Consider the following 272,231-nt stretch of genomic DNA (forward strand, 5'->3'; position numbering starts at 1 on the left):
GGCATGATCTCGGCTCACTGCAACCTCTGCCTTCCGGGTTCAAGCGATTCTCCTGCCTCAGCCTCCCGAGTAACTGGGATTACAGGCACGTGCCATCACACCCGGCTAATTTTTGTATTTTTAGTAAAGACGGGGTTTAACCATATTGGCCAGGCTGGTCACAAACTCCTGACCTCAAGTGATCTGCCTGCCTCGGCCTCCCAAAGTGCTGGGATTCCAGGCGTGAGCCACCACACCCAGCCAACTCTATACTTCTTTTTGAGTTATTTTAACCATGCACTATTACTTTTGTAACTTTCAAAACCATAAGAAGATGTGATGGAAAAGACTGGGAAAAATTATAGCTCAACTCAAAGTGTATATACACTATTTATCTTTTCCCGGACATAACTAATGTGTCTTGTTAAACATTTATCTACTGAAAAATCCATTTAGGAGTCAATATGATCATACATTTTCTTCAAGTCATTTATGTACTAAGCAGAATTACTTCTCACAAAAGAGTCTCAGCTTGTAATGTTAATTAACTTTATTCACATTTTTCCAAGTAAATACAATATTAACTATAAGCTAAAAACAATACATAGTTCTTAGAAAATACAACCCCGAATTATTGTGTGGCCTGGGCTTTGTGATTATGTGCCCAGCCTTTGTTCCTCCAGAATTTTAAAGTGAATGCAGTGCTCAAAACAAACTTACGATAGCACAGGGAAACCTTCCCTAAATAAAGTTTTGTTATTAGAAGAGAAATCCAAAAAGAGGCCTCTACTGCCTTCATTCAAGTGTCGAGAATTTCAAAATGGAAATAATATTAAAAGAGCAATCGATTTTTTTCCATCTCACACTAGTAGGCTTGAAGGAGGCAAATTTGGACCAAAAATCTAGACATAGCTCCTTGCATAGGGTTTGATATTAAGCACACACTTGCACTGAATAACTCCATATCCACCCTATAGTACAAAAATTCATTTCAAATGCAAACGTTGTGCAATGACCAGGTCATATTTTTAAGATCACTCTTTAAAATATCATTTTACTGATCACAAAATTATATAATAAGGATCTTATATGGGTTAGGTATTAAGTTTGATACCAAAGCAACTATAGCATCAAGCTACATAAATATTAGCACCATTTTTTATCTAGTCCAGTGAAATGTAAAACTATCCATCAAACTGTTTTTTACCAAAGCAGTCAACAAGAAAAATTGTTTTACTTCTGATATATGCTTTGCTCCTCCTCCTCTTTGCTAGTAATACTTTTGAACACTTTAAAGAAAGTACAGTCGGCCCTCTGTATCCGTGAGTTCTGCATCCATGGATTCAACCAAATACAAATTGAAAATATTTGGGGGCAAAAAGGATGGTTTCACTTGTGCTGAACATGTACAGGCTTTTTTTTCCTTGTCATTATTCCCTAAACAATATAGTATAACAACTATTTACAGAGCATTTACATTGTATTAGGTATTTTAAGTAATCTAGAGATGATTTAAAGCATACAGGAGGATGTGTCTAGGATATATGCAAATACTACACCATTTTATAGAAGGGGTTTGAGTATCCATGGAGTTTGGCATCCTAAGGGAGGCCTGGAACCAATGCCCCATGGATACTGAGAGGCGACTGTACCATAACATTCCATTTACAAAGTGTGTGCCCAGAACAGCATTATCAACCTGAAAAAGGATAGTGGAAGACCCTACAGATTTTTTTTAACTTACGAATTGTGCAGAATTATCTTCTGGAAGTTATGGCTTCCAATAACAGCCATCTTGCTTGCTCTCGTTCTTACAATTTAGTCAGCTGAGTTCAAGTGACCCAAGTATAAATACCCTTCAAGTTGCTAGCAATTGATCTTCGATGAAACACAATGACAAAGATATTACATATGAAATGGTATAAATATGTGCCTCCTACCTAATACGCAAGTAAGATCACCTATAGCCTATTATACATTTATTCATTTTTAAAATGAATCTTTTGAAGATCCATTTATTCACATTTTTCCAAGTAAATAGAATATTAACTATAACTACTAACTATAATCTTTTAAAGATTCATTTTAAAAGTGAATAAATGTGCTTAGAAATTTTAGGGGGGAGAACACACATAACATACATATAACCAGAGGTGCCAAGTATTTTAACATCTCCTAACTAAGGGCAGTTAAAAGACAAAGAATCGATTCCTGTTCACTTCTCCTCCCGCGGACTTAATGTCCAGCAGAGTGCTAGACAATATTGCTTCAATATTCTATTACTTTAATATTAAAAGCAGTAACAAAATCAAAAAGCATATTTATGACATTGTTTTAATTAAGTTAAAATCAAAATTTTAAAAAGAGTTTTATGTAGCATTTATTTTAAATATCATTGGGTTCTCTGTTTCAGACTTTTTCAACATGAAAGGTAATTTTTAAACTGTCTCACTGTCTTGCAGGTTGTCCCAAGAATTAGGAACATGATTACAACCACATTCATTTCTAGAATGAAAAGAAAGAATTAGGACCATCAGACTGTTAACAACTATCAAATTTTCACAGGTTCAAAAGGTAATTGACACTCTTTAAAAAAGAAAGAAAAGAAACCCTAACCAACTAAGGACTTGGATGTAAGATGAAGGCTTACAATTCATACTGATTTATTAACCATTCATGCACTTTAAAAGCACTTTAAAAATCCCGTTCATTTGTCTTCCACTTAAAAAGAGGAAAAAATTGGCCAATATTTGCCTTCTACATTATATCTCTGTCTGGAGTTTTAAGTAGTAAGTACATTAAATATAAGTTTGTTTTCTAAACAAGAGAAAAGTCTGGCGGTTCAAAGTCTAGAGGAAGTCGGGTTTCTAAGGCAGTCCGTCAGTGTGGGGCCTGCACCACTCTCTAAGGCCGTCTTTCCTAGATTGTCAGCTGCAACACAAGCCTGAGCTGGATGACTAACACCGAACATGCAAGAAGCGACTTTAAAGGAACAGTTTTCACAATCAGCTAGCTACACCATCACAAATTGCCACATTAAGGTGATCTTTAGGTACCTGTGTCGTTTAAAGACTTTAATAATAGTTAATACCAAAATTCACCAGTTACTAGCAAGGCTGTTTTGGACAACATGTAAAATTTCCTCTTTTGAAATATACATCTCAATGATTAGGAGAGATCTGTAAGGAAACAAATTCACCTCAAAACTATGCAAATATTTAAAAAGTTTTTTTAAGCTCACAATACTTCAGTATGTGTTTTCAAAGCTTAAACAGTTATCATGTGTGAAGAGTTTATGGGGAATGAAAGCAATATGTTCTAAAAATTGACTATGGTTTTCCAAAGACCCAGAGAAAAATACTAAGGTAATACTCAGCCTCACGTCCACTCACACATCTTCGGGTGCCAAGCTGGCATAGGCAGAGCACCATTATCTCTTATAAGGAACTTAGCACATATCCTTCTAGCAGATTCTTGTCTCCACAGGATGGAGAAGACATCATTCATTTGATGGAAACCAGTGTTTGTTAAAACCATTTTTCTACCCCCAAAGCAAACATACTAAAGAGAAGGAGCACTATTTACATAAATTTGTGCCTACCCACACACCACCATTCTCTCCCATTAAAGTGTAGATAAGATCTACTGGCTAGGAATCAAAGAGTAACGTATTTCAACCTAAAGTTTGAATACTGTACATCATCAAGACTTTGTTATTGTTAAGTGCTATAAAGAAAAAGAGAAAGTAGGGGTGGGCAGTCTATCTAACAGGCATCTTCACACTGGTCCCCATCCCAGTGGAACAAGCAATGCCAATGTACCAAGTGCAATTCCAGATTGTAAGTTTGAAATGTCATTGCCAGCCATTACAGAAGAGGCAAAAGTCCACAGTGGGTGTATGCCAAAAGGTCAAGTGTGACAAGGGACTGAATCCACAGTATGTATTCTTTAAAAAAAAAAAAAAAGGCAATAAAAAAAGTGAGTCTTTGACTACTCAAAAGAAACTTTACTACTACTGTACACACATATTGTGTTGTGTGCACTTCGTCTATTGGAATGTACTTGAGCTATTAAACTATTAAATAATAACTGCCTAGATGATCACTGAAAGAGAAAAAGAGACCCTCGCCCAGCCCAGATAATTCTTAAATATCACAATCTACATAAAGATGCTGCTGAACTGAAATACAAATAAGTTAAAAATTTTCAGGAACTAGCAAAGTTCTACTTTCATTATACATGGAATCAGTAGTAGTGCTGACACTCATTTTTGACTTGATATTCTTTCACAAACAAAACGGCATATAAGGAAAACGAGTCTTATGCTGTAGGATGGAATGATCTTATAGCTATGGAATCTGGAAAGTTATTTAGAACAAGATGATAATAGGCTCTACCTAAGCTTATGAAAAGAATACTGAACTGTAAGCATCTGTTGCCATTTAAAGGCATTTGGTGTCAGTATCTTAAAAGATTAAGATGCTTTAAAACAAAAACCTTATAAGAATATCAAAGATTTAGGGAATTATCTTCATAAATAACCAAATGTCTATGGCTTCAACTGTCTGCCCTACTGCCGAGGTAGGTGACCAATATTCATCAAAATAAAACAATCTTTTACAAATTCCCTAAAAAAAACCTTGCATAATCAGTTGGTTTCTTAAACCTGTGTCCGTTTCTTTTGATGGTTTTTGTTTTGTTTTTCCTTTCAGTCATTTACACTTTTTAAAAGAGGCTGTCCACGCAAGTGTTTCTTTAAGCTCTTGCCGAATAGCACCTCATGTATTCTGTCATCCACGGGTTCTCTGAGGAGGAAGCCTTCATCTTTCTGTTCTTCTCCACATCCACAGAGTGAGCTCGCTGCCTTTGAGCAACCAGTTTCCTTTTTTCCACCTGTCTTCTGTTCTTGGCTCGTAATGCTGATTCATGAATCTAAAGAGAGTTCAAAATAAAGGATAGTAACTTAAGGGGCTATTATACTAATGTTCAACAGAGGTTGCAATGAAGCTGGCTACTGCCAGGTCAACTGCAGCAGGGCAGAGTCAAGCCCTGCCTCTCTATATAGTTCTTCTTTACATAAAACCTTCCACAGAAGAGCCATTCTCACTTGATGCTGTTCTCACTTGATTCATATCAGGGATAATGAAACTAAGCAACAGCAAATTAAATGTTAGACAGAAATGGTAAGCAACTAATTTGCATGTGCCTCTAGAGTTGGCTCTGGAAAACTGTCCGAACTGCTTAGCATTAAACATAAGTATTTAATTAACGACTTATAAACAGCTCATAAAAAGCAGGGAAAATAAAAGAACTTTAAATGTTTAACATCAGTATACCAAAGACATCTCGAGATTTTACCACCTAAGATGTCTTATACTACAGATAAATCCTGTTAAAATTAATCCCACGGACTTCTTAGAGATCTTTTGTTAAACGGCAGCTTTGTTGTCTCAAATATCACTCCAAATAACACCATTTGCTAGGGTTCAGATGTCTGTTCAGTGAAATTTTCATTATGCTGTTTATCTAGAACTCAAGCAGTTTGCAGTTTCACTTTCTGCTTCCTTAAACGCAGCCTTTGCTTTAGGCTATCATAACAGTATTAACGCTAACATACATGTTTTCTGACTACACACATGAAGGTCCTCTCATCTGAAATGTTTCCGGGTCTTGACACAGGAGAGACAAGCTAAGGCTAAGTCAGGGGAGGACTAAAGCTCCTGAGAGTAAAATGCATTTGTTATGGATGAACAGGGGAAATGCAGCCATTTGAATTTAATCAGAGGAACAAAAGGGAGTCTCTGGCAGATGCCAAGCAATCAATCAATCAGACAAACCAAAGATAAAGAAGCGCCAGGTTATCGAAGCTGAAGGAAGCTGAAACAGCTCAAGAGACCAGTGGCAAATCCAGATGGGCCGTCGCCAGCCTTGGCTGTGCTGCTCCTCCTAACCTTCCGGCCCCCCAGGAACTTGTGAACCCCAACTCCATCTACATCTTTGCCTGGCTTGGTGTCACTAAACTCTTCTGGGTAACTCCAAGCCAAAACCCCTCGCTCTGCAGGCCACCAACATGCAGAATCCTCCTTTGGTTCATCAGAGGCTCCATTCTGGAGTTCCCCAACCCACCATGCTATCCCCTAAGATCTCCCATGGGCCCAAAGCACCCAGTGGCCAAAGGACACGATGCCCGATGACAGGCGCATGGCCCAGCTGGCCACTCTCAAAGGGAACACAGAACCACAAGGGCCCAGAGCGCACCTCGTGCACAGGAGCGGACGCACAGACGTTGTGAGTCTTCTGGCTTCCTGTATCGGTCTGTTTTTCTCCCCAGCCATAAAGAGCAAATGGATGCTTGTTTTCTTTTATTTTACTCGATGATCTTTGGGGACTTTTGACCGCTTTCCTGTTTCCTCTAGCAAATAAGGCACTTGGTTGCTGTCGAGGCTCAGTACTGGTGGGTGATTTGTCAGTCTCTCTTGTTCTGGTTTGTTGTTCAGGTTTATCTTCTACATCTTTCACTGGCAGTGCTTTTGAAAAGAGATAAATGAGATGAAAATACTTTGAAATCAGATTTATATATAATTAAAATATTTATGTTGAAAAATCATAATGCTTAAGACAGTAACATTTTCACTTATGGCTCAACTCATACGATCCACTTAAAGTAGAAATACAGGAACAAGTTAGCATAATTTTCAAACCATTTATCTCATTTTAAAATCAACAACAAATATACCAAGATTGAACCAAGCTTATTCAAAAGCAACCACTGCTACTCCGATTCTGAGACTTAGCATCTGGAATGTTAAAAGATAGACAGCACCACACCCTAAGGGCTTTCTCCGCAATCCCCCAAGATAAATCCAATCATCTCAATTTTGCTTTCCTTCACGGAAAGATCTGGATTTGTGGTCATCCTCCAGCAGCTGCAGGAGGTTGCTGTTTGAGTTACTCCACCCGAAAATGCTCCTTAGTCCTTCCGTGCTCCTCCTGAGAGCCGCTTCCTTCATTCAAAAGCCCCTCCGCACAACAGGGAGTGATTTCCATCGTTACCGCCTAGGTGCGCAGCCAGGCATTCCCTGTGGGAAGAGTTAAAAATGAGGGCCCCGGCCGGGTGCGGTGGCTCACACCTGTAATCCCAGCACTTTGGGAGGCCGAGGCGAGCGGATCACGAGGTCAGGAGATCGAGACCATCCTGGCCAACATGGTGAAACCCCGTCTCTACTAAAATACAAAAAAAAAAATTAGGCATGGTGGTGCATGCCTGTAGTCCCAGCTACTCGGGAGACTGAGGCAGGGGAATCGCTTGAACCTGGGAGGTGGAGGTTGCAGTGAGCCCAGATTGCGCCACTGCACTCCAGCCTGGTGACAGAGAAAGACTCCGTCTCAAAAAAAAAAAAAAAAAAAAGAGGGCCCCAGTTTTAAGGGGCTTCCCCAACACTTGCAACGGAAATTACCCCATGAAATCAGGCCTGGGTCTGTACCACAGCCCTAAATTCTGGGGAACCCCCGGTGGTGAATGTGGCTGCCCCACCTAAGGGGAACCTCAGATAGCAAGGATGTACTCCAAAAAATATCTATTCCACTGAATTACCTTTTATGATTTTCCTGTTTATTATTTTGTAAGCCTTTCTTTTTATGAAATCAGTACGATTCAGTATAAACACTTTGTGAGCCTGTGTTTGCTTCCACCTATGGTTCTGCTGAAGTAAGAGTTCGTGACGGGTCTGGGGCTCCACCTGAGGTGCCCCAGTTGTTTAGGCCACAGGAGACCCTTTGTTTCAGATGCTCCAGAGTTTTGCTCTCAGTCATGATTTTATTTTTTTTGTTTCATTTTTTAGAGACAGGGTCTCACTTGTTGCCCAGGCTGGAGTGCAGTGGTGCGATCATGGCTTATTGCAGCCTCAACCTCCTGGGCTCAAGTGATCCTCCCACCTCAGCCTCCTAGGGAGGTGGGACTACAGGAGTGCATCACCATGCCCAGGCAATTTACAAAAAAATTTTTTTTGTAGAGATGGGTTCTTGCTATGTTGATCAGGCTGGTCTTAAACTCCTGGCCTCAAACAATCCTCCTGCCTCGGCCTCCCAAAGTGCTGGGATTACAGGCCTGAGCCACTGCACCCAGCCATCAGTGATGATTTTATAGATTGCTATTACAATCTATATAAGGTCTTATCACCTCTGTAGGACAGAATTTTGCCATTACTTTCAGTTGTGACTCTTGTCTATTTCTACTTCCCTTTAAAGTTGAGGGAACCGCTGCATGGGCAGTGCATGCAAACTGGCACATACTTGTAAGAAACCTTTATAGGTCATCTGCCACGTCTGCCTTCAGTGATGACCTTGACTCTAGCAAACCATTACATTTATTACTAAGCATTTGAAGGAACAGACGCTTCATGTCTGAATCCGGGTGTCATGTTCTGCATTGGAGTGCATCATCTCTTTAAACCCAGCACTGGAGTTGCTGGGGATGAGGCAGGACACCAGCCTTCCATTTCATGAGACGATATCCATTCACTGCTCAAACGTTTATCTGAGTGATGTGTCCACACGCTTTCTCCTCCTCTTCCCTGGTGTTTAAGAAGAGGAGGAAAGAAGAGATCATCAGGACCAAGACTAAAGGGAAAGAGAAGTGGGGAAGTGCAAGAACCTGTGCAGTGGCACAGTGATACTGAGAGAGAGAAAAAAGCAGCCACCCAAGTCATCTTCACTGATTCACTTCCCCTCTCTTCCTCCTGTTCCAGGCATGTCTAGCCCAGATCTCCCAGAGAAGCCTGCCCATAGAAGGCAATAAGGATTTCATTGATAGGACAATCTGGGGCTAGCCAGGCAGAGAACAGGAAAGAGAATTCCAGAAAGAGGGAATGGCTTCTTCAATGGCATGGAGAGAAGAAGAAAGAGGGAATTATAAATAGTTCAAAATAGCAAGAACATAGAGTCTATGGATGAAGGCCTGGGGTAGATAGTGTGGGGGAAATAAAGGCTTTATTTTATATATGCCAAACTCAGGCATTTTTATTTTATCTTGGAGATGAAGAATCATCATGGGAGGACATTAAGCTGAAAACTAACATGGTCCTATTTGTATTTTAGGAATGAGGCCCCTAGCTCCACACGTGGAAGATGGGTGAGATCAGAAATAGGGGCAGAGAGGCCAGTTAGAAAAACACACCGATCAGACCAGCTGGGAGGTGGTGCCAGGATGTTTTTTTAACAAGGCCCCTCCAGCCAGGTACGGTGGCTCAACCCTGTAATCCCAGCACTTTGGGAGGCCAACGAGGGTGGATCACCTGAGGTCTGGAGTTTGAGACCAGCCTGACCAATATGGTAAAGCCCTGTCTCTACTAAAAGTACAAAAATTAGCCAGACATGGTGGTACACGCCTGTGATCTCACCTATTTGGTAGGCTGAGGCAGGAGAATCGCTTGAACCCAGGAGGCGGTGGTTGCAGTGAGCCGAGATTGCACCATTGCACTCCACCCTGGGCAACAAGAGCAAAACTCCATCTCAAAAAAATAATAATAAATAAATAAAAACAAGGACCCTCCAAAGCAGACAGCCCAGCAACACTGCATCAGACTGACAGGTGGACAGACAACAAGGACCCTCCAGAGCAGACAGCCCAGCAACACTGCATCAGACTGACAGGTGGACAGACAGACAGACACCATGAGGACACCAGGAAGGACCATGTGGGCGCTCGGTTCTGTGGCTCCTGCAGGTGTTCTGAGTGGATGGTCATGCTGTCCTCTGACATAGGCCCCCTAAAGGATGAGGAAAGGGTGCTTGTCACGTTGGATGCAAGACACTCCTGGTCCCGGCAGCCAGACCTTCAACTGGAGCTCAGGAGAGAAGATGGCATGGAGATGAAAGCCACGGCTCCTGGTGTGGACCAAGTCACCCAGAAGAAACACAGAGCCGGAAGACAGGAGGTGCAAACAGGCCCGGGGACACCGTCATTTAATGCACAGGCAAAGAAAGGAGAACCCGAGATGGGAGCAGAGGAAGGGTAGCAAAAGAGTAAAAAAGAATAACCAGGAAAGAGGCTGAGCAAAGAGTTTCAGAAAAAGAAAGTGCAGGCCGGGCGCGGTGGCTCACGCCTATAATCCCAGCACTTTGGGAGGCCGAGGCGGGCGGATCACGAGGTCAGGAGATCTAGACCATCCTGGCTAACACGGTGAAACCTCGTCTCTAGTAAAAATACAAAAACTAATTAGCCGGGCGTGGTGGCAGGCGCCTGTAGTCCCAGCTACTTGGGAGGCTGAGGCAGGAGAATAGTGTGAACCCGGGAGGCGGAGCTTGCAGTGAGCCGAGATCGTGCCACTGCACTCCAGCCTGGGCAACTCCATCTAAAAAAAAAAAAAAAAAAGAAAATGCAATTAACAGTCCAAAAATTACAGAGAGATTGGTACAATAAAGATGAAGAGACTTTGCCTTGGCAGCTCGGTGGTCACTGGTGCCAGAGGGGAGGTGTGGGGTGGGGGAACCAGACCCCAGCTGGCTGAGGACTGAACAGAGTGGAGCCTACCCATCCTGGTTCTTGGGGGCTACTGGACTCACCCTCCCCACTAAGGATGACCTGGAAAAGCTAAATGAAATTCAAAAGTGACCCCAGGCTAACAAATGTCTATCAGGTACCCAACACAAAAACTAAAATCTTCTCAGGAAACCCTTAGACCTCAAATTATTCCTAGAAATAGCTTTTCCAACACAAAGACCAGTGTGTTGTAAAGATAACCGGCACACAGGAGGGTAGGCAACAAGGGGGACCGGGAGAAGCAAAAGGCCTGAAATCCAAGGAGTCTTATTCAGACTACAAAATAGCTGTGCTTATAGAAAAAGACAGAAGAATTATCTGCAACAGGAGGAGAGAAAAGATGGAAAATACAGAAAAGGTAAAACTCATCACCGTAACATTAATATTTATAAAACTCTTTTGTAAAACTCTTGAAATAGTGGCTGGCACAAGAGAAGTGTATATAAGTGTGGTATTATATACATGTGTGTGTCTCTGTGTGTGTTCGTTTTTGTCCATAGTTCGTGGCTCCTAACTCCCATAGCCCCTGTTCCAGTCTTTTGTTATAATGTTGGGTGTGTTAAACCTCAGGGGCAGGCCCCCAGAAACCGAATCTCTCCTGCTCTCCTTTCCCCTGCCACTAGGCAGGACTCTAATCTTCCACACCTTCCAATTGTAGCTAAGCTCAGGAGGTTCCTGGAGGCCGGCGAGACAGCATGGAAGCTTCTCACCCCTTTCCCCATATCTCACCCTGTTCATCTCTTCATCTGTGTCCTTTCTAATATCCTTTTATTATTATTATTATTATTATTATTATTATTATTATTATTATTTTGAGACAGAATGTTGCTCTGTTGCCCAGGCTGGAGTGCAATGGCGCGATCTCAGCTCACTGCAACCTCTGCCTCCCGAATAGCTGGGATTACAGGTGTGTGCTGGGCTCAAGCAATTCTCTCACCTCAGCCTCCCAAATAGCTGGGATTACAGGCGTGGGCCACAACACCCGGCTAATTTTTGTATTTTTAGTAGAGACGGGGTTTCATCATGTTGACCAGACTGGTCTTGAACTCCTGACTTCAGGTGATCCACCCGCCTCGGCCTCCCAAAGTGCTGGGATTACAGGCGTGAGCCACTGCGCCCGGCCTCTAGTATCCTTTATAATAAACTGGCAAACATTAAGTGTTTCCCTGAGTTCTATGAGCCACTCCAGCAAATTAATCAAACCTAAACGGGGATAATGGGAACCCCAGTTTGAAGTTGGTCAGCCAGAAGTTCCCAAGGCCTCGACTTTCGACTGGTGGGAAGGAGGGGGCAGTCTGTGAGACTGAGCCCTCAACCTGTGGGACCTGATGCTATCTCCAGGCAGACAGTGTCGGAACTGATTGCTTGTTTGCTGGTGGGAAAATAGCCCCACATATTTTGGGGCTATTTCAGAAGTCTGTGTTGATTGTTGTTGTGTGACAACAGAGGAAAGAGTTTGAGAGTTTTTTCCAAACAATAAGTGTATGTTTCTAAAATCCTGTTTGAAAAAATAGTTTAAAATAAAGACTTCTTCAAGCAAAAACAGCATTATCCACCAGTTATGGTGGAAGATTACAATGCCCCTTTCTTAGTAATTGGCAGAACATTCAAATAAAAATAAATTCAGTCTCAATTTAGAACTGGCCAGTCCAATACAATAGCCATGAACCACACGTGGTTACTAAATATAAATTTTAATTAATTAATTAAAAGTAAATAAAATTAAAGATTCAGTTCCTCAAGTTACACTAGTTATCGTTCAAGTGCTCAATACCCACATGTGGCTAGTGGCTACCCTGGCAGACAGCGCAAATGGAGAACACGCCCATCATCACAGAGAGAGCTGTACTGAACATCTGATTTTTCAAATGTATTTAAACAGAATTAATAAACTTGACCTAATGGATATATATAGAACACTGAACCCAACAACTGCAGAATGTAAATTTTTATCAATCATATATGGAACATTTATAAGAATCTGCATATCCAAGGCCATAAAGAAATCTTAAGATATTTACAAAATTGAAATTATATAGAATGTGTTCTCTAACCACAATGTAATTAAACTAGATACAACAAAAAAACTTCAAAAAATCCCTCCCAGTTTTGAAACTTAAAAACATTTCTAGGCCGGGCGCGGTGGCTCACGCCTATAATCCCAGCACTTTGGGAGGCCAAGGCGGGCAGATCACGAGGTCAGGAGATAGAGACCATCCTGGGTAACACGGTGAAACCCCGTCTCTACTAAAAATACAAAAAAATTAGCCGGGCGTGGTGTCAGGTGCCTGTAGTCCCAGCTACTCCGGAGGCAGAGGCAGGAGAATGGCGTGAACCCGGGAGGCGGAGCTTGCAGTGAGCCGAGATCGCGCCACTGCACTCCAGCCTGGGCGACAGAGCGAGACTCCATCGAAAAAAAAAAAAAAAAAAAAAATTTCTAAATAACCTATAGGTCAAAGTGAAAACAGGGTTGCACAAAAATGTGAAGGTACTTAATGCCACTGACCTGTACACTTCATTTATTTATTTATTTAGAAATGCTCCCAGCCAAACTGGACACTTTAAATCAGTTAAAGAAGGCCAGGCGCAGTGGCTCAAGCCTGTAATCCCAGCACTTTGGGAAGCTGAGGCGGGTGCATAGCCTGAACTCAGGAGTTCAAGACCAACCTGGGCAACATGAGGAAACCTCGTCTCTACTAAAAATACAAAAAATTAGCCAGGCATGGTTGTGTATGCCTGTGGGCCCAGCTACTCAGGAGGCTGGGGTGGGAGGATCACTTGAACCTGGGAGGCAGAGGTTGCAATGAGCCAAGATGGTGCCACTGCACTCCAGCCTGAGTGACAGAGTGAGATTCCATCTCAAAAAATAATAATAATAATTAACAAATAAATAATAAAATGGTTAAAATTGTAACGTGTATTTTATGTATTTCAGCACCATTTTCCAAAATTCCAAGTAGTGGTAATAGAGGGCATTCCTTTCTTAATTCTGATATTATTAGGAATGTTTCCAGTTTCCTCATTGAGCATAACGTTTGCATTAGGTTTTTTTGTTTGTTTGTTTGTTTTGAGAAACAGTCTCACTCTGTCACCCAGGCTGGAGTGCAATGGCACGATCTCAGCTCACTGTGACCTCCACCTCCTGGGTTCAGGTGGTTCTTGTGCCTCAGCCACCCAAATAGCTGGGATTACAGGCGCACGCCACCACACCCACCTAATTTTTGTATTTTTAGTAGAGATGGGGTTTTGCCATGTTGACCAGGCTGGAATATATGTTTTCTTTAAAAAATAAATATTTCCTTACGTGGATACTATACATAAATGTTAAATTTTATGATTTTTGTGACTATTTTAAAAAATCATAATGAAAATTTGAAAATGAGTTTGAATAAAAATGTTACATGGCAAAACATGCGTGATGCAGCTAAAGCAGTTATCAGAGGGAAATTTATAGCCTGAAATGAACATATCAAAAAAGAAAGGCAGGGGGCAAAAAAATCAATGATAAGCATCCATCTCAAAAAGTTAGAAAAAAGCAAAATAAACCCAAAGAAAATTAAAGTAAGGAAAAAATAATAAATTAATGAAAATATACAATAAAGAGAAACCACAAATCTTTAATGTGGGGAAAAACTAAACAAATTCACAAACCTCTGGCAAGTCTGATCAAGAAACAGAGAAGAAAGTAAAAATAAAAATCAGTTAAAAAAATATAGCAAATTGGAGGGTTCAGGTTAAATATGCACTAAAAACCTGTGCCTTATAGTTCCTTAAAGCTTATAGTCTCTTCCTCTCCAAATCCTACTAAAGGAAGGAAAAAAAGGTATAAAGCCACAAGGACAGAGAGCAAGGGAGGTGATGACATCAGGCAAAAGGCATCAATAAAATTTGGAGGAAAAGAAAAGCAACTGAAGAGGTAAAAATGGCCTCACAGAACTGAGTAGGATGAATCCTAACTGCCAGAGGGGAAAGGCCTCCAGGACAGAAGCTGAGCCCTAGAAAGAATCACATGAGCCAGATGTGGTGGCTCACGTCTATCATCCCAGCACTTTGGGAGGACAAGGCGGGAGGATTGCTTGAGCTCAGGAGTTTAAGACCAGCTAGGCAACATAGCAAGACCTCATCTCTAATAAAAATTAAAAATAAAAAAATAGCCAGGTATAATGACGCACACCTGTGGTCCCAGCTACTCACGAGGCTGAGGCTGGAGGATTGCTTGAACCCAGGAGGTCAATGCTACAGAGAGCTTAGATCATGCCATTGCACTCTAGCCTAGGCAACAGACTGAGACCCTGTCTCAAAAGAAAGAAAAAAAAAATGAAAGAGTTGTATGAGGTGCCAGCTTCGTCAGAAGGCTAGTGAAGTGGATTCTCTTTTCCAAAAGTTCAGCATCAATCAGCACCCCAGCCCTCGTGCTCTTCTGACTATAATATGGACGTGCTCTGTTGAGAGTTGGGATCCACGGGTCCTCCCCTTGAACCTGGGCAGACTTTTATATTAGGTTGGTGTCAAAATAATTGCACCAAGTAATAACTTCCCCAGTGAAGGTAAAATGGGGTGAGAAAGGGCCTGCAGAGCTCCTGAGGATAAAAGAGAAAAAGCAACGCAGCATCAACCTGGGTCTGTCTCCGGACGCTGTCCTTACAGGTCAGCTAGTGTGTTCTGAGGAAGGCCAGGCACAGGAAGAGGTCATGCATGTGAGGGTCCCAGCAACAGCCCAGCCGGGTCCCTCCAGCCTGGAGCCTTCCAGTACAGGCTGCAGACAAGGTATCTCACTGCCCAGGGCCAACTTCCAGCCCAGGAAACCAGAGCAGCAGCAAAGGAGGACAGCAGGCTGGGGGCCTCCGTATCCAGGGGTTCTGCATCTGCAGGCTCACTCAACCATGAATTGAAAATATTCGGGAAAAATAAATAAAAAATAATACAACAATAAAAAGTAATACAAATTAAAAATATAGTAGAAAAACTATTTACATAGTATTTAATTGTATTAGGTATTATAAGTAATCTAGAGATGATTTAAAGTATCCGAGGGATGTGCACAGGTTATATGCAAATACTACACCATTTTATATAGGGACTTGAATATCCACGGATTTTGGTATCCATGGGGGTATCTCGGATGCAATCTCTCCCAGATACCAAGGGACAACTGTTTTTACTAGTTTTAAGCTACTAATTTTCAAGGTAATTTTGTTACACAGCAATTGACACTTCTATATTCTTTCCCCTAGCTCATATGCCAGGTGGTCACTCCTCTCCTACCCAGAAGGTCTGTGGATTTCAGTCTTGAGCGGCAGAAGCAGGGGAGGCTTGGACTTCAGATGACCCTAGGGACAGGAGAAACCAAGGGAAACAGCTTCCTGAAAACAGAATTAGGTGAAAGGCCTCATGGTAAAGGAGACCCCTCCTCGGCACCTTCCTCCACCTCTGTTCCCAGGATGCTGGTGCCAGGCTTATTCCCCATGAGACAGGAGACTGCAGATGCACTGTCTGGGCAGCTCACTCAAGAGACGCTGGCAGGTATACATGTTTGCAGTCCCCAGAGGAACAGCTGGGTCCTCAGCCAATTACAGAAAACAGGCATCCCCCGTGCACAGACCTCCTAAAAAGCTCTTCCAGGCCTTACTCTTAAATATGAGCAGACAGGCTAAGAGCAAACATCTGAGTACATCCTCTATTAGTAAGGAAGAGACCAAAATTATGCAGAAAAAGGCAAGGCAGGGAATGGAAGACAGCTCTGAAAAGATATTTCTGGCCTTTTTCTTTTCTTTTCTTTTTTTCTTTGTAGGTTAAAAGAAATCTGAAAACAGAATGCTATTTTTTTTAATGTAAAGAACATTATGGACCAAAAATAGATGATCTCTTGGGAATTTAAAGCTAAGGTGAGAATTAAAAATTTCAATAGAAATGTTGGGAAATAACATTGAAGGGTTCTCCCAGAAAATAGAACCAAAAAGTCCAAATTCCATTGTAGAAACATTTTTAAGTAAAAATGTTAGGGGACTGATCCAGGAGGCACACCATCCAACTAAGGATAATTATAGAAAGAGAAAATAAAGCATATGGAGCAGAGAAAATTATTTTTAAACAGAAAAATAGGAAATATCACTGAACTGAAAGAACCTTCCAGAATGAAAAAGGCCAGCCAAATGAATGAAAAAAGACACACACAGGCACACCACAAAATTTCAGAACACCTCCTAAAAAGATATAAAGAATCTCCTAAAAGTTTCCAACAAAACAACAAAAACAAACATAGGGGGGTCACACACACAAAGCAGGTGTCAGAATGGCATGGTCCTTCTCAACACTATGACCTGAAGCTAGGATTCAGTGTTATCATAATGCCTCAAATGCTGAGGTTTCCAATCTAGACTAATCTACCTTGCCAAAATATCAATCCTGGATATAATAAAGGCATTTTCAGATATGCAAGGTTACAAAATTTCTAATTCCCACGCAATATTTTACAGGATCTATAGAGGATGTGTTCCATCAAAAGGAAGGAACAGGCCAAGCAAAAGGAAGACTTGAGATGTGCAAGGCAGGGGATCACACAAAGGAGGGAAATAATAAAGAAAGCCCAGTTCAGCAGCTGTGCCAAGGCTGGACAGCATAAAATCTAGACTGGAACAAGATCAAAGGCTCAAAAAAAAATATATATATATATATATATACACATACATATATATATATGTATATATATATGTGTGTGTGCGTGTCTCCAAGGGAAAAAAAAAATCAGATGAATAGAATACCTAATATGTCTGACAAATGGCAAGTTTCATAGTACTATCAGGCCATTTCAGGCATTAGTGATAGCTAAAATAAATAAGAAATAAGAAACTGTGATAGGCAGTGATAGGTAGCTTATTTTTTAATAAACCTATTACTGGAGTAGAAGCAAAAAACAAAAACAAAATAAGCAAACAAAAAAGTGGAACAATTATCAATTTCAGGAAAACCATAAATTTTAACAAAAAAATGTAATCAGAATATATTACATGGCTCACCTGCAAATATCTACACAGCCATAATTCAAACACAGAACAGAGATTAAACAAAGCAATCATATAGTTAATATTGTGGGGATATGGAGAAGAGGAAATGGGTGTTGGTATGTGTCTGGGGGTAGAATAGGGAAGGCAGAGCTAAGATCCTGAGCTAAATCTTCATCTCCCATAATGGGAAGTCAGTAGATAATGTTCACAATCAAAAAGCCAACAGATAAGATTAAATAAAAAGAGGGTGGCCAATGCTGAAAGGAAAGCGAAACTGAGTGAAAGGAGCAAGGGGCATGGGTGGGAAATGGGGCAGGATCATGTTTTTTTCATTTTAAGCAAAATGTTTTAAATTACTGCACATGTAAACTTTGCTAAAAATAAAATCTAACCTAAAAAGAAAACGTGACTATGAAGTAAGGAATCGGAGACAGTCTAGACCACTCTTCATAGCATATTGGCTATGGGAGGAAAAGAATCTCACGGTTCACAAGCACTTCCACCCCCAAACCCCAACACACACACACACACACACACACACACACACACACAGAATTTCCTAACAGCTTTTTAGTATCCATCCCTTAAATAAGAATGAGAAACGAAGGATCATTAGACATTTGAGAAAAGTGCCTAACATGAAAATAGAGAATTACCAGCAAAAAGAAACAAAGAGGCAGAAGTGAAAGATTGTGCTGAAGAAACACAGAAAGAGAAGAAAACAAACGAAAAATTCTAATATATATCCTCAGTAAGATAAAACCCTACATGCATCAATCAGGAACCAGATACTGTGTTGTAAAAAGAAATAAAAAGGGACGGAAAGGAGGGAGGTAAGGGAGGGAATAAATGGCAGCCCAGAAAACAATTCAAGAGCTCTTACATTTAAAAGAAAAATAGGATCCCTCAAATGGAAAATGTAATAAGAGATTTAGAAGATACAGCTGAGAGTATCACCCAGAAAACAAAACAATAAAAGATGAAAATCTGTCAAGAAAAAACTTAGAAAATTAGAGGATAAAATGATAAAGTCTAATATCCAACTAAGGACTTCAGAAAAAAAAGAAATGGGAAAAAAAAAAAAAACAGAAATAAGAAAATAATTCCAGAAAACTTCCGGGAATTAAAAACATGAGTTTGTCTATAAAGACCTGCCAAGTGCCCAGCAAAGCAAAGGAAAACAGATCTAGATCAAGGAAAAATGTCAGAACATAAAGGCCAAAGAGAAGACCGTGAAAGCTTCCTGAGGGCAACACATTACCTACAAAAGATCAAGATCAAGAATCATAACGAGGCAGGCTGTAACATCAGCAGTCATAACACATAAGGAGGAATGCCCCCAGAGTTTCTACGGACAACTGTTCCAACCTAGAATTCCATGCCCAGCCACACTCACCAAATTGTAAGGGTAGAATAAAGCTATCTCTTGGCATTCAAAGAAAGCTAACCTCTGAACCATCCTTTCTTGGGAATCTACTAGAAGATGTGCTCCACCAAGAAGGGGTAAACCAAGAAAGAAAATGACATGAAAGGCACACGACAGAGACTCAAACCCAAGAGAGAAGCCAAGAAAGGTCCTAGGAGGATGGCCAAGGGCCCTCCCAAGATGCCAGCCAGGCAGCAGCCCACAGGAGCAGCAGCCAGCCCAGACAGAAGTAGGTCAGGGGCCCTGGGAGAGGCATCTTAAGATGACAAGAGTGATAGTGAACCTGATGTGTTGGTTGTATTGTGAAAGAAAAAAGGGAATCATGGGAAATAGTATGGGTCAGCTTTGAGTAACTTTTTCCATGGGCACAATACGGTACATACTAATTATGAATCCAACAAACTCTATGAGGACTGTATTGTGCAGGTGTGGAGATGGGCCGTGTGTGTGTGGGTGAGGAGAGCAGTAAAAAAGAATTAAAGTCAATAGATAATGTTAAAAACTGAAAAAAAACAATCACATGTCAATAAAAGCCATGTTACTTGGAGATACAGAAATAAATACCAAAGGAAAAACCAGGGTGTTATGTATGGCATAGGGCTGATGTGCTTTTGTAATAAGTCAGACAGAACTACGTGATTCTATGTGCATCTATGGCTTCAGGGAAAGTAAAAAATTTTATATTTTATAGAAACTCAAAAGAGTGCTCATTGCACTAGTATTTAAAACCATCCACTTAAAAACCAGGATATTTAATCTTGTGCAAGCAACACAGGAGTCAAGAGGGCCTTACGGGTAGGAGCAAAACAAAAGATGCTGCGATTGAGTCCTGAAAGCAGAAAACATCCTTTCTTCTTCCTGATGCCTAAACCAGAAACGTTAGCAGGGAAGAAATAACTGAGAGGACGCTATATTTAAGGAAACCAAAATAATCATGAACTCAGAGCTTACCTGAGCTGGTAAATACAGGCACCATCCATATCACAACGCTGCCTAAAAATTGTATTTATATTGCATGCAAATATTTGACAACTCCATCACAAACAATAAAAGATCGGGGAGAGAAAAGCCATTTAGCCTGATAAAGTACATCTCAATTTAGCTAGCAGATCAGTACCCACAGGAATAATCTGGAAGGCATGTTCCCTACCCCCTCCACCTTCTGTTATTTGCATTTCTAGCAGTGATCACTGAAGCATCAGGATTTGTGGGGATTCACAAGTAACATCATGATGGGAGGAGGCAGCCCTGCCTCCGATGATGAGCTGAAAATAGCTGAAGATGGTAAAACCAAGAGCAAAGCAACCCGGCTCATAGCCGAAATTTCATCTCCTCCTCAGCCTCTCACAGAGAAGCCAGGAAGAGTCTGATTGGCTTGCAATCGGGTAAACAAAAATAAACACATAAATGAATAAAGTCACTGATCCTGAGCTTCCGTTTTTTCATCTATAAAACTGAGATTAGGGCCGGGCATGGTGGCTCACTCCTGTAATCCCAACACTTTGGGAGGCCGAGGCGGGCGGATCACGAGGTGAGGAGTTTGAGACCAGCCTGACCAACATGGTGAAACCCCGTCTCCACTAAAAATACAAAAATTAGCCGGGCGTGGTGGCGCGTGCCTGTAATCCCAGCTACTCGGGAGGCTGAGGCAGGAGAATGACGTGAATCCGGGAGGCAGAGGTTGCAGTGAGCCGAGATCGCGCCACTGCGCTCCAGCCTGGGCCACAGAGCGAGACTCCGTCTCAAAAAAAAAAAAAAAAAAAGATTACAACATGGTCTCTTTTGGGATTGTTTTGAATATTAAATGACAACATACATATTCCCAGATCAGTGACTGAATGTCTAACAGGCTCCCAATACATTTTCCATGTTTTCCTCACTCGAGCCTTTTTAAAATCCAGTGATCTGGAAGGAACCATTGGTTACTCCAGGCTGTACTGAGGCGTTCAACTGGGTCCCCAGCCCTGCAAGCCTCTGGGCAGGAAAGAAGGTGAAGGGGCCATGCCTTGAAAACACGCGCAGCGCCACCGGCGCTTTCGGATCTGGACAGGCGAGGGAGGATGGGGAGGGACGGAAGGGGAGAGGCCCTAGCACTTATAAAGATGCTCTCACAGCCAAGTTATTCAACACTCCACGTAAACAAATGCAAAATATTCTTTAGGGACAGCGTAGCGAGGTCGGGGAGTTAATACGGAAAACAATGGCCCCATTCATCAGACAAAGCTTAGCTCTGTGGTTCTTAACCTTTTGGGTTACCTTTGAGAATCTGATTAAAGCTGGGGCTCCTCTGATCAAAAATGGGCGCCTAGAAATAAGCAGATGGGACTCAGTGGTTCGCCAAGAAATAAGATGGGATTCAGAGGTTTGCCAAGCCGCAGAGGCCCGCGAGGAAAGACCCCAGACTCAGCCAGCGGCGCTTCAATTGAGTTCACCGCTGGCTCGACCGAAAGCCACCTAATTAAGGAAATAAAGGGTGGCAAAGGCTGCCACCTTCCCTATTTTGTCAAGAGAGACGGATTCTGTCAACCGAAAAAAAAAAAAGGAAGAGCCAGCCCCGAGTGGCGCAAGAAATAAGAGATCAGCTGCTCAGAGCTTAGAGCAAACCGTCCCTGCGTGCAGGCCCCTCGCGCTCCCCTCCGGGCCGGGTACCTGGCAGAGCCGCGTCCTCCGCGTCCTCGGCCTCCGCGTCCCCGGCCTCCGCGTCCTGCTCCTCCGGGGCCCCGCGCGCCCGCCGTTCCGCCTCCTCCTGGGTCGCCGGCTCTACGGGCGGCGGGGGCGAGGGCGGGGCGCACCGGGGTGCGGGGCCCCCGGCGCCCGACGACTCTGACGACGCCGAGTCCTCCGAGGAGCCGGCCGGGCCCCAGTCGTCCCAGAGCCAGGGCGCGTGCGCCTGCTCCAGCAGCCGGCGGCCTAGGCGGTAGTGCAGCAGCTCGCGGTAGCACGGCCCGTACTCCTCCCAGCGCGGCTCCTGGTAGCGCTTCATGTACTCGCTCTTCACCCCGCTCCCCGGGGACATGGTGCCGTCCGCCGCCTCGAGCGCCAGCCGCTCCTCGCTGCCCGCAGCCTACGGGACCCGGTACACGACACAGAGGCCGCCCCGCCCCTCCGCCGGCCCTGCCCGCCGCGACGTTTAAACCCGGAGCCCCGCCCGGACGGGAGCAGGGGGCGGGTCCCGGCGAGGGCGGGGAGGGGGCGGGGCGGGGGCGGCCTCACCCGGCGGCCGGGACCAAGAGCAGAGGCGGGGACCGGGGCTGCTGGGGTCGAGGGGCGCGCCGCCGAGGAGGGCTGCTCAGTGGGCGGAAGGCAGGGAGGCTGCGGGCTGGGGCGAGGGGACCGCAGGAGACTGGGGCTGAGCGGGAGGAGGAGCGAGGGAGGGGAGCGGCGGGGCCCGTGATCGGGTGGTCCTGGGGTCTCCGGAGGCGTCCCCTGAGCTAGGCGTGCGGTCCCGCGGGGCTGCCTTACCTCCTTCCCGCCGCGCCCGGCCGATCCTCTGCGCCCAGGCCCGAGGCGCGCGTGGCGCAGCAGCTAAAGCGCAGCTCGCTCTCCCGCGCGCTTTCCTCCTGAGCAAGATGTCGCCGCGGCGGCCCGCGCTCCAGCTGCAGGCGGGAGGCGGTGGCGCCGCCTCAGTCCCGGAGCCTCCACGCGCGCTCCCGGCCCCCGGGCCTCCGCCCGCTCCGTGGGGGCGGCTGCTTCCGTAGAGAGCGCGAGGCGCGGGGGTGCGGGCGTGCCTGCCAGTCCGAGGGGCCCAGGCCCAGGTCCCTGGCCCACTTATTTGAGGTGCCCGTCCACCCTGGTCCCAGCAGACGCTGTCCCAGGCACGCGTCACTCTGCAGGAGTCGTCAGTTAGGGGCAAGAGATGATCCCTCCAGATATGCAGCCCCCCCAGGCTGCGGCCGGGGGCGACACTCTCTGTCCTCACTCGAAACCTACCGGTTCTTCCTCTCTGTGTTCACAACACCTGTTACTCTGGCTTTAACTCCCTTTTATATCTACACTCCCCAAATTCTTTTAGATTTTGATCAAAACCATTTCACTCGCTCAGAGATTCGTTTGCACATAAAAGCTTGACAGATTAACTTACGTTGTGCAGAAGTATACAAAGTTGTCCCATTTGTTACAGTTTCAAAAGTGGCCCCACACTCTTTTCCCTTTTTACACATAAAACCTTCACAGATCCAGTTACTTTGTGCAGAAGTATACAACGTTGCCCCATTTGTTACAGTTTCAAAAGTGGCCCCGCACTGTTTTCCCTTTTTGCTCATAAAACCTCCACAGATCCGGCTGAGCGCTGTGGCTCACGCCTGTAATCCCAGCATTTTGGGAGGCCGAGGCGGGTGGCTCACGAGGTCAGGAGATCGAGACCATCCTGGCTAACACAGTGAAACCCCATCTCTACTAAAAAAATAAAAATAAAAAGAATTAGCCCGGCGTGGTGGTGAACGGCTGTAGTCCCAGCTACTCGGGAGCCTGAGGCAGGAGAATGGCGTGAACCCGGGAGGCGGAGCTTGCAGTGAGCCTAGATTGCGCCACTGCACTCCAGCCTGGGCGACAGAGCAAGACTCCGTCTCAAAAAAAATAAAAAATAAAAAATAAAAACCTTCACAGATCCAGTTACATTGTACAGAAGAATACAACGTTGCCCCATTTGTTACAGTTTCAGAAGTGGTCCTGCACTATTTTCCCTTTCTTAAAAAAAGAGCCTTGATACAGTAGCTGCAAAAAGATTTGAAAGGAAAAAACTTTTGGAAAATCTAAATATATATATAGCAGTTAAAAAGCAAGCCCAGGCCGTGAGTAGCGCTCACGGCTTCCACGTCAGGATTCCCACGAATTCACCTACTTTCTACGTGTCCGCATCCTGCCTCCCACCACCACCGCCCACCTCATCATAGCTAAATGATTCAGAGGCGGCTACTGGCCCAAATGGGGCGGGTCAGACCGTCTGCTCTGAAAACTTGAAGTTACTAGTCCAATCATTAGCACGGGATTGTGTTAATGGCAGTTTTCTGGACGGAAACTCCAGGATACCCTGCTGCTAATGAGTCCGCGGACGCCATGATTTCTCCCCTTCCCAACTTTATTTTCTGTTCCTTGACTTACATTAGGGACATTCTAATGCACTTTCCTTTTGTTTAAGCTGGCTGGGGTTGGTTTCTGATGTTTGCAACCAAAGTAGCCTTAATAAAGATTGAATAAGGTGGGGAAATGGTTATATGTAGTTCTATGGGACATGCAGGACACCATCGGTTTCAGCTTTTGCTGCATAATTCACTCCAAAACTCAGTGGTTTAAAACAGCTAAGATTTATTATTTCTTATGATTCTGAGGGTTAGCTGGGCAGTTCCTCCGCAGTTGGATTCTGATGGAGAGACAGCAGGGCTGGAAGTTTCAAGATGACCTCCTGATATAGTTGGGATAATTCCTCCAAATCTGAAGTTGAAATTGATCCCCAATGTTGGAGGTGGGGCCTAGTGGGAAGTGTGTGGGTCATGGGGGCAGATCCCTCATGCATGGCTTGGTGCCATTCTTCAGTAACGAGTGAGTTCTCACTCTTTTAGTTTGCATGAGAGCTTGTTGTTCAAAAAGAGCCTGGCATGTCCTCCTCTCTCTCTCTCACTCCCTTTCTCTCTCCATGTGACATGACAGCTCCCCTTCCCCTTCCACCATGATTGGAAGCTCCCTGAGGCCTCACCAGAAGCAGATGCTGACACTGTGCTTCCTGTATAGCCTGCAGAACCATGAGCCAAATAAACCTGTTTTATTTATAAATTACCCAGCCTCCGGTATTCCTTTATAACAGCACAAAACAAACTAGTACACCTCCCTTACATAACTGGCAGTGGGGTGGGCTGTGGGCTGGGCCGTCTTGGTCACATCCTCCAGAAGCCTGGACTGGCATCTCAAGGTCATATACATCTCCTGCTGCATTCTCACGTTCAAAGAAATCACAAGGCTAAGAGTCAAGGGAGAGAAATGAACTTCCCTTCTGCATAAGAGGAGCAGCAAATTCACATTCCAAAAGGGATTGCATACCGGGTGAAGGAATTTGCGGGCATATTTTACAATCTTCAACACAACACACACACACACACACACACACAAATATAAGGGCACTCTGGGAGGCCAAGGCAGGCGGATCACCTGAGGTCAGGAGTTCAAGACCAACCTGGCCAACATGGCGAAACCTCATTTTTACTAAAAATACAAAAATTAGCTGGACTTGGTGGTGCATGCTTGTAGTCCCAGCTACTCCGGAGGCTGACAGGAGAATTACTTGAACCTGAGAGGCAGAGGTAAGCTGAGATCATACCACTGCACTCTAACCTGAGCGACTGCACCCTATTTACAAGAGAGGCTTGCAAATATCTGGCTTTTCTAGGTTCTACACTGGCATGGGAATTCATAAAAAGTGTCAAGTAGATAGCGGATGTCTCCTGAGTATGTTTGTATTTGGAAGGGGCAGTCGGGGGCTGGGGACGGGGGGAGAGAGAGGGAGAGAGAACAGCACCATCCAGAGACAAATGGGAAGGAGAGGGCAGTGGATGGAAGGAGCACTGTGTGGGAGGAGTGGGTACAGAGCACGTGAATTGGGGAGGAGTCAGGAGGAGTGGGTACACAGCATGTGAGTTGGAAGATCAGCTTTTTCTCAGAAGCAAGGAAGAGGGAAGTTGAGGAAGCCCTCGGAGGATGGCCTCCCCTGGCTCAGAAGAAGAAAATTATTGAGATAGGATGGGCTGGCAAGCTGAGGGAGTGATAGTGCCAGAGGCTTAGGGTGGAAGGGCTCCAAGAGGTTCAGCCACACCCCCCGAGAGGTGGACAGCCTTCATGTCCCTGTGAGGCTGCCTGTTCTGCTCCTGGCCAGACTCGGTCGCCAGCAGATTTTCTCATGTGGAATCTGTATGCCTGTGTGGCAAATATCTATTGTTTATCTTTCAGGAGTGCAGCTCCAGGCCCTTTTTTTTTGGAGATGGAGTCTCACTCTGTCGCCCAGGCTGGAGTGCAGTGGCGCGATCTTGGCTCACTGCAACTCCCCTTCCTGAGTTCAAGCTATTCCCCTGCCTCAGCCTCCTGAGTAGCTGGGACTACAGGCACCTGCCACCATGCCCGGCTAGATTTTGTATTTTTAGTAGAGACAGAGTTTCACCATGTTGGCCACGCTGGTCTTGAACTCCTGACCTCAGGTGATCCATCTGCCTCGGCCTCTCAAAGTGCTGGGATTACAGCATGAGCCACTGTGCCTGGCCAGATCTTCCTTTCTATTGGCTCCCCAATCTCCATCAGAGGAAGATGCCCCTCCTCGCCCAGGGCTGCCTCCCATCCAGGGCTTCCTCTGCCAAAATTGAGGGCACAGATCCTCCCTCTCCTGCCTATGCCTGGATCTTGCAGCCTGGTTTCTGGAGTCCCCTTGGTTTCTCTTAAATTTCCACCCTTTCCATTTTTTCTGTGAGCCTCTTAGGCCAGGGGTTCTGGTACCATCTATGGCCTGTTAGGTTCTGAGCCGCATTGCAAGAGGTGAGCGGCATGTGAACAATTACCACCTGAGCTCAGCCTCCTGTCAGATCAGCAGCAGGATTAGATTCTCATAGGAGTGCGAACCCTTTTATGAACTGTGCATGCGAGGGATCTAAGTTGCGCACTCCTTATGAGAATCTGTCTAATGCCTGATGATCTAAGGTGGAACAGTTTCATCACTAAACCACGCTGCCTTGCTGCCCCACATCTGTAGAAAAATTGTCTTCCACGAAACTAGTCCTTGGTGCCAACAAGGTTGGGGACCGCTGCCTTAGGTCATTCCTAAAAGTTCCCTCTAGCTTAAGAAACCAGTCCCAAGCCAGTAACATTTGCCACTGTTCTGTCTTTTAATCTTTGCTCATCGGTCCTCATCTCATCTGCAGAACAAATTGACACCCTCGTCCATTGTGGCTGTCCTTCAGTACTGTATGAACAAGGGCTCCTCTGGAGGGAGGCTTACCTCCTCTGTTCTAGAAATACGATCTTATAGGTTATGCTTATGACTATAGTAGATTTTTTAACAGCTAGACCTTACATATGGTCAATTATGTCCCAGAGAGGAGTCCTTCCCACCCCATGAGTGCTGTCCAGTTTGGTCTTTCTCATCAAGTTCTTGTTATTTTAACACAAAGGCAAATGTATAAATGGACACGTATTGCTTCATCTGCTCACTGCTCTTCCCTGTCCCCCTGTGGTTCTCCTGGGGCTGTCAACCCCAGCCTCCCACTCTGTCCCCATCTATAGGGAAAGGGAAGTGACCTGGGCTTGGCCAATCAGATCATCTTATGCCCCTGGCAACAGCTGCGCATGTGATGGAAGAATCTTTGTCTATAATTGGAATACCAAGAAGTTCTCTTTTGCTGGTGGTCTTTGGCTCAGACAATATAAGCTTGAGGCTATTAAGTGGCACTTTCTCCAGCTATAGGGAGGAAGTCCTTTTCCAGTGCGAGAAGAAGAGGCCAGCCTTCAGCAGGAAAGCAGAGCTCAAAGACAAAGAGAAGGAAAGAGAGTCCCAGTGACATTGGTTGAACCCCTGGCTCTAGCTCTGCCTGAGCCCACAAATATCCTTTCTGTTTAAGCTAGTTTGAATTTTTTTTGTCACTTCCAAGCGGATAAGTCCTGACATAATAATATGCTATTAGCTCATGTGGGAGCTGGCTGTTTAAAAGATCTTGGCATCCCTCTTGCTCCCTTTCTTGCCATGTGACATACCTGTTGCCTTTTCCCCTTCTGCTATGGCTGTGAGCTTCCTGGGCTTCCCCACCCAGAAGCAGATGCCAGCACTGTGCTTCTTGTACAGCCTGCAGAACTATGAGCCAAAAAAACCTCCTTTTTTTTTTTTGTAAATAAGTTACCCAATTTCTGGAATTCCTTTATATCAACACAAAATGGACTAGTTTACAGAAGATAAGACATATTAAATATCTTAATTGGAATCAATATCTAAATGTGCTTAGATTCATTTTGAATTGAGGAGGAGTATAAAGAAACCGTAAGAACGGATACAAATTAAAATAAAAGAATTTTTGTTTCCATTATTTCTGTGGTAGCTGCTATTATCTTAAGTCCTCAAGCGAAGGTAAGGTAAAGAATGCTAACATAGCCCTGCCACATCAACAGTTGCCCCCTGCGCCCTTCTGCGAAGTATCAGCCAGCAGTGACGGTCACAGTTGTGCAGTTTGAGGGATGTAATCAGCACCCTTTCCCAATGCAGCACGTGAAATACTCAGCTTTGAAATGTTGTTATTGGACTGAAGAAGTGATTTCAGAAAACTTTTCACAGTGGGCATCTTTGTGTGGAATGAAGACAGGTGACAATGTCAGGAACCCTACTGTCCACGGCCTTGACCCAGCTGCTACGTTCCAGTGAGGATTCAATTCCATGCACATCAGTGAAAGCTTGCTGTATCCCTGGCTATGCTGAGGGCAGGAAATGTAAAAGACGCAGGTCTCAAACTTTAGGTTTATTTATTTATGTATTTATTTATTTATTTTTGAGACGGAGTCTTGCTCCGTCACCCAGGCCAGAGGGCAGTGGCATGATCTCGACTCACTGCAACCTCCGTCTCCCTGGGTCAAGCTATTCTCCTGCCTCAGCCTCCCAAGTAGCTGGGATTACAGGCTCACGCTGACATGCTGGGCTAATTTTTGTATTTTTAATAGAGACGAGGTTTCGCCATGTTGGCCAGGCTGGTCTTGAACTCCTGACCTCAGGCGATCCGCCTTCCTCAGCCTCTCTAAGTGCTGGGATTACAGACATGAGCCACCGTGCTGGGGCCCTTTTAGACTCATTTAAAGCTCAGTGGTTCCCAACTTTTGGGGGTCATATACTCTTTTGAGAATATGATCAAACTTATGGACTTTCTCCCCAGAAAAAATAAATGTACACACAAAACATTTGCCTGCCTGTAACCCTCCCCCATGCTGGCTTATGGATCCCAGGAAAAGAACCTAGGTGCTCTGTTCCACAGACAAACAACATGTAATTAGATGACTAATAGTACTAGCATCCAATGCCTTCTCAATGTCAGGCATTTTACTCATATCAGCTCAATTAATTCTCATAGCAACTCTGTGAGAATTAGAAATAGAATCTATTATGTGCCCATTTTACAGATGATGAAATTGAGGACTAGACCTAATAAAGAATAAAGAACTCGATTAAGATTACACAGCTAGCAGTGGTGGAATTGGAGCTCAGAGATGGCTGACTCTGGAGTTAATAGTCATGTGAGGTTGGCCAAGGGATAATTGGCCAGGTGCTCCGAGGCAAAAAATAGAGAAGGTGGAGACTGTGCAGTCTGCCTCAAGGCAGAGCCAGACTGCCTGAGTTTGAATCTTGGTTTTGCCACTAACTACGTGACTTTGGTCAGGTAACTTCTCTATGCTTCAGTGTCCCTAGGCATGAAACAGAGATAATAACAGTTCCTGTGAAGACCAGATAAAATTGCAGCTTATGAAGTAGTGAGAACTGTGTCTGCATTGAATAAGCAATCAATAAATGGTAGCTCTTTTTATTGTTAAGCAGGATGACCCCAGTGCTTTGAGGATGGCTCCACATACGAAGGAAGAACGACAAAGAACAGATGTATCCAGAAACACAAGCAGAGAACTGGCTTAGGGTCTTCAAACTGCAGGTGAACAGTTGTCACTAGTACTATGTAATTTAGGATAGTGAGGAATGAAGAAAACTTGGGTTCCACAGTAGAATAGTTTGCTGGTGAGTTTCAAGAATGAGGTTTTGCCAGCCACGGTGGCTTGTGCCTATAATCCCACTACTTTACGAGGCCAAGGCGGGAGGACCACTTGAGGCCAGGAGTTCAAGACCAGCCTGGGCAATGTAACAAGACCCTGTCTCTTAAAAAATAAAAGATATTACCCAGGCATGGTGGAGCATGCCTGTAGTCCCAGCTACCCAGGAGGTTGAGGTGGGAGGATTGTTTGACCCCAGGATGTCGAGGCTGCAGTGAGCTATGATCACACCACTGCACTCCAACCTGGGTGTCACAGCAAGACCCATCTGTATAAAAAATGAGGTTTTAGCTGGGCGCAGTGGCTCATGCCTGTAATCCCAGCACTTTGGGAGGCCCACGGGGGTGAATCACCTGAGGTCAGGAGTTCAAGACCAGCCTGGCCAACATGGTGAAACCTCATCTCTACCAAAAAATACAAAAATTATTCAATCATGACTGGCGCATGCCTGTAGTCCCAGCTTCTCTGGAGGCTGAGACATGAGAATGGCTTGAACCCAGGAGGCAGAGGTTGCAGTGAGCCGAGATCGTGCCACTGCACTCCAGCCTGAGTGACAGAGTGAGACTGTGTCTCCAAATAAAATAACTAAAAATAAAAAATAAAAAAATGAGGTTTAATAAAGTGAGAGGGTAAACGTGAAATCTGGGAAGCTAAGGAATGTGTGAATAGTGAGGAAATGAATGTAGCTGGTATAAGTCACTCATTTAAAAAGTCTAATACAGAACCAGGCTTGTTATCATGCTGATCCCGTCATTGATGGATTAAAATAAATCAGGCCAGGCAAGGTGGCTCACGCCTGTAATCCCAGCAGTTTGGGAGGCCGAGGTGGGCAGATCACCTGAGGTCAGGAGTTTGAGACCAGCCTGACCAACATGGAGAAACCCCGTCTCTACTAAAAATACAAAATTAGCCAGGCGTGGTGGTGCATACCTGTAATCCCAGCTACTCGGGAGGCTGAGGCAGGAGAATCCCCTGAACCTGGTAGGCAGAGGTTGTGGTGAGCTGAGATGACACCATTGCACTCCAGCCTGGGCAACAAGAGCGAAACTCCATCTCAAAAAAATATATATATTTGTGTTTGTAAGAAAGTCACGTTGATAACTTTTTGGGGAATTATACTGCATTAGTATGCTAGAGCTGCCATAAAAAAGTAGCATAGACTGGGTGGCTTAAACAACAGAAATTTATTTCTCACAGTTCTGGCTGTGAAGTCCAAGAGCAAAGTGCCAGCATCGTTGGTTTCTGGCAAAGAGTTTTCTTCCTGGCTTGTAGATAGCCCCTATCTCCCTGTGTCCTCACATGGCTGAAAGAGAGTTCTGGGGTCTCTTCCTCTTCTTATGAGGGCATCAGCCCTATCAGATCAGGGCTTAAGTCTCATGACCTCATTCAACTTTAACACCTCCTCACAGGCCCCATCTCCAAATATATAGTCACATCGGAGGTCAGGGTTTCCACATAAGAATTTTGGATTAGCGCTTCAACATATGCAATTCAGTTCATTGCACATACTTTGACAGTTTTGGACATCTCATTGAGATGTCCAAGTGGACTCAACTTCCGGAACCAATTAAACTTAATTAACCAAAAAAGTGCACTTCCTGGCCAGGTAAGCCCAGTAGCACCTTTTCTTGGCTCCTGAAGTGAGTCTCAAATGCCAATAGAATTTATCTTCCTTGACTCTGTTTCTCTGTGCATCTCACCACCCGCTCCCCGCTGCCACCCTATCTCATTACTTTTGCTTCTGTTTCTGGTCCTTAGACAAATTTGTTTCCAGTTCAGATTTGCGCATGGCCAAGAATTTATTCCCCAATGGTGGCAGCAATGATTAGGAATGTAGTTTTATGGTCCAACCGTTTTGTGATATAGCAGGTTGATGTGAATCTATTCTCTGCCATGTGAGATACAACAAAGAATTGGGTAAAAACCTTGCTCATATGTCTGTCTATGAGTTCACGTGAATTGAGAAAGTATTTCATGGACACTGGTAAGGAAAATGATGCTTTGTGATATGGACTGGCTCTGCTGTAAGCTACAGATTCTAAAACTTAGATCTACAACAAAGAAGGACTGTCTCAGAGTGTCTGTGGAAAGGACTGTACCAGATACTTCTAACTGCTGATGTCTCAAGGAACGGATTTATGGCTATAGACTTGCAAGCTGATGCGCCTAGACAACTGTCAGGATTCGGGACTGAGTGGGGATTTCCAGAACTCTTATTAGTGGTTCTCAACTGGTGTTGATTTTGTGCCCCGGGCAGCATTTGGCAATGTCCAGAGACATTTTTGGTTGTCACAGCAGGGGAGGGGATTGCTACTGACCTTGAGTGGAAAGACAGCAGGGATGCTACCACATACCCTATAAGACACAGGACACTGTCCACAACAAAGAATTATCTGGTTCAAAATATCAGTAGCGCTGAGCCTGAGAAACCCTGTTCTAGAGGCATGTGCTTTTGTTTGGTTATTCCTTAGGAAATTTTAAATTCTGTAAGGATTGGTTTAACTTGTAAAATGCAAATGATTTTTTGTTGTTGTAGTAGAATATATATAACATAAAATTTACCATTTTAAGAAAGAAAAAAAGAAAAAAATTACCATTTCAACCATTTGTAAGTGCAGAATTCAGTAACACTAAGTGCATTTATGTTGTTGTGCAAATATCACCAATGTCCACCTCCAGAATTTTCCGTCATCTCAAACTAAAACTGTACCTATTAAATGATATTTCTCCATTCTCCTCTGCCCCAAGTCCCTAGTTATCGCTATTCCATTTTCTGCCTCTATGAATTTACCTACTCTAGATACCTCATGTAAGTGAAATTATACAGTATTTGTCCTTTGTGTCTGGCTTATGTCACTTAAAATAATGTCTTCTAAGATTCATCCATGTTGTAGCAATGTGTCAGAATTTTCCTCTTTTTAAGGCTGAATAATATTGCATTATCTGGATAGACCACACTTTGCTTATCCATTCGTCTGTCAACAGATACTTTGGTTGCCTCCGTATTTTAGCTATTGTGAATAATGCTGCTATGAACATGGATGTACAAATATCTCTTCCAGACCCTGCTTTCAATTCTTTGGTATATGCCCAGCAGTGGAATCACTGTATCATATGGTAATTCTATTTTTAATTTTTTTTGAGGAACTGCCATACTATTTTTGACAGAAACTGTACTTTTTTTTTTTTTTTTTGAGACAGGGTCTCACATCCAGGCTGGAGTGCAGTGGTACAATCTCGGCTCACTGCAACTTTTCCCTCCTGGGCTCAAGTGATCCTCCTACCTCAGCCTCCCAAGTAGCTGGGACCACAGACACACACCACCATACCTGGCTAATTCTTGTATTTTTCGTAGAGATGGGGTTTCACCATGTTGCTCAGGCTGGTCTTGACATCCCAAGCTCAATCAATGTGCCCACCTCAGCCTCCCAAATTGCTGTGATTACAGGCATGAGCCACCACACCCAGCCACCATTTTTATCTCCACCAGCAATGCACAAGGATTCCAATTTCTCCACATCCTTGTCCACACTTGTTATACTCTGTTTTTTTAATAGTAGCCATCCTGATGTGTGTGAAGTGGTATCTCATTGTGGTTTTGATTTGCATTTTCCTAACGTTAGTGATGTTGAGCATCTTTTCATGGGCTTCTTGGTCTTTTGTATATCTTCTTTGCAAAATGTCTATTCATGTTATTTGCCTATTTTTGAATTCAATTCTTTGTCTTTCTGTCATCGAATTTTAAGAGTTCTTGGTGCATTTGAATACTAATCCCTTTTCAAGTATATGATTTGCAAATATTTTCTCCCATTCTGTAGATTTCCTGTTATTCTACTGATAGCTTCTTTTGATGAACAAATTTTAAAAATTTTTTGTAAGGCTCAATTTGTCTATTTCTTATGTTTTTGCCTGTGCCTTCAGTGTTATAGCCAAGAAATCACTGCCAAACCCAATATTATATAGCTTTTGCCCAACATTTTCTTCTAAGAGTTTTAAAGGTTTAGGTCCTACATTTAGGTCTTTGACCCATTTTGAGTTAATTTTTGTTTATGGTGTTAGGTAAGGGTCCAGCTTCATTCTTTTATGTGTGAATATCCAATTTTCCTAGCATTATTTGTTGAAAAGACTTTACTTTTCCCATTGAATGGTCTTGGCACCCTTGTCAAAAATCATTTGACCATATATCTGAGGGCTGATTACTGGACTCTCTATTCCATTGGTCTATATGTCTGACTTTTTGCCCATACCATACTGTTTTGACTACTATAGCTTTGCAATATGTTTTGAAATCAGGAAGTGTGAGTCTTCCAACATTGTTCTTCTTTTCCAGATTGTTTTAGCTATTCAAGGTCCCTTACAATTCCATATGCATTTTAAGATGAGTTTTTCCATTTCTGCAAAAAAAACTGCTAGGATTTTGATAGAGATTGTATTGAATCTGTAGGTCATTTTGGGTAGTAATAGCATCTTATTAAGTCTTATTAATAGTGTCTTATTAAGTCTTCCAATCCATTAATATGAGATGTCTTTCCATTTATTAGTATCTTCTTAAATTTCTCTCACCAATCTTTTATAATTTTACCTGTTTTTTTAAAAGACAGTCTCATTATGTTGCCCAGGCTGGTCTCAAACTCCTGGGCTCAAGAGATCCTCTCACCTTGGCCCCTGAGTAGCTGGGACTGCAGGCACACACCACCATGCCTGGCAACAATTTGTAGTTTAAATGTGCAAGTCTTTTGCATCCTTGATTAAGTTTATTCCTAAGTATTTTATTCTATTTGTTGCTATTGTAAATATAATTTTTTAAAATTTCCCATTGGATTGTTGATTGTTAGATTATAGAAGTGCAACTGATTTTTCTATGTTAATTTTCTATTCTGCAACTTTTCAGAAGTCATTTATTAGTCCTGACAGTTCTCGTATGTGTTGTATGTCTTTAGGGTTTTCTATTTATAAGATCATTTATCTGCAAACAGGTAATTGTACTTCTTCCTTTCTAATTTGAATGGTTTTTATTTCTTTTTCTTACCTACCTGCTCTGGCTAGGACTTCCAATGCTATGTTGAATAGAAATAGTAAAAGAAGGCAACCTTGTCTTGTATCTGATCTTGGGGGGAAAGCTTTCAGTCATTCAACATTGAAGGCAATGCTAGCTGTGGGGTTTCATATATGGCCTTTATTATGTTAAGGAAGTTTACTTCCAATCCTAGTTTTTTTCAGTTTTTCAGTTTGTTTTGGTCACAAACAAGTGTTGAATTTTGTCAAATGATATTTTTCTGAATCAATTAAAATGTTCATAGGATTTGTTTCCTTCATTCTGTTAACATGGAGTTTTACATTGATTGATTGAATTTTTTGGTTGGGGGATAGGGTCTCACTTCCATCACCCAGGTGAGAGTACAGTGGCACACTATCAGAGCTCACTGCAGCCTCAACCTTCTGGGCTCAAGCAATTCTCCTGCCTCATTTTTTGATTTTTTTGTAGAGATGAGGTCTCACTATGTTGCCCAGGCTGGTCTTGAATTCCTAGGCTCAAGTGATCCTTCCACCTTGGCCTCCCAAAATTCTGGGATTATAGGCATGAGCTACTGCACCTGGTCAGATTTATTTTCATAGTTGAACTATCCTTGCATTCTGAGAGTAAATCCCACTTGGTCATGGGGTATACTCCTTTTATTATGCTGCTAATTTTGTTTCATAGTGTTCTGTTGAAGCTCTTTTTTTTTGCATCAATATTTATAAGTACAGATTTGTACTTTCTTGAGCTGTCTTTGGCTTTGGTGTTAGAGTAATACAGACCTCAAAGATTAAGCTAACAAGTGTTCTCTCCAACATTTCAGCAGAATGTGAGAAGGATTTGGTGTTAAATCCTCGCTAAATGTTTGGTCAAATGCACCAGTGAAGCAATATTGTCCAGAGTTTTCTTTGTTGAGAGGTTTTTGATTACCAATACAATCTCCTTACTACTTAAAGGTCTATTCATATTTTCTGTTTCTTCATGATTCACTCTTGATATCTTGTGTGTTTCTATGAATTTTTCTCACTGATTTCTTTGAGTTCATTGTAGATTCTGGATGTTAGTCCTGTGTCAGATGTATAGATTGTGAAGATTTTTCTCCTACTCTGTGGGTTGTCTGTTTACTCTGCTGACTGTTCCTTTTGCTGTGCAAAAGCTCTTTAGTTTAATTAGGTTCCAACTATTTAGCTTTGTTTTTATTGCATTCACTTTGAAGTTCTTGGTCATGAAACCCTTGCCTAAGCCAATGTTTAGAAGGGTTTTTCCAATGTTATCTTCTAGAATTTTTACAGTTTCAGGTCTTACGTTTAAGTCCTTAATCCATTTTGAGTTGATTTTTGTGTAAGGTGAGAGATGAGGATCCAATTTCATTCTCCTACATGTGGCTAACTAATTATCCCAGCACCATTTGTTGAAAAGGGTGTCCTTTCCCCACTTTGTGTTTTTGTTTGCTTTGTTGAAAATCAGTTGGCTGTAAATATTTGGGATTATTTCTGGGTTCTCTATTCTGTTCCATTGGTCTATGGGCCTATGTTTATACCAGTACGACGCTGTTTTGGTGACTATAGCCTTATAGTACAGTTTGAAATCAAGTAGCGTAATGTGTCCAGATTTGTTCTTTTTGCTTAGTCTTGCTTTGGCTATGCAGACTCTTTTTTTGGTTCCACACAAATTTTATAATTGTTTTTTCTAATTCTATGAAGACTAATGGTGGTATTTTGATGGGAATTTCACTGAATTTGTAGATTGCTTTTGGCAGTATGGTCATTTTCACAATATTGATTCTACCCATCCATGAGCATGGGATGTGTTTCCATTTGTTTGTGTTGTCTATGATTTCTTTCAGCAGTGTTTTGTAGTTTTCCTTGTAAAGGTCTTTCGACTTCTTGGTTAGGTATATTCCTAAGGTTTTTGTTTCTTTTTTTTTTTTTGCAGCTATTATAAAAGGGATTGTGTTCTTGATTTGATTCTCCACTTGGTCACTGTTGGTGTATAGAAGAGCTACTGATTTTTGTACATTAGTCTTGTATGTGGAAACTTTGCTGAATTCTTTTATCAGTTCTAGGAACTTTCTGGAGGAGTTCTTAGGGTTTTCAAGATAAACAATCATATTGTCAGCAAAGAGTGACAGTTCGACTTTCTCTTTACCAGTTTAGAGGCTCTTTATTTCTTTCTGTTATCTAATTGCTCTGGCTAGGACTTCCAGTACTATGTTAAAGAGGAGTGGTAAGAGTGGGCATCCTTGTCTTCTTCCAGTTCTCAGAGGGAATGCTTTCAACTTTTCCCCATTCAGTATCATGTTGGCTGCGGGTTTGTCATAGATGGCTTTTATTACATTAAGGTATGTCCCTTGTATGCAGATTTTGCTGAGAGCTTTAATCAAAAAGGGATGCTGGATTTTGACAAATGCTTTTTCTGCATCTATTGAAATGATCGTGTGATTTTTGTTTTTAATTCTGTTTATGTGGTGTTATCACATGAATTGATTTGCATATGTTAAGCCATCCCTGCATCCCTAGTATGAAACCCACTTGATCATGGTGGATTATCTTTTTGATATGTTGTTGAATTCGGTTAGCTAGTATTTTGTTAAGGATTTTAGCATCTATATTCATCACGGATATCGGTCTGTAGTTTTCTTTTTTGGTTATGTCCTTTCCTGGTTTTGGTATTAGGGTGATGCTGGCTTCATAGAATGAATTAGGGAGGGTTCTTTCTTTATCTTGTGGAATAGTGTCAAAAGGATTAGTACCAATTCTTCTTTGAATGTCTGGTAGAATTCTGCTGTGAATCCATCGGGCCCTGGACTTTTTTGTGTTTTTTTGGTAATTTTTAAATTACCATTTCAATCTCGCTGCTCGTTATTGGTCTGTTCAGGGTATCTAATTCTTCCTGATTTAAGCTAGGAAGGTTGTATGTTTCCAGGAGTTTATCCATCTCTTGTAGGTTTTCTAGTTTATGTGCATAAAGGTGTTCATAGTAGCCTTGAATGATCTTTTGTATTTTGGTGGTGTCAGTTGTAATATCTCCTGTTTCATTTCTTAGTGAGGTTATTTGGATTTTCTCTCTTCTTTTCTTGGTTAATCTTGGTAATAGTCTATCCATTTTATTTATCTTTTCAAAGAATCAGCTTTTTGTTTCATTTGTCTTTTGTATTTTTTTCTTGTTTGTTTCAATTTCATTTAGTTCTGCTCTGATCTCTGTTATTTTCTTTCTTCTGCTGGGTTTGGGTTTGGTTTGTTCTTGTTTCTCTAGTTCCTCGAGGTGTGACCTTAGAGGGTCAGTTTGTGCTCTTTCCATCTTTTTGATGTAAGCATTTAGAGCTGTGAACTTTCCTCTTAGCACCATGTTTGCCATATCCCAGAGGTTTTCATAGGTTGTGTAATTATTGTCATTCAGTTTGAAGAATTTTTAATTTCCATCTTGATTTCATTTTTGACCCAGTGCTCATTCAGGATCAGGTTATTTAATTTCTGTATATTTGCATGGTTTTGAAGGTTCCTTTTGGAGTTGATTTCCAGTTTTTTTCCACTGTGATCTGAGAGAGTGCTTGATATAATCTCAATTTTCTTAAATGTATTGAGGCTCATTTTATGGCCTATCATATGGCCTATCTTGGAGAAAGTTCCATGCGCTGTTGAATAGAACAGGAATTCTGCAGTTGTTGGATAAAATGTTCTGTATATATCTGTTAAGTCTATTTGTTCCAAGCTACAGTTTAAATCCATTGTTTTTTGTTGACTTTCTGTCTTGATTACCTGTCTAGTGCTGCCAGTGGAAGATTGAAGTCCCCCAATATTATTGTGTTGCTGTCTATCTCACTTCTTAGGTCTGTTAGTAATTGTTTTATAAATTTGGAATCTCCAGTGTTAGGTGCGTATATGTTTAGGATTGTGATATTTTCCTGTTGGACAAGGCCTTTTACCATATATAATGTCCCTCTTTGTCTCTTTTAACTGCTGTTGCTTTAAAGTTTGCTTTGTCTGATATAAGAATAGCTACCCCTGCTCGCTTTTGGTGTCCATTTGCATGAAATGCCTTTTTCTACCCCTTTACTTTAAGTTTATGTGAGTCCTTATGTGCTAGGCGAGTCTCCTGAAGGCAGCAGATAGTTGGTTGGTGAGTTCTTACCCATTCTGCAGTTCTGTGTCTTTTAAATGGAGCCATTAGGATATTTACATTTAATGTTGGTATTAAATTCAACATGCATTCATCATGCTCTTTGTTGCCTGTGTGCTTTTGTTTTTGGTTTTTTGCTCTTGCTTTTTAACTTCTATTTTTGCTTTATAGGTCCTGTGTGATTTATGCTTTAAAGAGGTTCTGTTTTGATGTGTTTCCAGGATTTGTTTCAAAATTTAGAACTCCTTTTAGCAGTTCTTTTAGTGGTGGATTGGTAGGGATGAATTCTCTCAGCATTTGTTTGTCTGAAAAAGACTGTATCCTTCCTTCATATATGATGCTCAGTTTCACTGGATACAAAATTCTTGGCTGATAACTGCTTTGTTTGAGGAAGCTGAAGATAGGACCCCAATCCCTTCTAGCTTGTAGGGTTTCTGCTGAGAAATCTGCTGTAAATCTGATAGGTTTTCCTTTATAGGTTACCTGGTGCTTCTGTCTCACAGCTCTTAGGATTCTTTCCTTCGTCTTAACTTTGGATAACCTAATGACAATGTGCCTAGGTGAAGATCTTTTTGCAACGAATTTCCCGGATGTTCTTTGTGCTTCTTGTATTTGCATGTCTAGGTCTCTAGTGAGGCTGGGGAAATTTTCCTTGATTATTCCCCCAAATATGTCCTCCAAGCTTTTAGAATTCTCTTCTTCCTCAGGAACACAAATTATTCTTAGTTTTGGTCATTTAACATAATCCCAGACTTCTTGGAGGCTTTGTTCATATTTTCTTATTCTTTTTTCTTTGTCTTTATTGGATTGGGTTAATTCGAAGACCTTGTCTTCAAGCTCTGAATTTCTTTCTTCTACTTGTTCATTTCTATTGCTGAGACTTTCCAGAGCATTTCATGTTTCTAAATGTGTGTACAAAGTTTCCTGAATTTTGTATTGCTTTATCTTTAAGCTATCTATTTCCTTGAACATTTCTCCCTTCACTTCTTGTATCATACTTTGGATTTCCTTGCATTGGGTTTTGCCTTTCTCTGCTCCCTCCCTGATTAGCTTAATAACTAACTTCCTAAATTCTTTTTCAGGTAAATCAGGGATTTCTTGGTTTGTTGGATCCATTGCTGGTGGATTAGTGTGATTTTTGGGGGGTATTGAAGAGCCTGGCTTTGTCATGTTACCAGGATTGGTTTTCTGGTTCCCTCTCATTTGGGTAGGCTCTGTCAGAGGGAAGGTCCGGGGCTGAAGGCTATTGTTCAGATTCTTTTGTCCCAAGGGGTGTTCCCTTGATGTAGTACTCTCCCACTTTTCTTATGGATGTAGCTTCCTGAGAGCCGAACTGCAGTGATTGTTGTCTCTTTTCTGGGTCTAGCCACCCATCGAGTCTATCTGGCTCTGGGCTAATACTGGGAGTTGTCTGCACAGAGTCCTATAATGTGAATCGTCTATGGGTCTCTCACCTGTGGATACCAGCACCTGTTCCGGTGGAGGTGGCGGGAGCAGGGTGGGGAGGGGTTGTAATTGGCCTGTTATTTTTCTTCTCTTTTTATTTGTCCCTCCTGTGATTTTTTTTTCCTTCTGCTCGTTAGCTGTGGGTTAAGTTTTTTCTTCTTTTTCTTATTCCTTAAGACATAAACTTTCGAGATGGATTCTCACTCTGTTGCCCAGGCTGGAGTGCAGTGGCGCTATCTCGGCTCACTGCAACCTCCACCACCCGGTTCAAGCGAGTCTCATGCCTCAGCCTCCTGAGTAGCTGGGACTACAGGTGCCCGCCACCATGCTTGGCTAATTTTTTTGTATTTCTAGTAGAGACGGGGTTTCACCATGTTGGCCAGGCTGGTCTCGAACTTGTGATCTCAGGTGATCTCCCTGCCTCCCAAAGTGCTGGGATTACAGGTGTGAGCCACGGTGCCCAGCTTGGCTGACTTTAATCTGTATCCTTTCACTGTAGTAAACTATAACCAGCCAGGTGCAGTGGCTCACACCTCTAATCCTAACACTTTGGGAGGCCAAAACAGGAGGATCACTTAAGCCCAGGAGTTTGAGACCAGTCTGGGCAACATAGCAAGACCCTGTCTCTGCTAAAAATCAAAATTAAAAAAAAAAATTAGCTGGGTGTGGTCATACGTGCCTGTAGTCCCAGCTACTTTGGAGGCTAAGGCAGGAAGATCACTTGAGCCTGGGAGACTGAGGCTGTAGTGAGCTATGAATGCACCACTGCACTCCACCCTGGGTGATAGAGCAAAATCCTGCCAAAAAAAAAAAAAAAAAAAAAGAATTACAACAAAAACAAAAATAAAACAAAACAAAAAAAACTGTAACTATGGCTATTTCAGCTTTCAGTGAGTTCTATGAGTCTTTCTAGAGAATTATCAAACCTTGACAGTGGTCTTGGGAAGCCTCAAATTTGCAATCGGTGTTTGAAGTGATAGTGGTCTTGTGAACCATGCCCCCTAACTTTATACTGCTACAGACTAAACAAAAGCACACAGTCGATGTAGGAATCAGAGGTTGAGAAAAAAGTATCTGAGGCTTCTGATCATATGACAAAGTTAGGTTAGAATTCCTGTTGAAGAGGTTGGATATAACAAATCCTTTTTCGTGGACCATCTGAAATTCAGAAGCTGCTGAGATAATGGTTCCTCTACATCCCCTTAGTCTGGAAAGCTGAGGTCGCATTTTTTTTTTTTATTTACTTATTTATTTTTGAGACGGAGTCTCACTCTGTTGCCCAGGCTGGAGTGCAGTGGCGCAATCTTGGCTCACTGCAATCTCTGCCTCCCAGGTTCAAGCAATTCTCCTGCCTCAGCCTCCTGAGCAGCTTGGACTACAGGCGCATGCCACCACACTAGGCTAATATTTTGTATTTTTAGTAGAGATGGAGTTTCTCCGTGATAGCCAGGATGGTCTCAATCTCCTGACCTTGTGATCTGCGCACCTCGGCCTCCCAAAGTGCCGGGATTACAGGCGTGAGCCACTGCACCCAGCCGAGAATGCATTTATAAGGTCCTAGTGAAGGTGAGTTTCCCAAGATCAAGCATTTGATCTTGGGAATCAGAGCTGAGACTAGAATTTGTCATGAATGGCGTCATGTTAGTCATTCACACAGGAAGAACATACATTGTATTTTGAGAGTGTGCACCTGATTTAAGCCCCTAGAATGATTCAGGGGGAATACTGCTGTCCATGATTCACAATAAAGGTGTTTCAAATACACAATTTAGATCTACAGGATGTTAAAAGACCAACAAGACTATAGCCTATAGCATCAGGGGGGCTATGGATCCTAGAACCGATGGCCAATGCCATAAGCATTCCTTGCTAGGATGTTGAAATGCACTATTTTATAATAATCATTGCTGTTACATAACTCTTTTCTCTGCAGTGGAAAACTATAATATCTGGAAAACTATAATATCTTTCCTTTTCCTAGACAAATACTTTGTTTTCTTAAAATGGAAAGACATATACATAACACAGTAGTCCCAGTATAGGAAGAAATAAATGACTCTAGTCATGAAGCATTTATGAGAGTCCCGGGAGGCAGATTTTCCCTTTGGGTAAAGAAGAACTTTCTTACAAATTAAAAAAGACCAGAGCTGTGATTGGCTGTTCTTCCAGGTAGGAAGTAAAAGATCCTTGTTGAAGATTCGAGCCTTCAGTGGACGACTGAATTAGACCAGTGGAGTCACTCAGGAGTTAGGAGCAAGCGCTCTGCAGCCAGACAGAGCTGGGCTGAAACCCCGGCTTTCCCTGGCCATTCCCAGTGTCACCCAGATTAGCCATCTGCCTCTGTAAGACTTGGTTTCCAAACCTGAAAAATGTGGATAGTGACAATATCTACATCACAGAGGTGTTATGAGGAGTAAGCCAGATAACACACACTGAGGGCTTTACTGTGAGCAGGTGGTTAACCAGCCTCCATTGACACCAGCTAATTTCATTTATTTTATGCCTTTTTTTTTTTTAAAGCAAATGAGTCTTTTATTAAAGACAATCTGATTGGCCAGGTGCAGTGGGTCACACCTGTAATCCCAGCACTTTGGGAGGTCGAGGCCAGTGCATCACGAGGTCAGGAGTTCGAGACCAGCCTGGCCAACATAGTGAAACCCCGTCTCCACTAAAAATACAAAATTTAGTAGGGCATGGTGGTGCGTGCCTGTAGTCCCAGCTACTCGGGAGGCTGAAGCAGGAGAATCGCTTGAACCCCGGAGGTGGAGGTTGCAGTGAGCCGAGATGACACCACTGCACTCCAGCATGAGCAACAGAGCGAGACTCCGTCTCAAAAAAAAAAAAAAAAAGAGAGAGAAAGAAAAAAGGAAAATCTGATCAATAAAGCTTAAACAAGTGTGCTATACTTTGGATGTTTGTTCCCTCCAACTCTCATGTTGGAATATGGCCCCCAAAGTTGGAGGTGGGGCTGAATGGGAGGTGTTTGGGTCCTGGGGATGGATCCCTCATGAATGGCTTGGTGCTGTCCTTGAAGTAAAGAGTTCTCACTCTATTAGTTGCTGCAAAAGCTGATTGGTAGAAAGACACAGGCACTTCCCCTCTCGCTCTCTCTCTGGCTTCTCTTGCTATGTGATCTCTGCGCATGCCAGCTCACCTTTGACTTCCGCATGAGTGGAAGCAGCGTGAGCCCTCACCGGATGCCCAGGATTCCGGCCAGCAGAATCATAAGCCAAATAACCCTTTTTTTCCTTACAAATTCTCCAGGCTCAGATATTTCTTTAGAGCAACACCAATGATCTAAGACAAAGTGAGATAGATAGAAAAAGTGTTGTTTTAGATAAAACTGAGGTGAGAATGCTCACTCTCTAGAAAGGTAGAGAAATCTACATGAGGTTTTTACTTTTTGTTCATCTCATCTGGATAAGGACATTGCCTGTGAGCATTTTCTACTCGGTCAGTGTATCAGACAAGTGTATTCACCACCAGCATCTACAGAAGGCAATTCCAGATTTATTTCTCACCCAGACAAAGAGCAGGCTCTCCGCCAGGCAGTGAGTCAGAGATCCAGGACCCCTTCTTGTCACACGGCCATCCCAACATGGCCATCCGTGGTCCCAGGGAGGAGACACACCAGCTTTTAACATCCTTGGCCAGGAAGTATCACGCATCATTTTTAGATCTGGTCACATGAACTCAACTGAAAAAATGGAAAGTGCAAGGGAGCCTGTGGGTTTACTCACTGAGCTCTGTCTCTGCCAAGGGCAGCCATCTGGGCCTTCCAAAGCGGGATGGGCCACCACACTTCTGAGATTCTGTCTGGACGCGCTGTTCCCCCTGGAACCCCCTTGTCCTGGTGTCAGGTGGCTGGGCTGTGACTTGTCGTTAAACTCAACTCAGGAATTCAATCCTCAAGACCCTGACCAGCACCAACTCTGAGGAAACACGGAGCACTTCTTCTCCCAGACGATTTTTGGCACACACTTGCATTTCAGGAATTACCTTGTGGAATCCTTGCTGTTTGCCTCTCCCTACCAGACTACAAGGTCTTTGAGGCAGGACCTGACATCCACTCAACAGATACTGATGAAGCCCCTACTGGGTTCCTGGCACCCGTGTAGGGACAGAAGGTACAGCATGAACAAGATCTGCCCTCCAGGAGGACACAGAACAAACAAGTGAAAAAGCAAGTAGGATAATTGCTGGGATTGAAGGACATATAAACTGGGGGAAGACTTCTCTGAAGAGGGGACATTTGAGAAGAAACTGAAGCTATGCAAACATGGCAAGGAAATGAGCCCCAGGCAGAGGTGACAAAAATGAAAGGCCTGAGAGAAGAAATGCCACAGCTGGCTGGGAGAGGAGGAAGGAGAGTGGTCAGACAGTTTGTGATGGGACCCCCGTGTCTTCCTGATTCCCACCAGCCTGTGACGTGTGTGACATTTGTGAGAGAGCAGGATTCAAGAGCTGTCATCCATGCAGTTATCCTCACTGAACTTTATCCAAGAGTTCTTAATTTCCAATCTTGCAGGAATACCAGCATTTTCAAAGCAAATCACCATCTTAAAATCATGGCTGATATTGAAATCTACTGAGAATTCCTTATCACTGAAAACTTAAAAGCAGAAAGGACAAAGCAGGAAGAAGGCCAGTAGGAGAGGAAAATTTGTGAAAAATTTTGAATTATAGTATTTTTAAAGGGTTATATTTTTCTGGATGTTAGTGCAATGTATAATGCAAATTAAAATGCATCTGGATACAGCTAATTAATTTTTTCTCCTTAATATCCACCTTTTTATTTTTTTATTATATATATTGATATGGTTTGGATTTGTGTCCCCATCCAAATCTCATGTTGAATTGTAATCCCCAACGTTGGAGGAGGAACCTGGTGGGAGGTGAGGCAATTGGATGATGGGGGTGTACTTCCTCCTTGCTGTTCTCGTCATAGTGAGAGAGTTCTCATGATATCTGGTTGTTTAAAAGTGTGTAGCACCTCCCCCTTTTCTCTCTTCCTCCTTCTCTGGCCATGTAAGACTTTCCTTGCTTCCCCTTCACCTTCCATCATGATTGTAAGTTTCCAGAGGCATTCCCAGCCATGCTACCTGTACAGCCTGGGAACTATGAGTCAATTACACCCTCTTTCTCTATAAATTACCCAGTCTTGAGCAGTTCTTTACAGCAATGCAATAAGGGACTAATACATACTTTTTTAATTTCAATAGCTTTTGGGATACCAGTGGTTTTTGGTTACATGGATGAAATGTATAGCAGTGAAGTCTGAGATTTTGGTGCACCCATCATCCAAATAGTGTACATTGTACCCAATATGTAGTTTTTTATCCCTCACTCCCCTCCCACTCTCCCCGTTCTGAGTCTCCAAAGTCTATTATACCACCCTGCATGCTTTTGTGTACCCATAGCTCAGCTCCCCTCCCACTTTTAAGTAAGAACATATGGTATTTGATTTTCCATTCCGAAGTTACCTCACTTAGAACAGTGGCCTTCAGTTCCATCCAAGTTGCTGCAAAAGACATTGTTTCATTCTTTTTTATGGCTGACTAGTATTCCATGGTGTATATATACACCATATTTTCTTTATCCACACATCAGCTGATGAGTATTTAGGTTGGTTACATGTTTTTGCAATGGTACAGCTAATTACAGGACTAATTAATGAGCATAACCAGGCTTTGACAGTTAGACATCATTATGTAGTGGCATGCTATGAAAACAGAAAACCTTTCATATGTATACATTTGTAGTTAGACCAGGAACATGAAAAGGTATAGCAATGGTCTTCAATTTATTGGGGTCTCTTTGAAAAAGTCTTGGTATTGTCAGGCACACAGTGGGTCATACCTGTCATCCAGCAGTTTGGGATGCCAAGGTGGGAGAATCACTTGAGGCCAGGAGTTTGAGATCAGCCTGGGCAACATAGTGAGACCCTCATCTCCACACAAAAAAATAAAATAGTTAGCCAGGCACGGCAGTGCACACCTGTAGTCCCAACTATTCAGGAGGCTGAGGAGGATGGCTTGAGCCCAGGAATTTGAGGCCACAGTGAGCTATGATCACACCACTGCACTCCAGGCTGGATGAGAGTGAGACTCTGTCTCAAAAGAAGAAAAATTCTTGCTATTTAATAACTTTTTTCTTTTTTATGTTTAAAGTTTTGAAAATGCAGAGGAAGAATTATTTCAACACCTTTAGCGTTGAGTAAGAATTTCTCTTCTTTTCTTTATGAGACAGGGTCTCCCTTTTCACCCAGGTTGGAGTACAGTGGCACAATCACAGCTCACTGCAGCCTCAGGCTCCCTGGGTTCAGCTGATTCTCTCACCTGAGCCTCCAGAGTAGCTGGGACCATGATGCACACCACCACACCTGGCTAATTTTTGTATTTTTTTTGTAGAGACAGAGTTTCACCATGTTGCCCAGGCTGGTTTCAAACTGCTAGGCTCAAGCAATTCACCTGACTTGGCCTCTCAAAGTATTGGGATTATAGGCATGAGCCACGGCCTGGCAGGAATTTCCTTTCTCAACAAATGCAGTTTTTTAATAAATGGTGTCTGGATTAACGAGGCTTTTTTTTTTTGTTTTCAAGACATAGTTTCACACTTGTTGCCCAGGCTGCAGTGCAATGGCATGATCTTGGCTCACTGCAACCTCCGCCTCCCGGGTTCAAGCAACTCTCCTGCATCAGCCTCTCAAGTAGCTGGGATTACAGGTATGCGTCACCAACTGTGGCTAATTTTTGTATTTTTGGTAGAGATAGGGTTTCACCATGTTGGTCAGGCTGGTCTCGAACCCCTGACCACAGGTAATCCACCCGCCTCGGCCTCCCAAAATGCTGGGATTACAGGCGTGAGCCACTGTGCCCTGACAAATGAGGCTTTTGTAGGGGTTGAGATTCAGGAATTTAGAGGAATTTTAGAAATCTTCTCTTAGCCGGCCGGACATGGTGGCTCACGCCTGTAATCCCAGCACTTTGGGAGGCCAAGGTGGGCGGATCACCTGAGGTCGGGAGTTCGAGACCAGCCTGACCAACATGGAGAGACCCCGTCTCTACTAAAAACACAAAATTAGCCAGGCGTGGTGGCACATGCCTGTAATCCCAGCTACTAGGGAGGCTGAGGCAGGAGAATTGCTTGAACCTGGGAGGCGGAGGTTGCAGTAAGCCGAGATAATGCCATTGCGCTCCAGCCTGGACAACAAGAGCGAAACTCTGTCTAAAAAAAGAAATCTTCTCTTAGCCAAACTGAAAGTGACAGGTGATCATTGGTTTACCCCATATTAGTGTACTTGACACTTGACAAGTTGTCTTAGTCAGTTTGCGTTGTTATAAAGAAAGACCTGAGACTGGGTAATTTATAAAGAAAAGAGGTTTATTTTATTTGGCTCACAGTTCTGCTTGCTGTACAATAAGCATGGTGCCAGGATCTGCTTCTGGGGAGGGCTTCAGGCTGCTGCTATTCGTGGTGAGAGGTAAAGGGAAACAGTGGTCATAAGGTGAGAGAAGGGGAGCAAGAGATAGAGAAGGGAGGTGCCAGGCTCTTTTTAACAATTTGCTCTCAGGGAAACTCTCGTGGGAACTGGTAGAAGGAAAGTTCACTCATTACTGTGAGGAGAGATGCACCAACATGATCATGAATACCTCCCACCAGGCCCCACCTCCAACACTGGGATTAAATTTCAACCTGAGCCTTGGCAAGGCCACACAAACCATATTCAAACCATAGCACAAGTAGCCCTCTCTAGTTTCGGAAATAGAGAGTAAAGTTTTCTTGGTTTACTTAAGTGTCACCTCACCCACTGATGGGGTTTCATCTTGTGGAATTCAGAACAGCATTGCTCAATCTGCTTCCTTTGATAGCCTCAGAGCCTTTCAGCTGTTGGAGACAGCCATATCCTATCAGTAAGTCATTCAATCCTAACATGAGAAGGGTCCTAACAGACCATCAAGTCAAACCCTTTGCATTAGCGATGAGGAAATGGAACCTCAGAAACCAAATCCATGCCCCTGAGCCCTGGCCAAGCTCACTCCTCACCTCCCCAGCCTCATCTTTGCTTCTTTACAAATGGCTTCTCCTTGGTGGGAATATGGGCATTTTCTTCTATACCGCTTCTTTATTTTTTCCTGATTTTTATAATATGCATTTTGTTGGTTTTCTTAAAGTAAAAAACTAAAAACATACATATGTTTTAAACATTAAAAAGTTTCTGGCTTGGCGTGGTAGCTCATGCCTGTAATCTCAGCACTCCAAGAGGCCAAGGCAGGAGGATCACTTGAGCCCAGGAGTTTGAGACCAGCCTGGGCAACACGGCAAAACCTCATCTCTACCAAAAATATTTTAAAAGTTTACTAGGCATGGTGGTGCACCCCTGTAGTCCCAACTACTCAGGAGGCTGAGGTGTAAGGATCCCTTGAGCCCAGGAGGTCAAGGCTGCAGTGAGACGTGATGGCACCACTGCACTCCAGCCTGGGTGACAGAGTGAAAACCTGTCTCAAAAAAAAAAAAGTTTCTTTAATTTTGACTCCCCAGTTCTTTTTCACGTGAATTGCCACGATGTTTCCCCCATGGTTAAAAATCTGAATCCAAACTTGACATTTCTCTGGGCTGGCTTTTGACTTATTGGTCTGAGCCCATCATTCCAGGCCTGTCAAGCTTCTAAATTGAATTGGGTCATTGACATACTAGCTTTCCCTATAAGTTTTTTATTATTTACAGATTTGGCAGCAAGATTAATATTTCTGAACATTGACATTCAAGAATAGACTAACTACTTCATTCTCCAGGATAATACTGGTCCAGTTTTTTTTTCTTGTATTATATAATTATATATATATAATTATACTTGCCCCCATGCAAATTTAGTGAGAAATAAAAATACAGCAAATCTTCAAAAAGGAATGTGGAAATGACATATGGGGTAGACATATTTAAATCTTGAGAACTCTAGGATTCTAACCACATTGCAGTATTTTTGAAAGTCCCAAGGTGGTTTTCTCCTTTTAAATTTACATTGTGAATAGATGTTCTGTGGTTGGAAGGGAATGTAGTGATTAAAATTTAACCTACCCCAAACTAAAATCTCTTATGCAACCACATCAAGAGATCCTTAAATATGACCCATGTTCTTGCCTTCAAGGGTTTTCTCCTCTCTTATTTTATTTTTTATTTTTAAAATTGATATATCATAGATGTATATATTTTGGGGATACATGTAATATTTTGATACATGTGTACAATGTGTAATGAGCAAATCAGAGTAATTGGGACAGTGCAGGTTATTTACTGTAGTTGTTCTTTTACCTATCCAATTGTGCTACCACCCAGACCATAGTTCTTTATTTTATACATGGGATTTTATGTCAAATGCTGTATAAAATGTTAAAATATGCTTTCTATGGGATTATTCCGAGGTATGAACCAAGTACCACCCTCTAAACAAGGAACAGTGTGAGTTTGGCATGACCTGCTCTTCTGAACTAGCACAGATTCCTGGCAATCTCTGTATTTCTTCCTAATGTTCATAAATCATATGCTCAGCAATCAACCCCAGGAGTTTTCAGGAAGCTATGTCAAGCAACCCGACAGTTTCTTATGATCTACTCTATTTTCCTTTTCAAAAAAATAAAGAGATGCCTACACGATTCTAATCTTTTTGGTACTTCTACCATTCCCTGTGATGCATTAAAAATCATTAAAAAAAAAGTTTCAAATTATATCCAGGAGCACGGAGCACCATCGGAAAGCCCAGTTCTAGATCATCTGGGCTTGGAGTCTGCAGCTTGGTTAAAATATCTCACTCTGCCCTGCACTCTGCTGTTACCTCAGAGGACAGCTCAGGATGCTGGGGCTGTGGGAAACTCCGGTCTCCATCGTAACTCATGAAAACTTCTCTGGGGGTATGAATTGACACAGAATATTGAGTGCCAGTGAGTTCTCCACGCCCGGTGCAAGTTACAGCTGCAGACATTTTCAAACCAACCAGCTGGGGTCCTCAGGGACTGAACTTCCCCATGGGGCTCCCTCAAGGGCTCAGATGGCATTCCCTGGGCAGCAGGCCAGGGCAGATTAGAGGGTAAATGATACCATGTCCTCCCCCTAAACATCCAGTTCTGGGTGATGCACTTGCCGAGCCCAGCATCATCGTGTGCCGCATTTATAAATAGCTCCCCACTTCTCTGCAGTGGCTTAGGAGCCTTCCTGCACACACACAAAAAAGGGCACTCACTGGATAAGAAAGGAGAGAAATTTTACAGTTCTTTTTCGGCAGGCAGTTTGCATGAAATGAAAGTAGCAAACCAAGCCCTTTACAGAATCAAGGATTTTCAGATTAATTTCCTTTGGGATTCGGATTTGGGGTTTTATGACAACAACGGATTATTCAGCATGTGATGGAAAAATTCCTTAGAGGTTGGGGAACTAAGTTTGAGGGGGAGATGTAAAGAATTGAGATGCAAAATAGAATATTAATATATGACTTAGTTCCTAAAGACACTGATGACCTAATTTGTTTGAGAAGCTGGAAACCCTTTCTAAGCTTTCTTTCTTTTTTCTTTTTCTTTTCTTTTTTTGGATACGGAGTCTCATTCTGTCACCCAGGCTGGAGTGCAGTGGTGCGATCTGGGCTCACTGCAACCTCCACCTCCTGGGTTCAAGCGAGTCTCCTGCCTCAGCCTCCCAAGTAGCCGGAAGTACAGGTATGTGCCACCACACCTGGCTAATTTTTGTATTTTTTTTTTTTTTTAGTAAAGATGGGGTTTTGCCATGTTGGCCAGGCTGGTCTCGAACACCTGACCTCAAGTGATCCACCCACCTTGACCTCCCAAAGTGCTGGGATTACAGGCATGAGCCACTGTGTCTGGCCCCTTTCTAAGCTTTCTGATTTGCCATTACATTCAGCCCAGTCCTCTCACAACACCTCAGTGGAGAACTCAACAGCATCTTCTCACAACTACTGACGGAGGACTAGATCCAGCTTGTCCTGAGAAATAGGAATGGAATCTACTTGGAGAGTGCCCGGCAGAAGTGATTCAGAGAGCAAACATCCTTACCTGGTGGTATTCCACCTAAACCCGGGCAGACGGTGTCCATCCACAGCTTGTAGAACACCAAGGGCTGTGGTTTGAAACACAACACATGTCACCTGACAACCGAAATGAGGGACTGAGGCGTAGGTTTATTCAGCCACTTTAGGGAACATCTGGAAAAACACAAGCCACAGACACATCTGTGGCTGTTTTTCCAAAGAGGCTTTCAGGAAGTTTTGTATTTATACATTTACTTAAAGGAGGGTAGGGGCAGGCGTGTAGGAAGAGGGGCAGACAAGTGGGAATAGTTTTATAGTTAGGTTGGTGCAAAATTACACGTAATGGCAAAAACCACAATTAGTTTGCCCCAACTTAATATATTCTTGTGAGACTTTAGTTAGTGCCTAGTAAATCTACATTTTTACATAAGAGAAAAAAGAGAGTAAAGGAAGAGTCAATTGTGCATGGAAGGTGGAGGAAGGGAAGGTGGAGGAAGGACTCTTGACTTTGTTCTGCACCTGGGAAGTTAAGCATGTAATCCACATTCTCAGTATGGAAGGAACAGACTCATTTTAGGAGCTAGACTTGGCTTGTAGGCCTCAAGTTACAACTGGCATGTCCTCTTTTATGGGAGGCCAGGAAATAACTCCTTTATGAATGATCTGTAGAGGTGGAGCCCTTCTGGTCCTTCACAGATGCCTAAGGCCTTCCCTTTACCTTTCCATGGGGACTGATGCCTAATGTCAGTAACTGCTGTTCATTTGGAAGAGGATGTTGCAATGACTTGGCCTCAGGGCTTAATCTTCACTTTTGCCTAAGTTTGGGAGGTCCTGAGATCTTCTTTTTTCCTTTACACAACCAAATTGCAGAGCTAAGGCATCCAAGATGCTGACCCATCTACTTAGCACTCTGCATGATCAGGAGTGTGAGCTCAGGGCAATGCTGCTCTAAGGATTGATTTTCTCCTGCAGGACACCACCACACTGATGCCCTTATCAATACTTAACTGCTTACCACATCCCAGACGCATTGTATTCCTAGGCCACTGAGCAGTGTTCTCTGCCCAGGGAGCATGCACACCAGAGCTCAGGGCTTGAGGGCCAAGGCTCAGCAGCAAGAGGGTAGCGGAGCCAGGGTTCAGTTTGTGCTGCCCACCTGCAGGTCCACAAGAAGTGAGGGTGCAGCTGGGTCAGAGCAAGGTGGGGAGCCTGATAGAAGCCCCCAGGAAGGATGAGGCCACCCAGGGTTCTGTGATCCCTTGTCCCTCTCCCTGTCTGAGGAGTGCTGTGGGGTGGGGTTGGGGTAAGCCCAGGCTTACAGGAAGAGTAGTAAGTATACTGACACAGTCTGGGCTTCAGGTCCCCACAGAACAGTACAAAACCAAGGAGTCACCTCCCTCTTGGGAGGAAGAGTGTTGATTTCTAAAGAAGAGGCTGGAAATTCTCTCCTGCCTACAGTGGGACAACTGGATAATACACAGCAGAACCTCCTGCCAGAGAGACAGGGATCCACCACCTGGTGTCCACGGGGATCCCAGCTGCATGTGTGAGCCGGCTTGGTCTCTCAGGCTGACCCCGACCCCATCCACTTCCTCCCGCTCTGCCCCAGCTACACTTTAAATCATGATTATCACCTACCTATGTAAGGATCTTGGTTTCCAAACTCACCTCAGGAATCCATGAAAATACCTTCCCTGTGTCTGCCCCTCACCCTCAACTCCAACCCTAAGAGTTGGACTGTGAGCCGGGCGTGGTGGGCATGAGCTGGTAGTTTCAGCTACTCAGGAGGCTGAGCCTGGAGGATTGCCTGAGGTCAGGAGTTCGAGTCTTGCCTGGGCAACACAGCAAGACCCTGACTCTTTTTTGTTTTGTTTTGTTTTTGTTTTTGTAGAGATGGGGTTTCTCCATGTTGCCCAGGCTGATCTCGAACTCTGGAGCTCAAGTGGTCCACCTGCCTTGGCCTCCTAAAGTGCTAGGATTACAGGTGTGAGCCACTGTGTCCAGCCAAGACCCTGACTCAAAAAAATAAAAAAAAAGAAAAAGAGCTGGCCCTGTTTTAATCCAGGCTCAGGAATCTGGGACCTCAGACTTTACCAAGTCCTCTGAACAAACCTGCTGGCCCCCTCTGTGGTCTGCTCCTTAAAACTGCCACACTGTTTGGGAAACTAGGAAAAGTGGTCCTGTTATTCTCCACAGCAGCCCCCAGCTTCAAGCCTTTGGGCCCTGATATCTGAGTGTGAAGAGACACTATGAAAGAAGGCTCTAGAAGAGTGAATAGTGTTTGACTCTCTAAGTGGTCAGGCCAAATCCAGGCCTTCTCTGGCTCTGCGGTCTGCTGCACAGGCCATGCTCAGGTAGACTCAGGAACCTAGCTTGGGACAAGATGTCCTGGGTTCTGCAAGTTTGGGTCTCTGCACTATGGTGTGAGCTTTTCAAAGCCTGGGCCCATGTCTTTTACTCAATTCAACAAATATTTGCAGCAATTATTCACCAATGTAGCTGCACAGTAAAGCTAATTAAGCTTCAGTTTTAGGGACACTCATTTGCACAGGTCCCTATCGAGACTCTGGGAGGAACTTTTCAATGCTTATGGAAAAAGTCAGGTTTTGGTGAAGTTTGCAAAAGTAAGATATCTTCCCTACCACTTTCCCTTAGTTACACTTCCCTCTACATGGGACAGGGGTAGCCACAGGGGATTCAGGATCTAGCTAGAGGGATGTTGGGATGGAGATCCTTTAACTTGGATTTGGCGGGCTGTTTGATGATGAGCAGGAAGTGATAGATACTTCCACACGTAGCCATCTTGGGGACAGCTCCCACGCCTCCTCCTGCCCACTGTGCTGACTCGTTGGGCGCCCGGAGGCCACGGTGCAGCACAGGGGGTGTGCCATGGCCTGAATGTCCCCTACTGAGCCCAGCACTGGGCATGTGAGCAAAGGTGGCACAACAGAGTGGAAATCAATGGTGCCAGAAGCTAGTCTGCAGACAAGCACTTCGGAGACAGGCAAGTGAGCTAATTCACAAAAAGATATGTGATTGTCCTACATCTTAGGATAACATGACTTGCAAGGCTTTTTAAAACCTGCAATTGTTATGATTTTTCACTCCAAATAAATTATTTTGAACCTTTTTTTTTTTTGGTGTTCCTTTTTCTTTTTCTTTTTCTTTTTTTTTTTTTTTTTTTTTTGAGACGGAGTCTTGCTCCTTCGCCCAAGCTGCAGTGCAGTGGCCCAGTCTCTGCTCACTGCAACCTCCACCTCCCAGGTTCAAGCAATTATCCTGCCCCAGCCTCCCAAGTAGCTGGGATTACAGGCACACACCACCATGCCCGGCTAATTTTTGTATTGTTTAGTAGAGACGGGGTTTCATCGTATTGGCCACGCTGGTCTCGAACTCCTGACCTTGTGATCCGCCCACCTCGGCCTCCCAAAGTGCTGGGATTACAGGCATGAGCCACCGCACCCAGTCTCCTTTTCTTAAAGAAATCCTCCAGGCCAGGTGCGGTGGCTTACTCCTGTAATCCCAACACTTTGGGAGGGCCAAGGTGGGCAGATCACCTGAGGTCATGAGTTCAAGACCAACCTGGCCAACATGGTGAAATCCCATCTCCAGAAAAATACAAAAATTGGCCAGGCGTGGTGGCACATGCCTGTAATCCCAGCTACTCAGGAGGCTGAGGCAGGAGAATCGCTTGAACCCAGGAGGCAGAGGTTGCAGTGAGCCGAGATTGTGCCATTGCACTCCAACCTGGGTGACAGAGCAAGACTGCTTATCAAAAAACAAAAAAGAAGAAGAAGCAGCCCTCTAAAATTGTCTGTGCTGTGAGCCTATGGAAGCTGGATATGTCTCTAACTGCATGTTCAATCTGCAGACATTCTTCCAGGCAGTGAGCAAAACAGATAAGACACCTGCCCATGGGTACTACCAATGCCTGCGACAATGCTGGCACTGGGCAGATGCCTCGTGAATGTTGATGTAAAGCCAATGGCACCCTACAAGAGTCAACTTCTCGGGGCGGTCCAGGGCTAGTCCCAACAGCATCCCAGGGTCACTGGGTGTCTTAGTCTGTTTGTGCTGCTGCTGTAAAGGAGTGCCTGATGCTGGGTAGTTTATAAAGAAAAGAGGCTTATTTGGCTCATGGCTCTGCAAGCTGTGCAAGAAGCATGGCGCCAGCATCTGCTTCTGGTGAGGGCTTCAGGGAGCCTCCAATCATGGTGGAAGAGGAAGGAGAGCCAGCTTGTGCAGAGATCACACGTCAAGAGAGAAAGGAAAAGATAGAGAAAGGCCGGGCACGGTGCCTCACGCCTGTAATCTCAGCACTTTGGGAGGCTGAGGCAGATGGATCACTTGAGATCAGGAATTCGAGACCAGCCTGACCAACATGGTGAAACGCTGTCTCTACTAAAAATACAAAAATTGGTTGGGCGTGGTGGCACACCCCTGTAATCCCAGCTACTTGGGAGGAGAATCGCTTGAACCTGGAAGGCGGAGGTTGCAGTAAGCTGAGATTGTGCCACAGCACTCCAGCCTATGTGACAGAGCGAGACTCTGTCTCAAACAAAAAAAAAGGGGAGAGAGAGAGAAAGAGGAGGTGCCAGGCTCTTTCACTGAGAGCGAGGACTTACTCACTACTGTGAGAACGGCAGCAAGCCACTCCAGAGGGATCCGCCCCCATCACCCAAACACCTCCCGCCAGGCCCATCTCAAACACTGGAAATCAAATTTCAACATGAAATTTGGAGGGTCAAATATTCAAACTATAGTACTGGGTCAGGCTTTCAGAACTGCTCCCTAACCTCTTCCAAGAGGTAAAGAGTCCACTCTTGACATCAGCCTCCCCTGCCTCTGCTGCAGGGCAGAAAGATAAAGAGGAGCCTCCCTCCAGGCCTCTGCGGTGAGTGATGAGCTAGTGTCCCACAGCCCAAGCTCCAAAATAGCTCTCATTGGCCCGTCCCATGGCCTAAAATGCTTCCATAAAGATGATTTTCTCGTCTGAACGTTTGTGTCCCCGCAAAATTCATATGATGAAATCAAATCCCCAGTGTGGTGGATTGAGAGCTGGGATTTTTGGGAAGTAGGCTCTGCCCTCATAAATGGGATCAGCGCCCTTATGAAGAAGGCCCGAGGGAGCTTGTCCACCCCTTCTGCTGTGTGGGAACTCAACAAGGAGGTGCCATCTATAAAGCAGAGAAGCGCTCACCAGACACCAAATCTGCTGGTACCTTGATCTTGGACTTCCCAGCTTCCAGAACTGTCAACAATAAACTTCTGTTGTTTATAAACAACCTAGTCTGTGGTATTTTGTTATAGTCACCTACACAGACTAAGACAATGACCTTTTGTGTTTTTTGGGAAAAACCCTAAAATACAAGGAATCCCTGGCTTAGTAAAGTCGGTCAATTTATCACTTATGTCTTATCCAGAATGAGAATAATCCGCTCCCTTTTCTCTGTGATTGGAAATTAAGACCGGCTCACTGGGGCAAATGCGTTACCACTTGGGAGAGTGCTTATCAGCCAGGTGGCATCATGAAGGCCCTGGAAGCCAGCCTGTAGGGTAGGAGAGGGTGCAGGGAGTAAGGGACGGGTACAGAAAAGGAAACAAGAGGGCCCAGAGAACCTGCCCCCTGCTGTATAATTGTGCCCAAGCTCCCGCCTCCCCTGCAGGGAGAAGGGAAGTCTCTCCCTCACCCATGGGGGAGCACTGAGTGGCCACCTCTGCACAGGCCCTCTGCAGGGGCAGATGAGGCAGCCCGAACAGAACCCTCTGCCCGCCTGGCCAACCAAAGAGCCCACGACACTCCATCTGGCCCAACCGCAGCCGAAGGCGGCACCAACTCGCTGCGCCTTCAGGGACTTGCCAGGGCCACTTGAGTGTGGTAAACATGCATTTTAGGCTAAGTGTTTAAAAATAATTATTAGAAAGGTCATATTTATTGTAGAAAACTGGCAAAGGCTGGGCGTGGTGGCTCATGACTGTAATCCCAGCACTTTGGTAGGCCAAGGAGGGTGGATCACCTGAGGTCGGAAGTTTGAGACCAGCCTGACCAACATGGAGAAACCCCATCTCTACTAAAAATACAAAATTAGCTGGGCGTGGTGGCACATGCCTGTAATCGCAGCTACTTAAGAGGCTGAGGCAAGAGAATGGCTTGAACCCGGGAAGCAGAGTTTGCGGTGAGCTGAGATCGCACCTTTGCACTCCAGTCTGGGCAACAAGAGCGAAACTCCGTCTCAAAAAAAAAAGAAAGAGAAAACTGGCAAAATATAGAGAAATAGAAACATTCCTTTAAAAGAAAACACTCATAACCTCCCCATGTGGAGACATGTGCTTCTAGTATTTATTTAAGTTTATTTCATACACATTTTTAATTTATTTTTATTGTTATTTATTTATTTAATCTATTTATTTATTTATTTTTGAGACAGAGTCTCATTGTCACCCAGGCTGGAGTGCAGCGGCAAGATCTCGGCTCACTGCAACCTCTGCCTCCTGGGTTCAAGCGATTCTCCTGCCTCAGCCTCCTGAGTAACTGGGATTATAGGTGCCGGCCACCACACTTGACTAATTTTTGTATTTTTATTACAGACAGAGTTTCACTATGTTGGCCAGGCTGATTTTGAACTCCTGACCTCAGGTGATCCGCCCGCCTTGGCCTCCCAAAGTGCTGGGATTACAGGCATGAGCCACCGTGCCCAACCTATTTTTTATTTTTAAATTTTAATTTATGTATTTTAAGAGACATGGGGGCCTTGCTCTATCCCCCAGGCTGGAGTGCAGTGGTGCCATCATAGCTCACTGCAGCCTCGAAATCTTGGGCTCAAGTGATCCTCCTGCCTCAGCCTCTAGCTAGGATTACAGGCCTGTACCACCACACCTGGCTAATTTTTTAATTTTTGATTTTTGTAGAGATGGGGTCTTGCTATGTTGCCCAGGCTGGTCTGAAAGTCTTGGGCTCAAGAGATCCTCTGGTCTCAGCCTCCTAAAGTGCTGGGATTACAGGCATGAGCTACTGCACCTAGCTTATACACATTTTAAAAAATAAAATTGGGAGCATGCTGATTTTATGATGTAATATGCTGCTTTTTCATAGAATCTGGCATCACAGTCATTTTCCCATGTCACTTCAAAACCTATGAGTATATGCCTCCAGTGGCCACACAGCAGTACATCATAGAGCACAAGCAGTACCTCACAGACCCATCATGCTAGGCTGTATCGTTACATGACCCATCGCTTCCGACTCAGTTCAGGATTAGCATAAACAGCACGACACTCATTGTCTTCGTATTCACATCTCTGCTGCCTCATTTATTATTCCCTTCAGATAGATTTCTGAAAGTAAGATCACAGAATAAGACATTTTTATGGCTTTTGGTTTTCATTTTCCAAATTGCTTTCTAGAAACGTTTCCAATTTCCATACCTCCAGCAGTGTGGGGGAGGGCCCATCTCACTGCAGTTCCCTAGCACATCTCAGAGGTCTGTGTGTGTTTGGTTCTTAGTCTGCCAATCTGATTTGTGAAAGGGCTGACTAAGCTGCTTAGATGATCCCTACCTTGGTCACTCCTAGTGTTAAATATTCTTTATGTGTATTGATTTAGAGATTTCTTATTTTATGTTCCCAGTGCTTCTATATATTATTTACCTTAAGCTCTTATTTGTTTACCTATGTCCTTTGCTTGCTTTTCTATTTGAGTCTTTTTAAGGTTAATTTTATGTTTTCTTCAGGTAGGAATATGTTAACTGTCTCTCAAATTGTGGCAAGTGTTTTCCCCATTGATTGTTTGAAGATGAATTTGGTGGCTGGTTCTGTCAGTCCCGCTGCCTCTGTCTCAGACATGAGGGATGTCTTCATTGAGCAAATCTATCCAGCACACTGATATCTTTCTTGAAACGCAGCCTGAAGGGTAGTGGGCAAACTGATCCATAATGGATGCTTAAGTCTGCAAACTTCCCTCTACTAGATCAAGCGCAGAACTGATTCATCTGCCAGGTCTTTCTTTCTGGCTGTCACCTGTGCATGAGGCCTGCACATGCCTCCTCCAACATCTTTCTCAGCAACCTTACTAAATGCCCCATTGCTTAAGGTCTTAGGCAGCTCCTGCAGAGGGAAAGCCAAATCCCTTGGCAGGATACAAAAAGCCTTTCCTGCTCTGGCCTCTGCCTGCCTTTCTATCCTCATCTCCTCCAGCCCACGCTTAGCCTAAGCTCCAGCAATGCTGTGTTGCTCATCCACAGATATCTGGGTGAGAAACCTTCTATCCTCAGTATGTTTCCCTGTGAAGCTACTGCTCCATGCCCAGGGCTCTCTCGAGGCGGTGCCCCTTTCCGGAAGTCTCCCTCTGTCCACATGCTCCTCTCTCCTTGCCCTCATCAGAATGGCGTGTGCTGTTTGTTTGCTTCTGTCCTGCCAACATGCTGTGGCTGGCTTGGTACTGGGAGCTGGATTTCTTCTCTCTGCAAAGCCCACTTCACATAGTAGGCATGCAATGCAAATTTGCAGAAGGAAAGAGGGGAGGGAGCAGAACGGGTTGTTCCCTGTCTCTATAGATTTTGCGTTACAGAAGAGTGCTTTGCAAAGTGTGAGTCCTTCTACCCATGCAGGGCATCTTAGTGGCTGTTGGCGGCAGTGGTCATATTAGGGTTGTTACTATCATCTACTTTAAAATTAAAGTAGGAACCATCTGTAAAGTCTCACACTGAGCAGGCAGAAAAACACAACCTTCATGGAAGAAAAATCTTTCTTGAAGGGTGAAATTTCTCACTTGGCAAGAGAAATGACTATATGAAGCCAAGGTGATTTGTTTGCTAATTGCACTCTCTTTCTAGGGTTTCAGCAGCCACCAGGTGTGAATGTCAAGGGAACCACACCATCTGCTCGATAATTCTCTGGGGGACCTGTGATTAGATCGGTATATGACATGTCATCCACGTTTTACAAGCACAGGATAGAGTGTGTGTGCACCGTAGGGGCGTCACAAGACAATGCCCTACCAGGGGCTAGGCAGGAGCAGAGCCTGCCGTGCTAAAACGCATTTCTTTGCAGTGTTGAAGGTGGATCTGTTGGGAGACTTTGCCACCCGCCACCTCAGAGGACATCAATGCTGCATCCTGGGTTAGCATCCAGGGTCCTGCCTGCTAGCTCTGCAGGGGCCGCCGCCTTGCCGCCCGCATCCTGCATGAGTGACTTCTCTTTGCCGAATGCTGGAGGTGCAAGGGATGTTCATGAAGGGCCCTCCCCATCTCGTCCCTGCATCAGGCCCTTCTGAGTTGTTTTTTCCTTTAGGCAGCATTCCCTGTAGGCCTTCCTTATCCCAAGATCTGAAGTGCTAATTGTCAGAGCCATCCTAGGAAGCACATCTCCCAATTCCAGGAGTCAGGAGGCCAAGACCTGGGGCTGCAGCAGCAGCACAAGCCCACCAACCTTAGCAACCTAGGCTCTGCCGGGGATGGGACGGACACTTCTGTTCCCTGGAGCCAACATTCACCAACATTCATCCACTTGAGAGTCATCCGGGACTTGGATAATCTGCAAGGTCCAGGTGTCCTGCCCTAGCTGCTGACTGGGTGGGAGCCCGGGAATCTGCATGTTCCCATCCCCCGCAGGGGACTCCAATGAGGCGGCCTGAGGCCCAGTCATCAGGAAACACCACTCTCACTGGGCTGACACACACATTAAGCAGCAGGTGGGGGAAAAGAGCTTCTAGCATATCAGGCAGCACTTTCGCCACCACATTCTGGATCAAAATAGACACCATCTCTCTCCCGACATTTATCAGGTCCCTCCCTGCCCCATGCATTAAAGGATGGTTCAAACCAGAGTGGTTTTTTTTCCAAAAAGGAATTAATATTGGTATTTTTAATTGGATTACATTAGAGTTATATTTTAACTCTAACTTTAAATATAGAGTTATATTTTAACTGGGAGCATGGGTAACTATAAAACTGTTGTTTTTCTAAGAACAGGTCATACATTTGTTTTTTAAAAATTTTTTTAGAAGAGGGTCTCACTCTGTCACCCAGGCTGGAGTGCCCCTCTGTGACAGCCTGCCCAAGGGTGCCAGTGCCAGGCTAACTCCAGCCCTTCTGGCCCACCCAGAAAAGGTTACTAGAATGCGAGTCAGAATGGCATTAATAGAGGGACCACCTTAACCCATCAGACACAGGCTCAATCATTAGCAGATGGTTTATTATTACTATTAATCACTTTGGATTGTTTACTATTAGGGCAACAAACTACATGCAATCCAGCTATTCAGGGCACCTTGACCTGGCCAGAGGGCGTGGAATTCCTCCCCACCCCCAGGGATGGGTACAATGACAGGTTGGCAAGTACGATGGGGCAGACAGTGGAGTGGGCGGCTGGAGGGAGGAGGAGGAGATGCTCAGAGAGCAAAAGGATACAAGTTCAAAGCAGAGTTTTGCCTCAAGCAGGGCTCAGAAATGTGTACCTGCAGAACTGGGACAGGTCACCGGGGGATTAAGAGAGAATCAAGCGTCAGTTACAACTTCCCTGAGCGCAGCCTGGTGCCTCGTGACTGAGGCCTGCTGGCCTCGGCCTGAATGCTGACCCTTCCCCTGGTGTCAGGAAGCAGAGGGGTTTTCATGGGGCCATACACCCCCAGCACCAGCAAGGGGACCCCCAGGGAGCCACTGCCCATCTCAGCGTGTGAATGGGGAGTCGGGGCTGAAGGCTCTCGTAGGCCTTTCCAGCTTTAACGTTGTGTGATTCTGGGTCAGAGAGATTTTTTATATATATATATATATATATATATATATATATATATATACATAAAATTTTTTATTTTTTATTTTTTTTATTTTTATTTTTTATTTTTGAGACAGGGTCTCACTCTCACCCAGACTGGAGTTCAGGGGTGTAATCACAACTCACAGCAGCCTCAACCTCCGGGCTCAGGTGATCGTACCCACTCGGTTTCCCGAGTAGCTGGGACCACAGGCAGGCAGCACCACACCCAGATAATTATTGTATTTTTTGCAGAGATAGGCTTTCGCCATGTTGCCCAGTCTGGTCTTGAACTCCTGGGCTCAAGTGATCCACTCCCTTTGGCCTCCCAAAGTGCTGAGATTACAGGCATGAGCCACTGCATCCAGCTGAAATTTAATATTTGTCAATTATTTTCACTCAAGGCCTAGGGGTAATTATAGGATAAGGGTGACTCCCCAGCAAAAATCAAAGTATCAGGCAAGTAAAACGGAATGATTTACCCTCAGAGTTCAGCATCAGGCAACATTGTGCTAGTGGAAAATTTTTTTAAAGAAATCTGTCTTGGAGTGCTCACTTCGGCAGCACGTATACTAAAATTGGAACTATACAGAGAAGATTAGCATGACCTTCCAAAAAAGAATAAACAAATAAATCTGTCTGCAAAAGCAAATCAGATGGGAAATGTGGCCTCAATCATTCATGAGAGACTGAATGAAAGACTGCCCAGGAGGGAACCTCTAGGACCCACCTTGCCAGTGCTTGACATAGTAGGTGCTCAATAAGTTTGCTTTTTGAGACAGGGTCTTGCTCTGTTGCCCCGGCTGGAGTGCAGTGGCACCATCACAGCTTACTGCAGGCTTGACCTCCTGGGCTCAAGTGATACTCCCACTTCTTAACCTCCTGAGTAGCTGGAACTACAGGCACATTCCACCACACCTGGCTAATTTTTTTCTTTTCTTTTTTTCTTTTTCTTTTTTTTGTTTTTGAGACGGAGTTTCGCTCTTCTTGCCCAGGCTGGAGTGCAATGGCGCAATCTCAGCTCACTGCAACCTCCGCCTCCTGGGTATAAGCAATTCTCCTGCCTCAGCCTCCTAAGTAGCTGGGTTTATAGGCGCCTGCCACCATGCCTGGCTAATTTTTTTGTATTTTTAGTAGAGACAGGGTTTCGCCATGTTGGCCAGGCTAGTCTCAAACTCCTGACCTCAGGTGATCCGCCCGCTTTGGCCTCCCAAAGTGCTGGGATTATAGGCATGAGCCACCGTGCCTGGCCTCTAATTTTTGTATTTTCTGTAGAGATGGGATTTCACTATGTTGCCCAGACTGGTCTCAGTAAGTGTTGTTTTTTTTTTTAAGTACATGGACATACATAAAATATACCTAAACTAAACTACTGTGTTCATCAGAGATTGCTAGTTGCCATCCAAAACCATTCTCCTTTCTTCCATCTTCATTGAACCCCCACTTTTTATTTGAGCATATGCACCCCGAGAATAAAAATTACTTTTCTTAGTCACCTTTGAAGTAACATATGGTCGTATGACCAAGTTCTGACTAATGAGATGTAAGTGGCAGTATCCCATGGCAGCTTCCAAAAGTTTTCCATAAAAGACAGCCACTCCTGTCTTTTCCCTTCCTCCTTCCTTCTGGCTAGAGTGTTTGTGTGATGACTGGACCTGTGCAACCGTATTGGACCAGGAGGCAACCATATGAATTGGGATCACGCACAGCAACATAGAAGAATCCCGGGTGTCTGAGGACTCTGTGGAGTAGACTCACAATTCTTGCCCTGGACTACCTACTGCCAGACTTTTATAGGGAGGAGAAATACATTTATATCTTGTCACTAACAGTGTCTCTTACTCACAGCCGCATCTAATCCAAACTGAGGTACCATGCCATTAGGGATTACAATATCCCTAATCATCTGACACTTTTCCAATAAAACACAAATAAATTTACCCCTGGCCATAAGATTACACATTATAATAGCTAGCATTCATTCCTCCTTACTACAGACCAGATACTGTTATGATAGTAACTCACTTGCTCTAAACAACAAATTATGATTATTACCATTTCCTATTTGGCAAATGAGGAAACCAAATCACAAAGAGATTTGATAATTTGCTGAAGGTTCTACGGCTAGTAAATGGTTGAGCTGGGATTAAAACACCATTTCTCATGCGCATGTGAGGATTCAATGAGGGTGCACACTTTCTGCTTTACTCACTCACCTGTGCCCACTGACTAGAACAGTGCCTCAGGAGTGTTTACTTACCAAATAAATGCCACAGCAATAATGCCCATTGTCAAAAAATGATAAAAATGAAGAAATATAGACAAACTATTTTCCTATAAGAACGAAAGAAAATTTGAGGCTCATCTTGAGTCCTGCCTACAGCTATAGAACTGGATATTAGTGAGCACAAGACAATTGTTTGCACGCTAAATGCCAAAATACAGTACGCTGAGCTTCTCTGGAACCTGAGAGCTCAACCATGCGAAAACGAAGCCGGGTTTTCCTATAATCAAGTTTTAGTTTTGTTTTGAGCCCCTATTTTCTCCCAAGAGCAAATACTCTTGTTATTTCCATACCAACTCCATTAAATGATTAACGATGAAGTTGTTTCAGGATTTAAATTCAGATATTCCCCCACCCTCACCCTCACCCTGCTGTGCCCTGGGGATGTGTGGAGACTCTGGGAGACTCAGGCAATGCTGCAGGTTTAGGGAGCAGGTAGATGATGGCCTCAGTCCACCTCTGCCTGCATTGCCCTTCTGCAGGGGCTTCATCCTCTGCCTCTGAATCCTTCTACTCTGGAGGCTGAGGCAGGAGTATCACTTGAGCCCAGGGGTTCAACGTTACGGTGAGCTATTATGGCGTCACTGCACTCCAGCCTGGGGAACAGAGGGAGTATTTTCCCACAACGTTAAGTTAAACAGATCTATTAAATCTCAGGAAGTGCTCAGAGGTGAAGCAGAAACAAACAAACAAATAAAAAACCAAAAAATCCTAAACAAGCCAAGCTCCGCTGGAGCTGTAAATTCCCTGGAACCACTCTACCGCTGAACTTTGATGTTTAGGCCCCTTTTAGTCAATTTCCTATTCCTTGCTGAGGAAGCATTCTAATGGGTCCTGAGGGGCTCCACTATGGATGTGGCTTTGAGGACTTTGCTTACTTCATGACACCTCTCCTTTAAGGGGGCTCACAGGAGGCAATGACGTCTGGCCTCATTTTTATGAATCATTCTGCTTCTGAGCAATTGGCTTCTTTTTCTCACTGGACACCATGAATTATTGTAAACTGTAGCTGGATTGTTTTACTCAGGGATGGTAAGACAAACAGGCACAGAAATGACTGTCAGGAAGGAAGCAGTTCATACGCACAGGTCCCTAGAAACAGGAGGCACGGCACAGCATGCAGGGCCACTGGAGAAGAACCAGCGTGGGTCAGGAGGCAGGAGGAGGGGAGAACTGTGGGGAAGAGCCTTGATTGTGGTATCTAGGGAAGGGAAGGCAACACATGCAGGCTTGGGCTTGGCTGGTATCTATTATTTCAGCAGGCTCTGGGACATAGAAACTGTTCCCAGTTGTTTGGTAGCCGGCCCTGTGGTGATTTGGGTAAGGGATAGTGGTCCAGATATGACAGCCCCATAGAGAAGGTGGCTGGGGCTGTGGGCTCTGGAGCGGTTGGTTTGCTTCTGAAGGGCATGCTCGGAGTCCTAGTCCTTTACTATCTCTGGGAACTGGCCAACCCTGGGAGGAACAGTCTTCCAGGGTCAGTAAGGCTCCCAAAATATCTAAGCATCAAAATAGAAAGACATGATTGGCCGGGTGCAGCGGCTCATGCCTCAAATCCTAGCACTTTGGGAGGCCAAGGCAGGTTGGATCACCTGAAGTCAGGAGTTCAAGACCAGCCTCGTCGACATGGCGAAACTCTGTCTCTACTAAAAATACAAAAATTAGCGAGGCCTGTGGCGGCTGCCTATAATCCCAGCTACTCGGGAGGCTGAGGCAGGGGAGTCGTTTGAATCCAGGAGGCGGAGGTTGTGGTTAACTGAGATCATGCCATTGCACTCCAGCCTGGGCAACAAGAGGGAAACTCCATCTCTCTCTCTCTCTCTCAGACACACACACACACACACACACACACACACACACACACACACAGATTAATCAGTCATAAAACTACTCATATGTCCCTCCCAGCATAGCTGTTAATAATCTCTGAATGAAATTTACGGTTCACTCTGCACCAGCCTGTGTACTACTAATCCACTCCTAGAGGTATCTTAGCTTTCCAGTCTTAGGTCCCAGTTTCTTCAATTACTTATTTTTATTTTATCTTCTATAATCTTGTATAAACTATTATAAATCTTTCCTGGAATGAGACAATGTATAAAGAAATAAACAAAGAAAAAAAAGCATTGCAGCCTCTTGCAAGGATTTGCACCTTATGAATAAAGACATACGATAATTTTATAAGAAATAATCATGAACCCTACAGTACAACATCCTGCAGCTCATAAAAAAAGGTATTGCAGGCCGGGAGCAGTGGCTCCTGCCTATAATCCCAACACTTTGGGAGGCCAAGGCAGGCGGATCATCTGAGGTCAGGAGTTCGAGACCAGCCTGGTCAACATGGTGAAACCCCGTCTCTACTAATACAAAAATTAGCCAGGCATAGGTGGTGCATTCCTGTAGTCCCAGCTACTGGGGAGGCTGAAGCAGGAGAATCACTTGAACCTGGGAGGCGGAGGTTGCAGTGAGCCAAGATGGTGTCATTGCACTCCAGCCTGGGCATCAACAGTGAAACTCTGTCTCAAAAAAAAAAAAAAAAAAAAAAAAAAAGAGGCATTGCAGCTAGGTCATGAACGTGACCTCCTATTGTACTGTCATAAATGGGTATTTGTTACACATTTAGTTGAAAATAGCTCTGTCCTGGAATGTAACAGCAAATTTTAGGGGTGAGGAGGAATTCCTTCTTTAAGGAGCTCGGAGAAATGGGAATGGTAGTTGTCTTCATCTATTCAGGCTTCCATAACAAAACACAGCAGATTGGGTGGCTCCAAACAACAGACATTTATTTCTCACAGTTCTGGAGGCCAAGATCAAGGCACGAACAGATCTGGTGTCTGGAGAAGGTCACTTCCTGGTTTGCAGATGGCCATCTTCTCATTGTATCCTCACATGTTTGAGAGAGAGCAAGCTCTCTCATTTCTTCTTTGTTTATTTATTTCAATTTGGGGTCTCACTCTGTGGCCCAGCCTGAAGTGGTACAAACATAGCTCACTGCAGCCTCAAACACCTGGGCTCCAGTGATCCTCTCACCTCAGCTTCCCAAGTAGCAGGAACTACAGGCACGCACCACCACACCCAGCTATTTTTTAAAAACTATTTGGGGAGACAGGGTCTCACTATGTTGCCAAGACTGGTCTTGAATTCTTGACCTCAAGTAATGCCCCCGCCTCAGCCTCCCAAAGTGCTGGGATTACAGGCATGAGCCACCACACCTGGCCCTGGTTTATGTTCTTCTGCTCAACCAGGACAGTGACAGTAGCTGGTTGGAGATATCTGAGCAGATGGAGAGGCAGACCAAGAAGTTAAACCACTGCACCTGGCCTGCTGCTTCTTCTAGAAAGACACTAATCACATCATGAAGGCTCTACTTTCACGACCTAATTACCTCCCAAAGGTCTCACCTCCTAATACCATCCCCTTAGGGATTCAGGCTTCAGCATACGAATTTGGAAGGAATATGACTATTCAGTTCATAACATTTATTTTATCTGTCAAGGGAATATTCAGAGACAAAGTCTTTCAAAAGGAAAAAAGTTTGTGGATATAAAAGGGGAAGGAAGCTAGGCTTCAGTAAGACTAGCTCATCCAACAAAAAGTCGAGCAAGTAGTTAACATTTTTTGGTTTTTGTTTTGTTTTGTTTTTTTTGAGACGGAGTCTCACTCTGTTGCCCAGGCCGGAGTACAATGTCGTGATCTTGGCTCACTGCAGCCTTCGCCTCCTGGGTTCAGGCAATTCTCCTGCCTCAGCCTCCCAAGTAGCTGGGACTACGGCCGCCACTCCTGGCTAATTTTTGTATTTTTAGTAGAGATGGGGGCTCACCATCTTGGCCAGGATGGTCTTGATCTCCTGACCTCGTGATCCACCTGCCTCAGCCTCCCAAAGTGCTGGGATTAAAGGCGTGGCCTTAACACTTTATTTCTAAAGCCCACAAGATCACCATGTTTATACCCACCTTTTCATGGTGGAAAAACACCAACTCCTCTCATAATTACCATGCACAATGCTGTGTTATTTCCTCCAACATCAACCCTGCAAAAGTCGGAGATGAGGTTGTTTCTGCTCAGGAGTCCAGGCTTACAGGAAATGCTCAAGATTTTCTTCTTTGGGAACCCAAGCTAGACAGAGTGGCAGTATTATTTTTGTTTTCTATAAAGGCACAAAGTGTTTTTTAATCCCTGTCTGTGGAAAATGATCTGCACACACATTGTAATAATGGCTGAGCCATGTGCCGATTTCCAACATGATGAATCATTTGTTTACATTTTTATCCATTTCTTTTCTCATTGCAATATCATTTCAGCCCATTCAAATACATAATCAAAATCAGTGCCACTCCTAAGAGGACACTTTTTCTTCTACTCATATCAGGAAGTTCATGGGACCATATGGAAAAGTGACTTAAACAAAAGTGACATCTGTCATTTTGCATTAGAGAAGTTGAGAACGTCATACCAAGGTTGCTAAATGCTGGTTCTTTGAGATTTTTTCTTATTCCCTGAACACAATCTGAGACATATGAGTCATTACATCTGTTGATCTTACTGAAGCAGAAGAATATCTAGAATGATCACTATTCTTGGGACTTCCTTTCCACCCTATGACTCTCATATTAAAGAGGCTGAACTCAGAGACAGCAGAGTGCGTGTATGCTCGTTTTGACTTCGAAACCAGGCTCCTAAAACCCATATCAGCGTCTTTATTTGCAAGCACCTGCCTTACCTGAGAATAATAAGGGTATTGAAATCTCACAAAAAGACCCAAGGCAAAAGGATCACACACATACACCTGCACACACGTACATGAACATACACACAGAGTTTTGGAAGGGCTCATGCTTAGCCTGTCTTCCCACCACTTTCAGAGGAGAGAAAAATTTTCCAGGCAGGGACTCAGGGACCTGTTCTGCCAAGAAGACCCAACTTTGATCCTAGTTTCTGCCCCGTGGCTCCTGGAGCCTCTGAGAAGTTGCTTGCCTTTTTCACTCATTCACTGAACACATAGTTGTGGAGCATCTATTTCACCCATTCCAAAATACAGACATTGAGCTAGGTTGACTTTAGCTCCCTGGCACTCATGGAACATTCAGGAACAGATTTTGGGCTCATTCTGAGTGTCAGGCCAATGGGGATACTACCCTTGTTTGTGTTATCTGGTCCGCTTGCCTCCACTTAATTTGGAGGGGGACTCAGAGGGGAACTGTTACGGGTTGAATTGTGCTCCCTTGAAGTTCACATGTTGAAACCCCAATCCTCCGTATCTCACGGTGTGACCTTATTAGGAGTTAGGGTTTTTACAGAGGTAATGGAGTTAAAATGAGGTTGGTCTAATTTAGGGTGGGCTTGAATCCAATATGTCCTGTGTCCTTATAAAAAGGGGAAATTTGGAGACAGTCATCCATAGAAGGAGAATGTCCTGTGAAGATGAAAAAGCCCACCTGCAAGTCAAGGAGAGAGGCCTCAAAAGAAACCAACCCTGCTGACACCTCCATCTCGGACTTCCAGCCTCCAGAACTGAGACAATACATTTCTGTTGTTAGAGCGCTCAGTCTGTGGTGCTTTCTTACGGCAGCCTCGGCCATTGAATACAGGCACCAATTCGAGCCCTTCAAACCCTTTGTCTCATGACACACGCAGATGCCCCTGAGCAGACTGAAGTCCATTCGTGTTTTAATGTCTATGCATCCACCAAAGACTTCACAGACTCCACTCATCCCAGTACAGGTGAAGAGGAATCCAGCAGTGGGCAGGGTGGGTAGGTTGTGGCGTCTCTTGGCTTTGGATTGCTGAACTTTCTGTTCTACCCATTCTTTTGAGGGTTATCTGTTGGGTGTGTCTGCCCACCCACAGGCCAGTGACTCTCTTCTTTGAGAGCTTTTCTCTTCTCTTCCTTCTATCTGTGACAGCAAACTCCCATAGGCCACGTTATGCTGGGGAACCCCCTTGACCAGCCATTGCTTACTGGATCGGGGACAGAATCTTGATTCCAGCTAGATTTTCTTATTCCTGGAATCGTCAACTAGAACTGAGAGACAGCTGAGCTCTGCATATGACTGGACCTGGAAGTGAATTTGGAGCTGAGGGGTGCCCATTCCCTAAGGGAGGCCGGGGAGCCCAGGAAACCGCCGGCATGAAGGGAGGAACAGAGCAGATGCGCCAAGAGAAAGCAGCGGTGGGGAGCGGCACCCAGGCCAGCCCTGGAGGCTGGCTGCCCGCACCCTCACCATGGCTCCCACCCACCCCTCTTTGCTTAAGCCAGCTGGGCTACTTTCTTTGTTCTCGCTACCAAATTTCTAACATACCTCCTTCTCTTCATGTACCTAAATACCTCCAAATACTAATTAAATAGCTGAAAGCAATATGCATAATCCAAAAACATTGATCCCTTTCTCTTTTTTCTTGTTTTGTGAGACAGCGTCTACTCTGTCACCCAGGCTGGAGTGCAGCAGCGCCATCATGGCTCACTGCAGCCTCAACCTCCTGGGAACAGGCAATCCTCCCACCTCAGCCTTCCAAGTACCCAGGACCACAGGTGCCTGCCACTATGCTCAGCTGTGTTTTTTTTCTTTTGTAGAGAAGGGGTCTTACTTCCCAGGCTGGTCTCGGACTCCTGGGCTCAAGTGATCATCTTCTTCTTTTGTCTCCCAAAGTGCTGAGGTTACAGGTGTGAGCCACTGCGCCCAACTAGTTCTTAGTACAAGTACAGAAATGACAACTTCTTTTTGGTTGGAAATAAATATAACTTAAACTTATGTGCTTTGTATTAAGCCAGAGTTGAATTCAAGCCCCAGCTCTGCCACTTACTTGCTGGGTGATGTTGGACAAGTTTCTTAACCTCTCTTAGCCTCAGCCTCTTCGTGTATCACACAGGGATGATGATAAGAGTACTTAGCTGAATAGGTTGCCATAAGAAATCAGGTTCTCTATTGGGTGCGGTGGCTCACGCCTGTAATCCCAGCACTTTGGGAGGCTGAGGCGGGCGGATCACCTGAGGTCAGGAGTTCGAGACCAGCCTCAACATGGAGAAACTCCATCTCTACTAAAAATACAAAATTAGTCGGGCATGGTGGTGCATGCCTGTAATCCCAGCTACTCGGGAGGCTGAGGCAGGAGAATTGCTTGAACCTGGGAGGCGGAGGTTGCAGTGAGCCGAGATCGCACCATTGCACTCCAGCCTAGGCAACAAGAGCAAAACTCCATCTCAAAAAAAAAAAAAAAGAAAGAAAGAAATCAGATTCACATACAGTATGTCTCTAGCCACATATAAAGATATCCACAATCTCATCATTTATTTTGGGTAAGGTTACAGAAGTATGATACCATTTGTTTAATTATTCATATTTACTTGCACTGGAAAAAATCTGCATTTAAACACAGCAAAATTGGATCTCTGAGTGATTTCCATTGTTTTTCTTTTTGCCTCTATTTTCTCATTTTTCAACAAAAACACACATTACTTATATCAAATAAATTAGGAGGACTTTGTGATTCTCTCTCTCTCCCTTCCTTCCCCCTACCTGTCTCTCTCTACCTCCTTCCCTTTCCTGCTTCCCTTATTTCTTTTCTGTCATTTTTTTTTTTTTTTTTTTTTTTTGAAACGGAGCTTTGCTTTTGTCGCCCAGGCTGGAGTGCAATGGTGCAATCTCGGCTCACTGCAACCTCTGCCTCCCAGGTTCAAACAATTCTCCTGCCTCAGCCTCCCAAGTAGTTGGGATTATAGGTGTGTGCCACCACACCTGGCTAATTTTTGTATTTTTAGTAGAGACAGGGTTTCACCATGTTGGTCAGACTGGTGTCGAACTCCTGACCTCAGGTGATCTGCCCACCTCAGCCTCCCAAAGTACTGGGATTACAGGCGTGAGCCACTGCGCCCGGCTTTTTTCTGTCATTTTTTTAAAAATTATAAGGAATAAAAAAGAAATTAAGAAAAAATACCTTCCTCGGTTGTTGGGGGGTGAGGGGTCTGAAATCTTTTCCTTGAAAGAGTGCCGTGTTTGTCATCTTTGAAGTCAGACGTAACTTTAAGGATCATTTCATTTAAACAGTTCTCTTTATGAACAGACTGAGGAACTAATTCCAAAAATATCTGGACAAGTTACATACCTGCAACTTACCTTAAAATGCATCTAAATATCCGTGGATAGAGGGCTGGCAGGTGGATAAATAGGTGATAAAGCAAGTGTGGCCAAATATCAGCAGTCGACTATAGATGCTGAGTGTAGGATGTTTGTGTACAATCCTTGCAACATTTCTGTCTGCTTGAAATGTTTCATAATACAATATTAAGAAAACTCACAAATACATGCAGGTGATAAAAACTCAACTGGGCCAGCTATGGTGGCTCACACTTACAATCTCAGCACTTTGGGAGGCCACGGGAGGATAGCTTGAAGCCAGGAGTTCGAGACCACCAGCCTGAGTAACATAGCTGGACCTCATCTCTACAAGAATCAAGAATTTAAAAAATTAGCCAGGTGCAGTGGTGCACACCTGTAATCCCAGCTACTCAGGAAGCTGAAGTGGGAGAATCGCTTGAGCCCAGGAGTTTGAGGTTGCAGTGAGGAATGATCTTATCACTGCATTCCAGTCTGAGAGGCAGAGTGAGACACTGTCTCAAAAATAAATAAATAAAAATAAAACTCAAGGGCCAGGTGCAGCGGCTCACATCTGTAATCCCAGTACTTTGGGAGGCTGAGAGGAGCGGATCACCTGAGGTCAGGAGTTCGAGACCAGCCTGGCCAATATGATGAAACCCTGTCACTACTAAAAATACAAAAAAAAAATTAGCCAGGCATGGTGGCACAAACCTGTAGTCCCAGCTACTTGGGAGGCTAAGGCAGGAGAATTGTTTGAACCCAGGAGGCAGAGGTTGCAGTGAGCAGCAAGAGTGAGACTCAATTTAAAAAAAATAAATAAATAAAAAATAAAATAAAACCCAAGTGGAACAGAAGTATAGAAAGGAAACAGTACAAGTTCCCTTTCACATCTGCTCTCCACACTCACTGGTCTCCCCAAGGGAACCGCTGCAGACCCCCAGTCCAACCCCCTAAATGTCACTGCCTTACTTTTTAGATGAGCCCTGGAGAAATTCCGTTTCTTACCGGGATCTCACTGCAAGTTAGGAAGCTTCTGCCTCCCAGTCTAAGCCCTCATCATTATTCTCCCTGTCACCCAGGGCTTTGAACTACCCAATATTTCTCTTCACACCCAACAAGCAAGGGTGTCTTAAGAGCTGGTAAAGCCCATAAAGTACTCTCAGCCCCATTCATTCAAAGACACTTGAGGGAAGCAAATTTATCATCCCTAGTGACAAGAGTTTTCCTTGCCAGCATGCAATCCAAAAATTGGCTCCAACCATAGAAATGCACACCTACGCTGACTGATAGTGTGTAAATAACTGCACATCCACCTCAACGTGGCCATTCAGAAAGAAGTTGCCTGGCACTGATGAACCAGAAAAAGTGATGTACAACATGCAGACCAGCCTGGAAATTAGAATGTAAATAGTCCTTACAAACTAATAAGGAAAATGGACGCTCCCTTCAACAAATGGGGAAAGGATACAAACAGGCAAGTCACCAGAGAAAAAATCTGGCCAATAAGCATCTTTCACACACACTCAACAAAAAATAAAGTTCTGACCCAGCAATCCCATTACTGGGTATATACCCAAAGTATTATAAAGCATTCTACTATAAAGACACATGCACACGTATGTTTATTGCAGCACTATTTACAATAGCAAAGACTTGGAACCAACCCAAATGCCCATCAATGATAGACTGGATAAAGAAAATGTGGCACATATACACCATGGAATACTATGCAGCCATAAAAAAGAATGAGATCATGTCCTTCGCAGGGACATGGATGAAGCTGGAAACCATCATTCTCAGCGAACTAACATGGAACAGAAAGTCAAACACTTCATGTTCTCACTCATAAGTGGGAGTTGAACAATGAGAACACATGGACACAGGGAGGAAAACATCATACACCGGGGCCTGTCCGGGGATGGGAGGCAAGGGGAGGGAGAGCATTAGGACAAAAACCTAATGCATGTGGGACTTAAAACCTAAACAACAGGTTGATGGGTCCAGCAAACCACCATGGCACATGTATATCTATGTAACAAACCTGCACATTCTGCACATGTATCCCAGAACTTAAAAAATACAATAAAATAGGCTGGGCATGGTGGCTCATGCCTGTAATCCCAGTGCTTTGGGAGTCCGAGGCGGGTGAATCACCTGGGGCCAGGAGTTCAAGATCAACCTGGCCAACAAGGCGAAACCCCATCTCTACTAAAAAGTACAAAAATTAGCCAGGCCTGGTGGCAGGAGCCTGTAATCCCAGCTACTCAGGAGGCTGAGGCAGGAGAATCGCTTGAACCCGGGAGGCAGAGCTTGCAACAAGTGCTTGCAACAGAGCTTGCAATAAGTGCACTCAGCTTGGAGTGCAAGCTGAGATCTTGCCATTGCACTCCAGCCTGGGCGACAAGAGGGAGACACCATCTCAAAAAAATAAAATAAAGAAAAAAGAAAAAGTAAAGTTCAACTTCACTAGTAAACAAAGAAAATACAAGTGAAGTCAACAATTACATTTCTTTCACACATCGGATTCCTAAAGGTCAAAACAATGATAATAACCAGTGTTGGGACAGGTTGGCCCCTTCACACCCCTCCCATGTCCGCCCCCTTTTTGTTTTACTGATTGACTCTTTTCTACACTTTTTCTGCAGCTGGGGGCTGGCAGCCCACCTTCCCTGAGTCTTCGTTTTCTTCTGGTCCAGGAAGTCACTTGCTTGGCTCCACAGCCAAAGGGAGTTAATCTATGTTTGGGAAAATGCCAGCCGCACATTAGGCTACTTTGGAGAAGTATGTGGTCAGGGAGTTAATTCTACAGGAATTAGAACAAGTATTATTTTCCAGTAGAGACCTGGTTTAGAAAAAATTCAGCTGGAGATGACGCATCTAACACACCTTTTTGGTAATAGTGTCACCTTCCCACTCTCTATTGCTACTTTCGGGGCCCCACTCCCAAAAAAAAGCCAATTTGAAAAGAGAAGAGGAGAGCTGGGTGCCATGGTGCATGCCTGCAGTCCCACCTTCTCAGAGGCTGAGGTGGGAGGATCACTTGAGACCAGGAGTTTGAGGGTGTGGCATGCAGTTTTCCTATCTGTGCATGGCCACTGCACTCCAGCCTTGTCTACTAAGTTGAGCAATAAAACAAGACCTCGTCTCTAAAAAAAAAATTTTGGAAGGCCGGGCGCGGTGGCTCACGCCTGTAATCCCAGCACTTTGGGAGGCCAAGGTGGGCGGATCACGAGGTCAGGAGTTGGAGACCATCCTGGCTAACACGGTGAAACCCCATCTCTACTAAAAATACAAAAAATTAGCCGGGTGCGGTGGCGGGCACCTGTAGCCCCAGCTACTCAGGAGGCTGAGGCAGGAGAATGGCGTGAACCCAGGAGACGGAGCTTGCAGTGAGCTGAGATCGCGCCACTGCGCTCCAGCCTGGGCCACAGAGTGAGACTCCATCTCACAGAAAAAAAAGAAAAAATGGCATCTACTAAGTTCCAGACAGCAGTTAGACACAGAATGCATTAGTAAACACACATGTGGCCCCTTCCCCCAGACCTTGTGTTCTAGTGTAGGAAACTGACAAAACTAGAGGAGAGAGAGGAAATATGATAAACATTATAGAGACATGGAGTGCTTATGGGAAGGTCTCTGGACTAAGCACGCCCTTTATTTGTGATACTTCTGATGCATTTGCTCTGGGGTCTTGCTGATCCTGGAGGGACTACCCCTCCCAGGGTGAGTCAATTCCTAGAGAGAGTAAACAATTCGCCTGCAAGTGAACAAGCCTTTCAAATGCAAACCAACCCATCCAGAGCCAACACCCCAACCACCTCCTGTATGGTGCTGTCATATTCTGGACCACTCTCTCCTGCCCTAATCACCCCAGGTACCAGACAACTAGGGAGAGTCCCTGTGCCCTACAGCCTTTAGATGATCCAAACTAGCCCATCCTCAGCCCACTTACCCTGCCCCACTCCTTCCTTCCCACGGAAATCACAGCAAAGGCTCTTGCCCACCGCTCCCTCACTCCCCCTCTGCCTCCTGACCCACGTGGCGCCTCCCCGTGCGGCTCTGAGTGGCGTGCCGGGCCTCCTGTTTCTAGGGACCTGCGCATATAAACTTCCTCCTTCATGACAGTCAGTCCCATGCTCATGAGTCTCACCAGACCTGAGGAAACAAATCCTTGGTCCCCTTAAAACAGCTTCTCTGCCAGGAGATGCTTCAGCTGATCTCTGAAGGGTGGGAAGAATGCCCAGACAGGAGGAAGGTTGGGACTCACGGGCAGAGGGAGCAGCTGTGCAAAGGCCTCAGGGCAGGAAAGAGATTGCTTGAGGGTCTGAAAGAGACCCCAGTGGGCAGAATATGGTAAACAGGGAGCTACCAGCAGGTGCGTCCTCCACAGCTGTTTTATTTGTTTGTTTGTTTTAGAGATGAGGTCTCTGTCACCCAGGCTAGAATGCAGTGGTGTGACACTAGCTTACTGCAGCCTCAAACTCCTGGCCTCAAAGTGATCCTCCCTCCTCAGCCTCCCGAGTAGCTGAGAATACAGGCACGCACACTGTCCCAGGCCACACCTGAAGATCTGGAAGCCTGTGGTACTTGCAGCTCCTTCTTGGAGTCATTGATGAAAAGGGCGGTGATACAAATCCACACAGAATGGCCTCCTAAGGCTCCGCTGTGAGCTCCTCACGCCACCCACCACGGCCCAAGCAGGGTTCTCGGCCTTCCACCTCTGGAGAGGAATTGCATGAGCTCCTGCTCATAAGCAACCTGATATAGAAGAAAATTCTTTTGAAACTTTCATGAAAATGATTTAAGAGAATATTTTGTACCAGTTAGCGTGGTGTTTAATAATTGAGGGCAGAAAGAACCTTTCAAATATTAAACACTCACGCCCATTTTTCTTGCTATCTGGAGTCTTGTAAACTCCTCCCTCAGTAGATTACCTATTGCATTCTTCATTAGGATTCCACAGCCGAGTCGTCTTGGAGGATTTAGCTGTGATGTGTGAAGTCTCCACTGTGGGAAATGCAACTCTCTTGAGATTACATCAGCTATTGGTGAAAGGACTGAGATACGGCTTCTTTCCTCTCCAAACTGCACTTCTGAAAGAAAACAGGAAGAGAGATAGGTGAGGGAGGAGGACTGGCAAGGGAGCTGGGGGGCAGAGGTGGAGAGGAAGAGTTGTGGAGCCCTCATATGCTCCAGGCACTGTCTTGGGCACTTTTTTTTCCATGTTAACTTTTTTATAGATGTATAATATACATTCAGCAAAGCATCAGATCATGTGCATAGCTTGATGAATTTTCACACACGGTGAATGCACTGGTATATTCCACACCCTAATTAAGAAACAGAACATAACTGGCAACCCAGAAGTCCTTCACTGTCCTCTTTCCATCATCATATCCTCACATGAGTAATCATTGTCTTATTTATTTATTTTTTTAAGATAGAGTCTCGCTCTGTTGCCCAGGCTGGAGTGCAATGGCGCAATCTCTGCTCACTGCAACCTCTGCCTCCCAGGTTCAAGTGATTCTCCCGCCTTAATTTTTTATTGAGATGAAATTAAGATAAGATTTACCATTTTAGAGTGAACAATCTACTCAGTGGCATTTAGAACATTCACAGTGTTTTGCAGCCACCATCTCCCCTGGTTCCAAAACATTTTCATCCACCCCAAATGAACCCTACCTCCACTAGACAGTTCTTCCCCATTCCTCTCCTCCCCTGGGCTCTGAGCAGCTGCCTGTCTGCGATCTGCGGGGATGTACCTGTTCTGGACATCCCAAACAAATGGACTCCTACAATATGTGGCCTTTCATGTCTGGCTTTTCGCTTAGCCTGATGTTTTCGAGACTCATCCATGTTACAGCGTGTATCAGCGCTTCATTCTTTTTATGGCTAAATAATATTCCATTGTATGGATAGACCACATTTTGTCCATCCATTCATCTGGTGGGGACAATTGTGTTGTTTCCACCTTCTGGCTATTGTGAATAGTGCTGGTATGAACACGGGTGTACAAACATCTGTTCGAGTCCCTGCTTTCCGTTCTTTGGGGCATATACCTAAGAGTGGAATTTCTAGGTCCTATGATGAGTTTATATTTAATTTTGGGGTAACTGCAAACTGTTTTCCAAAGGAGTTGCACTATTCTTTTTTCTCATTGAATTGTCTTGGTGCCCTTGTTGAAAATCAGCTGATCATCACAGATTATACAAGACTCAGACTAATCCAATTAGAGTTACTGCCTCACAGCCAAACAACGTAACACAGGAGAAAACTCTCTCTCTGATGGGGAGAAAGAATTCTTTCTTGGAGAGGCCAGCAAGACTCAGACGTGAGTTCAGTCCAACTGGAACCTGAGCACCAGCTACAAATACCTGTCTTGAAAGGATGCAGTGTGCTCCTCTTACATGCCTGGCACCATTCTGAGCACCCTACAAATATCATCTCACATCATCCTCACAGCCATCTCCAGGATACCTAACAGAGGAGGGAACGAAGGCACTGAGAGGTGACGAAGTTTGAGCAAAGCCATGCAGCTGATAAGAGGGGGAGCCAGGACTCAAACCCAGGCAGTTTGGCTCCCACATTTGGCCTCCCAAACACTATACAGGCTGGGTATTCGTCATCTGAAATACTTGGTACCAGAGGTGTTTTGGATTTGGGATTTTTTTTTTTCTTTTGAGACAGGGTCTAGCTCTGTCACCTAAGCTGGAGTACAGTGATGCCATCATAGATTACTGCAGCCTCAAACTCTTGGGCTCAAGCAATCTGCCCAGCTCAACCTCCCAAAGCACTGGGATTACAGGTGTGAGCCACTGTGCCCAGCCAGAATTTTTTGAACTTTAAAATATTTGCATATATTATATAATGAGATCTCTTGAGGATGGGACCCATCTCTAAACACGAAATTCATTTTTGTTTCATATACATCTTATACACATAGGCTCAGGGTAATTGTATACAATATTTTAGATAATTTTGTGCATGAACCAAAGTTTTTATTTCATTACTCTTTGTGGGCATGCTTGCATGGGAGAATCTGGGCATGTGTGGAAAAGATATATTGCAGCTGAAGGGGGCTGGGAGGGCCTTTTCCCCATCGGAGATGCTAAATAAACTGTGTGTAGTGCAACTGCATTTTGACTGTGACCTATCACATGAGGTCAGAGGTCAGGTGTGGAAATTTTCCTTTTTTTTTTTTTTTTTGAGACGGAGTCTCACTGTCACTTAGGTTGGAGTGCAGTGGCACAATCATTGCAACCTCCACCGCCCAGGTTCAAGGGATTTTCCTGCCTCAACTTCCCGAGTGGCTGGTATTACAAGTGTGTGCCACCACACCCAGCTATTTTTTGTATTTTTAGTAGGGACAGGGTTTCGTCATGTTGGACAGGCTGGTCTTGAACTCCTGACTTCAGGCGATCCGCCTGCCTCAGCCTCCCAAAGTGCTGGGATTACAGGCATGAACCACCATGCCAGACCAGGCATGGAATTTTCTACTTGTGGCATTATGTCAGTGCTTAAAAAGTTTTGGATTTAGGAGCATTCAGATATTGGATTTTCAGATTAAGGATGCTCAACTTGTACTAAGTACGTAAGGTACTTGTACTAAGTAACTAAGGAAGGAGCCTAACACAGGCCCTGCCGAATCTCAAGCTCTCAAAAAAGAAAAAGGAAAAAAGCCACACAGTGGCTCATGCCTGTAATCTCAGCACTTTGGGAGGCTGAGGTGGGAGGATCGCTTGAGCCCAGGAGTTCAAGACCAGCCTGGGCAACATAGCAAGATCTTGTGTCTACTAAAAATAACAACTTTTAAACTAGGTGGGAGTGGTAGTGTGTTCCTGTAGTCTTAGCTACTCAGGAGGCTGAGATGAGAGGATCGGTCAAGCCCAGGGATTTGAGGCTGCAGTGAGCTATGATCACACCACTGCACTCTAGCCTGGGAGAGAGAGCGAGAACCTGTCTCAAAAAAACAAGGAAAACAAGAGTAATTATTCTTTGTAAAAGGGAATAATAACATCTACCTCATAGGTTTGAGATTATACATGTGCAAGTACTGCTACATAAACTCCCGTGTGCCATTCCAATGTGGCTTCATGAGCTCCAGATGAAGGACCGAGGTTCTGCCAGTTTTTTCACTGGCCACGTCTGTGAGATAACCAAGGACTCCTATTTGTGGAGAGTCCTACTGGCTGGCAGAGGAACCTTACATCAAGGGACATATTTCTGGTTTAATCTTAAACCAGCTACAATGCCAAAGAATAGAGCAGGGTTTTTTTTGTTTTGTTTTGTTTTTTCAAGGCATCCTCAAACTCACTGAAAGCTCAGCCCATCTATTTCTGGAGAGGCTGAGAACACATGGAGCCCCCACACTCACAGGCACGCGCACACACACACCAACTCCACCATCCCGCATGCCCAGCTCCAGGAAGCTGCCTTTCCCTTGGAGACACTTTGTTATTTGGAAAGAAAAAGCAACATGTGAAAATAAATCTTCAGGTTGCAGAGGACATATCTATAGGATATTGTTGTCATCTTGATATTCAGGAAATGAAGATGCTCTAAATAGCAAAGGCAGATCATTACTGCCTTCCAAGGAGAGTTGGCAAGAACTCCAAAGAAGGGAAACCGAGTTTGCCTCCATCCAAGTAGGATTGATGCATGTAACAAATTTGCTTTTGATGTGGAAGTGGTGGAAATGAAAGCGTCAACGTTAATTACCCCAGGGTAACAAGTTTGTAATATGGATCCCAAAGAAAAACATGCCCCTTTGCAACATGGTCTCTATTTAGGTTTGGCTCATCCCAAGAAGAGGCAAATCAGCCCAGGAAAGGGTCATTTTTCATAACACACTTGTATTCGTTTTCTATTGCTGCAGTAACAAATTACCACAAACTTAGTGGCTTCCAAAATACAAATGTATTATACTTTTAGAGGTCACAAGTTTGAAATGGGTCTCAAATCAAGGCGTTGACAAGGCTGTGTTCTAGGGGAGAATCCATGAGCCCAGGAGTGAGGCCACCTTCACTCCTGAGCTCATGGTCTCCTTCTGCCATTGCCCCTCCAACGCTGTGTCTATTGTCCCACCTCTTTCTCTGACTGACCCTCCTGCCTCCCTCTCATAAGGATGCTTGTGATTAAATTGAGCCCATTCAGAAAATACAGGATGTTCTCCCAACTACAGAGGTCCTTACCAGTCCTTTTTGCCATATGAAGATAACAAGTTCACAGGTTCCAGGGATTAGGACACAGACATCTTTGGGGGTCATTATTGTGTCTACCATTCAACTGTAGCCTTTTGTGCTTCCAGAGGAACAGGTGAGGAGACCACTGTGCCTGCTCCAATCTGAGGCAAGTACAGGAGGGAACAGGGTTGTGGTCCTGTTCTTCCAGGAGCACCATGGAAGATGCAGCATCGAGATTGTGGGGGATGAGAGTAGACGGAGCAGGTGGCCTTGGACTTGGCCTTCCTTTTTATTTATTTAGGGTTTTTTTTTTTTGTACAGGGTTTCATTCTATTGCCCAGGCTGGAGTGCAGTGGTGCAATCATAACTCACTGCAGCCTTGAACTCTTGGGCTCAAGTGATCCTCCCACTTCAGCCTCCTGAGTAGCTGGGACTACAGGCACGTGCCACCATGCTCCACCAATTTTTTAATTTTTTGTAGAGATGGGGGGGGTGGTCTAGCTATGTTGCCCAGGCTGGTCTCGAACTCCTGGGCTCAAGCAATCCTCTCATTTTGGCCTCCCAAAGTGCTGAGAATACAGGTGTGAGCCTCGACACCCTTTTAGAAAGGCCCTTCCTTTCTAAATAACAATGACAGCTACTACCAGTAACTGAATGGCTGCTGTGCACCACACACCCAGCTGAGCATTATATAGACAACATCACCTTTATCCTCACAGTAATCTTGCAACTATTTCTCTTGTTTTTATACACAAGGAAGTGGAGGCTTGGAGGAGCAAGGTGGATCCCCCAAGAACACACATCTGGATAGAGATCACTGAGATTCAGTAACCATCAGACTCAGAGTCTGCTCCTAAACACCACACACCACCCGCTCTCTCCACCCTCCCCATCCCCAGCCTATGGGAAGCCTTTGTCAAGAGGTGCCAGCCCACAGAGGTCACACGGGCCCTGAACGTCTGAACTGCATGACCGGGACCCATGCTCCCAGGGTGGTCCCTGCACATCCTACCTTTTCCTTAAGACCATGAGCTCATCGGGACAGGAGAAAGGTCTCCCCTTGCCCTGTTATTTCCCCCAGTGGCCAGCAGAGTGCTGGGTACACAGTGGGTGCACAATTAGAGCCTATCTCCTTGACTTACCTGCCTCAGATTTACATACCAGGATGGAGCACATATTAAGCACCTCACCCCACGTGCCCTCAGCATGGCCCCACCTGGTAAGGTCTTGAGCAGAAGGAAGAGTGAGGACACCTTCTCCACACAGCCTCTCCTCAATAAGACCCTTCATGCTTCATCCTCCAGGGTGTTTTCAGCCAAGATTCTTTCTCCTTTAATCCAGAAGCGTCTGGGATCTATGAGCCCTGTATGTCCCTTGGATGTGTCTTCTGTGTCCTTGACTTGCAGAGTGAGCGAGATCTAAAGATCCAGTGACACAGCCCTTTTGCCCCGGTGCAGAGGAGGGACAAGTGGAAGGGAGCCGGGGCCTGCTCCCACCCTCACCACAAAGTCCTCTACAACAGGCTGTGGGGGACGGTGGCCAGTCACTACCATCAGCCCCAAAGGCGGAGGCAGAGCTCAGGCCATGACACTAAATTGAGGGCCACTTTCGGACTGCAGGACCAGGAAGCCAATAGCCCCTGGTGGTGGGAAGAGATTGTGCTGCGAAGGAGGAACACTAGAATGACCTTTTCCTGCAGGAGCAAAGACCAGGTTTCTCATGGTCCTTGTGGCCAAAGCAGCACCTGTGGGCACACCTGCCCCTCGGGAAAGGGGAACCTGTGGACGCTAATGATCCAGCCAGGGCACCTAGAGGTTTCTGAGCAAGGACACCCCATCCAGCAGGAGGTGCCGGCATCAGCTCTAAAGTGACCAAGGAGCTACCAGCATAGTAAGGGGGAAGGGTGGCACCCAGAGACCAGAGAAAGGATGCCCAGAAGACAAAGGCCAGACCATGAGGACAGGACTCCTTCCCATCCTTATGAGAGCTGGCTCTGGAATGAGGGGCTATTTTGTGGGGATGGGCCATTTGAGTCTGACTCCATTGGTAGCTATATGATGGCAGGCAACTGGGTGAAAAGTAAAAATAGAGTCCTCTTGAGATAGATACAAAAGTAAAAATACATATGTCCTCTTGAGATAGAAATTGGATAAGCAGCCAGGTGTGGTGGCTCATGCCTGTAATCCCAGCACTTTGGGAAGCCGAGGTGGGATGACTGCTTGAGTCCAGGAGTTCAAGACCAGCCTGGGCAACATAAGGAGAGCTCATCTCTACAAATAATAATTTTTAAAAAGTTAGCTGGGTGTGGTGGTGCACACCTATGGTCCCAGATACTCAGGAGGCTGGGGTGGGAGGATTGCTTGAGCTCTAACAGTTGAGGCTGCAGTGAGCCAAGATCATACCATGGCACTCCGGCCTGAGAGACAGAGCAATGCCCTTCTTTTTTTTTTTTTTTTTTTTGAGACGGAGTCTCGCTCTGTCGCCCAGGCTGGAGTGCAGTGGTGCGATCTTGGTTCACTGCAAGCTCCGCCTCCCGGGTTCACACCATTCTCCTGCCTCAGCCTCCCAAGTAGCTGGGACTAAAGGCGGCCACCACCATGCCCGGCTAATTTTTTGTATTTTTTTAGTAGAGATGGGGTTTCACCGTGTTAGCCAGGATGGTCTCGATCTCCTGACCTCGTGATTCGCCCACCTGGGCCTCCCAAAGTGCTGGGATTACAGGCGTGAGCCACCGCGCCCGGCCTGAGCAACACCCTTAACAGAAAGTAAGGAAGTGCTGGATAAACAGAAGTATTATGGCATGTCAAAAGAACACAGGAGCCAACCCAAAAGAGCTTCAGATGGGCAAAGCTGGAACCATTTAAGCAACAAAATAAAGAACAAATAATCGGATTATAACCCAAGGTACAAAATAAATATATGTACTTTCATACTGATGTAAATTATGATTGAATAGTGAGAAAGGGTGGCTCCTCCCTACAAAGGATTCCAAACAATATATTAGATGCATCCCCATCCAGGAGGTGGAGTTTAATCTCCCCACCCACAACAAGCCTGGGCTCCAAAGAATGTTGTAGAAAAAGCGAAAAACAGTGACTTAAGAGTAGAGAGATCTGGCGGACACCACCTTAACCAAATGATTAGTGTGAACATTACCAGAGATGGCGTGCCATGTACCCGCTGCTAGGATGCCGTGAGAAGGGCATTCCACCTTTTTTTTTTTTTTTTTTTTTTGAGATGGAGTTTCACACTGTCACCCAGGCTGGAGTGCAGTGGTGCAATCTCAGCTGACTGCAACCTCTGCCTCCCGGGTTCTAGCAATTCTCCTGCCTCAGCCTCCCAAGTAGCTGGGATTACACGCACCCCACCACACCACACCCAGCTAATTTTTTGCATTTTTAGTAGAGACAGGGTTTCACTATGTTGGCCAGGCTGGTCTCAAACTCCTGACCTCATGATCCACCTGCCTCAGCCTCCCAAAGTGATGAAATTACAGGCATGAGCCATCACACCCGGCTGGCACTCCACCTCTTTAGTGTTCTTTCCAAACACCCACAACCCCAGGCTAATCATGAGAGAAACATCAGAGAAAATCCACATTGAGGACATTCTACAAATCTCCATCTACAAAGGAGTATTACCAGACTCCTCAAAACTGTCAAGGTCACGAAAAACAAGGAAAGACTGAGAATCTATTACAGACCAGAGGAGAATAAGAAAACATGATGGCTATGTATAACGTGGCATCCTCAATGGGATCCTGGAAGAGAAAGAGGGCATTCTATGGGAAAACAGGTAAAATCCAAGTAAAACCTGGAGTTTAAGTAATGTGAATGTACCAGGCATGGTGGCTCACACCTGTAATCCCAGCACTTTCAGAGGCCAAGGTGGGAGGATCCGCTGAAGCCGGGAGTTCATAGACCAACCTGGACAACAAAGCAAGACCCCTCTCTCTACAAATAATTTTTTTACAATTCAAAAATAGGCCGGGCGTGGTGGCTCATGCCTGTAATCTCACCACTTTGGGAGGCCGAGGCAGGTGGATCACTTGAGGTCCAGAGTTCGAGACCAGCCTGGCCAACATGGTGAAGCCCCATCTCTACTAAAAAATACAAAAATTAGCCGGGCGTGGTGGTGCATGGCTGTAATCCCAGCTACCTGGGAGGCTGAGACAGGAGAATCTCTTGAATCCAGGAGGTGGAAGTTGCAGTGAGCCTAGATTGTGCCACTGCACTCCACCCTGGGCGACAGAGCAAGACTCCATCTCAAAAAAAAAAAAAATGGAATTTGCCATAACTGATTCTTTAGTGTGATGGTTGTACCAAGGTAATGTACAGTGTTAACAATAGGGGGAACTGGGTACAGGATATATGGAAACCTATGTCCCACCAGAGCAACTTCAAATTTTTCTGCAAATCTCAAATTTGCCCAAAATAAAAGTTTATTTGAATAAAAGCTTGAGCTCTAATTGAGGTTTTAAAAAAATGTATCCTTTTAAAAATGCATTCAATGAACACACATATAGAACTTCACCTGCTCAAGGCACTATTCTAAGTGCAGCACAAATGTTAACTCCTCATTGTGGTCTTGTTATCCCATGTAACCCCTCTGCTGCTGTCTGGCTCAGCGGGACATTCTCCTCCACTTACTATCCTACCTCTCAGCTCATGTTTGTAGCCTGTGGTCGGCACCATATCAACCAAGGTTGGTCTCAGCCCCTGCTCTGATTGCCATCAAAAAAAGTGTCGTGCCCTCCACACAGCCCCCAAAAGACAAACAAAGGCCATTCACAAAAGACCTCTGTGTGTATCAGATGTCTCTGCTGTTTCAGAAGCAGCGGTTGGGCAGTCTCCACCAGACAGAGAGCCCGGCCTCTGACCACTCTCCCCCTCTCCCCTCCCCTCCCGCCCTGGTCTCTCGGTTTAGTTCATGCTGAGGTTGGTCGCTTGTTTCATTCACTGTCTCCTACGCAGTCCATGCCACGGGGGATAAGTTTTTCACAAGTGGCTTTTTTTCCCCACAGTGAAGAGACGTGGCCTGGGTCTGGAGTTCCTCAACCGGCAAAATACGACGTGAACAGCTCCTGCACCCAAAAAGGCCCCGAGTTAACTCTGCTGCATAGGCGAGGCAGGCACCGCGCCGCCAGTCGGGGACGCAGAGCGAGCGCGTCCTCTGGGATTTGAAGGCCGCCCCCGTCAAAGTTGGCATTCGGGGGCCTGCGTGTTCCGGAGCTACGGAGCGGCAACTGAGGCAGGAGCTCAGGACTGGGGGGAGAAAGAGAGACCCTGGAAGCGATTAACGTGCCCCTTGCTTTACAGATGTGGCAGATAAGACACGAGAGGGAGCTCTGGTCCCCGAGGGGCTGTCCCGGGAGGGAGCGAGGTGGGGAGGGGGAGCAGGCCCTGCCCCGAGCACCCCGCGGACTGAGCGTCTGGCGTGCACGGCGGAGGGGTTACCGCGGGGAGGTGACACCCCAGGGTGGTGAGGGCACGCAGATGAGGCTGGCCTGAGGGGTGCCTGCTTTGGGGAAAGCAGTCTGTGGAGGGAGGGAAGGAGGGCGATCGCGGCCCCACGCGGGTTGTGCTGCTGAGGCTCCGCGCCGCAGGAAAGGCACCCTAGCCGGATTCGCCCTCGGACGCCCCAGCTGGGCACACTCACGCGGCTCTCCCGCGGCTTCTCGGGAATTCGCCTCCAGGGCAATCAGCTCTTCGCACAAACGTTCAAACCAAGGTAAGAGCTATCAGATCCAGCCAGATCTGCTTCCTAAGCCTGGCCAGGGCCCTAAGCACCCCCACCCACACGCTCAGAGGCGGGCGACGCCGAGGCAGCGCGAACCCGCCCCACGCGGTCAGCTCCAAGGCGCCCTGTTTAGCGTTACCTCTGCGACCCTGGGATGGGCCTGGGCAGGGGCTGGCTTCCCCTGGCTAAACGCAGTCAATGAAGGGGGTTCACTTTCCTAAATACGCCGGCCTCTGCCCATATCCCCCGTGCAAAAACGCAGGGCCCCTCTCCCTCCAGTCGATGGTCCTTAGGCGTCGGAAAGGGCAGAAGAGTTCGCTTTTCTCCCAGCCCGAAGCTTAGCCTAACAGGGCCCTGCCTGTGGGGCAAGGTGGGCCCTGCCCTGGATGGGACCCCACCCACCCCTCCAGGAGCAGTAGGTCCCATTGAGTCACGATATTATCCACCCTGGTAAACTTGCTCGTATGTTACCAAGAGGAGGAGGCTGTTAGGCCCTTGTCAGCCGTGAGCTAGGATAATCTAGGGAACAGAAAGAAGCCATCAGGTGCAGGGTGCCGGAGGGACATCTAAGCAAGGCAGGCCTCATGTGGCCTCATGGACAGTGGGGATGAGAAATGGCACCTTCTTCATTCTGCCTGGAAGCAGGCAGTGGGCCAGGTCTCTCTCAGCCGGGCTGAGGACCCTGGACAGAGCTCAGATTCCGGATACAGTTCCTCCACAGAGTGGGGTGGGAATCCGGGTGGGCCCCACCCACTGAGGCTCACCCAGGCTGCAGGAATCCCTGGGACCTAATAATACACACAAATCAGAAAACGGGCTGCAGGCCCTGGCCATGCAAGGAGAGAAAGAAAGCTGACGCCTGTCCTAGCCTGTCCCCACTGGCCTTGCCCTAAAAGCAGCAGGGCGTCTGGTCCCAGAGCCCAAGGCCTCACTGGCTGGGCAGCCAATAGCATCCCTATATCAAGAGGATGAGCACGCTGCAGGGAATGGCAGGCATGTGGCCCAGCTGTCACAGTGAGCACAGCCCCATGGGCCCGCCTGGGCTGCCTGCCTCAGGCTTCTCCCACTCCACAGCCTCCTTCCTGTCCCAGGCTCTGGAGCCAGCAGAGGAGCTGCAGTCAAACCAGCTCAGGCACTTTCAGCCTAGTTAGGAAGACCAGGCAGCTGTAGGGAGGGGAAGGGGAATAAATACAGCCTGATAATGGGGAGCCTGTGAAATGGAACACAAGGAGGTCGCTTAGAGGACGGCAAAGGTAAAAACCTGCTTAAGGAAGGCGGAGGGTACTGTTCTCAACACTGGCTCTGACTGACGGGTTCTAGAGGGAAATGCTCCCTTTTATCTCCCACCCAGGAAGGAGTCTGAGAGCTTCCATGCCCCAGACTTGCCCACCATCCCCACCACCACGTCCCCTCTGAACATTCCGTGACGCTAGAGACACAGGCTCCAGGACTTTATGATCCACCATCAGCCTTGTTTTTCAAATCTACTCAATGGGAATACGTCTAGCTTTCCTCCTAAGCAGGCAGCTCATTACATCCTTGGCCCTGGAGGAAAGTTCCCTTCACCCAGTTCAGGGTGGATACAGATGCCAGGAGACTCGCTGATCAGCCACCAGGCCCTCTCTGAGCCGTCCCTGGGTGTAAGGACCTGCATGGGCTCCTAGGGGGCACGTTATGAAGGAAACTTGGCCACTGCTTTCAAGGAGTACCTGAGATTAACAAGACCCAAGTGAGAAAGCTGGTGCCGAGGGAGGGTGTCCAAGCAGTTCAAGGCTACCTTCTGCCCAGAGTCGTGGACCCCACACACACAGCTCCGTGTGCATGTGAAGGAAAGGCAAAGCAGTTTGAATTCCTGATCAGAAGGGTGGGAGCATGGTGTGGAGTGAGCTCCCAGGCCTCCCTGGAGCCAGGCACCTGAGCCACTGAGAGACAACGTCCCTGAGAAGGGACCAAAGTGCAGAGAAGGAGGGGGTGGTGCAAGGGATGGGGGAGGGGGGCGCAGGAGAGCTCAGGGTGTGCACTGAGGCCGCGGGCCCGGGGAGCTCCCAGGCAGGGTCTGGATGCTCTTGTCTTTCCCCCAGACCATGAGAATCCTGGGGAGATGCCCACCAGTGCCGCTCTCCTGGCTCTTAAGTTTGGATTTAAAGCTGTGCTTACTTATCCAAGGGGCTGGGAGAAAGCACAAGCCCTTTGTCAGCGGCTCTCTTCTTCCTTCTACGTTCAGGCAGAGTGCGGGAAGGAAAGGACAGCTGATACCCAGGAGCCTCCAGAAAGGAGAGGGCTGTGCCATGGCCAGGCACCCCTGCACCCCTCCCCCAACACCCCAGGCATGGTCATCGGGCCCTTGGAGCTTTGCCAGGGCCAGGACTCTGCTTCGGCGTGCAGGCAGGACCTGGGAACCTGGGTCTCTGGCATCTTGTTCTGAACGTGGGGATTCTTCCGGAGGGCAGAGCAGACGTGCCCATGCCTCTTCTCCACCAAACCCAGGAGCTGGGAGCGAACAGCAGGGCCGGCATCCATCCCAGGCACACAGGGGCACACATCAGCTCTGGCTGCCCATCCCTCTCTGAGCATTGCAGAAAGGCGGGTGCCGCAGGGCTCCCAGCTCACCCCAAGTTCCTCTTAGCAATAGAAAACCTGAATTCCCCTCTTCTGAGTATTTTGAAGGCAACAGGATGTACATGTTCAACATTCATCTTCTGGTTTGAGCTCGTTCCGCGGTTCTAGCAGGGGAGTGGTATACACTTGACCACAGAACCGTTGTCCTCTATCAGAGAAGATTCTCCTCTTCCACCCAGCACGCAGCTTCAGGAGAGATCCACATGGAGCAGTGAGGGAGGAAAGGGATGCCTGCCTAAGCCAGCAGGTGTCAACCCATTCGAATCAACCCTCTGCAGAATGGTAGCCCCAGGCGGCGTGCCTGTCATTTGCTCTGATCATCTATTATGCGCACCGCATGATAGCAGCAGCCCCCCACCATCTGTTTAGGATCCTTATTATGTGGGTGTCACATTTAAGTGCCTATTAGCACAGCTTCCCTGAGCCCCTCCTGCAGCTGCTACCACCCTTTGGTGCCAAAGCCCAGGCGGTTGTTCTTGTTGACTCTGTTCTCCTTCCCAGAACACTGATTACTGCTGGGAGGGCTGGCAACTCCCCACAGCCCTCTAGAGCAGCAGCTGAAAGCGCCTGGTTATTAAAAAGGCTTAGAGCTCCTGATAAGAGAGAAGGATCGCTTTATAATTCCTATGTAGACTTCTAAATTATTCCCTCGGCCCTCATCCTCTGCCACCAGATTCCCCTCCACCAGTTGGAAGGCTTAGTTAACGAGTCAGATATGAGCAGGCGCTGATATAAAAATAGAGGCAGGCAGTGGGAGCTGGCACTGTGACTCACCGTGTGGCAGGCGTGGGGCTCTGCAGACAGCTGCAGGCAGGCCTTATGCCCTCCCCCTCGGCCTCCTCTTCCCCTCCCCTACCTCTCCCTGTCCCCTCCTCCCCCCCTCCCCCTCCTCCTCTCTCCTCTCCTAGTTCCCTCTCCCTTCCTTCCCTTTCCTCCCCTTTCCGTCTCCCTTCTCCCCCCCACCCCTTCATCTCTCCTTCCTCCCTCTCCCCTCCCCCCTCCCCTTTCCAGCCCCAGAGCACAGGCCTTCAAGCAGACCCTGGGTCCAGCCAGGCTTTTTGAGCAGGTTTCTCATATTTATCATTCCCTCGAGGCAGTGAGTGAAATGGGAGGGAATGCCGAAATAGCACAGACTCTCATTCTCCTGCGGGCTTTTTGAGTTTTCTGCAGAGAACATTCTAATGACCCTCCCTTCCAGCCCCAAGGCTCCAACAGACTGAGAGGAAGTAAAAGGGCTGCTGGGACCCAGGTCGTACCGCAATCTCAGGCCCAGCCTGCCCCCGTCTCCCCACTAGGCACGCCATCTCCAGGGCTCCCAACTTGCCTGGTTCCCCACACCAGCCGAAGCTCCCAAAGGAAGGTGCCCTCGTTGAGCATCCAAATGTGTGAATCAGAGACCTGAAAGCTATCATTCAGTTCTCCCTCCTACACCCACCGAGGCCAGGTTCTGTGTGCATGTGTGTGTGTGTTTCTCTCTCCCTCTGTCTCCTTAAAACAGTTCAATGGATTTCCATTGCTCTTAAAATAAAAATTATATATACATTCAGCAGTGGAGGGTCTGCACAGGCTAGATTGGCCAACTGTGCCTCCTTGACAACCCCACGCCACCCCTACCCTCTCTCCCAGCTACACTGACCTCCCTTCAGGACTTAAAGGATCCCAGGACCTTGCTAGAGGTGTTCAACCTGCCTTTCAGAGCTGCACTTGCTCTGGAAGCCCTTCCTGACCGAGGATTGGTCAATGCTGTCCCATGCCACACCCCTCCTTTGTAGCATGTGTGAAATGTGCAGAGGCACATTGGTTCAAGTTGCTATTTGGTTGTTTGCTTGAGATGGAATCTTACTCTATTGCCCACGCTGGAGGGCAATGGCACAATCGCGGCTGGCTGCAACCTCTGCCTCCCGGGTTTGAGGGATTCTCCTGTCAGGCCTCTGAGCCCAAGCTAAGCCATCGCAGCCCCGGTGACTTGCACATATATGCCCAGATGGCCTGAAGTAACTGAAGAATCACAAAAGAAGTGAAAATGGCCGGTCCTTGCCTTAAGTGATGACATTACCTTGTAAAAGTCCTTTTCCTGGCTCATCCTGGCTCAAAAAGCTCCCCTACTGAGCACCTTATGACCCCCACTCCTGCCAGCCAGAGAACAACCCCCCTTTTGACTGTAATTTTCCTTTACCTGCCCAAATCCTATAAAACTGCCCCACCCTTAACTCCCTTCGCTTTCTTTTCGGACTCAGCCCACCTGCACTCAGGTGAAATAAACAGCTTTATTGCTCACACAAAACCTGTTTGGTGGTCTCTTCACATGGACGCGCATGAAATATGTTGCTGTGACTGGGATCAGGGGACCTCCCTTGGGAGATCAATCCCCTGTCCTCCTGTTCTTTGCTCCGTGAAAAAGATCCACCTACGACCTCAGGTCCTCAGACCCACCAGCCCAAGGAACATCTCACCAATTTTAAATCAGGTAAGTGACCTCTTCTTACTCTCTTCTCCAACCTTTCTCATTGTCCCTCAACCACTTTCTCCTTTCCACTCTTCAATCTCTCCCTTTTCTTAATTTCAATTCCTTTCATTTTCTGGTAGAGACAAAGGAGACACGTTTTATCTGTGGACCCAAAACTCTGGCGCCGGTCATGGACTGGCAAGGCAGCCTTCCCTTGGTGTCTAATCATTGCAGGGACACCTCTCTGATTATTAACCCAGGTTTCAGAGGTGTCAGACCATGCAGGGACGCCTGACTTGGTCCTTCACCCTTAGCAGCAAATCCCGCTTTTCTGGGGGAGGGGCAAGTACCCCAACCCCTTCTCATGTCTCTACCCCTTCTCTGCCTTTCTGGGGGGCAAGAAACCCCCAACCCCTTCTGCTTCACTCTTAGCGGCAAGTCCTGCTTTTCTGGGGAAGGGGCAAGTACCCCAACCCCTTATCTCTGTGTCTCTACCCCTTCTCTGCTTTTCTGGGGGAGGGGCAAGTACCCTTCAACCCCTTCTCCTTCACCCTTAGTGGCAAGTCTCACTTTTCTAGGGGGCAAGAACCCCCAATCCCTTATTTCCATGCCCCAACCCCTTTCCCACTTTTCTGGAGGGTAAGAACCCCCAAACCCCTTCCCTCCGTGTCTCTATGCTCTCTTTTCTCTGGGCTTGCCTCCTTCACTATGGGCAACCTTCCACCCTCCATTCCTCCTCCTTCTCCCTTAGTCTGTGTTCTCAAGAACTTAAAAACCTCTTCAACTCACACCTGACCTCAAACCTAAATGCCTTATTTTCTTCTGCAATGCCGCTTGACCCCAATACAAACTTGACAGTGGTTCCAAATAGCCAGAAAACAGCACTTTGAATTTTTCCATCCTGCAAGATCTACATAATTCTTGTCGTAAAATAGGCAAACGGTCTGAGGTGCCTGATGTCCAGGCATTCTTTTACACATCAGTCCCTTCCTAGTCTCTGTGCCCAATGCAACTTGTCCCAAATCTTCCTTCTTTCCCTCCTGCCTGTCCCCTCAGTCCCAACCCCAAGGGTCGCTGAGTCTTTCTAATCTTCCTTTTCTACAGACCCATCTGACCTCTCCCCTCCTCACCAGGCTGAGCTAGGTCCCAATTCTTCCTCAGCCTCCGCTCCTCCACCCTATAATCTTTTTATCGCCTCCCCTCCTCACACCTGGTCCGGCTTACAGTTTCGTTCCGTGACTAGCCCTCCCCCACCTGCCCAGCAATTTCCTCTTAAAAAGGTGGCTGGAGCTAAAGGCATAGTCAAGGTTAATGCTCCTTTTTCTTTATCCCAAATCTGATAGCGTTTAGGCTCTTTTTCATCAAATATAAAAATCCAGCCCAGTTCATGGCTCGTTTGGCAGCAACCCTGAGACGCTTTACAGCCCTGGACCCTAAAAGGTCAAAAGGCCGTCTTATTCTCAATATGCATTTTATTACCCAATCTGCTCCTGACATTAAATAAAACTCCAAAACTTAAATTCCAGCCCTCAAACCCCACAACAGGATTTAATTAACCTTGCCTTCAAGGTGTACAATAATAGAAAAAAGTTGCAATTCCTTGCCTCCACTGTGAGACAAACCCCAGCCACATCTCCAGCACACAAGAACTTCCAAACGCCTGAACCGCAGCTGCCAGGCGTTCCTCCAGAACCTCCTCCCACAGGAGCTTGCTACATGTGCCGGAAATCTGGCCACCGGGCCAAGGAATGCCCACAGCCCGGGATTCCTCCTAAGCCATGTCCCATCTGTGTGGGACCCCACTGAAAATCAGACTGTTCAACTAACCTGGCAGCCAGTTCCAGAGCCCCTGGAACTCTGGCCCAAGGCTCTCTGACTGACTCCTTCCCAGATCTTCTCGGCTTAGCAGCTGAAGACTGACACTGCCCGATCGCCTCGGAAGCCTACAGGACCGTCACAGATGCTCTAGGTAACTCTCGCAGTAGAGGATAAGTCCATCCCCTTCTTAATACGGAGGCCACCCACTCCACATTACCTTCTTTTCAAGGGCCTGTTTCCCTTGCCTCCATAACTATTGTGGGTATTGACGGCCAGGCTTCTAAACCTCTTAAAACTCCTCAACTCTAGTGCCAACTTAGACAACATTCTTTTATGCACTCTCTTTTAGTTATCCCCACCTGCCCAGCTCCCTTATTAGGCCAAGACATTTTAACTAAATTATCTGCTTCCCTATTCCTGGACTACAGCCGCATCTCATTGCCAGCCTTCTCCCAAACCCAAAGCCTCCTTTGCATCTTCCTCTTGTATCCCCCCACCTTAACCACAAGTATGGGACATCTCTACTCCTTCCCTGGCAACCGATCACATGCCCATTACCATCCCATTAAAACCTAATCACCCTTACCCCGCTCAACGCCAATATCCCATCCCACAGCACACTTTAAAAGGATTAAAGCCTGTTATCACTCGCCTGCTACAGCATAGGCTTCTAAAACCTATGAACTCCCCTTACAATTTCCCCATTTCACCTGTCCTAAAACTAGACAAGGCTTACAGGCTGATTCAAGATCTGCGACTTATCAACCAAATTATTTTGCCTATCCACCCCATGGTGCCGAACCCATATACTCTCCTATCCTCAGTACCTCCCTCCACAGCCCATTATTCTGTTCTAGATCTCAAACATGCTTTCTTTACTATTCCTTTGCACCCTTCATCCCAGCCTCTCTTCACTTTCACTTGGACTAATCCTGACACCCATCAGGCTCAGCAAATTACCTGGGCTGTACTGCTGCAAGGCTTCACAGACATCCCCCATTACTTCAGTCAAGCCCAAATTTCAACCTCATCTGTTACCTATCTCGGCATAATTCTCATAAAAACACTCGTGCTCTCCCTGCTGATCGTGTCCGGCTAATCTCCCAAACCCCAATCCTTTCTACAAAACAACAACTCCTTTCCTTCCTAGGCATGGTTAGTGCGGTCAGAATTCTTACACAAGAGCCAGGACCGCACCCTGTAGGCTTTCTGTCGAAACAACTTGACCTTACTGTTTTAGCCTCGCCCTCATGTCTGCTTGCAGTGGCTGCCACTGCTTTAATACTTTTAGAGGCCCTCAAAATCACAAACTATGCTCAACTCACTCTCTACAGTTCTCATAACTTCCAAAATCTATTTTCTTCCTCACACCTGATGCATACACTTTCTGCTCCTCAGCTCCTTCAGCTGTACTCACTCTTTGTTAAGTCCCACAATTACCATTGTTCCTGGCCCAGACTTCAATCCGGCCTCCCACATTATTCCAGATACCACACCTGACCCTCATGACTGCATCTCTCTGATCCACCTGACGTTCACCCCATATCCCCACGTTTCCTTCTTTCCTGTTTCTCACCCTGATCACATTTGGTTTATTGATGGCAGTTCCACCAGGCCTAATCGCCACTCACCAGCAAAGGCAGGCTACGCTATAGTATCTTCCACATTTATCATTGAGGCTACTGCTCTGCCCCCCTCCACTATCTCTCAGAAAGCCGAACTAGTTGCCTTAACTCAAGCCCTCACTCTTGCAAAAAGACTATGCGTCAATATCTATACTGATTCTAAATATGCCTTTCATATTCTGCACCACCATGTGGTCACATGGGCTGAAAGAGGTTTCCTCACTACGCAAGGGTCCTCCATCATTAATGCCTCTAATAAAAACTCTGCTCAAGGCCGCTTCACTTCCAAAGGAAGCTGGAGTCATTCACTGCAAAGGCCATCAAAAGGCATCAGATCCCATTGCTCTAGGCAACGCTTATGCTGATAAGGTGGCTAGACAAGCAGCTAGCTCTCCACCTTCTGTCCCTTACAGCCAGTTTTTCTCCTTCACATCAGTCATTCCCACCTACTCCCCTGCTGAAACTTCCACCTATCAATCTCTTCCCACACAAGGCAAATGGTTCTTAGACCAAGGAAAATATCTCCTTGCAGCCTCACAGTCCCATTCTATTCTGTTGTCATTTCATAACCTCTTCCATGTAGGTTACAAGCCGCTAGCCCGTCTCTTAGAACCTCTCATTTCCTTTCCATCCTGGAAATCTATCCTCAAGGAAATCACTTCTCAGTGTTCCATCTGCTATTCTACTGCCCCTCAGGGATTGTTCAGGCCTCCTCCCTTCCCTACACATCAAGCTCGGGGATTTGCCCCTGCCCAGGACTGGCAAATTGACTTTACTCACATGCCCCGAGTCAGGAAACTAAAATATCTCCTAGTCTAGGTAGACACTTTCACTGGATAGGTAGAGGCCTTTCCTACAGGGTCTGAGAAGTCCACCGCGGTCATTTCTTCCCTTCTGTCAGACATAATTCCTCGGTTTGGCCTTCCCACCTCTATACAGTCAGATAGCAGACCGGCCTTTATTAGTCAAATCAGCCAAGCATTTTTTTCAGGCTCTTAGTATTCAGTGAAACCTTTATATCCCTTACGGTCCTCAGTCTTCAGGAAAGGTAGAACAGACTAATAGTCTTTTAAAAACACACCTCACCAAGCTCAGCCACCAACTTAAAAAGGACTGGACAATACTTTTACCACTTTCCCTTCTCAGAATTCAAGCCTGTCCTCAGAATGCTACAAGGTACAGCCCATTTGAGCTCCTGTATAGATGCTCCTTTTTATTAGGCCCCAGTCTCATTCCAGACACCAGACCAACTTGGACGGTGCTCCAAAAAAATTGTCATCCCTACTATCTTCTGTCTAGTCATAATCCTATTCACCGTTCTCAGCTACTCACACATGCCCTGCTTTTGTTTACACTGCCGGTTTATACTGTTTCTCCAAGCCATCACAGCTGATATGGATGCTATCCCCAAACTGCCACTCTTAAGTCTTAAAGTAAATAATCTTTGCTGGCAGGACTATGCTGAACCTCCTTAGGCACTCTCTAATTAGATGTCCTGGGTCCTCCCAATTCTTAGACCTTTAATACCTGTTTTTCTCCTTCTCTTATTCTGTTTAGTTTTTCAATTCATACAAAACTGTATCCAGGCCATCACCAATAATTCTAAATGACAAATGTTTCTTCTAACAACCCCACAATGTCACCCCTTACCACAAAATCTTCCTTCAGCTTAATCTCTCCCACTCTAGGTTCCCACGCCGCCCCTAATCCCACTTGAAGCAGCCCTGAGAAACATCGCCCATTCTCTCTCCATACCACCCCCCAAAAATTTTCGCCGCCCTAACACTTCAACACTATTTTGCTTTATTTTTCTTATTAATATAAGAAGGCAGGAATGTCAGGCCTCTGAGCCCAAGCCAAGCCATCACACCCCCGGTGACTTGCACATATACACCCAGATGGCCTGAAGTAACTGAAGAATCACAAAAGAAGTCAAAATGCCCTGCCCTACCTTAACTGATGACATTCCACCACAAAAGAAGTGAAAATGGCCGGTCCTTGCCTTAAGTGATGACATTACCTTGTAAAAGTCCTTTTCCTGGCTCATTCTGGCTCAAAAAGCTCCCCTACTGAGCACCTTATGACCCCCACTCCTGCCCGCCAGAGAACAACCCCCCTTTTGACTGTAATTTTCCTTTACCTGCCCAAATCCTATAAAACGGCCCCACCCTTAATTCCCTTTGTTTTCTTTTCGGACTCAGCCCACCTGCACCCAGGTGAAATAAACAGCTTTGTTGCTCACACAAAGCCTGTTTGGTGGTCTCTTCACAAGGCGCATGAAACTCCCACCTCAGCCTCCTGAGTAGCTGGGATTACAGGCACCCACCACCACACCTGGCTAATTTTTGTATCTTTAAGAGAGATGGGCAGGGCGCAGTGGCTTACGTCTGTAATCCCTTCACTTTGGGAGGTCAAGGAGGGCGGATCACAAGGTCAGGTGGCCGGAAGCAACTGAAGATCCACAAAAGAAGTGAAAATAGCCTTAACTGATGACATTCCACCATTGTGATTTGTTTCTGCCCCACCCTAACTGATCAATGTACTTTGTAATCTCCCCCACCCGTAAGAAAGTTCTTTGTAATTCTCCTCACCCTTGAGAATGTACTTAGTGAGATCCACCCCCTGCCCACAAAACATTGCTCCTAACTCCACCGCCTATCCCCAAACCTATAAGAACTAATGATAATCCACCACCCTTTGCTGACTCTCTTTTTGGACTCAGTCCCCCTGCACCTAAGTGAAATAAACAGCTTTGTTGCCCACACAAAGCCTGTTTGGTGATCTCTTCACACGGACACGTGAGACAGAGACCAGCCTGGCCAACATGGTGAAACTCCATCTCTACTAAAAATACAAAAATTGGCGGGGTGTGGTAGTGCATGCCTGTAATCCCAGCTACTCAGGAGGCTGAGGCAGGAGAATTACTTGAACCCGGGAGGTGGAGGTTGCAGTGAGCCGAGATGGTGCCACTGCACTCCAGCCTGGGTGACAGAGCGAGATTCTGTCTCAAAAAAAAAAAAAAGAGAGAGAGAGAGAGAGAGAGAGAGATGGGGTTTTACCATGTTGGCCAGGCTGGTCTCAAACTTCTGACCTCAGGTGATGCACCCACCTTGGCCTCCCAAAGTGCTGGGATTACAGGCCTGAGCCACTGCACCCAGCCCATGTTGCTGTTTGATCAATATCTGCCTCTCAGCTAGACTGCCAGCTCCCTGAGGGCCGAGACACTGATTTGTAGGTGCTCAGCAAGTGTCGGTTGAATAAATTAGTGAATTAATTGAGGATTGGAGGGGGTGCCAATAAGCAGGGCAATAGCAGGGGAGGGGGTTCTGGATCCGTTTGGAAAATAAGCTGAAGAATAATGTCAACTTGATTTTAGATGTCTTAATTTCTCAGACTGAGGAGCAGCACAGCTCCCTCCCATGTAGTCCCATAACCAGGAAAGTGCATGGAGGAAAAAGGACACAGACACTTCCCTGGCTGGGGGGCCACAGTGCCTGTGCTCTCCTGTAGCCTGGAACAATTCGCTTTGCCTCATGGTGCCCGGGGCTGCCCCTTGGAAAAAATACAGCCACCCAGTGCAGGGCTGGGACTGGGTGTGGGAAGTGAGGCACATCCTCTGTGCTGGTGGTACAAGTGCAAGTGCAGATTCTGGGGCCTCTCACCTCATCCTCATCCCAGCCTGAACCAGTGTTTGCCTTGCCCATGTCGGGAAGAGATCCCATGATAATTTCAGAGATGCTGAGTTTCCTGGCTTAAAAATTCCTGGTCTCCAGTGCCAGCGTGGTGTGGGAAAACACATGCAGCTCCCCCATCCCCCAAACCTGGGAGAATGACCCTGGTAGGTTCCGCCCCAGGGCACCTGGAGATCTGAGCATGGAGGTCTTCCGGGAGCCTCACTGTACCTGCATGGTCCTGCTTCCACCTGCCTGCCTTGCACTGAGCACTAGAGGCTGAAACAAACATTAGCAGAAAATCCAGATTCTAGAAACAGATGACATGCGCCCTGAGATGACGCCCTAACATGCGCCCTGACACGCGCCCAGGGATGACAGGCATCCTTTTGAAGCATTTACTTGAGAAGAAGTTCAAGTAGGGTTAAGTTATTCCATATAACTATATTCCATATCGCACGTCTCCGTTCCTGCAATGGTAGCGATACTCCATAAATATGTGTTGATGAATGGACAAAACTAAAGGGAGGGAAGAAAGTGGGGGAGAATCTTGAGCTCTGTAGCTTTGGAAGGAGAAAGAATACAGTGGAACCTTTTCTGAAGCTCTCAAGGAACGTGTCCTTGGAAAAATGTGACTCTCCCCCTTCTCCTAGCTTGCTCCCTCATCCTGCAGAAAAGCCGCTCCTCCCTCTTCCATGGCAGAATGGTATTGGCAGGGGAAACCTAATGTGCTAGGCAGAGCTGGGAATAGAACTCAGTCTCCTGAATTCCATATATTCTCTTTCCACCGATGTCTGCTAAGTGCATCCAGAATTGCTCTGGTGGACGGGGCAGGTCAATGAAAGCAGCAACTTGAGCTCCTTCCAGCAGGTGCCGCCTTGCATCACCTATGATCCCATGTGTCATTCACGTGTATGATTGTATATGATCCTCTGATCCCCTGCCCAGCCCAAGCCTCTAAGCTCCTCCATCTGTCGCAGGAGCCTGGCCTGTGGTCATCAGCAGGATTGTGAATGGATCCGCCCAAACTTGTCCTACTGGAAAGAGAATTCTGGTCTGCTGGACGAGTAGATCCTTTCTTTTCTGTTTAATTATTCATTTGTGCCATTTGATTTAATATTCTTAATGTTAACATAACGCGTATTTGTTGAAAAAATAATATTGGTGGAAACATTGAGGTACAAAAAGGTCAGGAAGAAAAATCCCCCCTCTTCCACCCCCGGAAGCTGTCATGATGATTTCTCACTTTGGCCTACTCTCTTCGTCCCCTTCGCCCTTCATTCTTTTCTTTTCTTTTTTTTTTTTTTTTTGTATTCATGGTTCAACTGATCCCTGTTGACACATGGCACGTTAGCTTTGGGTTGCGAGGGCTCCAGGCATCTCGGCCTCCCAGCTGGTGGCCTGTCATCCTGGGAAAATTTTCAGATTCGGTGCATTTTTAGGCCCAGGAAAAAGGCAACAGCTTTAAAATAAGGCATCAGAATTTGGGACAAACTTTCCGAAGCCTACATGTGAGATTTGAGATGTTTTTCAGGGGCGGCTAAAGACAAAGCTGGTAAGTAGGGTATGTTGAGGTCTATTTTTAGGGAATATGGTGGGCTAAGTTCTTGGGATTAACACTCCTATTGAAACCAACTAAAAATGCTTGATAGAACGTTATTTTTTCTTGAGACAGGGTCTTTTTTTTTTTTTTTTTTTTTTTTTTTTGAGATGGAGTCTCGCTCTGTCACCCAGGCTGGAGTGCAGTGGCGCGATCTCGGCTCACTGCAAGCTCCACCTCCCAGGTTCTCGCCATTCTCCTGCCTCAACCTCCCGAGTAGCTGGGACTACAGGCGCCCGCCACCACGCCCCGCTAATTTTTTTGTATTTTTTTAAGTGGAGACGGGGTTTCACCATGTTAGCCAGGATGGTCTCAATCTCCTGACCTCGTGATCCGCCCTCCTCGGCCTCCCAAAGTGCTGGGATTACAGGCTTGAGCCACCGCGTCCGGCTGAGACAGGATCTTATTCTGCTGCCCAGGCTGGAGTGAAGTGGTGCAATCTCGGCTCACTGCAGCCTCCACCTCCCAGGCTCAAATGACTCTCCCTCCTTAGCTTCCTGAGTAGCTGGGACTTCAGGTGCACGCCATTACCCCTGCTAATTAAAAAAAAAAATTTTTCGGTGGGGTTGGGAGCAAGGGGAGGGAGAGCATTAGGACAAATAGCTAATGCATGCGGTGCTTAAAACCTAGATGACGGGTTGATAGGTGCAGCAAACCATCATGGCACATGTATACCTATGTAACAAACCTGCATGTTCTGCACATGTAAAATGTGCAGAACTTAAAGTAAAATAAAAAATAATATTTTTTTTGTAGAGACAGGGTCTCACTATCTTGCCCAGGCTGGTCTTGAACTCCTGGGCTCAAGTGATCCTCCTGCCTCAGTCTCCCAAAGTGCTGGGATTACAGGCATAAGCCACCATGCCTGGCCTAAGATTTTTTTTAATCTTCTTATGAACACTGAAGAATTAACGGGTGGTAAAGAATTACTAAGCCAGAGTGTGGCATGATGGCATGTGCCTGTAGTGGCAGCTACTCAGGAGGCTGAGGCAGGAGGATCGTTTGAGCCCAGGAGTTCAAGATCAGCCTGGGCAACATAGTGAGACCCTGTCTCTAAAAAATAATAAATAAATAAATATTTTTTTAAAATTCAGACCAAAAAAAGAATTAGCCAAAATTTAAGAAAAGCTGTAAGTGCAAGGATCCTAGAAATAGCTCTTGTCCGGAGAGTGTTTGCTTATTCCAACTACCCTGCACTTGGGGTTTAACAGCTTTGCAAAGCCTGGGGCCTCCTTACAGGAAACTAAGACCCTGAAGGTCTACACCATTGGGTAAGCTTATAGCAGTGAACTATAAGCTAACCCTACCCTACACCTACACTCAGGGAATTTGCAACTTGTCTTGGCACTGAGCGCATGGTCTTGGTATGGAATGCTGATGGTCATGGTATGGGATGGAATGCAAACTTCTAGGAAATGGTAAATATAAACTCAGTTCTCATGTGTAGTTGCAGGACAGATTCATAATTCATATCACCTGGGGGACCAAGCGTCCTAAAGCTTTGAATTTACTTTAACACGGTCTTGGATTAGAAGCGTTTTTCTGGGAGAAGCAAACACAGACCCTCTCTGGGGAGAGTCACCTTTATTCTAAGTGTCCCACAAGTAACTCTTCAAGGACAATGAACGTGGCACATTTAAGTGCACATGGAAACAAGGCAGCAGGAGTAAGAACTAAAGCAGAAATAACAGAAACAAACACAATGATTTCAGCCACTGGGATTATCATATCTATATTATTATTATTATTATTATTATTATTATTATTATTTTGAGACAGAATCTCACTCTGTTGCCCAGGGTGAAGTGCAGTGGCATGATCTTGGCTCACTGCAACCTCTGCCTCCTGGGTTCAAGTGATTCTATTGCCTCAGCCCCCTGAGTAGCTGGGATTACGGGCATGTGACACCACACCCAGCTAATTTTTGTATTTTAGTACAGACGGGGTTTCACCATATTGACCAGGCTGGTCTTGAACTCCTGGCCTCAGGTGATCCACCCGCCTTGGCCTCCCAAAGTGCTGGGATTACAGGCATGAGCCACTGCACCCGGCCTCATATCTGTATTATTAAGAAACTATGCTTGCTCTGTTAAAGAAGTAAAAGATAAAATAACAAATTTTTTCAGGGAACAGAAAACTATAAGAATGTGACCTAGTTGATTTGGAAAATAATAAAACAATTTCTAAAACAAAAAAATTTAATACTCAATTAAATTTAATTTAAATTTAAAATAAATTTTAAATAGAAATTTAAAACTCAATGATATTGGTTAACAGGATATTAAGCAAGTTAAAGGAAGAGTTAGTGAACTGGAAGATCAGCTGGAGGAAATTACCTACAATGCCATTCAAAAAAACCCCCCATAAAAATACAGAAAAGAAGTTGCAAAGTTGTAAAATGTAAGCAGCCTGGGAAACAGCAAGACTTTGTCTCTACATTTTTTTTTTTTTCAGCTGGGTGTGGTGGCACATACCTGTAGTCCCAGCTACTTGGAAGGCTGAAGTGGGAGGATCACTGCACTGAGCTGTGATCATGCCACTGCACTCCAGTCTGGGTGACAGAGCAAGACCCTGTCTCAAAAAAATTATAAAAAATAAAAATTAAATAAAATGTAAAGAATATCAAGAAGTTCTGACACCCTAGTTTTTGCTTACAAAAAATTTTGCTTCTATTAGAAGGCATGTGAAGTAAAATGCACACCTTAAGGGTACAGTCCTGAATTTAACCTGTATATCCCAATCCTTTCTCAAGATATAGAACATTTTCATCACCACCAAAAGTTTCATAATGCTGGTTCTTAATCTCCTTCTCCACTCTCCAGTGGCAACCACAGTTCTAATTTTTTTTCCTAGTTTTGCCTATTCTCAAATTACAGTATATACTGCTCTGTGTAAATTTTCTTTTACTCAGCATGTTCTAGGGATCCATCATGTTGTTTTGTGTATCAACGGTTTGTTCCTTTTTATTGCTATGTAGTATTCATTATAAGCATACACACAGTTTGTTTATTCCTTTTCTTGTTGATGGATACCCAAGCTGTTACCAGTTTCTACTTTTATGAATAAAGCTGCTATTAGCATTCTTGCTCAAGTCTCTTTTTGAACATATGTTTTTATGCTTCATGGGTAAATTCCTAGGGGTGAAATTCTCAGGTATTAGAATAGTTGTATGTTTAGTTTTATAAGAAACTGCCAAATGCCTTTCCAAAGTTGTATCATTTTATATTCCCACTTAACAGAGTATGAGAATTTCAGTTACTCCACATGCTTGCCAATATTTGGTGTTACCAGTCTTTTTAATTTTAGCCATAATCATGGATGCATAGGAGTGTCTGCTATATCTTTTATTTTGAATCTTTCTGATGACATCAAGGGAATGGGCACTGTTCAAAAGGGAATGTCAGGCAGGGTGCAGTGACTCACGCCTGTAATCCCAGCACTTTGGGAGGCTGAGGTGGGTGGATCGCTTGAGGCCAGGAGTTTGAGACCAGCCTGGCCAACATGGCAAAACCCCGTCTCTACTAAAAATACAAAAATTAGATGGGAGTGGTGGCACGAACTTGTAATCCCAGCTACTCAGGAGGCTGAGGCATGAGAGTCACTTGAACCCAGGAGACGGAGGTTGCAGTGAGCCGAGATCATGCCACTGTACTCCAGCCTAGGTGACAGAGTAAGTGAGACTCTGCCTCAAAAAAAAAGAAGTGGGGGGAATGTCCCACAAATACAACGTTACCCAGCATGCTGTTGACATTGTTACAGACAAACAAGTTAAGGGCAATATTCTTGCCAAGATAATAAATGTTGTTATTGAGAATGTTAGGCACACAAGATAAATTCCTAAAACACATTGAACAAAAAAGATCAGTAAAAGAAAGAAGCCAAAGAGAAAGGTACCTATGTTCAACAGAAACACCAGCCTACCTCACCTGGAACAGCACACTTCATGAGAACCAAAGAAGCCTGAGCTGCTGGAACCTATTCTCTATGAAACTGTGGCATAATAGGTGTAAAAAAATTAAGATTTCTGGTTGAAGAAGAGGAGGAGGAGGGAAGGAGAAGAAAGAGGAGGAGGGGGGAGGATGAGAAGAGGAAGAGGAGGAGGAGGGGGAGGATGAGGAGAAGAGGAGGAGGAGGAGGAAGAAGAGAAGAGAAGGAGGAGGAGGAAGAAGAGAAGAGGAGGAGGAGGAAGAAGAGAAGAGGAGGAGGAGGAAGAAGAGAAGAGGAGGAGGAGGAAGAAGAGAAGAGAAGGAGGAGGAAGAGGAGGAGGGGATGAGAGGAGGAGGAGGAGGGGGAGGAGGAAGGCAGCAGTCAGGTGAACACACAGAGATACATTGAAACACACGGGGAAGAAGGCCATGTGGAGACGGAGGCAGAGGTTGGAGTGATGCATCTACAAGCCAAGGAACACCAAGAATTGCTGGCAACCACCAGAAGCTGGGAGAGGCATGGAAAGATTCTCCCTCAGAGCCTTCAGAAGGAACCTATCCTGCCAGCACCAGGATTCTAGGCTCCTGGCCCCCAGAACTGTGAGAATAAACTCCTGTTGTTTGAAGCCACTCATTTTGTGGTACTTTGTTACAGCAGCCAGAAGAACAGAACACAGGCACCAGGCACCGTGTAGGGAATTGGAGAAAATGGGGTGGTAAAGGCAATCCTGATTCTATTCACACCCATGAGAACCACCAATGTCATCTTTCCACCCTTCAAAATTTCCCTTTCCCTCACTCACCATCCCCAGAAATGGTTTAATATCAGGATAAGCCATTAAGAAATTGACAAGGAAGGCAGGGCCAGTCAAGTGCTTGGGGATCCTTCACCCAGTGACAGGCCCACCAGCTTCCTACGTGATATGGATGGCCCTGGGGGAGCCGCCCATGTTCCTGTCTCCCATGAGCTACCCTGCAGTTGCTTCTGCCACCTCACACCCCTTTTGGAAGTCGCAGCCCATGGCCTTCCCTAACAGTGCTCTGGCTGGGAGTGACAAGGATGCAGGTGGACATGGGACCCCCGTGTTCCCAGCATGCCACCTGTCTAACCAAGAAAGCAGGCTTCCTCAGCTTCTTTTTGAGAGCCACAGTGAAGCTCAAAAGCTTGTGGTAGCTCCTCAAAAGCCCTAGGACATAGCGACAGTGGTAAAACGAATACTTTCCAGAGGACATAGCAGGGCAGAAAGGAAATGGAAGGGACAGAAAGGGAGACAAAGAGGAGAGGCAGGCAGGCAGGCTGACCCCATGGGCAGAGCCCATTTCCCTGCAGTCCTTCTAGCTGAGGCACTGCTGGGTGAGGCCATGCCACTTTCTATGTCCCTGGAGCTGGGGAGAGAAGCAGGCCTTCTTGAGCACAATAAGGGATGTGTTTCCTCCATAAGAACGAGGATCTGGAACTCATCCCATCTTGTCAGAAAGCAATACTGTGCAGTGGAGCAGCCTCACAGTCACAACTAACTGCACAGAGTGAGAAACAGCCCAGCACCCACAGAATCCAAACAGTTCACAGTCAGGTGGTGCCCCCACCTCCTCTCCGCCAGCAGCCCCCAGTGTGCTCTGTGGCAAAAAGAGACTCAAGAAGAGCCTAGTATCACAGCCCATGCCTGTAATCCCAGCTACTAGACCAGCCTGGGAAACCTAGTGAAACCCTGTCTTAAAAAAAGGATGGGGGGCGGGGCAGGGGGCAAGCACAGTGGCTCGCACCTGCAATCTCTGCTTTTGAAGGCTGAAGCAGGAGGATCGCTTGAGCCCAGGAGATCAAGGCTGCAGTGAGCTATGACTGGACCACTGCACTCTAGCCTGGGTGAGACAGTGAGACCCTGTCTCTAAAATATAAAAAATAAAAATACATTTTAACAAAAAGAGCCAAGGCATGAGAGGCTAGTCGTGATAAGGATCATGGCAGCAGAATCCTAGGGATGGGACATATCTTGGCCTTTTCTGTACCCTTTGCACATAGAAGCTGAGCAATATGGCCAGGCATGGTGGCTCACGCCTGCAGTCCCAACACTTTGGGAGGCCAAGGTAGGAGGATCAGTTGAGCCCAGGAGTTCAAGATTGTCCTGGGCAACAGAGCAAGACCCCATCTCTACGTAAAATAAAAAAAAATTAGCCAGTGTGGTGGTACATGCTTGTAGTCCTAGCTACTTGGGAGGCTGAGGCAGGAGCATCATTTGAGCCCAGGAGCTTAAGGCTACAGTGAGCTATGATCACATTACTGCACTCCAGCCTGGGCAACAGAGCTAGACTCTGTCTCTAGAAAAATAAAACAAAAAACCAAGAAGCTGGGCAATACAATAGTTCACTAACCCTTTGTACGTTCTGCCACATCTGAGGTGAATGCAATAGACCATGGGACAGATGCAGCAGGAAGGACCTTGATATCCCCAAATTCTAACCTCCAAAGGTTTAAATGAGAGAGCCCAGGGTGTGCCCGAGTCCTGAGACCTTTCATTCTTTTTTCTCAATCCTAGTCCCACGCTTTAATCTGGACACACTGTCTCTTTCCATTTTCTTCTTTCCCCTGTCGTTCTCCTCCTGTACAATAGTAATATAGATTTAGTAGGGAAAAATTTTAGTGGCAACTTAATGAGCTTTTATGAGAAGGAAATAAGTCCAGTTAGAGCCTTGATGAGTCCTGTTTCCACATCTAAGGAAACACGGTAAGCAATAGGTGGGGGGAATCCCTGTGGCCTTCACTTCTCTCACAGCTCTAAATGGATTCTCTGAGAGGGCTTTTCGGTGGGAAGTCTGCTATGGCATATCCCCTCTGCAAGGCCCAGCACAGTGTTGCCACGCAGGGTCTTGGTTCTTGTTACCACAAACACCTGTGTAGCTGCTGAAAATAGTTACTTCTGTCCTCATGTAGTACAAATATTTGTATATGTTCTAGATTGTTTTTAAAGATTCATTCCTGACCACACCACACCACAGAAAAAATCCTCTTTCAGGCCTAATATTGGTAACACAATTTACAAAATACCTGTAGCCACAACCCAATATGAGAGCAGAAAAGATATGGAATACTAATAAAATGCAAGATGCTTGTTTCCTTTTAGAGAAGTGTCAGAAAAGAAATGGCATTTTTGGCCAGGCGTGGTGGCTCATGCCTGTAATCCCAGCACTTTGGGAGGCCGAGGCAGGCAGATCACTTGAGGTCAGGAGTTCAAGACCAGCCTGGCCAACATGGTGAAACCCTGTCTCTACTAAAAATACAAAAATTAGCCAGGTGCGGTGCACACCTGTAATCCCAGCTACCGGGGAGGCTGAGGCAGGAGAATTGTTTGAGCCCAGGAGGCAGAAGTTGCAGTGAGCCGAGATTGAGCCACTGCACTCTAGTCTGGGTGACAATGCGAGACTCCATCTCAAAATAAATAAATAATAAATGATTTTTTTAGATTTCGTGCATTTCCAGTGAAAACATGTAATTTATAATTTTTGCACTTATTTTTGGTAAAACAGTAATGTCAATGATGGGTTTTAAAAATTGGCACTTGACAAAACACTATCACAGTGTATTGAAAACTTCTGTCAGTTCTAAACTATTATGAGTCATTTACAGATTATGATCATAGGAGAAATAGACCTTACATATCTTACTTAAATCCCAATTGATTTAGGGTTCTGGTTCAAAAATCGTTAGCATGACAGTCAGCTAACACATGTAATAGTGATATTTTACCAGGCTGCTGGCTACATGAATGAATTTATTTATTTATTTTTGAAACAGGGTCTCACTGCACCCAGGCTGGATTGCAGTGGCATAATCTTGGCTCACTGCAAGCTCTGCCTCTTGGGGCTCAAGTGATTCTCCCACTTCCGCGTTCCGAGTAGCTGGGACTACAGGTGCACACCACCATGACTAGCTAATTTTTGTATTTTTAGTAGAGGCAGGGTTTCACCACGCTGGACAGGCTGGTCTCGAACTCCTGGCCTCAAGTGATCCGCCCACCTCGGCCTCCCAAAGTGCTGAGATTACAGGTGTGAGCCACTGCATCTGGCCACGAATGAATTATTTAAGCTATGTGTGTGTAGGTTATGTTTGCTCAGATATGCCTTTGCATATTCAATATTACCAATATGTTAGAGTATTATTATATCAGATATGTATATATGTGGTTAGTATTATCAACAAAAGCTGTATACCTCTGAAAGACTAGTATTTAGCCCATTTTTAACCTTCATCCACCCTGAGTGGGACAATACAAGGTTTTCAATGAACATGGTATTATATACTTCTTTTATTAAAATCTTAAATTTTAGCAATATTGTCAACTCTCTTGATATCTGGATTTGACAGTACCATGCCTTTTGAGGCCTCAAAGATTTCTGAAGTTTTTCAATAAGCCAGAAGATGAGGGATTAAACATATGACTACGTGGCATGTAACATAGCTATTTTGTCAATTGCAGCTATAAACTTATTTACAAACGAGTTTATTACTTTGAGTCTGAATCCATTATATTTAGGGGCCACTGCTCTTGAGAAACTTGACTAGGAAACATTAAGCTCCCTTTAAGGAATAGGTATTGCACTCTCCCACAGAAGTTCAAACTGTTGATAAATTTGATGCCTTTAAAACTTGTTTTGGGGGTGAGGGTGTTCCTCCTCCCCTTGCTTACCTCCCCGTCTTCCAGCGTGAGCCTCAGCTTCCCACCCCTCCGACGCTTCTTTGCTGCCCTTCTTTCTGGAGCTCTCACTTGGCCCTCCCTTGCCTCCTTCCCAGGTCCTGCACGAGGGGGTGTTTCTTTCTACCAGCAGCACCTGGTGTGAAGCAAAGGACTTCCCCATTGGAGAGAGGCAGTGACGGTCTTCACTTGCAAATTAAAACTCATTTATTAAGCCTGGACATAGTGGCACAGACCTGTAATCCCAGAACTTTGAGGGGCTGAGGCAGAAGCATTGCTTGTGGCCAGGAGTTCGAGACCAGCCTGGGCAGCATAACAAGACCCTGAGACCCTGTCTCTACAATAAAAATAAAAAACTGGCTGGACGCGGTGGCACATGCGAAAATATTAGCAACTGGGGAGGCTGAGGTGGGAGGACCCCTTGAGCTCAATTAGAGGATACAGTTGGGCTCTGATCACACCACTGCTCTCCACCGTGGGCGACAGGGCGAGACCCTGTCTCTATTAAAAAACAAAAACAAAAACAAAAACAAAATGACTTGTTACATGCAGAACACAACCCCCTCTCAGATCTGGAGATTCAGTAGGGGAACACCATAGGCGGAGCTGAGACGCCCTCTGAGAAACAGCTCTCCAGCCCCAGCACCATGGTCAGCGCCCGCTGCCTGAGGGGACCCAGGGCCACCAGCGGAGGCCGCCCCGGCAGTGCTGGCAACACTCGGGAGCGCTGCGCAGAGGAAGAAAGCTGCCTCGCCACACCCCAGAGGGTCAAGTCAGGCCACCACTAGCTGCCAGTGATCTGGAATGGATCTGATCCACTGCAGAAACCGGCAGGGGAGCATGGGAAGATGTAAGTTTTGTCTTCCAAGGAGCCCATTCATTTGGGGTATCGTGAAAAGTGACTTAAGAGGATGTGGGGGATGGGAATCCCTCTTCCTGCTCCACTCCCGCCCCAAGCAAATAAACACGACCACTTTACGCAGCTTAACAGAATGACTTTAATGCTTCTTCAAGTTTTCCATTTTCTTCCACAGGGCTTTGTTTCGAAAAATAACAAAATGAGGTAATAAGTTAATGTATGTACACGTTATAAACACTGTGTCAGTTTACGATGGCAGCAACGGAAGTTGTTACAAAGAAAGTGACTGCGGGGTGGCTGGAGCTCAGCCGCCCCCCCATTGAGAAGATTCGTCGTCCTGAGAAGTCGCGTGCTGGAGGTGGAGTGTGTCTAGAAGCATTTGCGGTGGACGATGGAAGGGCCGGCCTCGTCGTACTCCTGCTTGGTGATCCACATCTGCTGGAAGGTGGACAGCGAGGCCAGGATGGAGCCGCCGATCCACACCGAGTATTTGCGCTCCGGCGGGGCGATGATCTGCAAGACAGCGCGTGAGGTGGGGAGACCTCACCCTGGAGCCCACCCCGCCGACAGCCCGCGCAGGCCACCACCCACCTTGATCTTCATGGTGCTGGGTGCCAGCGCGGTGATCTCTTTCTGCATGCGGTCAGCGATCCCAGGGTACATCGTGGTGCCCCCCGACATGACGTTGTTGGCATACAGGTCCTTCCTGATGTCGATGTCACACTTCATGATGCTGTTGTAGGTGGTCTCGTGAATGCCCGCCGACTCCATACCTGGGGACCGCGGCGGGGAGCGTGAGCAGAAGCTCGGGGCGCCGGGGGCCGGCGGGGCCTGGGGGCCGGGGCGAGGGCGAGCGGGGCTCACCGATGAAGGAGGGCTGGAAGAGCGTCTCCGGGCAGCGGAAGCGCTCGTTGCCGATGGTGATGACCTGCCCGTCTGGCAGCTCGTAGCTCTTTTCCAGGGAGGAGGAGGAGGCGGCCGTCGCCATCTCGTTCTCGAAGTCCAGGGCCACGTAGCACAGCTTCTCCTTGATGTCGCGCACGATCTCGCGCTCAGCTGCGGAGGGCAGAAGCAGGAGAGGAGCCCTCACTCAGGGGCCGCCGCCGGCCCTCCCGCCCGGGGTGCAGGGGCGCCGCGCACCTGTGGTCACGAAGGAGTAGCCACGCTCAGTGAGGATCTTCATCAGGTAGTCGGTGAGATCGCGGCCCGCCAGGTCCAGGCGCATGATGGCGTGCGGCAGCGCGTAGCCCTCATAAATGGGCACGTTGTGGGTGACGCCGTCGCCGGAGTCCAGCACGATGCCTGTGCGCGCGCGGGAGAGAGTGAGTGGCTGGGGGCGAGGCCGAGGCTAGGCTCTCAGCGCTAGCGGCGGGGGCGGGGGCGGGGGCGGGGGCGGGAGAGGGGACTGGGGGCAGCGGGCACTCACCGGTGGTCCTGCCGGAGGCGTAGAGGGACAGCACGGCCTGGATGGCCACGTACATGGCGGGCACGTTGAAGGTCTCAAACATGATCTGGGTCATCTTCTCGCGGTTGGCCTTGGGATTGAGGGGGGCCTCGGTGAGCAGGGTGGGGTGCTCCTCGGGAGCCACGCGAAGCTCGTTGTAGAAGGTGTGGTGCCAGATCTTCTCCATGTCATCCCAGTTGGTGATGATGCCGTGCTCGATAGGGTACTTCAGGGTCAGGATACCTCTCTTGCTCTGAGCCTCGTCGCCCACGTAGGAATCTTTCTGACCCATACCGACCATGACGCCCTGCAGAGCCGAGACACCACGCACCCGTTAACGCCGCTCCGGGTGGCACCAGGCTGGCTTACGCGGGGACCCCGAGCCGGCTCCCTCTGCGGAGGGGCAGCCTGACCTGGTGTCGGGGGCGGCCCACGATGGACGGGAACACGGCCCTAGGGGCGTCATCCCCGGCGAAGCCGGCTTTCACCAGGCCGGAGCCATTGTCGCACACGAGGGCGGTGGTCTCGTCTTCGTCGCACATTGTGTCTAGTTTCTGCAAGGACAGGGAGACCGCGAAGAGGCGCGGTGCATCAGCGCAGAAGTCTCAGCGGCAGGGGGGGGTAAGCCTGGCTGGCCCCGACGTCCTCCCTCCCCAGGAACCTAGGGACATCTCCTGCCGGAGCCACTCAAATTCTGCCAGGGCGGCGACCAGGGGTTCTCTTCTCGACCTTTGCCCCGGCTAAGGGCTGCCCTGAACCAGGAAAAGGGGCACAGGGTCGCGAGACCCCACTGAGAAGTCCTCTGTCCACATAGCCAGGGGAACATGTTCCCCAAGACCTGTCTGCCCTCCCTGCCTGACACCTGTTCCAGGAGCTGGACGCTAGTGCCCATCCTCTCTGCGCCTCCCTGACCACATCTGTCACCTAGGGAGATAAGGCCTCAGCACTGCCTGCTTGCTGGGCCAGCGTGAGGGTGGAAGGAGATGCCCATGGGAAAGGCGTTGGCACCCCATCCAGGGAAGAGTGGCCTGTTAGGAACCCTGTGACATTTCAAACTCAGAAAGGGCCTTTTCGCCTGTTGGAAACCCAGAATGGGTGGTCCTGGCTGCTCGCTCATTCGCTCTAGCGCTAGTTTGGAAGGGAACTGCCTTGGCGACAACTAAAGCAAAACCGTTTATCTCCCTAGGCACATCCTACATGCCAGGTAAAGGAGCCCAAAGGGGCTAGAGAAAAATTTGGAGAAGTCTAATTTCCAGAGGCTGACTGTCTTGCCTCCTTTTTAAAGCGCGTGTGGCTCCGGAGACGAGGCACAGCGCTCAGGGCGCAGGCCTGGGGCTGACCAGGTGAACCGACTGGGTTCTGCCCCGGAGTCCTTCAGGTTCCCCTCGGTAGTGCCCTGTCCCCCTGTCCCCTCCCAACTCCTGCCCTACCTGGGCGGGTAGCTACAACTGCTACTCTCGGCTCGGGCCCTGGTCGCCGCGGAGGGGAAGCGAGGCTTCACTTGGCGCTGTCCGCTGCGGTGGCCGCTTGTCCCTCTGCTCAGGTTTTATATAGCCCGCGGGCATTCCCTCCGCGCCACCCCGCAGGAATGTCGCTGCCCTTCTCGAGCCATATTTGGGTGTTGGGCACTAGAGCCCCCTCCCTCGGCCGGTTCGCGGCCTGGGCCCCCGCCCGGGTCCCCTGCGTTGACCAAAGAAGGAGCGGGTTGGCCCGGTCCCAGGTAACGCGGGCCGGGCCGTATATGGAGTGTCTCCCTAGCGGGTTTGCCCCTCCTGACCCGACCCAGTTGCCCGCCGGAGGGGATGGGGTGGGGCGAGGGTCACCGCGTTCGCCGGTGGGTGCATGTGTGCGCCTGCGCTCCGGGAACCGCACCTGTCCCAAAGGCCTCCCCAACCATGTCCACTCTGAGCGCCCTGGGCGCTCGGGAAGGTGCCTGACTGCTGACTTCCAATATTTCAACTCCTCTTCGGGTTCTTTGCTCAGATCCCCAAACTCCCACTTGCGACTACCGGGAAGAGGGAGTCGTGTGGAGTGGTGGGCTTGGGAGGATTGGAGAAGCAGTCACTCCTGAGTCTCAGGAAGGGAAGGAAGGCGAACTCCCTCTCCTTTACGCCCCTGGAACTCCATTTCTCTCTTCCCACCCCCGAGCTCCCTGAATCCAAAAAGCTGAGCCACGTCGACCCCTTCCCCCACCGCACAGAGGGCCACCGGCGGCCGGAGGGCGCGCAGCTGTCGCAGGATAGACAACTGGCGGGGGGAGGCGAGGGCGGAGCGCCGGGGAGGAGGCGCGGGGGCTCCCGGGGATAGGCCTGTCAGGCGCAAAGCCTGAGCACACGGAGCTGTCCGCCTCAGGGACGCGCAGCGCCCTTGGGTCTCCTAAAGGGATTGAAGGGGTGAGGGTTCCCCTCCTGTAGGACGCACTGGCCCCAGGTTTTGGTGGGCTGAGGCCCTCCCCCAGCCTCTTTGGTGGCACTATGTGTGTCCCTCTCCTGGGGCTGAAAGACAAGGGTCACAACCCAGGACTGGCTAGACCTGGAGTGGAGGTGGAGATGGGTGAGGGGCTCTTCCTAGATGAGGCTTAGCTGGTCCTTCCTCCCAATAAATTGGAGGGGGTGGGGGGACAAGGACGCGGCACTCTAGGATGGGTGGCAGTTTTTCCTTCTGCAAAGGCTGAACAAACTCATCTTTATATTTAGAGGATGATGCCTGCCAAGGCCGGGCTGCCTCCCAGTCCACCTTGTAGTCATCATTTACCAGAGCCTGCTGCAGGTTCTATTTATATCACTGATATATGGGGCTATGCCTTTCAGATTTTCTAGAAGGATTTGGAGCTACTTATGGTAAAGTAGAGTGGGGGTCAGCAGAGGTTACCCAGTTGGTGCCTGTCCCTCTCTCTCTCTCTCTCTCTCTCTCTCTCTCTCTCTCTCTCTCTCTCTCTCCTTTTTCCCTAAGACAAGGACAGTTCTAACCTTGTGGAGGGCACAGGAGGAGCAGTCTTCTGTGATGAACTCAGGGACATGCTTTAAGGGGGTACATCAGTGATGTGGTGTGGGCCAGAACAGAATCACTCATTTTTCGGATGTGCTTAAGTGCTCCTAAAATAGTTGCAATTCACTTTTGGTAGTGGAACCCAGCAACTGGGACAGGTGTGGATTCTCTAAAAGGGGGATGGAAGCATATGCGACCCTCCTCTGTAGCCCACATCATGGCAGTTCATCCCAAAAATAAACAAGTATTAACAAAAATGTTCTAGTGAATAAAATGCTACCTTCCTAAAAATGATCAATTAAAAAATAAGGAGTTTGACTAGTATAGGGACTATGCGGTGAGGATAAAGTCTCCTATGGTTCCATATTTAGTTCTTCCAAGTATTTTGGAGAGTAAGTGAATAATTGACAGAACTGTATTTCCTTTTTAACATCCTGTGTCCTCCTGTGTCAGCGAGTAGTGGAGATACTAGAAAAAAACCACTTAGCAAATGAGCTGCATGTAACGTAAGGGGACTAGCTTACATTTGGGCCTTGAAGGTAGGAAATTTGCTGCCGTTCACTGGATACCTCAATATTTGTGCGCATTCCAAAGGAGAATGGGATTGTCACTATTTTTCAAAACTCTTGCTCAGTTCAACTCTTACCTTTCCTTACAGAAAGCTTTTCTAAGCTCAGTCTGTTACATTCAAACCCACACTAAAAGCTGACCATGATTAAAAACACTCACAAGCGAACAGAGACCTGCTAGTACAGCAAACTGTGGGAGATGGCCCCTGAGGTGGCCAGCCAGGCATCTGTTCCCTGCCCACATGATTTGCGGCTGGTTTAAATAGTCCCTGACAGGTCACCACAGGCCACCCTCAGTCCCATTCTGGTCTTGTTGCATTCTCATTGGCTTAGAGAATAGACTGAATGGTGGGTGGCAGAGCCACGTCTCCATACATGTATGTTTTGGGGGAGCGCAGCGGCGCCCTGCTCCGCCTTTTGAGAACTGTCACTAAGTAAAGGTCAGCCATGTAGGGTATGCTTGACAGGGAGTTCCTGCTTCTAAGTTTTCAGGTGCAGCCTCAGCTCTTCATACCCTGACCGGGCCCTTCTGCTACCACTACCCCGGTGTGTTCACACTTCCCTTCTCTCCAATTGTGCCCCTCAACACTCCACACACCCGTACCCCAATCTTGCTCAGTTCCAGTCTTCCTACTGTGTTTCCTATCAATTTAAACAGGAATTGGTAAAACACTTTATAATATGCTTTCGTGTTTCAATTAACCGTTTAACTATCCTAAGGTAAATAAGATAGGTATTACTCATTCCAGTTTTTTTTCTTTTTTAAAGAAAACTGAGGCTTAATGAGCTAAAACACACCCCAGGTTCCACAGCAGCCAGTGGAGGAGACGGGCTTGGGCTGTCCTTCCTTCTACTGCCAGTGGCCAGGGAGGGCAAGGACTGCTGCTTCTCTCTAATCCTCACCAACACTGGGTACAGTTCGAAACAGAACAGGCCCTTGAGGGATCTTTCCCAGTAATGAGCCAAAGACATCCTGACATGAAAAGCCGTAGCTTCCCCAGAAACTCAGCTTTGAGGGGCTGGCTGGGCACTCCAAGTTAGAGATATTCCAGGAACAGGGTAGACAAAGACCAACTCATTCTCACAAGCTACTTAAAAACGTCGGGTCGGCCAGGCGCGGTGGCCCATGCCTGTAATCCCAGCACTTTGGGAAGCCGAGGCTGGTGGATCACTTGAGGTCAGGAGTTCAAGACCAGCCTGGCCAACATGGTGAAACCCCGTCTCTACTAAAAACACAAAAATTAGCCAGGCGTGGTGGTGCACACCTATAATCCCAGCTACTCGGGAGGCTGAGACAGGAGAATCACTTGAACCTGGGAGGCAGAGGTTGCAGTGAGCCGAGATCCCACCACTGCACGCCAGGCCTGGGCAACAGAGAGAGACTCCATCTCAAAAAAAAAAAAAAAAAAAAAGTTGAGTCAACTCCTGGCAGCCCAAAGAAAGGGCTTGGGCTTGGATTTTCTACTTTTTCCTCCTCCTGAAGCTGGTGGTTTTTGCACTCATGGCCACCTCTAAGAACCTGATGATTCATTGGAGCAGTGCCCTCTCTTCAACATTCTTTATACCCAGAATATCATGAACTGGTTAGGAGCTTGCATTCTGGAATCAAGCAGAGCTGCATTTACCTTCCCCTCTGACTGGCTATGTGATCTTGGACAAGTGACTTTCCAGAAAGCATTCTCAACTCACAATACTCCTTAAGACTGATCTGAGGATTAAAACCAGGTGAGAGCTGAGTGCGGTGGCTCACGTCTGTAATCCCAGCACTTTGGGAGGCCCAGGTGGACAGATCACTTGAGGTCAGGAGTTCAACACCAGCCTGGCCAACATGGTGAAACCTGGTCTCTACTAAAAATACAAAAAAATTAGCTGGGCATGGTGGCGGGTGCCTGTAATCCCAGCTACTAGGGAGGCTGAGGCAGGAGAATCTCTTGAACCCAAGAGACAGGCTGCAGTGAGCTGAGATTGCGCTACTGCACTCCAGCCTAGGAACAGAGCAAGACTCCGTCTCAAAAAACCAAAACCAAAACCAAAAACAAAACAACAAACTAGGTGAGTACCTAAGACATATGAAACATTCAGCACATGGTGCCATGTCTTGCTTCCAATGACTAAGGGCTTGGGGCAGGTGCACACAGTGCAGTGGCAGAAAAGGTGAGAAAAGAACATTAAAGTCATTGGCCTGCTCAGTATACACACATCAATGTCACTGCAACTGAGCAAGGAGAGTCAATGTCATGTTCACCGTATTTGGAGGGCATAAAGATTTTTGTACAAAGATTTATTCTAGCATTATTTAAAATGGTCAAAAAAATGTGTCTTTTGAGAGAGAGCTACAGCAAGAGAATAAGGGCTGTTACATTAATTATGGTTCTGCCATATGGTAAAGTATCACGCATTTAAAACATTGTATTCTAAATAATAATTAAGATGGGCATTCTCAAAGGGGGAAAACTTGGTTCTTAGAGAGTGAAAAAAATTCAGATAGTACAATGGTTTATGGCTTCCAAAGGCCACAGTACATTTAAAAGATAGTCGGCCAAGTGTGGTGGCTCACGCCTATAATCCCAGCACTTTGGGAGGCCGAGGCAGGCAGATCACCTGAGGTCAGGAGTTCTAGACCAGCCTGGCCAACATGGTGAAACCCTGTCTCTATTAAAAATACAAAAATTAGCCAGGCATGATGGCGGGTGCCTGTAATCCCAGCTACTCGGGAGGCTGAGGCAGGAGAATTGCTTGAACCCAGGAGGCAGAGGTTGCAGCGAGCCAAGATCGCGCCACTGCACTCCAGCCTGGGTGACAGAGCAAGACTCCATTTCCAAATGAATGAATGAATGAATGAATGAATGAATGAATGATATATAGTAGGTCTGTGGTATTACACTTTCTTTGGAGTGGGAGGTGATTAGGAAAAACTGTCTAAAAAGGCTCCTCAGGAGGGGTGATAAAAAAAAAAAGGTCAAGAAACACTGGATTAAGGATACAGCAAAATGCTCACATCTCCCATGAGAAAAGTAGGTTACAAAATGAAAAAGCATATGCAGTCCAAAAGTCTATTTCATAATGGTGACTAATTATTTCCAGCTGGTGGGATTACAGAGGTCTATTTTCTTTTTCATTTTCTACAGTGTTTTTCTTAAAATTTAGAATTACATAATATTATTTGAGACAGGGTCTTAATCTGTCACCCAGGCTGGAGTGCAGTGGTGTGATCATGGCTCACTGTAGTCACAAACTCCTGGGCTCAAGCAATCCTCCCAACTCAGCCTCACAAGTAGCTAGGACTACAGGCACACATAACCATGCCTGGCTAATTTTTGTAATTTTTTTTGTACAGACAGGGTCTTGCTGTGTTGCCCAGGCTGGTTGTGAATTCCTCAGCTCAAACGATTCTCCCATCTTGGTCACCCAAAGTGCTAGGATTACAGGTGTGAGCCACCATACCTGACCCAGTATTATTTTTTTTAAATGTATCTTGGTTTTTAATGAGTGGATTTGTTTACACGGGTGTGTGTGTGTGTATATATATATATATATATATATTTTTTTTTTTTTTTTCACGCATCCTCAGGATAAAATGTCAGGAACAGGCTACACTGCTTTTGTAGTTAGCCTCAAAATGTCCAGGTGTGTAGGATGTAGGTGGGTGATGGTAGGAAAACTACGATTCAGCCCCTAAAGTAAAAAAAGAAACACAGTTCAATCATTAAAAATGAAAGCCCTCAAAGAGAGGCGTCAGTAGCCTTTACCTCACTCAGGAGTTCAGCAAGTTTTTACTGTCTATCTCCAGGTCTGCTGCAATCCTTGACACCATTCTGTCCACAAATCCTCCAGACGCGCCAGTCTCCATGCCTGCGTACACTCCCCTCTGCTCAGGATCGCACACGACACTTTACTCTTGTATTCTGTCAAGGTCCCAAGCTGGGACTCTCAGGGCAGCACTTATAGACAGGTGTGATCACGAACCTTTTCCAAGTCAGTAAAGTATCTCTTTCCACAGAAATGTCAACACAGCATCTGTATACTTATCAGCTACTTGATTTATATAAAAACCATTAATAACTCGTTGATGAAGACTACGTTGTGAAACCAATTTTTAAAATTCTAGAGAAAAAATTATTCAAAATCCTAGGTCTTAATTTCATTTTTACTGTTAAAATAATTTTTAAAAACTCAACCATTTGGGTGTAATAGCTACTAACTTAGAGAGAAACAGGATTAAAAGAGGGAGCTTTTTCTTCCCTTGAACAGGATGACTCTACTTCACACGGTAAGAGCAGTCGTTCTACGTCCACGCGATCAGTGGGTTCTGGGGCATGATCAGATGGGCTTTCCTGCGGTACTGTCCCATACACCAGGGATCACCAGGTTTGCAGCAGCACGGGAGGGAGATGGGAGCCTGTGTGTCTCGCAGCACATTATCACCCGACAGGGTCCTACAGGTGAGACGTGAACACTGACAGCTGACCTCCACGTAAAAGCAAAGCCTCATCTTACGATACAAGTACTCAGCGGTTTCTTACTGGCCATCTGACAAGCTGCTCTTCCTAACTTCTCTTAGTACCTTCCAACATGTTCCTAACCCAGACCCTAATGCTGTCCTAACATACAAGCTGCAAAGAGAAAAAGAACAGGCTGCTAATTTCTTCCCTTTGATTTACAAACAGCTCCATTAACCTGCTCTTCCAAACATACTCAAGGGCTGGCCTTGCAGCCTGCGGGGGAGACGGCCTGATGCTGGGCTCTGTGAATCCAGGAACCGGACTCTTCACCATGTTTAACTTCTGACCTTTTCAGCTGCTGGAGCAAGATGGTTAGTGGGCATTCTACTGGGCCAAGCCGCGGACATGCCAGCAACTCCCTGTCCAACCTCTGGCCTTTATTTAAAACCCAGATAAACATTGAGTGAGTGATGACACTGGTCAGGACAAAGCTCTGAGAGTACAGTACCTTTCAGTCACATCAATTGCCATATTAGGAAAACCTATAATGGTTTCTAGTATCATTCATGCTTTTGACTAGCTAGGCAGACTGTGGTAAAGATTCATGAGTCATTCTGAAAATACATGAGGCTGGCTGAATCCCCACACTGAAAGATTAGAACTAAACATCAACAGTAATTTCTAGATAGGTTAGAAAACCACATAAACGTTTCATTCACTAAAATACTTTCATTAGTGCTCATTTATTATTTATGTAGAAAAGTTTAAAATGCTCCCAATGAGTTCATCAGTTATCAAGCTCACATGAGTTAGGCCCACTCTCCTTTGGTTTTTCATCTCATAATAAGTCAGCAAAAGTTGACATTTATCTTACTAGACATTTCCCATTAGCCCTAACTGAAACAGATATCAAACACCCTAGATTCTCTTCAGTGCAAAGTATCTGGAGTCACAGCAATTTTAGAGACAAGCTAGTGCAATCTAGTAATTTTCATAGTCGCAGAAACTGAGGCCTAGAAGTGATTTGTACATGTGAGCAGCTAGAACCAGGACAAGAACTCCAGAACCTGGGACCACGTGAGAGTAAAAAGAAAGGGCACCGAGTACAGGAACAACAACTGACACATTTCAGGTGGAAAAAACAAGTCACATAACTGAAAACCAAAATCACAGTTACATAACTATTTTATATTAGCTTCCTACATATAAAGTATAAAAACTCAGCTATACATGTTATGAAATTGTACAAACTTACACTTGTTTATGGCCTAAAATTTGTATAAGGACACACTTATACAGATTTCATAAACAATGGCCATTTTTAGAAAAAGTTATATTTGTCCCTGAACATAATATTCATAATTTGCTTTCAAAACAAACTCGAAGTAAGGATTGGACTTTAAGCTTCCAAGCTGATCCGCTTGTAGCAGGTCTTTCACCTCCGGTAAGTACTCACTGAGCTGAATGCCTATAAACACAAACACAAGAAGTCATTTTTCAATTATTATAAAATGCTCAAATGAATTCTGATGATTGATGACAAAAGCACCTGTGCTTCTATTTAAATATAACGTCACTTTGCTGTTGGGAAATACTCTCTTCTAAATTCCTTCCATCTGTCAAACATACTTTCAAGTCTAACAATGTGATATCCTTTACAGGGGCTGCCTGAGTGTTTTTCCCTCCAGTGGTCAAAATAGCCATTCTATTTAAAGTGTTTAATAAGATCTGAAACGTTTTCATGTATTCCCAAGCTTGAAAACAAGTATTTCAAACACTTATATGATCCCCTATTTAGGGAATAATTTAGTAGAAACACTGTTATGAACGCTAGCTACAGGATCTCAAAATGTGTTTACAGTATAAATCTAAAATTAGATAGGCAAAAGAATCATTTCTTCACAAGTCATCCATAGAGCTGAAAAGACAGTGAACATGAACTAAATGGATTGTTTGACATCTGTGTAGTTACAAACAAACATACACAATTTTCTCATTTGACAAATAGAGAAAACTGGATGAAAATTTTCAAATTAATAAGCCAATAATATTTTTATAATTTGTTACATTACCATAAGATTCTCAAAATCAGATACTGGTTTAAAAAAAAAACTCAAAGGGCCTTGCATCATTTTTTGGTTCTTTTTTTTTTTTTTTTTCAGGCGGAGTCTCACTCTGCTGGCCAGGCAATGGCGCGATCTCGGCTCACAGCAACCTCTGCCTTCTGGGTTCAAGCGATTCTCCTGCCTCAGCCACCCCGGTAACTAGGATTACAGGTGCCCACCACTACACCCGGCTAATTTTTTGTATTTTTAGTAGAAATGGTGTTTCACCATGTTGGCCAGGCTGGTCTTGAACTCCTGACTTCAAGTGATCCACCCACCTCAGTCTCCTAAAGTGTTGGGATTACAGGCATGAGCCACTGTGCCCAGCCTATTTTTTGGTTCTTAATTGTAGTTTTTATTTTTTATTGAGACAGGGTCTCCACTCTGTCACCCAGGCTGGAGTGGAATGGTACGATCGTAGCTCACTGTAGCTTCAATCCTTTGACCTTTCGAGCTCAAGTGATCCTCCCACCTCAGCTTCCTGAGTAGCAGGGACTATAGGCATGCACCACGAAGCCTAGCTAATTTTTTTTTTTTTTTCTGTAGAGGTGGGGGTCTTGCTATGTGGCCCAGGCTGGTCTTGAACTCCTGAGCTCAAGGGATTCTCCTGCCTCGGCCTCCCAAAGTGCTGGGATTACAGGCGTGAGCTACCGTGCCTGGCAAAATAAGACTTTTATAACACCATTCTCAACTATTAAATGTTGGTGACTAACTAGAAAAAAATTTAAACTCCATTTAATGAGACATGCATTTTGTTCTGTATGTATAATGTATTTCAGGTAACATGTAAAAACAAACCTTGTGGGTAATTTAAATATGTCTGCAGGAAGAATGCACAGGCTGAAGTAGCTGTTGCACTGTCAATGCCTATGAAATATAATGCAAGGTTATCTGTATCTCCCTACCTTCAGAATCTGTCCTTTAAAAACACTATTGTACATGAAAGCCATATTAAGAAGGTTCCAAAAGTACATTTGTCCTGTTATTAAAAAACCGCACGCCTTATATATGTAAAATATACATATATAATACACACACATATATAATTTTTTTTTTTTTTTTTTTTTTTGAGACGGAGTCTCGCTCTGTCACCCAGGCTGAAGTGCAGTGGCACCATCAGAACTCACTGCAGCCTTCACCTCCTGGGCTCAAGCAATCCTCCTACCTCAGCCTCCCCAGTAGCTGGAAACACAGGCATGCACCCCTGTGCTCAACTCTTTTTTTTTTTTTTTTTTTTTTTTAAAATAGGGACAGGATCTCCCTATGTTGCTCCAGCTGGTCTTGAACTACTGGGCTCAAGTGATTCTCCCACCTTGGCCTCCCAAAGTGTGAGCCACTGCACCTGCCTATATTTTTATTTAAATAAAAGTTTCAGCTGGGCGTGGTGGCTCATGCCTGTAATCCCAGCAATTTGGGAGGCTGAGGCGGGCAGATCACGAGGTCAGGAGTTCGAGGCCAGCCTGACCAACATGGTGAAACCCTGTCTCTACTAAAAATACAAAAATTAGCCAGACATGGTGGTGCGTGCCTGTAATCCCAGCTACTCAGGAGGCTGAGGCAGGAGAATCACTTGAACCCAGGAGGTGGAGGTTGTAGTAAGCTGAGATTGAGCCACTGCACTCCAGCCTGGGCAACAGAATGAGACTCCGTCTCAAAAAAAAGAAAAAAAAAAGTTTCCACTGTTCTTGTCCTTTATGAAATTATGACTTTCCATTCCTGTTTTTCACCTGTTTTATAATCCACTAAGAATAACAAAAACTGCAAAGCTGCCCTTAAATATTAGTGCTAGATACTTAATTAGACACAATTCAGTCTGTGGCATTTTTACAGCTATGAAAGGAAGCTACAAATCTGAATACTAATGCTTGGAGATCAGTGTGGACAGACTCCAAATGAAAGCTTCTTGGTTCTTTTTTTTTTTTCTTTAGACAGAGGCCAAGGCAGGTGGATCATGAGGTCAGGAGTTCGAGACCAGCCTGGCCAATATGGTGAAACCCTGCTTTTACTAAAAATACAAAAATTAGCCAGGCATGGTAGCACAGGTCTGTAGTTCCAGCTACTCCAGGGGCTGAGGCAGAAGAATTGCTTGAACCCGGGAGGTGGAGGCTGCACTGAGCCGAGATCATACCACTGCACTCCAGCCTGAGTGACAGAGCAAGACTCCGTCTCAAAAAAAAACCCAAAAAACTGAGGAATGACACTGTAATTTCCAACGGTATAGTAACAAACCACTTACCATCTTTTAAAAGTTTCTGTAAGATCTTCACAAATATACTGTCTTTAGATACTTCAATTGGATCATCTTTGCCATCAGAACTGGACCAGCTAGAAAACAAAATCATTATGAGGGAAAAATGAAATCACTGATATAGCTGAATTAAATGATTTGTTTGCTATCATGGTTTTATTTTGATGGCTGTGGGGGATGGAGAATCTGAGTTTTGTGATACTGTTTCAAATCATTTAAATAAAGGCACTTTACATGCTGAATACCCTGACAGTTTCTACATTAGATATAAGACATTACACTCTAGGGAACATGCAAGAGACGCCAAGGAAAACACATTTAAAAAAAGATGTTATACTCAAGGTAGCTACTGACTCAATATAACTCTTACCTATTTGATTTCAGAAACCAAGTAGTGAGGTATCTTTCTGAAGAAAATTCTATTAGTAAGTAACATATTCAGTATGGACCCCAAAGTATGACTCACTGCAGCTTCGAACTCCTCCAGCTCAAGTGTTCCTCCCACCTCAGCCTCCCGAGTAGCTAGGACCATAGGCATGCAACCACTTTGTGCCTGGCTAATTTTTTACTTTTGTGTAGAGACAAAGTCTCGCTATGTTCCCAGGCTGGTCTTGAACTCCTGGGGTCCAGCAATCCTCCTGTCTTGGCCTCCCAAAGTGCTGGGATTGCAGGCATGAGCCACTGGACCCAGCCAGAAGCTTTCTTTATGTAGTTGTGACTATCTACTACTAAAATAAAAATACCAAACCACTGCTCTGTAATCAATGGACATGATAACTTTAAAATTTTTAAACAAGAAACTAAGACAAGGAATTCTAATCAAAATGATAGCATCCTTTTGTATGACTGGGATGGGACCAAACAATCAAGTAGGCAGAAAGCTAGAAGCTTCAGGGACTGACCTCTAAGACTAAACTTAACAGCAATTTTAACTATTTTGGAATGATCAGAGGAGGGAAGAAATGCTTTAGTAAAAATAGCTCTTCTATAATATTTTACCACAGGAAAAAGGAAAATTGTGAGTAGGAGAAGGCTTTTAGCAGTCAATTCATGCTTTGTTTAAAATTCTTTTCCTGGAAAGAATTTGTTCCTTCAACTGATTATTCTTAGTCTTTGTCATTGAATCGTAACATAAACACCATTTCCATAGGTGGAAGTCCTCCTCTGCAGAAAGGATATGATTGTGAGAAAGTAGTACTTGCCAGGCGCGGTGGCTCATGTCTGTAATCCCAGCACTTTGGGAGGCCGAGGCAGACAGATCACCTGAGGTTGGGAGTTTGAGACCAGCCTGACCAACATGGAGAAACCCGGTCTCTACTAAAAATACAAAAAAATTAGCTGGGCGTGGTGGCGCATGCCTGTAATCCCAGCTACTTGGGAGACTGAGGTAGGAGAATCGCTTGAACTTGGGAGGCGGAGGTTGCGGCGAGCCGAGATTGAGCCACTGCACTCCAGCCTAGGTGACAGAGTGAGGCTCTGTCTCAAAAACAAAAAACAAAACGAACAAACAAAAAAAAGAGAAAGTAGTACTTAATGCCTTAGAAAAGGGCACTGACCCTCAAATTGTAGTAACTTAAAAAACAAAATAGGCCAGAAGATCGAGAACATCCTGGCTAACAAAGTGAAACCCCATCTCTACTAAAAATACATTAAAAAAAATTAGCTGGGTGTGGTGGCAGGCACCTGTAGTCCCAACTAATCGGGAGGCTGAGGCGGGAGAATGGCATGAACCCGAGAGGTGGAGCTTGCAGTGAGCCAAGATTGTGCCACTGCACTCCAGCCTGGGCAACACAGCCAGACTCCATCTCAAAAAAAAAATTTTTTTTTAATAAAAAATAAAAATAAATAAATAAAACAAAATCATAGCTTCGAGTCTCGTTTGGCATGACAAGCCTCACTTCTGCAAAAATAAGGGATGTGGCCGGGCATGGTGGCTCACGTCTGTAATCCTAGCACTTTGGGAGGCCGAGGCAGGCAGATCACAAGGTCAGGAGTTCGAGACCAGCCTGACCAACATGAAGAAACCCTGTCTCTACTAAAAATACAAAATTAGCCAGGCGTGGTGGTACACGCCTGCAATCCCAGCTACTCGGGAGGTTGAAGCAGGAGAATCACTTGAATCCGGGAGGCGGAGGTTGTGGTGAGCCGAGACTGTGCCATTGCACTCCAGCCTGGGCAACAAGAGTGAAACTCCATCACAAAAAAAGAAAGAAAATAAGGGATGTGTATTTCTATGCAAACTGACAACCTAAATTTTAAAATCAAAAGTAGTGATTTATTATATGAGTGGTCCTAAGTCTTTAGGCTATTCTTGCTATTCTTAACTATTAAAATAGAGAAGACCAAGACTAAATAAATATTACTAATGTAACCATTAAAATTTTCATAATATGTATGTTACAATATGGTTAGAAGGTTATAAAACCATTTGACATATAATATCATAATCTTCCTGTAATACTGTGAAATATGTATTTGGTCTTCTTCTTCACCCCACTTCCTGCTTTGCAACTCCTAAAATCCTTAGGATCTCCATAGATGTCTTTTTTTTTTTTTAATACTATTGAGTTGGCTGACAGCTGGCAGCCCCCAGCTAGCTTCAGGATAGGGGCTGGTCACCAGAAAAAGCATAATTAGAGTTGGGACTTTTCAGCCCTGTTCCTCAATATCCAGGGAGGGAAGAGGGGCTGAAGGTTAAATTGGTCACCAACTTTAATCAATCATGTCTACATAACGAAGCTTCCATAAAAACACAAAACGACAGGGTTTGAAGAGCTTCCTGATAGCTGACACGTGGAGGTTCCTGGAAGGTGGAGGGCCAGAGAGGCTTTGGAAGTTCCAAGCCCCTTCCCCTATACCTCACCCCATGATCTCCTCATCTGTATTCTATGTGATACTTTCAGATGCGTTAGAATCAGCATTCCCAGGAGGTTAGGAATTCTTAGTCACAGGATGAGACAGGAGGTCAGCAGGACTGGTATCACAAGACACAGGTCACAGTGACCCCACTGATAAGACAGGATGTGGTAAAGAAGCCAGCCAAAACCCGCCAAAACCCGCCAAAACCAAGAGAGTGGTCTCTAGTCGTCCTCGCTGCTCATTATACACTAATTACAAAGCATTAGCATGCTAAAAGACACTCCCACCAGCACCACAATAGTTTACAAAGACTGTGGCAACCAACGTTGGGAAGTTACCTTATATAGTCTAAAAACGGGAGGAGCCGGGCGTGGTGGCTCACGCCTGTAATCCCAGCATTTTGGGAGGCTGAGGTGGGCAGATCACCTGAGGTCTGGCGTTCCACAGCAGCCTGACAAACATGGTGAAACCCTATCTCTACTAAAAATACAAAATTAGCCAGGGCTGGTGGTACATGCCTGTAATCCCATTTACTTGGGAGGCTGAGGCAGGAGAATTGCTTGAACCCGGGAGGCAGAGGTTGCAGTGAGTCAAGATCGCACCACTGCACTCCAGGCTGGGCAACAAGAGCTAAACTCTGTCTCAAAATAAAAAAATAAAAAAATAAAAATAAAAAGGGGAGGAACCCTCAGTTCTGGGAACGTCTCATGCCTTTCCAGAAAAACTCATGAATAATGCACCCCTTGTTTAGCACATAATCAACAAATAACCATAAGTATACTCAAGTCAAGCAGCCCACGCCGCTGCTCTGTGTAAGAAGTAGCCATTCTTTTATTTTCTTCTCTAATAAATTTGCTTTCACTTTACTCTGTGGACTTGCCCCAAATTGTTTCTTGCACGAGATCCAAGAAGCCTCTCCTGGGGTCATCGGGACCGCTCTCTGGTAACAACACCCTTTATAATAAATTGGTAGGTGTGTTTTCCTGAGTTCTATGAGCTGCTCTAGCAAATTAATCAAACCCAAGGAGGGGGTTGTGGGAACCCCAATTTATAGCTGGTCGGTGAGGAACACAGGCAAAACCCCCTGGTGCTTAAATTGGCATCAAAGTCAGGGGCAGTCTGAGCCCTCAACCTGTGGTTGTAGATTGTATCAGGACTGAACTAAATTAAAGGACATTCAGCTGGTGCCCACCAACAGAACTCACTGGTTGCCCAGTGTAGGAGGTGGGAAATCCCAACACGTCTGGTCACAGAAGTCTTCTGTTATTGACTGTCATGTGGTGAGAGCAGAGGAAAAGCAGTTTCTATACTTTCCAAAGAAGCAATGCCACGAGCACTTACTTATCTCTCTGAAGAGCTTTGCAAAGGATTTCCAGTTTTAGATCATTTATATTTATATCTTCTTCCTTCACAGCAAAACAAAAAAAATCCTGATTAAATCCTGGCTCTGAAAGAAATACATGCCTAAATTTTCATTATGTTAATACTACATACATAGAAGCCAATTAATATCTATGAATTACTTTCAGGTTACTCTGTGGTGATGATGATTTTATCAGCAACCTTGAGAGGGGTAAGAGTTTTTCTTTTTTTTTTTTTTTGAGACGGAGTCTCGCTCTGTCGCCCAAGCTGGAGTGCAGTGGCGCGATCTCAGCTCATGGCAACCTCTGCCTCCCTAGTTCAAGCAATTCCCCTACCTCAGCCTCCCAAGTAGCTGGGATTATAGGCACACACCACCACGCCCAGCTAATTTTTTTTGTATTTTTAGTAGAGACAGGGTTTCAGCATGTTGGCCAGACTGGTCTCGAACTTCTGACCTCAGGCAATCCGCCCACCTTGGTCTCCCAAAGTGCTAGGATTACAGGTGTAAGCCACCTCGCCCGGCCTGAGAGGGGTAAGATTTTAAAATAAGGTAATGTAAAAGTCAACATATTATGTTTCTAAAATCTACCAAATTACTTTCAATTGCATCGACAGGTAATAGAACTACTTATCCTACAGAATTTTCACTATAACCTGTTGAAACACAAGAAACAGCTACTCTTAGGATGAATACTATGAAGATTTTATATATATATATATATATATATTTTTTTTTTTTTTTTTTTTTTTTTTGAGACAGTCTCACTCTGTCGCCCAGGCTTGAGTTCAGTGGCATGATCTTGGCTCACTGCAACCTCTGCCTCCTGGATTCAAGAGACTCATGCCTCAGCCTCCCAAGTAGCTGGGATTACAGGCGTGCGCCACCATACCCATCTAATTTTTTTTTTTTTGTATTTTTTTGTATTTTTAGTAGAGGTGGAGTTTCACCATGTTTGCCAGGCTGGCCTCAAACTCCCAACCTCAGGTGATCTGTCTGCCTCGGCCTCCCAAAGTGCTGGGATTACAGGCGTGAGCCACTGCACCCAGCCAGAATAAACTGATAAAGTCGTATATTACCTTCAGAAACTAATGACTTAATAAATGAAAGACAAAAAAATATTTCAGGACTTTGAAAAGCAGTATTTATCTGTGCACAAAAAAAGATACCCAGGAATGTGTGAGAATTATCACAAAAGGGAGTCTCTTGACCTTGACAGCTTTTCTGAAGAGTTGTTTACATTCTAAGGATTAAAGGTAGTTGAACCACAGATACAGTCTTTTTTGCTTAATTCATTTTCATGATTGACTAAAAGAGGGATCTCCCTCTTTTTATATATGTATTCAGTTGCCTGAGATCATCTCAAGCAATTTTACTTACCTCATCAATATATTCCAACAAGTCCAAAGCTTTCTTGAAATCATATTCATTAGCTCTTCTATTTTCTTCACAGATATATAGCTATGACAAGTTAAAATAAGGTAGAAGATTATACAATCATGTAACTAATACTAGAGACATTTATGGAGAAAAGAAGTCATTATGTCTTGTAAGGAAGTTGTAGTTTGTTTTTTGTTTGTTTGTTTGTTTGTTTTTTTTGAGACAAAGTCTTGCTCTGTCACCCAGGCTGGATTGCAGTGGCACGATCTCAGCTCACTGAAACTTCTGCCTCCCAGGTTCAAGTGATTCTCCTGCCTCAGCCTCCTGAGTAGCTGGGATTACAGGAATCCATCACCACACCTGGCTAATTTTTGTATTTTTAGTAGAGAAGATTTCACCCTGTTGGCCAGGCTGGTCTCAAACTCCTGACTTCAAGTGATCCGCCTGCCTTGGCCATCCAAAGAGCTGGGATTTTAGGCGTGAGCCACTGCACCTGGCCAGTTGTATTTTTATAGTAAAAACAGTCTCATATTTGGAAACTGTATTGCATCCACCTTAAAATAAACTGTCTTTTTAAAAAATGCATATTTTAGGCACGGCACAGTGGCTCATGTCTATAATCCCAGCTCTTTGGGAGGCCGAGGCAGGCAGATTCCTTGAGAACAGGAGTTCGAGACCAGCCTGGGCAACATGGAGAAACCTCGTCTCTACAAAAAGTATAAAAATTAGCTGGGTACAGTGGTGCACACCTGTGGTCCCAGCTACTCCAGAGGCTGAGGTAGGAGGGTCACCTGAGCTTGGGAGGTCAAGGCTGCAGTGAGCTGTGACAGGGCCACTGCACTCCAGCCTGACAGCCCGAGCAATACCAAGATCTTGTCTCTAAAAAAAAATTGAGACCTACAATAAAGTGTACAGTTGATCTATATTCACTTAATAAAAAAACACATCAACATGTTACCAACACTTATCCCTGGTTAGATTACAGCTGACTGCATACTCATTTCTGTATTCTTCAAATTTCCTGTAATTTTTATGGTCAGAAAAATACTTGCCTTATTAAAAATATCAATTTGAATTTTTCCCATCTTCCTTTCCCAAAAACTATAATTTCATTTTTTAAAAATTGTATGTGTAATCCTTTAATAGCAACAATACTCAGACCATTTCAGAAAAAAAGCTATCTGCTTGTGTTCATTGTCTTACAGCACTCAAAAGATAATAGTTTTATTTTGTTGTTCTTGAACATCCTTTTTACTCCACCATCTCTGAAATTGGACTGTGGTATTAAAATTAATAATGCATTAGAGTAAAATCGGCACTACTTTTTTCTTAGTGATACTCAATAGTGAGTTACAATAGAGAGTAACTTCCATTTCCAAATTAAATATATATTCTATCAGGAGAGGCTGTTGTAAATTCAGTTATAACAGGAAATCTGTTACTAATAATGGCTAAAATGCTAATGTATTTTAATTGTTTGCCTTTTCATATAGATAGAACACATTTAAGGTGATCCTACATCACTCTGGCAAAGAGATGCTTCTTCTCTAGACTGCAGTCCGTATTCTGGCTCTGCCCTCGGGGATGTGTTGGGTTGCAGAGGAAAGGGGTAAGGACAGAACTGCTAGACCATGTAAACTGAGTTCCTTAATCCATTTTTTCTTATAGAAGAGCTTGAAAAGTAATTTTGTGGGGGAAATAAAGTTATCTCATGGTACTTATTTGTCCTATACTAGAAAAGCAAAATATAAGTAATTTCTCCTGGTCACCTAGATAAAGCACCTTTAGGTGGAGGTGTATGGGGAGGCAGATGCTGATTAATTTTTCTCTAATTAGCTTTCTGTTCCCAAACAGCTTCAAACAACGTTTTTCTAGGGGAGTTTTCTGGAAGGTAGGCAGTAGAACAATAACTCCTCTTAGGAACTATACTACATGGCCCAACAAACACCAAAAAGGTTTTGAGTTTAAGAAATAGCGTTAAGGATTTGAAAAGCACATACACCAATGAGTTGTGGTGCAGTCAATACTGGCATCGCACTGAGATTTAGCTGTTTCTCCGCCAGCAGCTGTTCAGGTAGGGTCTCCTGATGCAGTAGAAAGCGCTCCTGCTCAGCCATTTCTAGTATTCAAGATGAGAGGGAGGGAAAGAGAATATGATGAAATTTGACTTTTGCTCTCATTTTTGCTGTCATAAAACAAATCTGAATTTTAAAAGAAAAAAATAGCTCCAGAGGTAAACCTATCTTTATTCAATGATCTCAGAATGCTTTTAATTCTTATTCTTGATTGCCGGTTATGTTTACAACATATCCATGGTTTGATCAAAGTCCTAAGAATTATCACAGCAACGAGAAATAGGAGGGAAGAGAACAAGTAAGGAAATACGTTCAATGCTTGAAGAAGTTGGAGAGCAGATAGCTATTTCATGAGGTATAAGCTTCCTAAGTGTGGAGATCTCTCCATCATATTTTATAATTCAGTAAAATTTTTCCCACTAGAATTTATAGTATATAGTTGGCCCTTGAATAACAAGGGGGATGGGCCACTAAGCTCCCGTGCTGTCAAAAATCCCAGCATAACTTTTTAAAGAGATGGGGTCTTGCTATGCTGCCCAGGCTGGTCTCAAACTCTTGGGCTTGAGTGATCCTCCTGTTCTAGCCTCCCAAAGTGTTGGGAGGGTAACTTTCGACTCCCCAAAAGCTTAACTGCTGCTGCCAGCTTCACAAATTTCCATTTTTTAAAAAATAATGGTCATTAAGCTAGACTAATTTATATTGAAATGGGGATAGCCAAAACTGCAGACCTCAGTCTGTGGTGCATATCAAGCAATTCCACTTCTTGTAATGTCACGACTTTCCTAGGCTTCTTGGGAGCATGTCTAGCATCACCTAGTGGCACTTCATATGAGTCTCAAGGTGTTATTTAAGGTTTATGGTATTGCATTAAACACAGGAAAAAATACTCGAGAACTATGAGAAATCACTTCTTACTGCAATAGGAAATTTACTTTTTGCTGCAATAGGCAATTTACTGGGGTGTAGACAAACTTCTCAAACAGAGATGATCAGAATCATTTTAACTGGATCATCACTTTAATTGGGGTTTTAATTGAATACTGTTAACACTTCAGCAAGCGGACACTTGCCCACAATAGCAATAGGAGGTGGCTATGAAATTATTACAGTAAGTACAGTATGTATTAGTTAATTCTGTGATTTAATGCTGCCTATTTACATTGTTTACATTTGCCTCCACTGTGAATGGTGCTATGTGAGGTCTGTGTTTGTGTGTTGATAAATTTTAACTTTTTATAACAGACCTGTGTATGTTCTATGGTAGTAAATGATAAAATAGACTACATATGTTTTATGTATTCATAACCTGTCTTTTTCTTAATTTTTTTTTGGTATATCTAGGCTACACAGTTATACATGGTGTATATCTATGAGTGTTTTCATGTTGTTGAAAATCTCCGAAATATATTGATTGAAAATAATCTGCATGTAAGTGGACCCATGCAGTTCAAGCTCATGTTGTTCAAGGGTCAACTGAGTTTCATTCGCAAATGGAAATGATGTAAAAGCTACCATGAGTCTATCAAGAAAAACAAGACCTGGAAGAATATACAGCACATCTCCTAGGCAGCAAGGGTTATCTCCATTGGATGAGGTAACAGGGGCTTCTGTTTGCCATAAACTCTCCAGGTTGCAGCCCATGACCTGACTCCGCCCCAGGGAATGTGCTGAGTTGCAGGAAAGGGTGAAAACTGCTAGGCAGCCTCATAAACACAGCATTCACAGCAAAACAGTGACCAAAACACAGATACTTTCGCTCAAATACTGGCAGCATTCCCCGTGATCCTGGTTTTGGAAAAATTAAATGGAACACTTTTGTCCATTTCTGTACCTAGAAAATCAGACTGGGAGGAAACCCACAAAACAGTACCAGTGGCTATCTCCGGGGAGGTAGGACTACAGACAACTTATTTTTCCTATTGAATTTTTTCTATAATTTACACATTTTCCATGAGGAATTATTTAACTACCAGAAGAGTTATTTTTAAAAAGTCTATCCCCTCCGATTAGACACATTGTGCTAACAGTCTGTAGAATCACTGAGACCTGCAAATGTTCCCATCGCGTTAAGAAATAAAAGCTAAGAAGTGATCAAATGCAAAGCAGGGAGAAAGAAGAAACAGGAAAGCCTTGGTTAAAATGCTTTGATTAACATGATCTACCTCTGGTGGCCAGGCTAAAATATGGCTTCCCCTCTTAGACTATCAGCCAGTCCTATAGAATATAAACACACTTTTTTTAGAACAGGCGCTACTAGTGCAAAAAATAAAAAGATTGAAGGAAGATTATCCCAAACAGTAAAAAATAATTTTAATAAAAGGGGCTAATACCTATAATTTATTGAGTACTTAATATATGCAAGCCATTTTTCCCAAGACAGTGTCCTCAATCCTTACAACTACCCTTGTTATAGATGAACAAACTGAGGCGAAGGAGCATAAATTAACTATCCAAGGTCACAAAGCTAGTAAGTTCTGGAGAAAATATTGAAATCCCAATTCTTTCTACTATATCCACTCCCTCAAAAGGAAAAAAATGACAGCAGTATAATTTAAACCCAGATCTTAGGCTGGACTCTGTGGATAAGCCACATAACCAGATATCCATATCTGCATATACTTGATCCAAACCACATAGCTGAGATTCCCCGCTCCAATTTTTATTTTGAAAAATTCCAGGCTGGGTGTGGTGGCTCATGTCTATAATCCCAGCACTTTGGAGGCCGAGGTGGGCACACTGCTTGAGCCCAGAAGTTTTGAGACCAGCCTGGGTACACATGGTGAAACCCCATCTCTACAAAAAAATACAAAAATTAGCCGGGCATGGGAGCATGCACCTGTAGTCCCAGCTACTGGGGAGGCTGAAGCAAGAGCATCACCTGAGTCTAGGAGTCCGAGGCTGCAGTGAGCCATGATTGTGCCACTGTGCTCCAGCCTGGGCAACAGAGTGAGACCCTGTCTCAGAGAAAATAAATAAATAAAAATAAAAAACAGAAAAAGTCCAAATCTACAGAAAAAATTTTAAAATGCCAATGTGCACGTTATATCCTCCAGCTAGAGTCATCTGTTGCTAACACTCTGTCCCTTTTGCTTTCTCTATGTATATAGGTAATTTTTTTTCAGCATATGAAGGTTGCAGACATCATGACATTTCATTTCTAAATACTCAGCATGTATCTCCTAAAAACAAGGACATTCAACCACAATACGATTATCAGGCTTATATAATTTAACATCAATACAGTTATATCATCTAATACTAAGTATGTTCAAACTTTCTCCCACTTGTTTCCAAAACATTCACCATAACTGTTACGGTTATTTTGAGGGTGATTCAGGATCAAGAATCTCGCTCTGCATTTGCTTCTGTGTCATGGCTCTTAGGTTCCTTTCATCTAAAACAGCCTGTCTTTTGTCTTTCATGTTGGTAAAGTTTTTGAAGAGTCTAGGGCAACTGTATTATACAATGTCCCACCAGCAGGTTATGTCTGATTGTTCTCTTGTAATTAGAATAAGGGTGAACATTTTGGCAAGAACAGGACACACGTGATGGTAGTACATTGCTTCAGGAGTGGTACACAATGTGGTTTGTTTTGTGGTTGATGACAGGGTCTATTAGATTTGTCTACTGATACTCCAAAACCACGGGAATATCCTGTTCCCCTAGCCCCTAAACTCAATGGTCTCAGCATCCTCTGGTGACCAGTTATTCACCGTGGTTGTAATAGTGACTTCTGCCATTGTTTTCACATTTATTAGTTGGCATTCTCCTGTAAAGAAGCATTTCACTGACCCTCTCCCTTTTTGAAAATCACTGTAGACTCATGAATTTTTTTGTCTTATAAACTGTGGAATATACCCTTTACTACCAATCTTTTGATGTTCAAATAGTCCCCAAACTTGAACAGTGGGAGCTGTTCAAGGCTCTTGTATTATTTTAGTATCTCTACATTAACCTTGCTTTCTGGCCCAATAAGACTCTCCAAGATTTCTTCAATAAGCCCTCACTTCTTTTACTGGAAAACGGTAGTCAGAAACCAACATATGGAACTAGGTATACTCATGCTACTGGGGTGTCACTGCAGAGACAAGAAATACGTATGTGTGTGTGTGTATAGATAAAATGTATATATATGTGTATTGTGTATATATATATACACACAATTTTATATATACACACACACATTTTATTATGTATATCTATCTATCTACATATATATAGAGAGAGACTTTTTTTTTTTTTTTCTGAGGCAGAGTTTTGCTCTGTTGCCCCAGCTGGAGGGCAGTGGCACAATCACATCTCACTGCCACCTCAACCTCCTGGGCTCAAGTGATCCTCTCACCTCAGCCTCCCCAGTAGCTGGGACTACAGGCGCACACCACCACACCTGGCTAAGTTTTAAATTTTTTGTAGAGACAGGTTGTTACTAAGTTGCCTAGGCTGGCACAATCTCCTGGGCTCAAGCAATCCTCCCACGTCAGCCTCCCAAAGTGCTGGGATTACAGGCGTGAGCCACCAAACCCAGCTGATGTATTTTTTTAATTGACGCATAATAATTATACATATTTATGGGGTACAATGTGATGCTTCAATACATGTATATGTTGTGTAATGATCACAGGGTAATTAGCATACCCATCACCTCAAGCAAGAAAATATATTGTTTTTAAAAATCAGATTCTATCTGGTATTTCCAATTCAAATTCAATAATACAGAGTTTTTCTTCACTGTCTTTCTATATTTGTACTCCTCTCTCCTTGGTTCTAAAAAATAATAGCATCATGCCTCAGTATCTGCTGACAACTGGTTCTAGGACCCATAGGAATACCAAAAAGCTCAACTCCCTTATATAAAAACGGTAGTTACTTGCACATAACCCACATACATCCTCCCATATACCTTAAATCACCTCTAGATTATAATACCTCATACAACGTAAATGCTAAGTAAATAGCTGTTATACTGTATTGGTTTTTTAAAATTTGCATTATTTTGTTTTAATTTTGCATTATTTTTGTTGTTTTAATTTTTTTGTTAATTCTCTTGTTGTAATTTTAATTGTTGTTGAATATTTTTAATTCTTTTTTCCCCAAATATTTTTGATGTTTGGTCGAATCTGCAGATGTGGAATCCAAGAATATGAAGGGCCAACTGTACTATATGTAATCGTTTTCATCTACAATATACACAAAATAGTTCAGAATTATTGCACCTATACCACACTACCTACAACAAACCCACTGTGTAAAGGTCAAGATTGCTTTGTAGTTCTTTTTGCCCTTGGAATATTTATCACTAAAGGTACATAATCAGACCTCTCCAATCAAAATCATTTGAGTCTATTCTTTAGGAATTCTTATTTAAAATACAAACTACTTTTCTCTAAAAAAATTCCAAGTATATAATTGAGTAACTACACATGGACATTAACTAAATGCATTCCTCTTAGAGACAGGTCCTGTTTCTAAGAGATAGATCCTGCTAACTGATGACAGGAACACATCATGAGTTAATTGATGGCATGACCAATTTGTAAATCCTTTTGCTCAAATTCTTTCACCTTCAATTTTTTCTTGTAGCATATCCTCTGAAAAGTCTGAAGCTAATGCAGCCAATTTACTCAAGCCAAGAAGGGTTTTCTTCTTTGCAAAGTAACGAGTTTCCATATTTGCCAAACCCAGAAGTGTTGCATGAGCCTACAATAAAATATGCAAACCATCGTAAGATACTGAGTACCAATTCAAGCTGAAACAAAGGTAAGTAAACCCCAAACTTGTTTTTCTCCCCTAAGCCGTATCAATGAATGAGAAGTCAACAGTTAGCAAACCTAAAAACTGAGCAGTACGTAACATTGAGAGTAATTACACAGCAAAATATCAACCATCCTCACTAAATATTGGGAAAAGAGACATGCACAAAACATTTGCTCTAAAACTTACATATTCACCTGAACATCCTGTCAAGAACAAATTTTAAAATTAATTTGTATGTTTTTACTCATAATTTGAATATTACAACAATATACTCATTGCAAAAAGGCCAATGACTGTTACAGACACATCATTAAAATTTTTGTGATTTTAATGTGATGTCAAATCATGATGGACTACATTTTTTTTTTTTTTTTTTTGAGAGAGCCTCACTTTGTCACCCAGGCTGGAGTGCAATGATATAGTCTCAGCTCACTCAACCTTCGCCTCCCGGGTTCAAGTGATTCTCCTGCCTCAGGCTCCTGAGTAGCTGGGATTACAGGCATGAGCCACAGGCACCCAGCCTGGACTACATATTTTTATTGAGATATTAGAATGGCAATACCATCACAAATTAAGAATGTTTTATGCAAATTATGTGGGAAAATAGGAGTACACATTCTAAATAATCCATAAGAAATGCTTTTAAATTTAAAAAAATTATTGTATACTAATGAATTATAATTGTATATATTTATGGATACACAGTAATAATATATGTATGTGATGTGGAATGATTAAATCAAGCTAATTAACATGCCCATCACCTCAAATACCTATCACTGTGGTGAGAACATTTCAAATTTGTTCTCTTGGAAATTCTAAAATGTACAATACACTATTATTAACTTTAGCCATCATATTGTGCAATGTATATAAAAAATGTTCCTGGCTGGGTGCAGTGGCTCATGCCCGTAATCCCAGAACGTTGGGAGGCTGATGTGGGTGGATTGCTTGAGCCCAGGAATTCAAGACCAGCCTGGGCAACACAGTGAGACCCTGTCTCTAAAAAAACAAAAATAAAAATAATCTTCTTCCTTCTAACTGAAACTTGTACCCTTTGACCAACTTCTCCGGCCCATCTCCCCTTTTAAATTGGGTTATTTGTCTTCTTGCAATTGAGCTGAGTTCCTTATATGTATGTATATATGTATATGTGTATGTGTGTACCTGTGTGTGTGTGCGTATAACATCCCCTCACCCTTCTGACAGCCACCATTCTTCTGCTTCCATGAGTTCAATTGTTTTGGATTCCACATATGAGTTATTTGTCTGTGTCTGGCTTATTTGGTTTAGTGTAATGTTCTCCAGCTTCATCAATGCTGTTGCAAATGAGAGAATTTCCTTCTTTCTTAAGGCTATTACTGCATTGTGTATTCTATATACAACATCTTCTTTATCATTTACACTGATTGATGGACACTTAGGTGGATTCCATAACTTGGCTACTGTGAAAATGCTGCAATGAACATGGGAGTGCAGGTACCTTTTCAACATACTGACTTCAACTCCTCTGGATATATACTCACAAGCGGGATTGCCAGATCATATGGTATTTCTATTTTTAACTTTTTCAGGAACCTCCATACAGTTTCCCATAATGGTTGTACTAACTTACATCCCCACCAAGAGTGCATCAGGGTTCCCTTTTCTCCATGTCTTCTCCAGCACTTGTTACCTTCACCTTTTTGGTAACAGCCATTCGAACAAATGTACGGTGATGTCTCATTGTGATATAAATTTGCATTTCCCTAATGATGAGTGATGCAGAACATTTTTTTCACACATCTATTGGTCATCTGCATGTCTTTTTTTGAGAAATGTCTATTCAGGTCTTTTGCCATTCATTCATTCACTTATTTTGAGACAAGGCCTCACTCTGTTGCCTAGGCTGGAGTGCAATGGTGCAATCTCAGCTCACTGCAGCCTCAACCTCCAGAGCTCAAGTGATCCTCCTGCCTCAGCCTCTCAAGTAGCTGGGACTACAGGTGTGTGTCACCACACCTGGCTAATGTTTTTGTTATTTATGTTTCCTAGGCTGGTCTTGAACTCCTGCACTCAAGAGATCCACCTGCCTCAGCCTCCCAAAGTACTGGGATTACAGGTATAAGCCACCATGCCCAGCTCCCTTATATATTTTGGATAGTAACCCCTTCTCAGGTATATGACAGTAAACAGTATTTTAATTACTAAAAACAAAACTAATTAAAACTACCTAAATAAATTGCACACATCTGCTCCATAGAAAAATCCTTCTTACCTTTTCTAATTCTTGGCTATTAATTTCATGTAACCAGCTGAGATGTTCATGAGCTTGCAAAAAATTTGCCAACTGTCCATGCTGAGAAATGGGCTGAGATAATAATTTGCCTCGCTTTCCTTTCTCCAGATACCAACGGAAGAGAAAGTCTGAAAAATTCTACAAATAACAGAACATAGAATTCATTCATAATAGTTTAAAAAAACACATTTCTGATAACAAAACATAACTTTGTTCTAAAGGCCTCCAAAACAGAAAACCTGTTCTAAACAATAATTTCCTATATTGTAGGATCACTTAATTCAATCATCTCATTTGACAGATGTGTACATTGTGATTCAGAAAGGGCATCTTGCTCAAGATCACTGACAAGATTAATGGCAGAATCTAGATGTGCGCTGGCCAATATGGTAGCAACTGGCCATACGTAGCTGTTTAACTTAAATAAAAAATTAGCTTGAAATTTAAAATTCAGTTCCTTAGGTACATTAGCCACATTTCAAGTGCTCAGTAGCCCCATGTGGCCAGTGGCTCCCATTTGGACAGCGCATTATCAACAGCTCCATTATCACAGAAAGCTCTGTGGGACAGCACCGAGACTGTAACATTCCAGAATTCTGCGCCAGCTGGCCACATGGCCTGGCATGATACATCAAAATCTAGAGAGGCCCAAATGCCCAGCCAGTTTTCCCCACTGGCTGTTTGTGGAGTGTTGGGGTGGTGTGGAGGCTGAGCTGGAGAGGAAGACCAAGACGTTCTACAGTCTCACAGTGTTTAAGAGATACTTTCCCTAAAGCAGGGATCCTGCCATGAAAGACTTCTGACACCAGAAATGAAATGAATATTACAAGAGCTGAGACCGAGTCCTGGGCCACCTCTATTCCTAATGAACTGAGTCATCTTCCTCTCCTCTAAATTGCCTAACAGAGAAAAAGGAAAATCCACGAGGGGACAAATAACATCAATTTCCATACTATGGAGTTTTAAAAATATACAATGTCTAAAATACAATTTAAAAATTACCAGATATAGGAAGCAGAAAACTATGATTCAAGCAACATAAAAGCAGGCAACATAAACAGACTCAAAGATGATCAGAGTAAGCACAAAAGGACTTTAAAATAACATTTAAACATGTTAAATATAAGAAAAAATGCAAAAATGCATGAAAAGAGAAAGAAAATCCATAAAAATAATTTTAAAATCATGATCAGTGCAAAAAATATTTATTTAGCAATGTTTTGATATACTAAATAAGCCATGTCCAACTACTGACCTTTTTTTTTTTTTTGAGACGGATTCTTGTTCTGTTGCCCAGCCTGGAGTGCAGTGGCACGATCTTGGCTCACTGCAACCTCCTCCTTTTGGGTTCAAGGGATTCTCCTGCCTCAACCTCCAGAACAGATGGAATTACAGGCACACGCCACCATGACTGGCTAATTTTTGTATTTTTAGAAGAGACGGGGTTTTGCCATGTTGGCCAGGCTGGTCTCGAACTCCTGACCTCAGGTGATCTGCCCACCTCGGCCTCCCAAAGTGCTGGGATTACAGGCGTGAGCCACCTTGCCCAGCCCAACAACTGATCTTTGATGAAGTAAGTCATACCCAGTCAATGAAATACTATAATGCCATTAAAAATGCTGCTGTAGAATATTTAATGACATGAACAAATGTTTGCAATGTATCAAGTGAAAAAAGCAGTTGACAAAACATGTTTGTTTATAATACATAGAGTGGAAAGACTGAAAATATAAACCAAATGCTTAAAAGGTTCTCTCTGGGTGGTGGCATTTTGAGTGATTTTTATCTTTTGTGTTTATAGTGGTTTTCTAAATTTTATACAATATCACTTTTACAGTAATAAAAAATAAGCTTTTCATAGTAATCAACTGACTGAATAGACTGGCTTCAAGCAACAACTTTGAATTCACTTAAGATAGTGTCACAATGGAAATTTTTTTTTTTTTTAAAGATAGGTCTTCCTCTGTCACCTAGCTGTGGTGTAGTGGCACAATCTTGGCTCACTGGCCTTGACCTCCTGGGCTCAAACGATCCTGCCACCTTAGCCTCCTGAATAAGTGTGGCCATGGGCGTGTGGTGGCATGTTTTTTAAAAAAATTTTTTTTGTAAAGGCAGGGTCTATGTTGCCCAGGCTGGCCTCAAACTCCTGGCCTCAAGTGATCCTACCGCCTTGGCCTCTCAAAGTGCTGGGATTACAGCATGAGCCACTGAGGCTGGCTGGGAACTTTGTTTTTTAAACAGGAAGCATAATATCCCTCAAGGAAAATGAGAATGTTAGGTGTATTTGTAAAGCTAAGCTCTCTTAAAGTAGTCTTCTATGCTCCCGAGTATCTTCTATACAATTTTTAAGAACTTTACCAATATTCATGTACCTAAGTACTTTTATAATAACTAGAAAATATATAAACAGAAATGAAAGTTATATTTTCCAAAGGTCAAAGAATCTTTCAGTAATATTTATATATAAAGAATTGTGTGGTCAGGCGATGGCTCATGCCTGTTATCCCAGCACTTTGGGAGGCTGAAGCAGGAGGATCGCTTGAGCCCAGGAGTTTGAGACCAGCCTGGACAACATAGCGAGACTTTGTCTCTACTGAAAAATGAACAAAATTAGCCAGGCATGGTGGCGAGCTCCTGTGGTCCCATCTACTGGAAAGCAGGAGGTGTGGGAGGGGGTGAGGTGGGAGAAGTGATTGGACCCAGGAGGTTGAGGCTGTCGTGAACTGTGATCTCGCTACTGGACAAAATTTACAAAGAAACGCGACATACAAATTAGTATCTTCTCATCAAAGTTAACTACAAAAAGATCGTATCATATTCCAAAAGCCCTGATTACAGATTTGAAATGGCAAAGCCATTTCAAGAAAAGGCAACTAAAGGACTCAGTGGCCACACACCCAACACTCATCACCTGATCAGCAAACTGGGTCATGTAGCGCTGGAGTCGGCTCTGGTTGTCAGTCTGCTCACACATTTGTACCAATATATCAAAGTCACAGTATTTCTCTGCTAGAGAAGCAGCCCACAGGTACTGGCCTAGTGAAACTGTGGGAATGAGAAAAGATGGGAAAAAATCCTGTTAGCAAAACTTAAAATCTGTAATAAAAAATGTTACTTGAAATTTTATCTTTATTCCTATTATAAACCAACAATCATTAATGGAATGGAAACCTTCCCACTTACTGGCACTTAGTTTCACAATTCACATCAATTTCTTAAAGATGCAAATTCAGGCCAGGTGCGGTGGCTCACACCTGTAATCCCAGCACTTTGGGAGGCTGAGGCGGGTGGATCACCTGAGGTCAGGAGTTCGAGTCCCGCCAGGCCAATATGGTGAAACCCCATCCCTACCAAAAATACAAAATTAGCCAGTTGTGGTGGCACACGCCTGTAATCCCAGCTACCTGGGAGGCTGAGGCAGGAGAATTGTTTGAACCCGGGAGATGGAGGTTGCAGTGAGCTGAGATTATACCACTGCACTACAGCCTGGGCGAGAGAGTGACGCTCTGTCTCAACAAAAAAAAAAGATGCAAATTCAGACCCTTGTTTCATCACTGCCTCCCCAAAACGCTATTCTCTTCCTTCATGTAAGAGTAAAGCAAACTCTTCCCAGTCCTAGCCTGGAGTATAATGTGTCCTTTGCCAAACAGCCATAATATCTTATCTGTACCCCTCAAGCAGCCCTCACCAGGCTCTACTTTGCAATCCAGTTATTCACGTAAAGGTCTGTGATGCTAAGCTCTTTAAGGGTAGTCTCCACATGTTGTTTGTTTATGTATTTATTAATTGTCTTCAGTATCATCTATGGTACTTATACCTAGATAGTACTGGAAAAAAAGTTGAATAAATGAGCACAGAAAGCTGTGCATATTTGCTTTAAGTTCTTTATTACAGTTGGATTAACACTACCACACTGAATATACTGAATTAACTATTCAACCCTTTCATCCATTCAGCAAATTTAAAACTCTTGCCAAGTATCATGAACTTACGAAGAGGAGATAAGAGATCTGATCTTTTCTGTAGGTATTCCATCTCCAGATTGTCATATCTTTCCCGATTACTGGATTTATCCACAGACTTAAGCTGAGAAACATAACCATCCAGGAAGCAATCGATCAGGGCTACCAGCTGCTCGGTCACGATGTTTCGGAGGTTGCTGTCTGCCTGTGGATAAGCCACCTTCAGGACAATCTCATGCTGGCGTATTATTACCGTTCGGATGCCACCAGGACCACTTGTTGCTGTGAAATTACACAAAATAATATGGTTAAAGTAAGGGATCTAGTGATGGCTAAAGGAAAGACTAATAGCATAAAAATTATGCCTCTTCATCACTGCTGGAAAATTACATTGAACAGGGATTCAGGTGATACCTGTCAATGCCCTGCTTGAATCCCATCTTCTCCAAGGAGATTTCCTCAGCAAAGCCAGGTAAACATGACTCTTCTTCCTTCTAAATTCCTTTAATGCTACTCCACTTACTTTCTTGTATTAAATCAACATAAAATATAGTCCATACCTCCGGGGCCAGGACTGCTTCTATGAATAACTATTTGAACTAAAACCTAGTAAATGCATAAGTACCAGTTGAATACATAAATTATAGAGAGATCGATAAATAAGAGCAAGGGACGAATAAAGTGATTTTGACAAGAGCTGCTCATTTTGGAGACGGCACTTTTTCATTTCACTTACAAACCTACGCTAGGGGAATAACACAACTTCTAAAAATGATGGGTCATTAGAAATATATTTTGAACAACTGTTAATAAATCAGTATATTACCCGTCCATGGAACATATTCAGGTTCTTTTTCTAGTGATTCTTCTCTTCTATACAAAGAGTTTCTATTTTGGCGATAATGACTAGCAGCCTGCAGCATATCCTGGAAAAAAAGTTAATGTGTTATCACATGCAAAAGGTGATGGATCACAGTATTTCTGAAGATAATTTAAGACAGCAAAGTAAATTAGTAAGAAAAAATACTCAGGGGCCAGGAATGTTGGCTCACACCTGTAATCCCAGTGCTTTGGGAGGCTGAGGTAGGAGGATTGCTCCTAGCCTGACAACATAGTGAGACCCCATCTGTACAAAAAATTTTTAAAATTACCTGGGCATCGTGGCGTGCACCTACCGTCCCAGCTACTTGGGAGACTGAGGCAGGAGGACTGCTTGAGCCCAGGAGGTGGAGGCTGCAGTGAGCTATAATCAAGCCACTATAAACCCAGCCTGGGCAATGGAGTGAGACCATGTCTCACAAAAAAAAAAAAAAAAAGAAAAGAAAAGAAAATGAGAGAAAAAAGTCAGCACAGATCTGCATGATTACTTTTTGGTTCTTTCTGCTTTTGAAATTTGTTTTACTCCATAATTTAACTTCAGTTTTGGCAAATAATAGTAGGAAAATTATTTGGCAAAGTAGGAAAATCATTACTACAAGTCCACTAGCTAAAATTAAATGGAACGTTTTAGTCAATAGTAAAAGTAGCAAGGTTTTGAGTAATTAAAAAAATAGAAATGAGAAATATTTAGACAGTTACATTAACAATACGTTTGCAATCAGGCATGGTGTCTCAGTTCTGTAATCCCAACACTCTTGGAGGTTGAGGCAGGAGGAAGTCGTGAGCCCAGAGTTCAAGGTTACAGTGAGCTATGATGGTGCCACTGCACTCCAGCTTGGGTGACAGTGAGACCTTCTCTCAGAAAAAAAACCAACTAAAAAATTGCAAAGATACAAACACATCTTCCCAAATGAAAGGTTTATTATTCTACCAAATAGAAACTCAAGATTATAGAAATTTATTAATAGGCACCAGGCTAACATTCAAAATACTCATTAGCTGATTAATAATAAAATGACATTTTTCTAACTTTTTTGGGATTAACAAATGTCTACAACCTTATACATTATCGGCAATACAGAGTAGGAACATGGAAACCAGTTCCTTGTCTATCCATGCCCTGGGCTTTGATTTGCTGAAGCCTTTACTATATTTTTGTACCTTGAGAATATTGTTCACATTGATCACCACTTCAGCCCATTCAATGGAATCCATAGGTGCATCCCTCAAGACTTGCTCCTCATGCTCCAGTAAGCACTCACAGATGGTATCTACTTGGGATACCTGAGAGAATACACAGAAGTAAACTACTTACAACAAAAATTATGGTGATGGGTAACAACTACCCAGTGAGTTTTACTCATTAAGCCATATCCTCAGACCTATAGATGGAGGAAAATTTATTGGCAGTTGATGGTAAAAATAAATTCAAAAATCAAGAAAAGTCACATCTCCTAACTTTTAAAAGTCAGAGTGCCCAAATAAGTCTTATAAACAGGCAAATTCTGGATTGTTACTGAGATTTTTAAGCGATGATATTTTTTATTATAGCTACTCTGCTCAGTGCATCTTTAAATAGCACTAGGTTACAGATGACATCACTTTACAATGTAATACCCCAAACTAATGAACTAATAGACTAAAATAATGACCTCAAAAAGTGAACTTGCTAATTTCTTTCTTTGAGGAATTCCCCTTCTTCAGACATAACAGAAACATTTGTAGAACAGAAGTAAGCAACATAAGAGAATGAACTAAATACATAACTTCTAACTCTTCCTTTGTCATTAATTAATACATGGAGATAACAGTGCAAAAATACCATCAGGCACTGAAACTCCTGTTTCAAGTTCAAGTCTGCACTTAAGCTTTCCCCCCATTATTTAGAGTTTGCATAGCAATGGACACTCAGAGATAAGAGGAAAGAAAAATCAGATTAGCTGCCCTCAAGGACCTCACAAACTGGCTGAAGGAACAAGTTATATAGGCACAGATAAAACATGACCCAAACAAAATCCCTCCCTTTTGCAAACCTTGTTCTTCCTTTTGCATTTCTGATGTTAGCCAAAGGCATCCTAACAGCCCAGGCAAGAAATCTTTAGCACATTTAATTTATAAGCTTAAGTGTAAGAATATTTTACATTGTTAACATGAAAAACACAATGAAAGCCTATATAATGGCCGGGTGCGGTGGCTCATGCCTGCAATCCCAGCACTTTGGAGGTGGGTGGATCACAAGGTCAAGAGATCAAGACCATCCTGGAAAACATGGTGAAACCCTGTCTCCACTAAAAATACAAAAATTAGCTGGGCGTCGTGGCGTGCACCTGGAGTCCCGGCTACTTGGGAGGCTGAGGCAGGAGAATTGCTTGAACCAAGGAGGCCGAGGCTGCGGTGAGCAGAGATTGTGTCACTGCACTCCAGCCTGGCGACAGAGCAAGACTCAGTCTCAAAAAAAAAAAAAAAGGAAAGCATATATAATATAAAAGACAGAAAATAACATAAAAGCACATAAAATGCCAAAACACTTGTTAAATTCTCTTATCATGTATATATTCAGTGATTTCAAATATTGCTCATATGCCGTGTCAACATAGTCTGTTCCTTAAGCAGTGAGCTCTGCTTTTCCAGAGCCCTGGGAGGTACAAGGCCTTCCCAAACTGGAGACAGAGTCAAAGTGGAGAGCGCACCCTCAGGCAGCTCTGTATTGTTTTACTTTCTATCAGGGCTGCCAAGTCAAAATATCGTTCTATATGGCCCACCAATCAGAGATTGATTTTGGTTAACCAGCTCGTCCCAAAACACAAATACTCCTTAGACAGGTAACTTGTCACCCCCAAGTGGAAGGACAGGTAAAAAGAAAGAAAAACTACTATATGCATATAGCTATTGTATTCTCTTTTCATGATCATTATGACACGGGAGAAAACCTTTATAACTACACCCCAGAGAAGCTAAAGACCAACGAACATCATGAGAAATGAAGATAAATAGTGACAGGAACAGTCCTAAACATTACCATTTTTCATATGGAACATTCTTTTGAGGAGCCAATCACATTTTTAGTTTTGCTGTATCATATTCCTAAAATATTATTCTATATGTATCCAACTGATAATTTCCAGACCCTTCTCCAATAATTCAGCTAACTGAAACATGTACATACACTAAATTGACACTTATACTTTGCCCTTTGATCCAAATGCAGAATAATGAACCAGGCTCTTGCTCAGTTCTTACAAGTAGTCTGTAATTAATTTTAAAAAATTGTCTTATCATATAAAATTATATATGAATAAAGACCAAAAAGGACACAAAAATGACAACAACTTGATTTGTTAGATCATGAAACTTGAGGTGATTTGTTTTTCTTTCAGATTTCTGGCATACTGTCTAGATTAAAAACAAAACATAACAAAGTGCTTTTCCTTCCATTCCCCAGGAACTAACCCAAATGCATAAAAGCAAAGAATTCACACTAAACACATTTATGGAATCAACAGGAAGACTGAATTTAGGTTATAGTACATCAAACTTAGGTTACAGTACATCAAACATTAAGAAAAAGAGACTTGTCGGCACAGTGTGCTACATGTTAGAATACAGCTAGGCTATAGGAGGAAGGAAGCAAAATTTGAGACACCAAATAGAGTTTGAAGTTCCTCAAATGCATAAGGAATTCCAAATTTCACAGAGCTCAGGGAAGAGCTGGCCCTGTTTCTAAAACCAGATAGTTCTGCAGTCTCAGTTAAGACAACAGGTCTAAGTTCTAATGTCACACCTTTAAAGGGAGACAGCGAAGTCTGCCTTGCTGCCTCATCAGGCTGTGAAGCTTCACAAAAGCACGAGGACTGCGTCACTATTTCCACAATGTCCAGCTGCCACTGGCTGCCCAGCATCTTAACCATTTCTGTCTTTGAAGTTTGTAGCAGACTTTACTTTTTCTCTGAAAATAAATCTGATTCTACAAGCAAGGTGTAGCAACAGGATCCTAGGAGGTAGCTGAGGAGTTCAGTGAAGGTACTGTTTGCAAAGGTGTGGGCAAGATTAAGGGGTCCAAAAAGGGATGGGGCAGCACCCTAGGATGAGGCATTATCAACCTCAGGCCTGAAGAGGCACAAGGAGGGGGCAGCTACTGGAAACACAGAGAAAGCAGTTGGACAGGAGGCACAGTCCCTGACAGAGGGGCACAGCCAATGTAAAGTGCGCACAGGCAAGGAAGAAAGCTGGCAGAATAACTACTCCAACTTCTGGCCTTATGGCAGGGCCTCACATTCATCTGACCTGGCAGAAGCCGGAGGGCAAGGGAGCCCATTCAGGAAGGCCACCTTGCTGTGGCAGAGTCAAGAGTAGATCTGCCTGGCCAACAAGGGTGAAACCAGGTCTCTACTAAAAATACAAAAATTAGCTGGGCATGGTGGCACATGCCTGTAGTCCCAGCTACTTGGGAGGCTGAGGCAGGAGAATTGCTTGAAGCCAGGAGGCAGAGGTTGCAGTGAGCCGACATTGCACTGTTGCACTCCAGCCTGGCAACAGAGCAAGACTTAGTGCCCCCTGCCCCCAGAAAAAAGAGTAGATCGAGAGAGACAAAGGAGAAGATCAGGATGGATGCAGTAGCTCACGCCTGTAATCCCAGCACTTTGGGAGGCTGAGGCGAGTGGATCACCTGAGGTCAGGAGTTCGACATCAAACCCCATCTCTACTAAAAATATGAAAATTAGCCGGGGTGGTGGCTAGCACCTGTAATCCCAGCTACTCGGGAGGCTGAGGTAGGAGAATCACTGGAACCCGGGCAACAGAGTGAGACTCCATCTCAAAAAAAAAAAAAAAGAAGATCAGCATGCAAAGCAAATAGGTACTTGGAGACAGTTATTGGGGGAAAAAAGTAAACAGGGAGCACTTCTTAGTCAACTTTGCAAACTCTTCTTTACAGGTAACTGATCAATGAGACTTCTGAGTGACACTCTAGCCAGAAAATCTGGAGTCCAATTTAAAATTTCAGTGAGATCTTTTGTGATTTAACTCGTCCTCACCGTCTTTCCTGCCTAGGGCATGATCACTAAATGGCACAGTTCTACAAAGCCACATGAAAGAGGACTCATCTTACCTCCCTGAAAAAGACATCTGCAGGAGTCAGGTTGGATGGGATTTCATACTCCCTCTTGTTCAAAGCAATCAATATGGCTGTGTTGACAAGGTCAGAAAGCCGGGAGTGGTGGTTCTTGAGAACAATGGCGGCTGACAGCTTTTCGGCATGCTCACAGAGCAACAGTCGAGTGGCCATCGGTGTCCCTCTAACTGGAAAACTGCCTAGACGTCCAAATAAGCCAACCTTGCAAAAAGGCAAACACATATTCTCAGAAAGCAATTATGGTAACATGCAAAATACCATAGCTGTATTTTCCCCAGAAGCACCCTGGGCAGTCACTGGCCCCAGCTTTCCCCCAGCAAGTCCCTCCAGCTGTCTCTTGTTTTAACTGTTTCTAACACACAGACACTTCAGCCAGGCCATTAACACCCACAAGGAAATGTAGATATTCCTGTTCTAAGAACAGGGTCACTCCAGGGCTTCTGTCCACTACTACTGTCTCTGCATATCATGTTTCCCAAATTATTGTTTATGGTTATCAAAACAGTCACACTGCTCTTTTCGTCTTTTTTGAGACAGGGTTTTGCTCTGTCGCCCAGGCTGGAGTGCAGTGGTACAATCACAATCACAGGTCACCCTAACCTTAAACCCTCAGCTCAAGCCATCTTCCACCTCAGCCTCCCAAGCAGCACGCCACCACAACAGGATAATTTTTACACTTTATTTTTGTAGAGATGGGGTCTCACTATGTTGCCCAGGCTGATCTTGGCCACAAGATCTCCTGGCCACAAGCGAGCCTACTGACTCGGCCTCTCAAAGCACTGGAATTACAGGTGTGAACCACTGCACCTGGCTTCACACTGCCCTTTACTAGCTGTATCAATTAACTCCCCTAGGTTCCAGACTTTCAGAAATCAGAAACTCAGCAACCTCCACCTTCAAGGACTGATTTCCATACCCCTAATGCTGCTGGGAGGGTGGGGGTGTCTCTAACCCTTTGCATCTTCTACTGAGTTGCTTGGTGCCCATCTGTCCTGTGTTATGATCTTCTAGGGGTTTTCCTAAGCTTTCTCATTGCATATGACATTACAATAACCTGAACTAGGAAAGAGCCAAAAGACAGGCATAAATAATGAATACTTTTTCACATTTTAAGTATAATTCTCTTTCGTTAATAAGTGACCTGATTTTCTTATCCTTCATTTTCTATATGCTTTTGTAGTATTTACATGCTAGGAGATATCTTTTTATAACACAAAAGGGGTCACACTGTATATATTGTTCTGTACCTTGTTTTGATAGTATCTTATTTTTTATAACACATTTAGATATTCTTATTTTTAATGACTGGTTAATAATTCACTGAATCCTAATGTATTTAACCTGTTCACCTTATTATTTTAAAATAAGAGTTACATGGTCTTTCCTGACTTGAATTTATTTCCTGGTTCCCTCAAAAATATTTTAGGTGTAATCGGCCAGGCGTGATGGCTCATGCCTGTAATCCCAGCACTTTGGGAGGCCGAGGCGGGCGGATCACGAGTTCAGGAGATCGAGACCATCCTGGCTGAAACAGTGAAACCCCGTCTCTACTAAAAATACAAAAAATTAGCCGGGCGTGGTGGCAGGCGCCTGTAGTCCCAGCTACTTGGGAGGCTGAGGCAGGAGAATGGCATGAACCAGGGAAGCGGAGCTTGCAGTGAGCAGAGATTGCGCCACTGCACTCCAGCCTGGGCGACAGAGCGAGACTCCGTCTCAAAAAAAAAAAAAAAAAAAATCTAGGTGGAGTTTTCATGCAAGGTCATCCCAATTGCCTGCTTTACTTTGCTTTGATTGCAGCACTGACAGTGAAGCAATGGCTCTAGATTAAAACTATTCTAGGCCAGGCACAGTGGCTCACACCTGTAATCCCAGCACTTTGGGAGGCAGAAGCAGGCGATCACCTGGGTAATGTGTACAAAAAATACAAAAAGTAGCTGATTTGGTGGCACATGCCTGTAGTCCCAGCTACTTGGGAGGCTGAGATGGGAAGATCACCTGAGCCCGGACAGGCTGTAGCTACAGTGAGCTATGATCATGCCACTGCACTCCAGCCTGGGTGACAGAGTGAGACCCTGTCTCAAAAAAATTAAAAAACTAAATATACATATATATATATATATATATGTACAATCATTCTAGTCACACAGTGAATATGATCAGATTACCTCCCTGCTTCTGTAAGGTATGGAAACACAATGTATGAACACAGAGGCTTCCCTCAACATCAGAAAACTAGAGGCAAGGGTACTGTTCTGAAGTGTTGGTGTTACTTCCACCCCCTTCAGAATGAGGATATGGCCCTGCAGATGCCAAGTTTGGCTCAAGGAGAAAAGGAATATTTCTCTGTATTCAGAAATATTCCCTAGGGCTGGGTGCAGTGGCTCAGGCTTGTAATCCCAGCACTTTGGGAAGCCTAGGCAAGAGGATCACTTGAGGCCAGGAATTTGAGACCAGCCTGGGCAACATTATGAGACCCTGTCTCTACAGCAAATAAAAAAATTAGCCGGGCGTGGTAGTGAGTGCCTGTGGTCCCATCTATTGGGGAGGCAGTGGTGAGAAGATTGCTTGAGCCCAGGAGGTCAAGCCTGCAGTGAGCTGCGATCGTGCCACTGCACTCCACCTTGGGCAACAGAGACCCTGTATCCAAACAAAAAACACACAAAAAAAACTTTCCTTAGTATCTAGTTATACCTTTTTCCTAATTATCAACATAAATTCTTCCTCATTAGTTAAATGAGCTCTAAATATTAAAGGAAATAGAAACATAAAAGGCATGGCTGGAATGGGGTTTTCAGAACTAGCTAGACATTGCCTTAGGACAGATACTGCTACCAGCAGCCGTGGAACTTCGTGAGGGTTCTCTGGAACCCAGGAAGGCTGAGACAAGAGTGCTCATGCTCTCATGGCTTTCGGGCCTCTGATAAATCCATGCTTTTAGTGTGGCGAATCAGGTCAGGGCAAGGTCCTGCCGGCCCAGTATGCATATCCTCTTCCAATGAGAATGACTTTGCCACTCTTCCCATCGAGAGGTACAATCACACTGGGCACAGTGGCTCACACCTGTAATCGCAGCACTTTGGGAGGCAGAGGCAGGCGATCACTTGAGCTTAAGAGTTCGAAACTAGCCTGGGCAATATGGCAAAACCCGTTCTCCACAAAAAATACACAAAATTAGCCAGGTTCAGCACCATGCGCCTGTAGTCCCAGCTACTGGGGAGGCTGGGGCAGGAGAATCACTTGAGCCCAGGAGGCAAAGGTTGCAGTGAGCTGAGATTGCGCCACTGTACTCCAGCCTGGGCGATGGGAGTGAAACCCTGTCACACACATACAAAAAAAGAGGTATAATAAATTCTTTAATTTTTCATCCCAGCTGTCCTTGTGACTTGCTTTGACCAATGTCACTTTACTGGAAGTAACATTATGTGACATCTGAGATGAGCCCTTAAGAAGCCTACAGCTTCTATGTTCATCTGTTAAGACCACAGGAAGCCAGTCCAGCCCAGAGCAGGATGAGCGACTAAATGGAGGAGAACCACATAGCCTCTGTTGACAGTTGGAACCAACTGCCAGAAAGCGGGAAGAGGCTTGCAGACCCTCCAGCTCAGTGCATCCTAAATGCAGGTCGAGTGATTCCGGGTGAAACCAACAGAAGAACTGCCTGATTAACCCACAGAATTGTTTTAAGCCACTGTGTTTTGGGGTGGTTTATATGGCAGTAATAGTTAACTGATACACTTGGCTAATTAAACGACCATATCGGGAGAAAATATGTTTTTTCCTCATTAATCCATATCCCACCTAAAATAACAATAACAAAAAAAGAGAGACTCAATGAATGATTGGAGTTTTCTTGCCAAGAAAATAAAAGAGTAGACAGGAGATAAACCATGCACAAAATTGAAAAAGAATGTGGGATTAGGAACAATCAAGTCATTTCTGAAATTATCTAGTGCTGCACTGTCCAATAAGGTAGCCACTGTCCACAGTGGCTATTTAAGTAAGTTAAAATTCAGTTCTTCAGTTGCTAGTCACATTTCAACTGTTCAGGTCACATGTGGCCAGCAGCTGTCCCACTAGACATCACACTAGGAGAACATTCCCATGATCACAGAAAGCAATGGATTGGACAGCACTCACTAGAATCTCCTTAACATAAAAAATTAGCCGGGTGTGGTAGTGAGTAGGCACTACTGAGTTTGAAAAACAATCAGGGAAGAGACTGGGCCTGGTAGCTCATGCCTGTAACCTCAGCACCTTGGGAGGCTGAAGTGCAGTGATTTCTTGAGCCCAGGAGTTCGAGACCAGCCTGGGCAACGTAGTAAGATTCTGTCTCTACAAAAACTGAAAAAAAATTATATGGGCATGGTGGCACAAACCTGTAGTCCCAGCTACCCAGGAGGCTGTGAGAGGACTGCTTGAGCCTAGGAGGTCAAGGCTGCAGTGAGCCAAGACTGTGCCACTACACTCCAGACTGGGCAACAGAGTGCCCTGTCTCAATAAATAAATAAATAAATAAATAAAACAAACAAACAAAACCCCAAGCAGGTTGAAATTCATTCATTTGGCTACGTAATATGTCTGCAAGCCACTTTTATTGACGAGACAAGAATGAGTGAATTTATGTAACAATTCTGTCCAGTAGCAAAACATTTTCTAATTTAGGCACAATATATGTGAGGATAACCTTTACCCAAAAAAAGAAAAGGAATACTTTCAATGAGGATTTGATTCTAATGGCACCTCAAAATTAAAAGTCATACATAAAAATCTGTCAAATACAAAATCGACTCATGAAAACTTAAGTTCTTACACAAACGCACACGGGAAATCTGAATGAAGTCCTGCTTCTTATACCTGGATTAACAGGCTTGTACACAGCCCTGGAATTACGGACTTTTAAATCAGCAGAGACAATGGAAAACACCAGTCATGCCCCACCCAATGAAACACCTCAAAATAGAGAGAAGAGACTTCCCACTGTGTTGGAGAGACTGCCAAAGGCAGAGCCCTGTGCCCAGCACCCTGCGCTCTTACTTGATGAATAAAGTCCATAAGAAAAGAGTGAGCTTTCATCTTGTCTTCTAGCTGGTGAAGGATAATCAGTGACGTATTGCTGAACCCAGGTGCTTCTGTTAAAACACAGTGATAAAACTTAGAACATAGTGGTTTTACAACTATACTATTTTAATATCAGTGGCTAACTGCTATTAAAATAAAAAGCTAAGGCTAGGCACGGTGGCTCACACCTGTAATCCGAGCACTTTGGGAGGTCGAGGTGGGCAGATCACGAGGTCAAGAGATCGAGACCATCCTGGCAAACATGGTGAAACCCGATCTCTACTAAAAATACAAAAATTAGCTGAGCGTGGTGGCGCATGCCTGTAGTCCCAGCTACTCAGGAGGCTGAGGCAAGAGAATTGCTTGAACCCGGGGAGGTGGAAGTTGCAGTGAGCCGAGATTGCGCCACTGCATTCCAGCCTGGCGACAGAGCGAGACTCGGTCTCAAAAAAGAAAAGGGAAAAAAAAAAAAAGTCTATACAAAATAAAAATATCAACCTTACAATACAGTTGTTTATAACGTTACTCAGGAGTTTTAAAAATTTAAGAGTAAATTTTGGAGGTTTGATACAATTCATACTGTATTTATTCAAAATGCAAAATACGTTTTTAGTTTAATCATTTGTAACAATTTAAGCTTGACAGTGCCAACAAAAACAGTCAAAGAAAGGAGATGAGCTCTCATGTTTTCTTCCTAAATCTCTAATGGAGCTTAGTGAACTTGCTAAGAAGTAGGATAATTAGGGAGAGAAACATGTTTGAGACAGTTCCCTGGTATCTGGGGACCCCAGAGTTCCCCTCGAGTTTCTGAGGTGGAAGTAAGAGTAAGAGGGGCAGTCACCTGGGACAGGCAGCTAGACATGTCTTGTCCACTTCTACATATTGACATTTGATCACTGCTGCTCTTAGGGGAATGGATCATTTCTATTAGTCAAATATACTGATTATGCCAAAATTATCATTTAATTTGGGGGTAAGTAGGCTGGGTGTGGTGGCTTACACCTGAAATCCCAGCACTTTGGGAGATCAAAGCGGGTGGACCACCTGAGGTCAGGAGTTCAAGACCAGCCTGGCCAACATGGTAAAACTACATCTCTACTAAAAATACAAAAATTAGCTGGGCATGGTGGTGCACACCTGTAATCTCAGCTACTCAGGAGGCTGAGGTGGGAGTATCACTTGAACCCAGGAGGTGGAGGTTGCAGTTAGCTGAGATCGTGCCACTGCATTCCAGTCTGGGTGACAAAGTAAGGGAGACCCTGTTTCCAAAAAAAAAAAACAAAAAAAAAAACTGGGATTGGGGGGCAGGTAAGTGCCAACTGTCTACCTATGCAACCAATTTTCTTTTAGAAATAAAAGCCAGGAAAGCTAAGTAAGGCAATTAATCTGCCTTGGATAGAACAATTAGGATTTGCTCCAATGTTCCTTTAGTTTCCATTCTGTTATCTAGACCTGTTCTGACCCTTTTTCAAAACATACTATAAGGAAGGTTACCTGGCCGGGCCTGGTGGCTCACACCTGTAATCCCAGCACTTTGGGAGGCCGAGGTGGGTGGATCACGAGGTCAGGAGATCAAGACCAACCTGGCTAACACAGTGAAACCCCGTCTCTACCAAAAATACAAAAAAATTAGCCAGCCATGGTGGCGGGCACCTGTAGTCCCAGCTACTCGGGAGGCTGAGGCAGGAGAATGGCGTGAACCTGGGAGGTGGAGCTTGCAGTGAGCCAAGATCGCGCCACTGCACTCCAGCCTGGGTGACAGAGCCTTGCTCTGTCTCAAAAAAAAAAAAAAAAAGGAAGGTCACAATATTTTAAAAAATATTGAATTAATATTAAATTGTTTGAGAAGCTAAAAAATATGCTTTAAGAGATGCTTCTAATAAAGAAACCAGAATATGTTCAAAACACACCGTTCCATAATTGAAACATTCTTACCCTCAGGGACAGACTCAGCCCACCGTGGGTCAGATGCTGGGTAGTCATCCATCAGGTCTACACTGATTTGGGTAACTGCCCTGTCTAGTTCAGAATCAGAATCCAAATCAGAGTGAGAGGAAAAGAGCTCATCAACCACCATTTGAGCATGACCTAAATCTTTTCTGAAATAAAATTGGAAAACACAAGTATTAAGGGAGGCAAAATATTTTCAAAACTCACCAAGAAAAAATTAATTATGGACTACTATTCAGCCAAAAAAAAGAATGCGATCCTGTCATTCGCAACAGTAGGGATGGAACTGGAGGACATGTTAAGTGAAATAAGTCAGGCACGAAAGACATGTAACAAACTTTACATGTTCAATAATTTAGTGTACATTTTAAAGTAACTAAGAGCATAATTAGAATGTTCACAACATACAAAAAAGATGAATGCTTGAGGTGACGGATATCCCATTTACCCTGATGTGATTATTACGCATTGTATGCCCGTATGAAAATATCTCATGTACCCCACAAACGTATACACCTACTATGTACCCATAAAAATAAAAAAAAAATTTTAAGTTAATTGTGAAGTTAAATGTAACCTAAAAACCATTTATAGGTTTTGGCTCAAAGTTACTTTTAATAAAATTTATTTAATTAAAAGGGAGAAAACTATTATCCATTCATTAATTCAATAAATACACATTGAATACTTAGAACATGCTCGGCTCTGGACACAGAAAGATAAAAAGACTTAAAAATAGTCCAGACAATTGAGCAAGCAATGACACAGGTGATAAACACCGAGAGAGACAGGGAAAACTTCCTAACAGGTAAAGAGGAGGTCATGGAAGGCTGGGGAGAACTGGGGGAGGGGTATACAGCTGCACACAGAACATACATCCACATCCGTCCGCAAGTAAGCCTCTATCTCAGGAGAGAACTGAGGCTACGGGAGAGGCTGAGATCACCCAGGGAGCAAGAGTTTGGAAAAAACTTGCAGGATAACCAATTAAAGGAAGGGTAAGCCCATAAAAAGCAGCAGACTCTTCTAACTTAGAGAGATTAGGGGACAACTAGGGTGTCAATGAACCCACCAGGGGATTAACTATGGCACACATGAAGAAACGAGGGATACTGAGAAGGGATGAATCACAAAATTAGAGGACACGGTCTTGTAAACCATGTTATGGGGTTTGAACCTAATACCAAGGACAATGGACAGGCACTGTAAAGGAGTGTCACAGTCTGTTCCAGTGTCCCAAAAGATTGCTCTATCATATGGAGAGGGGATCAGATGTCAGATCAGACAAGAGAAAAATCCAGTTAGGAGGTTACTGCAGAAAGGAAAAGACAGGAAAGAGAAAAATCCAGTTAGGTTACTGCTGGATCTGATGTACAGTAGTCCCCTCTTATTCATGGTTTCACTTCCCACAGTCACAGTTACCTGCAGTCAACTGCAGTCTGAAAACAGATGACAGAGACAGAGAGAGAGAGAGAGACCAACCACACTCACATATTTTTATTACAGTACAGTCATCTCTCAGTATACACAGGGGATTAGTTACAGGACCCCCAACATACACCAAAATCCACCCATATTCAAGTCCTGCAGCTGGCTCTGTGGAGCTCCAGCATACAAAAAGGCGACCTTCTGCATAAGCAAGTGAATTTCTGATCCGCATTTGGTTGAAAACATGCTGTGAATTTTTGATCCGCATTTGGTTGAAAACAGCCTGCATATTATGTAGACCCACACAGTTCAAAGCCGTGTTGTTCAAAGGTCAATTGTATATTGTTACGGTTGTTTTATTACTATTGTTCTTAATCTCTTAGGATGCCCAATTTATAAATTAAACTTCATCATAGGTACTATAGGAAAAACGTATATATATGATTCAGTACTATATGCAATTTCAGGTATCCACTGGGGGTCTTAAGACATATCCCCCTGTGGGTAAGGGGGAACAACTGTATAAGAATGACTCCTCTGTTGTTGCTTTGAACTGAAGAGATGGTAGTGCTTGTCACTGGAGCAGGGGGTAAGGATGGAAGAATAAGCTTTGGAGAAGATAAGCTCGGTTTTGGATACGTTGAAACTCAAGTGCCTATGAAATATGTACTGCTGCTGGACACTCTCCATTTTCACATAATGGCCCGGGTCATGGTACATCTGTTTCTTCAGCAAATGAAGCCAAGGAGGAGAAAAGATCACCGAGGGAGTAGACAGAGAGGGAATGTGGTCGACAACTGAGAATGTAGACATCCTTTCAGGTGGTTTAGCCATCAACAGGAACAAACAGATAAGGTGGTAACTCAAAGGACGCAAAGTCAAAGACTGGTCTTTTTACAAATGGCAGACTAAATATGATTAATTGCTGATGAGAAGGAGCCAGCACGAGAAAGGTCAAAGGACAGAGGAAAGGGAGAACTGAAAGGATGTAGTCTTAAGTGAAGCAGGAGAGAGTGGCCTTCAAAACAAAGAGCAGTCTCTGATAGGAAGAAGAGTACACTTCCTACTTTATTGGGAGGGAAAGAGGAACAGGATTTGGGATCCAGATACATTCATAGCTAGTAAGCTAGGAGGTACAGGGAGCTCTTATCAAGGGCTTCTGTGATCTCTGTGAAGTAGGAAGTTAAGTCCTCTGCTAAGTCTGAGGGAAGTGGGAGGAGACTGGAAAAGGGCTGTCATGGTCCCTTGGTAGAACAGGAGACACAGCTGACTGGAGAAACGCAGAAAAACTCTTGAAAGCGTGAAAGGCCAGGGTGAAGCTGGTGACCCAGTCACGCTACAGGTTATGAAAATACAAAGGTGACTATGGCAAGATTTAATAAAAAATTACAGAAAAAGTTCCCCAAAACTCTCATGAACAAAAGATTTAGTGTTTTTTGGGCTAAATAAAATGAAAACCAAAATAACATAAAAATCAATTTCAAAGAAATGATGCTATAAAAACAGTAATATTACCTTAGCAAAAGATTAAACAGACAGTCACACTTAAAAGTGTTATCTACCAATTGTGACCCCAGGGGCCATCTGGCAATGTCTGACGATAACTTTGGGCATCACAAGTTGGGGGAAAGGGTGCTAATGGCATCTAGCAGGAAGTGGCTGGTGATGCTGTTAAACAGCTTACAATGCACCGCTGGAGTGCGGTGACGGGATCTCGGCTCACTACAACCTCCGCCACCTGGGTTCAAGCGATTCTCCTGCCTCAGTCTCCTGAGTAGCTGAGATTACAGGCATGTGCCACCACACCCAGCTATTTTTTTTTTTTTTTTTTTTTAAGAAGAGACAAGGTTTCACCATGTTGGTCAGGCTGGTCTCGAAGTCCTGATCTCAAATGATCTGCCTGCCTTGGCCTCCAAAGTACTGGGATTACAGGTGTGAACCATCACACCCGGCCTCAAATGACAATGTTAATGGGGTTGAGAAATCCAGCTTTAAAGGCACCACAATTCTGTTTGTAAGGAGTCTACATCTTTAAGAGAGCTAGCTGACACTCCCCCAGAAATCATCCCTTATTAAGTCCATAGTACTTCACCCATGTTGGGCAGGATGAGTTCAGCACAGCTGTGCTACAGGGCCCATGACACTGTTCCTGAGGGTACTGCTTGCTCAGGACTTAGATCAGGGGTCCCTTCTTGTGCCTAATAATTTTCCCCTGTAAAACATCTTAAGATGACTACACCAGGTTGAATAGTGTCTCCCACAAATTCATATCTACCCAGTGCCTCAAAATGCAACCTTATTTGGAAATAAGGTTTTTGCAGATACAATTTGTTAAATTATGATGAGTCTAAATCCAATGACTGATGTCCTTATAAGAAGGCCACGTGGGCTGGGCATGGTGGCTCACACCTGTAATCCCAGCACTCTGGGAGGCTGTGGTGGGTGGATCTTGAGTCCAGGAGTTTGAGCCCAGCCTGGCCAACATGGTGAAACCTCGTCTCTATTAAAAATTCAAAAAATTAGCCGGGCATGGCAGTGTGCACCTGCTGCTTGGGAGGCTGAGGCAGAAGAATTGCTTGAACCAGGGAGGCAGAGGTTGCAGTGAGCCGAGATCACACCACTGCACTCTGGCCTGGATGACAGAGTGAGACTCTGTCTCAAAAAAAAAAAAAAAGGCCATGTGAATGTGAGGACAGCTACGTGACAATGGAGGCAGAAACTGGAGTGACACATCTACAAACCAAGGATTGCTAGCAGCCACCCGGAGCTGAGAGAGGTGAAGACAGATCCTTTCTCAGAGCTTTCAGAGGGAGGGCCCTGCTCATGCCTCGCTCTCAGACTTCTGGCCTCCAGAACTGTGAGAGAAGACACTTGCGTTGTTTGAAGCTCCTGGCTTGTGGTGATTTGTTATGGCAGCCACAGGAAACAAATCTAATGACTGGTCACTTGCTGCATTATCATTTACATTTTGAGATGCCACAAATGTGACAGAATTTTAATTACAGGATAAACTTGTGAAAGATAAAAACACAGTACTTCAACTGAGATTTTTGAAGACTGAACCATGTAAAAGAACAAGATTAAAAGAATATAATTTTAAACAGAAACAAAAAACTTGCCTAATGGTGCCCCCTTCTGGTGACAAACTAAGCTCAGTAGATCACGAGGTACAGAATGTTAGAACTGTAAAAGCACTTTGGAATCTGTTGTCTCTGTGAGTGAGCCGCTATGCATCAGACACCAGTATGAGTGGGATTATGGAACCATGGGCTCAGAACTGGGGGAAATGAAGGTAGTACACTCAGTATATTCCTTCAAAACAAAGATCTGACGATAAACTAATGATCCTTTAGCCATGCTAACTCCCACCCCACTCAATACTTCGAAAAGGAAGAAACAGAAACACAATGGCAGAAATGTTCAGCATCTGTCCAAAGTTTCCCACAGCTAACAAGGGGCAGAGCAGGGGGGCTGGATCACCATTTTCCTGAGTATTTATTCAAATGTGAATTTGCCATACCTTTTAAGGAAAGTACCAGAATACATGAGCAGAATACATGTCTAAGATAAACTGAAATCTGCATTTGCCTTAAACCCAGAAGAGTATTAGAGCAGCAAGTGTGACCAAGTGAGGACAATCACTCCCCACCCCATACGCGCATCTGCTTAGGCACGCTCTCACTACAGCTGGACTTGCTCTGGCCAACAGGACACTAGCAAACGCCATCCAAGCAAAGACTTAAAGAGTGTGCACTGACACTTGTTCTCTTGCCACTCTAGAACCCTGTGATACATGAATAAGCCCAGGGCAGCCTGCTAGTTGAGGAGACATCACAGGAATAGAGAGCGAGCTGGCCAGCCTATGGCCCAGAAATGTGAGTACGGTAAAGAGCAGCCAGCCCAGCTGCAGACCAAAATGAGTGAGCCTACTCCGAAAAGTAAAACTGCCCCGAGTCCAGCCCCAACAGTCAAACTGCAGAATTGTCAGCTATGTTAAATGAGTCACTAAGGTTTGTGGTGATTTTGCGTAAAGCAAAACTCAACTAATAGGCCAGGTCTAATTCTTTTGCTTTTTTTGAGACAGGGACTTGATCTGTCACTCAGGCTAGAATGCAGTGGTGTGATTATGGCTCACAGTAGACTTGGCCTCCCGGGCTCATATGATCCTCCCAACTCAGCCTCTGAGTAGCTGGGACTAGAGGCGTGCATCACCATGCCCGGCTAATTATTTTTAAAATTTTTCTTTGTAGAGATGAGGTCTATGTTGTCCAGACTGGTCTCGAACTTCCGGGCTCAAGAGATCCTTCTGCCTCAGCCTCCCAAAGTGCTGGAATTACAGGTGTGAGCCACCACACCAGGCCATAATTCTTTAATATTACCAATAAAACTTTGCATGCGGCTGGAAGTGGTGGCTCACGCCTGTAATCCCAGCACTTTAGGAGTCAGCCTAAAATCAGGAGTTTGAGACTAGCCTGGCCAACATGGTGAAACTCCATCTCTACTAAAAATAAAAAAATTAGCTAGGTGTAGTGGTACACGCCTGCAGTCCCAGCTACTTGGGAGGCTGAGGCAGGAGAATCGCTTGAACCCGGGAGGCGGAGTTTGCAGTGAGCCAAGATCGCGCCACTGCACTCTAGCCTGGGCGACGGAGTGTCTCAAAAAAAAAAAAAAAAAAAAAAAAACTTTGTAAGCAACTTATTTGCACCTTAACGTTATACGTAAAAGACCCTTGCAAGATGTCTTCATGATCACCATTTTTAATGGTACATTGTTTTTCATGAAGTGGAGAGAGTATGTTAGAGCCCATGTTTTTTCCCTAACCTAGCTAGCTGGAACCCTCCCATGGCTACTAAGTTCAGAAGAACAGTTTATTAAAGTGCTAAAGCTCAAAAAAACATTCTCCTCTTGATAGCATCATTCCTCCAACTTGCTCCCACCAGTCAATAAGTAGCACATGTCAGTAAAACATATCCTCACACATAAAATAATCCATAATTTAAAAAACATGTTATACCTGCAGTATTGCAGAAAGGCAGCTTTCAGCAACTTGATTTTATCTTCCTGGGCTATAGTTTCATTCTTTGTAGTGGTCTCAAAAATCATACTCTGCAAAATAACAAAGTATAGTTTAGAGGTAAAGGCATCTGAATATTCTTAATTATTGGACTAAAAACTGCACCCATCCTATGATAGCAACTCCGCATATACACGAGCTGTTTGCCGTATTGTCTGTACCAGGGGTGTCCAATCTTTTGGCTTCCTTGGGCCACACTGGAAGAATCGTCTTGGCCCACACATAAAATACACTAACATTAATGATAGCTGATGAGTTAAAAAAAAAAAAATTTATGTTTCAAGCAAGTTTACGAATTTGTGTTGGGCTGCATTCAAAGCCATCCTGGGCCGCATGCAGCCCATGGGTTGTGGGTTGGACAAGCTTGGTCCATACCAATTATTCATATACTTATTGAAACACTATAAATAGCATCAAATGATCAACCAAAGTCATACAGAAAAGGTACAGGTAATTCAGGGATTATGTTGTAAGTAAAATAATTTGGACATTTCATCATAATTAACAGAATCTTTTTATAGGTTTGCTCTTACACGACTCATCACAGTGTATACTACCTAAGCATAATGGTTGATTACAAATTTAAACAACGGTTTAGAAAAATTTTAAAGAAATGGAATACTATAAAATTGCTTCAGAATGTATAACAGTATTATAATAACCATACAATTACAAAATAGATATTAATCCTTTTTTGTAATCGTATTAATTACAAAATACAAGGTATTTTGTACTTTGTATAATTTTGTATAATTACAAAATACAAAATGCAAGGTATTAATCCCTTTTGTGAAAAGAAAAAAAAGTTAAAAATTGTTTCTTTCCTTTAAAACTACACTTAATCACTTTAATTTGAATTACAGAGGTAGTCTATATATTTCATACACTATTCAAATGGAAATTACCCCAAACAGTATTAATTATTTTTAGTCTTCTGTAAAAGAATGATAAAAATCTTATGGATAGGATATTTCAGGTTTCAAGACAACAGAATAAAATTGGTAATTTTTACCTGGCTATTCCTCTCAAAAAATCATCCCAGAATAAAAAGAAACAGAAATACAAGCTCCTTGGAAATATCTGTGATACTAACTACAACAAAGGAAGATAGAAAGCAGAAGGAATGGGAAATGGCCCCGCTGACAGGAGATGAGGCCACCTATGCATGGTGCAGAGGACAGGTCCTGAGGATTTGAGGACAATAGAAAAGGGAAGTTCTGGGATGACAGCTGTGCAGATGGAAGGTTTCTGGAGACTTGACTTTGGGAAAAACTACATTGAGGGGCACTCTACAGAACTCCTGGAGTGTGTAAAAAGATTAAGTCACATATGAAAGGAAAGTGAGAAAATACAAAACGAGGTCATTATACACTCCAAGAGTCACACAAAGTTCTATAATAAAGGACATGTAATCAGTATTTGGGATCAGCAAACCATAAACAATATTTACATTGTCATTACAATGAAAAAAATTTATGTTAGAATGATAAAGGCAGAGGAAGGAGTATAAGGTAACCCAAAACCTCATTTTCTGTAGTAGAAAATCAACAGATGCATCAGGAGACAGGAATATATGTACATTACTTAGATATATGGAGAAAAATACCAGAATAAATCACTAAAAGGCTTAAATGTAGTTGCTCCAGGCAAAGAGGACAGAAGGGATGAGGAAGATAAAAAGAACTAATGTCTGCATCATTACGTCTTTGAAAACTGTCTCAGTTTTGAGACCATTTGTATAAAATAATCTGATAAAACTAAAAATTAGGCTGGGCATGGTGGCTCCACGCCAGTAATCCCAGCACTTTGGGAGGCCGAGGCGGGAGGATTCTTGAGCCCAGGAGTTTGAGACCAGCCTAGGCAACATAAGGAGATCCTGTCTCTACAAAAAATAAAAAATTAGCCAGGTGAGATGGCGCATGTCTGTAGTCCCAGCTATTTAGGAAGTTAAGAGGGGAGGACTGCTTGATCCCGGGAGGTTGAGGTGAGGCTGCAGTGAGCTATGATTATGCCACTGCACTCTAGCCTGGGCAACAGAGTGAGACTCTGTCTCAAAAACCAAACCAAACCAAAAAACAAAAAATTAGCCAGGCACCTACTGGGAAGTCTGAGGCAGGAGGATTGCTTGAGGCCAGGAGTTTGGGGCTGCAATGAACTACGACTGTGCCACTGCACTCTAGCCTGGGTGACAGCGTGAGACACTATCTCTAAAAAATAAATAACATAAAAACTTCAAATTCTTATCGAATCACATTACCTCACTGTTTGGTCCAGCAACTGAAGATGCTAAAGACCCTTCCAAGTCTTCTGCCAATATAGACACATTTTCCCTTGAAGTAATAGACACCAGTCCACTGTTTCTAGAAAAAATGATAGGAACACCACCACAGGCACCAGCACCTAAAACACTATCTCCTAAAAGAAAGGAAAACAGAGTCAAATACATCTAACAATAACAACAAAATGCTATGTAAAAGCTACCACCCTAAGCAGAAAATCATCTTGATGATATATTAAGCACATTTTTTCCTTTACAACATTAGTCCTACTTCGAACTCATCCTTTACATCCCAGAATCAAATGCTAAGAACCGGTTGCTATCTGAAGAAGCAGGCTCTGTGTCTTTCAGCTTTAAGGACAATAAAAACTAGCCTTGCCAGACAGCAGTCAGTCTAGTAAGCCAAAAAAGAAAATTATTCCTTCTGCAAAACTCAGAAGAAGAGCTTTTTCAATCCTGTGGAGTTCTCTTAATTCTGACTTTAACTTACCACATCAGTCAATGGGGACTGGAAAAAAAAAAAAAAAAAAAAGGTCTAAGCCTACCTGGCACCTTAGTAACATCCTACCCACCCTCTGTCAAGGTTCTTGTGCTGGGACTAGAAAACCTGGGTTCCATGCTGTTGCCTACCTGCACTCTGTCCTCTGCCCAACCCCTTCAGCTAAGTATCTGCTTGGTTCTTCTTCAATCCTGACCAGCCCCCCTGCATAAGTCCAGCACCTGAAGCTCTTCTTATCTAGGGGTGTGGAAAAGTTAAAGCATCAACTCAGAATATGTCACTTTTACTAACTAGGAATAAGCAATTACTTCTCTTGGCAATAGTTTTTTGCTTCTTGGCATCTTCTCCTGGAACAAATGTTACTATCTTTGTCTGTAAATATAATAGTTTGGAAATTCTAGTACCCTTTTGGTTTCTTAGTAGGGTTATGGCTTCAGCTGCTGTAGTTGTGGTATGAAATGTCTCAGAAACATTTGAAAGCAGCATGCTTGAAGTGACATTCAGGGAAAGAGAAAAAAAGCACTCAGAATGACTAATGAGCTCACCAATCATGCTTTCTAAAACTGCTACTGTACCTTGTGCATTAAAGACAATTTTCTCCTGGGGAAGAGAAAATTTCCCAGTTCCTGTGGAGCACACATAGACAGCACTTTCGTTATACAGATAGGCAGTCTGGTTTGAAAAGTTTGGGACCGTCAACTGACACAAAATCAGGTCTTCAGACTGAAAGTTAAATTTAAGATTACATTTAACAAGAAGTAAAACAAAAATATTTGTATGATTTTTTAAATTCATTTTTGTACATTATTTCATAAAAATATTTCACCAATTCTCTTTGTAAAAATCTGAACACTACCCATGAGATGATTAACAAAACATGACAGAGTAAGTTTATAAACATCAATTAGACATATATTTTGTTGACTTGCTTATAATTTGCTTTTTTAATTTTTTTTTTTTTTTTTTTTTTTGAGACAGAGTCCCACTCTGTTGCCCAGGCTGGAGGGTAGTGGTGCAATCTTGGCTCTCTGCAACCTCTGCTTCCCAGGCTCAAACAATTCTCCTGCCTCAGCCTCCTAAGTAGCTGGGATTACAGGTGCATGCTACCATGCCCGGCTAATTTTTTTGTATCTTTAGTAGAGATGGGGTTTCACCATGTTGGCCAGGCTGGTCTTGAACTCCTGACCTCAGGTGATCCACCCACCTCAGCCTCCCAAAGTGCTGGGATTACAGGCGTGAGCCACCGCACCTGGCCTAAATTGTTAATTTCCAAAATTAACAAATTTGGAAAACATTTCCATGATGATGACTATAACTAGAAGCCTATGATAAATTCAAAGGAGAAAATGAAAGCACTAAAATTCGTTATATTAAGAATTGGCAATTTTTTATAAATATTCCCTGATAAACAAACATTTTTGTTCTTACCTTACTGCCAAGATATTAATGACAAGAAAACTTAGTTGATTTGTTTACATATAAAATCAGAGGGAGAAATAAAAATAAATCTCATTAAATAAAATTAGAATATGCTAAAAATGATAAGCTGTTATTAAAGAAGTAATTTTACAGAAATATTAAATGCGAGGTCCTAGAATTGTTTTTTAATCCTCAAATTCTCTTTATAGTCTTCTGCCCTGGCTGAAATTTTTTCTAACACTGAGCATGTTTTCCACACTGCATAATCAGAACACATGATAAAGTTTATTTCTGTTTGGCATAAAAGAACAAATCAAAAGATTTTCTTACAGGATTCAATTAAACAAGTCATGTTAAGAGTAAGGATCAAAAAAAAAAAAAAAGTAAGAATTTAAGCCAGGAACGGTGGTGCACACCTGTAATCCCAGCTACCTGAGAGGACTGCTTGAGACCAGGAGTTGGAGGCTACCGTGCACTCTGATGGACCTGTGAATATCACTGCACTCCAGTCCAAGCAACACAGCAAGACTTTATCTCTTCAAAAAATAAACAAACAAGGATTTAACAGAATTAGATACTATGTAAGAGTAAATAAAATGAATTTATAGATGTTCAGGTTCTTCCTCATGAATACCAGTTATTAAACATGTTTAATTGCTATTAATGAACTTAAAATTGGAAAGCCTGTCTTCCAGTCATTTACAAGAACTTTGATGACTACAGAACACTGCTGAATACAAATATAATCTTCCTTTGGGTAAAAAGGAGGATTTTTCTATAGTATACAAGGCTCTAAACCAAACCCTAATTCCTACCAGTTTTCTTCCTTCCTTTTTCTTTTTCTTCTTTTTTTAGGATGGAGTCTCATTATGTTGCCTAAGCTGGAATGCAGTGGTTATTCACAGGTGTGAATATGGTACACAACAGCCTCAAACTCCTGGGCTCAAGTGATCTTCCTGCCTCGGCCTGTTGAGTAGCTGGGACTAGAGGCATGTACTCATCATGCCCAGCTTGGTTTCTTCCTTACTTTCACCCTGGAATTAATCAATACCTTCTTTCTACCTAAATACAGACATGACAATCCCTCCAAAGATCTAGAGCAGAAGAAACAAACTGCTTTCTGCTAGTTGCTTCCATTCTCATTTTTCTTTAGTCAAAACTAAGCAAAAGAACAAGCCTGAGATGGCAAAGAAAATGCAACAATGTCTAGAAACAAGCTATTTTAAAATATTTCCAAGCCCTGCAGATGAAATCTGTCACGAAATTTGACCCTGAAATGGGCCACGCAAGGTGGCTCACACCTGTAATCCCAATATTTTGGGAGGCCAAGCTGGGGGAATCACTTGAGGTCAGGAGTTTGAGACCAGCCTGGCCAACATGGTGAAACCCTGTCTCTGCTAAAAATATAAAAATTAGCTGGGCATGGTGGCACATGCCTACAGTCCCAGCCACTCGGGAGGCTGAGGCAGGAGAACCACTTGAACCTGGAAGGGGAGACAGAGGTTGCAGTGAGCTGAGATCAAGCCACTGCACTCCAGCCTGGGTGACAGAGCAAAACTCTTTCAATAAATAAATAAGACCCTGAAATGGTTAGAAAAATACTCAACATATTATTGCTTTGTAATTTAACCAATATAAATCTTACCTGAAAAGGTGGATTATATTGAGTGACTTCTACAGTAACTGCATCTGACATTTGGCAACCATTATCTTCTATTGTTATCAGAGAGTAATAGATGAGACATGGATTGTCTGCTGAGTGCCATGCTGCTGCCAAAATCACCAGCCCATCACTAATCAATAAAAAAGGAAGATGTAAAGCCTCTCTAAAAAACAACTTAGGAGTTTCCTATAAAATTAAACATATGCTTCCATATAACTTAGCAATCCCATTCGTGGACACCTATCCAAGAGAAAATTTAAAAACAGAAACAGAAAACCAATAACTGTGTTCACACAAAAACCTGTGTACAAATGACTGTAGTGGCTTTATTCATAATTGCCTAAAACTGAAAACAACCCAATGTCTTCCAAGTGCTGAATAGATAAACAAACTGTGGTATATCCATACAAAAGAACACTATTCAGTAGTAAAAAAAAAAAAAAAAAATACTGAATGAATTTGAAGTGTATTATGCTAAGTGACAGAAACCAGACTCAAAAGGCTTTACACTGTATGTTCCATTTCTATGACATTAAGCAAAAGGCAAAATATAGGGACAGAAACCACATCAGTGATCTCCAGGGGCTAGAGGATGGAGGGGTCGATTACAGAAAGCACAAGGGAATTTGGGGGGTTATAAAACTGTTCTGTATTGATTGTTACGGTTAAATGACTAAATTGTGTATCTGTCAAAATTTGTAGAATTAGGGCCAGGTGCGGTGGCTCACGTCTGTAATCCCAGCACTTTGGGAGGCCAAGGTGGGCACATAACCTCAGATCAGGAGTTCAAGACCAGCCTGGCCAACGTGGCAAAACCATCTCTATAAAAATTAGTCAGGCATGGTGGCACATGCCTGTTGTCCCAGCTACTTGGGAGGCTGAGGCAGAAGAACTCTTGAACCCGGGAGGTGGAGGTTGCAGTGAGCTGAGATCGCACCACTGCACTCCAGCCTGGGCGATAGAGTGACACCCCATCTTAAAAAAAAAAAGAAAAAAAAAACAACTTGTGGAATTATAAACTAAAGAGGGTAAGTTTTACTCTATATAAATTATAGCTCAATAAATCTGACTTTAAAAAAAGATCAAAACAACCATCTGATCCAGGGATTGGCAAAGTACAGCCCTCCAGTGAAACTGATCTCAAACCAGTTTTTATAAATGAAGTTTTGTTCGAAGGCAACCATACGCATTTATTTATGTATTTTCTAGGGATGTTTCATGATACCATTGGTGAAATAGAGTAGTTGCAGTAAAGACTACATGGCCGCCAAAGCCTAAAACAGTTACTTTTGGCCCTTTACAGAAAAGGTTTGCCAATCCCTGATGTACTCAGTTATTTAAAGCTTACTTGCTTTTGTCCAGAGGAAAAACATTTTTAAAAAAGTTTTACCTCCAGACACGATGGCTCACACCTGTAATCCCAACACTTTGGGAAGCTGAGATAGGAGGATCATTTGAGCCCAAGAGTTCAAGACCAGCCTAGGCAACACTGTGAGACCATATATCTCTAAAATAAATTTAAAAGGCCAGGTGTGGTGTTTCACACCTGTAACCCCAGCACTTTGGGAGGCCGAGGTGGGCATATCACTTCAGGCCAGGAATTCGAGACCAGCCTGGCCAACATGGCAAAATCCCATCTCTACTAAAATACAAAAGTTAGCCCAGCATGGTGGCGTGTGCCTGTAATCTCAGCTACTCGGGAGGCTGAGGCATGAGAATCACTTGAACCTGCGATGCAGAGATTGCAGTGAGCCAAGCTCATACCACTGCACTCCAGCCCGGGCAACAGTGTGAGACTCTAACTCAAAAAAAAAATAATTTTAGGCCAGGCATAGTGGCTTATGTGTTTAATCCAAGCACTTTGGGAGAGGCTGAAGCAGGAGGATCGCTTGAGCCCAGTAGTTCAAGACCAAACAGGGCAACCCTGTCTCTAATGTTTAAAAACAAACATATATATTTAAAATGCTTTTTAGCCATTGGTTATAGAAATTTCAAACTGCTATATATGTAAAAACAAACCATTTTGCATCTTAAAGCTTATTTGTTCCTTAAGTCTAGCAAACTTGTTGCTCCCAATAAATTAAATGGTTCCTATTTTAGCTCTTCTAAAACATCTAATACTACTACTAGCAACATTTTTTTTTTTTTTTTGAGGCGGAGTTTCACTCTTGTTGCCCAGGCTGCAGTGCCGGGGCGTGATCTCGGCTCACTGCAACCTCCGCCTCCTGGGTTCAAGCAATTCTCCTGCCTCAGCCTCCCGAGTGGCTGGGATTACAGGCATGCGCCACCACACCTGGCTAATTTTTGTATTTTTAGTAGAGATGGGGTTTTTCCATGTTGGTCAGGCTGGTCTCAAAGTCCTGACCTCAGGTGATCCGCCCACCTCAGCCTCCCAAAGTGCTGGGATTACAGGCACGAGCCACTGCGCCCGGTCCTATTACTAGCAACTTTCATTCAAGTCTCAAAAAGATTAAAAGGGTGGCAAAGCACCCTCTACTGACAACTAAAAATAAGAAACCAAGCATGTAACTAAATGACATGACACTTCAAAGCAAGGAATCCTAGCACGGCTCATTTTCCTTCTTCACGGTTCTCTTCCCCCAGCTCCCCAAACTTTATCACTTCTGCTTGGACTCTTGAAAGGAATTCAAGAATATTGGTCCACGTTATTCTAAGTGAAGTAACTCAGGAATGGAAAACCAAATATCATATGTTCTCACCTATAAGTGGGAGCTAAGCTATGAGGACACAAAGACATAAGAATGATAATGGATTTTGGGGACCTGAAGGGGAAGGGTGGGAGGAGGGTAAGGTATAAAAGACTACATATTGGATACAGTGTACACTGCTCAGGTGACAGGTGCACTAAAATTTCAGAAATCACCACTAAAGAACTTACCCATGTAACCAAAAACCACCTGTACCCCAAAAACCATTGAAATAAAAATTTAAAAAAAAAATCAACTTTAAAAAAAAGAATATTGGCCCAAACTTGTAACATGTTGGCAGTGTCTCTCTCTCTACAATGCCAGGCTGGCCTAGAATTCTTGGCCTCAAGTGATCCTCCTGCTTTACCAGTTAAGTTTTTATGTGAGTATATCCAAAGTAATGAAGTTAAGGTTAAAAAAAATTCCAAACTTTATATCTAAAATGAAGATATCTAAACTTTGTATTAGTAATCATCTAGTAAAATAATTTATTTATTTTTGTTTTATTGGTCTTAGAAAAAAGGTCTTTCTCTGTTGCCCAGGGTAGAGCGCAGTGGTGGGATCATAGCTCACTACAGCCCCAATCTCCTGGGCTCAAGTGATCCTCTCGCCTCAGCCTTCTGAATAGCTGGGACTATGGTACACACCATCACGCCCAGCTAATTTTTTATTTTTATTTGCGTGGAGATAGGGTCTCGTTTTGTTGCCCAGGTGATCTTGAACTGCTAGCTTCAAGCAATCCTCCTGTCTTGGCTTCCCAAAGTGCTGGGATTATATGCGTGAGCCACCCAGCCCAGCTACTCACTGAAATTATAAGCCCAGATTGTAGCTCTGCCCAAATGGACAACAAATCAGTAGGTGTGAATGACTATAAGGAAGACAGACACTATTCTTAAAATAAATAAACGGACCCATATGAGAAATTCTCTGTACAGTTCTGATCATGAGGCCTCAAGAACATAATAGAGTACTAACTGGATAATTTTGAGTAAAGGTGGAGAGGAAGGTCAAGGAGGATAAGGGCTGCACCTCACAGGGACCCTGCTGGTCAGCATGACAACACTGGGGCAGAGGAGCCCTGGGTGGACCCTGCATAGCAATTCCTAAGCATGCTTCTCATTCTCAACCTCATGCCTCCAATTCAGAAAACTATGTGAAAAATGTCTGCATGGCCAGGCGTGGTGGCTGACACCTGCAATCCCACTACTTTGGGAGGCTGAGGTGGGCAGATCACGAGGTCAGGAGTTCAAGACCAGCCTGGCCAACATAGTGAAAACCTGTCTCTACTAAAAATACAAAAACTAGCCGGGAGTGGTGGCACCCACCTATAGTCCCAGCTACTTGGGAGGCTGAGGTGGGAGAATCGCTTGAACCGGGAGGCAAAGGTTGCAGTGAGCCAAGACCATGCCATTGTACTCCAGCCTGGGTGACAGAGTGAGACTCAGTCTCAAAAAAAAATAAAAAGAAAAAAGAAAAATGTCTGTATTATATGCCCATAGTGGGCTGTCCTAGCAGTAGTCCTACATTTCCAAAAGTCTGGTAAAGACAAAAACAGGTAAACTGTATTTAATTAAAACGCTTACAGAAATTAAACAAGTACTATTACTTTTACCTCTTTGATAGCTTTTATAAGGTTTTCAGAGACTGTAAAGGGGCCTATAATAATAGTCTAAACAGTCCAAGAGAGAGACAAATTACACAAAGTGGTACAACTGCAATATCCCTCCAAGGAACACGTAGAATTTGTTCTACTAACCCAAAACATGTAACAAGAACAGTAAAAATTACTCTAAAACTCATAAAAAATAGTCTTTAACTTCTGAGAAGTTGTCATCTGAAGGATTACTAGTTATATATTTGGATTCACTATGAGCAATGTTACAAATGGTTTTTAAGTTCCATGTGACCTTGAGCATTAAAGTTAAATAGTAACATGGGATAATTAGCTTTATCAGACTAACCTAGGATCCTATGCACCACTCAGAGAGAGCACTGTTTCTAAGAGGAAATTTACTCTGAGTATGAACTATGATTAAGTTCTAATTTGTACTACCAAGACAAAGCCTTATCCCATCCTTAACTCAGCATAGCCACAAACATAGGCCTAAAGCTCCCTGAGCAACAGAAAGAGGGTGGGAAATATGTGCCTGATACCTCCAATGAGAGAAAGATCACAGCATGGGGCAGCCACAGCAGTGGGCAATGACAGGGTCTCAGGCATCTCTTGGCAGTGAAGAAGAGAAGCTCTAGCTGTAAGAGCAGAAAAGCTTTGTCTCTAACGAATGAGACACGAAGGTAAGAATATACTATTTAAGGCTGAAAAATGCCTCAATTTCCCAAATGAACTAACATCACTCGATAAACAAGAGCAAGACCATTCAGTAAGGCTTAATAGATAGCATGAGAAGACCCGCACTAAAAGAACAGGCTGGGCACAGTGGCTCACACCCGTAATCGCAATACTTTGGGATGCTGAGGCAGGAGGGTTGCTTGAGCCCAGGAGTTCAAGACCAATCTGGGCAACATGGTAAGACCCTATCTCTACAAAAAAATTTTAAAAATCAGCCAGGTGTGGTGGCGCATGCTTGCAGTACCAGCTACTTGGAAGGCTGAGGCAGAAGGATCACTTCAGCCCAGGAGGTCATGGCTGCAGTGAGCTATCATGGTGCCACTGTATTCCAGCCCGGGTGATAGAGTGAGACCCTGTCTCCAAAGAAAGAGCACATAGTGAGATTGCTCATCATTTTATTATAAACATCAACTTATTTTTTCCAAACTCTTCTCTATGTTCTTTACGACAAATTAATTGCTTACCAGTTTTGCTTCAAGTCCAAATATCGAATGTTGACTCCTTCTTTAATAGCTTCATAGTTACTTTCAGATCCCTACATGAAAATATCAATAATGTAAGCTTCTCAAGTGCAGGAATGATTTATTTTCACCTTTATATCCCTAGTACCTAGTGAAGTGCTTCACCCATAACTCAGTTGCTGAATAATGTATACATTAAAAAAAAAATCGCTAAGCAAGTAAACCAATGCATTCCAATATTTCTGGAGATTGACTAACCCATTTCCACTTAATCTGATAACCATACACTATGTTGTTTATTACACTGAAATGTGTTGAAATAAATAAAACAATTAAGGGAACCAGCATTATCATACAACCATAAACATGAATTACAGAGATGAATATTATTGTTTCTTACCCAAATAGCATCGGTAATGTTTTCCTTCAGGGCTCTATTTATATCCCAACTGTATGCATGCTTTTCTGAAGAATCATCTAATTCCCATTTACTGATGTTTGAACTCGTCAGGCTATAAAAGCTTGATCTCTCTCTATCCCAGAGAACACTTGAAAGCTATTCAGAAAAGAAAAGGAAGTCAAATTCACAGATTAACTTCTAATGCTAAGGAACTATTGTTTTAAAAGTCAAATTTCACATATGTGATTAGTAATCCTAGCAGAATTCTTCATTTGGGATTTAAAGAAAGTAGTGATCCTGGGCCGGGTGTGGTGTCTTACCCCTGCAATCCTAGCAGTTTGGGAGGCCGAGACAGGTGGATTGCCTGAGCTTAGGAGTTCAAGACCACCCTGGGCAACATGGTGAAACTCCATCTCCACTAAAATACAAAAAAGTAGCCGGGTGTGGTGGCACACGCCTGTAGTCCCAGCTACTCAGGAGACTAAGGCAGGAGAATCACTTGAACCCAGGAGGTGGAGGCTGCAGTGAGCCGAGATCGCACCACTGCACTCTAGCCTGGCGACAGAGTGAGATTCCATCTCCAAAACAAACAAACAAAACAAACCAGAAATGAGTGATCCTGAAATAGAGCTTGAGGGCAAGGTTGGATCTATAGGAAGAAGGATACAGGTGGAAAGCCCAAGAGGAGAAGAGCTGAAAGGTGGGAAAGTTACAGCGTCTTTGGAGAACAAGAAGTCATCCTGTTACATTGGAATGTAGATGACAAGTAGAAAAGAAGAAAAAATAAGGATTTTTTGAAAAATAATGAGGCCAGGCGTGGTGGCTCGTGCTTGTAATTCCAACACTTTGGGATACCAAGGAGGGAGGCTCATTTGAGCTCAGGAGCTTGAGACCAGCCTGGGCAAAATGCTGAGACCCTGTCTCTATTTTTAAAAATAAATAAAAATAAAAAATAATGAAAAATCAGGGACATATAGCAGAGAGTGTTGAATGTGAATTGGTAAGTGTAGCAAGCAAGGGAGATATTATCAATAGCTTCTGAACACAGAATTGTGTTTGAATGCATTTGGCAGAATGTATGTAGTTAGTCATGAAGAGGAGTGTTATTTTGCCTTTTCAGTATATACTTAATCATGAAGTATAGATATTCGGCTTTTTAAAGCTGGATATACATGACTGTTTTGTGTTAAAACGCATCACTGATAGGGCAGAAAGGCCAACAGTAAGTAAACTGAGCAGGTACCAGGAGCTTAGGTGAAATTTATCAAGAGTATAGGTTAGGGCATAACATCAAAAGCAGAAAGATGGGGATGGAAATGAGATTGGATAGAAGTTAAATCTACAGCACCTGGTAAATAACTAGTTTGCTATAGAAGGAGAGGGAGACACAAAAAATAACAAGGTTTTATACCTGGGTCACTGAAAAAAGGGATGGTGCTCTTAACAAAAACAGGTCAAAAGAGAAATGAGTTTTATAGGGTTAAGTGAGTAGCCAATAGGAGAGATGAAAGAACACAATAAATTTGTTTTTAAACATGTTAAGTTTAGGTTTAAAGAACATTCAAGGAAGCAGGTGATAATTATCTGAAACAAGAGGGAAACAGCACAGTAAAAAGAGCATGTTCTTTAAATTCAGACAGGCCTGGGTATGATTCCCAGCTCTGCCACTCAGCAGTTACACACCTTCAGCCTTGCTGAGGGTGCTTCCTCATCTGTAAACTGGCGGGAAAGCATGCTACCTTACAGGTTGTCACAATGATTACACAATATGAATATAACAACTATAGAGCACCGAGCAGCGAGTAGATGGTCCATAAATATTAGTTCCCATCATCTTCCCTTCACTATGCTAGAGTATGGTGCAGAGAAGTCCAGCCAACAGATCTAGATTTCAGTCATCCACACAGACAGCTGGAGGCATGAGTAGAAACACGCTTCTGGTTAAATCTAAAAAGTCAAATTAATCTTTAAGAAACACATTTTATATTTTACATAATAGTTTTAGTTCAAAAAATGTACTTGTGAGATAATCTGTCTGATTTAAAGATTTTAGTGTTACAAGTTATGGGAGAAGGTTAGTATGATCTCATTTCATCATAATAAAAATAGTTCACTAAAAAGACCAAAGGTTTTATTTCGCATAAGCTACTGTCCATATGGAGGAATACTAAATTCAGAGGATACTTTCAACTTATTGATTTAACTAAGAAATAAGCTTGTAAAATAGTTATTTTATAAACTTACTGTGAGATCACTACTAGGAGATAAAATTCCAAAAAGAGAAGAAACTTTTCGACCAATTCCTGAAAGCATGCCTTGCCCCTGAGGCAGGATATGCTGATGAATCTTTCCTGAGCTCTCAGGTATCAACCGAATTAGTTGGCTTCCTGATGAAGACAAAATAAAACTTCCTCCCTGTGAAAAAACATTATGAGGTTAGTTCAGTTTAGCATCGAATGCTAAGATAAAATGAAAAATTCTTTGATACAGAGAAAAATCATCGTAATTGAAATAAATCTAAAAGAATACAAAATAGAACGTTGTTATTTTATTAAAGTAATATATTTCAGAATCCATTCAGTTAATATTATTAATCCTACATAGAAAAACTCTCATAAGAAAAAAACTGGCCAGGCATGGTGGCTCACACCTGTAATCCAGCACTTTGGGAGCCCAAGGCGGGGTGAAACCCCGTCTCTATTAAAAATACAAAAATTAGCTGGGCGTGGCGGTGCGCACCTGTAATCCCAGCCACTTGGGAGGCAGAGGCACAAGAATTGCTTGAACCCAGGAGGCAGAGGTTGCAGTGAGCTGAGATTGCGCCACTGCAATCCAGCCTGGGTGACAGAGTAAAACTGTGTCTCGAAAAAAGAAAAAAAAAAAAAACAACTTTTGTAGCAGAAAAAAATTGCATATTTTTTAAATTCTGATTTTTAAACTACAAGTTCATCATATTTCAGATTCAACAAATTAGGTTATCAGATTTTATTTATTTATATTTTTTGTTTGCTATTTTATTTTTTTAGAGATAGGGTCTCGCTCTGTCACCCAGGCAGAAGTGCAGTGGTGAGATCATAGTTCACTGCAGCCTCAATCTCCTGGGCTCAAGAGATCCTCTTGCCTCAGCCTCCTGAGCAGCTGGGACTACAGGCACACACCACTATGCCCAGATAATTTTTAAATTTTTTTGTAGAGACAAAGTTTTGTTTTATGGCGCAGGCTAGTCTTGAACTCCTGGCCTCAGGCAATCCTTCCGCTTCAGCCATTCAAAGTGGTGAGACTGCACGCATGAGCCACCATGCTCAGCCAGATTTTGTTTCTTTGTGAACCTACAAAGAAGATAATGCAAGCCATTCTTTATAGTGTCTGACAGTTTTTAAGCCAATCTTATAAAATGTTTCTAAAAGAAATTCATATCACAAGCTACTATCTGAAATTGATATTTTGGAGTCCTGTGAGAAGAGCCTCCCTTGTCTAACTGTTCAAATCATAGATCCTTACATTCTTCTCTTCCTTGTCTCTTTTTGATCCCTCCCCGGCCTCTATAGTCTCTTTAAAACCCCACATTTTTAGTCATCAAATCTCATTTCCACGGCTGGGGTGCAGTGGCTCATGCTTGTAATCCCAGTACTTTGGGAAGCCAAAGCAGGAGTTATTGCTTGAGCCCAGGAGTTTGAGAATTGCCTGGGCAACATAAGGAGATCCCACCTCTATTTAAAAATAAAAACAAAAATTTATTTCCAAGCCAAATCACAGCTTTCCAATAAATATAAAGGAATATCCGTGGTATACCTGCACTGCTGTTAGGAAACTGTAAGTCTTATCACCTCCCGAATCTACAAAAGCCTCTGTGTAGGTATCTTCACCAGCAAGGCTTGGCCAATAGCGGATAGATCCTTCTCTGGTGGCAACCATGACAGCAACAGCCTCAAAACAAGATCACAACAATCAGCAATCACAATAAAAGAGGAACCCAAAAACCAGCAGTCTGATGGCAATGATACAAAGAAACAGGACAATTTACTATTTGATCAAGAAAAATCAGAAATAAGAACTCACCAGTGTTTTGGTTTGCATTTTTCTAATGGCTAATGATGCTGAACATCTCTTCATGTGCTTATGTGCCATCCTTATATCCTCACTAAGTGTCTGTTCAAGTCCTAGCCCCTGTTTTTAAACTGCATTGTTTTCTTATCAAGTTTAGAATTTTAAAAAATATTCTGGATACAAGTCCTTTGCTGGATACATGATTTGCAAATTCTTCTTACTCTGTAACTTGTCTCTTCATTTTCTTGTCTTTGGCAAAGCAACGCTTTAAATTTTTATTTTATTTTAATTTTATTATTAATTTTATCAAACTTTTCTTTTATGGATCATGCTTTTGGTGATTTCCAAGAACTCTGTCTAATCTCAGGTCATGATGATTTTCTTCTGTTTTCTTCTAAAAGTTTTACTGTTTTACATTTAGATCTATGACCCATTTCAAATTAATCTTTGTAACAAGGTATGAGGTTTAAGGGAAAATTCAATACAATACAATACAAATTGGTCATTTGTAATTTTAAAATTACAAATGTTCCTACACTATGCATTGATACAGAGAAAAATCATCGTCAAAAACCATCCTTTCTGAATTGCTTTTGCACCTTCATCAAAGACCAAATGGGTGCCTTTATGTGGATCTATAACTGTATTCTCTATTCTGTTACACTGACCTATGTGTGTAGCTCTCTTTGCCAATACCACAATATCTTGATTTCTATAGGTTTATAGTTATATCTCAAAATCAAAGAGGATGATTCCTCTAACTTTAGGATGTCCTTGTTGTAAAAAGTTTATTTAAATAAGCTTTTAAGTCACCTACCTGAGTAGAATGTGCTTCACCTGAGGGAGAAGAGTAAGAAAGAGCCACTAAGTCGGCACTCCAGTGGAAATCACTAGGTGGCAGCTGAAGTTCTTTGCAAACGGATAACTGTAGAACAAACCCAAACAGAAAATCTTTCACATCAAATCCAGTATTTTGAAGATGCATCTGATTTCCCTTCTCTGCATATTTTAGATTCTGACTCACTGCTGGAAACACCATTCTACAAATATTCTTTCTTCTCACATCTCCTTTTAATCAGGCTTTCAGTAATTTTAAAACAAAGTATCTTAAGAGTATTGAATCATGAAAACTTAAAGGTAGACCAAACTCTGAAGAACAACTATCCTAACCTCTTCCTGGGCTAGAAAAGTCCAGTTAAGAGAAGACTAAGTAAGGTTAAGATGAGTGCTTAGGCTTCCTATGGAACTTTCCCAATTTACTCTTGATTTGTTCATCTGACATTTAAAATTAGCATGACCAAAGAGTAATTATACCAAGTTACCTAGGAAACAATTTCTTAGACTCTCAGCCAAATATCAGGATCCCGCAGCTAACTCAGTATGTCCCCCAGGAATTCACCCTCACCTATTACTCCTAACCACATACACCCTTTTCTAGGCAGCAGTAACACAGAGTTCAGCAGAAGTGAAGAATTGAGGTAAGCAGGAGCCCTGAGTTCCAACGGAACATGGCCAAGGAAGTAATGACTGGTAGAAGAGAGTAGTGTATCTAAGCTGTAACAAACAGAAAAAGGTTGCTGAGGATACGTTACTAGACATGCAAATGATAACCCACTGTTGGAAGTGGACAAGTGAAAAGTTTAACTAGCAACTGGTATCATATTTTCTTATTTTATTAAGCATCATTCAGTAGGTTCAACAAAACATAGTTCTGTCTTCTCAGAAATACGCAAACTCAAAGTTCATTTGCTTATGTGGATAGCATTTAGTCTGATACTTCATTAGGCAGACGGATTAGCATTATATTCATTGGAAATATCAATGACTCTAATTTTATTAAATGTAAACAACACAGATCTTCAAAAGGGGGAAACTTTTTTCCCAATACACAAATGTGTATGCATGCTCATTATTTCACATCACTATGAAAATGCAAACTCTTAATGCCTAAGTAGTTTCCTATTGACTATCCTCCAACTGTAAAAAAATTAGGGTAAAAATGAAAAGTCAATTGGCATTCCTCTCCTCTATCTTGTTCCAGCTCTCTAAAGAGCCATTACCTTAGTAATAGGTGACAGAGCAATCTTCCAAATAATGAGCTTCTCTTTGCACACCAGACAAGCCCATCCACCTTCATCTATGTTAATGGTCAGCTGGTCATCGACTAAAGGAAAAAATGAGGTGGGTGATTAATCTTATAGTATAAATCTTTATTACCACACGCTTTATCAAAAAAAAGTAATTGGCACACTCAGAAACGACTACCTCACAACAAATACTTTTGAATATTCCAAAATTATCAACACCAAAAACAATAGATCTATTAACTCTGATAACCAACTTTAGAAATATATCTAACGCCTGTAATCCCAGCACTTTGGGAGGCCGAGGTGGGAGGATCACGAGGTCAGGAGATCGAGACCATCCTGGCTAACATGGTGAAACTCCAACTCTACTAAAACTACAAAAAATTAGCTGAGTGTGGTGGCACGTGCCTGTAGTCCCAGCTACTTGGGAGGCTGAGGCAAGAGAATCGCTTGAACCTGGGAGGTGGAGGTTCCAGTGAGCCGAGATCGTGCCACTGCACTCCAGCATGGGCAACAGAGCCAGACTCCATCTCAAAAAAAAAAAAAAAAAAAAAAGAAAGAAAAAAGAAATATATCTAAAGGCAAAAAGTGTATTTGGGACATTTAATATTCCTTAATTTTTTGTTACAAACAGACCAGATAGCTTATTTCCTATAAGACATATTTAGGCCAGGCACAGTGGCTCATGCTTATAAATCCCAATATTTTGGGAGGCCACCCTGGGAGGACTGCTTGAGGCCAGCCTGGGCAACATAGTGAGACTCTCTCTCTTAAAAAAAAAAAAAAAAAATAGCCAGGCTTGGCAGTGCACTTCCCAGCTACTAGGGTGACTGAGGCACAGGAGAACCACTTGAGCCCAGGAGATTGAAGCTGCAGTAAACCATGATCACATCACTCCCACCTGGTCAAGAGAGCAAGACTCCATATCAAAAAATAAGTAAGCAGAAACAACAAAAGAGAGGCCAGGCAGGGTGGCTCACGCCTGTAATCCCAGCACTTTGGGAGGCCGAGGTGGGTGGATCATGAGGTCAGGAGTTCGAGACCAGCCTGGCCAACATGATGAAACCCCATCTCTACCAAAAATAGAAAAAAAAATTAGCCAGGCATGGGGGCATGGTGGCGTGCACCTGTAATCCTAGCTACTCGGGAGGCTGAGGCAGGAGAATTACTTGAACCTGGGAGGCAGAGGTTGCATTGAGCTGAGATCGCGCCACTGCACTCCAGCCTGGGCAACAGAGCAAGACTCTGTCTCAAAACAAACAAACAAAAAAGAAATATTTAGCAACATTTATAATTATATCGATAAAGTAAAACAAATAACAAACTCATTAACTATATAAAACATTTCAAGGAAAACAATGTGCTTTTGGAGGACCAAAAGCACATAATTTTCAAATAAGAGCTCCTTAAAGGAATGATAAATTATTTAGTACATGGAGACAAAGAGTTACGTTCTCTATTAAGTGACAAAACTAAATTAGCACATATCTTAAGTATTGGTGGTAAACCTCCACAAATGTGTTAACAGCCCTGGAAATTTTATTAAGTTGAGCTTTGCTCTTTACTTACAGAAAGGTAGAAGGGTGAAGTAAAAGGCATAGACAATGTACAAGCAAAAATATCAAACCAAGCCCAGGCTGAGTGAGGCTTTTTGCTCAACTGAACTATCTGCTCAGTAATTTTCTTTTTCTTGAAAGCACTACAACTCCAGATCCTCGACCGGTGTGCCTTTAAGGGCTGACTTAACAGTAGTTGGCAGGTTTCTAAGTGGGGAAGAGTTCTTCAAGTTGACACACCTCTTTGTTTTATATATCCTAATTTCTAAGGACTCTCTGAATTTCTAGATTTGGGGCTGTGTTATTTAATCTAGTCTGTTAAAATATGAGTAGTACATTAAAAGGTTTAAATGTAAACTGAAATTTTTAGAGGGGAAAAATATACACATATATACCAATATATATATATACATTTATTTATTTAAAACAGAACAATGTATAGAAAGGTTAGTAGTTGTCTGAAAACAACTATCCCTAAAGCTCCCAAGGACCTACAGGCAAGATGTGCCAAGTTCCAGTTGATGAGATATATTCCTTCTTCTAAAACAGAGTAATTTCAGCATTTTTTTTTTACTGTTATTAAGTTATACAGTAAATAGAGTTATTCACAGTATAATACATTTTACATCACGATACACCCATATACAATTTAAGTAAAACGAACAAAATTTACTAAACATATGAGATGCATTCTATTTCTTCTTTTTTTAAATGCTGGTCAAGAACCGCTAAATTTTGGTCACCCCTACAATTTGAAAAATACTGTTCCAGAAAAATCACAAAGATCTAGAATTCAAGCCTTAATAAAAATGACTTCAGCAGATATTAAGGCTGCTCTGAACTTTGCTCTTCCAGTGTCATCCAACTGCTCATCTTTAAAGTTGCCTTTCTAAGCTTGTGTTGATTGTATCTGTCAAAATTCCACACTAATTCTCCACCAACAGACGCTTCTAAAGGTACACCACGACAATGGTAACGTCATAAATTTGTGCACACAGCCTCTGGGATGCTACATAGGATCCAGAAATGGAGGTAGGACTTGATTTTACTGTATTATTAAACCCAATAACATGAGGTGCCAGTTTTGGGGTTTCACGGGAAACTTCATAAACCTGATCAACTCTGTAAACAGGACTGAATTTTGCATATACAGTATTTCCCCCTTTTATCTGCAGTTTCAAATACCTGTGGTCAATCGTAGTCTGAAAATATTAAATGGAAAATTCAAATGAACAATTCCTAAGTTGTAAATTGCATGCTGTTCTGGGTAAAGTGATAAAATCTCATACTGTCCTGCCTAAAGGTTGTGAATCAACCCTTTGTGCAGCATATCCATACTGTATACCCCAAGCTTGTCCAACCCATGGCCCAGGGACACGTGTGGCCCAGGACAGCTTTGAATGCGGTCCAACACAAGTTTGTAAACTTTCTTAAAACATGATAAGATTTATACACAGACCTTTTCATTATTTATTTTTAGCTCATCAGCTATCGTAAGTGTATTTTATGTGTGACCCAAGACAATTCTTCTTCCAAGTGGCCCAGGGAAGCCAAAAGATTGGACACCCCTGAGACTATCCAGCTGTTTGTCACTTAGTAGCTGTCTCAGTTACCAGATGAACTGTCGCAGTAATGCAATGCTTATATTCTCATTTTAGTTAATGACCCCAAACGAAGTACAAGAGTAGTGCTGCTGGTATATTGTTATAATTGTTCTACTTTATTATTACTGTTGTTCATCTTTACTGTTCCTAATTTATAAACTAAAGTTTATCATAGGTGTGTATGTATTAAAAAAACACAGTATATATAAGGTTTAGTACTATACAAGGTTTCAGGCATCCACTGGGGATCCTGGAAGATATCCCCCAAAGATAATGGGGGACTACTGTACAGTACCTAAAACCATTAAAGACTTAATTTGATTGTGTTCAAATGAACTCATTCTCCTTCTCGAATGTATTATACATCTCAATTACAGTTAAAAAAAAAAAAAAAAAAAAAAAAAAAAACTAAGACAGGTGGCCAGATGTGGTGGCTCACGCCTGTAATCCCAGCACTTTGGGAGGCCAAGGAGGGCAGATCACCTGAGGTCAGGAGTTCAAGACCAGCCTGGCCAACATGGTGAAACCCTGTCTCTACTAAAAATACAAAAAATTAGCTGGGCGTGGTGGCTCACACCTATAATCCCAGCTACTTGGGAGGCTGAGGCAGGAAACTCGCTTGAACCTGGGAGGTGGTGGTTGCAGTGAGCTGAGATCACACCACTGCACTCCAGCCTGGGTGACAGAGTGAGACTCTGTCTCGAAAAAATAAAAATAAAAAAACACTAGACAGGCCACCCATCTCTCACCATTTACGTAAAGGTATACTAGAGAAAACATAAATTTAATCTCTATGCCACATCTAGGCTCCATTTTAAACTGCTAATATAGGTAAATGGAAAGATGACACCTACCTTCAGCCAATGTTAGGGCTTCCATGACTTTAACAGGAAGAGAAGATCCAAACGTTTTCACATCATAGTTCACAGACTCAGTTATGGAGTGGTGTGGGAACATTCGTGTTGGTGTTCCCCTAAAGAAAAGAGTCTATATTACCTTACTTGTAACTTAAAATTCTCCATTATCCTAATTTTTTATGTATATATTTTCACAGTAAGGAGTTCTTTGAAAAAAATTAACACTGGCTCATATTTACCATGTAATTAAATGTAATATTTTTCATGTAAAAAAAAAACAAAACAGGATTTAGGAAAACTTGGCTTCAATCCCATAGACTCTAGTATTGAAATGCATGCCTGTATTCACTTAAACTCCTTATAATTCTGCCTCCTTAGCTGTGAAATAAGGCTTAACTAGACCAGTGTTTTTTTTTTTTTTTTTTCAAACAGCGGGTCATTTTGCAGATCTCAACATTTTTGAAAGACAGAATATAAAACATCAGCTTTTACCATATGTTGTGGTCAAATACATTTTATAAATATTGGCTTAGATGAGATTTAAGCTCATCTAGCTTTAGGTGCTTAAGAGTCCACCAGACCTGGCCGGAGCAGTGGCTCATGTCTATAATCTCAGCACTTTGGGAGGCCGAAGCGGGAAGACTGCTTGAGACCAGGAGTTCAAGACCAGCCTGGGGAACGTGGCAAGACCTTGTCTCTACAAAAAAAATTTTAAATTAGCCGGGCATTGTGGCACCAGCCTGTAGCCTGGGCGACAGAGAGTGAGACCCTGTCTCTTTAAAAAAAAAAAAAAAAAAACTATCAGATCTGTACAACCAAGCAAGAAATCGAACAGGTTACGAGCATCAGCTGTTACATGGTCCTCAACAGCAGATATCACAGTAAAAACTTTATTTCTTGCTCACCCTCTTAACATTTAGAATATTGTAAAGTCACCAGAATAAAAGGTAGTCTATGTCTTATCACGAGAATTAAATGAGAAGATGCACATACAGAAGGGCTAAGGGCTTTGTTTCCTGACAGAGGATAACAAAGGTTTTTCTTCAAATGATCACAAGAAGAGATTTAAATAAAACAACACACAGTAAATAAAGTATGCTTTTATTCTCCAACTTTTCGCAAAAGGAATAGAAAACACTGACAAGATCAGCACTTTGAAAAGAACTTTTCAAAATATGCCAAAAAAAGTCAAAGATACAGTGTATTCTTTCAAAACCACTTCTCCTTTAAAGTACTGAAAAATTTTACAGATAAATTTTAACCATAATTTCAAGACACAATACTTTGTGTTTCCTGCAGGGAAAAATTCATTTTTTATAGATGAATTCAGAGAAAACTATGCAGAAACACTAAAGTTTTAGGTTAATTATGAACATGGTGTGTGTTGGGGGTGGGGAGGGGTGTGTGTGTGTGATGATTTTACTGGTGCTCCAAACGAGCAGTTTTAGTAACTAAACTATCACAGTACTCTTAGCTCACTTATGTAAAGCCTTTTCCTTATAATTTACCTAGAAAGTTAAATTCCGTAGCTAGAAACCCTTTAATTACCAATCATCAGATATTAATGTCAGTTGGTATGTTAGGCATTAAACAATGATCTTTCAGGGTTGTAGGTCCTCATTATCACCATCACCTTACATCTGCATCGTGGCAATTCATAATAACTCCTCTGGCTCAGGTGAGATATATTATCGCCATTTCACAGATGAAGAAAATCACGAGTGACTTACACCAGATCACACGGGTAGTAGGTGGGAAGTAGGTAAACACTGATGCAAATCCAGTTTGTACTTCACTTCTGCACAAAGGTATCCATGAAAAATGCAAAGTGGGGAATCAACTGATCAACTGATAATCAAAACGAAGCAGATACTACCTGCAGCAGTGGAAAAGGTCTATTTTCCAATACTGTGGCATTCTATTCCGCCGCCCCGGTTCCAAAGGCTTCTAAAGACAACAACCTATCCGGCCCACTGCGGCCCGTGAGGCTGTTGGTTGCCAGACCCAACCAGGGAGATCACTTACCGCGAGCTTAGCGAGCTACGCCGGCCGACCGGCGAGAAGAGCACTGGGGAGCTGACTGCAGACCCCAGGGGCAGACCCTTCCTGCTAGCCGTCCGGGGCGTGGAGCCGGGCCCGAGTCCGGCCAGCGGGCCCCTTCGGGACCCGGTACCCGGGGTCCGCGGAGAAGGGGCGGCTGGGAACATGACTCCAAGGAGCAGCGACTAGGACAGCGAGGGATCTGGCCGTCAGGTTGCAGCCTGGCCTGCGCGCGGAACTTAAACACCTAAGGGAAGAGATGGCGCGCGATGATGACGTCAAACGCAATGGCTCCCGCGGGTTGTGGTCGGAGCGCTGGCGGGGGCGGGATCGTGACGTTAAGGGCGGTGCCCAGTCAGCGAGGTAGGTCGGGAAGGCAGCCGGCGGCCCCAGATCTAGAACCGCTGCAGTGCCGAGCTTCCAGGGACGTGAAGCCGGAAAGCCAGGCGCCCTTCTTGACTGCGCCTAGGTGGAACTGGCCCTCCAGCAGCTTGAACGTAGCCTCTTTTCACACTGGTAGTTCCTGAACCTCTTGTGAAATGAAAGATGTTCCTCATTCCAAGCTGAGGACGGAGAAAAGCCGTAAAGCTGACACTGGTATCGCACTGTGATATTTGTTGTTTTCTAGGTTTGCCATTTTCCCATTCAACTTTGCGCAGTCTCATCCACGCTGATGACGCCACAAATCCGTGTCTCTAACCTGGATCCAGCTCAAAACCCCCAGACCCCTATCATTCAGCTCCCTAGGGGACAATTTCAGCTGGAAGTCCTGCGAACTCCTCACAATCCACTTATGAAAAGCGCATTCATGTTTTCCTTTAGGACCCCTCTCCTACCACCATCTCTGTTCCAGCTTGGTAAAACTGGCCAGTTGTCCAAGGCAAAGAGAAGAGCTCTATCTGCAGTCATCCCTCACACCTACCTCCACCCTAAGATCATGGTATACGTTGTAAGGTCCTACGTGTCTGTACTAGATCACACATTTGCACTGCCTCTGCCCTGGTTCTGGTACTTACCTTTCCCTCAACCACTGCGTAGCCTCTTCTGCCAGCGGGAGGGAGTAGGGGAGATGGGGAGAGGGTTCCTTACCTGTGTCTAGTCTTCCTCCACTCTATCTTCTCACTGCCAACACAATGAATTAAGGCAAACGTAATGCTGCTCTTGGGCCTGTAAATGCTTCAGTGGCTGACCATTGCCAGTAGGTTATTTGCTAAGCTCCTTTGCAAGGTCCTATGTGATCTAAGTCAGGTTGGCTTTTCCGTCCGTGTTGTACTTCCAGCACTTCCCACTTGCACTCCACATTCCGAGAACTTAAAAACCCAAATCTCCCTCCAGTGCCCATGTCCATGTTTCTCTCACCTGGAATGCACTCCCTGCCTTGTTGGTCCAGAAGGCGCCTACCTTCCGCATCAAGTTAGTTCTGTGCTGCCTTCTCAGTGAAACCTTCCACAGGATTAGGTCCCCCTTATCCTTTGTCCTCTCTGCTCCTGTGTGTAGACTGTATTTTTATCCTGCATAATAGTTTGTTTTCATAATTGTCTGTCAAGTACTTCCTTTTAAATGTCTTGACAGCAAGAGCAGTGACTTTGTTACCTTTGTGGCACACAGTAACAGACACATAGTAGACTTTCATTCAACGTGTGTTGAAATAAGGGAATGGTTAAGTAAACATTGACGTATTCACATGTGGGAGACCACAGTGTGGGTGTCAGTTGTTGACATTCCCCTGGGAAGCCAGTCATCTATCTATGCACCAGTGGCATCTGAGCAGTCATCTTGCCAAGGTTACATAGGCTAGCTGCTTTACTCCTTCTCCCACCTGGGTGTCTAACCCAACTTGGCAGCTTGTTGAGTCTTATAGCTCTGAGAGCCCAGTGCATTTCCTCCCTGTTTCATTCTTACAAGGAGGGGTGTGAAATAGGCAATAGAGAGTATTAATAGTTGTGTCTGAGAGGATTGGTGGGATCAATTTTATTCTTGTGCTTTGTTGGACTGGTTAGTGGTTTCCCCAGCATCCTAATGTAAAAGCTGTTGTTTGCAGGAGCTAGAATGACTTGTCAGCCACCTTTGAGCAAGAACTTGCCTGGAGTCCAAATGTATGGCTATTGAAGGATAGTAAGCAGACAGCACTAAAAGTCATCCATTCGTTATGGATTTAGTGAGTACCTACCATGTGCCAGGCTATGTGATAATTGCTAAGGCTTATAACTAAACAAAGCCCATGGGTCCTACCCTCATGGAGATTACAGACCAATGAGAAAGACAGACACTGAAAAAATGAACACAAATATCCAGCTACAAGCTGAGATGTGTACTATGAAATAAAAGAGCAAAGTGTATGAGAGAGAATCACTGGGGCTACCTATTTTTGCATGGAGGTCTATAAAGGTCTCTGGGAGAAAAGGACGTTTAACCTGAGACATGAAGCATAAGAGAATAGGAGGAAGAATGTTTCAGGCAGAGGATCCTTGGCCAAAGGTCCTGAAGCAGCAAAGGACTTGGTGCATTCTAGGAACTTTATTTATTCTTATTTTACTTTATGATTTTTCTAGAGATTGGGTCTTACTCTGTTGCTCAGGCTGGAGTGCAGTGGCGTGATCAAAGCTCACCACATCCTTAACCTTCTGGGCTTCAGTGATCCTCCTGCCTCAGCCTCTGAGTTGGGACCATGGGCATGTACCACCACACCTGCCTATTTTTTATTTATATATATATTTTTAGAAATGGGGTCTCACGGCCAGGCATAGTGGCTCACGTCTCTAATCCCGGCACCTTGCAAGGCTAAGGTGTGGGAGGATGGCTTGAGGCTAGTAGTTCAAGACCAGCCCCTGGGCAACATAGCAAGACCCTGTCTCCCCAAGAAATTTTATTTTAAATTCTAAAAAAAATACAATTAAAAAATGGGGTCTTGCTATATTTCCCAGGCTGGTCTCAAACTCCGGGTCTTAAGTGATCCTCAAGCCTCAGCCTTCTGAGTAGCTGGGATTAGAGCCAGAGACTTTAAACAAACAAATCAACCTGAAAGACTAAAAGTAAAGGGAATTGGAGAAATAAGGAGAGACCATGAAGGGCCTTGTAGGCTCTGTCAAATAAGATCCTAGAGAAGGCCAGGCGTGGTGGCTCACACCTGTAATTCCAGCACTTTGGGAGGCCCAGGCAGGTGGATTGCCTGAGGTCAGGAGTTCAAGACCAGTTTGGCTAACATGATGAAACCCCATCTCTACTAAAAATACAAAAAAATTAGCTGGGCATGGTGGTGTGTGCCTGTAATCCTAGCTACGTGGGAGGCTGAGGCTGGGGAATTGCTTGAGCCAGGAAGGTGGAGGTTGCAGTGAGCTGTGATGGCGCCACTGCCCTCCAGCCTGGGTGACAGAGCAAGAAATGCAAATCAAAACCACAATGAGATATCATCTCACACCAGTTAGAATGGAGATCATTAAAAAATCAGGAAACAGCAGGTGCTGGAGAGGATGTGGAGAAATGGGAACACTTTTACACTGTTGGTGGGACTGTAAACTAGTTCAAACATTGTGGAAGTCAGTGTGGCGATTCCTCTGGGATCTAGAACTAGAAATACCATTTGACCCAGCCATCCCATTACTGGGTATATACCCAAAGGAATATAAATCATGCTGCTATAAAGACACGTGCACACGTAGGTTTATTGTGGCACTACTCACAATAGCAAAGACTTGGAACCAACCCAAATGTCCAACAATGATAGACTGGATTAAGAAAATGTGGCACATATACACCATGGAATACTATGCAGCCATAAAAAAGGATGAGTTCATGTCCTTTGTAGGGACTTGGATGAAACTGGAAACCATCATTCTCAGCAAACTATCGCAAGGACAAAAAACCAAACACCGCGTGTCCTCACTCATAGGTGGGAATTGAACAATGAGAACATTTGGACACAGGAAGGGGAACATCACACACCAGGGCCTGTTGTGGGGTGGGGGGAGGGGAGAGGGATAGCATTAGGAGATATACCTAACGTAAATGACGAGTTAATGGGTGCAGCACACCAACATGGCACATGTATACATATGTAACAAACCTGCACGTTGTGCACCTGTACCCTAGAACTTAAAGTATAATTATATATATATATATCAAGACTGTCTCAAAAAAAAAATCATAGAGAAAACAGATGGTACCCTCAGGCTAGGTAGTTAAAAGAATTTAATAAAGGAATGTTAGAGGCTGGGGGTGGTGGCTCACACCTGTAATCCCAGCACTTTGGGAGGCCAATGAGGGCAGATCACCTGAGGTCAGTAGTTTGAGACCAGCCTGGCCAACATGGCGAAATCCTGTCTCTACTAAAAATACAAAAATTAGCCATGTGTGGTGGTGCGCATCTGTAGTCCCAGCTACTTGGGAGGCTGAGGCAGGAGAATCACTTGAACCTGGGAGGCGGAGGTTGCAGTGAGCTGATATTGTGCCACTGTACTCCAGCCTGAGTGACAGAGTGAGACTCCATCTCAAAAAGTAAATAGGCTGGGTGCAGTGGCTAACGCCCGTAATCCCAGCACTTTGGGAGACTGAGGTGGGTGGATCACAAGGTCAGGAGTTCAAGACCAGCCTGACCAACATGGTGAAACCCTGTCTCTACTAAAAATACAAAAATTAGCCAGGCACAGTAGCTCACGTCTGTAATCCTAGCACTTTGGGAGGCCGAGGCGGGCAGATCACGAGGTCAGGAGTTCGAGACCAGCCTGGCCAATATGGTGAAACCCCATCTCTACTAAAAATACAGGAAGTAGCGGGGCGTGGTGGTGCGTGCCTGTAGTCCCAGCCACTCGGGAGGCTGAGGCAGAAGAATCACTTGAATCCAGGAGGCGGAGGTTGCAGTGAGCTGAGATTGCACCACTGCACTCCAGCCTGGGCCACAGAGTGAGACTCCGTCTCCAAAAAAAAAAAAAGAAAGAAAAAAATACAAAAATTAGCTGGGCATGGTGGGTGCACGCCTGTAATCCCAGCTACGCAGGAGGCTGAGGCAGGAGAATCGCTTGAACCCAGGAGGCAGAGGATGCAGTGAGCCGAGATTGGCCACTGCACTCCAGCCTGGGCAACAGGGCAGAAAAAAAAAAATAAAATAGTAGCAGTTCATATTGAAAAGGCTATGGGGAAACAAGCACTGCTTACATATCTATCTGGTGGGACTGTAAAAGTACAATCTTTTAAGAGGACAATTTCTATTAAAAAGCCTTATAATTACTTGGCAATTTCACCTTAGAAATTTATGTGAAAAAGTCAAATAACAAAGACAGTATTGTTTATAATAGTGAAGGAGGTAGAAAGTAACATAGATGGCCAACTATAGATTTATAGTGCATCCACATTATGGAAAACCGAAAAAAAATACAAAGGTCCTGAGTCTGAAAAAAAAAGCATTATGAAAAGCTATATTTAAAAGAATACATATGGATGTGAGTAATGAACACTTAACAATGTAGGAAAATATTCATGCAAATTTTCTAAAAAGCAGTTTGGTTAAAAATAGTATGTGCAGAGAATTAGGTCAAAGTTGCAGTTATGTAAGATGCGGAAGTCTAGAGATCTAATGTACAGCATAAGGATTATAGTTAACAACATTGTATTATATCCTGAAAATTTGCTGAGAGGAGATTTTATAGACTCTTTCCTCAAAAAAACCGAAAAAAGGTAACTATGGAAGATGAAGGATAGGATAATTTGCTTGACTGTAGTTTACTGTGCATATACATATCAACATCATGTACACCTTAAATATATAGAATAAAAAATAGTGTGTGCAGTGATACGGTTCAGGACCTACCACCCCAAAATGTGGCACCTTGGCATTTGAGAACACAGTAGAAGCAGGAAGATCATTCTCTGACCTTCTTCCACCCTTCTCCCCTAAAACAGGTCTTAAGACCCTCATTTGAGAGATGCCTTCCCTGTACCTGGAGGAAAGAAACATCTTTATCTCTGAAGACACAGGGCCACAGAGAAGAGTCTGAACAAACAGGCTTTACCAATTTCCCCCAGTTGTTACCGTTAGATCAGACCTTTGTCCAGTCATATCCTTCCACAAGTTGTCCACTCATCAACCCTAAGCATAAAAATGCACAAGTTTCCTTGTTTGTTTGGGTCTTCATTTCCAAGGGCTCCTATGTCATGTTAAACTTTTAAATAAATTTGCATGCTTTTCTCTTGTGAATCTGGTTTTTGTTATAAGGGCCTTAGCCATGAACCTAAGATGGTAAGGGTTTCTTTTCCCCTACATGCAATATAAGTGGATTTAAATTTTATTAAAATAAATAGAAAAATACCTCCCCAGTGTAGACATGTGTGTATGTGTGAGGCGCCCAGGCAACTTGTGGTTCCACTTGGAGACGAGCCTCTCCTCTGTACGTCCTTCCCAAAATATCACCTTTGCAGTTAAGATCAAACTTTGATTTATGTGGGACTAACTAACAACTGCAGTCGACAATAGGAAAGCAGCCAGAATGATTCCCTGCCGACGTGGTGGAATTATTAGACTCCCATTCTCACAGCATGGTAATTAAAGTGTTAAAATGGAGAGGCACAGGACCAAGGAAGAACGCATCCAGAAATTACCCGCACCCAGTCATTTTCAGGGCACTCATCTAATCCTGTCAATGGAACTTTTTGAGATGGCTCTAAATTTCAGTGTGGTTTAGAAGTCCTTCAAGTAGTACGGAATTTTTTCACTGTCTCTGTCATCAGTGAGATTTCTGTCAGGCATCTCAGCTTGTAGGCCATGTAGTCTGTCACAACTCCTCCCCCTTGTGGCTGTAGGGTGAAAGCAGCCGCAGACAATTCCTAGAAGGAGTAGGCTGTTTATGGACACTGAAATTTGAATTTCATGTATTTTTAATGTGTCATGAGATATTCTCTCGATTTTTTTCCAACAATTTAAAACTGTAAAAACTATCCTTAGCCTGCAGGCTATACAAAAACAGCTGTTTGCCAATCCTTGCACTAGCTTTGTGAGGGAGGCACAGCTCGCACCCAGCACAGGACCTAGCAAAATCGAAGATGCTCAGTAAATGTTTATTGAATGAATTCAGTGGACAGATGACCAGAAAAACCCCATGATGCCTCAGAAATACACTCCAAAGGAACTTTTACAATGTAGTTTTCACATAGTTATTTCATTTATATTTGTTTTGTAACATTTGTACTGCTTTTCGCTTATTTACTTTTGAGACAAGGTCTCTGTCTCCCAGGCTGGAGTGCAGTGGTGCGATCTCAGCTCACTGCAACCTCTGCTTCCCAGGTTGAAGTGATTCTCCTGCCTCAGCCTCCTGAGTAGCTGGGATTACAGGCATGAGCCACCATGCCTGGCCGGGAATTCATCTTATTTTATAAAACTGCCAAAGTTATCAAAAATAAACTAAAACCAGGCCGGGCACGGTGGCTCACACCTGTAATCCCAGCACTTTGGGAGGCTGAGGCAGGCGGATCGCTTGAGCTCAGGAGTCGGAGATGAGCCTGGCCAACATGGTGAAACCCTGTCTCAACTAAAAATACAAAAAGCAGCCGGGCATGGTGGCGCACGCCTGTAGTCCCAGCTACTCCGGAGGCTGAGGCAGGAGAATCGCTTGAATCTGGGAGGCAGAGGTTGCAGTGGCCAAGATCGCGCCACTGCACTCCAGTCTGGGCAACAGAGTGAGACTCTGTCTCAAAGGAAAAAAAAAAAAGATGGATTCCCAAAATGGAGCCCTACTTTTATAAGAATGCATTTACAAGGGTTCGACCTACAATGGTTTAACTTGTGATTATTCTTCGGGAACCTGTCAGGCCCAGGGTCAGGGGAGACCTTGAACATACAGACAAGCCTGGGACGGTATATAACAAAATGCTGAGCTCAACAATGCGAAAATTTTCTTTTGAGTTTCTTCTTGCCTGAAACTGTGTATGTCATTAATGCTGAATTAATTCACAACTTGCCTACGCTTATTTCCTCCTCTGTGAAATGGGGAAGATAAATATTTGTCTAAATTACAGGCTTGTCAAAGTATCAAATGTAACATGCAAACACTCTGGAAACAAAAAAGTGATACCAGAACACAGTGTTACAACTACACCTCTTTATGATCCCTAGCTGCATTCTTGTTATTAATTTTCCCCTGCCTTCCCACTCCTTCAAAACTAGAAGCTCCTTGAGGGCAGAAACTGTGGCTTACTCATCTATCAACTTCACAGCACAGTTCCTTGTCCCTGATGTAGGTAGGAGATACTTATTTACTGCAGTGAAACAATTAAACAATATTTGTAAGTAGCAAACAAGTGATGACATTCAACAAACTTGGTAAGGAGGAATGAATGGAACTTTTAATTACAACATGTTTTTGGATATGTGTAATGTTAGTCTTTTCTTTATTCCTGAATCTCCACAGCCAAATTCTACTAAGAAACAATGTAGTGAGAAGTTTTATAAGAAATGACAGACTGCATCTTTGGTTCCTGGGTCATAAAAAAAAAAAAAGTGACAGACACAGATAAAGTTCACTATAAATTTTAATCTATGATATAAAATATTACCTAAAGATAAAATTGAACATCATGTATCAGAAAATAAAACATAACAATGAAATGCAATTTCGTAAATACTTCTATGGCACAAGGATTATTTTCCTCAGATTCAACCTTGTAATTGTGTTGTTTGCTTTCTGAAAATCACACTTTATAAAGAACACAAGTAGAGCTTGTTAAAAATGATTGTCACAGATGTACTGTTTACTAATTCAAAGAACACTATATTCATTCATATCAATTTTATTCATTAATTATGAACAATAAAATATAATATTCCATGCTTTTCATGAAATAGTGGTTTCTTCTTCCAGTCTAATCAGGGAACTAATAAATGCTTAGTTCATGGGAAAACTTCCATTTGATTTACATTGACTTAATTACTTCTTAGGGTCTAGCCTCATCCATGGAGAAAAAGCACTTTTTCTTGAGGCAACAGCAAATTAACAGCACTGATACAAAATATGGCAAATTCAATGGTTGTAGCATTGCTTTAGGAATTTTGAGACTATAAATAAAACTATAACCATAAATAAAAGGGCTTATTAATATCTTCTTTTCAGGAGAGTGATACATTCTGAAGTTTTCTTGTTATTCTGTTGAATAGCAAGGACTTCCAAACTTAAATGTCTTAAGGCTGAAAATTAGTTATATTCCTCAAATTTTAGCCTTATTAATGAAATTCCAAAAGTATTATAAAATAAGATTCAATTTGTCTTGAAATTATAAATTTGTAACAGATATTTTTCAAAATACATGCCTTCAAACAACTTAAATGCAAAAATCATTCATTCTTAATAATACCTAGCAGTTCATGCCTTGCTTCGCAAAAGTACTCATACAAACATGTGAATTTAAAAAACATGTTTTCCTGTTCAAAAAATAAAGCTTCTGCCCTTTTAAAAACTTGTCAGGCTTTCATGTGCCAAAATGTTGAAAACTGCACATATTCAAACATAGTTCCCATAGGAACACATATTCCTCAGCTCTCACACCTTTGAAGACACAGGAGATGGGCAATATAAATGTTCCCTTCTTTCCAGCTGATGTTAAATAGTTAGGTTTGCTTCATGAGATTATCGGAATAAAGGGTTAAATTTTCAATTTCCATTATTCTATCTGTAAAATTAGACTTAAAAGTAGGTAGAATACTACCAGAAGAATTACACAGTGATTGGTAAACTGGCCTAAAATAATCAGGCTTTTTATTTATAATTGCCTTTTTAAAGTTGTCATTTGACAATAGCTTCAATCTTTAACAGCAGGCAAAAGAAAATGAGGTGCCATGCTATATTAATTAAAATATTCCACAAGAAAAGAAAATACAAAACCTGAAAATAACTTCAGTGCTATAGACATTTAAAAAGTTACAATTATTAAAACTCTGAATAAAAAGATCTTGAGAACAGGTACGTTTCAAAACAATCTTTTACACACTTTGGAAAAAAATAGGTATTTTTCAAATAACTTGATATATGGTTTATGTATTTCATAGTCTCTGAGTTTTTTTTCTGCAACACTGTTTTGCATTAAAGTCTCATATTGTTTACCAGTAATTGCTTCCTTATGCTGAAATAAAACTTTGTTTGTTCATTAGTTTTCTGTATATCCCATTTGGTTTTGAAAGCAGCTCTTCATGTTTTCCATATTCAGTAATTTTTCCTTGGTCAAGAACAGCAACCATATTAGCATTCTTAATGGTGGACAGACGATGGGCAATAACTAACACCGTTCTTCCATCCATCAGTCGATCTAGAGCTTCTTGAACAAGGTACTCATTTTCGGCATCCAGCGCACTGACACAGGAGCACACACACAAGAAAGCAAAGACGTCAGTGACACCCATGTGCTTCCTGATACACACAGCAGCCCTTCCTGAGCAATGAATTTTTACCATGATCAAAATTTCAACTGTTTAGGACTTTCTGATCTCCATAAAACTATACTGTGATGTAAGGAGAAAAGCATTCTGCACAGTTACAGCTTACAGAGTGATTAGGATTGATGGCAACCATGTCTGAAGTGGACCTAGAACTCTCAACTAGGACTCAGTCTGCCCACTGGTTTTCAACTGTCATTATTAATTCAGCTTCCCTCACTTTAGAGTAAAGGGGGGAAAAAGGATTTTCAGTTGTATCACTTTGAGGTACAGAATTAAAAGTGTTTTGGTGAAGGAAGAATTTGGTTTAATACACACAATGGCATATATTATTAAGATATCCTCACCTGGTTGCTTCATCTAGGAGAAGAATTTTGGGATTCTGAAGAAGGAAAAAAAAGGAAAAGATAAAATAATTTTATTGGAAAAATACAAACTCTCAGCAATAAAAAAGGAATAAAATTCTGACACATGCTACAATGTGGATGAGCCTTGGAAACTTATGCTAAGTGAAAGAAGCCAGACACAAAGAATCACATACTGTATGAGTTCACTTATATGAAATGTCCACAACAGGCACTTCTACAGATGGTGGATATCTGGGGCTGGGTTCAATGCAGGAAATAAGGAAGGGGAGTTGCATGGCTGCTAAAGAGTAGAGGGTCCCTGGGGGGGTGATGAAAATGTTTTCTAAAATTGTGATGATGGATGCACAACACAGAATACACTAAAAACCAATGAATTTATTTTTTAAATGGGCAAATTATGTAGTATGTGAATTATATCTCAAAGCTGTTACAAAAAAACCCCACAAATTACTAAGTGTCTGGGATAAGTACATAAATGAAAGAATTAGAGACTATTTTAAATGATCATCAGAGTAATCACTAGACCAGGTATCGTTCATAGCACAGTTTTATCCTGCCATCAGAGTAATCACTAGACCGGGTATCCTTTATAGCACAGTTTTATCCTGCTGGTCAGTGAGATGAGAATCTAAAATGAGTAAGATGGCCGGACGTGGTGGCTCACGACTGTAATCCCGGCAATTTGGGAGGCCGAGGCAGGTGGATCACCTGAGGTCAGGAGTTTGGGACTAGCCTGGCCAACATGGCAAAACCCCGTCTCTACTAAAAATACAAAAAAATTAGCTGGCCTGGTGGCACATGCCTGTAATCCCAGCTACTCTGGATGCTGAGGCAGGAGAATCGCTTGAACTCGGGAAGTGGAGGCTGCAGTGAGCCAAGCTCACACCACTGCACTCCAGCCTGGGCGACAGAGTGAGACTCTGTCTCAGAAAATAAATAAATAAAGTAAGTAAGTAAGTAAATAAATAAATAAAATGAGTAAGGCTGAGTACGGTGGCTCACACCTGTAATCCCAACACTCTGGCAGGCTGAGGGGGGAGGACTGCTTGAGCCCAGGAGTTCAAGACCAGCCTGGGCAAAATAGCAAGACCCCATCTCTACCAAAAAAATTTTTTTTTAAATTAGCTGGGTTTGGTATGGTATGCACCTATAGTCCTAGCTCCCTGGGAGGCTGAGACAGGTAGATTACTGAAGCCCAGGAGGTCAAGGCTACAAGTGAGCCATGATCACACCACTGCACTCCAGCCTGGGTGACAGAATGAGACCGTCACAAATTTAAAAATAAAATTAAATTAAAATTAAAAAGATATGTCTATAACTTTCAAGGTCCTGCTTATAGTTAATTTAGAAATAATAAACTAACTTTGGGAGGCCAAGGTGGGTGGATCACTTGAGGTCAGGAGTTCAAGACCAGCCTGGCGAACATGGTGAAACCCCACCTCTACTAAAAATACAAAAATCAGCCGGGTGTGGTGGCGTGCATCTGTGATCCCAGCTACTTGGGAGGCTGAGGCATGAGTATCACTTGCAACCTGGGAGGCAGAGTTTGCAATGCGCTGAGATCGACCACTGCACTCCAGCCTGGGTGATACAGCGAGACTCTGTCTCAAAAAAAAGAAAAAAAGAAAAAAGAAAAGCTAACACATGAGACCAAAAAAAAAAAAAAGAGACTAATCTGATGTAGATAAAACATTACAAGTCCAGCTTTGCAAATGAAAACACACACCCTCACAAAAAGGTAGCTACTATTCTTTATATATTATTCACAATAGCCCCAAACTGGAAATGACCCAAGCGTTTATCAGCTGGTGAACAGATCAACAAATAGGGATCCATCCATACTACTTAACAGTAGAAGGGAATAAAGTACTGATACAAACTACAAATTGGAGAAATCTCAAAAACACTCCACCTGTACTAAGTGAAAGAAGCTAGATGCCAAAAACCATATATCGTCTGATTCCATTTATCTGAAATGTCTGGAAAAGCAAATCTAGACAGACAGAAAGTAGATTCGTGGCATCCTGGGGCCGGAAACAAGGAACGACTGACTGCAAGTGGGCACAAGAGATCTTTTTAGGGTGACAGAAATGTTCTGAAACTGGACTTTGTGTGCAACCAACTCCGCAAATTTACTAAAAGTCACTGGAAAGTACATTTAAAATAAATGAATTTTATATATGTAAATTCTGCTTCAGTAAAGCTGCTTTTTTTTTTTAATCACCTATAAGCCTGAGAAGAACAGTTGTATAACAAAGGGAAGGCTATTGCTTCCTTAAAAAGAGAATGCCCGCCTTTCAGCTAAAATGGCTCTTCCCTTTCCTTCTAGGAATCTTGTCTAAGTACTTCAAGTCTGTACTATTCACTTTAGCAGCTGATTACAGATTGTACAAATATGCATACTTACGCTGTTTTATATTTTGCATTAATAATCACTGTTTCACTGGCTAGACTGTATGCTTCTTGATGGAGGGTCCATGTGTTAAATTCTTCTACCTCCAACAACCTTAGCACAGTACTGAGCTCATGATACCTAAGAAATACTTGTTAAATTTGGACAATATACTACACTAACTTACCTTTCACCAGAACTGTCACCCTCCCACTCCAAGAAAAAAAAAAAAACAAAAAACAGGAAAAGGAAGAAGACAAATAGTAAATTACAAATTACAAGGTCCCTAATAAAAATAATCCCTAATTTAAAAAACATCCAAGTCGCTTCAGGCTTACCTTTAGCAGAGCACGGGCAATCGCAATCCGCTGTTTCTGCCCACCTGACAAAGACAACATTTAAAAAAAGAAGGCCTCAACAAAAAATCTTAGTAATAGGCTTTTATGATAAACCATATAGCAATTTGAAGGCAAGCTTCTTCTAGTTAGTCATAGCTGACACAGATAGACCAGAAACCTATTTTAAAATATAGGTTTAAAATATATCAATCCCAAAATTAATAATTATTATCATAGCCAAAATGTATTGATGACTTCCTATATACCAAGTATTTTCTTTTCTTTCTGTTTTTGAGACAGGGCCTCACTCTGTCACCCATGCTGGAGTGCAGTGGCATGATCACGGCTCATTGCAGCCTCAATCTCCTGGGCTCAAGTGATCCTCCCACCTCAGCCTCCCAAGTAGCTGAGACTACAGGTGTGCACCAACACACCTGGCTAATTTTTGGTAAAGATGGGGTTTTGCCATGTTGCCCAGGCTGGTCTCAAGCTCCTGGGCTCAAGCAATCCGCCCACCTCAGCCTCCCAAAGTGCTGGGATTATAGGCGGGAGCCACAGTGCCCGGCCAATACCAGGCATTTTCTATATGCACTGCATGTATTATCTCATTTAATGTTTTTATTTTAAATAATTTCAAACAAGGTCTTGCTCTGTCACCCAGCTGGAGTGCAATGGCATGAACACGGCTCATTGCAGCTTCAACCTCCTGGACTCAAGTGATCCTCCTGCCTCAGCCTCCTGAGTAGCTGGGACCACAGGCCCATACCACCAAACCTGGCTAATTTTTAAAATTTTTTGGAGACATGGTCTTGCTCTGTTGCCCAGGCTGGTGTCAAACTCCTGGACTCAAGAGATCCTCCTGCCTTGGTCTCCCAAAGTGCTGAGATTGGGAGCCACTGTGTGAGCCACTGTGCCTGACTAATCTTTTTAAAAATCCTATGAGACAGACCCTATAATTATTCCCATTTTACAGATGATAAACTGAGATACAAAGTAGCATGTCCAGGATCTCATAGTTGGTAAGTAGTGGAACTGAGATCTGAACCTACACAGTGCAAGGGGTATGCTCTTAAAAGCATGTAAAGATCTATGCTGTTCATCACTACACATATTTCCTCCCTAGCAGAATATCCAATGTAGCAAGGAAACCAGAAACTCAAGATATTTGCAGTTTCCAAAGAACACTTGAAATGTCTGGGAGCAAAGGACATCAGTGGTGCTGAGACTGATAATTCTAATATTCCCACATTATAGCAATTCTTTTTTTATTTTTTTTGAGACAAGAGTCTTGCTCTGTCTTCCAGGTGGAGTACAGTAGTGCAATCATGGCTCACTGCAACCTCTCGCTCCTGGGCTCAAGTGATTCTCCTGCCTCAGCCTCCCCAGTACCTGGGACTACAGGCAGTGCCACCATGCCCGGCTAACATAGCACTTATTCTTTATGATGTTCTTTTTTTCCCCTCCTCTAGAGGAAAAAATAGTAATATGTGTGTATGTATGACACTGAAAATTACAGTAAGTCACTCTAATCCTGTCTTTTTAAGCTCAAATTCTACTAAAAGTGAGGGAACAAACTGGAAGTAGGTGTGGGAGAAGGTGGGATGGAGTGGAGTCAGCAGGATCTGTGTTGATTCCCTCCCTATCTTTGTCTCACCCCATCCTCCCTCCTTTCCTCCAGGAACGCTACTCCTAAGTCATACTTGGAAAGTCTCAGAGTGCTCACTCCTCCCAACTTACATTGTTTATAAAACCCAATTCCATTTTTGGGGATAAAAAACATTCCTTTTTGATTTTATTGGCTGAACATACTTATCAACAGTAGTTGCTGGACATCATTTTATTTCATATAAGAGAGGTTCATCCTCTACATCTGAGGTGTGTGGTGCTGCTAAATGCTGCTCTAAACAGGAAACCAGTGCACACAAGGAGGGCAGTGAGGAAAACCCTCTCCTGAGCCTCTGATTGGTGAGGCTGTCTGAGTGCCCTGAGGTAGGTCCTTAGAGCAGCCTGCTGATGGCTTAGGTCCCCTCTGAGTCATGTGTGGTGCCAATCAGTACCCTGGGAATCTATTACTAGGTGCTCTGTCTTCCTCCCAGAAAGCAAGAGCAGACTGGAACCTCTGGTTACTTCGCTGAGAAACGGAACTGGAGGATCCTACCAGAGGGAAGGACATGCAGAATCTGTGTCAAGGGAGGTGACGTGCTCTTAGGACAAGCCTCACACTTCAATGTTCAATAATTTCACCACGAGCAGTTTACACTGGTTTTCTGCCCCGTTTCTCAGATATGTTTCAGAGATGGAGTAGCAGTTCACTTTCACACAGCAGTCAGGAATTCTACTCCTGGAACATCTCAGATCTATCAAAGACGCCTTTTCATCTACTGCTTATATATATATATATATTTTAAATCATATACAATAAGCTTAAAACCCTTTTGTTTTATATTTTCTGTGGTCTAACTTCAAATGAAAAGTTTAGCATAGGAAAAGACTGTTGTTTTAGTCTAATCTGCCAGCCTTCACTGTCACAAAGAGGCAACCACCCTCTGCTCAAACAGAGACAAGTTTTTTGTTTTTTTTTTTAAGACAGAGGCTCACTCACTCTGTCATTAAGGGTGGAGTGCAGTGGTGCGATCCCAGCTCACTGCAACCTCTGCCTCGCTGGGCTCAAGCAGTACTCCTACCTCAGCCTCCCGAGTAGCTGGGACCATAAGTGCTCACCACCACACCTGGCTATTGTTTTGTATTTTTGGTAGAGAGGGGGTCTCACCATGTTGCCCAGGCTGGTCTCGAACTACTGAGCTCAAGCAATCAGCCTGTCTTGGCCTCCCAGAGTGCTAGGACTACAGGCATGAGCCACCATGCCCGGCCAGGAACTTGTTATCTTGCAAGGAAACATTTCAATATTTGTATTGAAAAAAAAAAGTGTTTAGCTGAACATTTATTTCTCTTAAAGTTCTACTCATTGGTTCATTTCTGCACTTTAAAGAAATACAAACTGAGTCTTCTCTCTCCTCAAAATATGGCAACCATAATGTGATCCAGAATGATAGGTGTGGTCTGACACCACAGGGAATCGCTCACTTTGCCTCACAGCCGTGAGTCTATTCAGCAAATTATGGCCCACAGGCCAGACCTGAACCATGGCATGTCTATGCACGGCCCTCAAGCTAAGAATGTGTTTTACATTTTTAAAGTTGCTTAAAAGCACACACACACAAAGAAGGATGTGTGACAGCCATCATATGTGACCCATAAAACCCACAATTTTTTTTTTTTTGGGACAGAGTCTCATTCTGTCTCCCAGGCTGGAGTGCAATGGCACAATCTTGGCTCACTGCAACCTCCGCCTCCTGAGTTCAAGCAATTCTCATGCCTCAGCCTCCCGAGTAGCTGGGATTACAGGTGCCCACCACCACGCCCAGCTAACTTTTTGTATCTTTAGTAGAGACAGGGTTTCACCATGTTCACCAGGCTAGTCTTGAACTCCTGATCTCAAGTGATCCACCTGCCTCGGCCTCCCAAAGTGCTGGGATTACAGGTGTGAGCCACCGTGCCTGGCCAAAACCCACAATATTTACTGTCTGGCTCTTTAAAGAAAAGTTTGTCAAACCCTGGTCTAGTATGTAGGGAGTAAATAATTCTTTCAATTTCAGCTTTGTTCCTGATGCACATTCCCTGACTCCCTGGGCAAATCATCCTGCCACTTCTTATTTTCTTTAATTTTTGAGGGTCTCAGGTTGCAAAGCACATTTGTTGTTGTTGTTGTTGTTGTTGTTTTTCAGATGAAAAAAAGCTTGCTGTGGCTGAGTACTACTCAGAATTTTTGGAACACATATGGGGTAGAAAGTGAAAGAAAACACTGGGGAATTTTCCACATATAAGAGAGCAAGTGGTAAGGCTAATTTCAAAAACTCTAAAGATGAAAACCTAATTAGAAAATAATACTGCAATATAGAAACATGTGGGCTGGGCACGGTGGCTCACGCCTGTAATCCCAGCACTTTGCGAGGCCAAGGTGGGCGGATCACGAGGTCAGGAGATCAAGACTATCCTGGCTAACACGGTGAAACCCTGTCTCTACTAAAAAATTAGCTGGACGTGGTGGCAGGCACCTGTGGTCCCAGCTACTCGGGAGGCTGAGGCAGGAGAATGGCATGAACCCAGGAGGAGGAGCTTGCAGAGAGCCGAGATTGCGCCACTGCCACTGCACTCCAGCCTGGGTGACAGAGCAAGACTCAAGACTCCGTCTCAAAAACAAAACAAACAAACAAAAAAAACAAGAAACATGTGAAAAGTTCTTTGGATATAGAGACTTTGCTACAAAGCAGTAAAGAAATGCACCTGAGAGGAGAACACCCTTTTCTCCAACCACAGTGTTGAACCCTTGGGGGAAATTCCGGATGAAGGCCACTGCATTGGCCACTTCAGCCACTCTCTGGATTTCCTCAGCGGTCACAGAGGAAGGGTCATCAGCACCATAAGCAATGTTCTCAGCAATAGAGCAAGAAAACAAAATGGGTTCCTACAAATTGGAAATAAAACATATCACGAATTTCAAACAGACTTAAAACATGTCTAATAAATTTAGACCTAGCAGTCTTTTTTAAAATTTATGTTTTGCCATGAACAGGATTTTATCATCTGTAGTTCTCACCATGCTGCAAGCAATGAGACCTCACAGCAGGTGCCCGCAAGGCACCTGGCACATGGTAGGAACTTTGTAAATGTCAGTCCCCTGCCTTAGGAATCAGGAGGCACCAGGAGACCCCAAGTCCACCTGCATTTTCCAGCTGCCTGCCTTCCACTCAGGACAAAGCGGGGAATCCATCTCCATCCATTACTTTTTGAAATACACACAAACCACATGGGAACAAACAATTCTGACAGAACCCTATGGAGTAGTCCTAAAAAATAAGCAAACTTCCAGGCTCTTTTCTCCATCCCTAATCATATACACCACTGATGTCCCTACACTCCTGAGCACCCATCACCATCCACCTGCCCTCACCCAAGTGGAGTGGGGAGAGGATGAGCTAATCACAAAGAGAGGTTCAGAAATGGGGGGAGGCTCAGGTTTGTATGCTGTGTGCACAGCCTGGTAATAAAAATTAAAACAGCTGCAGCAACATTTCCCTGCCCCAAAGGGTCTTGTGAAAATGGCCTTATCAAAGTGACCACATTACATTAACACTCTGCTTTGAAATCTGCAACTTCTTTGCAAGGAGGACTCTGGCTCTTGCCATAGTCTTTGCTCACTTTTCCCTGAAACTCATTATGCAGAATAGTAGACTGTGGCTGGTGATGAAAATGGGAAGTGGGGAAGAATCAGTAAAAGCTAAAAAAGAGTCAATAAAATCTTCTATCATTTCCTCCCCATCCTCTAGACTATCTAGTAATGGTAGTCTCCAGCTTTCAATAAAAAGTCAATGCTTCACCCTTGCTCAAACATTTAGGGTTTTCAGGAAACAGCGCTACTTGCAAACCTAAACAACCTGCCATGTGAGATGAGCTTAATACATCCCAAAGACTTCCATTCCTTCTCTCTTGAGAAGTTCGAGACAAAAAAAAAAAAAAGCAAAAGACAAAAGTAATTTTAAAAGAAAGTGAAATAGAAATGGAAGCCTCTCTTCTTACCTGACTCACTGTCCCAATTTTGGATCTCAGCCACACTGGGTTTAGCTGACGGATGTCATGGCCATCAAGACTAATAGTTCCTTGTTGAGAGGAAAGGAAAGGAAAGAGTCACTGAGTGTGATGAGGCTGATGACCAACACAGAAAGGATCCGGTGGGAAAATTCCAGACTCATTTTTTAAAGATCAAAATGTACTGAAAATCTCCAGATGGACTCTAAAACTAACATATTTCATGAAATTTCAGAGCTAAAAGGGACTTTCTGGATTGTCCAAGTTATTGTCTCCCGATAGTAGCTGGATGACTATCTCACCGAGTCCATCTGTCCAGCTTGCCTTCCTGTACTCCGGAGGTTGTAGGGAGTTTTCCCAAAACTCCCTAGTGACTTAGGATTCCACCGATAAGATGCACTTGTGCAAAGCTTTAATTCAGAAGGGAGGGGCAAGCCATGAGGCATCCACTTGCTGGCACGAATACTGGCAGAGGTGGCACAGCTCTGAAGCTGGCATTCATGACAGCAACTGCCTAAATTTGTAGCTTCCTGACCATGCCAGTGTCAGCAGCTACCTTGAAGGCCTGGTTCTGGGGTGGAGTTCTGCAAACTGTCCTGGAAGTACAATCTAGAATCTATTTTGTCATTCCTGCCAGTGATTTTTGAGCTCTTTTATTACTCCTTAAAATATCCCTTTCTGTAATAAGCTTAGTTGGTGAGGAATCTGTTGTCTGCAACTAAGAATCTGGTCGATACCATGGCAGAGCTTTTAAATAATCAGACGCTATCTTTATGACTTTTGCTAACAGAATTCTTCACATTGAGGGTGCTCAACAAAACTTGGTGATGATGACAACAGTGACAGCATAAGAAATGCCATTTCTTCTCAGTTAATGTTGTGGAATTATAGAAGCCAGCTGGAAATGTTCACAAACTGGCAAAAACTTGAGGTCTTTGACGAAAAAGCACAAAGCTCTTTATAGACTACACATGGCAGACATTTAACTGCAGTTTGCTTTGTCCTGGATTTATTCATTGTGATGAAGAAACTAGAGACTCAGTATTTTTACTTGAATTACAGCAACCTAAATAGGATTTTTTTTGGTCTTTTTTTTTTTTCCTTTTTATGGAGAACAAGGTCTCACTATATTGCCCAAGCAGGTCTCAAACTCCCGGGCTCAAGCTATCCTCCCACCTCTGCCTCCCTAAGAGCTGAGATTACAGGTGTGAACTACTGTGCCCAGCTAACTAGGATTTTTTTAAACTCCAAATTTTATAGCAAGTGAATGGTGAATCAAGAAAGTGATTCCAGAGACAAACAATGTAGTAAGCCCCATTTTAACACAGGTGGTGATTCCATGGGTCAGGATTTGCAAGTCACATATTTATCTGACATGTAACCAGCTCTCACATTGTTTTAACCAAAAAGCATAAGCACAAAGACACAAAACATTCATTTTTTAAATTACAGAATTTTTTTTTTTTAATAAATAGTGACAGGGTCTCACTATGTTACCCGGGCTGGTCTCCAACTTGTGGCCTCAAGTGATCCTCCCACCTCAGCCTCCCAAAGTGTTGCAATTACAGGTGTGGGGCTCCACATCTGGCCAAAATATTCTTTCTAAATTCATGATTTGATTTTTACTAAGAGTTGTTTGCTTGCTGACATTGTTGTCTACTACAGGGAAGATAGAAGTAAAATCATGTGCTCTTTGCTCTTAAAGATGTTATAATCCAGTTAAAAATAAAATAAAAACTAGAATGAGAAAAATCATCCATTAAGAAAATCCCGGCTGGGCGCGGTGGCTCACGCCTGTAATCCCAGCACTCTGGGGGACTGAGGAGGGTGGATCACGAGGTCAGGAGATCGAGACCATCCTGGCTAACACGGTGAAACCCCATCTCTACTAAAAATACAAAAAAAATTAGCCGGGCATGGTGGCAGGCGCCTGTGGTCCCAGCTACTCGGGAGGCTGAGGCAGGAGAATGGCGTGAACCCGGGAGGCGGAGCTTGCAGCAGTGAGCTGAGATCGTGCCACTGCACTCCAGCCTGGGCAACAGAGCAAGACTCCGTCTCAAAAAAAAAAAAAAAAAAAAAAAAAAAAAAAAAAGAAAATCCCTACTAGGTCAAAATAGTTTCAATGGAACAGTCACATAGAAGTTAATCACTGGCCAGGCACGGTGGCTCACACCTGTAATCCCAGCACTTTGGGAGGCCAAGGCGGGTGGATCACGAGGTCAGGAGATCGAGACCATCCTGGCTAACACGGTGAAACCCCAACTCTATTAAAAATACAAAAAATTAGCTGGGCGTGGTGGCAGGCACCTGTAGTCCCAGCTACTCGGGAGGCTGAGGCAGGAGAATGGCGGGAACCCAGGAGGCAGAGCTTGCAGTGAGCTGAGATCGCGCCACTGCACTCCAGCCTGGGCGACAGAGCAAGACTGTCTCAAAAAAAAAAAAAAAAAAAAAAAAAAGAAGTGAATCACTGATGGCCAAGTTAACTGTGTGCACAATAAGCATTCAATGGCTCACAGGCAGAGGCAGAGGTTCTCCAGGAGCTCCCTATCACTCCTGCGCCCAGCACGCGCACTGGCACACGGTGGTTCTCCAGGGTGCTGCTGGAGCACCCCAGGCACTCTGTCCTGGCTGCTGAGCACAGCCTCGTCCACCTGCTCCCAGTAGAGGGCATGTCCAGAGGAGATACCCGCATGGGAGATGAGGAGGTAGATCTGGGGAAGTCACTCTGGGCTTGAAGAGGTAGGACACATTACACACAAAAAGCTCTAAAGGCCTCTGTATGAGCTGTCATGCCCCTGCAAATGACACCTTCTGTTTGAGGGATTTCTTTCCACTGGCACTTAGAAAAGAAGGTACTCTACAAAATAAGGTATTTGCATGGTTTGAGCATCTCCTAGGGCGCAAAAGTGGGAGCAGAGCTCGGGAGAGTCCCTCGGTGCTACAGTGTGGTGAACTGCTTACCAGAAGCAGGGTCGTACAACCTCAGCAGGAGTGAAAGCACTGTTGATTTGCCAGAACCACTTGGGCCAACCAGTGCCGTGACAGATCCTGACGGAATGGAAAGGCTGAAATCCTGAAATATGGGCACCTCTGGGCGAGCTGGATAGGCAAAATGCACGTTCTTAAACTCCAAAGCACCCTGGAAGCTTTTCTCATTTAAGATGACCCCCTCTGAAACATAAAATGGAATATTAATTACTTACAGCAAAAAATTAAACTCAAAAGCTGAACTCGGTTCTCCTACTCATCTGGCTATGGATGGGTGACTCCACCACAGCTAATCCTGGTATATGAGCTCTTAAAGGGCAAGTCAGAAGCAAACCTAGGCTAAATGCTTACCACGTGCCAACTCTGCACCTACTATGTCCAAGGTACTATATACGTAGACGGTCTTACTTGATCCTTACAACCCTGAGAGGTAGAAATTATAATTCCAATTTTGCTGATGAGGACATTGAAGACCACAGACAACAACCTGCTTAAGCTAACAAGTAGTGGAGTTAAGATCCACCCTTGTTAGTCTGGTTTCAAATCCGATGGCCTTCTCTCTATGCCACTGCCTCTGTGTAGCTCCAGAGTTTATCTTACCTACCCGGAATAAATATTTTGGAAGAGTTATGATGAAACGGGGAGCGCTGCACAGCAGCCGCAGAACTGGAGGGGTCAGAGGTCTGTTCTGCCCTGGTGTTCACCTACTGTGCTTTGGGAGACACTACTGAAACTCTCTCAGCTGGACCTATTTCCTAGGCCTATCACATTGGAGAATATTGGGCTTTCATTTATGGACCTGGGGCTACCTGACAATGTCCTAGGAAGTCAATAAGCAGCTGGGAGTGGTTACTACTCATAGCCATTTCTCCTGATTCCTGGCTAGTTGGTTTAGGCCCTACAGCTCCAGGGAAGTCACTGATAAGGAAGGAGATGGCTCCAGCCAATGAGTACCAGCCTCCCCTACCCCACACCAAAATGCCAAGAAACTTAGATATTTTCTTATGTCTGATTCCTCCTCCCTTATTCCCACCCTAGCCCTCCACAGAGATGTCAGAATCACTAGGGAAGATCAATTTGGTAAACTAGCTGGGACACAGCCCTGGGCCACACTGACTTCCATCCTGCCCTTTGCGGTAACACCCAGATGGAGGGAGGGGAACAGAGGGCAGCACACTATGTGGCCAGCCCATGCATCCAGGGACACCCTGGCCCACAACAGTGCCCCAGCAGCTGTCCCACCCCCTCTCATAGAAAACCTGACCACCTCCTCACCCGGCCCGCCATGCAGCAGGAGCCACATCCTTACTGTGGCTCATCCCTCACTCCCTTGCAGACAGGGGAAGAGCTGGTCTCATTGTTCAAAGCCACATTTGTTAATCCTAGCAAAGAAACAATTTTCAGACCCACCGTTAAAAGGCAGCTTGGGCTCTCTCTCCAGGAGCTCCCAGAGGCGCCCCCCTGCACCCAGTCCTTTCATCAGCTCCGAGTAGAAAGAGCTCAGACCTGAGGATGAGAAGCAGAATCCACACACATGTCCATCACTGGCACTGGCACTGGCCACCACTCCTCTGAGAGGAGTGACAATGATTGCTTTTAATATAAAATCTGTTATTAATATTTTCAAAAAACAACTTGAGGCAGCTTCCTGGGAACTGATACTCAGAATTGCTTGTCTCATACTCTAGTTTTCCTTTGGCTTCTCCTCCTCCAGTTTCATAGTTTTTTTTTTTTTTTTTTTTTTTGAGACAGATCATCACTCTGTCACCCAGGCTGGAGTGCACTGGCACAATCTCAGCTCACTGCAATCTCCATCTCCCCAGTTCAAGTGATTCTCCTGCCTTAGCCTCCCGAGTAGCTGGGATTACAGGCGCAAGCCACCAGGCCTGGCTAATTTTTTTATTTTTAGTAGAGATGGGGTTTCGCATGTTGGCAAGGCTGCTCTCAAACTCCTGACCTTAGGTGATCCACCCGCCTCAGCCTCCCAAAGTGTGGGATTATAGGCATGGGCCACTGCACCTGGCCACATTTCACTGATTTCTAATAAGGACTTAATGTTTGATCAGGGATTGAAAAACATATATAGTCATACTCATCAACCACTGGATTAAAATCATAATGCCGCAGAGGAAATCTACCTAGTTAAAAGCATTGTAATTTAACTGAAATGTAATGCTATCTCATAATTTAAAAAAATATAAAATACTTCAATGTTGATTTTAAAGACAAATCCACAAAATAATACCTCACCTTCAGCCACTCAATAAATACAACTTTGATACGCTACTCACATACTCCCATATACTTCAAGTAATCTCTAGATTACTTATAATACCTCATACAATGTAATGCTATGTTTAAAAAAAAAAAAAGGGCCAGGCAAAATGGTTCATGGCTGTAATCTCAACACTTTGGGAGGCCAAGGTGGGAGGATTGCTAGAGCCCAGGAGTTCAACATCAGCCTGGGCAACATAGAGAGAACCCTGTTTCTACAAAAAATAACTGTAAGGCCAGGCCTGGTAGCATGTGCCTATATTCCTAATTACTTGGGAGGCTGAGGCAGGAGGATTGCTTGAGTCCAAGAGGTTAAGGCTGCAATGAGGTATTACTGCACCACTGCACTCTGGCAGCACTCAGAGCAACAGAGCGAGACCCTGTCTCAAAACAAAAAACAACAACAACAAAACTTTCACAGTAGTAAAAACTGAAATAAATTTGGTTAATGTTAAACATTCCAGCAATCTCTTTATTTTTATTTTTTTGTGGAGACAGGGTCTCACTATGTTCCCTAGACTGGTCTTAAACTCCTGGGCTCAAGCAATCCTCCTGCCTTGGCCTCCCAAAGTGCTGGAATTACAAGTGTGTGTCACCGTCCCTGGTCTCTAGCCATCCCTTTTTAAAGTCAGCTTTGAACCATTATTATTATTTTTTTTTGAGACGGAGTCTTGCTCTGCTGTGGTGTAGTATCTATCACTGAACCTCTGCCTCCCAGGTTCAAGCAATTCTCCCTGCCTCAGCCTCCCGAGTAGCTGGGATTACAGGTGCCCCCCACCATGCCTGGCTAATCTTTGTATTTTTAGTAGAGATGGGGTTTCACCATGTTGGCCAGGCTGGTCTCCAACTCCCAACCTCAAGTGATGTACCCACCTCAGCCTCCCAAAGTGCTGGGATTATAGGTGTAAGCCACCATGCCTAGCCTGAACCATTTAACAACTTAAACCCCAAATGCAATGGTCTACATCAAATGTGAGGACATACATTTGTAACATTTTCCCTCAGTGAGGATGCTGAAAAAATACAATTCAAATATTCTACAGTATGAATATTTATGCAAGATACAATGGACTAAAATTTTTAGGCTGAATTAAAAATGCATTTGGCAAAAATAGACCCCCATAAACAGTCAACTGATTTTTGACACAGAAGCAAACGCAATACAATGGAGATGCAACGGCAATATACATATTATCTTTTTAACAAATGGTTCTAGAACAACTGAATATCCACATGCAAAGAAGGAATCTAGACACAGACCTTACACCTTTCCCAAAAACTAATGTAGAGTGAATTACAGACCTAATGTAAAACACAAAACAATAAACTCCTAGAAGGCAACCTAGGAGCAAGTGTAGATGACCTTGAATTTGGTGATGACTTTTTAGATACAATACCAAAGGTACAATCCATGAAAGAAAGAAGCTGGACTTCATTAAAATTAAAAATGTATGCTTTGCAAAAGACAATGTGAAAAGAAGAGGACCAGCCACAAACTGGAAGAAAATATCTGTAAAAGACCTATCCAATAAAGGATTGCTACCCAAAATATACGAAGAACTCTTAAAACTCAACAATACGGAAACATGAAGACTTACTTAAAAATGGTCAAAAGTCCTGAACAGACAACTCACCAGAGAAAATATACAGAGAGCAAATAAGCATATGAACAGACGCTCAACATCATATGTCATCAGGGAAATGCCAACTAAAACAACAATGAAATACCATGCATCTATCAGAATGGCTAAAAGCTAGAACACTGACGCCACTAAATGCTGGGGTGGATGTGGAGCAACAAGAACTCTCATTCCTTGCTAGTGGGGATGCAAATGGGACACACATTTTGGAAGGCAGTTTGGGAGTTTCTTACAAAACTAAAATTTTTTTTGTAAGAAAAAAATTCATTCGGTCACCATAGAGATGTCAAAAATTGCCAATGCTGGCCGGGTGCGGTGGCTCACACCTGTAATCCCAGCACTTTGGGAGGCCAAGGTGGGCAGATCACTTGAGGCCAGGAGTTCAAGACCAGCCTGGCCAACAGGGTGAAACCCTGTCTCTACTAAAAAAAAAAATACAAAAATTAGGCCAGGCGTGGATGGCTCATGCCTGTAATCCCAGGACTTTGGGAGGCCGAGGCAGGTGGATCACCTGAGGTCAGGAGTTCAAGATCAGCCTGGCCAACATGGTGAAACCCCGTCTCTACTAAAAATACAAAAAAAATAGCTGGACGCAGTGGCACGCACCCGTAGTCCCAGCTACTCGGGAGGCTGAGGCTGGAGAATCGCTTGAACCTGGGGGGGTGGAGGTTGCAGTGAGCCAAGACCGCGCCACTGCACTCCAGCCTGGGTGACAGAGCAAGACTCCATCTCAAAAAAAAAAAAAAAAAAAAAGGCCAAGCATGGTGGCGGATGCCTGTAATCCCAGCTCTTTGGGAGGCTGAGGCACAAGAATTGCTTGAGCCCGGGAGGTGGAGGTTGCAGTGAGCTGAGATGATGCCACTGCACTCCAGCCTGGGCAACAGAATGAGACTCCCTTTAAAAAAAAAAAAAAAAAAAAAAAAAAAAAACCTTGCCAATGCTGACTACATTGCAAGTCATCACAGAAGGGTATCGAGAAAAGTTTTCAATTGGCAATAATCACGCCTCGGATAAACCTCACTGCCTATGATACTGCCACTGTGCTAAGCTAAACATATTCTTACCATCCAATCAAGCGGTTATACTCCTTGGTATTTACCTAAATGAGCTGAAAACTCCTATCTACACAAAAACCTACACATGGATGTTTATAGCAGCTTTATTCATCATTGCCAAAACTTAGAAGCAGCCAAGTGCCCTTTAGTAGGTGAATGAATAAACTGTTGTACATCCACACAATGGAATATTATTCAGTGCTAAAAATAAATGAGCTATCAAGCCATAAAAAGACATGGAGAAACCTTAAATGCATATTTCTGTGAAAAGAGCCAATCAAATGCTACATACTGCAAGATTACAAATATATGACATTCTAGAAAAGGCATAACCATGGAAACAGTAGGTTGCAGAAGGGTGATGAATAAGCAGAGCTCAGAGGATCTTTGAGGCAGTAAAACTACTCTGTATGATACAGGAATGTTGGATACATGTCATTTTGCATTTGTCCAAACCCATAGAATGTACAACACCAAGAGTGAACCCTAATGTAAACTGTGGACTTTGGGTGTAATGCTGTGTCAATGTAGGCTCTTTTTTTTTTTTTTGAGACAGAGTCTCACTCTGTCACCCAGGCTGGAGTGCAGTGGCACAATCCCAGCTCGCTGCAACCTCCACCTCCCAGGTTCAAGCAATTCTCCTGTCTCAGTCTCCCGAGTAGCTGGGATTACGGGCATGAACCAGCACACCCAGCTAATTTTTGTATTTTTAGTAGAGACAGGGTTTTGCCATGTTGGCCAGGCTGGTCTCGAACTCCTGGTCTCAAGTGATCTGCCCGCCTCAGCCTCGCAAAGTGCTGGGATTACAGGAGTGAGCCACTGCGCCCAGCTGTAGGTTCATTAATTGCATCAAATGTACCACTCTGCGGGGGATGTTAATAGGGAGGCTGTGCATGTATGGGGGCAGGGGTATACACCCCTATCTCCACACAATTTTGCTATGAACGTAAAACTACTTTGAAAATGGTATTAATTTTTAAAAAGAAGGGAGTGAGGGAAAAAAGAAAGAAGAAAAAAAAAGTAAGGCTGGGCATGGTGGTGCACACCTATAATCCCAGCACTTTGGGAGGCCGAGGCAGGAGGATCACTTGAGCCCAGGAGTTTGAGACCAGCCTGGGCAACACAACATAGCAAGACCCTGTCTCTCCAAAAAATAAAAATAATTACCTGAATATGGTTGTGTATGCCTGCAGTCCTAGCTACTCAGGAGGCTGAGGCGGAAGGATCACTTGAGCCCAGGAGGTCGAGGCTGCAGTGAGCTAGGATTGTGCTACTGCACTCCTGCCTGGAGACAGAGTAAGACCCTGTCTCTAAAACAAAACAAAACAAAAAAGAAGTAAAGGTAAAGAGTCAAAAGTAGTTTAACATAGTTAAGAGCTTTGACTCTGAACAACAAAAGCACAATGGCCCTGGAAAAATAAAATGCAATCTCTCGCTATAATGAAATATTATTCAACCATAAAAAGGAATGACATACTAGCCCAGTTGCGGTGGCTCATGCCTGTCATCCCAGCACTCTGGGAAGCAGAGGCAGGCAGATTGCTTGAGCCCAGAAGTTCAAGACCAGCCTGGGAAACATGTCGAAACTCTGTCTCTACAAAAACTACAAAAACTAGCCAGGCATGGTGGCGCATGCCTGTAAGTCTCAGCTACTCAGGGGGCTGAGGTGAGAGGACTGCTTGAGCCCAGGAGGTCAAGGCTGCCCTACTGCACTCCAGCCTGGGTGACAGAGCAAGCCCCTGTCTCAGGAAAAAAGAAAAGAAAAAAAAAAAAAGGAATGAAGTACTGATACCTGCTACAATATAGATGAACTTTGAAAATATTATGCTAAGTGTAAGAAGCCAGGCACAGGAGGACATATATTGTATGATTCCTTTTATATGAAATAGCTACAATAGGTAAATACATAGAGACAGAAAGCAAACTTTGGTTGCCAGGAGCTGGCAGGAGGAAGTAAAGTAGATAGACTGCTTAATGAATATTGGTTTTCTTTTAGGTGATGAAATGGTTTGGGAACTAGATGGAGGTAGTGGTTGCACAGCATTATGAATGTACTAAACACCACTGAATTGTAAACTTGAAAATGGTTAGGTTTTGCTTTTCTTCATACAGTACTTCTGACTTCATCTTAGCAGAGAATGTACTTAGAATCATTGGGGTTTTTACCCCTAGTATGTCTTTCTAGGCAGAAACCAAAATAAAAATTCTTATTTAATAAATAAAATAGAATTTCTTGCTTTGTAGATTATAGAATCATTTTAGACAGCGATTCTATAAAAGTATAAAATTACTTTAAAAACATAAAAGCATGGCTGGGTGCAGTGGCTCACACCTGTAATCCTAGCAATTTGGGAGGCTGAGGCGGGCGGATTGCCTGAGCTCAGGAGTTCAAGACTAGCCTGGGCAACATGGTGAAACCCCGTCTCTATTAAAAAAATCCAAAAAATTAGCCAGGTGTGGCAGCACGTGCCTGTAGTCCCAGCTACTTGGAAGGCTGAGGCAGGAGAACTGCTTCAACCCGGGAGGCGGGGGTTGCAGTGAGCCGACATCATGCCACCACACTCCAGCTTGGGCGACAGAGCAAGACTCCATCTCCAAATAAATAAACAAACAAACAAACAAACAAACATAAAAGCACTTAAAATCTAATTTAAGTTGTTGGGCATTGGTGGTTCAGTGGTAGAATTCTCACCTGCTAATTCAAGTTGTTGGATTAAATTCCTATCACCTTAGGCATCTATGTTATAAATGTGGAAGAACTGGTGGCAACAGATGTACACTGACCTACCCATATTTTCTCTTATCCCTCCTCGCACCAGATGGCAGATCCTGAACAAGACAGTTGACCAGAGTTGTGGGCTAGCCTGTGGTTAAGAAAGCCAAATTACCCAATCTCTGCACGCAGACAAAGCCTTAGCAGCACCTCCCATAACCAGTGGTGGTAACTGACTATAGCAATGGATTAGAACTGTGTTTTCCAACCCATTCTGTGGAAGGCACAGTTGTGAATTTGTCCGTTGTGAACAGAGAGGGCAATAGAACAACCACAAACAGAAATAACGTCTATCATGCCAAATGATTCAGAGGAGGGAAGAGGAGGGGCTGAGAAAGATCATGTCTAGCATGGCAGAAAACATTAAGATGAGGGGAGGCCAGGGAGGAAACCTGGAACGTGAACAGAAAGGCCAGGGAGAGGGGAAGTAGGGTAGGTAGTCCACTTGAAGGAGGACAGAAGACCTAGGGGAACAGGACCACAACAGGGTGTGAAACCTCCAGCCCAGCAGGCTCAATCCAGGAAACGGAGAGGGAAGAGCTACATACTGTCTGTGGGTCCTCCTGAACCGGTCCACCTTCTCGTTTCCCAAACCAGCCAGCACCCCAAAACATCTTAAAATCAGTTTTTATTTAAGACCAGCCAGCAGAACTAAAATGCTTTTTTCAGGGGTCTCTGAAAATCTCATTCCAGAAAAAAATCCTCACTTGCCTGCAGATGTCTACGGAAATGCCTCTACCTTCAACAATTAGACAGATACAAAACCCTGAAAATAAAACTCTCTGGTTGAGGCAACACCATAGGATACCTGATAATGTTCCATTAATCAGACCTTAAGCTACTTACCTGACCTTTCCATCTTGATTTTCAAAGACAAGAAGGGAAACAAAAACCAGGAAATCATTTGTCCCAAGTTGACTGGGGATGCATTCCTGTTTTCCTTTATCCGGGAATGAAAAATAAAAGCTGAACTCTCACAGATTCTTAATAAAAGCAGGCAACTCTGTTTCATACACTTGATAATTTATAAATATTTTTTGATTGCTCATTAATTTTGAATATGGTCGACTTTGTGCAAAAGGAATTTTATTCTCCACTGATTTGCCAATCACGAAACCATGACTAACACAGGACTATGGGTTTCTGTGTCCACACTTGCTCAGCGCCGCCCTCCTCCTGCCTGCACCTGTGAGCAAGTGAACAAATGGTCTGAAGACACAGGCTGGGAAATAACCACTCCAGAGCGATGCTGAGCTATAAGAGGCCTGCAAAGATCCCCAAACTTCCCAACCAAGGAGCTGTTTGCTCACCTGCTGGGGAGGGTCACACTCATTTTACTTCTTTAAAAGCCCAGTTGGAATAATAACATTCTAGGAAATGCTTTTTCAGTGGAAGTTAATTGAAGTAATGTGAAAGTTCAGTTTCTCTTTCAGAAATGATGCTCTGATTTTTAATTTGTAACACCCCAAGCCTATTTAAATTATTTACCTCCAATGCTTATTCCAACCCAGAAAGCATACATTAGGAAGGAAGAGAGTTCACCCACGGTCATGTGGGCACTGCCCATCAGCAGCCCTCCTTTGTACAGGACAGAAAGCACGATCAGGTTTCCGGAGAGCCCAGTCTGTCGAATGAAGAAAACACAGAAGTCAGGTGGGAATCAAGGACCCAGAATGTGAAAAGCATGAACACGGCCTGTAATGTCCCTTTTTCATTCAACTGTCACAGCAAGATTTTTCCAAAATATTAATTTCACCTGAGTTTCAAATTAAAAATGGTTTTGTAATATTGCAATAATGAAGAAAACAATCTCATCACCATGAAAACCTATAAGCTAAGTCTCCCATCAGATCCTGATTTTATCCCATCTACTCAGTTTGCAAAAGATAAAAGTAATATTAAAGGTTCCTTCCCTAACTAGAGGAAACAAATAAATATCTACTGTATAGGTTTATATAATATAATCAGATGTTCTGGGCAAGGACACCAGCCTGAGGAGCTGGACTCCTGTATGTATGGCCTGCTTTTACCATGGTTACGTGTGTGGTTGTCTTAGGTATAGGGGAGGCCTTCTCCGGGCCACTGCTCCTTATCTGTTAATCATAGCAATGACGGAATTGCCTCTGAAGTTCTTTTCAGTTTACACATATCTGGAATTTGCCCTCATGGTGATTTTCTATTTCAGTGTCCTATTTGAGTGCATTGTGATTGATTTTTTGTACTTGTTTCTTGAAACACACTGAGGTGATTTTGGTTAATCCTTAGACTTTGCTGGCATCAGAATGACCTGGAAGGCCTGTTAAACAGATTGCTGGCCCCAGTTTCCTACCCAGCAGACCTGGGGTGGAGCTGAGTCTTGGTGAGGCAGACCAGTGCTCAGGCAAAGCTGATGCCGCTGGCCTGCACCGCACAAAGAATCAGTGCCCGATCACACCATGCACTGACTTTTCTCTAAGGACATTTACTTGTTTCTTCCTTTTTCACAAAAATATTTTAAAGAAAGTCATTCTTGGCCTTGAAATTAAGACTAAAATTTTAAAAATTAAAATTATTTTCTACTTATGCTGAGCACCACAGAATAAAACTCTCACCATTCTAACATTTGCCAATTTTACTTTTTCCAAAGTGATCTACTTACTGCTCCAAAGAAACCAGCCCGGGCGAATGCCTCTTTCCTTGCTAACTGCATTACATGGTCCACTTTGCTGGCATATTTCTCGATTTCAGTCATTTCTTTCCCAAAAGCTCGAACAGTTCTTACATTTCCAATACGTTCCTCAGCTAGCTGGGAGAATAATAAATACATTTCAGGAGGAGAAGGGTCATATTTCAAGAGCTTCTAAGAAGGAAAAATAAAATGTGGTTCTCATTTTGTTATTCATTAGAAAGAAAAGAAAAGAAATAGTGATAGTAAGAAGTGAGAACTCCACAAAAGACACTATCAATGGAAAGCCACTCTTGATACATGACTAAGTCAAAAAAGAGTGACAAAGCAGAGTATACAAAACAATCCTAGTTGTGGGGGAAAAAAATCTATACCTAAACATATCAGAAAAACATAGAGGCAGAAAAACAGGAGTATATGTAGATGCAGAAATGCATTTTTATGCAGAGAAAAAGACAGACTCCAAAATGTTAATAATGTTAATTCGAAAAGACAGGATTATGCGTGTTTTTGTTTTCTCTCTTTATATTTTCAAATTTTTCAACAATAAACATGCATGGTTTTTGTAACATGCAAGTATAATGGTTATTTTTTATTTTTCTTTTTTTTCTGGAGCGGAGTTTCACTCTTGTCACCCAGGCTGGAGTGCAATGGCGCAATCTCGGCTTACTGCAACCTCCACCTCCCAGGTTCAAGCGATTCTCCTGTCTCGGCCTCTCAAGTAGCTGGGATTACAGGCACAAACCAGCACGCCCAGCTAATTTTTCTATTTTTAGTAGAAACAAGGTTTCACCATGTTGGCCAGGCTGGTCTCAAACTCCTGACCTCAGGTGATCCACCTGCCTTGGCCTCCCAATGTGCTGGGATTATAGGCATGAGCCACCGCACCTGGCCATTTTTAATTTTTGAAAAGATAACGTTGCACAGCACTGCAAAGCTAGATTTATTAAATTAATGAAACACTTATCTAGTAACTATTTTCAAAACCTGATTAACTGTTTTGTCCTATAACAAATAGTGATAGTGGCTAGGTATGGTGGTTCATGCCTGTAATCCCAGCACTCCGGGACGCCAAGGTGGGAGGATTACTTGAGCCCAGGAATTTGAAACCAGCCTGGGCAACACAGTAAGATCATGTCTCTACAAAAAATTTTAAAAATTAGTGGGCATGGTGGCATGGGGCGATAGTCCCAGCTACTAAGGAGGCTGAGGTGGGAGATCACTCGAGCCTGGGAGGTTAAAGCTTCACTAAGCTGTGATTGTACCACTGCGCTCCAGCCTAGAGTGCATGAAAAAACTTTTCTCATGTACCTTGTCTCAAAAAAAAAAAACAAAAAAAAAAAGAAAGAAAAGAAATAGTGATAGTAACAAGTGAGGACTCCATAAAATGTTTAGTGAAGTTAGATCTACTTTGAGATATGGGTAGAAATCTAGTCTAGAAAACAGAGTAGTTTAAGTTTCATGGATCTTGGGGTAATTTCTAATGAAAGGAAAGGCAGGCACTTCATTGAAAAACCTAAGTACATCCCTTAGGATCTGCCCTCTAGGATCCTGGCTATGACCCCATTCTGCTGGAAACCACGCGGACAGGAAGGGGCCTTTACCTGAGTGGCTTGTGCCAGGGAATCCTGAGTGACTTTGGTCAGTTTCCGTAGATATCGCCCATAAATTACAGCAATGATTGACACTGGAGGCACCACGCTCAAAACAAAGGTGGCCAGATTAGGTGAGACAAAAAACTGTCAAAAACAAAAAAAAATTCAGAGGTGTTTGTTACATTGGGTGGCAAGACATTCTCATTACCTACGAAAGGGGAGTGTGTGTGTGGGTGTGTCTGTGTGTGTGTGTGTTTAAATTAACAGCAGGCTTGAAGGTACTGTCCCCAAGTTGTTACATCCTGTTTTGATGGAATTTTTCAGACATCTTTATTCTTCACAAAACCCCATAAATATTCAGCATGCCACATAGAAGAAATGTGACAAGAAATTGCTGAAGAAAGAATCCTCAGGCCAATACTAGATCAGACCACGCGGTTTAACAACAGAGTGGGAAGAGACAGGATGGGGGTTTGGCAGAGGCCCATTCTGCTCCACGCTCCAGTCCACCTCAGGAGTTGTATATTCAGGTCTGAACCACCTGCAGGCACTGAACAACCACAGCAACACGTCCCATCAAAATGACCAAGATGGTGAAGTCACCAAAAAACCCCATTATCGGGTGGGGTGTGGTGGCTCACGCCTGTAATCTCAGTACTTTGGGAGGCCGAGGCGGGCAGATCACCTGAGGTCAGGAGTTCGAGACCAGCCTGACCAACGTGGTGAAACCCCATCTCTACTAAAAATACAAAAATTAGCTGGGTGTTGGGGCACGTGCCTGTAATCCCAGCTACTCGGGAGGCTGAGGAAGGAGAATCGCTTGAACCCGGGAGGTGGAGGTTGCAGTGAGCCAAGATTGAGCCACTGCACTCCGCCTGGGCAACAAGAGCAAAACTCCATCTCAAAAAAAAAAAAAAAAAAAACAGCACATTGCATAACAGTCAACAGAGGACTTGGAGGACACAACTAACAAGTCGAAGAAGAATTAGAGCTGCTTTTATGGCTCAGTGGACTGAAGTCAGCAGGATGGATCTGGGCTCAATATACTGAGGAGCTTCTAGCAATTGGAATTGCTGAAAGAATAACCTAACTTCTGGAAGTAAGTAACAGAGGGTTTTCCTGTCAACATTGCAATTTGGTGATTGTACTTTCAATAGTACTGGCATCTCTTCGACAAATTACTAAAATCTACCATATCTCATTTGCACAGAAAATAGTATAATCAGTACACGGCTAAATAATACTAAGGAAAAACTGCAAACTGAAACATAAGTGGATGGATCAACCAATCATTCACTCATTCATTTACTCATTCAACAAGTTATTACTGAGAGCCCACGTTACTGAGTGCAAGCACTATTCCAGGCACCTGGGAGATAACCAACCCTCACAGAGTTTTCATGCAAGAAAGAAGAGGTGAGACTTAGATAATAAACAAGTAAAAGAAAGAGAAAGTATCACTGCAGATGTAACACAATCTTGGAAGACCTCTCCCCCAAGAGGGAAGAGCCATTGCATAAAGGCCCTGAGGCAGAAAGGAGGTTGGCACCTTCACAGAGGAGCAAGCAGATGTGCATAGGAATGTCCCACCCTGAGAAGACAAGTCCATCAGGACACCTGGGGTGAGTCTTGGGGAACATAATCATATCTCTGATGGTCACCATCAGGACATGAGACCAACAGGGCAGGTCTAACACTTCTGGGGCCTGAACACAACTGATGTCAAAATGAACCAACTGGACAGGTGTCCTCTGTGTAGGGCAGGCACAGTCCATCAAGATTCTCCTAGAACTGTCCAGAACCACCCCCCTCCCTTCACTCTGGTTCCACACTTAATGAAAAACCTTCTGATGACTAATACAGGGTGCTGGCACCATAATGAAGTGTTTTGAATAGCAGAAATGGGCTAGGCATAGTGGCTCACGTCTGTAATCCTAGCATTTCGGGAGGCTGAGGCAGGCGGATCGCTTGAGCCCAGGAGTTCAAAACCAGTGGGCTGGGCAACATGGTGAGACACTGTCTCTATAAAAAATACAAAAATTAGCCGGGCATGGTGGCGCACGCCTGTGGTTCCAGCTACTCAGGAGGCTGACGTGGGAGGATCACTCGAGCTCGGGAGGCAGAGGTTGCAGTGAGCCAAGATGACACCACTGCACTACAGCCTAGGCAACAGGGTGAGACCTTCTCTCAAAAAAAAAAAAAAAAAAAAAAAAAGGAATAGCAGAAACACAACTTAATGGTGGGTAGGCCCACTATGTAAATTAATAAATTGGCAGTATGCCATACACAATATCAGGTTCTCATAACTGGACTTCCCCTATGTCAGGTCCATGAGTTTGTGCAGGAGAAACAAAGTCACATTTCTGATCCCCTAGAGCCAAAGATCAGATCCTAGGTGAAGCCACTTCCTGAGGCCCTTTTACAGACTGAATGGAAATTCCCCCTGAAATTCACATGTTGAAGCCTTAATCCCCACCATGGCTGTATTTGGAGATGGGGCCTCTAAGAAAGTAACTAAGGTTAAATGAGGTCGTTAAGTGTGGGGCCATGATCCAATAGGATTAGTGTCCTTATAAGAGACACTAGAGCACACTCTCTCTCCACTATGTGAGCACATGGCAAGATGGCAGCTGCCTACCAGCCAAGAGAAAAGGCCTCAGAATGAAGCTATTTTGCTAGCACCTTGACCCTGGACTTCTAACCTCCAGAATTGTGAGAAATACATTTCTGTTGTTTCAGCCAAGCCACAAGAAAAGGCCTCAGAATGAAACTATTTTGCTAGCACCTTGACCCTGGACTTCTAACCTCCAGAATTGTGAGAAATACATTTCTGTTGTTTCAGCCACCCAGTCTGTGGTATTATTATGGCATCCCAAACAGACCCCTTTGAATTGCTCATCTGACCTACACTGAATTCCCTTTCCTTGTTACAAAAAGTACCCCAAGTGATTTTTCCCAGCTTGAACTCTTCCTGATCCCCAAAACTATTCATATTTGGAAAACGGCATGTTAGTGCAGGAAGGGTCCTCTTCCAGAGGTTTGCTTCTCTCTTAGCTGGAAAATCATGAGATTTCAAAGCTGTTTTTCATTCCGTAAGTCAGATCTAATAGGCAACACACCCTTCCTCTCTAAGTGCTTCATGGGACACAAAGGACAGAATCCAAGCTTTTCCACTTGTGAGAAAGGATTATTTACAGTTCTTATTCCACGAGTCTAGAACTGCACTGCCCAAAACGATAGCCCTACTGGAAACTTGAAATGTGGCAGGTATGACTGAGACATTGACTTTTTAATTGTATTTAGGTTTAATTAAAATTTAAAAGCCTATACTCCATTCAGTTATTGGCAAACTATTAAGTATGTCTGGAAAACTTGAGTATGTCAAACTACTTTTTCAATTGTACATTTTATAAAATCTAAATATAGATCAAGTACTTTCAATGAAAATTTAGCATCCGAATTAAGATGTTCCTTAAGTAGAGAATACACACCAGATTTGGAAATTCAGTTGACCTTTGAACAACATTGGTCTGAAATGCATGGGTCAACTTATACATAGATTTTCTTCCATCTCTGCCACCCCTGAGACAGCAAGAACAACCTTTCTTCCTCCTCTCAGTCTACTCAGTGTGAAGACAATGAGGATAAATACTTTTGTGATGAGCCGGGCGCAGTGGCTCACGCCAGCAATCCCAACACTTTGGGAGGCTGAGGCAGGCAGATCACGAGGTCAGGAGTTCAAGACCAGCCTGGCCAACATAGTGAAACCCCATCTCTACTAAAAATACAAAAAAATTAGCGAGGCGTGGTGGCTGGCACCTATAATCCCAGCTACTCGGGAGGCTGAGGCAGGAGAATCACTTGAACCCGGGAGGAGGAGGTTGCAGTGAGCCAAGATCGTGCCATTGCACTTCAGCCCGGATGACAGTGCGATACTCCGTCTCAAAAAAAAAAAAAAAAAGCTTTTATGATGATCCACTTCCACTTAATAAATAATAAATATATTTTACCTTCCTTATGATTTTCTTAATACCATTTCTTTTTTCTAGCTTACTCTGTTATAAGAACATAGTATATAATACATATACCAAATACATGGTAATTGACTGTTAATGTTATCAGTAAGGCTTCTGGTCAACAGTAGGCTATTAGTAGTTGAGTTTTTAGGGAGTCAAAAGTTATACTTTGATTTTTGACTGTGTGGGCTTCAGTGTCCCAACCCCTGCATTGTTCAAGGGTCAACTATAATATGAAAGAAATAATATAAAATACCTCATTAATAATTTTGATATTAATTACATCTTGAGATGACAATATTTTGTTTATACTGGCTTAAACAAAACATTATTAAAATTAATCTCAGCCAGGTACAGTGGCTCAAGCCTGTAATCCCAGCACTTCAGGAGGCCGAGGCAGGAGGATCACTTGAGGCCAAGAGTTTGAGACCAGCCTGGGCAACATAGAGAGACCCTGCCTCTACAAAAAATATATATATATATTCTTTAAATTAGCCAGACTTGGTGGTGTGTGCCTGTAGTCCCAGATACTTGGGAGACTGAGGTGGGAGAATCACTTGAGCCCAGGAGTTTAAGACTGCAGTGAGCTATGATCTTGCCACTGTACTCCAGCCTGGGTAACAGAGTGAGACTGTCTCTAAAAAAATTAAAATTAAAAAAAAAATTAATCTCATTGGCTTCTTTTTGCTTTTTTAAATGTGGCTACTAAAACATTAAAATCACATATGTGGCTTGCATTGCCTCTCCAATGACCTGCAGCACTGGGCTGAATAGAAATACTGGTTGAAGAGGTAAGGCAAGCAGACAGGACAGGCACAAGCCACCCAGTTAAGGAAAGGAAAAAAGGCCATGGGAGTGAAGAGCTCTCCCCTTAAAAGAGCACAGTTCGACTTACACACACAGAGGAATGGAATTTAGTCACCGCTTGGTGCCACCCACAGGGTAGTACCCAGTGCTCCTTCTACCTGATGCTCTTTTCTGCCTTAATACCCCGGGTACACACATCTCAGAATACCCAGCAGTAACACATGAGTCCATTTTCCAGATAATCACTCATTCTGGAGAAATGAAGGTACAAGAGGCCATGCAGGCAGAGGCAATCCCCACGTTCCAGCAGCTTCTGCAACAGCACTTTTGGCTCTAGGCACTTACAGAATGATGCGAACCGCTCAGCTTGAGCTCGTCTCACACGTGAGAGGCCTGGTGCAAGCCAAGCCCTGGCAGGAAGGTACCAAGGGGAACCAGGCCCACATACCATCATACTGATGCCTACGGAAGCCTGGGCCCCGGCCCTGAGCCCATCTGAGAGGTTTTCAGTCACTGAGCGCCCCAGGAGTGCAGTGTCTGATGAGAGGCGGTTAATCAATTCTCCTGTGCGAGTCTTGTCAAAGAAAGCAACCTCCTGCCTCAGAATGGAGGAGAATAATGAAGTTCTCAGCCTATTCACAATGCGCTGACCTGCAAAAGCAAACACGAACAGGCTCACCAAGGGTAAAGACATCCATTACCATTATGGGGCAGCCACTTACTGTGCAGCAGCTTGGCCTGGAGTTGTAACCCTCCTGAGCAATGCAGCCTCTGAGCGTGTCTGCTGCACTGTATCCCATGGGTGGAAAGAGACTTTCCCAAACCAGGCACATTAACTGTCATGCACTACTAACACTACTTTTCTCTTATTAACTACAGACTGTGGGCGCTAGTGAGAGGATACAGGAATAAAATAAATATAACATGACTCAGAGGCCTTTTTTATTTTTACTTTTTTTTTTTTTTTAAGAGACTGGGTCTTGCTCTATCACCCAGGCCTGAATGAAGTGGCACGATCACAGTTCACTGTAACCTCAACCTTGTGGGCTCAAGCCATCCTCCCACCTCAGCCTCCTGGGTAGCTGAAACTACAGATGTCCGCCACTACACCCAGCTAACTTATTTTTATTTTTTATATAGACGGAGTCTTGCTATGTAGCTCAGGCTGGTCTCAAACTCATGGGCTCAAGCAATCCTCCTGCCTCAGCCTCCCAAAGTGCTAGGATTACAGGCATGAGCCACCACACTTGGCCGAGATTTTTTTAAGGTATTATTTACAAAGAAGTTTTATTACATTAACTTCCAAAAGCTCATTTTGTTCCTCCCTGGAAACCCTTTCCTGTATTGAACCTTCAAATGGCAAGAATTGGTTAATTATCCACAGAGATAAATGGAGAGCAACAGACTTCGAGTTGGTGTCCCAGGTTCTCTCATTATTGTGGCAGTGACCTGCCTGTAAAAACAAGACCTCTTCAGAGAAATACTAACAAAGTTATCATCCCAGCTGCTACTTAAGGAGAAACACAAGCATGGGGCATGTAAATGGGTTTCTGAAGCCTTCAGGAAGCCTCAGAAGTCCAGCTTCATGGCCAGGGGCCTCATTTTCTTTTTTTTTCTTTTTTTTTTTTTTGAGATGGAGTCTCGCTCTGTCCCCCATGCTGGAGTGCAGTGGTATGATCTGGGCTCACTGCAACCTCTGCCTCCCAGGTTCAAGCGATTCTCCTGCCTCAGCCTCCTGAGTAGCTGAGATTACAGGCACACACCACCACGCCCGGGTAATTTTTGTATTTCTAGTAGAGACGGGGTTTCACCATGTTGGCCAGGCTGGTCTCGAACTCCTGACCTCATGATCCACCTGCCTCAGCCTCCCAAAGTGCTGGGATTACAGGCATGAGCCACGGCACCCAGCCCGAGGGGCTTATTTTCAAACCTCCCATAAGACCGACATGATTGCCCTTACAGCTCAACTTCAACTATAAAAGAAGAGTTGAGAGTGCTTGATCTAAAATAATCTGTAACTCCAACATCTGGGCAGTCATTGGACTCTATCCCCACTTAATGGGATGCCAGGAAGAGAGGAAGAGAATGGAGCCTGGAGCACATGAGATTTGAGCCCGAACAAACCCACAGGACTCTACATCTTCTTCAGGATGACTCACATCCCTGAGAGGAGAGACTGTTACCTGAAGTTTGCATGAGGTAGACACGAATGGCATTGGCGGCAGCACCACACAGAAACACGGCACTGAGCCCTAGGCAGAGGCGGGTCAGGTTGTCGCTGTAGTCCACAGTGGGGTTGGTATAGATGACATCAATGATCTTCCCCAGGAAGAAAGGGGCAGACATGGAGATAACACTGGACATCGTGAGAAATCCAACCGCAGCTAGAAAACACAAGCACTCTCAATGTTCAGGTTGCTTCAGCAAAGGGGCTGCGGTGCTGAGTCCAGGAGGCTTCCTTGCCAAATAAGCTGTTGTCAGAGTATGCGTTGATCTCAGTCTCTAGCAGTTTCCTCCCTTTTGCTCCTCGATCTCTGACTCAAGGGAAGAACCAAATGGTTCCAGGTGAGAACAAGCAGGTTGACTAAGGAAGTGAGTGATCATATCTGAATCAGAGAAGATGACTTCTTAGTCTGATCAACTCTTCCTCACCAAGAAAAACTGGGAGCCAACTATGGAACCGTTCTGGCCAGCCCCTTCCTCCCCATCTCTTGATTTTGGTGTTCATCAGATTGTATTTTTCCTCCATTCATGCTATACATGCTATACTCCTTGGCATCTAACTATATTGTAACTTGAAGATCAAGCTGTCTAGTTAAAGCCCTTGATTACATCTAGTATCTCAAAACACTCTGTCTACGGCCATACACTCTGAACGCACCCAATCTTGTCTGACCTCAGAAGCTACGCAGGGCGAGGCCTCACTAGTACTTGGATGGGAGACTGCCTGGGAATACAAGGTGCTGCAGGCTTTAAACAAACAAACAACCCATTCCAGATAACTTTTGGAAAACCGTTTCACGGATCATTACACAGAAGCAAATGTCAATAAAACATGTGATATATTGCTTCTTAATATTGTATTATTGCTTTGCGAAATATCAACATGATATGAAAATAAATATGAACAGGATTGTTCATGCACCTAAAAAACAGGCAAACAAGATAGAGTCTTATCTGAAGAGAAAATATTGGCTTGGCACAGTGGCTCATGCCTGTAATCCCAGCACTTCAGGAGGCTGAGGTGGGTGGATTGTTTGAGCCCAGGAGATCCAGACCAGCCTAGACAACATGGCAAAACCCTGTCTCTACAGAAAATACAGAAACTAGCCAGGGTGGTAGCATGCACCTGTAGTCCCAGCTACTCAGAAGCCTGAGGTAGGAGGATTACTTGAGCCCAGGAGGTCGAGACTGCAGTGAGCCATGATTATGCCACTGCACTCCAGCCTGGGTGACACAGCAATATGCTGTCTCCAAAAAAAAAAAAAAAAAAAAAAATTTTAGAAAATCCACATAAATAGGCCAGGTATGGTGGCTCACGCCTGTAATCCCAGCACTTTGGGAGGCCAAGGCGGGTAGGTCACTTCAGCTCAGGAGTTCAAGACTACCATGGCCAACATGGTGAAACCCTGTCTCTACTAAAAAAAAAAAAAAATACAAAAAATTAGCCAGGTGTGTTGGTGCGCACCTGTAGTCCTAGCTACTTGGGAGGCTGAGGCAAGAGAATCGCTTGAACCCAGGAGGTGGAGGTTGCAGTGAGCCAAGATTGTGCTGCTACACTCCAGCCTGGATGACAGAGCAAGACTCTGTCTCAAAAAAAAAAAAGAAAAGAAAAGAAAATCCAATTAGTAACAACACATATCACAGATAACTGCATTCATAATAAGACAAATGCATTTTTTTAAAAGATAGTGATGGGGGTCTCACTATGTTGCCCAGGCTGGTATCAAACTCCTGGCCTCAAGCAGTCCTCCCATCTCAGCCTTGCAAAGTGCTGGGATTGTGGGCATGAGCCACTGCACCCAGCAAAAAGTATTACTGTTATATAACCTTAATAAAGAGTCCAGAGCAAACTCAGTGCCAACTGGACATTTAGTCGACAAACAGAGTTCTAGGAAAAACATGGGCCTTTTTAAGTGGGGAACATTTAGAAAAATTGCTCTTGCCCCTCCTTAAGGTCTTTATAAAGTCCCCTCCCCAAAAAGGCCTGCTCTGACAGCCTCACTTAAAATACAGACACCCTACACTACCCACCTCACTCCCTCTCCATTTGTGTTCTCGAAGCTCCTACCTTTCAGCATTCTAAATGTTTCACTTGTTTATTTAGTTTCTCTCTCCATTAGGACATAAAAGATTTTGGTCTGCTTTGTCACTGATTGCCTACAGTGACAGGCACATAGGAGAATCTCAATCACTATTTTGTTGGATGAACAAACAAATAAATTGAACTTTGGCAATGGAAGCAATAACGTCTATCAGATCAAAATTCTTCAATAGCCTAAGCAGAAATGTGAATTCTGGCAGCTCATAAAGTCCATATGCCTGGCTTAAAATCCCATAATCACAATCTAACTGAATAATAGGAAGCTGGGCAAGGGTCACTTCATTTTGACGTAAAGCCCGGGGTCTTGTTTCAAAGCACCATGCTTCTTACAACAGTGCCCAAAGGGGCTTGAAGGCCCAAAGGACAGGGAGTGTGTCTAACTTGAGGTTCCGAGTACCTCAGCCTCGATGAACTGGCAGCTCCAGAAAGAGTCATCCTGGCAAATTCAGGATTCAGCAGAAAATTCTTTTTGTCCTTCATCAGTAGCTAATCTCTGTTCTTTCGCCTCAGTGAATAATTCCGAAAGCACAGTGTATGTGACCTGCTATATAAAGGTCCACCTCTTCCCTCCTCCTCTAGTTTTCTAAATCAGTTATGATTCTACAATACGAATCCATATGACATGAATGAAATGCCCCCTAATTATGATTCTGAGTCTTGTTCTCACATAGTAATAATGCTGATTACAAAGAGGAAGTAATTTAGCTGAATCCAAATTAATTTCAGGATATCCCCCCACACTTTTACTTTTTAATAATCATTTAAAAATTATCAGCTTGTTTTATTGTCATTTGCTTCTTTGTCCAATTTGAATGTAAGAAAAGTAAAATATTTTTTGGCTTTTAGTTAACTGGATTCTTGTTAATCAAGATCTGACTACATATCACTGTCTTCTGATATTAATGAATACTTTAGACTTGCTCCATAAACATCATTTCAGATTCCACCACAAGCCCTGGACACAACTGAGCATACTGCAATTCTGAAATTCTCCCACACCTTTTCTCCATAGTTAAGTCTCTTGCTTGCCCCCACCCTTGCCTGATGCGGCCCCAGCAACTTCTCCCATTATCTATTTCTTGACAGATACCTTCAAGTATCTTTGTTACCTCATTCTACTGAATTGCAGCAAAGATGGAAACAAATATCCTTCAAAAGAAAGGGGAAGGAAAATCTGAATTGCAGATTGCTGGACAACAGCGCTGGATAGAAGAGGTTGGGGGTGGTTGGAGGAAGCTGTACACTGTGCCTACCACCTGCCCACTGCTGAACAGGGCACCCATCTGGTTATATCAGGCAGGTACAGCAATCCCCACTGTCATTCAAGGACTCAAAGGCAGCACTTCAGAGTCCTCACCATTATCTGAAGGATCTGGCATCCATCATCTTAAATCCTCCCTTTCACCCTCATCTTATCCTCGTTTTTCAGAGAGGAATCTCGAACACAGAGAGAGGGAGCCTACGCAAGGTCTCCCAATTTACACATCACAGAACCACATTCTGCGACAAAGCCTGTCTTTGGCATCTTCCCACATCCCAAGCAGAGGAAGAGGAAGCACAGGCCTCACCTTGGAATCAGGGAAGGGAGCAGAAAGCCTGGCAGGATGGAGCAGGGGCAGAGACCTCATGGGTGCACAGGAAGGAGAACTGAGAAATGAAATGAAGCCTCTAGATTATAGAACAGAAGGATTTTGTGGCAAGGTCGGCCTAAAAGGGCTTTACACTGGGGAATGATCCAGCCAGATTTGCTTTTTTTTTTTGAGATAGAGTTTCCCTCTTGTTGCCCAGTGCAATGGCGCAATCTCAGCTCACTGCAACCTCCACCTCCCAGGTTCAAGCGATTCTCCCGCCTCAGCCTCCCGAGTGGCTGGGATTACAGGCATGCGCCACTATGCCTGGCTAATTTTGTATTTTTAGTAGAGATGAGGTTTCTCCATGTTGGTCAGGCTGGTCTTGAACTGCCGACCTCAGGTGATCCGCCCGCCTCAGCCTCCCAAAGTACTGGGATTACAGGCGTGAGCCACCGCACCCAGCCAGATTTGCATTTTTAAATGATCCACTCTGGCTACAGAGCGAAAGGAGCAGCGGACAGAGCACTGTTCTAGTGCCCTAGGTGAGAAGCAAACTTAGGGCGAAGTAGGCTGGGGACAGAGGGATAAAGGGCAGAGTATAGGACTACAGATATTTTTAAGAACTAGGACGTGATGACTGGTTGGATGTGAGCATTTTTCCTCTCTGAAAAATGAGGATAAGATGAGGGTTAAAGGGAGGATTTAGGATGAGGAATGCCTAACCTAGGAGGGCCGTTTTGAGGTTGAGTTGGTCAGCATTGGGTCGGAACCCTGACGAACTCAACCTCAGAACCGGCCCTCCTAGGTTAGGCATTCGTTATCTTAAGTTCTCCTTTTAAGCTCTGCCATCTAGCTGTTTGACCTTGCATAAGTCACTCCATCTCTCTGTGCCCAGTTTCCTCATTTGTAAAATGGCAATAGAAACAATCCCTCCCTCACAGAATTATGAGTAAACTACACACATATTCAAAGCATCTGGTACAATGCCCAGGGCTGAGTACACAAGAAATATTAACTATTATCTTTATTACTACCATTATAAGAACAACCCATGTCTCTGGCCAAGGCCAAGAGGTTCGCACTGCAGTCTCTCTCACTGAACCAAGAGACAGAAGAGGAAAGATGCTTTGCGGAGAAAGGTAACTTTGGTTTTTAGACATGTTTGGTTTGCTGGAGTCTGGGACACATTTCCACGGATGCAGGTGGGTGTGATGGAGAACACAGGAGTTGAGGGTGTGGGGGAGATGGAGGCTGAGTGAAGAGACTCGGCATCTGCGCTGGGTAGAGAATGAGTGAGGACATGAGCGGCTGACAGATGAGAAGGGAGTAGAGGAAGAAGCCAGGGACTCCAGGTTCTGGAAATCTGGAGAAGAAAGATCTGAGCCCCCATGTGTCTGGTGCAAGATCAGACTGTCTCTGTCCATGCTATTAGCATGCTCTAGAGTTAGGAGTATCCCAAAGACAAAATTAAAATAAAACAGTTAGGGGTACCTGTCCCATGAACCACAGGAGGGTTCGCCATGGACTCTAACAGACATACGATGGGAGCCACCTAGGTAATTTAAACTTCTCTAGTTGCCACATTATAAAAAGGAATACGTAAAATTAATTTTAATAACATTTTACTTGACCCAATATATCCAAAATATTATCCACACATGATCAACATAAAAAATTAGTAAGATATTTTACATTTTTTCTCTACTGTCCTTCTGGAATCTGATGTGACAGCACAGCTACAGAATGCTCAGTTTCGCTGAAACAATGTATTTCTGTAGCACACGCACATCCCTGGCTTTCGGGGGCAGTTCCGATTTCAAAGGTTCATCCATCCCAGCCCCCACAGGGCACTGTCCCTGCGGGATCTCCATCCTCACTGGGCTTCAGGAAGTAGCTACTCTGGCCTCCTTGCCCACCATACCCACTGCTTTTGTCACTATATTCACTGTGGTCACTCACGGCCCATCTTCATAAAATGCAACTACAAACTCAGCAAAAGCTGCCAGCAGGCTTCAGGTTCTCAGAGCAGTCCTGCCCTCAAACCACACACCAGCCCCTTATCAGTAACTGCAGTGAGAGGAGCCCTCCTGAGTCCTCCACACAGGCACCAACTGAACATGCCCCAGCGGAGGGGATACATGTGTGCAGTCCACAGTTTAATGAAGGCATGCTGCCCACCCCGCCGAAGCCCCCCACACAAAAAACCTCCAGGAGGCAGCTTTGCCCTAATCTCACAGTACTGTAGGGGCCCACATTTGCTCCTAAAACCCTGCCCCTAACTCACTCAGGTCAGAGCCTCATCTATCTGCCAGGCACAGCCAGACGGTTCTGATGAAGTGTCGCTTATCCCATCAATCCACACCCTGCTCCTCCTCAAGCACCTGCATCTTTTAAGAGTCCTTCTGGCCAAAGTGATACGATGGAGAATTATCAGTGAAAAGGGACCTTACATCTGTATGAAGACAGCTGCGAATTCCTCCCCAAAGGGGCGGCTTAGGCCTTCCTTTAGAAGAGGAATGTAACACAGTTATGCTAAAGCTGCTTTCAGCACACGTCTGTACATATTTCATGGTAGACTGTGTTTTTAAAGTTTCTGATGCAATCAAAGTTTTCTGTTCACACAGTTTAGGAGGCATACCCAGCAAAATGCTGAGACAGATGGAGGTATTATTATTAAAATATAAAGCTGCATTTTTGAAAAAAGATTTTTGTATTTTTCTAAAAATTAACAAATTAACATTGGAATTCCTTTTCAGCTCAGCTTTTTTAGTGTTTTGATTAGAAAATACACACACGCAATTGCTCTTTACCTCCAGCATTTCAAAGAGATGTGCCAACACCTCAGGCTGCTCTTAGAATGATAAATTACACATTTTTTTTTAATTACAAATTAACAATGACCACCACTTCCTCTTAATCCTAACTGGCTTTAATATATAATAACTTCTCAGGAAATCATACATCTAAATAAGGGCTTTTTATCAGATATCCTTATCCTCATAACATACAATATGTATTTATCTGTTTGAAAAGCAAAAAAAAAAAAAAAAATAGTGTGCCAACCCTAGGCTTGTTTCTTCAAATTATATATTCATAATTTCTCAATGTGGTGGAACAAAATATATTCTGTTCTTAAAATAAAAAGAAGGCCGGGTGCAGTGGCTCACACCTGTAATCCCAGCACCTTTGGAAGGCCAAGGTGGGCAGATCACCCGAGGTCGGGAGTTCGAGACCACCCTGACCAACATGGAGAAACTCTGTCTCCAAAAATACAAAATTAGCCGGGTATGATGGCACATGCCTGTAATCCCAGCTACTTGGGAGGCTGAGGCAGGAAGATCGCTTGAACCCGGGAGGCGGAGGTTGCGGTGAGGTGAGATCACGCCATTGCACTCCAGCCTGGGCAACAAGAGCAAAACTCCATCTCAAAAAAAAAAAAAAAAGGTACGAGCTGGGTGTGGTGGCACATGCCTGTAGTCCCAACTACTCAGGAGGTAGAGGCAGAGCTGCTTGAGCTGAGGAGTTCAACACAAGTCTCAGCAACACAGTGAGACCCCTATCCCAGAAAAACAAAAGAAGAAAGAAAAAAGGAGGCAGTCTCGTCTTGTTTAAGGCTGTCACCAAAACATACTAGCATGGCAGGATATCTGGGGACAGAGTGAGGGGTCACAGGAACAATGGTCATGGCATAAGAGGACTGGGCACGTGTAGGCCACCAAAGCCTGACACCTAAACACCCTTCCTGACATCTAGTATTTCAGAAACAAAACAGAACTGGATTTCCTTACACTTACTTTGAGTCACATACAGAAGTGGTGGGCGCACCCGATGATGCTCAGGGTTTCTAAAGGCCTCACTCTGTGCCTGGTGGTATGGTCATTTATTCCTTCACTGAAGGCACTCTGAGCGCCTGCTCTGTGCCGTGCACATGCTAAGAACTAGAGACAGAAAGATGAATCGCACAGTCCCCGTCTCAAGCAGCTCAAAGTCCAGTGAGAGCTCCTAGTCTCCAATGTTTTTAAAAAGAGGAAAGAGAAAAAGATATTTTACAACAAAATCTACACTCAACCAACTGAACAATGAAATAATTCTCTTTACACCCGAGTGATATCAACAGCCCCCTAAGCTTTCATAGCAACTGGTAGATGAAAAGTCGCCACCCTAACTGCTCTCCTCCACTGTGCAAACCTACTCTAAATCCCAAATCACTACCCAGGAGGGTCCTTTCTAAAGCAATGGATTTGCAGCAAAGAATGCTTTTCTGGTGTTGCACCTGACAACCTCACAGGCCCCACAGGCCCCCTTCCACAGCCCACAGGTGCAGGTTTACCTCTATACATACGAATATTTCATAGATGCTTCTCCCCACTAACCTAGAAGCCCCAGCAGAAGTGAGGACCATGTTTCCTTGTGCATGCCACTGTAAACCCAGGGCCCAGTCCAGAATGAGGGCTCAACAGATGTTTATAGAAGGAGTGAAGATTTAGAGAAATCGAAAAAATTTTAGATCTTACAAGGCCCTTGCATCTAAACACTCCTCCAATTATGGCTAAAAAATGAGGAGCTATAGAAAACTGTCCTATTTAAATTTTGTTTCTAAAAACATTCATTTTGGCTTCTTTTAAAAAAGTTACTCAATTACTGAACAGATCACTGGTGTGGCCTGTTGAACACAGTGCTGTAACTTCCTGCACAAGAGACAAGTCTGAAAGTTTTGCTTTCCGCTGTGAAAGCATTGGTGACTGCTTGACAGACTCGCTTGAAGCAAATAATGTGTTTTTGGTTAAAAAAAAAAAGTATAAACGCCTAATAACAAAATAGGCATATTTTTGGCTAGAATTTTTTTTTCCAAGGAAAAACCTCCAGCTCATTTTGCTGCCTAAGCCAAAACAGATGCTCCCACTAAGTTGGTGGTGGAACAGACCCAAAGATTCCAATAATGACATATATAACGTGTGTCAACAAGAAAACAAGTGTAAAATCTGCAAACGAGTCCCCAGCTAAGGCGAAATCTTGACAACGCTACTCTGAGGTGAGCGATCCCCTCCCTCCTCCGGGGTTAGGAGTGGCCCAGGAGAGGCGGCGGTGACACGCGCTCTGCGGCCCGGCCGTGTCCCTCTCGGCGCCCCGGGACCCCGCGTGTGGAGAAGGAGAGGCCCGGCGGAGGGAAGTGGCCGGGGAGGACCCTACCTGCCAGCCTCCGGCGCTCAGGGTACGCCAGCCCCAGGAGCTTCCGGGCCTCCGGGAGTCCGGCCGCTGCGGGGCGCAGCCGCCCCTTGTCCCCGGGAGGCGCCGCCGGCCCGCGCCGCCAGGCCTCGTCCCCTGCCCAGGCAGCGGCTGCGGGACCGCCCGGGAACCGGGCGCGCGGGAGCCGAGGAGCGCCTGGCCCGGCAAAAGCCCCGCACCTGCAGCTGCCGGGGCCGCGAGCCCACAGCCCCAGGAGCCGCGCGAGGCCCAGGACGCCCCGCGAGGCGCCCGGACCCCCGCCCCGGCAGCCGCTCCTCCAGCGGCGCGCGGCTCCAACGCCCCAGAGCAGCGCGGGCCCCGCGCCCCATAGCCGCGCCGGCCTCAGGCCAGTGAACGGCGATAGGGACCCGGGAACGCGGCTGGCCGCGGCCCACACGCAGGCTACCGGCAGGAGCCGACCTGGCTCGGCAGGGCTCGGTGGCTCGAGCAGCCGCAGCGGCCAGGCAGGGGGGCCTCGCATGGCGCTGCGTGCGACCCGTACGCCTCAGCCCGCCGGCCAGGCGCGCGCAAAGCCCGAGGACCCTCCCGGCCCGGCCCCGAGCAAAGGGCGTGGACGCGGTGGCGCCCGCCCCTCCCCGCTGGCTGTCACCCGCCTTATCGTGCCTGCACCCTCGGGCTGCGCCCGCCCCCGCCCCATCCTCGTCCGCGCGGTGCCGCGCCTCTCCGCCCCACTCCGGGGACTGCAGCTACCCGGACCTTGCAAGCCACCCTTCCGAGCGCCCCCAACCCGCTCGGGTGCCCTCCCTGCAGCGCCCCCAACTGCCCGCTGGCGGAGGAGCGCCGGGCGCGCCAGCTGGGACGAGGCCCGGGAAGCCCAGGAGCACGGCTGCGCCTGCGTACTGGGCGCAGGGAACTTTTTCGCGCTTCGCCGTCCCCTCTGGTCTGAACTTGGGAACGACACGAGCTCTTTCTCACGCCGGCAGACCGGGCGGAGCGCGCAGACGCGACCACACGATGGCCGGCACAAAGATGGGGCGGGAGGACAGCGTGCTGGATACGGCGTGGGGCGGGTCCGCGGCCCGGGAGACCCATGCTGGGGCGGCCCTGTCACTCGTCTCGCTGCCAAGCACAGGGCTGAGGTGCGGAGGGACCACTGAGAGGACTTCGCTGCGTGTCAGCTCAGCTCTGGACGGCGTGGAGGAGGTGGTTGGCGAATAGTGAAATGTATATAACTTTGAGAAGGGAAGAGATCGTTTCTTTTTTTTCTTTTTTTTTTTTTTCTTGAGACGATCTCGGCTCACTGCAACCTCTGCCTCCCAGGTTCAAGTGATTCTCCCTTCTCAGCCTCCCAAGTAGCTGGGATTACAGGCATACGCCACCACACCCGGCTGATTTTGTATTTTTAGTAGAGACGGGGTTTTACCATGTTGGTCAGGCTCTTTTCGAACTCCTGACCTCAGGTGATCCGCCCGCGTCAGCCTCCCAAAGTGCTGGGATTGCAGGCGTGAGCCACCGTGCCCGGCCTGAGATCGTTTCTTAACTAGAGCAGAAATTTGAAGACAGGCGTGGTCGAGGCATTCCCGCTGTTCGAAGTGGAAAACACTAATCAGAAGGCAATGCATCTTAATACACGTGCATGGAAAGACAGGAGAGAACATTAAAACTCACTGGGACACTTTATGGAGACTTCATGGGGGCGGGGGGGGATATGTACCTGAGGTCCAGTGAGTCGTGGGTAGATTTTTGTAGACTCCTAGGTATTTTTACTGGACCTGGACAGGGTACTGTCAGTTGCAAATTTTATGGGTTCACAAAATAAAAAAACCTCAATAATCAACATAAACATTTTAGTGCAATATTTTTAAAAATCAAAATTAATTTAAAAAATCCGTAATGAACAAAATATAAAAAATTTTGATTGAGTATCCACTCCTGACCTTTCACAATCCTGCCTCTCTTCTCTCGCTCTAATCCCAGCCCTGGAAACTTTATTTACAAAAACTGACAGCAGCTGCCCTTAGTTTGGCAGCTGGAAAATGGGAAAGAGAAAGTAAGAGGAAGGTGAGATTTGGGTTAAAGTTGTCACTTTCTCTTCAACTGGGAGGGTATCAATCCTTGATGTTTCTTTAGTTGGGCTCAAAAAGGAGGTAGCGGCCGGGCGCGGTGGCTCACACCTGTAATCCCAACATTTTGGGAGGCTGAGGCGGGCGAATCACGAGGTCAGGAGTTCGAGACCAGCCTGACCGACGTGGTGAAACCCCGTCCCTACTAAAAATACAAAAATTAGCCAGGTGTGGTGGAGCGTGCCTGTAATCCCAGCTACGCAGGAGGCTGAGGCAGGAGAATTGCTTGAACCCGGGAGGCGGAGGTTGCAGTGAGCTGAGATGGTGCCACACCGCACTCCAGCCTGGGAGACAGAGCAAGACTCCGTCTCAAAAAAAAAAAAGAAAAGAAAAAAAAAGAGGAGGTAGCGGCCAGGCGGTGGCTCACACCTGTAATCCCAACATTCTAGGAGGCCGAGGCGGGCGGATCACTCCAGGTCTGGAGTTTGAGACCAGCCTGGCCAACATGGTGAAACTCCATCCCTACTGAAAATACAAAAATTAGCTGGGCTTGGTGGTGCATGCCTGTAGTCTCAGCTACTTGGGACGCTGAGGGAGCATAATCGGTTGAATCCAGGAGGTGGAGGTTGCAGTGAGCTGAGATCACGTCACTGCACTCCATGCACTCTAGCCTGGGCGACACACCAAGACTGCATCTTTTCAAAACAAAATAAAAACAAAAAAAACACAAAGAGGAGGTAGCAAGATGCACAATGAAAACGATCCCATTTCTTTTCAGAAGTCACCTCATAAAAACTGACTTAAAAATTTTCAATTAAAATAAATTTTGCATGATTTGATTACTGAGACTTTTTAGCACATCTTTAAATTTTGTCCCTAGTAGAGTGCCTTAAGTATATGGTCCTGGTAGGTAAGGAGTGAGGTGGGGGAAGGATCGATAATAGAAAGTGTGGGGTTAAGTCGGGCCTTAAATGTGCCTGTGAAATGAGCAGTAAGCATGTAATCCTCTAAAGTCCAACCTCTTAAACCCAGAGGACATGGAGTCTCGCCTCCCTACCCCCGCCCCCCCACTTTCCTGCCCCCAGGGTGACGACAATTCAAGCTAGTTTCTCATCAGTGCAGAAGTTCTAGAATTGGTGGTGTAGTGTGAAATCAGCTCCACTGATATTTATGACTAAGCATGTTCCTTTTAGCAAATATGTTATTCAGTGACTTCTGAAAAGAAGTAGGATCATGCCTCATCATGCATCCTGCTACCTCTTCTTTGAGCCCAGCTGAAGAAACATCAATGAACGACACTCTCCCAGTTGGAGAGAAAGTGACAATTTTAACCTAGACCTAAGCTTCATCTTTCTCTTACCCACTTTCCAGAAAACCCCTGCTGCTGCAAGGGCCAGGAAATGTCAGACTGGCCTTCCCTTCCTGCCTTCCCTGGCATGGCATCCCACTGCCTTTTTCTGCCATTGCTCTCTAAGGCCTCCAGTCAATAGAAAAATAACTCAAGTGTAGCTGATTAAAAAACAAAACTTGGCCAGGTGTGGTGGCTCACGCCTGTAATCCCAACACTTTGGGAAGCCAAGGTGGGAAGATCATTTGAGGCCAGGAGTTTGAGACCAACCTGTGCAACACTGGGAGACTCCATCTGTACAAAAACTAAAAATGTAAAAATTAGCTGGGTGTGGTGGTGTGTGCCTGTAGTCCCAGATACTTGGGAGGCTAAAGTGGAAGGATTCCCTGAGCCCGGCAGGTCAAAGCTTCAGTGAGCTGTGATTGGGCCACTGCACTCAAGCCTGGGCAACAGAGTGAGACCCTGTATCAAGAAAAAAAAGAAAGCCTGTAATCCCAGCACTTTGGGAGGCTGAGGTGGGTGGATCACCTGAGGTCAGGAGTTCAAGACCAGCCTGGCCAACATGGTGACACTTCATCTCTACTGAAAACACAAAAATTAGCTGTGTGTGGTGGTGGGTGCCTGGAATCCCAGCTACTGGGGAGGCTGAGGCAGGAGAATGGCTTGAACCCAGGAGGCGGAGGTTGCAGTGAGCAGAGATCACACCACTGCACTCCAGCCTGGGCAACAGAGCAAGACTCTGTCTCAAAAAAAAAAAAAGAAAGAAAAGAAAAAAAAAGTCTATAGCTCTTAAAAGTACAATGGGGAATGAATATTAGCAGAAGGATCACCTGGACCTATATTGCCATCACAACAACAACAACAAAAAAGATGACCTACTCTAAATATATATATATATATGTTTATATAACATATACATTTCATATATATATGAATTATTGCTTTGCATTTCTATGACCTTCTCTTCTCACTTGAAAATAAGAATAACTTCACTGCCTCTTTTTTTTTTTTTTTTTTGAGACAGAGTCTCACTTTGTTGCCCAGACTGGAGTGGGCTCACTGCAACCTCCACCTCCCAGGTTCAAGCAATTCTCCTGCCTCAGCCCCCTGAGTAGCTGGGATTACAGGCGCCCACCACCACGCCTGGCTAATTTTGTATTTTTAGTAGAAAAGGGGTTTCACCACATTGGCCAGGCTGGTCTCAAACTCCTGACCTCTGGTAATCCGCCTGCCTCGGCCTCCTAAAGTGCTGGGATTACAGGCATGAGTCACTATGCCCGGCTCTTCACTGCCTCTTTAGAAATTAGGATCAAGTTCCTGGGCCTCTGAAAAAAGCAAAAAAAGAAATAAATAAAGACAAAAAACAAAACAAAAAATGCTCTAAGGTGTGTTTGGAAAAGAATAAAACAAGCCAGTTAGATGTGATTGGATTAATAAAATACCACAGCAAAGCAAGAAAGGGCTGTGTATTAATGCCAAGAGAATAACAAAAGTTTAAGTCCTGCCCACAAGAAAGACACAGAAGGCTCTTGATGGAGGTGTGACTGAACCAAGAGGTAAAATCTGGCCCTCTGAATAGACTCTTAATAGGTTTCGTGGCTAACAGGTATTGAATTCAAAAGGGACTTCTTTTGATGCAAATTGAGAGCTGTTGGGATTACTTCAAGAGCAATTCCACCTGTGGGTGCTTGTCCCTCTCTAAGGGTGGCAAAGGAGGGAGCCCATGTGGACAGCAGGAACGGGTACACGATAGCACAAGAATCAAAACAAAGGCTCTCTGGTCGGAGTTTGTAAGCTGATTAGGGGTGTCATTTGACCCTTATTGGTACATTCTTGTTCTTTCGACTCAAGCCTGCAGCTCATCATGTCAAGGGTAGGGTGTCAGGACTGTGGCTGAAGATGAAGCAAGCAGCTCAGTGAAGCATGCACAGCAAAGGCGTGGAATCCACGTGGGGCAGGAGTGCTTTGTAAATTCCTCTGAAGAGGTTAGGATCGAAGCTTTTGGCAACTCACCTGTACTGTGTGATTACAGTGAATGCTGAGGCTGTAACTTTAACCTCTTAGCACTATGCCTTAGGCAGGTGAGTGCACTGTAGGTAGAAGGCTTCAGCATCTTTTACATTTTACATTTTATATAGCTTTTACATTTCTTTCTCTCACCTTCTCACAAAAGAGCCCAAAGAAAGGTTGATGTGGTTTGAATTCTGTCCCTCCAAATAAGATATGTTGAAGTTCCTAACTCCCCAGGACCTCAGAATGTGACCTTATTTGGAAATCGGGTCATTGCAGATATAATTAGTTCACTTAAGATGAGGTCATATTGGAGCAGAGTGTCCTTATAAGACAGCTATGCAAAGACAGACGCACACAGGGAAAACGCCATGTGATGAGGAAGGCAGAGGTGGAAGTTACACAGCTGCAAGCCAAGGGGAATGCCAGAGATTGCTAGCAAATCACCAGAGGCTACGAAGAGACACAGAAGGACTCCCCTGCAGCCCTGCTGCTAATACCTTAATTTCGCACTTCTAGCCTCCAGAACTGTGAGATATTTTATTTTATTATTATTATTATTATTATTATTATTATTTTTGAGACAGAGTCTCACTTTGTCACCCAGGCTGGAGTACAGTGGTGCCATCTCAGCTCACTGCAACCTCCGCCTCCCAGGTTCAAGCGATTCTCCTGCCTCAGCCTTCTGAGTAGCTGCGATTACAGGCCTGTACCACCATGCCCGGCTAATTTTTGTATTTTTAGTATTTTGTAATTCTGTATTTTTAGTAGAGACCAAGTTTCACCATGTTGGCCAGGCTGGTCTCGAACTCCTGACCTCAGGGGATCCACCTCAACCTCCCAAAGTGCTGGGATTACAGGCCTGAGCTACCCGCTTCTTCATTTAAGACATCCAGTTCCTGGCACTTTGTTATGGCTTACGGCAACCCTAGCAAACTGATACAAAGTCCTGACATCAGTATCTTGAATAATACTGCAGTAGATGTTCAGTATTTGTCTATTTACTCATGTTTGGCCAAAAAAGCAACTGAGTTACTGAGGCTGCTTAAGATAGTCAGTTTGCTGATCATACCTGTTACAATACTTACCTTCATTTTACCGCAAGTATGTTCAACAGCCATCCAGATTTCAGACTACACAAAGAACCTTGCAGGATGTAATGAAATGTAGCTCAGGACTCTTCTACCACAAACAAGACAGTGAGCCTGATTCTATATGTTTTACAATATTTAGATACATAGGGGAGCGGGTGAAAAAAATTAGATACAGTATTTTTTCATATGTTAAGAGTCTGAGGTTGGACTCAGACAAATAGAAAAAGCATCCATACCCTATCACTTGTTTGTGTTTTAAAATTAATATTATTTTTAATTGACAAGTCATAATTGTATACATTTATGGGGTACAATGTGATGTTTTGATAAATGTATACAATGTGGAATGATTTAAAGCAAGCTAATTAACATTTCCTTCACCCCACTTATTTTTGCAGTGAGAAATTTGAAACTTACTCTCTTAGCTATTTGAAGTATACAATACATTATTATAACTATAGTCATCCTGCTGTGCAATAGAGCTCAAAAATTTATTCCTTTCTAAGGGAAACAAATGTATCACCTTTAGAGTATCATACAGAGTAGTTGCACTGCCCTAAACATTCTCCCTGCTCTGCCTATTCACCCTTCCCTTCTTTTTTTTTGTATATATATACACATATATATACACATATGTACATATATACATATATACTTATATACACATATATACATATATACACATATATACATATATATTCATATATATGTGTATATATACATATATATATATATGAATGATGGGGTCTTAGATATAAACCCCCATCTATGTTGCTCAAGCTGGTCTTGAAATACTGAGCTCAAGCGATCCTCTCACCTCGGCCTCCCGAAGTGTTGGGATTACAGGCATGAGGCACCACGCCCAGCCCTTCTTAACCTCTGGCAACCACTAATCTTTCTACTGTCACTATGGTTTTTTCTTTTCCAGAATGTCATACAACCAGAGTCATATAGTCTTATGAGAGTTGCTTCTTTTACTTAGTAATATGCACTTAAGTTACTGCCATGTCTTTGTGTAGTTTGATAACTGATTTTCTTTTTAGCACTGAATACTATTTCATTGTCTGGAGGTACCAGTTTGTTTATCCATTCACCGACTGAAGGACATCTTGGTGGCTTTCAAGTTCTGGCAATTATGAATAAAGCTGCTATAAACATCTTTGTTCAGGTTTTTGTGTGGCCATGAGTTTTCAGCTCATTTGGGTAGATAACATGGAGTGCAGTTACTGGATTGTATGGTTAGTGTGTATTTAATTTTATAAGACACTACCAAACTGTCTTCCAAAGTGTCTGTACCATTTTGGGTTTCCACCAGTAATGAATGAGAGTTCCTTTTGCTCCATATACTCACCGGCATTTGGTGTTGTCAGAATTTTGGATTTGAGTCGTTCTAAAAGGTGTGCCGGCTGGGTACAGTGGCTCATGCACCCTCCCAAAGTGCTGGGAGGCCAAGACAGGTGGATCATCTGATGTCAGGAGTTTGAGACCAGCTTGGCCAACATGGTGAAATCCCGTCTCTACTAAAAATACAAAAAATTAGCTGGGCATTGTGGCAGGCACCTGTAATCCCAGCTACACGGGAGGCTGAGGCAGGAGAATTGCTTGAACCCAGGAGGCAGAGGTTGCAGTAAGCTGAGATAGTGCCATTGCACTCCAGCCTGGGCAACAAGAGTGAAACTCCATCTCAAAATTAAAAAAAAAAAAAAGTGTGCCACTTCTAGGAATTTAAGGTACATTTAAACTCCCACATGTGTAGAATGATAAATATATACAAAGAAACTTTCTGTAATATTGTTGGTAATAGCAAAAGACTGGAAACTACTTTCCAGCATTAGTGCATTAGTTACATAACTTGTAGTATACCCAGGCAATGGAAGACTATGCAATCCTCAGAAAGAACGAGGCAGCTCTACACATGCTCACTTGGTACCATACCCTAACATGTACAATTAAAAAGCAAGGTTCAGGATTGTGTGTACAGCATGCTATATTGCACACACAGGATGAATAGGCAAAGCACATATTACACAAATATGGCTATATTTGTATAAAAATTTAAAAATGTATCAATGTACACATACATGCACTTATACTCATGTGTTCATTGACTGTCTTTGGGAGGATACACCAAGATCTCTGGGGAGAAGTAAATAACTGAAGTATAAGGGTATGTGTTCCTTTGTAGCTTTCAAATTGTATACCATTTATTCAAAAATAAATTAATTTGATTAAAAAAATCAAAAATAATAAAAGATAACCTATATATTACAGAAAAAAGGGAAGAAAAGTGCAAAGATATCAAAGAATTGCTTGAAAAATACAAAGATTCCTAAATGCCAAGAGAAAATTTAAAAATAGCAAAGAAAACACATCACATGGGTGAAAACAAAGCAAATAATCATGTACACAGTAAAATTTTAACAAAAAATAAATAAATGGGAATGGGTTTAACCTATGAAATAAAAATATTTCCAATTTGGCTACAAAACAAGATCAACTATATTCTGTATGTAAGAAAAAGGATAAAAATACAGGAATGGGGAAATGAAAACAAGTGCTGTGGTATTTTTTTTTTGGGGTGGGGGATGTGGGGAACAGGGTCTCACTTTGTTATCCAGGCTGGAGGGCAATTGTGCAATGATGGCTCACTGCAGCCTCAACCTCCCAAGCTCACGTGATCTTCCTGCCTCAGCCTCCCAAGTAGCTGGGACTATAGGCACGCACAACTATGCCTGGCTACGGTTAGTTTTTGTATTTTTTTGTAGAGACGAGGTTTCGCCATGTTGCCCAGGCTGGTCTCGAACTCCTGGGCTCAAGTGATCCACCTTCCTCGGCCTCTCAAAGTGCTGGGATTACAGACATGAGCCATCATGCCCAGACTCTGCTGTGGTCTTGATATTAACGTAGAACTTAAGCCAAAATGCATCAAATGTGAAGAAGTACATGTTTTAAAGTAAAAGCCACAATTACCAACAATGAGTACCTTTGGAAGGAAAAATAACAGGAAATGCAAGGAGAAACGGAAGCACGCCAATGACAGCATGCTTTAACACGTCACTCTTAGAAGACAGACCAAGGTCGACTAAACGTGAGTGAGGACATACAAAATCTAAACAGCAAAATCAATAAGGTAGAGTTTATGGATATATATATTTAATTTTATACCCCAATAATAGAGATTCAAGTGCTAATAGAATGATCACAAAAAATGATCATGTATTATGTCACTAAAAAGCATAAGTTTCATAACAACACACTCTGATTACAATGCAATATAATTCAGAATTAATAAGAAATCAGAAGAGCACACTTAACAGCAGAATTTTTTAAAAAAATACATTTCTATTAAACAACTCTTGAAAGGGAAATTATGAATAAAAATTACAGAATTTAAATAAATAAATTATAATTTAAATACAAGTTGAGCATCCCTAATCCAAAAATTTTAAATCTGGGCTAGGCATGGTGGCTTGCACCTGTAATCCTAGCACCTTGGGAGGCTGAGGTGGGAGGATCATCTGAGGTCAGGAGTTCAAGTCCAGCCCAGCCTGGCTAACATGGTGAAACCTCGTTTCTACTAAAAATACAAAAATTAGCTGGGCATGGTGGCAGATGCCTGTAATCCCAGCTACTTGGGAGGCTGAGGCAGGAGAATTGCTTGAACCGGGGAGACGAAGCACAGGAACCCGAGAGGCAGAGGTTGCAGTGAGCCGAGATTGGGGTCACTGCACTCCGGCCTGGGGGACAGAGCAAGACTCCATCGCAAAATAATAATAATAATAATAATAATAATAATAATAATAATAATAATAAATAAAATAAAAGTTGAAATGCTCCCATATTCAAAACTTTTTGAGCACCAACATGAAGCCACAAGTTACCCTGAACATATTTTTTTTACTTTTTTTTTTTTTTTGAGACAGAGTCTTGCTCTGTCGCCCAGGCTGGAGTGCAGTGGTGCAATCTCAGCTCACTGCAACCTCTGCCTCCAGGGTCAAGCAATTATCATGCCTCAGCCTCCTGAGTAGCTGGGATTACAGCCACGTGCCACCACACCAGACTAATTTTTTGTTGTTGTTGTTTGTTTTGAGACAGGGTCTAGCTCTGTTGCCCGGGCTGGAGGGCTGGAGTGCAGTGGCACAATCTTGGCTCACTGCAACCTCTGCCTCCTGGGTTGAAACAATTCTCCTGCCGCAGCCTCCCAAGTAGCTGGGACTACAGGCATCTGCTACCATGCCCGGCTGACTTTTGTGGGGTTTTTTTTTTCAGTAGAGATGGGGTTTCACCATGTTGGCCAGGCTGGTCTCGAACTCATGACCTCAAGTGATCTGCCCACCTCAGCCTCCCAAAGTGCTGGGATTATAGGCATGAGCCGCCGCACCTGGCCCGGACTAATTTTTTTTTGTAATTTTAGTAGAGACAGGGTTTTATCATGTTGGCCAGGCTGGTCTCGAACTCCCGACCTCAGGTGATGTGCCTGCCTCGGCCCCTCAGAGTGCTGGGGTTATAGGCATGAGCCACGGCACCCGGCCTCTTTTACTGTATTAATAGTATCTTAGAGTACTTTTTTTTTTTTTTTAACTGTTTTTAGCTACTTACGTGTGAATAAGTATAAGAAAATGATTGCTATCGGTAGCATATATATTCAGTGTCATTTACATTCAGAATGATGGTAATGCTGAACAACCACAGGTGGTCCAATAAATGAATTTCATATTTAGACCTGGGTCCCATCCCCATGATATCTCATTATTTATATGCAAATATTCCAAAATCCAAAAATATCCAAAATTTGAAACACTTCAGGTTCCAAGCATTTTGGTTAAGGGCTACTCAACCTGTACTACATATATGAATCTGTAGGATGCATTTAAAGTAGTCATCAGAAGAATAGCAATAGCCTTAAACATTCATGTAAATAGAAGTAAAACAGGCCGGGCACTGTGGCTCACATCTGTAATCCCAGCACTTTGGGAGGCCAATGCAGGCCGACTGCTTGAGCCCAGGAATTCGAGACCAGCCTGGGCAACATAGTGAGACACCTATCTCTTTAATTTAATTTTATTTAATTATTTATTTATTTATTTATTTATTTTTTTGAGACGGAGTCTCGCTCTGCCGCCCAGGCTGGAGTGCAGTGGCGCGATCTCGGCTCACTGCAAGCTCCGCCTCCCGGGTTCACGCCATTCTCCTGCCTCAGCCTCCCCAGTAGCTGAGACTACAGGCGCCCGCCACCACGCCCGGCTAATTTTTTGTATTTTTAGTAGAGACGGGGTTTCACCGTGTTAGCCAGGATGGTCTCGATCTCCTGATCTCGTGATCCACCCGCCTTGGCCTCGAGAGGGGTCTCTATCACCCAGGCTGGAGTGCAGTGGCACGATCTCGGCTCACTGCAGCCTCCGCCTCCCAGGTTCAAGCAATTCTCCCACCTCAGCCTCCCGACTAGCTGGGATTACAGGGGCATGCCACCACGGGGTTACAGGGGCATGCTACCACGCCCGGCTAATTTTTGTATTTTTAGTAGAGATGAGGGTTCACCATATTGGCCAGGCTGGTCTCGAACTCCTTACCTCAGGTGATCCACCGGCGTCAGTCTCCCAAAGTGTTGCTATTACAGGCGTAAACCACCGCACCCAGCCGTCTTTTTTTAAATTTTAAATTAAAAAAACATATAACAATTTTTAAAAAGAAAACAATAAAAATTAATGAATTGTATTCTCAACACAAATAGCTAGAAAAATAACCAAAAAGTAAATCAAAAGAAAGCACAATGTGAAGAAAAAGAGGCGAGAACGACCCCCGAACCAACCAAAGCCCGCGCGCCGCTGCATCCGGCGCCCACGCCCACGTCCCACTGCCGTCGCCACCGCCGCCGAGATCATTTCCAAGAGAAAGGCTGAAGGGGATACTAAAGGAGGAGATAAAGCCCAGGTGAAGGACGAACCACAGAATAGATCCGCGAGGTTGTCTGCTAAACCTGCTCCTCCAAAACCAGAGCCCAAGCCTAAAAAGGCCCCTGCGTAGAATAGAGAGACAGTACCCAAAGGGAAAAAGGGAAAAGCTGTTGCTGGCAAGGAGGGGAATAACCCTGCAGAAAATGGAGATGCCAAAACAGACCAGGCACAGAAAGCTGAAGGTGCTGGAGATGCCAAGTAAAGTGTGTGCATTTTTGATAACCGTGTACTTCTGGTGACTGTACAGTTTGAAATACTATTTCTATCAAGTTTTATAAAAATGCAGAATTTTGTGTTAATTTCTTCTTATTATTTTTTAAGCTATGTTGTTAGCACACAGAACACTTCATTGTTGTTTTGTTGGGGAGGGGCATATGTCACTAATAGAATGTCTCCGAAGCTGGATTGATGTGGGGAAAACACCTCTCCCTTCTAGTTTTGAGAGACTTCCTCTTGGCTCCCAGGAGGAGGGATTCCTGGACTTTGACACACATGGCCACCTTGGCACAAAAGCCTTGTGGTATGGAAAAACAAATACGTCCTTATGTCCTCTTCTCCCTTTCCATCTTTCAGCATACACTTAACTCCCTTAAGCCCAGACATCTGTTAGGACCTACCCCCAGTCATTGGTTACCAGTGTGTCAGGCAACCTGGACTTTCCAGTGATGCCACTGAGGTGGCACCTGTCAAAAGAGCAGTGGTTCCATTTCTAGACTGTGGGTCTTCAGAAAAATTCTGCCATTGTCATTTCACTTCCTGAAAGTTAGGGTTGGCTTGTGAAAAGTTGTTAAACAACAGGCTAAACATGAAATGTCAACCCTCACTCTAAACTTTCCCTGTTCAGAACATCAGATGAAGACTTCACTGGGTTTTATAGTGGCTTTCTGATTTTTGGTAGGCCATTGAAGAAGGGAGTTTGAAAGTTGTTGTATACTGTTAACGATTGTCTGCCCATGTCCTGCCTGAAATATCATGATTGCTTATGGAAAGTATTTTTAATAAAGCTGGATACAGTTTGGCTTGGGAAAAAAAAAGAAAGCACAAGGAAGGGAATAATGAAATAAAAGCAGAAACTAATGAGATGGAGAATAGAGAAATAGCAGACAAAATACGGTTTAAACAAAATACTGTTTTTTGGGAAATAAAAACAACAAAGCATTCAAACCATTGACTTAATTAATAAAAAAAGGAAGAAAGACCAAATGAAGTCATGTGCTACAAAACAACAACATTCTGGTTAACAATGGATGACATACAGAACAGCGGTCCCATAAGACTGTAACACCATAATTTTTTTTTTTTTTTTGAGACGGAGTATATCTCTGTCGCCTAGGCTGGAGTGCAGTGGTATGATCTCGGCTCACTGCAACCTCTGCCTTCCGGGTTCAAGCAATTCTCCTGCCTCAGCCTCCCGTGTAGCTGAGATTACAGGCACCTATCATACCCGGCTAATTTTTGTGTTTTTAGTAGAGACGGAGTTTCGCCATGTTGGCCAGGCTGGTCTCGAACTCCTGACCTCAGGTGACCCAGCTGCCTCAGCCTCCCAAAGTGCTGGGATTACAGGCATGAGCCACCGTGCCCGGCCATGTAACACAGTATTTTTACGATACTTTTTCTATCTTTAGGTATCTATCTTTAGATACAAAAATACCATTGTGTTAAAATTGCCTACAGCATCCAGTACAGTCACATGCTATACAGGTTTATAGCCTAGGAGCAATAGGCTATACCATATAGCCTAGGTATGTAGTAGGTTATATCATCTAGGTTTGGGTAAGTGCACTCTATGTTTGCACAGTGAAATTGCTTAATGATGCATTTCTCAGAATGTATCCTTGTTGTTAAGTGACACGTGACTTCCTTTTTTGTAGAGTAGGAGTCTCATTATGTTGCCCAGGCTGGTCTCAAACTCCTGGGCTCAAGTGATCCTCCCACCTGGAGCTCCCAAAGTGCTGAGATTACAGGCATGAGGCACTGTGTTCATATCTGTATGATGAGCATATCTTATGAAACCTCATAGAGATTTGCATATCTGCAAAACAAGATACGATGAGGGAGAAATACTTGTTGAGAAGAAATTTATAAAACCGTAAGAGGGCTGGGCCAAGTGGCTCATGCCTATAGTCCTAGAACTTTGGGAGGAGGGCAGATTGCTTGAGCTCAGGAGTTCGAGACCAGCCTGGGCAACATGGCAAAACCCTATCTCTACAAAAAATACAACAAAAATTAGCTGGACCTCGTGGTGTGCACCTGTAGCCCAGGAGGTTGAGGCTGCAGTGAGCCAAGATTGTGCCTCTGCACTCCAGCCTGGGTGACAAAGTGGGACCATTTCCCCCCCCGCAAAAAAGAAAATCAGAGACATTTTGCAAATCACGATGTACATACATTTGAAAATGTTCATGAACTAGATAGTTATATAGGAAATCACAGTTCACCAGAATTTTCTAGTGATAGAAAACGTAAGCAGACCAATTTCTTTTTTTCTTTTCTTTTTTTTTTTTTGAGATGGAGTTTCACTCTTGTTGCCCAGGCTGGAGTGCAGTGGCGCTATCTTGGCTCACTGCAACCTCTGCCTCCCAGGTTCATGCAATTCTCCTGCCTCAGCCTCCCGAATAGCTGGAATTACAGGCACCCGCCCCCATGCCCGGCTAATTTTTGTACTTTTAGTAGAGACGGGGTTTCTCCATGTTGGCCAGGCTGGTCTCAAGCTCCTGACCTCAGGTGATCCGCCCGCCTTGGCCTCCCAAAGTGCTGGCATTAAAGGAGTGAGCCACTGCACCCAGCCTATATGCCTTAGTTCTAAACCAGCATTTTAGAGAGAAACACTAGAGGCATGTTTATTAAAATCAGGAACAGGAAAGGGCACTGAGTGTCCATGAAGATGAGCCCATGTGTGGCATCCATCTCTGGCAATATGGCCAGTCCATTTATGTGCCTATGTTTCCACTCCTGGGGTGGCTGATGACAAGGGCTGGCTAATGTCAACAGGGGGAGTCACTTTGTCTGTGCAGTTATCGGTGCGTCTTCAGAGGTGGATGCTTTCTGCTGAGCACAGCATGTACTTCAGAGATCATCCCTCTTTTTACCTATTCCCATATGCCCACCCAAATGCCTTTTCCCCAGACCTCCATGTCCCTGGCCTTCCAGATTCCTGACACAGGTCACTTGCTGCTTCCCATGAGTCCAGATGTATTTTTTTTATCTTGGGCTGCTTTTCTTTCTACACGACACACATACCCAGGTGCATGCTCAATGTTTTGCCCCTTGGGAAGGGTTCCTCTTTCCACTGTCTTTCAAGGTCACTCCAGAGTGTGGCTACCGTGGCGCTGCCATCCATCTGTGGCTTGAACTTACTCACTGAGCCAACCCAAGATAAGTCAATTTTGCGCATTTTCTTCCTGCTTCAACTGGTTGTATGAGACCCTCCCCTCTTTGCATATGGCCATTAGTGAAAGTTGAGGAAGGGGTACTGGTGTGACCATGGTGGATGACCAAGGTCTGGCTACCTGCTCATGTGGCTTACCTGTACCCTGTTGTCCTGCTTGGGCTTGATCCAGATGTATGATTTCCATTTTATGATAGATTGTCTCTGGGCTTGCCTGATCTTATGATTTGATGAGTTTGTCAGAAGCCAGAAGTCATGACTAGCAGTTCTGGATTCACAGGCACTTGCTCTTCCATGGTCAAACATTCAGTCTCTTCCAGGGCCCAGTAACAGACAGGATATCCTTGTTCCAGGTCCCCCAAGCCTGCACTGTGACTCTCCCTCTAGAGCCTGACATCAACTCCTCACTGAATCTCCTCCACCATTGATTAAACTCCTTACTGAATCTCCTCCACCATTGATACCTCCAGCATCTTTGGGCCTGCTGAACCATATGGTCCAAAGCAAGGCTTCTTTGCCTGCAGCCTGGGCCTTCTGCAGAGCTCCTTCCTGCTCTAGGCCGCATTCAAAGTGAGGAGCGTTCTGTGTCACTTGGCATATGGACTGGAAAAGTAGTCCTGAGTGTGGAACTGTTGCCTCCAGGATCCAGTCAGGCTTCATTCTTTGTGGTGAGGGATGGAAGAAGTAGCAATTTGTCTTTTACTTTGCAGGAGTATCCCAGCATGCCCCTGACCGCCATACTCCTAAATACCATATTGATGAGGCAAGCCCCTAAATCTTTCTATGGTTTATCTCTCACCTTCCAAAGTGGGTCTTACAGAGGGCTTACGGCACGCCTCCAGCATGTTTGCCACTTCTTGCTCATACTGCTGGGATCAGCATGATGTCATCATTTTAATATACCAATGTTTTGAGGGATGTAAAGAACTCTGCTGCAATCTCTTTTAAGCATAGACACTCTTGTTAGAGAGCACTTGTTAGAGGATGAATTATGTTCCCTGCAAAAGTTCATATGTTGAAGTCTTAATCCCCAGTACTTCAGAATGTGACTGTATTTGTAAAGGGCCTTTAATGAGGTAATTAATGTTAAATGAGGCCATTAGGGTGGGCCCTAATCCAATATAACTGGTGTTCTTATAAAAAGAAATTAGGACACAGATGCACACAGAAGGAAGCCCATGTGAAGATACAGGGAGAAGACAGCCATCTGCAAGCCCAGGAGAGAAGCCTCAGGAGAAACCACCCCTGCTGACACCTGGATCTCGGACTTCCAGCCTCTAGAACTGCGAGAGAATAAATTTCTGTTGATTAACCCACCCAGTCTGTAGTACTTTGTTATGGCAGCCCTAGACTAATATAGCACTGATTACGATCATCAGGCAGCAGAAAAAACATCTTTCAGTGGATTACTTAAGAGAGAGCATTTAAAATCACAAACTTAAGAAAGTACTGATACTATGTATTGTTTTTTATGTCTTTTTTGTTAATTTTTTGACATAGGGTCTCACTCTTTCACCCAGGCTGTAGTGCAATCATAGTTCACTGCAGCCTTGACCTCCTGGGCTCAAGTGATTCTCCTGCCTATAGGTGCATGCCACCATGCCTGGCTAACTTTTAAAAAAATTTTAGTAGAGATGAAGTCCCCCTTTGTTGTCTAGGCTCTGATACTGTGTATTGGAATAGAGAAAAAGCGACATCTATCAGCTCTTTGCTTGTAGTGGTGTTATTTACAACCAGAGACTTTGATTATAGCTGAAATAGGCTTTAGACATGATTGCCTAAACTTTCCAATTCACATGTGAGGAAATGGAAACCCAGAGAAGTGACTTTTGCTGGACTGATGTTATCAATGGTAATTTACTGAATGCTTTTCATAAGCTAACCTATTATATATCTAATATAATTTATTTATTATTTTTCTGTTTTTTGAAACAGGATCTTGCTCTGTCACCCATGCTGGAGAGTCTTGCTCTTTCACCCAGGTTGGAGTGCAGTGGTGTGATAATAGCTCACTGTAGCCTTGAGCTCCTGGGTTCAAGCAATCTTCTGCCTCAGACTCCTAGGTAGCTGGGACTACAGGTGTGCACTACCACATCCTATTATGACCCAGGCGTGACCTCCATCATCCAGGCATGACCCTGTCATTTTTTTTTTTAAGAGACAAGATCTTGCTATGTTGCCCAGGCTGGTCTTGAACTCCTGGCCTCAAGTGATCCTCCCACCTTGGCCTCCCAAAGTGCTGGTATTATAGGTGTGAGCCACTGAGCCTGGCACTAATATAATTTTTATCATATCATCAGCCTGATAATCTGCATTTTACAGATGAGGAAACAGAGGCACAGAAATCATACATGGTTTGCTCAAGTAGTTCATGGCCCTGGGATGTAGATGGGTCTGACTCCAGACATGTGCTGTCAGTCACAGTGCTGCCCCAAGCTGCTCTGCAGTGAGGACCTTGCTCTTCCCACCCACCCTCCTGCCTTTTTGGGAGCTGTAGCTTGAGTTAGGGGGTTTACAATTTAATAAATGGATTCCTTGAGGCCCTAGAACATTCAAATACCTGGAAAGGTTGGCTACTTCCTCACTGATTATGTCAGGCTCACAAAAAGGCAGAAAAACATGGCAAATATCTCCACTATAAGATGTGTGTTTTTCTTTTTTCTTCCTTTTTTTTTTGAGATGGAGTTTCGCTCTTGTTGCCCAGGCTGGAGTGCAATAGCACGATCTCGGCTCACCACAACCTCCGCCTCCTGGGTTCAAGTGATTCTTCTGTCTCAGCCTCCCGAGTAGCTGGGATTATAGGCAAGCGCCACCACGCCCGGCTAATTTTGTGTTTTTAGTAGAGACGAGGTTTCTCCATGTTGGTCAGGCTGGTCTTGAACTCCTGACCTCAGGTGATCTGCCTGCCTCGGCCTCCCAAAGTACTGGGATTATGGGTGTGAGCCACCGTGCCCGGCCAACAATGTGGTCTTAAAGCGCTACAAGAGTGATTAAGGAAAATAGTTGGCCAAGCTGATGTTATGGCTTTGTTTGGGGCCATATCATCTGATCAGATCACATAAAACATGACAAAAATAAGATTTAAGTTTCAGACTAAGTGATGAAATTTGCCATAAAACTTGATTTTGAGCAACGTTTTAAAGAAATTCAGTTTAAGAGAGAGAGGAAATTTGTTTATTCTTATTAGTCTAGATCCAGGGCATTAATGTTAATGGGGATTTGTTAAACTGTTGGGCATATTTATCAAGAAATAGCAAAACCCAAATCAAAACAATTTATCAGGCAGGCTTAGCAAACATTTCAATTTAACAGATGTCTGAGTAGCTATCATGTGCAAGGTCAGCCTCTCTGTTAACTGAAAAATGGAGGTACCAATTGAACAAATCTGGATGTGTGATATTCACTCTCCATCAAATAGGCCTCATAACTTCTTCCTGAAGTGGGTGCCATCTAGGAGCAATTAGAGGGCTTAGTTGAAGTAGTGCTAAGTGTAACAGCATTTTATATTCGCTCATAGTTTCTGAACTGCACTTAAACACTCTCCTCTTGCCGGGTGCGGCGGCTCACGCCTATAATCCCAGCACTCTGGGAGGCTGAGGTGGGCGGATGACCTGAGGTCAGCAGCTTGAGACCAACCTGGCCAACATGGTGAAACCCCGTCTCTACTAAAAATACAAAAATTAGCCGGGCGTAGTGGTGGGTGCCTGTAATTCCAGCTACTAGGGAGGCTGAGGCAGGAGAATCGCTTGAACTCGGGAGAGGCAGAGGTTGCAGTGAGCCGAGATCGCACCACTGAACCCCAGCCTGGGCAACAGAGACTCCATCTCAAACAAAACAAAACAAACAAAAAAACACTCTCCTCTTTGAATTTGCAGAACACTGAATCTAGAGGTAGGAGGCTATGCTCCACCACCCAAAGTGATTGCCAGTTTCTCTGCCAGGAGTACTTTGGGTATTCTTCATTAAGAGGCTAGATCCATGGTATTACTGTCCAAAGGAATTTCTTAAACTATTGCACACACAAGCAGGAGAATCTAGAGCAAACATTGCTGATGTTCAACCTACTAGCAAACATTTCCATTCAATGATGTTGAGTCCCCACTATGAGCAAGGCATCTATTCACTGAAAAATGGAGTTATCAGGTGAACACCACCTCTACCTAACTGATCAATGAATCTCTGGTATCTAGCACAATGCCTGGCACACAATATATATTTTTACAAGTGGTAGTTTTTATTATTCCCTGATTTCTTTTTCTCCTTCCTTCCTTTCTTCTCTTTTCTTTCTTTTTTCTTTCTTTCTCTTTCTTTCTTTTTTTCTTTTTCTTTCTCTTTCCTTCCTCCCTTCCTCCCTTCCTTCCTTCCTCTTTCTTTTCCTTCCGTCCTTCCTTCGCTTCCTTCCTTCCCTCCCTCCCTCTTTTTCTCTTTCTCTCTTTCTTTCTTTCTTTCTTTCTTTCTTTTTTTCTTTCTTTCTCTTTTTCTTTTTCTTTCTTTCTCTTTCTTCAGTCTCACTCTGTTACCCAGGCTGGAGTGCAGTGGCATAATCTCAGCTCACTGCAACCTTCGCCTCCTGGGTTTTCAAGCGATTCTTCTGTCTCAGCCTCCCAAGTAGCTGGGATTACAGGCATGCACCACCATGCCTGGCTAATTTTTGTACTTTTTTAGTGGAGGTGGGGTTTCGCCATGTTGCCCAGGCTGGTCTCGAACCCCTGACCTCAGGTGATCCGCCCGCCTCGGCCTCCCAAATTCCTAGGATTACAGGCGTGAGCCACCATGCCCAGACCCTGATTTCTTCTTGTGTCTACTCCCACCCTCCCTCTGAAAATGTCCCAGAGCCCAAGAATCTATTAGCATTTGACTATAGCTTTGTTTTAGCTTCACATTGATTGTAATCTAAGGGCAAATCTGCTGCCACGGTGTGGCAGCAAAGAAATGAAAGGAAGTGTCTGGCAGCGCAGGGGAGAAATTGTGTTTCCTCCTTCTCCAAAGGTTCACCTTTTCTATTTCACCTTCATCATTCATAAGAAGGTGAAAGGATGCCAGGAGCAAGGCGGATCTACGGGACTTTTGAAAAGAAATGTACTGACCTTTGGCTGTAAAAACTGTGTCATGAGAACAGAAAGCCCTGAGAGAAGAAGTCAGAAAATAGAGAAAAGGGGAAGGGAAAATAACTCCTGGCCTGCCTCCAATTCATTTAAATATTGCTCAGAGCTCAGCAGAGCGGGATGAGAGACACTGGCAAGAGGCTGTGCTGCAGTAAATGAGAGAATCTCAGGTGTCCTTATAATGGCCCTGTTATGGATCGCAGCTTGGATGAGCACTTCACATAAATGCAAGGCCATTTCAGGACTCCCCAGCTGCAGTCAGCAGGCCCTCTGTATGCTTTGGCGTCTGCAGCTGGAAGGAAGCCTGCACAGCTCCCTTCTGTCCTCTCATTGTTCACAGGACAGCCATTCATGGGATCTATGGCGCACTCTGTGCTAGGGCAGAATGCCAGGGAAGAGCTGCCTGTCTTCAGCGCCCTTGCTGGGAACCACACGCCAGAACCCGACCCTGCCATGCTTTGTGCTTCAGGCAGCAGGACCCCACCCCTAACAGAGTCTCAAGTCAGACACTAAGCGATGATCACGACTTGGGAACTCAGCCAGGAAAGAAAAGACATACAGCTTGAAAACAATGTGGGAAATGGCTGAGAAAGAGAGGAAGATAAGAAATAAAGAGGGCTCTCTGAAGAGTGAGCTGAACTTTGGTTGTGACAGGTTCTCAATAGTACCAAAATCCATGAACTTTTTTTTTGAGGATTCAAAAAAGTTTATAATTAAAGAGAAATGCTTCTAATTAAGGAGACAGTTTTCTGTCTTTTGGGAGATGGGGTTTGTTTGTTTGTTTTTGATTTCTCTGTTATGCCTTTATATAATGAGCCCTTAACAAAGGTAATGATCATGAAGTAGATTACTACATGTACAGCACACTATGTTTCTGGGCATTTACTTATAGCTTGATATCTCCCCAAATTGCTTTACCTTTTTCTTCTTAGCTTGAGCAGAAATTACAGTATCTTGTCCCTCATTATACTTACCTATGGTTTTATTTATTATTATTTTTTCAGTTGGAGTTGCACTCTTGTCGCCTGGGCTGGAGAGCAATGGCGTGATCTCGGCTCACTGCAACCTCTGCCTCCCAGGTTCAAGTGATGATTCTCCTGCCTTAGCCTCCTGAGTAGCTGAGATCATAGGCGCCTGCCACCATGCCCAGCTAATTTTTGTATTTTTAGTAGAGACAGGGTTTCACCATGATGGCTGGGCTGGTCTCGAACTCCTGACCTCAGGCGATCCACCTGAGTCAGCCTCCCAAAGTGCTGGGTTTACGGGCATGAGCCACCACGCCCGGCCTATTCTTCTTTTTTTAAATCTAAATTTTATTTTTAGAGACAGGGTCTCACTCTGTTGCACAAGCTGGAGTGCAGTGGCACAATCATGGCTCACTGCAGCCTTGAACTTCTGGGCTCAAATGCTACTCCCACTTCTAACTCCTGAGTAGCTGGGACTATAGGCACATGCCACCATGTCTGGCTATTTTTTAATTTTTTTTTTCTTTTTTTTTTTTTGTAGAGACAGGGTTTCATTATTTTGCCCAGGCTGGTCTCGAACTCACGGCCTCAAGCAATCCTCCCAAAGTTCTGGGATTACAGGCATCAGCCACCGCACCTGGCCTGGTTTTATTCTGGGAGGCAAAAGTATTTTACCAACATAAATTTATGAGCCATCGGAACAACCTGTGAGTTAATTCAGATTTGAACTTTGTTTTATAGAAAGTCACAAACTTTGAAATATTGATAAATCCAGTAATATTGGCTTAATCAAGAAAGAGCATTTTATGGCATGGAGTAGGTAGGCATTAAAAATTGCCTTTCAAAAAAATTTTGGATACACTTTTATGAGCATAAGTCTCATTTTAAAAAACATCAAAAGAAACAAGAATAATTCAAAACACAAAAGTTGGTGCATTGAGTTAATATTTGCGACCCTCTTCCAATAAATTCATCCTTAAAAGTCCTACAGACAGTTGAGCTGAAGTCTCCTCAAAGTCAAAAGGAACCCAGACTGCAGTTTTGTTTCATGAATGAATAGCTATCTTTTGCCACACATTCATTTACTCAATCATTCAATAAGCATTATTGAATTACTGCCAATTATAGGCCGTTGCATCTTACTTTTTCAATTTTGGGGGGTAACGACTTTATTGAATTCACATACCATACAATTCCTCTTCTTAAAATGTACAACTCGGCCAGGCACAGTGGCTCACGCCTATAATCCCAGCACTTTGGGAGGCTGAGGCGGGCGGATTACCTGAGGTCAGGAGTTCAGGACCAGCCTGATCAACATGGCATAATCCTGTCTCTACTAAAAATACAAAAATGAGCTGGGTGTGGGGGTGCATGCCTGTAATCCCAGCTACTAGGGAGGCTGAGGCAGGAGAATTGCTTGAACCTGGCAGCCAGAGGTTGCAGTGAGCCGAGATGGCATCATTGCACTCCAGCCTGGGCAACAAGAGTGAAACTTGTCTCAAACAAACAAACAAACAAAAAAGTACAACTCAATGGTTTTAAATATATTCAGTATTGAACAAATATCACCAAAATCAATTTTCATTACCTCAAATGACCTTCCAAATTTAACGTTTTCGCAAGGCAAAATTGCTGACTTTCCTATATTTTTAGTAAGAGATGAGACTTTTCACTTACTATTTCTAAGTTACATTATGGTGTCATTTGACTATTAAAGTTTAACCCTCTTAAATGCTACTTCAATTATTTTCTTCCCTCAGACTTGAATTTAATTTTTTATATGATCTAAGGAAGCAGAGGGTTTTACATAATAACTACATGCATACCTATGAAGGGTGCTTTATCTTTTCTTCAATTTTTTATCCTGGGAAAATATAATCACATACAAATTACCATTTTAACCATTTCCCTTCATTTTATCACTTGATTTCTCAAAATATCACAACTCTCTCCACCTCCCAAACCCACTGTCAATTTAGACTGAGCATCTTCTTGCACAGCCAAAAGCAGAACAAAGCGTCAAGGAAAGGAGGGAGCTGGACTGCAGCTTAGCGGAACCAGAGGCCAGGTCCGGTTGTGCTCTTGAATCCCTGCTGCCCAGCAGAGCGGCTGACGTAGCTGGTGACTAGAGGAGTGAATACGGTGGTGGATCTCAGCCAGGAAGGTCGGGAAGGAGAGCAAAATCCCAGAGAGGACCCAGTCAAGCCCGGCAGGCTCTCCTTCCTCCTGCACTGTTCTGGCACAGTTCCACCTCTATATTTTGAAGAAGTTCCTCCAGATGATTGCGTTATTGTGAAGCAGGAAAACATTAATATTGAGTATGTGCTGTGGGTGGGGCCTATATTCTTTATGTCATTTACTCTTGCCAACACACCTGGTAGGTATAAATATGTCCACATTCATAGGTGAGCCAACAGGCTCAGGGAGGCCAAGGACTTACCCAATGCCACGGCATATCTCACTCGAGCTGGAATTCAACAGCACATGTCACCTCTCAGGCCTTAGCATTCCATACTCTGCAAATAAACACTGGATCCCTCTCCCTGCACCAGCCCAAACTCAGCAAGCCAACTAAAACACCCTCCCTTCCTCCCTAAAAAGCCCAGCTTTCTTTCTATAGATGTGTGCATTTCATAATATTTAAATTCAGTGTCTGCAATGCTGCAGAGAGTAAATTGTGCATACTATGGTTTTTCCTAGACCAGATTGACAGCAAAGGCTGCTGAGCTATGAGAAAATCAAGTCCAGGCAAAAGGAGTTAGAATTACTGTGATTTTTACCAGACAATAGCCTGCATCAGTTGAGCTCTCTAGAGTCCATCACCTTCTTGTTTGTTTGTTTGTTTATTTATTTATTTATTTATTTATTTATTTATTTAGAGACACAGTCTCACTGTGTCACCCAGGCTGGAGTGCAAAGGCGCAATCTCGGCTCTCTGCATCCTCCACCTCCCAGATTCAAGCGATTTTCTTGCCTCAGCCTCCTGAGTAGCTGGGATTATAGGCACGCACTACCACACCTAATTTTTGTAGAGATGGGGTTTCACCATGTTGGCCAGGCTGGTCTCGAACTCCTGGCCTCAAGTGATCCACTCACCTTGCCCTCCCAAAGTGTTGGGATTTCAGGTGTGAGCCACAACGCCTGTCTCACCCTCTTGTTTTAAAAAAGACTGTTATCAAAGCTCAGTGTTGTGAACAAAGCCTGATGCATAAGTATTAATCTGAGTGAACCAAAATAAGCCACATTGGCTAAAATGAGTGTAGACTGAATGGGCTCATAAGCTTGTTCTTTTATTTACAACCTACCTCCCTGTCTCTTTTCTTTCCTTCTTCCCACATGGAACACTGAGGAAGAGCCTTGGTAATTCAAGGCCAGGCCTGCCCCCAGGACTTCTGACCCCAGTCTACTCCACTGCCAGCCTCTTGTCCCCACTTTGCACACAGCTTATCAGCATTCAGATGGTCCCTACTGCCCTTTCCAGCTTGCAAATAATGGCCTCACTAGTGAGCCATGGAATTAATTAGTGGGTAGTGACCAATATTAAAAATTTTACTTCACAGTACATCTCGCATAGAAATGGTTTATTTATTTATTTATTTATATATTTTTTGAGACAGAGTCTCACTCTGTTGCCCAGGCTGGAGTGCAGTGGCACAATCTCAGCTCACTGCAACCTCCGTCTTCTGGGTTCAAGTGATTCTCATGCCTCAGCCTCCCAAGTAGCTGGTATTACAGGTGCGCACCACTGTGCCCAGCTGATTTTTGTATTTTTAGTAGAGACGGGGTTTCACCATGTTGGCCAGGCTGGTCTAGAACTCCTGGCCTCAAGTGATCCACCCGCCCCAGCCTCCCAAAGTGCTGGGATTACAGGTGTGAGCCACTGCACCTGGCCAGAAATGGTTTTCTTATATACTACCCTTTGTTGAGCCTCATATGTAATTTAAAAATTTGGGGGAACATTTCTGAAATCAGGAGAGAATAGGACTTATAACGGGATGGCATCTTGCCAGAGGGTGGTTGTGACATTTGAAGTGGGTTGTTAGTCCAGGTGGCAGGACTGCACCACTGCCTTCTTCATCAGCTTGGTCAGAAAAATATTGAATGACAATTTAAGGAAGGAATATAAAGCACGAAAGTCTCTGTTAACACCTTCTGCTAAGATCAAGGTTTCGGGGAGCACAGAGAGGAATAGTTAGACACTGACGACCAACTCAAAAAGTTGGACTTGGTGTGAAGAAGTTTTAGGAATACCAATACTAGTGGATTTCACTTATATTATAAAAACAATGTACGGTCTAAAGGAAAGGGCTTTAAATAAGCATAAAATAAGCTGGGTATGCTGGAGTGCATCTGTAGTCCCAGCTACTCAGGAGGCTGAGGCAGGAGGAGTGCTTGAGCCTAGGAGTTTGAGACCAACCTAGACAATCTAGTGAGGCCCTGTCTCTTAAAAAAAAAAAAAAAAGCAAACACAGACATAAAATAAAATTAACTTCTAAGTGAAGAGAAAGCATTCTTCATCATCTAATTGACAGTTTTAAAAAATGGTACATAAGATAACGGCGCATCTTCTAATCAAAGGAGTCTCAGATTCAGTAAACATAGCATATGTGTATGTCAGGACACAGTGTGAAATACATTTGTTACTGTGGGTTGAAGTCTACAAATGTGGGTTGAAGTGGGTTGAAGTCTACAAGTGTGAAAGTCCCTGCTCTAGAACCTTCATTAAAACAAATACATAAAACCAAACAAAACCAATGAGCAGACAGAACAATTATTTCTTGCTTCCATACCACCTTCAGTAATGTCTTCATCTCTGCTCCCCTCAGCTGCCTGAAATTGTCTGCAACCCCAAAACCTCTCTCCACTCCTCATCTCCTTCTTACTCTTTTTTTTTTTTTTTTTTTGAGATGGAGTCCTGTTCTGTTGCCCATGCTGGGGTGCAGTGGTGTGATCTCAGCTCACTGCAGCCTCTGCCTCTTGGGTTCAAGTGATCCTCCTGCCTCGGCCTCCTGAGTAGCTGAGACTACAGGCATGTGCCACCATACCTGGCTAATTTTTGTATTTTTTGGTGGAGTTGGGGTTTCACCATGTTGGCCAGGCTGGTCTCGAACTCCTAACCTCAGGTGATTCACCCGCCTCGGCCTCCCAAAGTGCTGAAATTACAGGTGTGCACCACTGTGACCAGCCTAATGTGGTTAAATTTAAATGAATAAAATAAGAAAATCAGTTGCTCAGTTGTACGAGCAATATTTCAAGTGCTCAGTAGCTACACATGGCTAGTGGCTATTTTGCTGGACAGCAGAAATTACAGAACATTCCCATCCTCATGGCACATTCTGCAGGACAGGACAGAACTCCAGAACATTCCCATCCTCACATCACATTCTACAGGACAGGACAGAGCTGTAGAACATTCCTCTATTGCAGTCACATTCTACAGGAAGGCACACAACAACATAACAGTCCCCTCCTTGCATCACATTCTACAGGAAGGAGCAGACCTGCAGAGCATTCCACAACCACAGCACATCGTACTGGGCTTGCTCTCTCTAGACACTACTTTGCTGTTGCTTGTGTTTTACAAGCGTCTTTTCACATTCTGTAGCATGCCTTCTCACTCTTTTTGTGGTGTCTTTGAGTAAGAGATGGTTTACAATTGAATCCATCTTTCCCTTTTGGTTAGTGCCTTTTCATTTCTTTAGAAATTTCCGGCCAGGCGCGGTGGCTCACACCTGTAATCCCAGCACTTCGGGAGGCAGAGGTGAGCGGATCACCTGAGGTCGGAAGTTCAAGACCAGCCTGACCAACATGGAAAAACCCTGTGTCTACTAAAAATACAAAATTAGCTGAGCGTGTTGGCACATGCCTGTAATCCCAGCTACTCGAGAGGCTGAGGCAGGAGAATTGCTTGAACTTGGGAGGTGGAGGTTGTGGCAGGTGGATTACCTGAGGTCAGGAGTTGGAGACCAGCTTGGCCAACATAGTGAAACTCCATCTCTACTAAAAATAAAAAAATTAGCTGGGCATGGGGGTGGGTGCCTGGAATCCCAGCTACCAGGGAGGCTGAGGCCGGAGAATCGCTTGAACCCAGGAGGCGGAGGTTGGAGTGAGTTGAGATCGTGCCATTGCACTCCAGCCTGGGCAACAAGAGCAAAACTCCGTCTCAAGAAAAAAAAAAGAAAAAAGAAATTTCCTCCTGTTTCAAGGTCACAGGGATACTCTTTTTAGTGCCTCATAGTTTCATACAACCTTCTTCTGTTTTTCTTCCTTTGTTGGCTACTCCTTTCTGACCTCTGAGTTTTAGTGGACTCCAACAGCATACGTCTAAGTTCTCATCCCTTCTCACTCTATCCTGTTATCCTTGGTCATCACATTTATTTGCAAGGCTTCAAATTCCAATTACATGCCAGTGACTCTTGGGGAAGATATTGTGCTTGACTCCAACGTTCACTTTTCCCCCATTATGTCAGGATTGGGGGACTGCCCTCAACTTATTACAAGCTAATATGGCTATACCTTGTCAGGTACTGGTTCAATGACTGAAGGCCTAATCCAAACTGGAGAGGTTTAACGGGCTGCTCTTAAGAGTGAAGAATAGGAAGTGAGCTCACACTCCCCCTAGACATGAATGAGGACTGTCTGGCCCTAGTCACAGTTGGTAGCCCTCTCACAACCATGGGAAAAGCCAGCCACAGAAGAGGGCAAAGGTGAACAGAGGTGGGCTCATAGTGAGTTGCACATGAAACCCACCTGAGCCCTCAGACTTTCCATTATAGCGAACCAGTAAAATCCTTACTTAAAAAGGCCACCTGAAGTCAGATTTCGGTCCCTTGTAGCAGAAAGCACTCAAATGGAAACAATTCCCAAATGAGCACAAGCCCAGACCTCTCCTGAGCTCCAGGTATGTCTACCCAAGTGCCTATCTGGTATCTTCATGTGGTTCTCTGATAAGCATTTCAAACTTACGAAGTTCAAAACTGAACTCTTGATCCTTTCCCCTGAACCTCCTCTTGATCCTTTCCCCTGAACCTCCTCTTGATCCTTTCCCCTGAACCTCCTCTTCATCCTTTCCCCTGAACCTCCTCTTCATCCTTTCCCCTGAACCTCCTCTTCATCCTTTCCCCTGAACCTCCTCTTCATCCTTTCCCCTGAACCTCCTCTTTCTGTAGTTTTGCACCACAATAAATGGCAACCCAGTCCAAGTTGCTTATAGCAGAAAGAGGCGGGTCATCCATAATTCTTTTTTCTCCTCCCTTCCCCCATTCAACCCTGATACAAGGTCCAGCTAATCCTACCTCTAACGTGCTCACTGGACTTGTCCATGCTCTCCACTTCCACTGTGGTCCACATCACCCTTGTCCCTCCCTTTTATGATGATTGTAACCAGTCTCCTTGCTCTCACTCTTATGTCCTCCAATCTACGTTCCTTACAGTTGCCAGCGATTTTTAAAAATTAGTAATTATTTTATTTTCTATAGCGTAGCAGTAAAAAGAATGGGCTGTGCAGCCAGACAGATGGGATAGTTATCTATTGCTGCATCTCATCACTTCTGCCTGCCTGCCTTCCTTCCTTTCCTTCCTTCCTTCCTTTCCTTCCTTCCTTTCCTTCCTTCCTTCCTTCCTCCCTGCCTCCCTTCCTTCCTCACTCCCTCCCTTCCTTTTTTTCTTTTTGACAGAGTCTCACTCTGTTACCCAGGCTGAAGTGCAGTGGTGCAATCTTGGCTCACTGTAGCCTCAACCTCCCAGGCTCAGGTGATCCTCCTACCCCAGCCTCCCAAGTAGCTGGGACTACAGGTGCATGCCACTACACCCAGCTAATTTGTGTGTGTTTGTGTGTTTTTAAATAGAAACAGGGTTTCGCCATGTTGTCCAGGCTGATCTCAAACTCATGGGCTCAAGGGATCTGCCTGCCTCAACCTCCCAAAATGCTGGGATTACAGGTGTGAGTCACCCAGCCACCTCATGTCTTCTGTGGTCAGGAATCTGGGCATACCTGAGCTGGGAGCCTCTGCCTCAAGGCCTGCCACAAGTCTGCAATCAAGGTGTCAGCCAGGGCTTTGGTCTCATCTGAAAGCTGAACTCGGGCAGGATCTGCATCCAAACTCATTCAAGTGGTTGGTGACAGGATTCATGTCCCTATGGTTGGAGCCCTCATTGAGTGAATTGCCCCACGGGCTGCTGGTGTCCATCATCAGCTGTGCCCTGACATGTTTGGCACAGATCAGGCTCAGTAAATGTTGAGTTATCCTGATGTTAAAGTGGAATTGCGGTGGTAAATATGCTGTCTCTGTCTTCCCGTCACTGGTGATACCCAGTTCGAGGCTGGATCACATCACTGTCCTCTTCTACATCCTTCAATGGCTTCCATCCCATTGAAGATAAAACCAAATTCCCGCTGGTGCCCAAGGCCCTGCCAGCTGTCCCACTGAGCTTCGAGTGCACCAGTCTGTTTCTCATTTTGGGGTCTGCACACCATTCAACTCTGCCTGGCTAACTCCCACTTATTCTCCAGGTATAAGCTTAATTACTACTTCCTCAGAGAAGCCTTCTTTGAATGCTTAATCTAAATTAGATCCCCTGGTATATATTTCCATAACACATTGGATTGTACTTACTACAGCTTGAAATTATATCTTTATGGTGTTTTTGATTAATATCTGTCTCTCGGCCAGGCTCGGTGGCTGACGCCTATGATCCCAGCACTTTGGGAGGCCGAGGCAGGTGGATCGCTGGCGGTCAGGAGTTCAAGACCAGCCTGACCAAAATGGTGAAACCCCACCTCTACTAAAAACACAAAAATTAGCCGGGCATGGTGGTGCACACCTGTAATCCCAGCTACTCGGGAGGCTGAGGCAGGAGAATAGCTTGAACCTGGGAGGCGGAAGTTGCAGTGAGCCAAGGTCACACCATTGCACTCCAGCCTGGGTTACAAGAGCAAAACTTCATCTCAAAATAAACAAACAAACAAACAAAAGCAAAAACAAAAACCTGTCTCCTTCTCTAAACTATAAACTCAAGCCAGGGACTGTATCAGTTTTGCTTTCCACTGTATTTCTACCCACAGATACAATGTTCACTCATAGTAGAAACTCACATTTTTATATACAAATTTCTTTTAGGCTAGGTGCGGTGGCTCATGCCTATAATCCTAGCACTTTGGGAGACTGAGGTGGGAGGATTGCTTGAGCCCAAGAGTTTGAGACCAGCCTGGGCAATACAGTGAGAGACTCACTTCTACAAAAATTTACAAAATTAGCCTAGCATGGTGTGCAAGTCTGTGGTCCCAGCTACCTGGGAGACTGAGGTGGGAGGATCACTTGAGTCTAGGAGGCGGAGGTTGCAATGAGCCGTGTTCACACCACGGTACTCGTCTGGGCAGGCAGAGTGAGATTCTGTCTCAAAAAAAGATGAAATAAATAAAAATTTATTTTAGAGATTTCAGTCGATCATAGGTAAGTTAATAAGTTGTCCTTCAATTAGTCAAATTGACAAGAAACATTTGTGTTCCTGGCCGGGCATGGTGGCTCATGCCTGTAATCCCAGCACTTTGGGGGGCCGAGGCAAGTGGATCACCTGAGGTCAGGAGTTTGAGACCAGCCTGGCCAACATGGTGAAACCTCGTCTCTACTAAAAATACAAAAATTAGCTAGGTGTAATAATTGTACATGCCTGTAATCCCAGCTACTTGGGAGGCTGAGGCAGGAGAATTGCTTGAACGCGGGAGGCAGAGATTGCAGTAAGCCAAGATCATACCACTGCACTCCAGCCTGGGTGACAGAGTGAGACTTCGTCTCCAAAAAAAAAAGTGTGTTCCTTAAATTCTATAATAGAGACTTTCTGTTTAGCCCAATGCAGTTTCAGACTAACTTTGCTGCTATGTGAGGTGTCAATATGAATTTTTGGCCAGGTGTGGTGGCTCATTCCTGTAATCCCAGCACTTTGGGAGGCTGAGGCAGGTGGATTGCCTGAGGTTAAGAGTTCAAGACTGGTCTGGCCAACATGGTGAAATCCCATCTCTATTAAAAATACAAAAAATTAGCCAGGCATGGTGGTGTGCACCTGTAATCCCAGCTACTCGGGAGGCTGATGCAGGGGAATGGCTTGAACCAGGGAGGTGGAGGTTGCATGAGCTGAGATCACGCCACTAGACTCCAGCCTGGGTGACACAGCAAGACTCCGTCTCAAAAAAAAAAAAAAAAGAATTTTTGGTCTGGGCTGGGTATATAATGAACACCTTTCTAAAATATGCGACTGAGAGCCAAGTTGAAGCACAGACTAATCTTTTAATCCGTACACTTAAACACCCATCTGGGCAACAGCAAAATCAGAAGTCTGCCATGCTCAATACATTTTCTTATGCCACCAAGACATTTTAAACATGTAAATAAAACAAACAGAAAGGTGGTAATCATATCCTTAGAAGCTGAATCTTGAATACAAAAACTTTAAATTGTTCCCTATTTCATCTTTATTCATTGCTTTAATTTTCTTCCATTTGGCCAGTCTCTTGCTAAATTAACATTACAGTCTGATTTTCTGAGTCTGTCATTCTAAGAAATTTCAGCTGGTTATTTTTACATTTTATTAAAAAACTTTTTTTTAAGACATGGTCTTGTGCTGTCTCTCAAGCTGGAGTGCAGTGGTGTCATCATGGCTCACGGCTGGCTCAACCTCCCAGGCTTAAGTGATCCTCCCAGCTCAGCCTCCCAAGTAGCTGGGGGCACAGTAGTGAGCCACCACGCCCTGCTATTTTTTAAAAAATTTTTGTAGAGATAGGGTCTCACTATGTTGCCCAGGCTGGTCTTGAACTCCTGGGCTCAAGTAATCCTGCCTTGGCTTCCCGAAGTGCTGGGATTATAGGTGTGAGCCACCATGCGTGGCCTCAGCTGGTTAAACACTTCCGCACCTTATACACATTTTAGAGATTTATCATTGTGGTTCAGAGTAACAGAATATTCTGAAGTTTCTTTCTTTTTTTTTTTTTTTGAGACGGAATCTCGCTGTTGCCCATGCTGGAGTGCAGTGGCACGATCTCGGCTCACTGCAACCTCCGCCTCCCAGGTTCCAGTGATTCTCCTGCCTCAGCCTCCCAAGTAGCTGGGATTACAGGCATGCGTCACCAAGTGGGTCCAGCTAATTTTTTAATATTAGTAGACACAGGGTTTCACCATGTTGGCCAGGCTGGTCTCGAACTCCTGACCTCAGGTGATCCGCCCGCCTCGGCCTCCAAAGTGCTGGGATTACAGGCGTGAGCCACCACACATGGCCTGAAGTTTCTTTTTGCCATATATTGTTTAGGTCTATTCTTACTGCCAGGTCCTGATCCTGTTTGTTGCTGCTAGTTTATTGGGCAGAGAGAAGCAAGAGTCTCGTAACTTTGGCTGGGAACATTTAGTTACTCCTAACCACAGTTCCGTCTTTACCTGGTACTGCAGGAATGAAGGCAGACAACAGAGTAGGGATAAAAGCAGGAGCTCTGCAGCCAGAATGCCCAGGTTAAAATCTGGCTTCCTCGACAACCAGCTGTGACCCTTGGCAAGTGACTTAATCCTTCAGTGCCTCGGAATCCTCATCTGTGAAATGGGGTTAAAAATACACTCCCCTCAGAGGGTTTTTGAGATAAAATAAGTTAATTTTCATAAACCACTTGGAGCAGTTTCTAGCCCATGGTAACTATTACCTACATGCTTATTAAATATCCTTATTTCTTTTTTGGAGGTTTTTAAAAAATATTTTTCTATCTCCATGGCTACACCCTCCTGCTAGAACCTAAGGATACTGAATCTATGGAGCATATTCAAGACCTGTGACTATTCCATGTCAGATATGGACGAGTAACAGAGCGTTGCTGCGCATTAAGTATGTCGTCTACAAAATGGTGCAAGTCCTGCATGCCTACCCTTTGGAGAAAAGAGTGCAATCTCTCTGCGCTAACCCACAAACACACACAAAACCTTTCCAAATCATCCTGTCAGAGATGTACTTTCACTTCAGAGAATAATTCTGTCCAACTTAGAGATTTTGTTGTTTCTGGTAATATACCACAGCATCTCACCTAAGAGTTTGCTTATTACAGATCAGAACACATTTGAACTCTAGGCTTTACGTGCAGAACACACGGAAGGTGATGCCATCAGGCTACTACCAAAGGACCCTTCTTCCAGTGTCTCAAATATATGGATTTTATAAATAAGAAACATTTCTGATTAATCAGCATTGTAGGTTCAAGTAAAAAAAAAAAAAACTGGCATAGAATTCTAGTCTTCCTACTTAATTTCCTAATGATTCTTGGTGTCCTTGTCAGAAAATTATTATTTTTTTCTTTTTTTTGAGACAGTCTCGCTCTGTCTCCTAGGCTGGAGTGCAGTGATTCGATCTCAGCTCACTGCAACCTCCGCCTCCCAGGTTCAAGCGATTCTTCTTGCCTCAGACTTCTGAGTAGCTGGGATTACAGGTGCCCGCCACCACGCCCGGCTAATTTTTATATTTTTAGTAGAGATGAGGTTTTGCCATGTTGGCCAGGCTGGTCTTAAACTCCTGACCTTGGGTAATCTGCCTGCCTTGGCCTCCCAAAGTGCTGGGATTACAAGAGTGAGCCACTACACCCGGCTGAGAAAATTATGTTTTGAAGTTCACTTTACTTTGAACGAGTCCTTTATCTGGAATTGTTCAATA

The 272,231-nt window shown here is 44.0% G+C and overlaps 4 protein-coding genes, 2 long non-coding RNA genes and 5 pseudogenes across 12 annotated transcripts, besides 29 other annotated features; 5 read left to right on the forward strand and 6 right to left on the reverse strand.

Annotated features, from left to right (window-relative positions):
* Positions 1 to 514: 514 nt before the first annotated feature.
* CCSAP (centriole, cilia and spindle associated protein) lies at positions 515 to 22,547 on the reverse strand. 2 transcript variants are annotated; one of them, NM_145257.5, is made up of 4 exons: positions 22,412 to 22,547; positions 21,599 to 22,013; positions 6,238 to 6,506; positions 515 to 4,911 (listed from the first exon to the last, which is right to left on the reverse strand). In NM_145257.5, exons 2-4 carry the CDS (start codon positions 21,963 to 21,965, stop codon positions 4,735 to 4,737), a joined length of 813 nt encoding a protein of 270 aa, NP_660300.3. In that variant the 5' UTR covers positions 21,966 to 22,013; positions 22,412 to 22,547; the 3' UTR covers positions 515 to 4,734. The 2 variants fall into 2 exon arrangements, with proteins under 2 accessions (NP_660300.3, NP_001397865.1); NM_001410936.1 differs by lacking the exons at positions 21,599 to 22,013; positions 22,412 to 22,547 and adding an exon at positions 19,901 to 20,282.
* Positions 14,742 to 15,251: an enhancer, noted in NCBI's record as "H3K4me1 hESC enhancer chr1:229470989-229471498 (GRCh37/hg19 assembly coordinates)". NCBI's record gives its function as "activates a minimal SCP1, AML or CMV promoter by ChIP-STARR-seq in naive H9 embryonic stem cells {active_cell/tissue: H9 hESC(naive)}" and the evidence as "EXISTENCE:reporter gene assay evidence [ECO:0000049][PMID:30033119]".
* Positions 21,596 to 21,795: a silencer, noted in NCBI's record as "silent region_1927". NCBI's record gives its function as "represses an Ori minimal core promoter by ATAC-STARR-seq in GM12878 lymphoblastoid cells {active_cell/tissue: GM12878}" and the evidence as "EXISTENCE:reporter gene assay evidence [ECO:0000049][PMID:35858748]".
* Positions 21,996 to 22,855: a silencer, noted in NCBI's record as "silent region_1928". NCBI's record gives its function as "represses an Ori minimal core promoter by ATAC-STARR-seq in GM12878 lymphoblastoid cells {active_cell/tissue: GM12878}" and the evidence as "EXISTENCE:reporter gene assay evidence [ECO:0000049][PMID:35858748]".
* Positions 23,702 to 23,996: a silencer, noted in NCBI's record as "tiled region #13048; HepG2 Repressive non-DNase unmatched - State 3:PromF". NCBI's record gives its function as "represses a minimal TATA promoter and a strong SV40 promoter by Sharpr-MPRA in HepG2 cells {active_cell/tissue: HepG2}" and the evidence as "EXISTENCE:reporter gene assay evidence [ECO:0000049][PMID:27701403]".
* Positions 49,168 to 49,368: a silencer, noted in NCBI's record as "peak753 fragment used in MPRA reporter construct". NCBI's record gives its function as "represses an SCP1 promoter by STARR-seq MPRAs in K562 erythroleukemia cells {active_cell/tissue: K562}" and the evidence as "EXISTENCE:reporter gene assay evidence [ECO:0000049][PMID:32103011]".
* Positions 60,641 to 61,248: an enhancer, noted in NCBI's record as "NANOG-H3K4me1 hESC enhancer chr1:229516888-229517495 (GRCh37/hg19 assembly coordinates)". NCBI's record gives its function as "activates a minimal SCP1, AML or CMV promoter by ChIP-STARR-seq in naive H9 embryonic stem cells {active_cell/tissue: H9 hESC(naive)}" and the evidence as "EXISTENCE:reporter gene assay evidence [ECO:0000049][PMID:30033119]".
* Positions 62,628 to 62,688, forward strand: RNU6-180P (RNA, U6 small nuclear 180, pseudogene; annotated as a pseudogene).
* Positions 86,512 to 87,477: an enhancer, noted in NCBI's record as "H3K27ac-H3K4me1 hESC enhancer chr1:229542759-229543724 (GRCh37/hg19 assembly coordinates)". NCBI's record gives its function as "activates a minimal SCP1, AML or CMV promoter by ChIP-STARR-seq in naive H9 embryonic stem cells {active_cell/tissue: H9 hESC(naive)}" and the evidence as "EXISTENCE:reporter gene assay evidence [ECO:0000049][PMID:30033119]".
* Positions 86,845 to 91,542, forward strand: LOC124904541 (uncharacterized). Its single transcript, XR_007066925.1, has 2 exons — positions 86,845 to 87,368; positions 89,602 to 91,542. It is a non-coding gene; the product is annotated as an uncharacterized LOC124904541 (long non-coding RNA).
* RN7SKP276 (RN7SK pseudogene 276) lies at positions 90,000 to 90,267 on the reverse strand (annotated as a pseudogene).
* Positions 94,208 to 94,708: an enhancer, noted in NCBI's record as "H3K4me1 hESC enhancer chr1:229550455-229550955 (GRCh37/hg19 assembly coordinates)". NCBI's record gives its function as "activates a minimal SCP1, AML or CMV promoter by ChIP-STARR-seq in naive H9 embryonic stem cells {active_cell/tissue: H9 hESC(naive)}" and the evidence as "EXISTENCE:reporter gene assay evidence [ECO:0000049][PMID:30033119]".
* Positions 95,971 to 96,472: an enhancer, noted in NCBI's record as "NANOG hESC enhancer chr1:229552218-229552719 (GRCh37/hg19 assembly coordinates)". NCBI's record gives its function as "activates a minimal SCP1, AML or CMV promoter by ChIP-STARR-seq in primed H9 embryonic stem cells {active_cell/tissue: H9 hESC(primed)}" and the evidence as "EXISTENCE:reporter gene assay evidence [ECO:0000049][PMID:30033119]".
* Positions 97,104 to 97,859: an enhancer, noted in NCBI's record as "OCT4-NANOG-H3K27ac hESC enhancer chr1:229553351-229554106 (GRCh37/hg19 assembly coordinates)". NCBI's record gives its function as "activates a minimal SCP1, AML or CMV promoter by ChIP-STARR-seq in naive H9 embryonic stem cells {active_cell/tissue: H9 hESC(naive)}" and the evidence as "EXISTENCE:reporter gene assay evidence [ECO:0000049][PMID:30033119]".
* Positions 97,860 to 98,613: an enhancer, noted in NCBI's record as "OCT4-NANOG-H3K27ac hESC enhancer chr1:229554107-229554860 (GRCh37/hg19 assembly coordinates)". NCBI's record gives its function as "activates a minimal SCP1, AML or CMV promoter by ChIP-STARR-seq in naive and primed H9 embryonic stem cells {active_cell/tissue: H9 hESC(naive and primed)}" and the evidence as "EXISTENCE:reporter gene assay evidence [ECO:0000049][PMID:30033119]".
* Positions 110,262 to 110,556: a silencer, noted in NCBI's record as "tiled region #11409; HepG2 Repressive DNase matched - State 12:CtcfO, and K562 Repressive DNase unmatched - State 4:PromP". NCBI's record gives its function as "represses a minimal TATA promoter and a strong SV40 promoter by Sharpr-MPRA in HepG2 and K562 cells {active_cell/tissue: HepG2 | K562}" and the evidence as "EXISTENCE:reporter gene assay evidence [ECO:0000049][PMID:27701403]".
* Positions 110,596 to 111,215: an enhancer, noted in NCBI's record as "H3K27ac-H3K4me1 hESC enhancer chr1:229566843-229567462 (GRCh37/hg19 assembly coordinates)". NCBI's record gives its function as "activates a minimal SCP1, AML or CMV promoter by ChIP-STARR-seq in naive H9 embryonic stem cells {active_cell/tissue: H9 hESC(naive)}" and the evidence as "EXISTENCE:reporter gene assay evidence [ECO:0000049][PMID:30033119]".
* ACTA1 (actin alpha 1, skeletal muscle) lies at positions 110,745 to 113,594 on the reverse strand. Its single transcript, NM_001100.4, has 7 exons — positions 113,504 to 113,594; positions 112,487 to 112,627; positions 112,056 to 112,380; positions 111,770 to 111,931; positions 111,494 to 111,685; positions 111,221 to 111,402; positions 110,745 to 111,142 (listed from the first exon to the last, which is right to left on the reverse strand). The coding sequence occupies exons 2-7, from the start codon at positions 112,613 to 112,615 to the stop codon at positions 110,999 to 111,001; spliced, it is 1,134 nt and encodes a 377-aa protein (NP_001091.1). The 5' UTR covers positions 112,616 to 112,627; positions 113,504 to 113,594; the 3' UTR covers positions 110,745 to 110,998.
* Positions 111,216 to 111,837: an enhancer, noted in NCBI's record as "H3K27ac-H3K4me1 hESC enhancer chr1:229567463-229568084 (GRCh37/hg19 assembly coordinates)". NCBI's record gives its function as "activates a minimal SCP1, AML or CMV promoter by ChIP-STARR-seq in naive H9 embryonic stem cells {active_cell/tissue: H9 hESC(naive)}" and the evidence as "EXISTENCE:reporter gene assay evidence [ECO:0000049][PMID:30033119]".
* Positions 113,302 to 113,596: a silencer, noted in NCBI's record as "tiled region #2214; K562 Repressive non-DNase unmatched - State 21:Repr". NCBI's record gives its function as "represses a minimal TATA promoter and a strong SV40 promoter by Sharpr-MPRA in K562 cells {active_cell/tissue: K562}" and the evidence as "EXISTENCE:reporter gene assay evidence [ECO:0000049][PMID:27701403]".
* Positions 117,068 to 117,268: a silencer, noted in NCBI's record as "peak754 fragment used in MPRA reporter construct". NCBI's record gives its function as "represses an SCP1 promoter by STARR-seq MPRAs in K562 erythroleukemia cells {active_cell/tissue: K562}" and the evidence as "EXISTENCE:reporter gene assay evidence [ECO:0000049][PMID:32103011]".
* Positions 117,734 to 117,813: a silencer, noted in NCBI's record as "silent region_1929". NCBI's record gives its function as "represses an Ori minimal core promoter by ATAC-STARR-seq in GM12878 lymphoblastoid cells {active_cell/tissue: GM12878}" and the evidence as "EXISTENCE:reporter gene assay evidence [ECO:0000049][PMID:35858748]".
* NUP133 (nucleoporin 133) lies at positions 119,759 to 187,841 on the reverse strand. 2 transcript variants are annotated; one of them, NM_018230.3, is made up of 26 exons: positions 187,568 to 187,841; positions 185,540 to 185,658; positions 181,499 to 181,602; positions 180,256 to 180,363; positions 179,184 to 179,318; positions 177,636 to 177,806; positions 175,392 to 175,547; positions 174,995 to 175,065; positions 169,455 to 169,602; positions 166,966 to 167,113; positions 165,871 to 166,028; positions 163,554 to 163,645; positions 157,097 to 157,260; positions 155,138 to 155,232; positions 150,080 to 150,304; positions 146,134 to 146,256; positions 144,920 to 145,019; positions 144,124 to 144,375; positions 143,043 to 143,176; positions 140,111 to 140,269; positions 137,661 to 137,796; positions 132,025 to 132,143; positions 130,025 to 130,105; positions 128,626 to 128,690; positions 124,414 to 124,502; positions 119,759 to 121,540 (listed from the first exon to the last, which is right to left on the reverse strand). In NM_018230.3, the coding sequence occupies exons 1-26, from the start codon at positions 187,747 to 187,749 to the stop codon at positions 121,404 to 121,406; spliced, it is 3,471 nt and encodes a 1,156-aa protein (NP_060700.2). In that variant the 5' UTR covers positions 187,750 to 187,841; the 3' UTR covers positions 119,759 to 121,403. The 2 variants fall into 2 exon arrangements, with proteins under 2 accessions (NP_060700.2, XP_047280935.1); XM_047424979.1 differs by lacking the exons at positions 119,759 to 121,540; positions 124,414 to 124,502; positions 128,626 to 128,690; ... (2 more) ...; positions 137,661 to 137,796; positions 143,043 to 143,176.
* Positions 120,031 to 120,571: an enhancer, noted in NCBI's record as "NANOG hESC enhancer chr1:229576278-229576818 (GRCh37/hg19 assembly coordinates)". NCBI's record gives its function as "activates a minimal SCP1, AML or CMV promoter by ChIP-STARR-seq in naive H9 embryonic stem cells {active_cell/tissue: H9 hESC(naive)}" and the evidence as "EXISTENCE:reporter gene assay evidence [ECO:0000049][PMID:30033119]".
* Positions 120,304 to 120,353: an enhancer, noted in NCBI's record as "active region_2700". NCBI's record gives its function as "activates an Ori minimal core promoter by ATAC-STARR-seq in GM12878 lymphoblastoid cells {active_cell/tissue: GM12878}" and the evidence as "EXISTENCE:reporter gene assay evidence [ECO:0000049][PMID:35858748]".
* Positions 120,414 to 120,473: an enhancer, noted in NCBI's record as "active region_2701". NCBI's record gives its function as "activates an Ori minimal core promoter by ATAC-STARR-seq in GM12878 lymphoblastoid cells {active_cell/tissue: GM12878}" and the evidence as "EXISTENCE:reporter gene assay evidence [ECO:0000049][PMID:35858748]".
* Positions 127,262 to 127,556: an enhancer, noted in NCBI's record as "tiled region #12306; K562 Activating DNase matched - State 5:Enh". NCBI's record gives its function as "activates a minimal TATA promoter and a strong SV40 promoter by Sharpr-MPRA in K562 cells {active_cell/tissue: K562}" and the evidence as "EXISTENCE:reporter gene assay evidence [ECO:0000049][PMID:27701403]".
* Positions 158,491 to 158,600: a silencer, noted in NCBI's record as "silent region_1930". NCBI's record gives its function as "represses an Ori minimal core promoter by ATAC-STARR-seq in GM12878 lymphoblastoid cells {active_cell/tissue: GM12878}" and the evidence as "EXISTENCE:reporter gene assay evidence [ECO:0000049][PMID:35858748]".
* Positions 159,305 to 159,354: an enhancer, noted in NCBI's record as "active region_2702". NCBI's record gives its function as "activates an Ori minimal core promoter by ATAC-STARR-seq in GM12878 lymphoblastoid cells {active_cell/tissue: GM12878}" and the evidence as "EXISTENCE:reporter gene assay evidence [ECO:0000049][PMID:35858748]".
* Positions 187,532 to 187,761: a silencer, noted in NCBI's record as "silent region_1931". NCBI's record gives its function as "represses an Ori minimal core promoter by ATAC-STARR-seq in GM12878 lymphoblastoid cells {active_cell/tissue: GM12878}" and the evidence as "EXISTENCE:reporter gene assay evidence [ECO:0000049][PMID:35858748]".
* Positions 187,812 to 187,931: an enhancer, noted in NCBI's record as "active region_2703". NCBI's record gives its function as "activates an Ori minimal core promoter by ATAC-STARR-seq in GM12878 lymphoblastoid cells {active_cell/tissue: GM12878}" and the evidence as "EXISTENCE:reporter gene assay evidence [ECO:0000049][PMID:35858748]".
* Positions 187,930 to 193,587, forward strand: NUP133-DT (NUP133 divergent transcript). The gene is made up of 3 exons (NR_110630.1): positions 187,930 to 188,179; positions 189,624 to 189,740; positions 193,478 to 193,587. It is a non-coding gene; the product is annotated as an NUP133 divergent transcript (long non-coding RNA).
* Positions 188,702 to 188,996: a silencer, noted in NCBI's record as "tiled region #12340; HepG2 Repressive non-DNase unmatched - State 1:Tss, and K562 Repressive DNase matched - State 5:Enh". NCBI's record gives its function as "represses a minimal TATA promoter and a strong SV40 promoter by Sharpr-MPRA in HepG2 and K562 cells {active_cell/tissue: HepG2 | K562}" and the evidence as "EXISTENCE:reporter gene assay evidence [ECO:0000049][PMID:27701403]".
* A 2,494-nt stretch (positions 193,588 to 196,081) lies between the features above and the next one.
* On the reverse strand, positions 196,082 to 238,207 carry ABCB10 (ATP binding cassette subfamily B member 10). 5 transcript variants are annotated; one of them, NM_012089.3, is made up of 13 exons: positions 237,636 to 238,207; positions 228,734 to 228,934; positions 226,999 to 227,201; positions 221,737 to 221,871; positions 220,106 to 220,252; positions 218,956 to 219,091; positions 211,136 to 211,231; positions 209,699 to 209,908; positions 206,729 to 206,808; positions 205,436 to 205,616; positions 201,092 to 201,135; positions 198,341 to 198,375; positions 196,082 to 197,910 (listed from the first exon to the last, which is right to left on the reverse strand). In NM_012089.3, the coding sequence occupies exons 1-13, from the start codon at positions 238,150 to 238,152 to the stop codon at positions 197,679 to 197,681; spliced, it is 2,217 nt and encodes a 738-aa protein (NP_036221.2). In that variant the 5' UTR covers positions 238,153 to 238,207; the 3' UTR covers positions 196,082 to 197,678. The 5 variants fall into 5 exon arrangements, with proteins under 5 accessions (NP_036221.2, XP_011542437.1, XP_047272545.1 ...); XM_011544135.4 differs by lacking the exon at positions 237,636 to 238,207 and adding an exon at positions 236,240 to 237,562; XM_047416589.1 differs by lacking the exon at positions 237,636 to 238,207 and adding an exon at positions 236,240 to 237,562 and having other exon boundaries at positions 228,734 to 229,084.
* On the reverse strand, positions 214,564 to 214,689 carry RNU4-21P (RNA, U4 small nuclear 21, pseudogene; annotated as a pseudogene).
* RNA5SP78 (RNA, 5S ribosomal pseudogene 78) lies at positions 229,405 to 229,522 on the forward strand (annotated as a pseudogene).
* Positions 237,417 to 237,866: a silencer, noted in NCBI's record as "silent region_1932". NCBI's record gives its function as "represses an Ori minimal core promoter by ATAC-STARR-seq in GM12878 lymphoblastoid cells {active_cell/tissue: GM12878}" and the evidence as "EXISTENCE:reporter gene assay evidence [ECO:0000049][PMID:35858748]".
* Positions 237,927 to 238,626: a silencer, noted in NCBI's record as "silent region_1933". NCBI's record gives its function as "represses an Ori minimal core promoter by ATAC-STARR-seq in GM12878 lymphoblastoid cells {active_cell/tissue: GM12878}" and the evidence as "EXISTENCE:reporter gene assay evidence [ECO:0000049][PMID:35858748]".
* Positions 238,797 to 238,986: an enhancer, noted in NCBI's record as "active region_2704". NCBI's record gives its function as "activates an Ori minimal core promoter by ATAC-STARR-seq in GM12878 lymphoblastoid cells {active_cell/tissue: GM12878}" and the evidence as "EXISTENCE:reporter gene assay evidence [ECO:0000049][PMID:35858748]".
* On the forward strand, positions 249,916 to 250,495 carry HMGN2P19 (high mobility group nucleosomal binding domain 2 pseudogene 19; annotated as a pseudogene).
* The last annotated feature ends 21,736 nt before the right edge of the window (positions 250,496 to 272,231 follow it).

This window comes from Homo sapiens, chromosome 1 (assembly GCF_000001405.40).
Source record: "Homo sapiens chromosome 1, GRCh38.p14 Primary Assembly".
Classification (NCBI taxonomy): Eukaryota; Metazoa; Chordata; class Mammalia; order Primates; family Hominidae; genus Homo; species Homo sapiens.

Excerpts from the sequence above, each read along its gene's own strand:
- NUP133 (NM_018230.3), bottom strand. The coding sequence starts at position 187,749 with ATGTTCCCAGCCGCCCCTTCTCCGCGGACCCCGGGTACCGGGTCCCGA. Across the intron at positions 175,548-177,635 it reads CTCCTAGTAGTGATCTCACA|CTTTCAAGTGTTCTCTGGGA; the intron begins GTAAGTTTATAA and ends TTTTCTGAATAG. Across the intron at positions 166,029-166,965 it reads AATTGTCTTTAATGCACAAG|GAGATAGTGTTTTAGGTGCT; the intron begins GTACAGTAGCAG and ends CCTTTCTTTTAG.
- ACTA1 (NM_001100.4), bottom strand. The coding sequence starts at position 112,615 with ATGTGCGACGAAGACGAGACCACCGCCCTCGTGTGCGACAATGGCTCC. Across the intron at positions 112,381-112,486 it reads TGGGCCGCCCCCGACACCAG|GGCGTCATGGTCGGTATGGG; the intron begins GTCAGGCTGCCC and ends TCGGCTCTGCAG. Across the intron at positions 111,143-111,220 it reads CCAGCACCATGAAGATCAAG|ATCATCGCCCCGCCGGAGCG; the intron begins GTGGGTGGTGGC and ends GCTGTCTTGCAG.
- ABCB10 (NM_012089.3), bottom strand. The coding sequence starts at position 238,152 with ATGCGAGGCCCCCCTGCCTGGCCGCTGCGGCTGCTCGAGCCACCGAGC. Across the intron at positions 220,253-221,736 it reads CCCTGGCACAAGCCACTCAG|CTAGCTGAGGAACGTATTGG; the intron begins GTAAAGGCCCCT and ends TTATTCTCCCAG. Across the intron at positions 211,232-218,955 it reads GGTTGGAATAAGCATTGGAG|GTCTGAGCTCTTTCTACTCG; the intron begins GTAAATAATTTA and ends TCTCATCCTCAG.
- CCSAP (NM_145257.5), bottom strand. The coding sequence starts at position 21,965 with ATGTCCCCGGGGAGCGGGGTGAAGAGCGAGTACATGAAGCGCTACCAG. Across the intron at positions 6,507-21,598 it reads GGAGGACGCGGCTCTGCCAG|CACTGCCAGTGAAAGATGTA; the intron begins GTACCCGGCCCG and ends TCTTTTCAAAAG. Across the intron at positions 4,912-6,237 it reads CGTCCGCTCCTGTGCACGAG|ATTCATGAATCAGCATTACG; the intron begins GTGCGCTCTGGG and ends AACTCTCTTTAG.